The sequence below is a fragment of the Dasypus novemcinctus genome, chromosome X (assembly GCF_030445035.2).
Source record: "Dasypus novemcinctus isolate mDasNov1 chromosome X, mDasNov1.1.hap2, whole genome shotgun sequence".
NCBI classification, from domain to species: Eukaryota; Metazoa; Chordata; class Mammalia; order Cingulata; family Dasypodidae; genus Dasypus; species Dasypus novemcinctus.
The window spans coordinates 120,721,365-120,965,157 of NC_080704.1; the positions used below are offsets into that span (position 1 = coordinate 120,721,365).

The 243,793-nt window shown below is 37.7% G+C and overlaps 1 protein-coding gene and 1 pseudogene across 1 annotated transcript; both read left to right on the forward strand.

Moving 5' to 3' along the window:
- The first annotated feature begins 131,822 nt into the window (after positions 1 to 131,822).
- ALG13 (ALG13 UDP-N-acetylglucosaminyltransferase subunit) lies at positions 131,823 to 219,819 on the forward strand. Its single transcript, XM_058291575.2, is given in 29 exon segments — positions 131,823 to 131,965; positions 132,979 to 133,141; positions 135,132 to 135,270; positions 151,523 to 151,548; positions 151,551 to 151,741; positions 151,744 to 151,890; positions 152,532 to 152,615; positions 154,553 to 154,603; positions 155,381 to 155,427; positions 156,745 to 156,817; positions 160,915 to 160,996; positions 161,201 to 161,363; positions 163,052 to 163,127; positions 164,504 to 164,612; positions 167,235 to 167,299; positions 167,989 to 168,089; positions 169,068 to 169,195; positions 169,977 to 170,223; positions 170,678 to 170,791; positions 170,982 to 171,137; positions 171,528 to 171,649; positions 174,347 to 174,379; positions 174,504 to 174,559; positions 177,433 to 177,504; positions 178,798 to 178,963; positions 187,272 to 187,442; positions 211,303 to 211,343; positions 213,316 to 213,493; positions 218,907 to 219,819. Coding segments are annotated over 29 exon segments (3,348 nt in total). The 5' UTR covers positions 131,823 to 131,884; the 3' UTR covers positions 219,173 to 219,819.
- On the forward strand, positions 142,450 to 142,517 carry LOC111766971 (U4 spliceosomal RNA; annotated as a pseudogene).
- Positions 219,820 to 243,793: the final 23,974 nt, after the last annotated feature.

The window sequence follows — 243,793 nt, forward strand, 5'->3', positions numbered from 1 at the left end:
AGAAAATGGCAGTAGAATACCACAATAACTTGAATGGAAAATGCCCAGGATGACTTTGAGAGCAGATTGGAGGTGGCAGAAGAAATAATCAGTGAGGTTGAAGACAGGACATTTGAAATGAGTCATGCTGAGGAGCAGAAAGAAAACAGAAATGTTAAAAGCAAAAGAGAGCTATGGGATGCCATCAAACACACCAATATAAATATTATGGGATTCTCAGAAGGAGAAGAAAACCTGAAAGGGCAGAATGAATAATCAAAGAAATAATGAACCAAAACTTCCAAAGCTTAGCAAAAAACATATGCACATCTAAGAAGCCCAGAGAACTCCAAAGAGGATAAACTTGAAGAAAAATACACCCCATTATATATTGATTTGCATTGATTATACTATCAAATGCAAAGGAAAAGGAGAGAGCTCTGAAAGCTGCAAGAGGAAAGTATGTATTACGTACAAGGGACTCCCAATTAGATTGAGTGCTGCTACCTTACTGCAAACCATGGAGGCAAGAAGGTCATGGGTTGAAAAACTCAAAGTAATGAAGAAAACAACTGCCATCCAAGAATTTTATATCCAGTGAGACTTTTGTTCAAAAATGAGGGAGAGATTAAGACATTCTCAGATGAACAAAGGCTGAGGGAGTCCAATACCACTAGAACTGCCCTACAAGCAATGCTAAAAGGAGTTCTTCAGAATGAAAGGAAAGGTCACTAGACAGTGGTTCAAAGTAGCATAAAGAAATAAAGGCCAACAGTAAAGGTAACCATTTTGTTAATTATAAATGCCAAAATTTTTGTAGTGTATTGTTTCATATCTAACTCCACTTTTTATTACATACAGGAGCTAAAATGTAAGTGCATATAAAATAGTGATAAATCTATGTTTTGGATATACAATATAAAAGGATATGAGTGGTAACAAGTACAAAAAATTCATTGAGAATAGAAGGATATAGAAAAAATATATGTGCACACTATTAAAGTAAAATTGGTATCAAAACAAATATGATTGCTATATACATAGGGTGTTAAATTTTAACCCCATGGTAACCACAGAAAGAAATCTATGTAAAATATATCCAGATAGAAATAAGAAGGCACTCAACATGGTAAAACAAAAAATTAAATAAATATAAATATAAGCATTAAAGGAAAAGAGGGACAAAAAGGTTATAAGACTTACAAAGAATGAATAGCAAAATAGCAGAAGAAAGTCCTGTACGATTAGTAACTTTAAACATAAATGGATTGGTGGTTGAGACTCTATGTACCCCCAGAAAATAATGTTCTTGAAACTAATCCATTCCTGAGGGTGTGAACTTATTGCAAGTGGGAACTTTTGATTAGATCACTTCAGTCAAGGACGTTTGATTAGATTACTTCAGTAGGGCATGACTCAGGGTAGGTCTTAATCTTCTTGCTGGAATCCATTATAACTGGGATAAATGGAGAGAGGGGGCCACAGAGACAGAGAGAAAAGACCCAGGAGCTCAGAGAGAAAGTCCCAGAAATTGAAAAAGAAAGTACAGGAAGCCAAGACCTGAAATCAATGGAACCCAGGAGTGAGAATGCATAGGAGCAGAGAGAAAGCTGGAAGGAAGCCAGGCGTTGAAACCAGTGAGACCTGGGGGAGAAGGGAGAGACAGCAGAAGCTGCCATTGTGCCCTGCCATGTGACAGAGAAGTCCAGGATCACCAGCAACCATGTCTTTAGTGAGAGAGAATCACCCAATGTCTTGACGTGGACATTTTTCTGTCTCAGAACTGTAAATTTATAGGATACTAAATCTCCATTGTAAAAGCCAACCTATCTCTGATATATTGCATGGCAGCCTTTAGTTAACTAAAAGTGTTAAACTCTCCAGACAAAAGGCAGAGATAGGCAGAATGGATAAAAAGCATGACCCGCTTCTGTTGTCTGAAAAACTCACCTTAAATTCAAACATACAAGTAGACTGAGGGTGGAAGGATGGAAAATATATACCATGCAAGTAGTAACCAAAAGAGAGATGGCATCGCTCTACTAATATTGGATAAAATAGACTTTAAGTTTAAAAAAAAAAAGTTGTTACAGATAAAGATGGTCTTTATAAATTGATAAGAGACAATTCAACAGGGAGATGTTGACAATTATAAATACGTATGCAATTAATGGCAGAGTCCCAAAATATATGAAGCAAATACTGACTAATTTGAAGATTTTAATATGCACTCTCAATAATGGATAGAAAATCTAGTCAGAAGATTATTAAGAAATACAAACCTTGAATGAAACTCTAAACCAACTATTCCTAACAGACATGCATAGAACAGTTCACTAAACAAAAACAGAACTTACTTCTTAATTGCACATGGATCACTCTCCAGGATAGACCATATGTTGGGTCACAAAACAAGTCTCAATAAATAAAAAATATTGAAATCATGCAATGTATATTCCATGATCACAATAGAATGAAGCTAGAAATCAGTAACAGTGGGAAATGTAAATTTACAAATACATGGAAATTAGCAAACACACTCCTAAACAATCAATAGGTTAGAGAAGCAATCAGAAGCAAAATTAGGAAATATCTTGACACAAATAAAAATGAAATTAAAACATACCAGATTTATTGGATGCCATGAAGGCAGTGCTGAGAGGAAAAATTTATACTTCCAAATGCTTACATTAAAAAAAGAAAGAATTCAAATCAGAGACCCTACCTTAAATCTGGAAGAATTATAAAAGAAGAGTCAATTAAGTTCAAAGTTAGCAAAAGAAAGGAAATAAAAATATTATAGCAGATATCAATGAAATAGAGAAGAAGAAACAATAGAGAAAATCAGCAACATCAAAAGTTGGTTCTTTGAAATGAACAATAAAATTGAATATCTTTAGCTAGACTGACAAAGAAAAAAGAGATGCTACAAATAACTAAAATCAGAAATGAAAAGGGAGACATTACTACTGACGCCGCTGAAGTAAAAAGGACTATAAGAGGTTACTATGAACAGTATGGGTCAGTCAGGATCATGTTCATCCCCCCAAAGCTGAGTGCAGTTATGCTCTGCCATTGCATCCTGGATATACCAAGAAGTATCCAGGACGCTTAGGCCATTTAACTATTGGACTCTAGCTTCCCCTACATCAATCTTACTTCCTTACCAAACTCTTGCTACTTGAAGCAAGATGGCTGGTGATGTCTGCAAGGGTTCAGCCATCCTCTTCCCTCTTAAGGCTCCATGGGTGCAGCTTTTTACCATCTCAACTGTAGGCGGGCATTGGGCTCATCTCTCTTCCTGGGGCTCATTTCTTTCTGGGCTTAGCTGCTCTGTTCTCTTCACAAGTTCACAGAACCTATGCCATGTCTATGGAGCTGTTTCTCTTCCTTTGTGTATATGCTTCTGTGCATCTCCTTGGTTGACTGTCCATTTATATAGCCCACAGAAAAGGCAGAGACTCAAACTGAGTTATGCTCCAATTAAAGCCCTAATCTTAACATGATTTGGTCAACAACATCTCAGTTGAATCTAATACAATCAAAGGGTATCACACACAGAGGAACAGACCAGTTTACAAACATAATTTCTCTTTCTGGAATTCATAAATAATTTCAAACTGCCACACATAGCTAAAAGAAACAAACAAAAAAGATAAATTAATAGAAGGACATCCTGTATTTATGAATTAGAAGACTAAATGTTGTTAAGATATTAATTCTACCCAAAGTGATTTATAGATTCAACACAATTCTAATAAAAATTCCAAGAACTTTCTTTACAGAACTGGAAAAAGCCCTTTATCAAATTTATTTGGAAATGTAAGGAACCCATAGAGCCAAAGTCATTTTGAAAATTCATGCACAAAATTTCAGTTTCCCATTTATCACCCTCTTCTCTCTATGGGTTTTTTATTGTTTTTGCAACTTTCCTGCAAGTTTGAGTGTATTTCAAAATTAAAATCTAAAAACAAAGAGTTCCTGGGTACACTTACCAAAATTGAATGTGGCAGGCAGGAAATGAGAGAGGATCCTGAAGCCTATCTAGAAAGGTTAAATCCTCTGTAATTATTCTGAACCGTCTGAATCAGGACAGAGCAGGGATTCAGATGACAAATTGAACCAGAAGCTAAAGAAGGACTAATGCCAGGCACCAAAGAAATGATAGAAGCCAAAGTTAGTAGAAGGCTTTTTTTTCCCTGAGGGTTTAATTCCTCCTCCAAAAAGGTGCAGCTCTTAAAGGAGCAGACTCCAACAAAATAGTATTTAACTGAAAATGAATATCATGGTGGAATGGATTACCTGCACATTTTTTTTAAAGCTTTGTGACTTCATTACATAGCAATAGGTTTACTACTACCACTATTAGGGGATATCATGTGCCTAGCAAACCTAAGAAAGCTTACACGTTATCTCATCTAGTTTTTGTAACAGTCTTGTGATGTAGGCACTGTAAGTAATCCCATTTGCAAATAAGGAAACTAAGATTCAGAGACACTATGTCATTTGTCAAAGGTCACCCAGCTAATAAGCAGCAAAGATGGACTTCAGGACCAAAAGTGTCAGATTCCAGAGACGATAGGTTCATAAGTCCATGTTATACTGCTTACCTAACATTTCCTATGCTATTCTCAGACACATAAGCCGTATGCTTTTCCTCATTAATTTTTCTTTCTGTATAGATGAAGGTGCCACTTCATCTGTTTAGCAGTGAAAGGGAAATAAATTGAGAACACAGAATGAAAAATATTCTTTCCGGAAAAGAATAAGTTGAACTGGGGGAACAGCAGAAGTCCCCTCCATCCTACAGAATTCATCTGGAAATTCTGAGCAAATACCAACTGCAATTAAATGCATGTCATGAAGAAGTTGTGCTATACTATACCAAAATTACATTATTTTCTTTTCTTTATTTTATTAGAGAAATTGTAGATTATAGAAAATCATGCATAAAATTCCAGGTTCCCATATACCATCCAATTATCAACACCTTGATTTGATGTGGTACATTTGTTAAAACTGATGAATGCATATTTTTATAGTTGTACTATTAACTATAATTCATGTTTAACTAAAAGTTGACTATGTTGTGAAGTTCCGTGGCTTTTTTTGTTTAAAAATTTTTACTCTAGTAACATATACACTAACTAAAATTTCCCCTTTTCACCACATTCAAACATATAATCCCATACTTTTAACTACATTCATGTTTTGCTACCATCACCATTATCCATTTCCAAATATTTCCATTATCCAAAATAGAAACTCTGTACATGTTAAGCCTTAACTCTCTATTCCATAACCCCATTCTCTCCCCTGTTAAACTATATTCTAGATTCTGGCTCAATGAGTTTGTTTATTCTAATTATTTCAGCTCAGTGAGATAATACAATATTTTTCCTTTTCAATCTGACTTATTTCACTCAATATGGTGTCTTTGAGGTTCATCCATGTTGTTGGATGAACTCCAGTCCTTATTAGGGCTGAATAATATGCCATTGCATGTATATACCACAATTTGTTTGTCCTTTCATTGGTTGATTGATACATGGGTTGCTTCCATCTTTTGACAATTATGAATAATACCACGTTGTTTGGTATTTGTTTTAGCAGCTGGGAAATTACAGCAGTCTTTAATATTCATTTCCTCCCTTTCTCAGTTCAGCCAATACCACATTTTAGATTCTGTTACTTACAGAACCATTCTTCTGGTACTAATTGCTATATAGGGAAGGGTTCTTAGAAATAGACAAAAGAATTCCTTTAAACATAAAAGAACTTAATAAAAGTTATTACATAGTCCTCAGAATCATTGACAGAGATTAAGGAACAAACTCCACTAAATTTCTAGGAGTACCTCCCTAAATCTCACTACAGAATTGTCTTAATAAGAGAGCTGCTGCTGATGCAGGCCCCAGAATCATGCTGCTTCTGCTATGATTAAGAGATGGCTAACTATTAGTTTGAAATGCCCTTGACAGTAAATCCAGTCTCCCTTCCTGTGGCCACCACTACACATTGCTCACTTCCTTTTTCCAGATTTCACTACAGGCAGAACCCTAAGTCCAAGGGCAAGAAATAAAGGTTTTAGGAAGTATGTTGGGGTAGATGCTGAGTGAACAATCTCCAGTATCTTTCAATCCCTCCTATCTCAAAGGAGGGAGTATTTATACCATTCCAAACTGAATCCCCCTACAGTTCCACCCACCTTGCAGCTTGCTTGTTGTCTGCTGTGTCCACTCGCAGCATGTTCTTCTGTGCTTTTTGCTTGTCTCCCTTTTTTCTTGAGTCACCTTGCTGAGTCAGCTCTCCATGGCACTTGTGGGCCGAGTGGCACTCTGCAGCATGTGGGCAAGCCTGCTTTCATAAGGAGGCCCTGGGACATGAACCCAGGACCTCCCATATGGAAGACGGGAACCCAATTGATTGAGCCACAGCCACTTCCACCCCTTCAATTTTGGTACCATGACTTCTTGAATCTTTCAGGACCAGGCTCCATTAACCATTTCTCAATTTATTTTCAGTCTCTTCTCCTGTAGTATCAGATTTCTCTCAGTCTAAAATCTTTCCTCAATACCTTCTTATCAATATTCTTTCTCTTTCCTTTCATAAACATCAAATTTATGGAAAGACTTATCTATATTAACTCTCTGGCCCATAGTAATCTGGATTGTTCTATGTAGCCAACATTTTCCTGGAAATACGAATGAAGAGAAAGCCTTTATTTTATCTCAATTAGTCATTATGCAGACAAAAGTAGGAATTAGCTTGATTTATCAGAGAAGTTGTAACAGCATAAACTTGGAATTTATATTTATCTAAGAACAAAATAAGATCCCATAAACTTATGCTTAAAGAATACAAATTGTAATTGGGGAAAAAAGCAAGGAATCATTTCCTTGTGCCTTGGCCAATGTTTTCTGGTCTTTAATAACAAAATTTTCAGTTAACATATTTATACAAATATGTAATCTTATCAACTATCTTCTAACCTCAAATTTTCTGGATTTTAAATATGGATATAATGGTTAATTTTATGTGCCAACTTGGTTAGGCTATGGTACTCAGCTATTGGTCAAATACCAATCTAGATGTTTCTGTGAAGGTATTTTTTGATGTAATTAACATCTACAATCAGTTGACCCTCGATAATATGGATGGGCCTCATCCAATCTGTTGAAGGCTTTAAAAGCAAAAACTGAGGCTTCCTGGAGAAGAAATTCTGCCTCAAGACTGCAGCATAAAATGAAATCATTAGACATTAGTGAAATGCAAATTAAATCCACACTGAGATACCATTTCATATCTACTAGAATGGCTACTATTAAAAAAAAACAGGCGGCGGACTTGGCCCAGTGGTTAGGGCATCCGTCTACCACATGGGAAGTCCACGGTTCAAGCCCCGGGCCTCCTTGACCCATGTGGAGCTGGCCCATGAACAGTGCCGATTCACACAAGGAGTGTCCCCACATAGGGGTGTCCCCGCGTAGGGGTGTCCCCGCATAGGGGACCCCAACGTGCAAGGAGTGCACCCCGAAAGGAGAGCCGCCCAGCACCAAAGAAAGTGCAGCCTGCCTAAGAATGGTGATGCCCACACGGAGAAATGACACAAGATGACGCAGCAAAAAGAAACAGATTCCCGTGCCGCTGACAACAACAGAAGTGGACAAAGAAGACACAGCAAATAGATACAGAGAACAGACAAACCAGAGTGGGGGGGAGGGAGAAAAATAAATAAATAAATAAATCTTTTTAAAAAAACACAGAAAAATACGGGTGTTAGAGAGGATGTGGAGATGGAGAAACACTCATTCATTGCTTGTTAGTGCAGCCACCACAGAAGAGAATTCAGCAGTTCCTCAGGAAGCAAGTATAGAATTACTATATGATCTGGCAATCCTGCTACTAGGTATATATCCCAAAGAATTGAAAGCAGGGACTAAAACAGATATTTGCACACCGATGTTCATAGCAGCATTATTCACAATTGCCAAAAGATGGAAGCAACCCAAGTGTCCATCAATTGATGAATAGATATATATATAGTGTTGGTTTCAATCTTTTATGTGGCCCCCCAAAATTATGTTCTTAAATTTATTTTGAAACTTTGATTAGATTAGGTCAGTTAAGGATGATTTGATTAGATTGCTCCAGTAGGGCAAAGCCCACATTAGAGTTAATTATTTTACTAGAGCCCTTTATAAACAGAGGGATAAAAGCCTTAAGACAGACACAGAAAATAGCTGCAGATATAGAAAATAAACGAGAAGCTGAAAATCCCAGGGACCAGATGCTGGAATCAACAGAACACAGAGGCTGAGAGGAAGCCATGTTAGCCAGAAGCTTAAAGAGTTGAGGCCCAGAGAAGAGGGAAGAGACATGCAGCTATCACCATGTTCCTGATTGCCCACAGATGAGCTCAGAGAGAATGCACCTTTAGATGATGACACCACGTGCCTGATATCCCGCAGCTGCAACTGGGTGAGACAGCATCCCTTCCCTTAATAATACCTTCATTTAGACAATTTCACAGCCTCAAAACTATAATCTTTTAGCTTCATAAATCCATACTGTAAAAGCCAACCCATTTCTGGAATATTGCTTTGGCAGACTTCAACACACTAAAACAGATATTGGTACCAGAAAAGAGGGGTACATGCTGCTGTGAAAATACCAAAATTGGTGGATTGATTTTATGAATGGGTAAGGGGAAAATTCTGGCAGAATTGTGAGATGCTTGATACAATAGGCCTAGACTATTTGGAGGAGACTGTTGATAGGAATATGGACACTAAAGATATTTCTGACTAGGCCTTAAACAGAAATGATGAATGCGCCATTGCAAATTGAAAGGAAGGTGATCCTTTCCTTAAGGTGTCAGAGAATTTGGCAAAATTGATTCCTGATATTGGATGGAAGGCAGAATTTGAAAGTGACAAGCTTAGATATTTAGCTAGGGAGATTTCCAAACTAAATGAGGAAAGCATGACCTGGTCTTTCCTTGTAGTTTATATTACAATGCAAGAGGAAAGGAAAAATCTTGAGAAAGGAACTCCTTGGCACAAAGAAACCAGAAATTGATGGTTTGGGAAATTCCAGGCTTCCAGAAAATGAGTCCCCAGAGAATAGTGTCCCAAGTGAAGTTCGAACTGAACTTGGAAACAGTCAGTCATTTCGGTTTAAGTCAGGATTAGTAATGAAGCTATCCAGAAAATCCTATTGCCTAATGTATGGGACCCTGTGAAGTGTATGTGAAACCAAAAAGTTTTTTTGCAAGATCTGTGTGAATGGAACAATTGTGAGCCTGGACTAAAAGGAACTGAAAAGGAAGAGATTGAAGGAAAAATTACTTCAAAGGCAGAACAATTGAGGCTGAAGTCTGGATTTAATATATCTTCTAGGCCTAGAGAGCACCCCCACCCATGCATGTGTAAAAGGTAGGTTTGCCTACAATGTAAACTATAATCCATGCTTAGTGGCAATGCTCCAAATGTGTTCATCAATTGCAATGGCTATACCACACTAATGAAAGAAGTTGTTTACATGGGGAAAGGTGGGAGGTGTGGGGACTGAGGTATATAGGAATCCCTTTTATTTTTGTGTGTAACATTTTGTGTAATCTAAGTATCTTTTTTAAAATTAAAAAATATATTTTAAAAAAGGAAGGTTTGCCTCGGCTTGGAGAGGGCTGGTCTTTCACGCCATTGATCAGGAAGAGTGCAGCTGCCCCAGGATTCAGAGAGGGTGGGGCACATTTCCCAGAGATTGGAGAAAGTTTGTGTGCCACCCACTGTGCTAAGGGGGTTTAGCCTGTGCCCTGGAGATTGGGGAGAATGTGGCCATCAACTTGGTGTTCTCAGAGGGTGAGGTGTAGAGCTTGGCCACCACCCAGATGCTTGATAAGGGTGGAGTCAAGAACATGGCCACTGGGCAAGCCCTTGCAAAGTGTGGAACTCCAAGGAGAAGACATCATTTTATAGACGATGCTTAGACTTTGAAATCTAACAGAGTATGCCCTATGGGTTTTTGGAACTGTTTGGCACAAATTTTCTTTCCAATTTCCTCCTATGGCAATGGGAGCATTTATCCCGTGTTTTTGTACTTAGCATTGTTACTAAAATTATTTAAGGCTTTTGATATTGTAATGGAATGAATGTATTTTGCATATCGAAAGAACATGTTTTTTGGGGTCCAGAGGATAGAATGTGTTGCTTTGGGTCTTTATGTGGAAATGGGAAAATTGAACCTATTGTGAACCTTTGATTAGATCAGATCAATTAAGTATTAAGTGTCATTTGATTAGATTGCTCTAGTAGGATATAGCATAGGGTGGGTCTTAATCCTCTTGCTATAGTCCTTTATAAACAGAGGAACAAAAGCCACAGACACAGAAAAAAGCTGCAGAGATAGAGAATAACCTAGAAGCTGAAGGCCCTGGGTTCCAGAATCTGGAAGCAACAGAATACAGAGACTGAGAAGAAGCCATTTTAACCAGAAGCTGAAAGAGATAAGGCACAGAGGTGGGGTGAGAAATGAGCAGATATCACCATATGCCTGATTGCCTAGAGCTGCAGGGGTGAGATAGCATCTTTTGATGATGCCTTGAATTGGACAGTAACATGGCTTCAGAACTGTGACTTTTAACCTAATAAATCCCTATTGTAAAAGTCTGCCCATTTCTGGTATATTGCATTTGCAGCCTTTAGTAAACTGAAACACATGCAGTGGAATATAATTCTGCTATCAAAAGGAATGAAGCCAGGAAGCGGCTGTGGCTCAATCAGTTGTGCTCCCATCTACCATATGGGAGGCCCTGGGTACACCTCCCAGGGCCTCCTTGTGAAGGCAGGCTTGCCCACATGCTGCAGAGTGCCACCTGACCCACAAGCACCTTGGAGCACCACCCGACCCACAGACACCACAGAGCACAAAGCACAGTCCAGCCCACAAGCACCTCGGAGAGCTAACTCAGCAAGGTGACTCAACAAAAAAGAGAGACAAGCAAAAAAAAGAAAACACAGAAAAGAGCACAGCAAATGGACACAGAGAGCGGACAGCAAGCAAGCCACAAGAGGGGAGGGGAAATACAATAAATAAATACAGGCACAGAAGAATGCACAGCAAATGGACAGAGAGATCAGACAGCACACAAAAAGACACAAGGGGAGGATAAAAAAAAAAGGAATGAAGCCCTGATGTATGCGACAACATGGATGGACCTTGAGAACATTATGCTGAGTGAAATTAGCCAGACACAAGAGGACAAATATTGTATGATCTCACTGATATGATCTAATTATAATAAGAAAACTCATGGAGTCAGAATTTAGAATACAGGTTACCAGGTGACAGATTGGAGGTAGAGAATGGGGAGTGGTTGCTTAATTTGTACAGAATTTCTATTTAGTTTGTAAAGTTTTGGAAATCAATGGTAGTGATTTCAGCAGAAATCAACAGAAATGAGCAGGTGGTGCTCACTATTTTGAGTGTAATGAATAGCACAATATTAGATAGGTGAGTAGGGTTAAAGGGAAACTTTAGGACATATATGTTACTAGAATGAAAAATAAAAGATAAATCCTAGGACTGTATAACACAGTGAACCCTTTTGTAGATAATGGACTGTAATCTATAGTACAAGTATAAGAATGTTCTTTCATGAATTTTAACAAATGTATGACAATAATACAAGGTGTTAATAACAGCGTGGTATTTGGGAAAATGCACCTAATATAAACTACGTACGATAGTTAATAGTACTATTCTAATTTTTTTTCAGTAATTGTAACGAAGGTAACTACTGTTAAAAATTAATAAAATTACAGAAAAAGTGCTATCATGAATTTTAACAAAGATTGTGCACTAATGCAACTTGGTGGTGGGGTGGCCTATGTATATTATGCATGATTGGTCTATAAACTCACAACTTTTCTAATAAACATTTTTAAGTAGAAGAATATATTTTTGGTGGATAAAAAGTATAATTAGACCAAATTGGCTAGAGGAGAAAAAATTAAGTTGTCCAAATATGTGTGGATCTATTTGTAGACTATTCTCTTCTTTTTGTATCTATCTTGATGCTAATACAGCACTATTTGCTTACTATAGCTTTATAATAAAACTTGAAAACAGGTAGCTGCCAACCCACAAATAAGTGTTCTTTATCAGAGTGATCTTGGCTATTATAGGTTCTTCTTATTTCCTTATGTGTTTTAGAATCAGCTTATCAATTTTTTCAAAAAAGCACACTGGGAGTTTAATTATGACTGCACTGACTCTATAAATCATCTTGGAAAGAATTGATCTCTTAATGATATTTGGTGTTCCAATTGATGAACAAGGTATATCTCTCCATTTATTTTCACCTTAATTCATCTCAGAAATGTTTTCTAGTATTCAGTGTACACTTCTGCAAGCCTTTTGATGGATTTGTCCCTAAGCATTTACCTCTAAGGTTCCCTAATTATTTTTAATGTTGTAATGAATGGCACTGCTCATTTTTTACTGAATTTTAAATTTTAAATTTATTTTTATTTTTTAAAGATACTTAGACTACATAAATGTTACATAAAAAAATGTAGGGTATTCCCATATGCCCCACTCCCTACCACTCCCACACTTTCCCACATTAACAGCATTCTTCATTAGTGTGGTACATTTGTTACAATTGATGAATTCATATTGGAGCATTGCCACAAAGTGTGGATTATAGTTTTCATTATGGTTTAAATTCTTTCCCGCACAATTTTGTAAATTATGACAAGACATATAATGGCCTGTATCTGTCATTGCAACATCATTCAGGACAATTCCAATGTCCTGAAAATGCCCCTACATTACATCTATTTTTCCCCTCTCCTTCCCCTCAGCACCTCCAGTGGCCACTGCCTCCATATCAGTGATATAAATTATTCCGTTTTAGAATAACAATAAGCCTATAGTAGAAAAACAGCAAGTCTACTCTAGTCCATGGTTCATTCCCCAATCCCGAGGATTCTGGGATGGTGATGTCCACTTCTGCCTCTAAATGAGAAGGGGCTTAGAACCCATGGGGCCATTGGATGGGACTATCTTGCTTGCAGTTGTAGACTCTCTCTGTTCCTTGGGATGGTCATTGTCCATCATCATTTCCTTGTTAGTTGTCCTGGGTGAATCCAATGACCCGTAGAGTTGGTTTTGCAATTCTTTTGAGATTTAGGGCCCCTCCAGCACATGGAAAGCCGAAATAATTAAGTCTCTTGGACATAAACATATCAACTCTAGTATTAACTATAAGTTCAAATATAAGGGGCAGAAGAGTCATGTGCATTGCCTAATAGAGGAGGACAGGCCAGTATGTCAAACCCTCAATGTTGTTGCAAGTAACTATGAATCTTGCTCTTCAAGAAGTGAAGCTTGGTGGTTGCCGTTGGTCCTGAGTGGAGGGGGAGGGAGGAATAGAGTAGAGGAAGTTGGGATATTTTGGGGGCATTGGAATTTGTTCTACATGATCTTGCAATAATGGATACTGGCTATGTTAAATTTTGTCAAAATGTGTAAAAGTGTATGGTCCAAAATATAAACCATAATGTAAATCGTTGACCATGGTTAGTAGCAGTGTTTCAGTATTTGCACATCAATTGTAACAAAAATAACACCCACATTAAAAATGTTATTAATAGGGGACAAGGGGGAGGATGTTGGGTATACAGGAATCCCTTATATTCTGTATGTGACTTTTCTGTAACCTAAAGATTCTTTGAAATTAAATTTTAAAAAAACACTGGGGGAATAAATGGAAGAAAATGTCTCTGTACATACAAGACAACAGATCTTATAGTGATGAAAGACATAATGCCAAAATTTTTAAAATTTTTTATTATTTCACATTATTTTTAATTTTTTGTATTATTTGTCATTTTAAAAGCTATCATTATTATTTCATTTTCTTATTAATTTTATTTGGTTATTTTGTTAGCTTCATTTTTGAAGAAATTATGGATCACAGAAAGGTTACAGCTGTGGAGGATCATTGGTTCCGGGTTACAGTGATGGGGTTTACATGGGAGGAGATTCACCTGGGGCATACCTAAGACATATGAAAGAGTTCAAGTGTTCATAGGGCATTGTCACAGTGGGTGGAGATCCACACAATAATTGAAAGAATATCCAATACCCATCCTGGGGAGTTCTGCCACATTCTCTAATAGGACTGCAAGAATCCCCTGCGTACAAGGGCAATGACTAATGAAGAAGGATGAACCATTTGGCAATGCTTTTTAAATTTCAATTCTTGATTGATATTTGCTACTATACAAAAACATATGTAATTTTGTATATTGATTTTGTATCCTGCAAACTTCAAAATTCACATATTTGTTCTAGTAACTTTTGGGGAAATTATATATGACTTTCTACATAGACTTTAATGTTGTCTATGAATAAAAAGAATTTTAACTTTTAATTTCCAATATGTATGTTCTTTCATTATCTTTCCTGATTGCACTGGCCAGTAACTCTTGTATATATATTTTTAAATATATATTTTTATTAGAGAAATTGTGTCCTTACAAAACAGTCATATGCATGTGTGGAATTCCTGTACAACACCCCTCCAAAAACACCCTACATTGTTGTGGAATATTTGTTATAAATTAAGAGATAATATCATCAGACCATTACTACTAACTATGGTCCATAGTGTACATCTGGTATATTTTTTCCACTCCTCCCCAATATTAACACAGTACTTCTTTGACATTGATGCAAGAATATTACAGTATTGCTGTTAACTGTAGCCCATAGGTTACATTAATGCATTTTTTCTGATCCTTCTCCACGTTCTTACCACCTTGCAATAATGATGTACATTTGTTCCAGTTCCTAGAAGGACATTCTTGTATTTATACAAGTAACCAAAATTCTCATCCACCTCTGGGTTCACTGTATTATACAATCCCTAGATTATTCTCTTGCTTTCTTTCAATTAATATTTACATCTCTAGAATACCGTTTCCAGACAGAATGCCATTTGTAAACCAGCTGCATTAGTTCTGCTCACTATAATATGTTACCATCTATGCTCTCCATTTCCACATTTTTACAGTCAATTAATTAAAAATTATACATACATTAGGCATCAGTAGTTCTCACAACCTTCCTCTTATCTCCTAACAACCTATACTTTTGATTTTAACTCTATGTATTTATTGTTTGTATTTAGATAATATTAGTGACCATGCAATATTTGTTTTATTGTGTCTGCCTTATTGCACTGAGTATAATGTCCTCAAGGTTCATCCATGTTATCATATATGTCCCAATTTCATTTCTTCTTCCTGCAGCATAATATTCTACCATGTGTATATACCACATTTTGTTTATCCATTAATCAGTTGATGGACACTTAGGCTGTTTGCATCTTTTAGCAATAGAGAATAATGCTATTATGAACATTGATATGCAAATGACAGTTTGCATCACAGTTTTCAGTTCTATATATATTCCTAGTAGAGTCTACTAGGTAGAGTTATTGCTGGGTCATAAGGCTGCTCTATATTTACCTTCCTGAAGAACCACCAAACTGTCTTCCACAGAGGCTACACCATTCTACGTTCCCACCAGCAGTGCAGGAGTGTTCTTATTTTTTCACATCCTCTCCAGCACTTATTATTCTCAGTTTTTTTAAACAGCCTTTCTATGCAGTATGAAATGATATCTCATTGTTGTTTTGATTTGCATTTTCCTAATACTAGTGATATTGAACATTGTTTCAAGTGCTTTTTAGCCATTTGTATTTCCTCTTTGGGGGAATGTCTAATTTTTTTGTCCGTTTTTAAAATTGGATTGCTTGCTCTTTTATTGTTGAGTTATATGAGATCTTTATATAAATGGAAATTAGACCCTTATCAGATATGTGGTTTCCAAATATTTTCTCCCACTGTGTGGGCTACATTTACACCTTCTTGATGAAGTCCTTTGAATCACAAAACTGTTTAAGTCTGAGGAGTTCCCATTTATCCATAGTTTCTTTCATTGCTCATGTGTTCAGTGTAAGGGTTAAGAACCCACCACCTACCACCAGGTCTTGAAGATGTTTCCTAAAACTTTCTTGTAGGAGCTTTATGGTTCTCTATTTTGAATTCATTTTTGTGTAAGGTATCAGATGGTGATCCTCTTTCTTTCTTTGGCTATGGATATCGTTCTCCCAGCACCATTTGTTTAATAGACTCTTCTGTCCCAGGGGGGTAGGTTTGACAGCCTTGTGAAAAATCAGGTGATAGATGTGAGGGACTGTTTCTGAACCATCAATTGGCTTCCATTGGTCTATGTGACTATCTTTATGCCAGTACCATGCTGTTTTTACCACCGTAGCTGGGTAATATGATTTAAAGTCCTGAAGTGAGAGCTCCCCAACTTTGCATTTCCTTTCTAAGGTGTTTTTGGTTATTTGTGTCCCCTTGCCCTTCCAAATAAATTTGATAAGTGGGTTTTCCATTTTTAAAAATACTGGTGGAATTTTTATCATGATTGCATTGAGTCTGTGTTTCAATTTGCATGGAACTGACATCTTAATGGTATTTAGTCTTCCAATCCATGAGCATGGAATGCTCTTCCATTTATTTGGGTCTTTTTAAAATATTTCTTTTAATAGCTCATTGTAGTTGTCTGAATACTATTGCTTTGCATCCTTGGTTAAGTTATTCGTTAATATTTGATTGTTTTTTTGTTGTTGTTTTTGTTTCTTTATTCTTTCTTTTATTTTATAATTTCTTTTATTTTTTATTAATTTATTTACTTATTTTTTATTACATTCAGAAAATATGAGGTCCCCATATACCCCCCACTCCCCTCATCCCACTCCTCCCCCCATAGCAACAATATCCTCCATCATCATGAGACATTCTTTGCATTTGGTGAATGCATCTCTGAGCACCGCTGCACCTCATGGTCAATGGTCCACATCATAGCCCACACTCTCCCACGTTCTATCCAGTGGACCATGGGAGGACATACAATGTCCGGTAATTGTCCCTCCAGCACCACCCAGGACAACTGAAGTCCTGAAAATGCCTCTACATCTCAACTCTTCCTCCCATTCCCCACACCCAGCAGCCACCATGGCCACTTTCTCCACACCAGTGCAACAATTTCTTCGATTACTAATCACAATAGTTCATGAATAGAATATCAGTAAGTCCAGTCTCATCCATATTCTGTTCCTCCATCCTGTGGACCTTGGATTGGTTGTGTCCACTCCACATGTCTGTCAAGAGGGGGCTTAGATTCCACATGGATGCTGGATGCAGTCCTCCCACTTACAGTTGTAGGCACTCTTGGCTCCATGGTGTGGTGGTTGACCTTCTTCAACTCCATGTTGGCTGAGTGGGGTAAGTCCAATAAACTAGAGTGTAGGAGCTGAAGTCTGTTGAGGCTCAGGGTCTGGCTATCATATGGTCAGTCCACAGATTCAGATCCTCTGGGTATGTATTAAACCCCAGCACCAACTATAGTTCTGGTCAACGTAACAGGAGAGGCTTGTGAAAAAAGATCACATCTGAGTCCAGATCCATCACACAGAAACACAAACTCCAAAGAAGGGCCAACTGGCATGGCACTGAACTCCATCTGACTTGACCATAGAACATGTGGGTCTCTGTAACCCTCAGAAGAACCAATACCCAGGATTGTATGTACTTTATCTGTGTCTGGGACTCTGCTGGGGTGTGCATGAAGGCGACCCCTCTGATAACCTCCTGGCTCTTTTTTGGAGACTCATAGCCATATAAACTCATTTGTCCTTTCCATTTCCCCATTGATTCAGGTCAAAAAGCATTTTTAACTCCTGATATTATATGTAGACAGAGATATTCTGCTCGTCCAAGTTGATCTTTGTATTCAAGGTCATTTTCTAGCTACATCATCAGCTGGTACTTGGTAGTAATCCCTCAGCACCAGGAAGGCTCATCCCTGGGAGTCATGTCCCACACTGGGGGGAAGGCAACACATTTACATGCTGAGTTTGGCTTCGAGACTGGCCACATTTGAGCAACATTGAGGCTCTCAGGAGGTAACTGTTAGGCACTCTACAGCTCTAGGCCTTGTTCTTATTTCAGGTGCACAGGCTCACAAGCATATTCACTAGTATCAAGGGCTCATTGTTGGACCTTCCTTCTTTTTTGGTCTTTGCCATTGCACTTGGGGGAATGTTGCTGTTCCTTTAGGGGCTGTGATAGAGCTCCACTGACTAGGAACTCAGCACTCCCTCAGTTGTTGTTTCAATTGTATCCACTATGAAAATATCCAAACATTTTTATGTACCCTGGATATATGCCCTATAGAACTCCCTGCCAACCATGTGTCCCCTGTCAATAACATCCTACACCAGTATTCCTCCACAGCCATTGTTGAACCACTCTGTGATCCAAAACTTCCTTAAAAGTGAAGCCCAATACATTGCTAGGTTCCCTTATTAGTAAAATGGAATATAGTGATGAGTTTACAGGTGAGATATAGAATACATATTAACCTCCAGCTTATAGATTTCACACCTGTAGGTGTCAGCTTACATCCTTCCTCTACCCCCCAATTTCCTGTAAGCCTATCATCCAGTCTCTAGCTCTCTGAGGCAGCTTGGTTTACTTATTGCATATCATTGAAGTCATGTAGTATTTGTCCTTCAATGCGTGGGTTGCTTCACTCAATATAAGCTTCTCAAGATTCATCCATGTTATCACGAGTGTTTGTAGTGCATTTGTGCTTAAAGCTGAGTAGTATTCCATTGTACGTATATACCACATTGTATTTATCCATTCATCTGTTGATGGGTATATGGGTTGATTCCAACTTTTGGCGATAGTGAACAATCCTGCTATGAACATTGGTGTTCATATATTGGTTTGTGTCCTTGTTTTCAGTTCTACTGGGTATATACCCAGCAGTGGAATTTCTGGGTCATATGGCAAATCTATGGTTAGTTTTTTGAGAAACTGCCAAACTGTCCTCCAGAATGGTTGAATCCTTCTGCATTCCCACCAGCAGTGGATGAGTGTTCCCATTTCTTAACATCCTTTCCAGCATTTGTAGTCTTCTTTTTTTTTCATGGCTGCCAATCTTATTGGAGTAAGATGGTATCTCATTGTAGTTTTGATTTGCATTTCCCTGATAGCTAGAGATTTGGAGCATTTTTTCATGTGCTTTTTAGCCATTTCTATTTCTTCTTTAGAGAAGTGTCTGTTTAAATCTTTTTCCCATTTTTTAAATGAGTTGTTTATCTTTTTATTTTCAAGATATATGAGTTCTTTATATATGCAAGTTATAAGTCTCCTATCTGATATATGGTTACCAAATATTTTCTTCCATTGTGTAGGCTCTCTTTTCACTTTCTTGACAAACTCCTTTGAGGTGCAGAAGGCTTTAATTCTGAGGAGGTCCCATTTATCTATTTGTTCTTTTGCTGCTTGTGCTCTTGGTGTGAAGTTCATGAAGCCATTTCGATTACAAGGTCTTGTAGATTCTTCCCTACACTGCTTTCCAAAGTCTTTATGTTCTTGGCTCCTATATTTAGGTCTTTGATCCATCTTGAGTTGATTTTTGTGTAAGGTGTGGGAAGGAAATCCTCTTTCATTCTTTTACATATGGATATCCAGTTCTCCAGGCACCATTTGTTTAATAGGCCATTCTCTCCCAGTTGAGAGGGTTTGGTGGCTTTATTGAATATTATATGGCTATATATATGAGGATCTATATCAGAACTCTCAATTCGGTTCCATTGGTCTGTGTGTCTCTCCTTGTACCAATACCATGCTGTTTTCACTACTGTAGCTTTGTAGTATGTTTTGAAGTCAGGTAGTGTAATTCCTCCAATTTCATTTTTCTTTTTCAGTATGTCTTTGGCTATTCGAGGCCTCTTTCCTTTCCAAATAAATTTCATAGCTAGGTTTTCTAGTTCTTTAAAGAATGCTGTGTTGATTTTTATTGGGATTGCATTCAATGTGTAGATCAGTTTTGGTAGGATAGATATCTTAATAATATTTAGTCTTCCTATCCATGAACAGGGAATATTCTTCTATTTATTTAGATCTTCTTTGATTTCCTTGAACAGTCTTGTGTAGTTCTCTGTGTATAAGTTTTTTACATCTTTAGTTAAATCTATTCCTAGGTATTTGTTTTTTTGTTGACTATTGTAAATGGTATTTGTTTCTTGATTTCCTCCTGAGTTTGCTCATTACTGGTGTACAGAAATGCTACTGAATTTTGCAATTTGATCTTATAACCTGCAACTTTACTAAACTCATTTATGAGTTCTTGAAGCTTGTTGTAGTCCTCTCAGGTTTTTCTATGTATAGGATCATGTCATCTGCAAATAATGAAATTTTGACTTCTTACTTTCCAATGTCAATGCCTTTTATATCTGGTTCTTGCCTCCGTGCTCGAGCAAGTACTTCTAAGACAATGTTAAATAGAAGGGGAGAGATTGGGCATCCTTGTCTTGTTCCTGATCTTAGAGGGAAGGATTTTAGGATTTCACCATTGTAAACAAGGTTGGCTGTGGGTTTTTCATATATACTCTTTATCATGTTCAAAAAATTTCCTTGTATTCCAAACTTTTGCAGTGTTTTTATCAAGAAAGTGTGCTGTAGTTTGTCATATGCCTTTTCTGCAGTTAGTTCTTCAGTTTTTCCTCTTCCTTCTTTTTTGATGTATGAATTTATGGCTATAAATTTCCCTCTCAGTACTGCTTTTGCTGCATCCCATATGTTTTGGTATGTTTTTTTTTGTTTGTTTGTTTAAGATTTATTTTTATTTATTTAATTCCCCTCCCCTCCCCTGGTTGTCTGTTTTCTGTGTCTTTTTTTTTTAATATTTATTTATTATTATTATTTTAAATTACATTAAAAAAAATATATGAGGTCCCATTCGACCCCACCGTCCCCGCCCCCCACTCCCCCCACAGCAACACTCCCATCATCGTGATACATCCATTGCACCTGGTAAGTTCATCTCTGAGCATCACTGCACCCCATAGTCAATGGTCCACATCATAGCCCAGACTCTCTCACGTTCCATCCAGTGGGCCCTGGGGGGATCTACAGTGTCCCGTAATTGTCCGTGAAGCACTATCCAGGACAACTCCTGTTTTCTGTGTCTTTTTGCTGCGTCTTGTTTCTTTGTCTGCTTCTGTTGTTGTCAGTGGCACGGGAAGTGTGGGCAGCGCCATTCCTCGGCAGGCTGCTCCCTCCTTCGCGCTGGGCGGCTCTCCTTATGGGTGCAGTCCTTGCGCATGGGGCTCCCCTACGCGGGGGACACCACTGTGTAGCACGGCACTCCTTGCGCGCATCAGCACTGCGCACGGGCCAGCTCCACACGGGTCAAGGAGGCCCGGGGCTTGAACTGCGGACCTCCCATGTGGTAGACGGACACTCTAACCACTGGGCCAATGTCCGTTTCCCTGTTTTGGTATGTTGTGTTATCATTTTCATTAGTTTCAAGGTACTTATTAATTTCTTTTGAGATTTTCTCTTTGACCCACAGTTTTTCTAAGAGTGTGCCATTTAATTACCATATCTTGGTGTGAAATCTCGGCCTCTGGCCCTTGCAGATTTCCAGCTTCACTCCACCATGGTCAGAGATATTTTTGTATGACTTTGATCTTTCTGAATTCATTGAGCCTTTCTTTGTGGCCTAGCCTAGGGTCTATCTTGCAGAATGATACATGTGAACTTGAGAAAAATGTATATCCTGCTGTATTTGGGTGTAATGATCTGTATATGTCTATTAGGTCCAGCTCCTGTAGTATACTGTTCAAAGTTTTTGTTTCTTTATTGATTCTCTTTTGAGATGTTCTGTCCAAATTGATAGTGGTGTATTAAAGTCCCCCACTATAATTGTAGAGGCGTCTATTCTTTCATTAATTTTTCCAGTGTTTGCCTCATGTATTTGAATGCACCCTTGTTAGAAGCATAAATATTTATGATTGTTCATTCTTCTTGAAAGATTATCCCTTTCATTAATATGTAGTATCCATCTTTGTCTCTCACAATTGTTTTGCATTTAAAGAATATTTTGTCTGATATTAATGTAGCTACTCCTGCCTTCTTTTTGGTGCTTGCTTGCTTAAGTAAGATTGTTTTCCAGCCATTCACTTTCAAACTCCTTGAATCCCTGGGTCTAAGATGTGTTTCTTGTAGACAGCATATAGATGGGTCATATTTACTTATCCAATCTTCCAGTCTGAATCTTTTGACAGATGAGTTTAATCTGTCGACATTCAGTTTTATTACTTTCAAGGAATTATGTTAGCCATATTTTATTTGGACTTGTGTTTGACATATTTTGTATGTTTTTTTCCTTCTCTTTTTGTCTTTTTGTTGCTCTTACACTCTCCTCCAACTCTGCCTCTCCTGTTTTTTTCCTTCTTCCTGCAGAACTCCCTTTATTATTTCTTGAAGGTCAGGGTTCTTGTTGGTATACTCTTTTAATTTCTGTTTATCTGTGAATATTTTGAACTCTCCATCATTTTTGAATGCTAGGTTAGCTGGGTAGAGTATTCTTGGTTGGAAATTTTTTTCCTTTAGTACCTTGACTATACCATACCACTGCTTTCTTGCCTCCATGGTTTCAGATGAGAAATCAACACTTAATATTATGGAGCCTCCCTTGTATGTGATGGTTCTCTTTTCTCTTGCTGCTTTTGGAATTTTCTCTTTGTCTTGAGCATTGGATAATTTGACAGGTGTATGTCCTGGGGTAGGCCTGTTGGGATTTATGGTGTTTGGGGTGCATTGTGTTTCCAGGACATGTACATCCATCTCCCTTAGTAGATTTGGGAAGTTTTCAGCCATTATTTCCTCCAGCACTCCTTATGTCCCCTTTCCCTTTTCTTCTTCTTCTGGGATGTCTATGATATGTATGTTTGTGCAATTTTGCATTTTCATTCAGGTCCCTAAGTCCCAGCTGTTTTTTTTTTCCTATCTTTTTATCAATCAGTTCTACTATCTGTTTGATTTCAGATGTACTATCTTCCATGTTGCTAATTCTCTCCTCTGTCTCTATTGATCTGCTGCTATTTCCCTGAGTGTATTTTTGATTTCTTGGATTGTGGTGTTCATCACCATCACATTTGTTATCTTTTTGCATACGTCTGCAATTTCTTGTGTATTCTCTCCAAATGTTTTCTTCATATTGTTAATCTCTTCCTTTTCTTCATTAAGTTGGTCTCTAATATATGTTTTGAGATCTTTATTTACTTGTCCAATGTTCTGCTCCTCTTCCTGGTCTTTAGTTTGTTCACTGGATTCGGCCATGCTTTCCTGATTATTGGTTTGGTTTGTAGTTTTTTGTTGCTGTCTGGTCATCATTTTATCTTGATGGGTTTAATCAGTTCCTTATCTTCTTTCTCTAGTCTTGGGGATTAATTAGTTGTTTTTTGTGTATAAATGTTATGTCTTCTCTTTGTCACTTTGTTATTCTTACTCTATTTTCTTGTTGCTGCCTAAGTTCACTTTGAAGGAAAATATTAGGGCCAGGTAAAGCAAAATGAGTAGAATAGAAAGTGTATAAAGTAGTATGCTAATAAATATTAACAGAGCAACGATGTGAGATCTAGGAGAATGGATATTAGACTCATATAAGTTGTGTAGATTTATAGCAGTAAGTAGAGTACCTAAAATAAGACAGTCAACTGAATATGGGGAGGAATATAGTATGAATTAAAAGGCCAGAGTTTTCATGATAGAGGGAAAGAGAAAAGAAAGACAATAATATCAAGAGTGGATAAAAGACAGAAAACAGAACAAAGGTATTATAAATAAAAAGTCAGACAATTTGAGGTCCAAAGAAAAGGAGGTGGAATGTAAGAGAAAATGGTAGATGATGGAGGATAGAAAGATGTAGGGGAAAGGGGATAGTATGGGTGGCCAAAATCAATACACCAAGAAAAGAGGAAGTGGAGGATGAGGAAACACAGCAAATGTGAAGCACTTCCTGCAGCACCTATTATATAAAGAAAATAAAATTAAAAAGAAGAAAAAGAGAGAAAAGAAAAAAGAGACGAGAAAAAGGGAGGGCAAAGAAAAGGGGGGAACAAGGAAGAAAAATAAAGAGAAAAAAACTGAATAAATGAAAAAAGACCTTGGAGGATCAAACTGGAGAAAAGACCAGGAGACCATACAATAGTAGCAACCACGACAAAAAAAAAAAAAAAAAGAACCAATGTTTCAAGCTAGGAATCCTCTTTGCAGTTAAATAAAATGCTTAGGGATCTGACTTTCCCCCTTTCTCCCTTCCTCACTTCTCTCTCTCCCAGGGCAGCAGAAAAGCTGCCTGAGAGGTCCGGTAGGAGATTCAAGTGGGTCCTTGTTGAACCAACTCAACACAGAAGACTATGACTATTTATTTCCAGCATGAGAGCACTTACACCTCACCAGAAACTCCAAATATGCTATTGGAAGCTTGGATAGCACATCCTACAGTCCCTCCCCCTTAGGTGTGCTAGGGGAGGTCTAATTGATTTTCTGACTCCACCTTCTCCCAGACCAAGTTTCCTATCCCAGGACATTTGGGTAAATTGGGCTTCCTCAGCAGATTTACCTCTCCTTTCTTTCCATACTCTCCCCAAGTCAGCTAGTACACTTCTCCAAGCTCAAGGAGAAAAAAAAATGTGGAGGGCTAGGGTAATCAAGGACCTCAGACAGACTTCAGTGTGCAGTGGTTTTGGGAATTGGAAGTCCGTGATATTGCAGATTCAAGGTGTGCGAGTCTCTGAAGCATGGGCTACCAGTGTTTAGGGGATACAGACCTGGGAACCATGCATCCAGTTAACACGGGGCCTGGGAACCACAGCACAACAAAGTTTTCAGGGATCACCGCAGACAGGCTGCCAGCCCTAGGGGGAGGGGTCCAACCCATAACTTCTGACCTTCATGTCAGAAACCCAAAATTCCACCTCTCACAAGAATCTCTTCTGTCACTGTCTCACCAATTCAACATCCAGACACCTCCTGCCCTGTAAGCCCCTGAAACAGCCCACTCAGGGTTTGGGAACAGTGCAGCACAACAAAGATTTCAGGGATCGCTGCTGCCGGGCCACCAGCCCTAGGGGGAAGGGTCCCGTCCACAACTTCTGACCTCCGTGTAAGAGACCCAAAATTCTACCTCTTGCAAGAATCTCTTCTGTCACTGTCTCACCAAATCAATGTCCAGACACTTCCTGCCCTGCAAGCACCTGAAACACCACGGTCCAGCAGGACTCCCACCCTACTCAGCTGCTTCTTTGCAGGAGAGATTATGAGGTGCACTCACTCAGATGCCATCTTGCTCCGCTTCCAATCCTGTTCTTCTTTTACACCAAAAATCTCCTCAAAAGCTTTCTTCTTCCTCCTTCCCCCACCACAAATCCTGTTAAAACCTCCACTTTGATCCAACAGATCAGGCTCCTCCTGCACTTTCTCCATATATACCTCGGACATCACCTCCACCCCACACCTTCCTCATTCTCTGACTCCCCTTCCTCCCCCTCCTAATTGTCACCACCTTCCACCCCAACTTTCTCTCCTCCTCTTACAGGCTCCAGGGCTGGAGCTTGCCTCCCCTTCCCACACCTCCCTGCCTTCTGCACACAGAAAACTTTTCTTCTGGTTTGGACCTCTCACATCACACCCCTCTTCTGCTGCCATATGCCTCATCAATGCATCCTAAACTTACTCACTCCTCATCTCATTACCCTACACCTCCCCTTGAACCAGCTTCCTTCTCCCCACCCACCACCCACTCGAGCCCAACTCCCTGCCCTCAAGCCTCCTTCCCCAGCTCCTGCCCTCCCTCTCCAGGAAGTGGCCTAGGTAGAAAGCATTATGCACATTCATATCCCCTCTTCCCTCTCTGATCTCTCCAAATCAAACACCATCTCTGATCCTATTCCTCTGATTCCTCTAATTTTATCAATATCCAGCTGTCTCTAATGACCTTACTTAACCTACAATTATTCATCTCTTACAATTAAGCTTTACCTGACTCCTGAATCTATGTGTACTCCTAAAAAGCAATAATCTAAAACGTATGTGTTAAATACCTATCTAAACTGCTAAATTAAAGCTTAACTGCATTTATAGAGCTCAAATATTTCTAACCATTGTTGATTATTAGTAAAAGTGTTTCCAAAAACAAGCTTGCATATTACAAGCAATACTGATTCAAAAAAAACTTAAAGACAGTAAAATTAAAGATATAAAATAATGAAAAGCCTAAAATTAGCCATACAAAAGGAGTAAGAATTATGAATCAAACTAATCAGCTTTATGTTTCCATCAGTGTGTCATAATTCTTTTTGTGATTGTTTATTCAGTGCCAGTATATATTTTAATACCTCTTGATGGTTATATTAAATTGATAAAGGAAAATTCCTAAAAGAGCTCTATTCAAATGGCCAAAAATTAAATAAGTGCTTATATTAGTAAATAAGTATGACTGCTAATAGGGTCTTTAAAGCGATGAAAATTCTGAGTCTTGACTAATAATGAAATTACTACAAATCTCTTCATAAAAAGTAGTTCTTGCCTAAATTAAATGAGTAGTTTATTTTTCTTCACAGAATGAAATGAAGGATGTGAAACTTAAATGGATATTGAAAGAAGTAAAAAGTTGTAGGAGTGCTGACTGAAATTTGGCAAGTTTGTTCAAGAAAATATGTGTTGTTCTAGGATGGGATGGCTGGTTTTCATAGAATCAGAATGGAATTATGTAGGACAATACTTGAATGCATGTGGCAAGTTGTAGAATATATCATGGTAGTATTAAGTAAGGGAATGTGTTCTGTGAAGGTGGGATTTGTCTTGAAATGAAATAACTATATTCTTTGTGGTCATGAATAGTTACAAGAATTTTGTAGAAGCATTGCTTAAACTGAAATATTTTAAGTGGCTAATTACAGGAAGTCATTATTAAACAGGAAAACTTGTCAGAAGCCACATCAATCTGCATATTAATGTGGTGATTGGGAGAAGATAATTTTGAGACAGTTCCCAAAATCATTTTAGTAACTTATGTATGTAGGGTTTATAGAATGAGTTTTTATTATTAAGAAAAAAGAGAGTAATTTTGCCCTAGAATAAAATGACTGGTTATTAAGAAAAGTTAAAATATAAAACAAAACCTGAATGAATACAGAAAGTGCAGAAGGTTCATGAAAGAGAAATTTTTGGAGTTAAAGTTGAGTAAAATTTTTTGGGTCTATCTATAAAATTTTAAAAGCTGTAATATCAAATAGTATACTGATGCAAAGTTAAAATTTTGTTCTTTCTCTGTTAAAATAACAAAATTCCCCAAACAGCTGTCTGTTTCAGCAAAAGTTTGCAAAAATTTTTTCTCCTGACTAATCAATATACAAAAGAAAATATATATTTTATAAAAATAGCTTCTTATACTTTAAACTTATCATTTCCTTGGCTGTTTAAGAAAAATAAATCTTACCACTTTTAAAGAACATAATGTTTCAAACCTGTCTTCTCAGAGTCAAATCCTGAAAAATGTCTTTCAACATGAGAAAAAGTGAAATAGTTGAGTTCATTTGATATATTATAAGTTGAATGGAAAATGTTAAAAAATGTTGTGAAATTAAAGATTCTTTAACCTTCCATTAATGAAAGTTGTGTCAGTAAAATTTTCATATGAATACTTAAAGAGTGCATAAAATTTCTGAAAATCTAAAAATGTTTCAGCATAATATTAGATAAAGTATAATGTTGTTAATCATGGATTTAATAATTTTTTAAATGGTATGTGTCACAGCAACAACCTCTCTGTGTAGAAATCAAGAGGTGGATGCTTTAGCTCATGTTCATCTGATTTGTCCCGCCACAGCTAAAGAAGCAGCTCCATGGCTGCAGAAAAAGAGTGGCCATTGAGGGCTGCCAGGGGTGGTACATAACAGTAGATTATCATGAATTAAAGTAACACCACTGCTGTCTGCAGCAGTCCTAAATATTGTAAGCATGTTGCAAAAAATAATATCCAGTTATGTCACTATCACTTTGTTTTAAAACTTGCTGAGGATTTCTTTAGTATCTCTTTTGGCAAGTCAAGGCAGCCTGCATTCACCTTCATCTGAGAAAGCCAACCGTGAATTTTGCAGTGCTTCTCCAAGGCTGTGTGCATAGCTCAATCATCTGTCCTGACCTAGTGGCAAAGATTCTGGCTGCGTGGGAAAAAAACACAAACCTGTGATGGTAACCCTATTGATGATATTTTGCTAACCAGTAATCCTTTTTTCAGAATTAAAAGAAACATCAGAGACAATCATATCTTATCTTAAAAGCCTTGGATAGGCAAACAATTAGGACAAGCTATAAAGTTCTGTCTATCAAATTCTTAAATGTTTAGCTGAGTGAAACAAAAAACTGTACCCTCTGCTGTAATTGATAAAGTACAATGTTTTCTCATATTAATAGAGTTTATAATATTGTTGGGATACTGAAAACCCTTCATCCCTCATTTAGCTAAGGTATTAAAATCATTATGTATTAATCAGAAAAGATTGTGCATGGAAATGAGAACCCCCATCAGCAGGCTGTCTTTGAAACAATAAAACAGGCTCAAAGGTTAAGGGGGGTGGTGAATCTTAACTTACCCTGTAAATGGGATGTAGCCAGTATCAATATTGGCTTTGGGTGGGGTTTGTGGCAAAAGCAACATTCTAAACTATTACCACTTGTGTTTTAGTCTCAATTGGGAGAAGAAACTAAAGTATAAGACAGGAACAATGAACTGTTGTGTGCTGCCCTCTGTGGGGAAGAGAAACCCATGGAAGAGCATCTGAGATACCTGCCAGCAGTGACAAGTAACAAACAGTCTATCATATCCCTGTCCCCTCCTCTAACATCTCTCTTGAACTGTTGAGGCAGATGCCCTTGTGAAAATCCAGAGCCATATCACTGAAACCCAAAAATTAGCAGACTGGCTCCACTGAAAAGGCAAATATCACAAACATCAGACCTTGTGGTGCCTAGTCCAGCAGTTCCAACTGCCTGTCACTCGTCAGCTGCTCATGAGCATCATCCATGAGTGTCCATTGTGCTCACTCCATTGACTGCGATGATTACCTCACTGGATGAAACATATTGGCTGAGTACAGACTCCAGTAGCACAATGGCAAGTGGATTACCTCCCACTCTCAGAAGAGGTAAGGTATGCTTTCAGTGCTGTGGACACTGTAGCAGAACCCTTGTAACTGGATCCTTACAACAATGGACTAAATTTAAATTACAAGTTAAAGTGCCAGCCATCCCAATCCCAAAAGGGGAAGTAATAATAATTTGTTGTTGCCTATGCTTCAAACTATACAAACTGGGAAAAATGAGGTCTTTTTGATCACTGTACTCATCCATGCAGCTCTGCTGGTTGGGAATCTTAAATCCATGAAAAATGAAAAAATCACTCAAAAACACTGCTATGAACCACCGTTAAAAATCTAAAGTCTCCTATTCCCACTAAAACTCTATGTGTGTAAGCTCACCAAATCATGTAATTTCACTATCAACCATTAATATTCAATGTTGAATATATACTCTTTTGATGTTGTTGTTTGTTTATTATTTTTAATATATAATCTTATTATTCCTTCTCCTCAGTCCCCTGGAAGTGATAACCTCACAGCCCACCCTAAATTTCATGGTTAATTCCTATTCTTACCACAATTATAACTCTCATTCTCCTCATGTCAGCATATCCATACATCTTCTGTGCAATAACTCAGTTTATCCAGACAGCCATCTGGTATGTCACCAATGATCATGTACATGGTCTTCTCCTGCTACAAAAAAATACAGTGCCAGCCACCAAGCCAGAAGCCACAATATCTTAACGCTGAAAGGGGAATAATAACTGAATCCCACAACTTCCCACTCTCTTTCTCCACCCAACCATATCAAAAAGAGTTGGGATGTCGCCCCTATTTAGCAAAATCACCCCCCATGATTCCCATCGGTGCCAGCAGGTCTCCCCTGCCCCAATAATAGATGGCCCCAAGCCCCCACCCCTGTCCCTACTCCAACAGGATGTACTATGCACCCATGCAATCATAAAAATAACCTTCCTTGACTCCCATCAGTGCCAGCAGGTCTCCCCTGCCCTGATAACAGAGGACCCCAAACCTCCACTTCCGTCTCTAATCGAACAGAATGTACTAAGCACCTGTGAAACCATACATGAAATTTGTTGTTTTATATTAACCAAACTGGGCAGGTAGAAAAAAAAAATCTTAAAGTCTTGAAAGGAAAACATGGAAATCATTCAAAGGCCCAAGACAACAGTTATGGAAATCAATCATGGTTATCCTCATTTCTCTCATTTTTCCTCACCCCTAAAACCAATCCTTTTACCCATTATAACACCACTACTGATAGTATTGCTGCTGCTTCTTTTGGTCCTTGTCTCTTACATCTTCTTGTCCAATTCATATGCCAAATCATACAATCAATGACTCAGGAATATGTGAACAGCATTTTTTTTGCTCCATGAATGCCAATACCAACATCTTCAGGACCAGAAATCAGAACCCACTGGACAGAACAGAAGAGAACCCGTCTCAGCCCTCTGACAACAGGAAGTAGCCATACTGAGTTGACATCCTGAATCCCCTCTCCCTTCCATTCTGCCCAGGATTCACATTACTTAGGCCCTTTATTATATATATATAATCCAAGAGTTAGGAATGGTAGAGTTTTCCCCTTAAAAGGTTTGCAATAATTAACAGATCATAAAGTTGTGACTCTATTCTGATCCATTGGGCAAGCTGCCTATGGGGGGCTAGGAGGCAGCTGATCCCATCCCAAGAATAAACAAAGTGGACATGATAAGGTAAAGGACCTTTATTCCAGGCACCACCAACCCCTCCCACATTCCAAGACCCCCTAGTCCACTTCCCCCTGGCCATTTGACCCCAGGCTGTACTGTTTCCCAGCCTATAGATGTACAATATAAAGTCGTGCCCACCACCCTCTAGGGGTGGACTGAAGTCTCTCTTCAGACCCCCTCCTTTGGGAGAGCTTCCCAATAAACTTTCAGCGTACAATCATGCCTGTCTCTGTGTCCCAGTGAGGGCTGTTTTTCTTTAAGACTCACAATTTCCATGGGCTAGGAGTCCCAGAATAGATTATTTGGATCTTCTGATCAGGGTTTCATCAAGTTAAATAATTGTATAGGCCAGGACTGAAGTGTCATTTGAGACTCTACCAGGATCATATGGTTGTTGGCATAATTCATTTCCTTGCAACTGTAGAACTCATGGTTTCTGTGTCTTCACATCCTATAGAAGCACGTATGTTGCTTCTTTGTCTCCCTTAAGGGCAACCTGATTGGGTCAGAGCCACCAAAGATAATCTCCCTTTTTATTATCTCATAACTGATTAGGGCTGTTAAGTACATCTGAAAAATCCTATTTGCCATCACATTAACAGGACCCATCCACACTCAAGGAGGGTATTATATAGGGTGTGTACATCAGGCAGTGGGAAACTTGGGAACCATCTTAGAATTCCTCCTTCCATGTTGGGGAGATTGGAGGAATATTAGGGGACTCTATAAAGGATTATAAGAAGCTCTCCTGGTGTTCCAAAGCCACTCTAATTATCCTTCAATCCACTCACATGAAGAACATGGTCATATTATGCAAATTAACCACTCACAAAATTAACAACAAAACTATGAACTATAATAGAAATATATAAGAGCTATGTTTGAAGAAAGGAAACCCTAAGGCATCTTATTGAAATTAACTGTTTCTTGTATATACAGTTTGTATTATCAGGAAAAACTGCAAAAGATTACAATGGGCAAAAATGTATTAGTGGGTGTTCTATCAGCTTACCCATCAGGGTTATCCCTAACTTTCATTGTCTTTGAATTATTTTTGCAACACTATAAATTGTAGATAGCTATGCACAATGTAAATGATTTTTCCACATGCGAATAAATTCTGTCCAGTGGGGATAGTATTGATTTCCCTCTCCCTCAATAGATAAAGCCAGTATTGTATCTAATTGTAAATTCATTTCATAAGCTATATATGCTTCTGCCCTTTGAATTCTTCTTTGAACCAATAATATCTTTCTTGCTTTCATTAGTAAATGAGTTAAATAAAATCTTAGACACATGCCCATTTTATATTTGTATGAGAGTCATGTTTTATCTTTTAAAATCTCCTTTAACATTATCTAACTTTTAAATTACAAAGAATTAAAATATACTAGTGGGTTCAGTTTGGGCAGTGTTAATATTTGGTCACAGCAGAGAATTTCTCCATGATATGAGCCATTCCATTTACAAAGCTGTGTAGTAACAAGAAGTTCAACCCATTTAAAGATTCTTCCTGCTCCTATTTTAAATTTTCAAATCTTTTTTACTTGCAGTGAAGCCACATTTGTGCAGTAATGACTGCATTGAAGCCTCTAAAGCAAGCTTTCAAGAAATCAAGAGTATTTGGTCCTCTAACTAAGATTCTGTACCTTTATATCCTAACATCAGGGTAATGGGAAGAAAATGTTAATTTTCCTTCAGAATTTGTTATTTAAAATGTACTTCTGTAATTAGCCTCTAAAAGAAGTCTTTTCTGATTCCATAATTCCATTAACAGGCTGGTCTGAGGAATCTGGCTATTTAAATACAAGCACATTATGTTTTTTCAGGCTCAAAGCTATATTGACAAAATAAATGCATCAAATATAGTCTTCTGAAAAGTAGACCTATTATGCTAAGCTGATGTATCCTCACAGAGGAAAAGGGAAAAGCACTTGGAACTAATAGAATTGGCTGAACACTGGAATTTTTAAAAGGCCCTGGGCCATTTCCTGGCTGACCTCACCCACAGTATAATATAGCAGTGAATTGGAATGCCATCTGAGCAATACAGACTCACACATCCTTGACACATACTAGTCATGATCATAATGCTTTACATAGTATTTATTATGATTTATTCAGCTTGAAATATGCCAGACAAGCACACACAAATGATATTTAATGTTGGATTTTTTTAATTGATGGTGTACTAGAAGGTATTACAACAATAGCGTTGACTACTGTATGAACACTAGCATGAGTCAACAGAATCAGATAAAGCAGCCTCAACAAAATTTAAACTGAGAGGAATGCTGTATTGTTAAACTCCACCTTATTAGTATCAAAAAAACAATAGGCTCACCCAATTACCTCATATACTAGGTAGTTGTTATACGGAGCTTTTTGTTTAGTCTTCTTCACTTGTACCTTAAAACCTGAAACTGGGAACTTAATTATGTCTTAGACTTTATCAATTTTCAAAGAAGTCTAACAGTGCTTTGAAAACACTTATCCTGTCATCAGCAGAAATCCTTGGGTTGTGTATATGTTTAGTTTATCATTGCTAGGGCAAAGTGCCTGTGGAAGTTTTGTGGTGTGTTTACAAAATTGGTTAGGTAACTGTGAATAGAGAGGCTAAGTGTATTGTCGACCAAGAAATAATAACATGAGCTGCAAGACAACAAAAGTGTTTATTCTGGGTCTTAGAATCACAATTTGGGAAGTACTGATTTAAGTAGCAACCTGAACTGTGTCTTGTCTGGGACTTCAAATCAAGGATATTTAAAGAAAAAGATTACATAGGTCTTAAACGCCCTTCAAGATAGACAGTTTGCTGATTTCATTATCTTGTGGTTGGTTCATGACATTCAGATGTACTCAGAGTTCTAAGAAACATGGTTGGTTTTAGTTTTTGCGCATTTTGGCTGTTTGTGATATGTGGCTGAGACATGCATAAGAGTAGCTTCCTGAATGGATCTCTGACTCCATTTTAAATCTTTTAGCCATAGTGATCCTATTTTGCTTTATTTCTTTTTACATTTCCCCCTTTTCATCCAGATCTTTCTCCAAAAGCATCATTGATCAACATTTGGTAGTAATCCATTGGTGCCAGGGAGGCATATTCTTGGGAGTCATTATCTTATGTAGGGCATAAGGTAGTGAGTTTATTTGCAGAATGGATAAACAAAATGTGGTATATACACACTATGTAGTATTTCTCAGCTGTAAGAAGGAACGAAGTATTGGCACATGCGAAAATATGGATGAACCTGAAAGACCCTATGTTGAGGGAAGTAAGACAGTCACTAAAGGACAAATACTGCATGATTTCACTGATATGAATTAAGGATATTGAGCAGACTCACAGAGATAGAGTCTGGAATATAGGTTACCAGGAGATAGAAAGGGAATAGAGTGGTAAACTGATGCTCAATCTGGCCAGAATCTATGATAAGGTGGAGGGTGGCAGTTTGGCAGTGAATGGGGGAGATGGGAGTGCAGTGGTGTGAGTGAGGTTGATGGTTCTGGAGTGTGATGTGTGAGAGGGGTTGGGGGATAGGTTGGGCCATCCATGGGCCTGGGTGGGGGAAGGGCTGGTGGAAAGAACAGGTGAACTCTTTGGAGGTTGAGGACTGTGGTTGAGAATACAATTGTGGGAGTGTTCTTTTGGTATCTATGGCAGGGGGCAGGCATCGGTGCACATGGTTGGTGATGAAGGGATATGTGGGGAAGGGTGCTCCTGGGGAATGCCTCTGTGGAATACGAATGTGTTCAAGTGGTCATAGTGTGTTACCTCAGTGGGTGGAGACCCACACAATAACCAACAAAATATTAAACTCCCATCCTAGGGAGACCCATTATGTTCTGAAACAGAGTGGCATGGATCTCTAGAGTACATAGGCAAGGCCAAATAATAGGAAAAAGACCAAAATGCCAAGCCTAAGATATTAATGCTAGTACTTATGAACCTTATTTTTGTAAAATTGAAACTTAGTCTAATAATAACTATTGCTTAAGAGTTACCTCCTGAAGGCTCCTTTTCATTCAATGCCTGTCTCTAAGTCAAACTCATCAAATAAACTCACTACCTTCCCTTTTTATTTGTGATTGGTATGTTTAGGTCTTCTGTCTCTTCTAAGGTAAGCATAGGTTGTTCTTGTTCCTACAAATTTGTTCATCTTGTCTGTATAGTCTAGTTTTGGGCACATGAGGCAGGCTAGTTTAGGGAAAGGGAATATGAGTCTAAGACCTGGCAGAAAAACATGGCCATGAAACATGTGACCCTGGAAACCCCCTGAGGGAAAGACCACCACCAAGGAGGCTGCTGGAAGGCCCCATGAAAACCCCATTTGGAACAAGATCTCATTCGGGGTCAAGGAAAAGCCCTGATGTCCTAGGAAGCCTCATCATTGGGCCCCCTGGGGAACTGAAGGGTAGGGTAATCAATCAAAACATCAAACAGCTGGGGTCCCTCACCTGAACATTAGCAAGGAATGGAATGATTAATAGCTTAAAAGGCAACAATACAAGCCAAATCTCTCTCTTTCTGCCTGGTGCAGCCTGCACCTCCACCTGGGGATTTGTAATCTGTTATTTTCTTCCATTTCTCTTCTCTTTTTCCATTTTCTCAATAAACTACTTGCCTAAATAAATTGGTACATTCTTAAATTCTTTTATGTTACATAGCCAAGAACCTAGAGGAATCCACCTTCATATAGGGGTTCATTGTATCCTTTTATGATCTCACTTATTTCTGTGCAGTCAGTGGTAATGTCCCCCTTTTCATTTCTGATTTTATTTATTTGCATCTTCTCTCTTTTTTTCCTTGTCAGTCTAGCTAAGGGATGGTTGATTTTGCTGATCTTCTCAGAGAATCAACTTTTGTTTTTGTTGTTTCTCTCTATTGTCTTTTTGTTCTCAATTTCATTTATTTCTGCTCTGACCTTATTTCTTTCATTCAAGGTTCGTTTGGGTTTAGTTTGTTGTTATTTTTCTAGACCCTTCAGGTGTACATTTAGGTCTTCAATTTTGCTCTTCTTTTTTAATGCGAGCATTGATGGTTGTAAATTTCCCCCCAGCATGGCCTTTGCTGTATCTCATAGGTATTTTTTTCCTCTGAGATGGCTCTCTCATCTTTCTGGTCATTGACTGCTTGCTGTGTCTGCTTGTTGTGTCTGCTCATAGTCTCTGCTCATTGTGTCTGCCTGTTGGGTCTGCTGGTCTGCTCATTGTGTCCACTCATTGTCTGCTCATCTTCTTTAGGAGTTACTGGAAACCAAACCCTGGACCTTCCATGTGGGAGGTGGGTGCCCAACTACTTGAGGCATTATCCACTCACTAGTTGAAGTCTGCTCATTGTGTATGCTCATTCATCAGCTCTTTGCCTCAGCTCATTGGGTCAGCTAATTGCATCAGCTCATTTTATCCACTCATCTTCTTTAGGAGGCACTGGGAACTGATCCCGGGACCTCCCATGTGGAAGGGGTCAACCAACTGCTTGAGTCCCTTATGCTCTCCAGCCCATAGATTTTGATATTTTCATTTTCATTCATCTCCTGATATTTATTGATTTCTCTTCCAAATTCTTCTTTCAACCACTGATTATTAAAGAGTGTGTTGTTTGATCTCCATATATTTATGAATTTTCCCTTTTTCTGACCATTACTGATTTCCAATTTCATTCCATCATAATCAGAGAAAGTGTTTACATAATTTCAATGTTTTTTTAAAAGATTTATTTATTTATTTAATTCCCCCCTCCCCCGATTGTCTGTTCTCTGTGTCTATTTGCTGCGTCTTGTTTCTTTGTCCACTTCTGTTGTCCTCAGCAGCCCGGGAAGTGTGGGCGGCGCCATTCCTGGGCAGGCTGCACTTTCTTTCACGCTGGGCGGCTCTCCTTATGGGGTGCACTCCTTGTGCGTGGGGCTCCCCTACATGGGGGACACCCCTGAGTGGCACGGCACTCCTTGCGCGCATCAGCACTGCGCATGGGCCAGCTCCACATGGGTCAAGGAGGCCCGGGGTTTGAACTGCGGACCTCCCATGTAGTAGACGGACGCCCTAACCACTGGGCCAAGTCCGTTTCCCTCAATGTTTTTTAATCTATTGAGCTGGCTTCTTACCCAACATATCATCTATCCTCGAGATGCATCCATGAGAACTTGAAAAGAATGTATATCCTGCTGTTTTGAGATGTAATACTCTATAATTGTCTGTTAGTTCTAGTTCATTTATCATATTATTCAAGATCTGTTTCCTTATTCATCCTCTGTCTAAATGTTTTATCCAATGCTGAGAGTGGTCTATTGAAGTCTCCAACTATTACTGTAGAGACTTTTATTTCTTCCTTCAGATTTTCCAGTGTGTGCCTCATGTATCTTGGGGCACCCAGATTAGATGCATAAATATTTATTACAATTTTTTCTTCATGGTGAGTTGCCCCTTTTATTAATATATAATGACCCTCTTTATCTCATATAACAGTTTTGCATTCAAAATCTATTTTTCTCTGGACTGACAATGTGATAGCCAGGTCCTGAGCCTCAACAGACTCCAGCACCTACAATCTGATTTATTGGACTTACCACACTCAGCTAAGATGGAGTTGAAGAAGGACAACCACCACACCATGGAGCCTAGAGTGATTACAACTGAAAGTGGGAGGATTGCATCCAGCATCCATGTGGAATCTGAGCCTCCTCTTGACATAGAGGTGCAATGGACACAACCAATCCAATGTCCACATAGAAGAGGTGGCATTGGATTGGGAAAAGTGAACATGGTGGCTGATGGGTATGGGGAGAGGCAGGAAGAGATGAGAGGTGGGGGCGTCTTTGGGACATGGAGATGCCCTGGATGGTGCTTCAGGGGCAATCACCGGACATTGTAAATCCTCACAGGGCCCACTGGATGAAATGGAGGAGAGTGTGGGCCATGATGTGGACCGTTGACCATGAGGTGCAGAGGTGCCCAGAGATGTACTTACCAAACGCAATGGATGTGTCATGATGATGGGAACGAGTGTTGCTGGGGGTGGGGGGGAGAGGTGGGGTGCGGGGGTGGGGTTGAATGGGACCTCATATATATATTTTTAATGTAATATTATTACAAAATCAATAAAAAATAAATAATAAACAAACAAACAAACAAACAAAAAAAACAAAATCTATTTTGTCCAATATTAGTATCACTACACCAAATCTTTTTTGGGGTACTATTTGTGTGGAATATCTTTTTCCAACCTTTCACTTTCAACCTGGTTGTATGTAATGTCTGAAGTGAGTCTCTTGTAGATAACATATAGATTCCTCATTTTTTTTATCCATTTTGTTAGTCTATGTCTTTTGATTGGGGAATTCAATCCATTGACATTCAATTTTATTACTGTAAAGGCATTACTTTCTTCATCCATTTTATTCTTTGACTTTCCATTGTCATATCATCCTATTGTCTGTCTTCTTACCCTTCAAGTTACCCTTAGCAATAACCTTAATTTCTAGTCTTCTCCAAGTTGCTCACACTTGTTTATTCCTTTCATGCTGTAGCATTCCCTTTATTATCTCTTGTAAATCTGGTATTTTGGCATATACTCTCTCAGTTTTTGTTTGTCTGTGAAGACTTCAAACTCACTATCATTTGTGAAGGACAGGTTTGCCAGATACAGAATTTTTGGCTGGCAGTTTTTCTTTCAGTACCTTAAATATATCATAATGCTTTCTTGCTTCCATGGTTTCTGATGTGAGACTGGCACTTCGTTTTATTGAGGTTACCTTTTATGTGATGCATTGCTTTTCTCTTGTTGCTTTCAGAATTCACTCTTTATCTCTGGTATTTGTCATTCCAAATAATAGGTGTCTCAGAGTAGATCTATTTGGATTTATTCTGTTTATGTCTATGGCAATGGTCAAGAATCTTTTTTCTGTAAAGGGTCAGCTTTGTAGGCCATATCCCTGTTGCAACTACTTAATTCTGCCATTATAAAACAAAAGTAGCCATATATCATAAATGAACATATGATCATGGCCAATTTTTGTCCATGGGCTATAATTTGCCAACCCTTGATCTAGGGGACTCAGGATAATAACTCATTCAACTCATTGTTTACTATTTATTTAATGTTCCAGATTTAGTGAGGTTGCATGTGAAGATATTTGTCTAGTAGAGGTGCAAGTAATTTCTGTCTAGTAGACAGATAACATGGAAGGTTTGTAACCCTTTGGTAATTACCCAGCAATATTATCTTCCTAACAATACCATGTGTTTTAAAATGGTACTTGAACCAGTCATGATATCTTACTGATTCCCGCATTAATTAGTGTATTAAATAAAATATTTGACATGTGTTCATTTTATATTGCTCAAGAGTCAGGATTTTACTGTTTGAAAATTTTACTTTAGCAGTTTTGGAGGTTCCACAGACATGCCCAGATTGACTCACCTGAGGTGGACAAGTAAACTGTATTACTGGAGAAATGCACCTCATCATCTGTTTAAACCCAAGCACATTTTTCTTGGTTGTCAAAGTGAATGCCAAGCAGCAATAGAACTTTAAACATTGCTGATTCTCTTTTTCTAAGTTTTTTTTTTTCTCATTCACTACTGCATTTTACTCTTTTTTTTTTCTTCTTGTTTTCACACAACAAAAAGTTATTCCCTCTTAGTGGCAGCAATGATTGGGAATTTGTTTTTACTGTCTATTTGGTGATTACTATTCAATGGATGTTGGAGATCTACTCTCTGTCATTGAGAAGCAGAGAATCTGGTTTGTTTAGGCATTTGTCTATTTGTGAACCCAAATCAAGAATTTTGTGCCGTTGTGAAGGAGAATTGCTCTTTCATATCCAGACCTATGAAATTCTGATTTTATGTGTTTACTCTTTTTAAAAAAAATGTTTTCTTTATTAGAGAAGTTTTGGGTTTACAGAACAATCATATATAAAATTCAAGACTCACATATACCACCCTATTATTAACACCTTGTATTAGTATGGAACATTTGTGACTATTGATAGCACATTTTTATAATCACACTATTAACTATAAGCCATGGATTAACTTAAGGTTCACTATTTATGTAGTGTAGTTGGCTCATGAATTTTGATTTCTTTATGTACTCGCATGCTTAATATCTATCTGTTGCATTTATCCTAGAGGAATAATTTAACTGGATTTAACATTTTCATTCTAACTTTGTAGACAATGCTGCATATGTGTTTACTCTTAACCTGTGGTAGAAGTTGTAGACCCAAAGCTATAAATTCTCCATGTATCAGTGTTCCTATGTGTTTGTAATTCAGAAAGGTATTTCTTTTTCATTATCATAATGTGCATATGAAATACTTCCCTACCTATGAAATGCATCTAAGTTTGTGAGGGCTACTATGACAAATATGACAGACTTGTTGACTTAAACAACAGGAATTTATTGTTTCACATTTTTGGACATTAGAAGTTCAAAATCCAGGTATCTGCGGGCCATACTTTCCCTGAAATCTATGGTGTTCTAGTGGTGGCTTACTGGCAATCAATCAGTCAAAACCTCAGCTACCATGGTTTTCCTCTTGAAGCTATTTTTCCTTCAATCTCTCCCCTCTCTCTCCCTTTTAGTCCTGGCTGACAGTGGTTTTGTTCATACAGAAGTCGCAAAAAGCTTGTTGGTTTTGCATGCAGTTCACAGGAGTCCAAGCCATCAGACAATAAGACTTTCCACAAGTCCTTGCTGGATAACTGCATTTCCAATCCTGTCTTGCCCTAGAATATTTCTATCTACCCCCAAAATACTTTTGAAGTCAATCCTGACTCCTTCTCTCAAGCCCAGGCAACCATTGATTTGCTTTTTGACTACAAGTTTCTTTTCTGGACATTTTATGTAACTGGAATTATATGTTATGTGCCCTTTTTTTGTCTCATTTCTTTCACTTAGCATAATGTTTTTGAAGTTCACCCATGTTGCAACATGAATCATTATTTTATTCTTTGTATTGTTCAATAGTATTCCATTTTATTTTCTACACATTTTGTGTATTCATTTACAAATTGATGGGCATTTAGACTACTTCCAGTTCTGAACTATTATGAATAATGCTACTATGAATATTTGCATATAAGTCTTTGTGTGACATGTTTTCAATTCTCTTTTGTAGACTCTTAAGAGTGGAATTGCTGGATCATATAGTAAGTTTATGTTCAATCTTTTAAGAAACTGTCTAATTGTTTTTCAATTAAGGTATACTATTTTACCTTCCCACCGGCAGTGTATGAGCAATGCTTTTTCCACATCCTCTGTTCCACAAAACTGTTATTGTCTGTATTTTTTTATTATAGCCATCCTAGTGAGTAGTATCTCATTTTGGCCCTGCTCTGCATTTCCCTGATGACTAATAATGTTAAGCACTTTCTTTTTTGCTTTTTGGCCACTTATATTTGTATTCAATTCTTTTGCCCATTTTTATTTGTCTTTTTATTATTAAGTTGTAAGAGTTCCCTATCTATTCTAGATACAAGTCCCTTATCAGATATATGATTGTGAATAATTTCTCCCATTCTATTAGCTGTCTTTCATTTTCAAAATGTTATCCTCTGAAGCACAAAAGTTTAAAATTTTGATGAAACCTAATTTATATATTTTTTCTTTTGTCACTCATGCTTTTCATTTCATGTTCTAAGGTGGTGTTACTTAATCAAAATTACAAAGATTTTTCTCCTATATTTTCTTTTAGAAGTTTTAAAGTTTTAGTTTTTACATATAGGTCAATGAACTATTTTGAGTTCTTTGTGTGTGTTTGGCATGAGGTAAGGGCCTACATTCATTTTTTGCTATAATATGGATAGACAAATGACCCAGAACCACTTGTTGCAAAGACTATCTTTTCCCTATTGAATTGCCTTGGAACCTTGTTCAAAATTTGATTGACCACAAATGTTTGGGTTTATTTCTAGACTTTCAGTTTTGTTTCATTGATCTAAATATATTGTCCTTATGCAAACATCAAACTATCTTGATCACTGTAGCTTTATAGTAAGTTCCAAAACAGGATAGTGTAAGGCCTCCAACTTTATTATTTTTCAAATTTATTTTGTCTAATATGTTTTCTATGTCTATTAAGATGAACATATATTTTTGTCCTTTATTCTATTAACATGGCATATTAAATTTATTTATTATGAAATAGTAATCCAACCTTGTATTTCTGGAAAAAAAATCCCACTTAGTCACATTTTATATTCGTTTTGATATGTTGCCAAATTTGTTTGCTAATACTTTGTAAAGAATTTTTGTACCTATGTTCATGAGGGATATCAGTCTATAGTTTTCTTTTTTTGTGATGTTTTTATCTGTCTTCAGTATAAGAAATATACTGGCCTCATAGGAGAAGTTGGGAAGTGGTCATTCCTCCTCTGTTTTCTGAAAAAAATTTGTAGAGGATTAGTGTGATATTTTTCCTTTAAATCAGGGGTTCTTAACCAGGGGTCCATGAAAATGTTTCAGGGTGATCATGAGCTTGAATTGAAAACAATCAACTCAATTAGATATTCAACATGATATGCGTGTTGCCTTCTCAAATACTATACCACAGTTCAATGTTCTTATTCAAGATAAACAGTAACAGTCTGAACATTGACATGTCTTGAAAAAATAAAATTTAACTTTAACTTTCCTATATTTTTATGTATTAGATTATTATTTAATGTGTTAAGAAAGAAACACATATGTATAGTATTATATCATAGATTATTTTAGTAACTGCATCTCAATATATGTAACTGATTGCAATTTTATTTTATGCATTAAAAACATTATCCTTGTGGGGATGTGTTAGTGCAGGTGTGATGTATTTATTATATAATACACAGTACAGTGTGGACTTAGTATGATTTTTATTTTGATGTAGCACACTCTGAGTCCAGTGAATAACTATCTGCAAAAAGGTTGGTAAGGATGGTGAAGATGGTTTTATGATGCTGTGGGAAAACATGAATTTCTAAACATTTGCTGAAAATGACCGTTTGAACAGATGTTGAACCATATTAGGCTATCAGGTATTGAAATTATGGGAAAGTTGTAAAACCTAATTTTGAATAATACTAAAATTTAATTTAAAGACATGCCAATGTTGAGTGCCATAAAACTATCTGTCACTACATTCTGAAATGACGTCCATGGTTTTCACCTGACTGGCAAAAGGGTCTGTGGAATAAAAAAGGCTAAAAACCCCTGCTTTAAAAATTTTATGGAAGCGGACTTGGCCCAGTGGATAGGGCATCCGTCTACCACATGGGGGGTCCACAGTTCAAACTCCGGGCCTCCTTGACCTGTGTGGAGCTGGCCCACACACAGTGCTAATGTGCGCAATGAGTGCCGGGCCACGCAGGGGTGCCCCCCGCATAGGGGAGCTCCACGCGCAAGGAGTGCGCCTCATAAGGAGAGCCACCCAGCGTGAAAGAAAGTGCAGCCTGCCCAGGAATGGCACCACACACACGGAGAGCTGACACAGCAAGATGATGCAACAAAAAGAAACACAGATTCCCATGCCGCTGACAACAACAGAAGCAGACGAAAAGAAGAACATGCAGCAAATGGACACAGAGAACAGACAACTGGGGTGGGGGATGGGGGAAGGGGAGAGAAATAAATAAAATAAATAAATACAATTTTGATAGAGGATAGAAGGTGTAGCCCAAAGGTCGAGCACCTGCTTCACATGTACACGGTCCCAGTTTCAATTCCCAGTACCTCTGAAAAAAAATTAAAGATTTGTATAAAAAAATTTTGGTAGAATTTACCGTGGAAGCTATGTGGGCTTGGGCTTTTTTCTTTGTGGGAATTTTTTAATTGCTAAATCAGTGTCTTTATTATTTACATCTTATATTTTTTATAAATACTGGACATTTTAGATAATGTAATATCTCTGGATTCTGATTTTGCCTTCTGAAGCTTATATTTTTGTTTGTTTGATTGCTTGATTATTAACTTGCTTGGACAATTTATGAAGCATGTCTCCACTACAATGTGTGAATGCTGATATCTCTGCTCAGAATTTCCCCCCTTGCTTTTATATTTTAAAGTCTAAGTTCCTAGAGTTTACTCCTGCGTCTGCATAGTCTAGTGTTTAGCCAAAGATTGCTCCAAAGTTGTGCTCACACCCTCCCAACAGTATACTTCCATTATCTGCTGATGGATCTGTATGTGGGGGAGGTTGGGTGGGGTGGGGGGGTGGACATGGGAATCAAACATTCAAACCAGACTGCTTTCAATTCTCTTCCACAGGAGCCTCACAGGTCAGGGATGTGTGGGTAGTTTGGGCCCATTTTTGTCTCTGTTTTTCTTCTGTACAGCTTCCAGTCAACCCAGGACTTGGATTGCTATGACATCTTGCTTCCTGGAATTCCTAGCTAGTGTGCTGGTCCATTGTCTGCCAGAAATAGTCCTGCACCCTTAGGCTAGTAGCTCTCCCTATTCACTTGGTACTGAGTTTGCCACTTTAACCAACTATGCTCCAAATCAAGTGAGTTCCTTTCAGTCACAGCAGCAAAGCTGCTGGTTTCTACAGTCTGTCCTGTGCTGGTTGAACTACTATTGTCTACAGGGCTAGGGGCTGAGTGTAGTGCAGTTGGGGCAACCGTAGGTAAGAATGCCATAGAATTGTTCTCTTATTACCCAAAGTTTAGAAGTTCTCAGTTTGTTTTGAAGTTCCCAGTCTGGAGATTGGATCAATCTCCAGAGTGCTGAGATGGTTGTTTTTTGACAATTTTAAACAGATTTTTAACTGTTATGCACATACATATAAATTCCTCAAGCTCAGGAATTTTTTACACAAATACAGGGGGGTTTCTTCCATCATGGTCAAAGAAACTTTTACAACTCAGGGGGATTTTGGTACTTGACCACCGTCAGTGCAAGAACCAATAGTAATACTGACCAGAAGATTTTTCTATTTTACAGTAAGGCCTTTGGCCCAAACAAATGAAGAAGAGAAATGATATTTAATAGAAAGTGGACATCAGTTTTGATGAATGCTCTGCTGATGTGACTTAAACTTGGAACCATGGGTACAAATCTAGGTGGCAGAACAAAAGAAGATAAGGCAACATATCTGAGGGATGGAAAAGAGCAATTTGGAAAGAAAGGGATAAAGGAGAATGTGAATGGAGTGTAAAAACCTTTCTAAAGACCTTTTTATGCCTAGATCAATTTTTCAATTAGGAACCAAGTAGATGAGCTGCCAAAATGCAAATTTGCAAAATATTTGTCACGTAAAAAGGAATGTTGTAGAAGTTGAGAGGGGTACTGATGTGGGCTATGGGTGGGAGGCTCTTTGTCTCTTCAGAGATAACCTAAACTATCTGTGACCTGTGGGTGTGGGGTGATAAAAGGCTGCAGTCCTACCCTTGGTGACCATGGCAAGGACTCCAGTCCCAGGAAACAGTTTAACAATGCAAGGTCTATAAACTTTAAGTATTCAGGGGAAATACAAACAAAATATGCTAAAAGCTTATCTAGAATGCCTGAGGTCCATGCTAAAAGCTTACCTAAGATGTGGAAGATATATATGCTAATTCAAGCCTATTGAGAACTGAAACAAAAGGACCATTTGGCCTTTCCTCTCTGTATAAAAGGGTCTCAAAAATCTTGTTCCGGGCTCGGAATTGAAACAGAAAGCTCCCAAGTCTGGCCGGCCGTCAATAAACGATTTTTCCTTCTCAAAATCATTCCTGAGTCCTGGCCTTTCTATACGCACATAATTGAACCTCTCTCAAATTCTACAACAGTTCAATTATTTGTTTATAGAAAGGCCAGGACTCAAGAATGATTTTTGAGAAGGAAAAAATGATGTATTGATGGCTGGCTGGACTCGGGAGCTTTCTGTTTCAAACCCAAGCCCCAAACAAGATTTTTGAGTTGCTTTTATACAGAGAGGAAGGGCTAAATTGTTCCTTTGTTTCAGTGCTCAATAGGCTTGAATTAGCATACATCTTCCACATCCTAGGTAAGCTTTTATCATGGACTTCATACATTCTAGATAAGCTTTTAGCACATTTGGTCTGCATTTTTATAGAGTTTGCATTGCTAAATTGTTTCTTCGGGACTTGAGTAGTTGTCATAGATACCAAGGACAGGGCTGCAGTTCTCACTGTCCCAAACTCACTGCACAGAAAAATACTGCTTAGATTATCATCCTGATGAATGAAGATATACTCTGAACAATGGGCAGACACAAATAGAGTTAGACAGAGAAACACAACTCATTGATGTTACTTACAATTTGCATTATTTTATATACCATTCAGTTCAGTTTGGGTTCCAGAAATATATATTACTTATATAACTGCATATTTAATCCCAACAATTTGAGGAAATAGGCAGACATGAATAGTTTGACACAGAAACATAACTTAGTTACTTAAAACTTTCATTTTTACAAAATAAGTGTGAATGCAAAACATTTCAAAGACTATTGAAAGTTTTTCTTGATTTGCACTATGACCATGCAGTGTTGCACAAGAATTTTGTTTCTTAACTAATGGCTTGTAACCAAAATTTTCCCAATGCTTTAACACAATTTTCTCTTGTTACAGAACCTTATATTTTACCTTGTTTAGCAGAACTTTAGGTGAGCAACAAGACTAATTCTATGGATATTTGCTGAAGCTATTTAAATGTCAGGGGGACTGGTTTCTCTCATGAATTGCCACTCTTAGGAATACTGACAGTCAAGACAGGAGACGTCCTTTATTTTTCCAGTCTTTGGAGATAATAAAACTCCAGTGGTTGTTCAACCCCGAGGGTTAAGAATTCCACCAGGCAGCAGTTTAGTTTACACTTGGAATCATGAGAGAAAGCAGTGTTACTAATACCAGTCAGACAGGAGACAGGGATGTCCCCACATCTGCCTTTCCCTGAACTATAGGATCAGAAGCTGTTATGAAATAACCATAAGCAAAGGCAAGGGGTGAGGCTAGGCTTGAAGTAACCATAAACGAAGGTAAAGTTAGTTTAGAATTTACACTTACAATAATAGGTTCAGGCTAAATTTACCCAGTTATAATTTCAGCTACTGTCCTTCTGCTGTTTTATAATATAAATGCATCTGTAAATGATCTTAACTCTTAGTTACAGTTTTCATGAAGTTTTAACCTTAAGGTGAATTGGATACCTTTATTAATTAAACTACAAGAATTTTATTAGTAAAAATCCTGTAAAGTTCTGCCTTTTCCTAGTAACGGAACAAATTTTCACCTGCGAGTTATGCATTTAATTTACCAAGAAGAGAGTACTGGTGTTTAAATATTCATTTTAAACTTCCTTTTTACCGTGAATTCTTAGGCGCCAACAGCAGATAAAAGCCAAAAAGATTTTTTCCTCTGTAGTTTTACAACTCTGATGTCCCCAGCCAGACCATCAAAAAGGCTATCAAGTGATTAGATGTCTATTGTTTCAAGTGATAGCCTCCTTTCTTCAGACAAGTTTATAGTTCTAAAACATTTCAAAACATTTCTACACAGTCTCACAAAGAGAGAGATTCATAAAAGTAGAAGAACCTGGGCAGAATGCAAATTTATTTTGGCCTTTGATGCCCTAGGGAGGGAATTTTCTTTCATTTATTTTGATCCTGCTTTTCATCCCCTTCATCTCCCCCTTTCCAGGCAGTCTGTATGCACAGTGATCAAATAGGAATGCTGCTTATGAGTAGAAGGCATGGACTCACTGGAAAGGGGCAAACTGCTCCCCCATTTCCAGCTTTCTGCCAAAATGGGCAGAAAGAACCTACTTAAATTTGATGCCTGTCCTGGGGACCCCCTGTCCTGGCAGGGCTATGTTTCAAGTCACTGGCTCCACCAGCCACCCTGACTGGGCCAGTTCCAACAAACCTGGGTTCATGGGGTAGACATGGACACAGACAATCCCTGAATTCCTGCCACTGAGGCTGACCCAGGAAGGCAAAACAGCAGAGCATGCACACACACACTCACACCATGGTTTTGTTTTACAAACTACAATCAACTCACTTCACCAATGGCAAGGGAGGGTTCCAGCTCAACCAAATTCCACCACTTTACATAGCCACAAATCTCCAACACAAGGATTGAGTTTTGGCAGACCAAAGCAAGAAATTTACTAACCTGACCTACAAGTTTATGTATATCTTTTTCAGCACAGCTGCCCCTGCAGCCATTACAAACTTTAGAAAGAGAGAACACTTAACATTAACATCTCGTATAAAGGGAATTCATTTGCAATTCAGCACCACAACAAAAGATTCCAGCTAGACCTTTTTCACTGTTTAACTTTACACCCAGACCAAGCTTCACTAGAAAAGCTGATTCATTTTCCTGTAACCAAGTTTTTCAAAATCCAGACCAATTTCCAGAATGTTAGTACTCAAACCTATAAACATCCTTTATTATAATCAAGCCTCCACTCTTTCAGCGGAGACAAGACCAGTTACCAGATTCTAACATGCAGTTAGACAAACCCAAAACACCAGGCATTTCCCTTTTTTTTTCTCCATTTTCCAGACCTAAAGAGAATGGCTTCCCCCCAAATTTCTGTAGGTACTAGGGTCCTCTCTCAGGAGGTGATCAGGCTCCCTCCCCAGCAATTAAAGCTAAGGTTTTTCCAGACAATGTTCCCCCCGGGAGTCTTACCTTCCTCCACATCCAGAGTTCTTTTTTGTTCCCAGAATCTTTTTCTTCAGACCTTCTGTTGCCCTCAATTTTAATTGGGAAGATTCCAGTGGAGCCCACATCTTTTCTGGATTAAATTTAATGCAGGGGTGCCCAGATTTGAGGTTCACTGGAGTCCTCCTGTCTTCCTCAGGGATCTGGAAGGGGCAGCAAAATGCTACCATCTCTGGCCTTCATTTGCACTCCTGGATGAGTCCCCCAAAATATTGTGGAAGTCAAGAGAGGTTCAATTATTTGTGTATAGAAAGGCCAGGACTCAGGAATTTTGAGAAGGAAAAAATGATTTATTGATGGTCAGCTGGCCTTGGGAGCTTTCTGTTTCAAACCCGAGCCCCAAACAAGATTTTTTAGTTCCTTTTAGACAGAGAGGAAGGGCCAAATGGTTACTTTGTTTCTATGCTCAATAGATTTGATTAGCATATATCTTCCACATCCTAGGTAAGCTTTCAGCATGGACTTCATACATTCTAGGTAAGCTGTTAGCACGTTTGGTCTGCATTTTTATAGAGTTTGCATTGCTAAATTGTTTCTCCGGGACTGGAGTTGTTGTCATAGTTATCAAGAGCAGGGCTGCAGTTCTCACTGTCCCAAACACACTGTACAGAAAATATACTGCTCAGGTTATCTATGAATATATGAACAGCTCCCCCCACACCCATAGCCTAAATCAGAACAATGTGTAGGTATGACTATATCCTTTTTTAAAAAGCTCAGTAGACTTAAATTTACTAAAAATTATTGTATTTTCCACTTGAAATGGATGGATTATAGCATGTTTAAAATATGCCTCTATAAAAAATACCATATTGTGCAAGTTATCATGGAGTTTGGAAAACATACAGATGCATTAATGTCAATTATATTAATAAAAATAGGCACTCTGTGAGCTTTAACATATTCAAATGGATGTTTTACATAACTGTACTTTACTGTAGGTGAAGCATACCAGTTTAGAAATGGATTTATTAATGAAATGTCATATGCAATTAGAACTCTAACTATCCAGGAATGGAAATTTCAACAAATTCACTTTTTAAAATACATATGTATTTTTATTATAGAAGTTGTGAACTTATAAAACAGTCATGCACATGTGTAGACTTCCCATACAATACCTCTTAACAAACACAACACACCGTGGTGGAACATTTGTTACAGATTATGAGATAATATCATTAGGCTATTACCATTTAACTATGGTCCATAGTGTACATTTGGTATATTTTTTCCATAGCCCTTATTACTAATGCAGTACATCTTTGGCATTCATGTGAAAATATTATAAATCTTGCTGTTAACTATAGTCCGTAGGTTATATTGATATGAACTATGGGTGGGAGCTGTGCATCTCTTCATAAATAAACTGGGCTGTGTGTGTCAGACAATAAAAAACTGCAGCTTTACCTTTCATAAACATGCCAGCCACTCCAGTCCTGAGAAGCCAATTAAACAATGTAAGCTCTATAGACTTTGAATATTCAGGGAGGATGCAAACTAAATATGTTAATTCAAGCCTACCTGGAATGTGGGAAATATGTGTTAACTTAAGCTTATTGAGGACAAAAACAAAGCACCATTTGGCTCTTCCTCTGTATAAAAAGAACTTGAAACTTTTATTTCTGTGTCAAACTATTCATGTCTGCCTATTTTCTCAAATTGTTAAAGTTAAATATGCAGTTATATAAGTAATAAATATTCTTAACATCCAAATTAAACTAAGCAGTATGGAAAAAATCATATAGAAATCTGAATATAAAGACTACTGGAAAAGCTATAAAAATCCTTATTAAATTATAATTGGAGCAAATTAAGTAATTGCTTTATATTCCAAAGCCTAGAAATCAGTATGCTTTTCAAATTATTCAGTTTTAAAATGATCAATGGCGAAAAAGTTTTAAGCCGCTGTAAAGAAAAGGAAAACAACATTCTTTGTTTAAACAATAACAATTTCAACTTATTTAGCTTGAGTGTTATCTCTTTGGTTTATAATACACCAGGTTAATAAGTTAACATATGTATTAAATATTTAAAATAATAAAAGCTGTAAGTTCATGTTTAATAAAATTAAGTTAAATATAGGGCTGCTCTCTCTTGAAATGCATAAAGTAAATTCCATTGGTTACTAATTGTAATCTAAGGTACATTTGCCAGTCTGTAGTTCTGGTTAATTATAAAGAGTTTGTAAAAGCATCTTCCAAGCTGATGCATTTAAATGGTTCTAGTTCTAAAGAGCCATTATTAACTAGAAACCTGGATTAATATTGATAGCAAGAAATAACTTCATAGCAATGAAACCTGTCTGAAAGTCACCTCAATGTACATAATCAAGGAGTGATAAAAGTTACCTTGATTCCATTGGGAATCTTCTGTTTACATTTTAACAATGAAAAATAGTTTTACCTCTACTGTTAAAGTAAAATACTTGTTAATTAACATCTTCATGGTGAAAGTGTAAAAATAAAAAAGCAAAGTACTAAAAAGATAAGTTCATTTGATATGCAACACATTGCATTAAAAATGTTTAAAAGATATAAAAATCAAGAAATGAACTTCAGCATTGTCAAACTGTCTTTTGTATTCAAAAGAGGCCTTGAATGCATTGCAGGCTGCCTCTCCATGTGAGTTATTGGCTAGTTTGGTCACTGAGCTTTAAAATCATAAAAATATCTACTACTTCTGTCATCGTGCTCTTGAAGTGGATGGAAACTACTTTGCAATTTCAAGCTCCTGCAGCAGCTAACAATGGCTAAATACAGCCAAATACAATGAATATCATCTTCAGACTGGCACTGTTTCATAGTGCCAGAAAGCTCTATGCACCAGGTCAGTAAAATCTACTCCCTAGTTTCTCTCTAAGGTCAATGGTTCTGCAGCTTCTGTGAAGAACATATGAAATGGAGCAATAAATACCAGAATCCTGTAAGTAGAACTTAAACACAATTGGCATTATGGCCTGCTCCCGTGGAGAGATTGCATGTAAAATATTGCAAACTTGAAACTTAAAACTATTAATTGCAGCTCAAAACCCTTATGCATTAAGTAATACATTAATTAACATTAAGTGCTGTACCTATATCCTGTTCTGAATATATGCCTGTAATTATAGTGTTATGTTTTCTATTTCAAATCATCTGCAAAAGTACATTAAACATGTTAAAAATCCTGGTAAACTTCATTTTCTGAGTAGTTAATAAACATATCTATAAAATAAAAAAAATAGCCATCTTGGCTGAAAACAGTGGGGCCAACAGCCCTTTTAATCTAAAGGCCACCAAACTGACTTGGGGGCAACCTCTCATAATTTTCACCACATACCAGATAAAGGATGTGCTTAAGGTCAGGGGCCACCAGTGGCTTACAGGTAACCAGTTAATTAATACCAGGCTCTAGTACTAAAACCCCCAAAGTACAAAAAAAGGTGTGTCAAACTCTTAACCCAGCCATCCTAGTACCACCAGTAAAGGGCCCAAAGTCAGATGCTGAAAGACAAACAGTATTGTTACTTCAAAATTTAGCAATTAAGCATTGTCCAGGGCATCAAAAACAAAGCCTGGTAAAGACCAGTCAAAAAAATTACCAGGAATTATTCAATTAAAACCGAAATATAAAAATCTTTACTCTGTAGTTCTGATCACTCCCACAGGTAAAAGCTAAAAGAATTTCCTACTTGGTGCACTAAACCTGAATGAAACCAACCGCCCAAGAAAGTACCAGTTCACCAGAAGCACCTGACAAAGCACATGAGTGCCAATCATTGAACAGTCTGAAATGTGTCTTCAAAAACTAAGCTAAGTACCTAATATCATTACCTATTACAATTTCTCTCTGGGGGTTAACCAAGAATATAAAATAACTTAAAATATATACATATATATCTATATTGTTCTCCACCAGCTAAAAAAGAAAAGGTGATGTCTTTAAAAGTATCTAACCTTTTCTACCTCTGTGATCCAGTCTCCTCTTAAAAACAAACCAACAAACAAAAACAGGTATTCCAAAATTCTAATTAAATTTGTTTCTTTCAGAATAAGCATCTTATTAACCAGCTTCACACAGAATACCAGACCCATCTTCCTCCAATCAAAATAAAATAACAGAATTTTTACACCTTGTCAGGTAGGGACTACAGCCTCATGGCCAGTAGGAAGTAGCTACAGAAAAAGAGTCATCTCCCTTCAGCACCCCTTTAAGATTAAAGGTGTAAACTCTCTAAAAAGAATAAAAATTAATAAATGGATCTGAAGCCTGGCACAAAATCCATGTAAGCACTGGTAACCCCCAGGATTATGCTGTCCAGAACAAGGACTTCTTCTGGGAACAAGAAGAGGCCCTGGATGTTGCCCAGGGGCTTTGTCTTTAGGTCCTCACTGGGAAATTGATAAATGGGGTAATCAATCAAAACAACAAATAGCCGCCTACCTTGTAACTCCAACAAAAGTAATGCCAAAATTTAGCAATTTAAGCTGGTATAAAAGGGGGAATGATAGGGGCGATGGGTGGAGGCTGTGTGTCTCTTCATAAATAACCTGGGCTGTGTGTGTCAAACAATAAAAAATTGCAGACCTTCCCTTCATAACCATGCCAACCACTCCAGTCCTGGAAAGCCAATTAAGTGATGTAGGCTCTATAAACTTTGAATATTCAGGAAGGATGCAAACTAAGTATGGTAATTCAAGCCTACCTAGAATGTAGGAAATATGTGTTAACTCAGCTTATTGAGCACTCAAACAAAGCACCATTTGGCTCTTCCTTTGTATAAAAAGTACCCAAAAACCTTATTTGGGGCTCAGGTTTTTTAATGGAAAAGCTCCCAAGCCCAGCCGGTCATGAATAAATTTTTTTTTTCCTTCCCAAAATTATTACTGATTCCTGGCCTTCCGTATGCAATTATTGAATCTCTCAACTTCCACAACAATATTAATTGTATTTTCCAATGCTTCACATTCCCACCACACTGCAATAGTGACGTACATATGTTCTAGTTCACAGAAGGACATTCTTGCATCTGTAATATTAATCAAAATTCTCATTCACCTCTGGGTTCACTGTGTTATTCAGTTCCTAGATTATTCTCTCACTTCCTTTCAATTGACATTTACATCTCTAGGCTACCCTTTTCAGCCACAATCCCATTTACAAACCAGCTGTTCTACTCACTATAATGTGTTACAATCAAACTATCCATTTCCACACATTTATGGTCAAGTTAATTAGAACTTCTACATATTAAGCATCAGTACAACTTCTCAGCCCTCCTCTTATCTCCTAATAGACTATAGTATAGGTTTTAACTCCATACATTTATCCTTCATATTTAGTTCATATTAGTGAGATCATACAATATTTGTCCTTTTGTGTCTGGTTTATGTGGCTTAGCATAATGCCTTCAAGATTCATCCATGTTATCATATGTGTCCTAATTTCATTTCTTCTTACCGCAGCATAGTATTCTATCACATGTATATGCCACATTTTGTTTATCCATATTTGGTTGATGGACACTTGGCTTGTTTCCATCTCTTGGCAACTGTGAATAATGCCACTATGAACATCGGTGTGCAAATGTCTGTCTGTGTCACAGTTTACAGTTCTTCTGGATATATTCCTACTAGAAGAACTGCTGGATCATATTTCAGTCCCTTATTTAGATTCCTGAGGAACTGCCAATTGTCTTCCACAAAGGCTGCTTCATTTTACAATCCCACCAACAGTAAAGGAGTGTTCCTATTTCTCCACATCCTCTCCAGCACTTACTGTTTTCTGTTTTTTAAATAATGACCATACTATGCAGTGTGAGATTATATTTCATTGTTGTTTTGATATGCATTTTCCTAATATCTAGTGATATTGAACATTTTTCATGGGCTTTTTGGCCATTTGTATTTCCTCTTTGGAGAAATATCTATTTTAGACTTTTGCCCATTTTAAAAAATGGATTGCTTGCTCTTTTATTGTTGAGTTGTATGATCTCTTTATACAGAATGGAAATCAAGATATGTGGTTTCCAAATATTTTCTCCCATTGAGTGGACTGCCTTTACACCCTTCTTGATGAAGACCTTTGATTCGCAAAAGTATTTAAGTTTGAGGAGGTCCCATTTATCATGTTTTCTTTTGTTTTATCATGTTTCTTTTGTTGTTTGGTGCTTTTGGTGTAAGGTTTAAGAATCCACCACTTACCACGAGGTCTGAAAGATGTTTTTCTACATTTTCTTCCAGATCAACAAATTCATTTTTTTCAACTTCACATACATGCATATTTTCATAAATTTGAAGCTCATATAACCAACCCATTGACAACTTTCACCTTGACCACAGATTTGCTTGGGAAAACAAAAAGTTATTTGCTAAGTATATGCAATAGCTTCCACCTAATTAGTACCTTAGGGCAGGTTGTTTAGAAACAGAAAACAATAAGGGACACGTTAAACATACTGTACTCCCTGCATACTACTAGCTTTAGAAATAAGGAAAACAGTTCACATTTTAAGCAATAAGCCAGCTAGCTAACTACCAGACTGCTATTAAGTACAAGAAAACCAACTAGAACAACTTGTGATCCATGAAGAAATAATACTGTCTGCAGCATCATATACTATAGAAATAAATGTGATTCCCTTTACCTTCAAATTAGAAATATTTTTAAATGGCAACATGCAAACAGATACTACCATTTTTCTCAATATTACTAAAAAAAGAATGCCACAAAAATATTTCATACTTGATGCTGTATATGTCCCAATTCTGTACAACTCTGCCTTTCAACAGTCACTTCAAAGTGACTACCTAGCATCCCATTACTGGTATCATTATAGCTATCAGCCACTATTCAGGGACCATATGGCTCAAGGGATCTGTAATAGGTTACAGAGGATTATATATCATATTTCACATGCAGATGAGGTTGCCATCTGGTGGATTTTCTCCAACTAAAAGCTAATAAATAACTTTTATATGGTGTATTAGTCAGGGTTCTCCAGGGAAACAGAACTTACAGGAAATTTTATTACAGAAATTGACTCATATCACTGTGGGGATGGCCAAGCCCAAATTCTGTAGGGCAGGCTACAAGCTGGGAACTCCAATGAAGATTTTTGATGAATTCCCAGAAGTTGGCTGGCTAAGTAGACATGGAAATTCTTCCTTCTCACTGCTGAAATCATCAGCTCTCCCTTTAAGGCCTTCAATTGAATAGATGAGATGGCTCTTATTTTTGAAGGCAATCTCCTTAGTGGACTGTAGATGTAATCAGTCATAAATGTAACCAACTTACAGTTGATTTAAATACACGAAATACCCTTATAATAACAATCAGTCTAGAGCTTACTTAATCAAACAACTTGACACCATAACTTAGCTAACTTGGCACATGAAATTTACCATCACATTGGGATAAGGAAAGCAATCCTCTTCCAGGTGGGTAAATGCTGCCATTTTTAGAAAACATTTAGTTTCTATTAACATTTATTAAATGTCCATTTTATTATTTGCCCTGAATTGATGTTTGTCTTTATAACTGAAGTAAGAAAAAAATACCAGGAAAAAAGTATAATAAAGCTTCAGATTTAAAAGATAAAACATGAGAATATTTTTTTATTTAGCAAGTTTTCACTGAACAAAACTTTGTTACATTAATAGTAAATCAATCTAGAAATAATACCTAAAACATAGCATGGGTTCTGTTTTAAAACATTAAAGTGACTTTTAGTGTTACATGGGTCTTTACTGATAACCTTATCATGGGATTCAGGGTCAGATACCTACATGCAAGAAATGTAAATGGTTCAATTCCAAATCTATTCTAATAGAGAATGATTCTCAATTCAGATATTACCACTCAGTTTTAATAATTTTTTTCTCTTCTCTCCTTCCTTTCTCTAATGCAACTCTATAAAATAATCTCCCATATATTGAATTATGACATCTGTCTCTTAAAAGACATTTAAATGGATCAAATCAGTGTGCTGTGAAACCAGTCACTTGTTCCATTTTTACACATAGACCAGCTAACTGAACTCTGTTGAATGGTCATTTGCTAGTCATCTCACAATTATATATTGTCTGTTGATCATAAAGCAGAGCAGGCAAGAAAGAACATGGGCTTTGGAGTTAGATCTGATTAAAATCCTATTTCTGTCATTTTGAGTTATTTCTCCCTTATAAAATAGTTCTTGTCCCCGTCTCCTTCCCGCCCAGTATTGGCAGCCGGCGCTGCCCCTCCTTCTCCCCTTCTCTGTCTTCCACCTAGCCGTTATCTAGACAGCCCACACTTTCCCCTTCCCCTCCCTTGTTCCTAACTTCTTAGCCAGCTTACTGTCCAGTAACCGCCTACTGTCCAGTAACCGCCTACTGTCCAGTAACCGCCTACGCAAGCAACAGCACCCGCCAGCACCAATCAAGTCCCTTTATGTATCCCTAGACCCTATAAAACCATGTCCCCTTCAACAATAAAGTAGACTTGTGCCTAGACCTTGTCTCCGTGGTGTTCTTGCTTGCACCGCGCATCCCCCGTGCCTGAGCGGAGAGAGCGAGGGCCCAACGGCTTCATGCCGAACCCCCTCCTCTCCTTCGACCGCGAGGCAGCCCCCGTCCGGAGAGCCCACCCGGCCAACCGCGCCGACCCTCCCGGAGGCCCGCCGCTGCCCGCAAGTTCTCATTACTGAGCTGTAAGAAAAAAAAAGTGTGGGGAATAATACTATAGGGATGGCACTGGATTGCTGTTGAGATGAAAGCACCTACCAGTTAGGAGGTTTTAATATATCTCAATTAAATATGAAAGACTTCTAAAAAAAAAAAAAGACTTCTATTAGAAAAGTATGAAATTTGTTACCTTTATGAAGTCATCATGTCTGAGCTTTTAAACAAAAAACTAGAATCCTCTCAACCTTCTACTGCCAAAGTTTCAATCAGCATTTTGTATGCATGAAATAACCTACAAGAAAGCTGTTTAAAAAGAAATATATAAGCAAGCAAATACATACATGTATACAAATATAAATAGTAATTTAATATAAATATAGCAGCTATTGCTGAGGATGTGACATCACAACCGCAAATGTAATGTTACAGGAATGGTATTTGTGACTTGGGATAAAATTTCCTTGACGGCAAGATTATGCAAATAGCTCTGTATTTCAAACAAATTAGAAGTGAGGAAAATGAGTTGTGGAAAACAGGTGACAAAAATTAGACTCTGTTGATGGTGAGGATATTGATGTTGAAATGTATATGAAGAATTAAAACAAAATTATTTCATGAAATATGAGGGGGAAAGCAATATAGCTCAATTAAAATATTTAGATAATGTAGCTTTAAATACTTAGCTTACTAAATTGAAATTTTAAATGTTATAGCTTTTTTATTCCAATAATATATATCCCTAAAAGTTTATATAATCCATTTGAAAATAAAAACTTTTGATGTCTCCTTACATTCGAAGAAATATAATACATACTGGTGACTGAAATCTGTGTTTGTAGCCAAACACTTTCTCTTAAACTCCAGACAGTCAAGTCTAAATGACTCCTAAATATCTTTGCTGGTATGTTTCAAAAGAGACAGCAGAGCTGAAAATTTAAGAGGGCAGACTAAAGGTTAAATGGACTGGGCTCAACTCCTGATTCCATGTTTGCCAGCTATGTAACTTTGGTCAAGTTACTTATTTTCTCTAAGTGTCAGTTTTTCTCTTCTGTAAAATGGGGATAACAATAGGGTTATTGTGAAAAGTAAATGACTTGGATAAATAAGATCTAGTAAACATTTTTAAAAGTTATACATTCTATTAAAAGAAATACATATACATGTCTCTTTGATAGCAGTAAATTTCTCCCCAGTGCGGCCTAACTGGCAGCCCTTTTCTAGACGTGCTGTACCTGAACTGGTTTGTTTTTGTTTTTGTTTTTTTTTTTAGAATTTTTTTGTCTTTATTTATTTTTTTAATATTACATTAAAAAAATATGAGGTCCGTATATACCCCCCACCCCCCTCACCCCACTCCTCCCCGCATAGCAACAATCTCCTTCGTCATCATGAGACATTCATTGCATTTGGTGAATACATCTCTGAGCACCACTGCACTTCATGGTCAATGGCCCACATCATAGCCCACACTCTTCCACGCTGAACCGGATTTAATGATGTCTTTTCACTATTGTAGAACTGCTTTTAGTGATGTCTTTTAACTACTGTAGAAGATTAACATGCATGAGTAGGGTATAAAGAAATACATGAATCTGGAATGATAGCTGTATAATTCATTCTCTTTATATTGCAATTTGTCAAAATGGAAAAATCAAAATACATTGTCATTCATGTCACATTTGTCACATAAAATCATATACAGTACATATTTTGCATACCTATCTTTTTTTTTACTGCATATTGTATGATTCCATTTTTTTAAATTTGCTATTTTTTCTTCTTTATTTTCTTTTAAATGTTCCATTAAAATAATATGAGGTCCCCATATACTCCCCACCCCACCCATGCCACCCCTCCAACATCAACAAACTCTTCCATCACTGTGGCACATCCATTGCACCCGGCAAATACATTATGGAGAACCGCTGCAGTACATGGACAGTGGCCCACATTGTAGTCCACATTCTCCCCCAATGCACCCAGTGGGCCACGACAGGACACACAACATCCAGCATCCATCCCTGCAGCACCACCTAGGACAACTCCAAATACTGAAAATGCCTCCACACCATATCTCTTCTTCCCTCTCCCGACCGTCAGCAGCCACCGTGGCCACCCTCTCCACATCACTACTACAATTTCTTCCCTTACTAATCACAATAGTTCTCCAGTAGAAACAAGTAAGTCCACTCTAATCCATACTCTATTCCTCCATCTTGTGGACCTGGGATGGCTATACCCAGTCCCCCTCTACATCAAGAGGGGGTTTAGATTCCACATGGATGATTGCATACCTATCTTTAATACTAGATTATGAGTTTTCTGATTAAACAAACAGCATCATAGACATTTTTATACCCCCTCTCCCACAAAGCCTATGATAATGCCATGTACAGAGGAGGTGCTCAGTAAACATAAATTCAGTAAGAGGGAAAGAAATCTAGTTTGTTCTTGTAAAATAAAAAGAATAAATGCAAAAATTTCAATCTAAAATAACATGGAGGATCAAATATATATATATACACATTACTAGTTTTCAGATAATTAATATGGTGAAAGGTTATTAAATTTTTTCTATATATATTATTTCCTTTAATTGTAGAGCAATTATATACGTGTTCCGAACTTAGGCATTCTTGCTAAATTGTATGCCACAGGCTGACATTATCTAGGAGTTTTGTAAGGGTTTGGTTGCTTGGAAATATCAGTCATAGTGCTTTAAAACAGAGTTTTTAAAGTACAGTAATGCCTTAGCTGGTTTCTTTTTCCTCTCTTTCCTTTAATCCTTACAAAGTATTTGATTGTATATTTCGCAAAAGCAGTGAATTATTTGTGATTTGAAAATTTATCATAAATGCTTAATCAAAACGCCCGCTTGTTCCAAATCATTAACCTCCAAACTTAATTACCTGAGATGAGCTATTTAATATTAAAATATTGCCAGGACAGCAAAAAAGCAGGGATAACGTTCAAAATATTTCTGTGAATATAAGTAAGACTAAAGCAGTACCTGAGAAGGGGAGTGATGTGGGAGGGGGGAAATGGGAACATTATGATTCCTTGGTGGTATTCTTTTCCCTCTCCACCTCCTTACTAATTTGTCCTTTTTCACTTTTTAAATTCATTTGTCAAATAATCATTATGCATTTACTATGAATTAGTGAGCAGTGTTAGCAAAGTCACCAGAACATGGGGAATACTTAAAAACATTTGGGTGCAAGAGCACTTTTTTGTCTTTACTTTGAACCATTTTCCCAAATTTACACAAAGGCTGGAGTGTGTGATCAAGGTTGGGATAGAGAAGATTTTTTTAAAAGACTCTTTTTAAAATTACTAAGGTCTGTCTGAATAATTTCTTTATTAAAGGGTGTCCTCCCAAAAAATAAAAATAAATAAATTTAAAATTAAAAAAATTTTTAAATAAAAAAAAATAAAGCTTGTCCTGAATTTACATACTGTATGAATCTTCATCAAACTCCCTGCACTTTCCTTCCAGTCAGGAGCTGTCCCAACTGATCACTAAATGGCATGCTTTTTAAGGTTCCTAAATGAGTGAAATTAATGTCTAAGGAAATTTTTCATAAAACTGTATTTTTATCCAAAAAATACTAGACAAGCCCATATATCTTATGCTTAAGTAGCAACATAAATTATCTATAATTTTTAAGTATTTGAAAGCTTTTATCATCCAGTTTTCCAAAGCAATAGGCTTCTTGCTTTTTATCAGGGCAGTGAAGTCATATACAAGGCTAACTTATTATGGAATTATTTCATGTTTCTTTGGAACAAATTTTTTTCACTTTTTTGTTGCAAAGTGGGTTTCTTAATTTCTACACTGAATGTTATCTGTTAGCTTTTGGCTGTATTATTTCTCAATATAGAAAACGCTATAAGTCTTCCAGTTAAACAAGGCAGATTAAACACATGCATTTATCTCTGTTGCTTCATGATGCTCCACTAAAATGACAGTAAAAGATTTTTAATAAAAGGGTATAAATGGACAAAGAGAACAGGAGAGGAGACAACAGTAGACAAGTGAAGTCAACAAAATTTTGGATGTTGGAATGCAATAGATGTATTCTAACCAACTGCATAATGCCAAAACCTAAGGTTGGTGGTGATATGGGTTCAGTTCTTAGAGGTACTGGGTGCAGGGAGGGCTAAAAGAAAGAGGACAGGCTGAAAGTCCATATAAGAAAATATTAGATCCCTAGAGCCCCTTAGCCATTTCAAAAGATGATTCAATTTTATTTTCTGGAGTAATTGTTTCATCTCTCCAGAAAAGAAGGTGGGGTCTTGGAAACAACGTGCCCAGCTGAGGATTGGGTTGATGAACTATAATGAAAATGGGGATTGAGTTTCTATATATTAAACAGTGAGGACCCCCCATCACTTTTCTGCTGTTTAAATTTCTAAGATATTGGCAGCTGAGAAGATGGGAGGAATATTGAGAAATGAAGCAGCTCCATAGTAAAGTCCTACATGCATTGGTTTTAGGGGGTTCCCCAAATGAAGAGACAAAGTTTCAGCCCAGTTATTCTCCAGTGAAGTGCAATCATCCACAAGCCCCAATAATATAGACAGAACTTCCAGTCAACTTTTTAGTGCCTCATTCGTAGATATTTATGGTCAGCCAAATCACTACACACTTGAAGAAAGCTTCTAAAATGAAAGACAGAGACCAAAATAACAAAATAAAAGTTAAAGGAAAAAGAAACAAAAGAAGGAGAAAAAGAAAACTTCAAAATAAATATAATTAATAATATCTTCAAATATATGAGAAGATACTACATCCAAGGTACAAAATAGTATGTCCTAAAAAAAGGAACTTTCAAGAACAAGAAAGAACTCTTAGAAATTCAAAATATTATAGCAGAAATTTTAAAAATCACTAGAAGAATAAAAATATAAAGTTGAATTTTCCCATATTTATCTATGGATTCTTAAGACCTTATAATAGGGGGACATTCAATATTTGTACTATTAACCACATCCGATTACATCATCTGACACCAAAATCACTATGTTATACAGTCCCTAGATTATCCTCTTCCATTCTGTTGACATTAATAATACTATTGTAATATTATTACATTGTAATAGTACAAATACAAGAATGTTACTCTATTAAAGGGTGTTAAGAATATGGAGATACAAGGGGAAAATATGTAACATATAGACTACAGTTAACAGTAATATTGTAACATTTTTACAGAAATGGTAAAGAAGGTACTATAACAATGCTAATGATCAGTAAAGGGTGGACGTAAGGAAGAATGGGATTTTTCCTTTTGGAGTAATGAAAATATTGGGAAATGGACTGAGCTTTCCAATTATGAGCACAATTCTGTGATGAAACTGAGAGCCACTCTGTGTACACTTTGGATGAACTGTACAAGGCAGAAGACCATATAACACAGCAAACCCCATGGTGAATGATGGACTGTGGTTGACAGTAAAATATGAGAATGTTCTCTCATGAACCATAACAAATATAAAATACTAATATACTGTGCTCATAATAGGATGGTTTGTGGGGACAAAACACCAAATATAAGCTGTGGCCTATAGGTAGAAGTAATAATATGATGATGTATTTTCATCATTAGTAACAAATGAGTCATAACAGTATAAGGTGTCAGTGGTGGGGTGGTGTATGGGAATCCTGTATGTATGATTGTGTTGTTAACTCACAACTTCTCAAATAAAAACTAAGCTAAAAAAGTGTATAGGGGGAAGCAGACTTGACCCAGCGGATAGGGCATCCACCTACCACATGGGAGGTCCACAGTTCAAACCCCAGGCCTCCTTGACCCATGTGGAGCTGGCCCACACACAGTGCTGATGTGTACAAGGAGTGCTCTGCCATGCAGGGGTGTCCCCTGCGTAGGGAAACCCCATGCGCAGGGAGTGCGCCCCATAAGGCGAGCCGCCCAGCGCAAAAGAAAGTTCAGTCTGCCCAGGAATGGTGACGCATACATGGAGAGCTGACGCAGCAAGATGATACAACAAAAAGAAACACAAATTCCCATGCCGCTGACAACAACAGAAGCAGACAAAAAGAACATGCAACGGATGGACACGGAGAACAGACAACTGGGGCGGGGGGTGGGGGAAGGGGAGAGAAATACATTTTTTTTTAAATCTTAAAAAAAAAGAATATGGGTTGAAGACATGAATAGACAGACATTTTTCCAAAGATGAAATACAACTGGCTAAAAAAAAATCTATGTGAAAAGATGCTCAACTTCACCAGCCATTGGGGAAATGCAAATCAAAACCACATATGTAAGCTAAGGACTATAGTTAGCAACAATAATTTGATGATGTTCTTTCATCATTTGTAACAAGTGTTCCACAACAATGCAAGGTGTTGGTGGTGTGGTGATGTATGGGAATCCTGTATGCTATGTATGATTGTTTTGTAAGAGCATAACTTGTCTAATTTTTAAAAAAATTTAAGAAGTAAAGCAGAGGAGTTCTACTAGAGAGTAGAACAAAAGGAAAAAGAAATGAAAAGTAGTAGAGAGATGAGAAAATTCAAGTATCCAGTCCTGGAGGGCCAAATTACACCAAATGAAGTTCCTGAAAGAAAGCATAGAAAATGCAGAAGAGAAGAAATTATTAAATAATAAAAGGAAAATTCTTAGCACTGCAGCTCATGAATATCCAGGTTGAAAGGGTCTACCAAATATCCAGAACAATGAAAGAGAAAATGATTCCCAGTAACATACATCACAGTGAAATTTCAGAAGATGGAATAAAGAGAAGATCTTATAAGCTTCCGGAAGAATAACAACAGATCATATACAAAGGATTATAAATAAGATTGGCAAAAAACTTCTCACTCATATCCATAGAATATAGAAAATAATTTTGAGGGATAATATTTCCAACTGTGGTAGTCTGAATAATGGCTCCCAAAGAACGCATGTCCTAACCCCCAGAACCTGCGAGTGTGTTACCTTGTATGGTAAAAGGGAATTTGCAGATGTGATTAAGTTAAGGATCCTGACATGAGAGATGATCCTGGATTACCTGGGTAAACTAAGCTCAGGATGACTGAAGGAAGAAAGAGGATATGTGAAGGCTGAACCAGAGTGATGTACTCTGAAGATGGAGGAAGGCACCATGTGCTAATGATGCAAGTAGTACCTAGTAATTGGAAAAGGCAAGTTAAAGGATTCTCCCACAAAACCTTCAGAAAGAACAGTTTTGCTGAAACCTTAACTTTAGACCAATGAAACTGATTTCAGACTTCCAACCTAAAGAGAATAAATTTATGTAGTTTTAAGCCACTAAGTCTGTGACAATTTGTTACAGCAGCTATAGGAAACCAATATACCAATTTAGAATTCTATACCAGTTGAACTATCAATCAGATGGAAGAATACAGCAAGGCATTTTCAGACATGCAAGATGTCAAAAAAATTGCCATCTTTCCTCCGTAATCTAGTGGAGAGTATTTCTCCAACAAAGTAAGCAAGTTAAGGAAAAAATGAGGGGGGGTATAACTAACAGTTCGTTTATAAATGAGATTGTGGCTGATAGAGGTAGTCTAGGGATGTAACTGTCAGTTGAGGAAAAGCTAGAGAATAATCTAGGGGCTGAATAACGTAGTGAACCCAGTGGTGGATGTGATATGTGGGCGTCTGTCTACCACATGGGAGGTCCACAGTTCAAATCCCGGGCCTCCTTGACCGGTGAGGAGCTGGCCCATGCACAGTGCTGATGCGTGCAAGGAGTGCCCTGCCACGCAGGGGTGTCCCCCGCATAGGGGAATCCCAGGCACAAGGAGTGCGCTCTGGAAGGAGAGCCACCCAGCATGAAAGAAAGTGCAGCCTGCCCAGGAATGGTGCCTCACACACGGAGAGCTGACACAACAAGATGACGCAACAAAAAGACACACAGATTCCCGTGCCGCTGACAACAGAAGCAGACAAAGAAGAACACACAGCAGATGGACACGGAACACACAACTTGGGCGGGGGGCGGGGGGGGGGGGGTAGGGGAGAGAAATAAATAAATAAATCTTTTTTAAAAATAGTACAAATAAAAGAATGTTCTTCTATGAACTAGAAGAAATGTATGTCACTACTACAATGTGGTAAGACTATGGTAATGCATCAGAAAAATACTATAAATGTAATTTATGGACTACAATTAACAGCAATATTGTAATATTCTTGCATCAATGACAAAGAAGGTACTATATCAATGCTAATGGTCAATAATAGGAGGATATAGGATTATTCATTTTGGACTGAAGAAAATATTTAAAAATTTACTGAGGCAATGACTGCACAACTCTGTGAGCAAAGTGAGAGCCACTGAAAGTATATTTTGGATGGATTGTACAAGGCATGGGACTGTATAATAAAGTGAACCATGCAGTGGAAGATGGACTGTGGTTAACAGTACAAATATGAGCGTGTTCTCTCATGAACCATAACAAATGTACAATTCTAATACATGGTGTGAATAATAGGGATGTGTATGAAAAAAATACACCAAATATAAACTTTGGACCATAGTTAGTTGTAATAATCTGATGATGTTCTTTCATAATCTGTAACAAATGTTCCAGAACAAGGCAAGGTGTTGGTGGAGGGGTGATATGTGGGAATTCTACACATTATGTATGATTGTTTTGTATTCTCACAATTTCTCTAATAAAAAATGGATATCAAAAGTTGTAAAAAAAAGAATATATATTTATATATACAATGAATTAACATGCCTAAGAAATGAAACTATTCATCCAAACAACATTCCCACTTTTTGGGATTATTATTAATAGCCAAAAAGTGAAAACAAACCAGATGTCCAACAACTTATAAATGGGTAAACTAATTGTATACACCCATACCACAGAATACTTCTCAGTAATAAAAAGGAACAAAATATTGATACATGCAACAACCTGGGTAAATCTCCAGGAATTTAGATTGAATGAAAAATGCCAACCCCAAAAGGTCACATACTTTATAATTCCATTTTTATATCATCTTGAAATGACAGAATTAAAGAGGGAGAAAACAGATTAGTGGACAGTTCTGATGTATCAGTATCTTGACTGTAGTGGTGGATATATGAATCTACTTATGTCCTAAATTTGATAGTGCTAAATTCATACACATTCATGAGTATAAATAGAACCAGGGTATTCTGAACAAGATTGATGGATTTTCTCAATGTCAATATCACTGTAATGGATAGTTTTGCAAAATGTTTTCATGGGGCGAAACTAGGCAATGTGTATAGGCATTTCTCTATATTAGTTCTTGCAATTGCATGTGAATCTAATTATCTCAAAATAAAAATTTAATTAATAATTTTTTAAAAATGAGGGTGGCCTAAGGTCCAGGAAATGGGATCCAACATAAAAGAGAAAGAAAGGGAATTTATAGGATAAAGCAAGGGAAATCCTAGGAGGACAGTTATTTAGAAGGACTCAACCAGTTCAGATTGGAGCAGAAAGACAAAGAACCCAATTAGAGACAATTATAATTTGAAAAAAAGCTAAGTTATAGATAACCTGACGTATTTTAACATAGAAAGGAGATATATAGATATCTTGGGGATTTCTGTCTGAGGAGGAGTTAGCAATAGATTTAACAGGAAAAAAACTAAAGAAAATAAAAAATTTTAAATGTGACAAAATACATTTTTTTATAGGAAAGGAAGTGTAATATTATAAACTGTGAACAATGTTTATACAGGCACAATAATATAATCACTGAATATTGATTTTATCAAAAATTGTTATACAAATATTTTGGGAGGAGTATGGTTTATGTGTGCATCATCAGAGAGCTAAATTGTCACCTTGCAATGGAAAGTCAATATATATCTAAACAGCCAAAAATTTTAAAAATTGCAATATAGGCATGTTATATAGAAACATGGTAGTAAAAAACACTTGGAACAGCTAACATTGCTGAAAGTCATTGCCTTGTGGGAGTGATAACCAGAAATTGAGAGGGATGAGATAGGGGATTTAAGAAAATTAAAATCTTAGTTTAAAATGAGTTATTTCCATGACCAATGCAATTTTGTGCTTAGTTTAATTCTTCCCAGGTGTGTTGTATGTATGTTCTAACCTCAAAATCACAATTTTTAAAACAAGTAAAAATCATCTTCTATACATTGGCACATTTACCACTTACACAATTCTTGAGAAATATGAATAAAAATCCTCACCATGATCCTTATGACATTTTGCACTCCCAAATCTCATTGCGTGCCACCCTCTCCTTTGCTTACTATGCACTACATACACTGTCTTTTTTCATTTCTTTGTTCAAGCAGTGAAGTACCTTTCCTGTTGATCTGCCCACAATCTATTCACCTTGCTTGGCAGGCTATTCCCTTAGCTGTCTCCTGGTTGATTCCTCATCTTGTAAGTCTCAGTTTAAATGTCACTTCTGCAGAGAAGCTTTTCCTGGTCATGCAATTTAAAGTAGGTCCCCTCCCAAACTCCACTCCTTCTCTTATTCTCTATTGCATTGCACTATTCTTAATTGCATTTCATTACAATTTGTAAATATATATTTGCATACTTTATTGTGTGTTCCCACTAGAATGCAAGCTCCATGAGGGCCTAGTGCATTTGTGTGTAGCAGAGGAACTTGTATATATTAAGTTCTTAATGAATATTTTTAATGAATTTGTTTTTACAGTGATATATACATCTTTCTGACATTTATAAACAATGGTATGTTATATTCTGTAGTTTTTGCCATATATTAGCACAGTTTAGAGGATTAAAGAAAAACCCAAAATGCATTTCAAAACTTTTTGAAAACCTGGGTTCTTAAAAAACTTGTAAGTCATAACGCATCTTGTCTCATCTAAGTACTAACCTTCTATTATACAACAGTTTCAGAACAACATCTGGAAGTATGTTTTATCAGAATAGTTTCCTTTAATCAAATGTTTTATCATTTGTAGTTTAGCTGATTATGATAATCTTACATAACAGGAGGTTAAAAACATCACTGATCCACACAGAGGGCATATAATCATATAAGCAGGTTCATGTAAATGTATTTTCCTTCTTCCCAAAATAGCTGGTAATGAGATGCATAACTTAGCCTTGTACTCACTGTAAAGGAATCAAATGTTTGATTGAGGTGACTTGTTACATCTGTAATTGGAATTTACTTAACAAAAGCATTTTATGGTTTCTGATTTTTATCTTTGTGGCCTGGGAAGGAATGTGAGGTAAAAATCACTAAGGTTCATTTTAATTATTTCAGTAATATGGTAGCTTTAATATGACTTATAGAGTAATTTTTTTATAAGCAGCAATTTCATGTATATATACGATTTGTAAAAATCATAAAATTTACAACAGCTAAAATCAGATCAAAGACATAATGTGTTTACCACAGTGCCTGGCACATTAGGAGTGGTCAATAAAAATTAATTTCTTTCCCTGCCTCTGATGATCCAAGTAGTGGGACAGCCAATTGTTATTCACTGTAGTCCATTAAAACCCCAATTCTGTACTTGGACAGTTGATTTTCTTTTTTTTTTCCAGTATGTGTTTTATTTTTTTTATTTTATTTTATTTTTATTGACTTTGTAATAATATTACATTAAAAATATATATGTGAGGTCCCATTCAACCCCACCCCCCCACCCCACCTCTCCCCCCCGCCAGCAACAGTCATTCCCATCATCATGACACATCCATTGGATTTGGTAAGTACATCTTTGGGCACCTCTGCACCTCATAGTCAATGGTCCACATCATGGCCCATACTCTCCCCCATTCCATCCAGTGGGCACTGTGAGGATTTACAATGTCCGGTAATTGCCTCTGAAGCACCATCCAGGGCAGCTCCATGTCCCAAAGACGCCTCCACCTCTCATCTCTTCCTGCCTTTCCCCATACCCATCAGCCACCATGTCCACTTTTCCCAATCCAATGCCACCTCTTCTATGTGGACATTGGATTGGTTGTGTCCATTGCACCTCTATGTCAAGAGGAGGCTCAGATTCCACATGGATGCTGGATGCAATCCTCCCACTTTCAGTTGTAATCACTCTAGGCTCCATGGTGTGGTGGTTGTCCTTCTTCAACTCCATCTTAGCTGAGTGTGGTAAGTCCAATAAATCAGATTGTAGGTGCTGGAGTCTGTTGAGGCTCAGGACCTGGCTATCACATTGTCAGTCCAGAGATTCAAATCCCCTAAATATATCTTAAACCCCAACATTAACTGCACCTCCAGCACATTAGCATGAAAGTCTTATGAAGGAAGATCCCATCTGAGTCCAGATTCATCACACATAAACACCATTTCCAAAGAGGGGCCATCTGACCTGGTAGTTAACCCCATCGGCCATGACCATAACTCCCATGGGTCTCTTTAGCCCTCAAAGGAACCAATATCTGGGGGTTGTATCTGCTTTATCTGTCTCTCTGACTCTGCTCAGTTGTGCATGAGGGCATTCCTTCTGCCAGCCTCCAGACTCTTTTTTAGAAACTCGTAGCCATATAAACTCATTTCTCCTTTCCATTTCCCCCTTACTTTAGGTCAAACAGCATTTTAAAGTCATGTTATTTTATGTAGACAGGGATATTCTGCTGATCCGCATTGAACCTTCCGTATAAGGTCATTTTCCAGTTGCATCATCAGTTGGTAGTTGATAGTGGTCCCTCGGTGCCAGGGAGGCTCATCCCCGGGTGTCATGTCCTACGCTGGGGGGAAGGCATTGCATTTACATGCTGAGTTTGGCTTCGAGACTGGCCACATTTGAGTAACATGAAGGCTGACAGGAGGAAATCCCCAGGCACAATGTTGCTCTAGGCCTTGTTCTTATTTTAGGCTTATCAGCTCACAAGCATAGTCATTAGCATCAGGGGCTCACTGTTGAACCCTCACTCCCTCCCGGTCCCCGCCGCTGTACCTGGGAGACTGTTGCTGCTTCCCTAGGGACCACGACAGAGCACCACTGGCCAGGAACCCAGTACACCCCCTGCTGTGGTTTTTAATTGTTACCACTATGAGTATATCCAAACATTACCATGCACCCTGGACATATGTTCTGTACAGCTCCCTGTCAGCCATATATCACCTGTCATTGGTATCCCATACCAGTATCCCTCCATTGCCATTGTTGAAACACTCTGTGATCCAGAACTCCCCAAAATTTGAAGCCCAATATAATGTCATGGTCCCTTACTAGGGAATGGCATATAGCGATGGGTTTAAAGGTTAGATAAAGAACTTGGATAAAGTTAGATAAAGAACTTAGATAAAGAATGTTGACTTGAAAAAATTCTACATCCTATCTTTTTCTTTTTTTTTTTTTCCCCCTAATTATTCAGCTTCTCTTCACAGGAGTCCTAGACCACAGCAATGAATATATATAATATACAGCACTCCCATACATCCACCACAAAACCTTTTTCCTTCCACAGCAATACTCTTACACCCTATTCACATCATATTTACTTAACGTGATGTACAGAGTCTGAGACATTAGCTTTCTAACAAGGTGACATCTGTGCTTACATTATGGTGCATACTTTAGGATACACAGTTCTTTACATTCTTAGTTATCCTATGTTTTACATTATGGTTTTTAACCTAAATCTAGGACTTTGATCTGGTTTATTTCAGTTCATTGGTTTTGCTCCTTTATATTTTCTTTCATTTTTTCTGAATCTTTTTTATTCTTGATTTTATCAGCCCTCTTGGATAAATGAAACCTTTCATTTTATAACCTGAGATCATGAAAAAACTAGACAATATTCTGAACATTTTAAACATCACTGAAATAAAAATATTAACTAATAAATTAAACCATTTTCTTTATGGTAATCCAAAAATTGATCCTATTGTAGTATTACTGCATTATATTATATAGAATTTTATCTATCTTATATAGTATATAGTATTATATTTTGTGGTATTATTTTGACCTAATGTAATCAAGAAATAATTATTATGGTGCCCTTGAAAGTAAGACAATTGCCATTAATAATATTTTTGGGGGGTTCAATGAAAAGTATGGTAAACTTTTGTCAACTTTTCAAGCACATAAAGGATCCACAAAGCAGAGATGAAAAACTAATGTTTTATAAAGTGTACCTTCTTTGCTTCGATGTAAGATATTTACTATAATTTTAAAAATAGATATACAGAAAGTTGTGAGAAATGCTAGAAAATTAAATAAATAAAACTAAACATAAGTTAGGTACCACAAGGATTCTAAAAATATGCTGTGTTTAAACAATCAAGAAAAAATATTTCTGGTTCATTATCCTTTAAGAATTATATTGATGTTATTGCTTTATATTATAATGCAGATGATATTGTTGTAGTCTCATTGATAAGGATGGACCAGCATACTGAATGGAGCACTGGAAAGGCATCAGAAGGGCTGGGTTCAATCCTTAGTTCTTTGTTGAAAAAACTAACTGCAGTTTACAGTAAAATCTTCAGGTATGCTTTAGAGTACCACAAAAGAATTAAGAAATTTAATGACTCTGGTTAATTTATTGTTGTACTCACTGCTATCATAATAGAGAGGAAGAAAATTCTGTTTTAGAGTTCACCATATAACTACTTTATAAGAGTTTTGATCAGATGGTAAAATAATATTATGGATAGGGAAGTCCTTTCCATAAAGCATATAATTTCTGAAATATTTATATTAATATTTTACCAAAAAGAAATCTAACTTAACTAGACTGAATGGCTCTTCTGATATGAAAACTCTTTCCCTCTTCCCATGTAACTTTTATAATATTAACTCATTAAACAAACCCAATTATTTCCTATGCCTTTTTCTGTAAGATGAAAGAACAAATTTTTATGATTTCCCAGAGGACCCTTTGAGAAAGTGCAGCTTTTATTAGGTATAAAAGATTTAGCTTTAGGTAAAAAAGGTATGCTGAATTTTTATTTTACTTATTCTAAATTTAGGAACCAATTTTGGGAAGGCAAAATTAAGAGTTGTCAGAGGAGACTTGTGCACTTTATTATGATAGGATTACGTGTACCTGAGAAATTATATTTCTTACCTATTGAATCAAAGTAAAAAATAAAGCATTTAAAAATAAACATAAGAGGATTCCAGAAAGATGACATCAGAATAATCAATCAGGGCTCAATTCTCTCACAAAAACAAGAGAAATGCCAAAAGCTGCCCAACAGACCTGCTTTGGGGCCAGCAGACCAGAACAGTGTTGTGCAAATCCTAGGAGTGTGAGAAGCAGAGAGACAAAGAATATGAAACAAAAAACGTGTGTTATTAAGCCCCCATGGCAGTCAGGAAGAGCTCTTATCCCCCACTGTCAAGACATTAAGGCAAGATAAAACCCCTGGCTCACTGCAGACAACTGAAAGGAAAAGAGATGTCTTCCTCCCTGTCAGCTGTTTTAAGGGAAGAGGAATGGAGAGTCAGAGAGTTTCACTTCAGTGAAATCAGCCAGCAGAGGCTGCTTTGAAACTTGCTCTGGCCATACCAGAAACAAGGGAAAGCAGAGGTTGAGAGAAACACCTTCCCAGAAAGATTTGCTGATGATCCCCATTGGATAGCAGGCCAGGAATTGCAAGGAGAAAAACTCCTTTTCAGTCTCTCTTTAGTTCCAACCCCTGGAAGAAAACCTGCATGCCAATAGTGAGTCCCTGGGCCAATTTGGATAATTTAAGCTGGGCAATTTTAAAGAATCAGAATAAATAGAACCAAAAATCAGTGAAGAGCTCTGGGGGAAAAAAAACACTAGGCAAGAGAGAAAAACTGACAATCAGAGTAAATTCACCAACATATACAGATGCCTAGACATCGATAAAAACTTGCAAGCCATGCTAGGAAACAGGAAGAGATGACTAGGCCAAAGGAACAAACCAAATATCCTTATGAGATATAGGTTTTAAGAATACTTATCAATGATACTCACACAAATCTCCTAAATCAAATAAAGAATATTATGAAGAAGCTGGGTGAACATAATGAACAATTTGAAAGCCTGCAAAAGAAAGTAAGAGAGCTTATGGAAATGAGAAACACAGTGGAAGAGATTAAAAATATATTAGAGACACATAACAGCAGATTTAAATGCTAGAAACAGAATTAGTGATTTTGAGGAAAGAACATCTGAACTGGAAAAGACAGGAGAACAGAAAGAGAAAAGAATGGAAAAAATGGAACAGCGTCTCTGAAAATTGAATGTCAATGTAGAATGTACAAACATATGCATGATTGGCATCCCAGAAAGAGAAGAGAATGGAAAGGGGACAGAAAGAATATTTGAGGAAATAAGGACTGAAAACTTTCCAATCCCCTGGGGTCCATGAGCTGGAGGAGTGGAGTATAGATTAGAGTGGACTTACTGATGTTCTGCTATGGAACTATTGTGAATAGTAATGGAAGAAATTGTGTCATTGATATGGGGGGAGGGGGAATTGGCCATGGTAGCTGCTGAAGGTAGGGAAGAGGGAAGAAGAGATATAGTGTGAGGGCATTTTCAGGACTTGGAGTTGTCCTGGGTGGTACTGCAGGGACAGATGCTGGACGTTGTATGTCCTGCCATGGCCCACTGGGTAGACTGGGGGAGAGTGTAAACTACAACGTAAACCACTATCCATGTGGTGCTGTGATGCTCCAAAAGATATTCACCAAATGCAATGAATGTGCCATGATGATGAAAGAGGTTGTTGATGTGGGACAAGTGGGGTGAGGGGGTTGGGGGGTGTAAGGGGACCTCATATTTTTTTAATGTAACCTTAAAAAAAATAAAGAAGGAAAAAAATTTAAAAAAATACATTAGAGACACATAACAGCAGGATTGAATTGCTCTAATACAGAATTAGTGATTTTGAGGACAGAACATCTGAACTGGAAAAGACAGGAGAACAGAAAGAGAAACAGGTGGAAAAAATGGAACAGGGTCTCTGAAAATTGAATGTCAATGTAGAATGTACAAACATATGCATGATTGGCATCCCAGAAAGAGAAGAGAATGGAAAGGGACAGAAAGAATATTTGAGGAAATAAGAACTGAAAACTTTCCAAACCTTATGAAATACGTACATATCAATATACAAGAAGGCCAACACATCCCAAACAGAATAAATCCAAATAGACCTGCCCCAAGACACCTATTATTCAGAAAAGCAAATATCAGAAATAAAGAGATGATTCTGAAAACAGCAAGAGAATAGCAAAGCATCACATACAAGGGACACTCAGTAAAGTGCCGATCTTTCATCAGAAGCCATGGGAGCAAGAAGAATGTGGTATGATGAATTTAATGTACAGAAAGAAAAAAAACTGCCAGCCAAAAATTCTATATCAGACAAAACTGCCCTTCAAAAATTAGGGTGAATTTAAAGACTACACAGACAAACAAAAATTGAGAGAGTATGTGACCAAACAACCAGAATTACAAGAGTCACAAAAGGGAGGGCTGTGGCATGAAAGGATAAAACATGGCACGAGACTTGGAGAAGAGAATAGAATTGAAGATTACTAGGAAGGGTATATTAAAGGCTAAAAAGACAGATAATAGTAAGACATGAAAATGGATAGCAATGGATAAAATGGATGAAGTAAATAAAGCCTTCACAGCAATACCATTGAATGTTAATGACTTCAACTCCCCAATCAAAAGACATAGACTTATGTTATGGATAAAAAAAATATGAACTATCTATATGCTATCTACAAGAGACGCACCTAGACATAAGGGCTTAACCAGGTTGCAGGTGAAAGGTTGGGAAAAAAATTTCCATGAAAAAGAGCTGGAATAGCAGTACTAATATCTGAGGAAATAGATTTTAAACGCAAAGCTGTTACAAGGGATGAAGAAGGCCATTATATATTAAGAAAAGAGGCAATTAACAAAGAAGAAATAAATATACTAAATATTTATGCACCTAAACAGGATGCCTCAAGATACATAAGGCAGGGAAGCGGACTTGGCCCAGTGGTTAGGGCGTCTGTCTACCACATGGGAGGTCCGCGGTTCAAATCCTGGGCCTCCTTGACCCGTGTGGAGCTGGCCCATGTACAGTTCTGATGCACGCAAGGAGTGCCACACCATGCAGGGGTGTCCCCCACAGAGGTGAGCCCACGCGCAAGGAGTGCACCCCATAAGGAGAGCCACCCAGCACGAAAGAAAGTGCAGCCTGCCCAGGAATGGCACCTCACACGGAGAGCTGACACAGCAAGATGACACAACACAAAGAAACACAGATTCCCGTGCTGCTGACAACAACAGAAGCAGACAAAGAAGAACACACATCAAATAGACACAAAGAACAGATAACTGGGGGGGGGGGGGAGAGAAATAAATAAAAATAAATGAAAAAAAAAGATACATAAGTCACACACTGGGAAAACTAAAGTTAGAAATAGATGTCTCCACAATAATAGTTGGAGACTTGAGCACACCAATTTCAGTATTTCATAGAACATCTGGACAGAGCATAAAGAAATAGAGAGCTTGAATATTATGATAAATGAACTAGACCTAACAGACATTTATAGAGCATTGTACCCCAAAAGAGAAAGATATGTATTTTTTTCAAGTGCACATGGATCCTTCTCCAGGACAGATCATATGTTGGGTCACAAGACAAGTCTCAATAAATTTAAAAAGATTGAAATTATAAAAAAAGATTGAAATTATACAAAATACTTTCTCTGATCAAAATGGAATGAAAATGGAAATCAATAATGGACAGAAAAAGGGAAAATTCCTAAATATATGGAGATTAAACAACACATGCTTAAATAATCAATGGGTCAAATAGGAAACTGCAAGAGAATTCAGAAAATATCTTGAGAAGAATGAAAATGAGAACACAAGATATCAAAAACTATGGGACAGGGGAAGTGGATGTGACTCAAGTGATTCAGCTCCCACCTACCACATAGGAGGTCCCAGGTTTGCTTCCTGGTGCCTCATACAGAAGATGAGCAAGACAGGGAGCTAATGCATCAGGCTGGCACAGCAAGCCGACACAACAAGATGATGCAACAAGAGACACAAAGAGGAAAACATATTGAGATACCCAACAAAGCAGAGAGTGGAGGTTGTTCAAATGATCAGGCACCTCCCTCCCACATGGGAAGTCCTGGGTTCAGTTCCTGGTGCCTCCTAAAAGGAAGATGAGCACACAATGAATAGACAGACCAAATGCAAACAACAAGGAGGTGAGGAGAAATAAATAAATAACAAATTTTTTAAAAAAAACAAAAACTATGGGACACTGCAAAGACAGTGCTGAGAGGGAAATTTATAGCCATCAATGCTCACATTAAAAATGAAGAGTTAATATCGAAGATGTAACTGCACACCTGGAAGAACTAGAAAAAGAACAAAAAACTAATCCTAAACCAAGCCAAAGGAAAGGCATTGTAAGGATCAGAGCAGAAATAAATGAAATCGAGAACAAACAAACAACAACAACAACAACAAAAAAGTAGAGAGAATCAATGAAACCAAAAGTGGGTTCTTTGAGAAAATCGACAAATAGACAAACCGGTAGCTAGACTAACAAAGAAAAAAAGAGAGAAGGTCAACATAAATAAAATCCAAAATGAGAGGGGGACATTACCATTTACAATGCAGACGTAAGAGAGATCATAAAAGGATGCTGTCAACAACTGTACACCAAGAAACTAGGCAATATAGATGAAATGGACAAAGTCATAGGAGCACACAAACAACCTACCCTGACCCCAGAAGAAACAGAAGACCTCAACAAAACAATTACCAATGAACAGATTGAAAGAGTGATCAAAAGCCTCTCAAAGGTGAAAAGCCCAAGACCAGATGGCTTCATAGTTGAATTTTACCAATCATTGAAAAACAATCAAATATGATTCTTAATCAAGTTCTTCCAAAAAATTGAAAAGAGAAGAACACTACCAAATTCATTCTATGAAGCCAACATCACCCTAATACCCAAACCAGATAAAGACACAACAAAAAAAGAAAATTACAGACCAGTATCTCTATTGAATATAGATGCGAAAATTCTCAAAAAAAAAAAAAATTACTTGCAAACCAAATCCAAAAGCACATTAAAAGAATTATATACCACTATCAGTTGGATTTTATCCCAGGTATGCAAGGGTGATTCAACATAAGAAAATCATTTAGTGTAATAAACCACATTAATAAATTGAAGAAGAAAAATCACATGATCCTCTCGATTAATGCAGAAATGGCATCCTTCATTGATAAAAACATTCCAAAATATTGGAATAGAAGGAAGCTTTCTCAATATATAAAGTGCATATATGAAAAACCAACAGCTAGCATTGTACTCAATGATAAAAGACTGAAAACTTTCCCTCTGAGATCAGGAACAAGTAAGGGTGCCTACTGTCACCACTGTTTTTAAATATTGTTATAGAAGTTCAAGCTATAGCTATTAGGCTAGACAAAGGAATAAAAGGCACCCAAATACGAAAGGAAGAAGTAAAATTTTCACTATTCACTGATGATATGATCCTATTTTTAGAAATTCCTGATATCCCAAACAAAGCTACTAGAACTAAGAGAGGGGACGCGGACTTGGCCCAGTGGTTAGGGCATCCATCTTCCACATGGGAGTTCCATGGTTCAAACACTGGGCCTCCTTGACCCATGTGGAGCTGGCCCACGTGCAGTGCCAATGCGTGCAAGGAGTGCTGTGCCACACAGGGGTGTCCCCGAGCAGGGGAGCCCCATGCGCAAGGAGTGCACCCCGTAAGGAGGGCTGCCCAGCGCAAAAGAAAGTTCAGCCTGCTCAGGAATGGCGCCGCACACATGGAGAGCTAACATGACAAGATGATGCAGCTAAAAAGAAACACAGATTCCCATGCCACTGACAACAGAAGCGGACAAAGAACACGCAGCAAATAGACACAGAGAACAGACAACTGGGGCAGGGGGTGGGGAAGGGGAGAGAAATAAATAAATCTTTTTTTTTTAAAAAAAAAAAAGAACTTAGAGAGGAGTTCGCCGAAGTGGCAGGATGCAAGATTAGTATGCAAAATGAAAAGCTTTTCTATGCAGTAGTGATGAGCAATCTGAGGAGGAAATCAGAAAAAAAAATCAATTTATAATAGCGACTAAAAGAATCAAATATTTCCAAAGAAATGTAACCAAGGACATAAAGGACCTGTAGTCAGAAAACTAGAAATCCTTGCTAAAAGAAACCAAAGAACACTTAAATAAATGGAAGAACATTCCATGTTCATAGACTAGAAGGCTAAATATTGTTAAGATTTCAATTCTACCCCAACTGATTTACAGATTCAATGCAATCCCAATAAAAATCCCAACAGCATTTTTTGCAGAAATGGAAAATCCAACTATCAAATTTATTTGGAATGGTAAGTGGCCCCAAATAGCCAAAAATATTTTTAAAATGAAAATGAAGTTGGAGGACTCTCACTTCTGTACTTTAAAGCATGTTACTTAGCTACAGTGGTAAAAACAATATCATATTGGCATAAAGACAGATCAACTGACCAATGGAACTGAATCAAGAACTCAGAAATAGACTCTCACATCTACAGTCAAGTAATTTTTGACAAGGCTTTCAAACTCTCCCAGATGGACCAGAAAAATCTATTCAGCAAATGTTGCTGGAACAACTGGATATTCATATACAAAAGAAAGAAAGAGGACCCCCATCTCACACCTTATACAAAAAGTAACTCAATTGATCAAGGACCTAAATATAAAACTTACAACCATGAAACTCCTAGAAAAACACATGGAAAAACATCTTCAAGATTTGTGTTAGGTGGTAGTTTCTTAAACCTTATATCCAAAGCATGAGCAACAAAAGAAAAAAAATGATAAATGGGACCTCCTCAAAATTAAACATTTTGCTCCTCAAAGGACTTTGTCAAAATGGTGAAAAGGCAGTTGACTCTATGGCAAAAAAAATATTTGGAAATCACATATCCAATAAAGGTTTAATATCCATGATATTAAAGAGATAGTATACTCTCCAGTTCATTGGACTCACCCAGGACAACTAACAAGGAGGTGAGGATGGACAACTAACATACCAAGGAACCAAGAGAGTCTACAACTGCAAGCAACTGAGTCCCATTCATCAGTGATATGGGATTGAGTTCCCCTCTCAATTAGAGGGGGAGTGGGCATCACCATCCCAGAATCCTCAGGATTGGGAAATAAAATATGGACTAGAGTGGACTTCCTGGTATTCTATTGATTTAATGTGATTCTAGCAATGGAAGAAATTATATTATTGATGTTGAGACGGTGGGCACTGGAGGTGCTGAAGGCAGGGAAAGAGAAAAAGGGGTATAATATGGGGGCATTTTTGGGACTTGGAATTGTCCTGAATGACATTGAAATGATAAATACAGGCCATTATATATATCCTGCCATAACCTACAGAATGGAGTGGGAGAGAGTGTAAACTGCAATGTAGACTATAATTTATTGTTAGTGGCAATGCTCCAAATGTGTTCATCAATTGCAATGAATGTACCTCACAAATAAAAGAAGTTGTTAATGTGGAGAGGGTGGGAGGTGTGAGGAGTGGGGCATATGGGAATTCCTTATATTTTTTTGTGTAATATTTTGTGTAACCTAAATATCTTTTAAAAATAAATATATGTAGGTGGCAGACTTGGTCCAGTGGTTAGGGCATCCTTCTACCACATGGGAGGTCTGCGGTCCAAACCCCGGGCCTCCTTGACCCATGTGGAGCTGGCCCATGCACAGTGCTGATGAGTGCGAGGAGTGCCGTGCCACGCAGGGATGTCCCCCGCATAGGAGAGCCCCACGCACAAGGAGTGTGCCCCGTAAGGAGAGCCACCCAGCGTGAAAGAAAGTGCAGCCTACCCAGGAATGGTGCTGCACACATGGAGAGGTGGCACAGCAAGATGACACAACAAAAAGAAACACAGATTCCAGTGCCACTGACAACAACAGAAGCAGAAAAAGATGGCATAGCAAGTAGACACAGAGAACAGACCACTGGGGGGGGAGGGGAGAGAAATAAGTAAATAAATCTTTAAAAAATAAAATATATATATTTATATATATATATATATATTTTTTTTTAAAGAGATAGTATAACTGAACAATAAAAAGAAAAACTACCTGATTTAAAAACGGGCAAAACTTGAACAGACATTTGTCCAAAGAAATACAAATGGTTAAAAAGAACATGAAAAGAGGTTCAATATCACTAGCTATTAAGGACATGCAAGTGAAAACACAGTTAGATATCATTTCACACATACTAGAATGGCCACTGCTTAAAAAAAAAGAAAAAAACAGTTAACTACAGGTGTTGGAGAGGGTGTGCAGAAATAGGACAGGTATTCACTGCTTCTGGAATTTATAATGATACAGCCACTGTGGACAACTGTTTAGCAGTTCCTATGGAAGTTGAAAATATACGTGTCACGTGACCCAGCAATACCACTACTCAATATATACCCAGAAGAACTAAGAGTAGGGACACAGACATCTGCACTCTGATATTCATGGTGGTATTATTCATAATTGCCAAAAGATGGAAACAACCCAGGTATCCATCAACCATGAATGGACAACCAAATTGTGGTATACACGCACAATGGAATATTATGCAGGTGTAAGTAGAAATGAAGTTGTGAAGCATATGACAACATGGATGAACCTAGAGGACATTATCGTGAGTGAAACAAGCCAGACACAAAAAGAGAAATAAACACTGTATGATTGCGCTATTATGAACTAAATATATTATGTAGACTCATGGAGTTAATTAGAATATAGGTCACCAGAAAATAGAATGAGGGTAGAGATTGGAAAGCTGAGGGTTAATATGTGCAAAATTGGTAAAAAATGTGTTAGTATATCTTTGGAAATTAATAGAAATAGTGAAAGCACACCATAGTGTTTTGTAAGCATCAGAACAATGATATGGTTATGACAGTGGTTGAAAATGAAAATCTAAGTACATGTATATTAATAGAAGGAAAGCTAAAAAATTTAACATGGGATTGTATAACTTGGTGAAACATCATGTGAAATATGAATATGGGTAGTATTGCATGTAGAACGCTGTTTTTACAAAATAATAATAGAAATAGAGAGATGGAAACAGACTAGTAGTTATACAGTAGGGGAAGCATAGATATATTAAGAGGTGAGAAGTTTTTTGTTCTTTATTATTATTACTATTATTAGAATAATGAAAATGCCCTAATAAATGATTTAAATGATGAATGCACACCTATGTGATTATACCAAGTACCATTGATTGTATACTTTGGATATATTTATGCTTTATTAATATGTATCAATACATATATAAATATTTTAAGATTTATTTTTTATATATTTCTCTCCCCTCCCCCCCATTTGTCTGCTCTCTGTGTCCATTTGCTGTGTGTTCTTCTGTGGCTGTTTCTATCCTTATCAGCAGCACCGGGAATCTGTGTTTCTTTTTGTTGTGTCATCTTGCTGTGTCAGCTCTCCATGTGTGCAGCACCATTCCTGGGCAGACTGAACCTTCTTTCACGCTGGGCGGCTCTCCTTATGGGGCGCACTCCTTGTGCGTGGGGTTCCCCTACGCAGGTCACCCCTGCATGGCACGGCACTCCTTGCATGCACCAGCACTGCACATGGGCCAGGTCCATATGGTCAAGGAAGCCCGGGGTTTGAACCGTGGACCTCCCATGTGGTAGGCGGAAACCCCATCCACTGTGCCAAGTCTGCTTCCCCAATACATACATATTAATGTATGTAATGATAGTGAAATTTAAAAACATAGATGGTAAAACTATTGTAAGAAATGTTTATTATTTCAAAACAGAAGAGCCTTTGTTTGAGGTTTTTCTTCCCTTACCAGGAATTGAACATGTCTAATACACTTTTGTACCTGATCCAGAATAGAAAAGATAACATTATAATTATTAGGCATATATCTAGTACAGGATCAAAGTACAGCACTTAATATTAATTAATGTATTGCTTAATGTGTAAGGATTCTGAGTTGCAATTATTAGTTTTAAGTTTCAGGTTTGTAATACTTTACATGTTATCTCTCCGTGGGAGCAGGCCATAATTCCAATTGTGTTTAAGTGTTACTTACAGTATCCTGGTATCATGGCTCCACTTAGCATGTTCTTCACACAGTGAGCAAGCTGCAGCATCATTGATCCTAGAGAGAGTTTCCAGTATTCTACCAGCCTGGTGCATACTGCTGTCTGGCACTATGGAACACTGCCAGTTTGGAGGTGATATTCATTGTACCCTTGGCTGTACCAAGTCATCATTGGCTGCTGCAGGAGCTTGAAACTGCAACATGGTTTCCATCAACTTCAGGAGCAGAACCAGAGGTTGATATAGCAAATATTTCTATTTGAGGGGTCAGTGACCAGCCTAGCCAATAACTTACATGGAGAGGCAACCTGTAATGTATTCAAGACCTGGTTTGAATGCACAAGAGAGTTAGACAATGTTAAAGTTTATCTCTTGCTTTTATATATATTTTAAACATTTTTAATGCAACACATTATGTATCAAATAACTGTTTATTTTTTACACTTTTACTATGAAGGTACTAGCAGGCATTTTAGTTTAGTAGTAGAAGGGGAAGAAAAAACTAATTTTCATTGTTAAAATAAAAACAGAAGATTCCCAATAGAATCAAGGTAACTTTTCATTACCGTTTACTTAAATATGCATTTTGTGGTAACTTTCAAGCAGGTTTTATTACCACAAAGTTATTCTTTGCCATCAATACACTCAGTCCATGGTTTTAGTTAACAATGGCTTCTAGAACTAGAACCGTTTAAACATTTTAGTTTGGAAGATGCTTTCACAAACTCTTTATAATTGACTATAACATAGACTAGTTACTTTACATTTAAATAAACTTATTAAATTATAATTACCAACCAAAGAAGTTTACTTTATTTATTTAAGAGACTATATCTATAATTTTCTTCTTTAGCTTAATTTCATTAACATGAACTTACAATTTTTATTACTCTAAAGATTTTGTACATATAATGTTAATTTATTTAATGGGTATTTTATAAACTAAATAACTAAACAAGCTACATAAAATTGAAACCATTATAGTTTATACAAGGAATGTTCTCCTTTTTTCTTTAAAGGAAGCTAAAACTTCTTTACTTTAAGTTCTGAAACTGAATAACTTTAAAAGCATACTGACTACCAGGTTTCAAAACACATTACAATTACATAATTTGTTTAATCATAATCCAGGAAAGATCTCTCCACAGTTTTTATGAACTTTTCTTTACTTACTGAAATTTGGCAACAAAACCACTAACCACCCTTTTTAAGGCTGTTAAAAGATTTAAGTTGGAAAATTACAGAGCAAACTGATTCTTAATTACCCAGCCTGGTAGATAGAACCTGCCACATCTAGTCCCGCCCTCAAAGCTCTTGCAAAGAGAAAAACTTCTCCCAATAGTTCCTATAATATTATATGGCTACGAGTTTCTAAAAAAGAGTCTGGAGGCTGGCAGAAGGATTGCCCTCATGCACAACTGAGCAGAGTCAGAGAGACAGATAAAGCAGATACAACCCCCAGATATTGGTTCCTTTGAGGGCTAAAGAGACCCATGGGAGTTATGGTCATGGCCGATGGGGTTAACTACCAGGACAGATGGCCCCTCTTTGGAAATGGTGTTTATGTGTGATGAATCTGGACTCAGATGGGATCTCCCTTCATAAGACTTTCATGCTAATGTGCTGGAGGTGCAGTTAATGTTGGGGTTTAAGATATATTTAGGGGATTTGAATCTCTGGACTGACAATGTGATAGCCAGGTCCTGAGCCTCAACAGACTCCAGCACCTACAATCTGATCTATTGGATTTACCACACTCAGCTAAGATGGAGTTGAAGAAGGACAACCACCACACCATGGAGCCTAGAGTGATTACAACTGAAAATGGGAGGATTGCATCCAGCATCCATGTGGAATCTGAGCCTCCTCTTGACATAGAGATGCAATGGACACAACCAATCCAATGTCCACATAGAAGAGGTGGCATTGGATTGGGAAAAGTGGACATGGTGGACGATGGGTATGGGAAAAGGCAGGAAGAGATGAGAGGTGGAGGCATCTTTGGGACATGGAGCTGCCCTGGATGGTGCTTCAGAGGTAATCACCGGACATTGTAAATCCTCACAGGGCCCACTGGATGGAATGGAGGAGAGTATGGGCCGTGATGTGGACCATTGTCTATGAGGTGCAGAGGTGCCCAAAGATGTACTTACCAAATGCAATGGATGTGTCATGATGATGGGAACGAGTGTTGTTGGGGGGGGGAGAGGGGGGGTGGGGGGTGGGGTTGAATGGGACCTCACATATATATTTTTAATGTAATATTATTACAAAGTCAATAAAAAATAAATAAATAAATAAAAAATAGTTCCTATAATAAAATTTCTATATGACTTTTTCATCCTTCTTAGTCAAATTTAGGCTCCAGGAATATTTATTCACATATATAACTGCACATTTAATTTTTAACAGTTTGAATAGAGCTCTATTAAGAATTTTCATTTGTTAATTTGATATTATCCTGATGTATAAAAGATATACACTGAGCAAATAGGTAGATACAAATAGCGAGACACAGAAATACAACTCATTGATGTTACTTATAATTTGCATTATTTTATATACTGTTTAGCTTAATTTGGGTTCCAGAAATATGTATTATTATATAACTGCATATTTAACCCAAACAATTTGAGGAAATAGGCAGACATGAATAGTTTGACACAGAAACATAACTTAGTTACTTATGTAAAAAACAAAGTTTAGTTTAGTTTTCACATAAAGGAAGAAAATATTGATTAATGTAACCTGGCAGCCTACTGCCTCAGTCTCCCACTCCCAGGTTAAGCAGGAACAAAGGACACCAGCTTAAGACAGTCCTATAGGCAGTTAAAAAGATGCCCAAGAAAGAGCTAAGTCAATACCAATTCAGCACTAAATTCCATTCTTTATTTGGCAAAGGGGAGCAGATAAAAACTAATGGTTGGAATGTGATGGGGGAAGCAGTTAATCACAAACTTTTGCACAGGAAAGTTAGATATTCTTGGATAGGCTGTAACTTCTGAAGTATCCGATCTATGGAGAAACAGAGGAAGGGCTTGCATGCTAGGCTTATGGGTATAACTTGTGTCATTTTTCTTTGTTCAGGGCACCAGCCACGTTTTCTGGTTGTGCACCCCTTCTTGCAAGATTGAGAATAAATTATTTTCTTCTCCACAATCAGGTGAGCCTTCTTTTCTTCCAGAAGAAGATTTCTTTCTAACAGCTTTGGGGGCTCATCTGGGATTCTGAGGCTTCAGGGAGTGGACCCCTGGGGTAGATGATGGGGAGGCACACCCCACTGATTGGTCTTGGACTCCACCGGTGGGGGCCTCACCTTTGACAGCCAAGAGGCCTAAGAACAGATGCTTAGATCTGCTGATTTTGGAAGAGAAAAAAGGAAGGGAAAATCTGCCTCTTGTTGACCAGGTGACTCCATGCATGGACCTAGGTAAGAACAAAAGCTGTTAAGTATTACCTTGGTGGTCAAGAATTCTGATGAGTCTGAGGTTCACTGTGTGTGCATGAGATGCATGACATATGGTGTGAGGTGAGTGCAGAGTCCCAATTCACATTTCCCTTCTCCTGTGAGGGAAAGGGCTGCATACAGATAAAGCAAAAGATTCAAATGAAAGAGACCCAGACAAGATTCAGAATGGGAAATAGAGGCAGTCAGTTGACTGGGAAAAAAGGGGAAGTGGTTATCTGTAGGATCCCCCAGAGACATTCCTCCAGATAGTCCACTAGAGAGGATGTTAAGGCATTGTACCAATAATGATCAGACCAAGGGAAAGACAAGAAGAAAATGATTAAATACTGCTGCTGTATCTGGACGAAGGAAAGTATTTTACTGCCTGACTTATTCTGTCCAGAATATGAGGCAGATGAGGATTGGCTTTGTGCTGACCTTGTACTGTATGTTAATGGAAAAACACCCTTTCCAAAGAAGAGTCTGACTATGCCATGTACTGGTTAAAGGGAAAAGGGACCACTTTCTATCCTATGAAAGCAGAAAATCCAGGCCCCAAGAATAACCTTGCAGAAACTAAGGCTGCAGAAACTAAAGCTACAGAAACAAAAGATGTAAAAACTAAACCCTGGGACCCCCTATCTAATCTCCCTCCTCCTTATGTTCCCCCTCCCCTCCCAGGAGAAGGGCCATTAAACTTGGAGGGCCCAACAGAACCCATTGTAAACCCTGGGCAACTGGAGAATCAAGAGGGGCCAACAGCCTCACCAGTTACAACCCACCATAAGCCGAGGAAAAAATTGGAACAGTGTAAGAAATATAAACAAAATTTTCCATTCCCCAGAGCATCTGAGGAGAAGAGAGTGAAAAAAACAAAACTCCATTGAGCCATTGTATCCACTGAGAGAAGTACCAATGGGGCCAGGGGAGATTGGCTATGTAAATGTCCCACTGACAAGTACTGAAGTAAGGAACTTCAAAAAGGAGATGAAATCTCTAATGGAAGACCCAGTAGGAATGGCTGAACAAGTAGATCAATTCCTAGGTCCTATTTGATACTCCTGGCCTGAACTTATCTCCATACCGAATATCCTCTTTATAGAAGAAAGAGGAATGGTGTGGAGGGTAGCTATGAAGGAGTGGGAAAGGCAGCATCCTCCCGGACAGGGGGTAATGGCAGCAGAACAGAAGTTCCCAAACACAGACCCTAATTGGGATAATAATGACCCGGGGGACAGAGCACAAATGAAAAATCTTAGAGACCTCATTATACAGGGGATCAAATTGGCTGTACCCAAATCTCAAAACTTGAATAAGGCCTTTGATGTAGCCCAGTAGAAGGATGAAACTCCCTCTGCTTACCTGCAATGATTGAGGGGCAAAGTGAGGAAATATTCAGGGATGGACCCTGATGATCCTGTGGCTCAGGGAATGTTCAAAGTCAGCTATGTGAAAGGGTCTTGGCCTGACATTCAGAAGAAGATTTTCAGAAAATAGAATGGTGGATGGATAAGCCATTGGAAGAGTTATTGAGAGAGTCCCAGAAAGGGTTTGCAAAGAAAGAGGAGGAAAAGCAAAAACAGAAAACAAAGTTTATGATTAGCACAGTCGATGAAATGGTTAAGAACTGATTGGAGATCAGTTAGGGAGGGAATAGGCAGAGGTGAAATAAAGATACAAAATGGGCTTATTTAGATGAGGGGACAAAGAGAATGCAAGTCTCTGCTAGTGCTATCACTGTGGGAGGCCTGGTCATTTCAAAAGAGAATGCCCAGTTTAAAGTAAGTCAGGTAATTCCCCTCATGAATTCTGAGGATTAAGGGGGTCTGAAGCTCCTCATTTATAAAGTCCACTGGGAGCCTTTAGTAAATCTAAGGGTGGGCCCATATCAGGAAGAAATTATATTTCTAGTGGACACTGGCACAGCCTGATCCTCTGTGACTTATCTCCCCAGAGGAACCAAATTCTCTAGAAGTTCCCTTACAGTCTTAGGGGTAAAAGGAGAAGGATTTGAAGTCCCCCTTCTTTCTCCCACTAATATTTGTTGGGCAGGCAATTGAATTGTAAGCCCTTTGTTGTACATCCCAGAAGCTGGGAGTAATTTGTTGGGAAGGGACTTAATAGTATTCATGGGTTTGGATTTGGAAGTAAGGGATGGGTACATAGAATTAGTCTTAGCCATGCTCACTGAAGAAGATGAAAAAGATATCAGAGAGAAGTGTAGGTAAGAGAAGGGAATAAATGGGCTTTGTAAAATCCCCCTATTAAAATCAAATTGAAGAAAGAAGGGGAAACAATATCCCATTCTCTTGAGGGGAGGCAAAGACTTCAACCCATCATCGAAGGCCTTCTTTGGGATGGACTCTTGGAGCCCTGCATGTCCCCTTTCAATTCTCCTATCTTGCCCATTCAGAAATCAAACAGTAATTGGAGGTTGGTACAGGATCTAAGGGCATTAATCAAATCATTCAGGTTCGACACCCAGTAGTCCCCAATCCATACATTCTCCTTAGTAACATCTCCTGCCATCATAAATGATTTAGTGTAATATATCTAAAGGATGACTTTTGGGCCTGTCCCCTTGATCCAGAGAGTAGAGACTTGTTTGCTTTTGTCTGGGAAGATTCCTCTACAGGAAGAAAACAGCTATATAGGTGGACAGTTTTACCCCAAGGCTTCACAGAATCCCCCAAACTCTTTGGGAGGAACTGGAAAAGTATTGGAGAAATCTGCAATTCCACCTAAAATTTCCCTTTTACAATAAGTAGATGATATGCTGTTATCAGGTTAAGAAAGGCAGATAGTGGTCCAAACTACAAAGAGCTTATTGAATTTCCTGGGGGATCAAGGGCTAAGAGTGTCAAAAAGTAAGCTACAATTTGTAGAAAAGGAAGTCAAATACCTGGGTCATCTCATTAGTGAGGGAAGGAAGAAGATAAATCCAGAAAGAATTCAGGCCATTACTGAATTACCTCTTCCCCGGACAAAAAGAGAACTAAGAAGATTTTTCGGATTAGTGGAATATTGTACATTATGGATAGATTCTTATGCATCCCAAACCAAAGGGTTATACCAAAAACTGTTGGAGAAAAAGTCTGACAAATTAGAATGGAAGGACGAGGAAGAAAAGGCCTTAGAGGGGCTCAAACAGGCATTGGTGCAAGCCCCTGTTCTAGCCCTCCCCTCCCTCGAAAAACAGGCTTGGGACTCCTAACCCAGATCTGGGGAGGCCAAAGGAAGCCCGTGGTCTTCCTTTCCAGAATCCTGAATCCTGTCTCCAGGGGATGGCCAAGGTGTGTTGATGCCATGGCAGCAACTGCTCTCTTAGTAGAAGAAAGCAGGAAACTGACCTTTGGAGAGGCCTTAGTTGTTAGCACCCCTCATCAGGTCAGGACTATTTTGTCACAAAAATGCAGGAAGATGGTTAATATGTACTCCAGAATTCTGAAATATGAGGTGGTTCTAATGGAAAAAGATGATTTAATACTGACAATTGATCATAGTCTGAACCTAGCTTCTTTCCTTTGGAAAGGTCCCAACCAGGTAGAAACTCCTGAACATGATTGTTTAGATTTAATTCAATATCAAACCTGAGTTCTGCCTGACCTAGGGAATCTTCCCTTACATTCGGAGGAAAAATTGTTTATAGATGCATCTTCTAGGGTCCTGGAAGGAAAAAGGCATAATGGCTATGCTGTTTTTGATGAGCTAACTTGTGAAGTGAAAGAAGCTGGCCGACTGCCCAATGATTGGTCAGCTCAAACTTGTGAGCTGTATGCATTAAATCAAGTCCTTAAATTGTTAGAGGAAAAAGATGGTACAGTCTACACAAATTATAAATATGCCTTTGACATGGTCCGCGTCTTTGGAAAACTTTGGGAAGAAAGGGGATTGATGAATAGCAGAAGGAAGGAATTAATCCATGTAGAACTGGTAAAAGAAGCGTTAGCCAGTCTGCTCTTACCAAGGGAAATATCTGTGGTACATATAAATGGGCAGCAGAAGTGTCACACTTTTGAAGCAAAAGGCGACGGATTAGCTGATGAAAAGGCCAAAGAGTCTTCCCTCTGTTCCCTTCTGGAAATAATGGTCCTGATACCTTCCATCCCCAAAGAAATTGGAATCCCTGTATTCTCGGAAAAGGAAGTAAAAGAACTAGAACAACTGGGGGCTAATGTGGGCTATGGGTGGGAGGCTCTTTGTCTCTTCAGAGATAACCTAAACTATCTGTGACTTGTGGGTGTGGGATGATAAAAGGCTGCAGTCCCATGGCAAGGACTCCAGTCCCAGGAAACAGTTTAACAATGCAAGGTCTATAAACTTTAAGTATTCAGGGGAAATGCAAACAAAATATGCTAAAAGCTTACCTGGAATACCTGAGGTCCATGCTAAAAGCTTACCTAAGATGTGGAAGATATATATGCTAATTCAAGCCTATTGAGAACTGAAACAAAAGGACCATTTGGCCTTTCCTCTCTGTATAAAAGGGACTCAAAATTCTTGTTCCAGGCTCGGGATTGAAACAGAAAGCTCCCGAGTCTGGCTGGCCATCAATAACCCATTTTTCCTTCTCAAAATCATTCCTGAGTCCTGGCCTCTCTATACGCAAATAAGTGAACCTCTCTCAAATTCTACAACATTTTTGGTGACCACGAAGGGACAGCAAACGAAGGCCAAAGACAGTAGCATTTTGCGGCCCCTTCCAAATCCCCGAGGAAGTTGGGAGGACTCGGGTGAACCCCAAATCTGGGCACCCCTGGATTAAATTTAATCCAGAAAAAATGTGGGCTCCACCAGAGTCTTCCTGACAAAAATCGAGGGCAATGGAAGGTCTGAAGAGAAAAGATTCTGGGAACAAAAAAGAACTTTGAACATGGAAGAAGGTAAGACTCCCCAGGTGAGCACAGTCTGGAAAGCCCTAGCTTTAATTGCTAGGAAGGGGAGGCTGATCACCTCCTGAGAGAACCCTAGTAGCCCCAGAAAACTGGGGGAAAGCCATTCTCTCTAGGCCTGGAAAAAGGAGAAAAACTGGGGAAAAGCCCTCGTGTTTTAGGTTTGTCTAACTGCATGTTAAAAGCTGGTACTGGTCTCACATCCACTGAAGGAGTGGAGTCTTGATTTTAATAGGAAGGGCTGTTTATAGGTTCGAGTCCTAGTGTCCTGGAAATTGGCATGGATTTAAAAAAAAAAAAACCAACTTGGTTACAGGAAAATGGATCGGCTTTTCTAGTGGAGCTTGGTCTGGGTGTAAAGTTAAAGAGTGGAAAAAGTCTAGCTGAAATCTTTTGTTATGGTGCTAAATCGTGAATGAATTCGCTTTATACCAAATGTTAAGTGTTCTGAGGTTTGTGATGGCTGTGGGGGCAGCCATGCTGAAAATATATATAGAACTTGTGGTTCAGATTAGTGACTTTTGTGCTTCTGTGTCAGCTCAATGCTAGTGTTGGAATTGTGTGGTTATGTAAAGTAGAATTCTGTTGGGGTGGAACCCTCCCTTGCCATTGGCAAGGGGGTGAAATGATTATGGGGCAAAACTGAGGAGTCTGGATGTTTGCGGAGTCTAGATGTTTGTGCATGCTCTGCTCTCTTGTCTCTGGTCTGCCCCTTTGCCGGGGCTTGGAGGCCATTTGTGTCCGCACCACACACCCAAGTTTGTTGGGGCTGTCCCAGTCTGGGTGGCTGGGTCCCTGGGAGAGTTGCCAAATTTGAATAGGTTCTGTCTGCCCATTTTGACTGAAAGCTGGAAATGGGGGAGCGGCTTGCCCCTTTCCAGTGAGTCCACACCTTCTATTCATTAGCTGCATTCCTGTTTGATTGTTGTGCACCCGACTGCCTGGAAGAGGGTGAAGTGAAGGGGGTGAAAAGCAGAATCAGAATAAATGCAGTTAATTTCCCTCCCTAGGGTGTCAAAGCCAAAATACATTTGCATTCTGCCCAGGTTCTTAGAAGGTAGTGTAGTAACTTTAAGTAAGAGAATGTGTTCTGTGAAAGTAAAATTTGTCTTAAAGGTATAAATAATTATAAAAGTTTAACAAAGCATTGTTTAAATTAAGGTATCTAAATGGCTAATTGCAGAAAGTCATTATTAAACAAAAACTGAATTGATAATAATAATAAAAAGTAATTTTATAACAAGAAAATTTGTCAGCAGCCAGCCTTCCCTGCCAACTTGACTCCAAAAAACTTGTTTCTGGTATTACATGCTACTAAGTATTTAAAGTGAAGAGAAGTTCATTATTTTAACAAGCTTGTTTAGTATTAATGGCAATTATATGTTGCAAGAAGGTTGCCTGGTAACTTAGTATGTGGGATATATGGAATGTGTTTTTATTGTTAAGGAAACAGAAGATGATTTTGTCCTAAGATAAAATGACTGATTATTGGAAAGAGTAGAGTGTGGGACAAAACCTGAATGAACACTGAAAGTGTAGAAGGTTTGTGGAAGGAAAATTTTATGATTAAAATTGAGTAAGATCAGTATACGAAGAAAATCTGTTTTATCAAAATAGCTTCTTGTGCTTTAACCTCATCATTTCCTCAGTGTTTGAAGAAAGGGTCTTATCTCTTTTAAAAGAACATTATGTTCTAGAAATCAAATCCTGAAAAGTAGCTTTTTATTTCAAACTAACTGCAAGAGATTTATTCTTTTACCTTAAAAGGAAAATTAAAGTAACGGTTAAGTTCATTTAGTATGTTATAAGTCGAATAAAGTGTTTAAATGTGTTATAAAATTAACAGGTTTTAAATAATTAATAAACTGTAACTAAGTTAAAATCATTTATAAATGCATTTATATTATAAAACAGTGGAAAGATAATAACTGAAATTATAGCTGAGTGAATTTAGCCTGAAACTATTATTTAAGTGTAAACTAACCTTTCCTTTGTTTATGGTTACTTCAAGCCTAACCTCACCTGTTGCCTTTGCCTATGTTTTTTCATAATAGCTTCTGCCCCTACAGGCCAGAGAAGAGTTGGGACATCACTGTCTCCTGTCCTGATATTAGTAACCCTTTCTCTCATGAATTCAAGTGTAAACTAAATAAATTGCTGCCTGATGGAATAAGGTTAAATGACCACTGGAGTTTTATTATCTTCAAAATCAAAAAGGGGGGTGGAGGGGGAGAAGTCTCCTGCCTTGATGGTCAGTGTTCCTAAGAGTGGCAATTCATGAGAGAAACCAGTCTGTCTCCCTGAGGCTTCAAATAGCCTCAGTAAAGATATATAAGTTTAATCTTGTTGCTTATCCAAAATTCTGCTAAATTCGAGGAAAAATATAAAGTTCTGAAACAAAAAAATAGTGCTAAAGCATTGAGAACATTTTGGTTACAGTCCATTAATTAAGAAAGAAAATTATTGTGTAAAACTGCATGGTCATAGTGTAAAACTGCACAGTCATAGTGCAAATTAAGAAAAGTTTCAGGAGTCTTTGAAATGTTTTGCAGTCACACTTATTTTGTAAAAATTAGAAGTTTAAAGTAACTAAAGTTATGTTTTTATGTCAAACTATTCCTGTCTGCCTATTTGCTCAAATTGTTGAGGTTAAATATGCAGTTATATAAGTAATACATATTTTTGGACCCCAAATTAAGCTAAACAGTATATAAAATAATGCAAATTATAAGTAATATCAATGAGTTGTGTTTCCGTGTCTCACTCTTTGTGTCTGCCCATTTGCTCAGTGTATGTCTTCATACAGCAGGATATTAATATCAAATTAACAAATGAAAATTCTTAAAAGAGCTCTATTCAAATTTTTAAAAAATTAAATATGCAGTTATATATGTACATAAATATTCTTAAAGCCCAAATTAAACTAAGCAGGATGAAAAAGTCATATAGAAATCTGATTATAGAAACAATTGGGAAAGGGCCTCCTCTTTGCAAGAGCTTTAAAGGCAAGACTAGGTGTGGCAGATTAAATTTATCTACTAGGCTAGGGAATTAAGAATCAGTCTACCTGGTAATTTCCCAGTTTAAACCTTTTGTCAGCCATAAAATGTTAAAAAAAAACAAAGATCAGGTTAGTTTTCACTTTAAAAAAAAGTTGATTGGTGTAACCTGGTGGCCTGCTGCCTCAGTCTCCCACTCCCGGGTTGGATAGCAGTGGAGAAGACCAGCTTAGGCCAGTCCTATGGGCAGTTAAAGGATGCCCAAGAAGGAGCTAGGTCGGTGCCATTTCAGCACTAAATTCTATTCCTTATTTAACAAAGGGGAGCAGGTAAAAACTAAAATGGTTAAAATGTGATAGAGGAAGCAGTTAAATCGTAAACTTTTGCATGGGAAAGTTAGATCTTAGATAAGCTGTAACTTCTGAAGTATCCAATCTATAAAGAAACAGAGGAAGAGCTTGCTGTGCTAGGCTTAAGTGTATAAATTGTGTTATTTTTCTTTGTTCGGGGCGCCAGCCATATCTGGCTCTACACCCCTTCTTGCAAGATTGAGAATAAATTCTTTTCTTCTCCACAATCTGGTGAGCCTTATTTTCTTCCAGAAGATTTCTTTCCAACAAAGGTAATTAGTGGCTCTATTAACAAATTTCAGTAAGTAAAGAAAAGTCCATGAAAAGCATGGAGAGATCTTTCCTGGATTATGATTAAACAAATTAAGTAATTGTGTAATGTGTTTTAAAACCTGGTAGTCAGAATGCTTTTAAATTATTCATTTTCATAACTTAAACAAAGAGAAGTTTTTAGCTTCCTGTAAGGAAAAAAGAGAACATTCCTTGCATAAACTATAATGGTTTCAATTTTATTTAACTTGAGTGTAATCTCCCACAGTTAATTTATTAACTAAATTAACATGTATGAAATCTTTACAGTAATGAAAAATATAAATTCACATTAGTGAAATTAGGCTGAAGGAAAAGATTGTAGATATGCTCTCTTAAATAAATGGAGTAAATTTCTTTGGTTGGTAATTCTAATTTAATAAGTTTATTTAAACATGAGGTGGCTAGTCAATGTGGTTATAGTCAATTATAAAGAGTTTGTAAAACATCTTCCAAACTGAAAACGTTTAAATAGTTCTAGTTCTAGAAGTCATTGTTAACTAAAAACTTAGATTGGTATTGATAGCAAAAATAACTTCGTGATAATAAAACCTGTCTGAAGGCCACCGCAAGGTACATATTTAAGTAAATGGTAATAAAAAGTTGTCTTGATTCTATTGGAAATCTTCTGTTTTCATTTTAACAATGAAAAATACTTTTTTTCCTCTATTACTAAAGTACCTACTGTTATCTTCATGGTAAAATTGTGCAAGTAAATAGTCATTTGACATATGATGTGTTGCATTAAATTGTTTAAAATATATATATAAAAACAAGGAATAAACTTTAACATTATCAAACTCTTGTGCATTCAAACCAGGCCTTGTATACATTGCATTTTGCCTCTCCATGTGAGTTATTGGCTAGGCTGGTCACTGACACCTCAATTAAAATATTTGCTATATCAGCTTCTGGTTCTGCTCCTGCCAGAGGAACAGTAAATTTAATCTTTGCTTATTCTGGAGAACTACTTTAGCGAGGGAGTTTTAGATGGTTTGATATTTAAGGTTTTTAATGTTTTGGGTAACTAAGGAGGACAGGGCATTTAAATTATTGTTTTCTTTTACTAGGGCTGCTGATCTTATCGTGGCAGAACTCCCTACTTTTAGACTTAACTAGCAATGGAACAAGAAAGGGGGCTCTCTTTTATATCCGGTGACCTGGTTCTGGTATTTCCAGCAGGTCAAAGAGCTCCCTGTCTCTAGGATCTGAATAGTAGTAAACCTGGGGGATTATATTTATTAGGACACAGAGATCTTTGGAGTCAGGGAGAATACAAGGGGTTAGACCTGAGACGCAGGTGAACCAAGTTCCCAGAGGGGCAATCAACACCCAGGATTTGTCTAAATTTGTCCGGTTTATAGTTACATGGTGTTTACAGGAGTCAGCAGAAGTTCAGAAGTTTTTATTCTGGACAGCAGAATCCTGGGGCGGGAATCTTCTTGCAGTTATCCTGGGGCTACCGGCGCTTACGTGGATTTTCAGTTAGGCTCCAGATCTATTTATTAATTTTGCTTTACCTTTAAAGAGTTTACACCTTTAATCTTAAAGGGGTGCTGAAGGGTGATGACCTCTTTTCTGTAACTGCTTCCTGCTGGCCATGGGCTGTGGTTACTGTTTAACAAAGTGTAAAACTCTTATTTCAACTGGAGGAAGTTGGATCTGGCATTCTGTAAGAAGCTGGATGAAGTTTTTATATGGTCAATAAGATGTTCATTCTGAAAGAAACAAACTTAATTAAAATTTTGGAATACTCATTTTTAAAAGAGGACATTGGATTACAGAGGTAGACAAGGTTAGGTGCTTATAAAGATGGCACCCCTATTTAAAAGCTGGTGGGAACAATATATATATATATATTTTTTTCTCTAAGGTATTTATAGAGAGAAATTTCAATAGATACTTAGCTTTGTTTTGAAGACACATTTCAGGTTGTTTAATAATTGGCACTCATGTGGTCTGTTAGATGCTCTTGGTGAACTGACACCTTTTGGACAGCTGGTTTCATTCAGGATTAGTGCACGAAGATGGAAATTTTCTTAGTTTTTTTGGCTGTGGGAGTGGATCAGAACTTACAGAATAAAGTTTTTACATTTTGGTTTTAATGGTACAATTTCTGGTAAATTTGACTGTTTAATAGATGACCCATTATTAGCAAGCAAGCCTCATTTTTTGCTACACAGTAGAGTACAGTAGAATAGTAAGTTGGCTGAGCCTGGCTAAGACCATGGACTTATTTTATAGACATGTTTATTAATTATTTAGAAAATAAAGTTGCCAGGAATTTAACATGTTTAATACACTTTTGTACCAGATCCAGAATAGAAAAGATAACGTTATAATTATTAGGCATATATCTAGTACAAGATAAAAGTATAGCACTTTAATATTAATTAATGCATTACTTAATGCATAAGGATGTTGAGTTGCAATTAATAGTTTTAAGTTTCAGCTTTGTAATACTTTACATGTTATCTCTCCATGGAAGCAGGCCATAATGCCAATTGTGTTTAAGTTTTACTTACAGTATCCTGGTATCATGGCTCCAGTTAGCATGTTCTTCATGCAGTGAGCAAGTTGCAACATCATTGATTCTAGAGAGAATTTCCAGTATTCTACCAGCCTGGTGCATAGTGCTCTCTGGCACTATGGAACAGTGCCAGTCTGGAGGCGATATCCATTGTACACTTGGCTGTACCGAGTCATCATTGGCTGCTGCAGGAGCTTGAAACTGCAACATAGTTTCCATCAACTTTAGGAGCAGAACCAGAGGCTGATATAGCAAATATTTCTATAATTGAGGGGTCAGTGACCAGCCTAGCCAATAATTCACATGGAGAGGCAACCTGGAATGTATTCAAGTTCTGGTTTAAATGTACAAAAGAGTTTGACAATGTTAAAGTTTATTCCTTGTTTTTATATATATTTTAAACTATTTAATACAACACATCATATACCAAGTGACTGTTTATTTATACAATTCTACCATGAAGATACTAGTAGGTATTTTACCTTAGTAATACAGGGAAAAAACTATTTTTCATTGTTAAAATGAAAACAGAAGATTCTCAATAGAATCAAGATAATTTTTTATTACCATTTATTTAAATATGCACCTTGTGGTGGCCTTCAGACAGGTTTTATTATCACGAAGTTATTCTTTGCAACCAATATTAATCTAAGTTTTTAGTTAACAATGACTTCTAGAATTAGAATTATTTAAACATTTTCAGCTCAGAAGATGCTCCACAAACTCTTTATAATTGACTATAACTACACTGACCAGTTACCTTATGTTTCAATAAACTTATTAAATTGCAATTACTAACCAAAGAAATTCACCTTATTTATTTAAGAGAACACATTCACAATCTTTCTTCTTTAGCTTAATTTTATTAACATAAATTTATAATTTTTATTACTCAGAAGACCCTGTATATACAATGCCAATTTATTTAATGGGCACCTCATAAATCGAGGGAGATTACACCCAAACTAAACGAAATCGAAACTACTATAGTTTATGCAAGGAATATTCTTTTTTATTTTTTTAGAACATGGACTACCAGGTTTCAAAACACATTACACAATTACTTAATTTGTTTAATCATAATCCTGGAAAGATCTTTCCATAGTTTTTATGGACTTTTTTTCACTTACTGAAATTTGTTAACAGAACTACTAACTATTCTTATTTTATGGCTGTCAAAAGGTTTAAACTGGGAAATTACAGGGCAAACTGATTTTTAATTCCCCAGCCTTGTAGATAGGTTTAATCTGCCACACCTAGTCCTGCCCTCAAAGCTCTTGCAAAGAGGAGGGCCTTTTCCAATAGTTCTTACAATCAGATTTCTATATGACCTTTTCATCCTGCTTAGTCTAATTTGGGCTCCAGGAATATTATTCACATATATAACTGCATATTTAATTTTTAACAATTTGAATAGAGCTCTTTTAAGAATTCTCACTTGTTAATTTGATACTATTATCCTGATGTATGAAGACATACACTGAGCAAACAGGCAGACACAAATAGAGTTAGACATAGAAACACAATTCATTGATGTTACTTCTAATTTGCATTATTTTATATACTGTTTAGCTTAATTTGGTTTCCAGAAATATGCATTTCTTATATAACTGCCTATTTAACCTCAACAATTTGAGCAAATAGGTGGACATGAATAGTTTGACACAAAAACATAAATTTAGTTACTTAAAACTTCCATTTTTTTATGAAATAAGTGTGCCTGCAAAACATTTTAAAGACTCCTGAAACTTTTCTTAATTTACACTGACTGCAGTTATGTACAAGAATTTTGTTTTTTACTAATGGCTTGCAACCAAAATGTTTTTAATGCTTTAGCACCATTTTCTTTTGTTTTAGAACTTTATATTTTTCCTTGAATTTAGCAGAATTTTGGATAAGCAACAAGATTATTTTTATGTATATTTATTGAGGCTATTTGAAGCCTCAGGGAGATATACTGGTTTCTCTCATGAATTGCCACTTTTAGGAACACTGACAGTTAAAGCAGGAGACTTCTTTTATTTCCCCCAGTCCTTGGAGATAATAAAACTCCAGTGGTTGTTTAATCTTAAGGGCTAAGAATTCAACTAGGTGGCAATTTAGTTTACACTTGGATTCATGAGAGAAAGCAGGGTTACTAATACCAGGACAGGAGACAGGGATGACCCAGCTCTTCTCTGGACTGTAGGGGCAGAAGCTATCATGAAATAACCATAGGCAAAGACAAGGGGTGAGGTCAGGCTTGAAGTAACCATAAATGAAGGAAAGGTTAGTTTAGAATTTATATTTATACTTACAATAATAGTTTCAGGCTAAATTTATTTAGTTATAATTTTAGTTATTATTTTTCTGCTGTTTTATAATATAAATGCATTTATAAATGATTTTAACTCTTACAGTTTTTTAATTTTTTAAAAACTGTTAATTTTATAACACTTTTAAACACTTTTCATTTGACTTATAACATATTAAATGAACTTAACTATTACTTTAATTTTTCTCTTAAGGTAAAAGAACAAATCTCTTGCAGTTAGTTTGAAATAAAAATCTGCTTTTCAGGATTTGATTTCTAGAACATTATGTTCTTTTAAAAGAGATAAGACCCTTTCTTCTTCAAACACTGAGGAAATGATGAGGTTAAAGCACAAGAAGCTATTTTGATAAAACAGACTTTCTTTGTATATTGATTATTCAGGAAACTTTTACTAAAAGAGACTAATGACTTGTGAGACTTTGAGAAAGAACAAAATTTTTAACTTTGCATCAGTATACTACTTGATACTAAACCTTTTAAAACTTTATAGACAGACTCATCAAATTTTACTCAATTTTAATCATAAAAATTTCTCTTCCACAAACCTTCCACACTTTCAGCACTCATTCAGGTTCTGTCCCACACTCTACTGGTTCTCAATAATCAATCATTTTATCTTAGGACAAAATCTTCTCCTGTTTCCCTAACAATAAAAACACATTCTATACATCCCACATACGTAAGTTACCAGGCAAACCTCTTACAATGTATAATTCTCATTAACATTAAACTTTTCTTCACTCTAAACTTAGTAGCATGCAATACCAAAAACAGTTTCCCAGGAGCAAGTTGGAAGGGGAGGCTGACCGCTGACAAGTTTTCCTGTTATAAAATTACTTTTTATTATTATTATTATTAATTCAGGTTTTGTTTAATAATGACTTTTGGAATTAGCCATTTAAACACTTTAATTTAAACAATGCTTCGTTAAACTTCTTATAATTATTTATAACCATATAGACTATAATTATACTACTTTAAGACAAATTTTACTTTCACAGAACACATTTTTTTACTTAAAATTACCACAATATCTTTTACAATTCACCACATGCATTTAAATTTCATGAGTTTATGAAAATTAGCCATCCTATTTTAGGGCAAAACACACCTTTTTGAAAAACTTATTAAATTTCAGTTAGCATTCCCACAAACTTTTAACTTTCTTTAATATTCATTTAAGTTTTACATCTTTCATTTTATTCTGTGAGGAAAAATAAACTATTCATTTCAATTTAGGCAAGAACTATTTTTTTATGAAAGGACAGTAATTTTTTTAAGACTTACAATTTTTTGTCATTGTGGAAATCCCATTAACATTCAAACTTATGCATTAATATAAGCACTTATTTAATATTTGGCCATTTGAATAGACCTCGTCCAAAAAATCCTTACTTATTTATATATATCACCATCCGTAGGCATCAAAATACACACTGACATTAAACAAAAAAACACAAAAAATTACAACACATTAGCAGAAACATACAGTTTACAATTGACTCATAATCTTTTGCAAATTACACAGAACAGAAATACAAAAAGACAAACAATTAAGACAGACGAAGAGACAAACCAGACAACCTGAACCAGGGTCAAGAGCGACATCTCGCTCTGACCTGTGGGTGGGTCTATTTGCTGCGTCCAGCAGATCCACTTCCCCACAGACTCTGCAGAGGTTTTCCAGAAAACAGACTCACCTAGGGACATCCTGTTTGCTGATCCTGGGCCCAGGAACTGCTGACGCTCTCCAGATAGAATTTAGATGGAGACAAGTTCCAGGGCCAGGTGGCGTCCAGGGTGGAAGAACGTCTCTCTGAGGCCTTCCCCTAGACTGCTGGTCCATGCCCGGAACATACCCATCTCCCTGAGTCTGAGGAGATCAGCCCCACTGGAGTGGGGGATGTTGTCAGTCAATCTGGTTGGGGCCTCCAAATGTTATAGACCAGCGATAATGACCAGACTCAGACTTTGAATAAAGTTCCAATTGAGAGCTTTATTAGCCATGTGGCGACTGCCTCTACCTGTGCAGAGGAGAGAGCAGCCTGGAGTCTAAGGGAAGAGGTGTTTATATAGCCTTTTAGGAGGGGGGGGTTACTAGTAAGTGAGCAAGCAAGCAGGCACAGAAGTGGAACACTGTGGTTAGCTGAAAATAGCGTATCTATTTTTTTCTTTTTAAAAGCCCTTTCTTGTGAGCAGTCCCATGTTATTTATTGGTTCTTTTCTTGTGAGCAGCCCAAAGTTATTTATTGGCACTTTTCTTGAGAAAGCCCTAAGTTATTTATTGGCACTTTTCTTGGGAGCATCCTTAAGTTATTAATTGGCACTTTTCTTGGGAGCAGCCCTAAGTTATTTATTTATCTAAAGGCACTTGCAATTCCTATTTCCTAATGTAGTTCTATTCCAATGTGGCCTTACCCATACAAATTCCCTTCCTTTGAGTCAAAGGATCTCTTTCTTCAAAATTATATACTGGCCTTGTCTTCTATTTTGTGATCCCTCAGACATTGGGGTTTGCTGGCTCAGACTCTGCCTCTTGAATTTGCAGTCCACCAACACCAACCTAGCAGCTGGGTCCTAATCAAGTCGTGGAAAGAGCCCAAGCTCCAACTGACCTGGGAATGACCTTATCAAGTCTTGCTGACAACTGAAACAGCAGTCCAAATGGCAGAAAAAGGTTGGACTCATTACACTCAAGTAAAGGGACCAGTACCTGAACCGGATGATAAGTACCCAACAACTTCATCTGAGTCTTGGAAAATAATTTCAGCCCCAGATCCCTTAAAGATCACACTGAAAAAACAATAACTGGGGGGAGGGGGGAGGGTTGAGCTGTGTATTGTACTAGTCAACAATGGCCCTAGCCCTATCAGAATACCAAAGGGGAAATGCAGACCATAAGTTACAGGTGAAAATAATCTTACTAGCCATGATGTTCCAAACCTGAGAAGCAACTATCCCCATCAAATTAGTTATAAATGTGACTGAAGGTCTGGAGTCCCCGACGGTGCAGTTTGATGCCTGCCAAGTAATAGACTGTGGGAATTTAGAGCACCAGCGAAGGCTGAGTGGGGAAAATAAACACCTATGCCCAGAGCCAGTGGGGAATGGTTACAGTCGAGCCCCTCCTTGCCACTCCTGGGATGATGTATGGTGGACTACCCAGTGTAAGGGATAGATCGTGAATATGGGATGGGTCTCACCAAGTTCAAGGCCATTAAAGGGTAAGATAACCTTTTATAAAGGTAATACCCCACCAGACTGCAAAAGTCTTCAGTGCAATCCAGTAGTAATAACTATTAAGAAAGCAGACAAATTAGAAACTGGGAGCAGCGACAGGGACCAAGTGGTCAATAGAGTTTATGGAATGGGAGCAGATGTTAAAGGTAAAGATCCTCTGGGTAGGTTCTGTATCTGAGTCCTTCCTCCCCCCGCAGCTATGACATCGACAACACACTCTCCAGCTAACCCTTCAGAAATACCACAGGAAAACCCACCAAAGGCCAGTTCCCCAATTCAAAATGATCCCAAAGCAGTTAGGATACTTAAGGCAGAAGATTTAAAGCAAATCATTGTGCTCATACTTACCACCAGCTCATCACAGATTCCACCCCTACAGACGTTAAATCACATCCTTCCTCCACCCCCTGATTTCCTGTAAGCCTCTGTAGCTCTCTGAGGCAGTTTGCTTGGATGTGTCACGATGATGGGAGAGAGTGTTGCTGTGGGGGGAGTGGGGGGTGGGGGCGGTGGGGTTGAATGGGACCTCATATTTTTTGAATGTAATTTTAAAAAATAAATAAATAACTAAAAAAATAAAAAATAAAAAATAAAGCAAATCATAGAAATAGAGACAGGAATTGGGGACATAAATGCCTGGATAGAATGGATAAAATATATAGTTGAGTCTAAACAAAAGCAACTGTTATGCTTGTGCAACAGGCTGCCCCACAGCTCATATTGTACCCTTTCCACTCGGTATGGAAAAGCATGAAAAGGAGTTTAAGTGCATGATACTCCTTTTTCAAAATGCTACTCCTGGTGAAAATTGTAGTATGTTGTCCTCTCTTCCCACTGGTCAAAAATGGAAACATCAGTGCCATACTTGCCTCCTGTCTGGGCCCAGGGAATCACTCTGCTTGTCTCTCTAGGCAGGGGAAATAATTCCAGGACCTTGGAACTATGGCCTCATAGTTGAATGTAAGCAGTGACTATACTGTATTGAATGTAAGCAGTGATTATACTGACAATTTCTCCAGTTTGGTCAGATTTCAAGCAGACCTGTGGTGGTACTGTGGGAAGGGTGTTCTCCAACCAATACTGCCTGAGAGGTGGGGTGGAACCTGTGCTCTGGTCCAATTGGCTATCCCATTCACCGTGGCATTTGAAAAAGAAGTGAGAATATCATCTCAGAGAGGGAGAGAGAGAAAAGAAGTTTACATGGTTCTTTTGATGAGTGTGTCCATTTGGACAATATAGGAGTTCCCCGAGGAGTCCCAGATGAATTTAAGGCTAGAAATTAGGTAGTAGCTGGGTTTGAGTCATTCTTGTTCTGGTGGGTCACCATTAATAAAAATGTAGACTGGATTAATTATATCTATTATAACCAACAGAGATTTATTAATTACACCAGGAATGCAGTTAAAGGAATTGCAGAACATTTAAATGCTACTAGCAGAATGGCATGGGAAAATAGAATGGCCTTAGATATGATGCTAGGTGAGAAAGGGGGAGTCTGTGTTATGATTGGAGGTAGTTGCTGTACATTCATCCCCAATAACACTGCCCTGATGGAACTATCACTAAAGCTTTACAAGGCCTAATAGCCCTATCTGAGGAATTAGCAGAGAATTCTGGCATTAGTAATTCACACACAGGATGGCTTGAAAATTGGTTTGGAAAATGGAAAGGGGTTGCACTGTCCATCTTAACTTCCCTCATTATCTCAGCTGGGGTGCTTACCACAGTTGGATGCTGTATCATTCCATGTGCCCAAGGGCTAGTTCAAAGACGCATTGAAACTGCCCTAACCAAACAAATGCCCATATAGTGTAGGCAAAACAATCTGTACCGCCTTAAAGAAGGAGATTCTTATGATGAAGAGTGTGAGATAGCACTTAGAAAATTTAAAGAATGGAAATGTGAAAACTAAAAAGAATTTAAAAGAAAGAGGGGCAATTGTAAGAAATGAAGATTAGTTTATTTTTCACATGAAGGAAGAAAATATTGATTAATGTAACCTGGCAGCCTACTGCCTCAGTCTCCCACCCCCGGGTTAAGCAGGAACAAAGGAAACCAGCTTAAGACAGTCCTATAGGCAGTTAAAAAGATGCCCAAGACCCCTGTCCGGGGGGTCACTGTCGTGGAACCTGGGGGGGCAGCGGCAGTCCCCCAGGTGCAACGGCAAGAACCAGGAAGGAAGGAGGGCCCAACAGTGGGCTCCTGATACTAATGGCTATGCTTTTGAGCCTATACACCTGCAATAAGAATAAGGCCTAGAGTAGCACTGTGCCTGGGAGTTTCCTCCTGACAGCCTTCATGTTACTCAAATGTGGCCACTCTCACAGCCAAACTCAGCATGTAGATGCAGTCAGTGCATTCCCCCCAGCGTGGGACATGACACCCAGGGATGAGCTTCCCTGGCACCGAGGGATCACTACCACATACCAGCTGAAGATGCAACTAGAAAAGGACCTTGAATTAAAGGTTCAACACGGATCAGCAGAATATCCCTGTCTACATATAATAACATGACTTCAAAATGCTGTTTGACCTAATGTAAGGGGGAAATGGAAAGGAGAAATGAGAATATAAGGCTATGAGTCTCTAAAAAAGAGTCTGTAGGTTGTCAGAAGGAATCCCCTTATGCACAACTGAGCAGAGTCTGAGAGACAGATAAAGTAGATACAACCCCAGGTATTGGTTCTTTTGAGGAATAAAGAGACCCACGGATTCTATGGTCATGGCAGATGGGGTTCACTGCCATGGCAGATGGCCTTTCTTTGGAGCTGGTGTTTCTGCGTGATGGAATTGGACTCAGAGGGGATCTCTTTTCACAAGACTTGCATGCTACTTTATTGGAATTGTAGTTGGTGCTGGGGTTTTAGATATATTTAGGGGATTTGAATCTCTGGACTGATAATATGACACCCAGGCCCAGAGCCTCAACAGACTTCAGCTCCTACACTTTGATTTATTGGACTTACCCCACTCAGCTAACATGGAGTTGAAGAAGGTCAACCACCACACCATGGAGCCTAGAGTGTCTACAACTGAAAGCAGGAGGAGTGCATCCAGTATCCATGTGGAATCTAAACCCCCACTTGACATAGATGTGCAATGGACACAAGCAATCCAATGTCCACAGAGAAAATGTGGAATGGGTGTGGGAAGGGTAGCCATGGTGGCTGCTGGGTTTGGGGAATGGGAGGAAGAGATGAGATGTGGAGGCGTTTTCGGGACGAGGAGATGTCCTGGGTGGTGCTTCACGGACAATTACGGGACATTGTAGATCCCTTCAGGGCCCACTGGATGGAACGTGGGAGAGTGTGGGCTATGATGTGGACCATTGACTATGGGGTGCAGTGATGCTCAGAGATGTACTTACCAGGTGCAATGGATGTGTCACGATGATGGGAGAGAGTGTTGCTGTGGGGGGAGTGGGAGGGTGGGGGTGGTGGGGTTGAATGGGACCTCATATTTTTTTAATGTAATTATTAACAATAAATAAATAATTTAAAAAAAAAAAGATGCCCAAGAAAGAGCTAAGTCAATACCAATTAGCACTAAATTCCATTCCTTATTTGGCAAAGGGTAGCAGGTAAAAACTAATGGTTGGAATGTGATGGGGGAAGCAGTTAATCACAAACTTTTGCACAGGAAAGTTAGATATTCTTGGATAGGCTGTAACTTCTGAAGTATCCGATCTATGGAGAAACAGAGAAAGGGCTTGCATGCTAGGCTTAGGGGTATAACTTGTGTCATTTTTCTTTGTACGGGGCACCAGCCACATTTTCTGGTTGCGCGCCCCTTCTTGCAAGATTGAGAAAAAATTCTTTTCTTCTCCACAATTGGGTGAGCCTTGTTTTCTTCCAGAAGAAGATTTCTTTCTAACACTTAAAACTTTAATTTTTACAAATTAAGTGTGATGGCAAAACATTTCAAAGACTCCTGAAAGTTTTTCTTAATTTGCACTATGACCATGCAGTTTTACACAAGAATTTTGGTTTTTAACTAATGGCTTGTATCTAAAATGTTCCCAATGCTTCAGCACTTTATTCTTTTGTTTCAGAACTTTATATTTTACCTTGAATTTAGCAGAACTTTGGATGAGCAACAAGACTAATTCTATGTATATCCACCGAGGCTATTGAATCCTCAGGGAGACTGGTTTCTCTCATGAATTGCCACTCTTAGGAACCCTGACAGTCAAGGAAGGAGACTGCTTATATTTTCCCAGTCCTTGCCTTGGAGATAATAAAACTCCAGTGGTTGTTCAATCCTGAGGGTTAAGAATTCCAACAGGCAGCAATTTAGTTTACACTTGGAATCATGAGAAAAAGCAGGGTTACTAATACCAGTTGGATAGGAGACAGGGATGTCCCCATGCCCACCTTTCTCTGGACTATAGGAGCAGAAGCTGTTATGAAATAACCATAAGCAAAGGCAAGGAGTGAGGCTAGGCTTGAAGTAACCATAAACAAAGGTAAGGTTAGTTTAGAATTTACACTTACAATAACAGGTTCAGGCTAAATTTACCCAGTTAAAATTTCAGTTACTATCCTTCTGCTGTTTTATAATATAAATGCATCTATCAATGATCTTACCTCTTAGTTACAGTTTTCATTAACTTTTACCTTAAGGTGAATTTGATACCTTTATTAATTAAGCTACAAGAAATTTATTAGTAACAATCCTGTGAAATTCTGCCTTTTCCTAGTAATGGAACAAATTCTTATCTGGGAGTTATGCATTTAATTCACCAGCAAGAGAGTATTGGCAATTAAATAATCATTTTTAAATTATTTTTTTTACCATGAATTCTTAGGCGCCAGCAACTGACAAAAGCCAAACACAGATTTTTTTCTCTGCAGTTCTACAACCTTGATGTTCCCAGCCAGACCATTAAAAAGGCTATCAAGTGATTAGAGGTCTATTGTTTTAAGTGATAGCTTCCTTTCTTCAGACAAGTTACAGTTCTAAAACATTTCAAAGCATTTCTACAGAGTCTCACAGAGAGAGAGATTCGTAAAAGCAGAAGGAACTGGACAAAATTGAAATTTATTTTGGCCTTTAACACCGTAGGGTGGGAATTTTCCTGCATTTATTTTGATCCTGCTTTTCATCCCCTTCACCTCCCCCTTTCCAGACAGTCTGGGTGCACAGCGATCAAATAGAAATGCTGCTTATGAATAAAAGGCATGGACTCACTGGAAAGTGGCAAGCTGCTCTCCCCTTTCCAGCTTTCTGCCAAAGTGGGCAGACAGAACCTACTCAAATTCGTCATCCCTCCTGGGGACCCAGGCACCCTGACTGAGGCAGCCCCAACAAACCCTGGTGTGTGGCATGGACACAAACGACCTCCAAGCCCCGGCAATGGGCGGACCAGAGATGAGATAGCAGAGCATGCACAAAGATTCAGACTCCAAACATCCAGACTCCACAGTTTTGCCCCATAATTGATTCACCCCCTTGTGAATGGCAAGGGAGAGTTGCAGCTCAACCAAACTCCACCACTTTACATAACCACACAACTCCAACACCAGCATTGAGCTGACACAGACAGAAGCAGAAAGGTCATTAATCTGACCCACAAGTTCTCTCTATATATTCTTCAGCATGGCTGCCCCCACAGCCATTACAAACTTTACAAAGTTTAACATTAACATCTGATATGAAGTGTATTCATTCGCAATTCAGCACCACAACAAAAGATTCCATCTAGATCTTTTCATTGTTTAACTTTACATCCAGACCAAGCTCCACCAAAAAGGCTGATCCAGTCTCCTTTTAACCAAGTTTTCAAAATCCAGACCAATTTCCAGGATGTTAGGACTTGAACCTATAAACATCCCTTCCTATTATAATCAAGCCTCCACTCCTTCAGTGGAGATAAGATCAGTTACCAGATTTTAACATGCAGTTAGACAAACCCAGAACACCAGGCTTTTTCCCTTTTTTCCCAGACCTAGAGAGAACGGTTTCCCCCAAATTTCTGGAGGTACTGGGGTTCTTGGGAGGTGATCAGCCTCCCACCCTAGCAATTAAACCTAGGGTTTTCCTGACAAATGTTCTCCCGGGGAGTCTTACCTTCCTCCGTGTCTGGAGTTCTTTTTAGTTCCCAGAATTTTCTCTTCATAACTTCCATTTCTCTCAATTTTCATCGGGAAGATTCTGGTGGAGCCCACATCTCTTCTGGATTAAATTTAATCTGGGGCACCCAGATTTGGGGTTCACCTGAGTCCCCCCAGCTTCCTTGGAGATTTGGAAGGGGCAGCAAAATGCTACCATCTCTGGCCTTTGTTTGCAATCCTGGGAGAGCCCCCCAAAATGTTGTAGAATTTGAGAGAGGTTCAATTATTTGCATTTAGAAAGGCCAGGACTCAGGAATAATTTTTGGGAAGGAAAAATGATTTATTTATGACTGGCCAGGCTCAGAGCTTCTCATTTCAAAATCTGAGCCCCGAATAAGAATTTTGAGTTCCTTTTATACAGAGAGGAAGGGCCGAAATTTTCTTTTGTTTCAATGCTCAATAGGCTTGAATTAGCATATATCTTCCACATCCTAGGTAAGCTTTTAGCATGGACTTTATACGTTCTAGATAAGCTTTCAGCACATTTGGTTTGCATTTACCCTGAATATTTAAAGTTTATAGAGTTTGCACCGATAAACTGTTTCCCAGGACTGGAGTTGTTGCCATAGTCACCAAGGGCAGGACTGCAACCTCTTACTGTCCTACACCCACAAGTCAGGACACAGATAGTTTAGGTAATCTATGAAGAGACAACAGCCTCCCACCCATAGCCCTACATCAACACCATTACCATTAATAATAGTAGTGGTAATGATAAAGATCAGAGATTAGTCATATTCATTGGTTTTCTTATATCCGCAAATAAAAACCTGTGGCAGATTAATTGGTGCACTTTTCTACATGCATATTATACTTCAATAAAACAGAATTTTATCTAATTTTTTTAAAAAGTGATCTAACCAAGAGTCCTTTAATTGAATCTAACCAAATGTCCCCACATACAAGAGGCATCCATGCACAAGAATGGGATAGCTTAAGAACATAATTTTCTGAGGTCTACAAAAGAATCAAACCAAAACACTTGTTGAAGCAAAAAGTTTGCAGAATAATGATTTCAATTTATTTGAGCACAAATTCACATATTTTATAATAATAAACATTTTTCATAGAAATGCTAACTTAAGTGATTAGTAAACCTGTATGAATTTAGGAAAAATACACCTAAGTAAAAGAAAATGTATGCTTTCATTATATTTAACACTGATAAATAAAAGACATAATTGTCAAAGATTTCCCTTAATTATGCAAGCATGGATTCTTAAAACATTTCTAGATTAGTTTCTGAAAGAAGATATCAAAGTCTAGCATATTTAAAGTATTAGAAGTTGAATATTCTTATTTTCTGGAAACTTTAGGAACACTCAACTTGTGTATGTGCTTATTCTCTCTATGAGGCATTGAACTTTCTGAATTACAGTGACATAGGTACACCGAGTTTATAACTTCAGATCTACAATTTAAGCCACAAATCAAGTGTGAATACAGAAACACAAATAATCAGCAATGAAGGTACCAAAGGCCTATTCCTCTTCCTACTAGTATGAAATTCTTAATAGATTTGGGGACTGTAAGAAACAAAGATTAGTTTAGTTTTCACATAAAGGAAGAAAATATTGATTAATGTAAACTGGCAGCCTACTGCCTCAGTCTCCCACTCCCGGGTTAAACAGCAACAAAGGAAAGCAGCTTAAGCCAGTCCTGTAGGCAGTAAAAAAGATGCCCAAGAGCTAAGTCAATACCAATTAGCACTAAATTCCATTCCTTATTTGACAAAGGGGAACAGGTAAAAACTAAAATGGCTGGAATGTGATGGGGGAAGGGGTTAATCACAAACTTTTGTGTGGGAAAGTTAGATCTTCTCGGATAGGCTGTAACTTCTGAAGTATCCAATTTATGGAGAAACAGAGGAAGGGCTTGCATGCTAGGCTTAGGGGTATAAATTGTGTCATTTTTCTTTGTTTGGCCCATGAGCTACGTTTTCTGGTTGTGTGCCTCTTCTTGCAAGATTGAGAAAAAATTCTTTTCTTCTCCACAATTGGGTGAGCCTTATTTTCTTCCAGAAGATTTCTTTCTAACAGCTTTGGGGGCGCACCCGGGATTCTGAGGCTTCAGAGAGCGGCCCCTGGGGTGGACGACTGGGAGGGGTGCCCTGCTGTTTAAGTGGTCTTGGACTCCACCAGAAGGGGCCTTGCCTCTGGCAGCCAGGAGGCCTGAGAACAGACACTTAGATCTGCTGATTGTTGTCAAGAAAAAGGGAAGGGAAAATCTGCCTCTTGTTGACCAGGTGACTCCATGTATGGAACAAGGTAAGAATAAAGGCTATTAAGTATTATCTTGGTGGAGGGGAATTCTGATGAGTCTGAGGTTCACTGTGTGTGCATGAGATGCATGACATACAGTGTGAAGTGAGTGTGGAGTCCCAATTCGCATTTCTCTTCTCCTGTGAGGGAAAGGGCCGCATACGAATAAAGCAAAAGATTCAAAAGAAAGAGACCCAAACAAGATTCAGAATGGGAAATAGAAGCAGTCAGTCGACTGGGAAAAAGGGAAGGGGGTATCTGTAGGATCCCCCGGAAACATTCCTCCAGATAATCCACTAGGGAGGATGTTAAGGCATTGGACGGATATTGATTGGACCAGGGGAAAGACAAGCAGATGATTAAATACTGCTGTTGTATCTGGACCAATGAAAGTAATTTACTGCCTAACGTATTCTGGCCAAAATATGGGGCAGATGAGGATTGGCTTTGCGCTGACCTTGTACTGTATGTTAATGGAAAAACACCCTTTTCCAAAGAAGAGTCTGACTATGCCATGTGCTGGTTAAAGGGAAAGGGGGCAACTTTCTATCCTATGAAAGCTGAAAATCCAGACCCCAAGACTAAGTTTGCAGAAACTAAGGCTGCAGAAACAAAAGTTTTAGAAACTAAACCCTGGGACCCCTGTCTAATCTCCCTCCTCCTTAAGTTCCCCCTCCCCTCCCAGGAGAAGGGCCATTAAACTTGGAGGGCCCAATAGAACCCATTGTAAACCCTGGGGAACCAGAGAATCAAGAGGGTCCAACCTCCCCACCAGTTACAACCCACCAACATGAGGAAAGAATTGGAACAGTGTAAGAAAGATATACAAAATTTTCCATTTCCCAGAGCATCTGAGGAGAAGAGGGTGAAAGAACAAAACTCCATCGAGCCTTTGTATCCACTGAGAGAAGTACCAATGGGGCCAGGGGAGATTGGCTATGTAAATGCCCCACTGACAAGTACTGAAGTAAGGAAGTTCAAAAAGGAGATTAAATCTCTAATGGAAGATCCAGTGGGGCTGGCTGAACAAGTAGAACAATTCCTAGGTCCTAGTTGATATGCCTGGCCTGAACTTAAGTCCATATTGTATATCCTCTTTACAGGAGAAGGAAGAGGAATGGTGCAGAGGGTAGCTATGAAGGAGTGGGAAAGGCAGCATCCTCCCGGACAGGGGGCAATGGCTGCAGAACAGAAGTTGCCAAACACAGACTCTAATTTGGATAATAATGACCTGGGGGACAGTGCACAAATGAAAGATCTTAGAGACCTCATTATACAGATACAGGGGATCAAATTGGCTGTACCCAAATCTCAAAACTTGAGTAAGGCCTTTGATGTAGCCCAGTAGAAGGATGAAACTCCCTCTGCTTACCTGCAATGATTGAGGGGCAAAGTGAGGAAATATTCAGGGATGGACCCTGATGATCCTGTGGCTCAGGGAATGCTCAAAGTCAGCTATGTGAAAGGGTCTTGGCCTGACATTCAGAAGAAGATTCAGAAAATAGAAGGATGGATGGATAAGCCATTGGAAGAGTTATTGAGAGAGTCCCAGAAAGGGTTTGTAAGGAGAGAGGAGGAAAAGCAGAAACAGAAAGCAAAGGTTATAATTAGCACAGTCGATCAAATGATTAGGAAAAGACTGGAGATGAGTCAGGGAGGGAACAGGCAGAGGCTAGACAAAGATGCAAAATGGGCTTATTTAGATAAGGGGACAAGGAGAATGCAAGGCTCTGGAGGGTGCTATCACTGGGACATCTGGTCATTTCAAAAGGGAATGCCCGAGTTTAAAGAAAGAGATTCAGGTAATTCCCCTCATTAATTTTGAGGATTAAGGGGGTCTGAGGCTCCTCACTTCTAAAGCCCACTGGGAGCCTTTAGTAAATCTAAGGGTAGGCCCATATCAGGAAGAAATTACATTTCTAGTGGACACTGGTGCAGCCCGATCCTCTGTGACTCGTCTCCCCAGAAGAACCAAATTCTCTGGAAGTTCCCTTACAGTCTCAGGGGTGAAAGGAGAAGGTTTTGAGGGCCCCATTCTTTCTCCCACTAATATTTGTTGGGCAGACAATTGAATTGTAAACCCTTTGTTGTACATCCCAGAAGCCGGGAGTAACTTGTTGGGAAGGGAGTTAATAATATTCATGGGTTTGGATTTGGAAGTAAGGGATGGGCAGATAGAAGTAGTCTTAGCCATGCTCACTGAAGAAAATGAAAAAGAAATCAGAGAGGAAGTGTGGGTAAGAGAAGGGAATAGAGGGGGTTTGCAGGTATGCCCTATTAAAATCAAATTGAAAAAAGAAGGGGTTTATTTGTCAAAGACAATATCCCATTCCCCTTAAGGAGAGGCAGGGACTTCAACCCATCATGGAAGGCCTCCTTTTGGATGGACTCTTGGAGCCCTGCATGTCTCCCTTCAATTCTCCTATCTTTCCTGTTCAGAAATCAGATGATAGTTGGAGGTTGGTACAGGATCCAAGGGCCATTAATCAAATCATTCAGGTTCGACATCCAGTAGTCCCAAATCCATAAACTCTCCTTAGTAAGATCCCCAGCCATCATAAATGGTTTAGTGTAATAGATCTAAGAGATGCCTTTTGGGCCTGTCCCCTTAACCCAGAGAGTAGAGACTTGTTTGCATTTGAATGGGAGAATCCCTCTACAGGAAGAAAACAGCAGTATAGGTGGACAGTTTTACCCCAAGGCTTCACAGAATCCCCCAACCTCTTTGGGCAGGAACTGGAAAAAGTATTGGAGAAATTTGCAGTCCCACCTGAAATTTCCCTTTTACAATATGCAGATGATATGCTATTATTAGGTGAAGAAAGGCAGATAGTGGTCCTGTTGTAGAGAAGTCGGGTGTACGCGATATCGAAGGCCGGGACACAAGAACTCTGAGAAGGAAGTTGATTTATTTGGCCCGCTGGACTGGGCGGACTCCTGTCCTAAAAAAAAAACTGAGCCCCAAATAGAATTTTTCGGTCCCTGTTATACAGAGGAAATAAGAGTAGGGAGACAATCAGTGCTTGTATGTAAAAAGACCTTTTGTTAGTTTCTTCAAGTGTTTTATCTGAATATCAGATAGGTTATTTCCTCCAGGTAAGTTTGATTTAACACATATTCCCCATATTCCAAGCCAGCTTGAATTTAGCATATCTTCCAGATTTTGTCTGGATGCAGCCTTGAATACATATTCAGTCTTACATCCTTACTGAACATTCAAAGACTGTAGGGCCTATATTACTTATTTGGATTTCTAGAGACTAGGTACACTTAGAAACAATTTTGAATTTATGCACAGGCTATGTTATATTCCCCCCTTTGAGACCAAGCTTAAGCTATTAAGCTTCTGCATCACTATTGTCAGAGTCCCTCTGGACTGACTGGTATGTATATAGAGCCTTGAGATGGACAACTGTTTGCCTTTTTACTATACCATTTATTAAGGTGCACATTCTGTTTATGATGAAAGGGAGGAGGCAAGGAAGGATGGTGCATGCTCCTATGAGGAAGGCAATTATTCCCAGTAGAAGCTTGAAATTGTTTACTATTGACTGCCAGCTTCCAAAGGGATTATTTAAATTCCAACCATTCCAGGTTTGCACTGGGACATGAGCAATTTTTACTATTTTGCTTGTAATTTCATCAATAATCTTTCCAACCTGTCTAATTCAAGGCAGCAGTTAGAGAGATTGAATTTTCCACAAACTCCCCCTTCAGCTGCCAAGAGATAGTCTAGGGCAAGATGGTTTTGATGAATAGTATTTCTGAATTTAGTTTGCTGTTGGGCTAATAAGTTTAGTGCATGGGCAGTTTCATTAGTTATTATCTCTACCACAGCTTGTAGGCGGATGATTCGGTTTAGCATATAGATAGGGGTTCGATAATCCCACATGCCATCCTCTGCCCAAGTTGCTGGCCCATAGTATTGGATTATATGCTTAGGGGGCCATTCTCCACCTCCCCAGGTAATGACAGCCTTTTTTTCGCTTACGTTTTGATATACTGGCTGGCTTAGCTCTTTCCCTTCTGTTAAGGGAATGAGGAAGGAGGGTTTTATTGTACCGAGCATACAAGTACCACACCAGTTTCGCAGAAGTTCTCGGAATGCAATCTTCCCACAAATCCAGTACAAACCATTTGGGGCAGTAAAGGGGCCCTTTGCAGTGGAGTTCCACACTGTGATTAATTTGGGGAAAGTACGATTTATGAGAAAGAGGTCAGATTCATTCCATGTTCCCCAAGGCTCTGTTGTATTTGTGGCATAATTTTGGAATTTCCCCCCTGTACATGTTAGGTTTCCAACAGATATAGAAGAGCTTAGGCAGGCCCTTGAAGCACAATATTTTCCTATGACAGAAGTTTGCAAGGGCCACATACTATCTCTGGGGAGAGCCGGGAGGCTAGTTGCATTATATGGTTGGCTGTAATTGTATTCCCTGTTTTCCCAGGGCCATTGGTCTCCCATATTAGTACCTCCACATGTGTAGCACAAGGAGACTTTTAAGGCTGCCCCTACCACTTCAGCCAGGCTTATAAAGAGGTTTCTTGCTGCTTGTGGGATGGAAAAGGGCTTTTCCATTTCTTCATAGAAGGAATGGAACACAGAATGGGCTTTATTTGTGAGTGGGTATTCCGATGCCCAACCCAGATGTAGGCTCCTGGGTCTATTCCTTTGCCATCAATGCGGAGGCCCATTTGGACTCCCTGAATCTGCCAGGATTCAGGGTTAAGGATGGTGAGGTTTAAGGGATTACATTGACCACGTGGACAGTTAGCCGGGGCCATACCCTTGGTGAGGATAGCTGTTTGTTTAGCTGTGTCTATGTTCCAGGTGGCCCAGGTGACACAGGACCAGTAGGGGCAGTAGTATGCACCTATGTATTTGCACCAAAGCCCCCCCCCCCCCCTTGGGCTGCACTTTCCATTTCTGGAGCGCACATGTACTTATTGTTATGAGTATATGTTTGCTCCCAGTTGAGCCCTCCACAATCTGTGTTCCATGGTATCCCAGAGTCTATAACTTGACATGTGTCAAATAGGAGGGACACTCATTGATTCTGGCTAGTGACTGGGGTAGAGGAAAGTAGCTCCCCATTTTGATCAAGCACTCTTATCTCCCATTTACGGGAGACTGTTGGGGGTCTAGGGTCATAGCAGGTTATTTGGCCAGATGCGTTACAGACTATAGAAGATTCCCTGAAAGTGACAGGTGGTTATCTGGCCCTTACAGGTGTAATGACTATGATATATTAATGTGATGTTGACATGGGCCCCTCTACACACCTTTTGAATACATGGCTCACACTCTGTGGTGTCGACCTGGGACCAGGGGAGGGTTAGTGCTAGAAGTAGGAAAAATAGCCGAAGGGGCATTGTAATGGATTAAACTGGATTCCTATTCTTCGGCTGTGCATAGACCAATCAGCTTCCAGGGTGTGATTGGAGCAGAGCTTGGTGTTCCGTCCTCAATCTTCAGCCATGCGTGGACCAGTCAGCTTCCAGGTGTGACTGGAGCAGGGCTTGGTGTTCTGTTTTTTCACAAGATGAGTTTGGTTGAGCTGTGGGTATCTGGAATACAGGTCGGGGACATTGGGGCAGCTTGCTTGACTCGGCTATGGCGTATCCACGGGATGATTTCAGCTGCTTTAACTGCAGTGGGGGTGGATAAAATGACAAGATAGGGTCCTCACCATTGAGGAGTTAGTGGAGCTGACGTCCAGTCCTTGACCCAAACTGCATCTCCTGGCTTGTACGGGTGTACAGAGCTGCTTAAGCTAATGGGGGACATTTCTTGGACCCAGTGATGCAGGTTATGTAGGGTTTTTCCTAAGCTGATTATCTGCTGAGCTATTGATAAGTTTCCTCTTTATCTTAGATCCCCTTCTATATTTCTGATTAAGGGAGGGGGCCTCCCAAAGAGGATTTCATAAGGGGTTAGGCTTAGTTTTCAGCTTGTGCTGGCTCGAACTTATAGGAGAGCACTTGGAAGTACTTGCACCAATGTTAGCCCAGTTTCTTGGCAAATCTTAGCAATGTAAGTCTTTCCTGAGCTATGAGGATGGTAAGCGGTGTGCAGTTTCCATTGGATGCGCAGTGCCTTTGCAATCTTTTGAGTGATTTCAGAGATGAAGGCAGGTCCATTGTCAAAGTCAATCGAGAGTGGTAGCCCATAGCGAGGAATGATTTCCCTGAGAACTTTAGCTACTTCTTCAGCTTTCTCTGTTCGAGTGGCAAAGGCTTCCACCCAGCCAGAAAACGTCCAAACAAGGACTAGGAGATATTTATAGCTTCCAGATCGTGGCATTTCAGTGAAATCAACTACTAGATCTTCAAGAGGTATATTGCCAATTCTCTGAACTCCTGGGGTTCCTGTGGGCCCCTGGTGAGGGTTATTCTTTGCACATGTCACACACCATTGGCATACAGCATGGGTGATAGTGACTAGTCTTGGGATGTAGAAGAGTCTTTCCAACACTTCCTTAAGATGGGTTTTTCCCAAGTGTGTGTTCTCATGGTAGTCTTGAACTACAGTTGCTGCTAATATTTGTGGCACAACTATTCTGTGATCAGGCAATGTCCACCATCCATTTTCTCCTTGTGTCCCGCCCTCAGAGAGTATCCACTCTCTCTTGGTTTGAGTATATTGCAGCTCTCGGTGACTCAGAGGCTGCGGGACGAGAGCAGGCATTGTATACTGGAGGTTCTGATAATTAAGAGGTTGAGAAATGAGAGTGGTGGCCAGGTTTTCAGATAGGGATTCTTCCCGTGCCACTCTTTTTGCTTCAGCATCTGCCTTCCAATTTCCCTGAGTAATGGGGCTGTGGCTTGTCTGGTGTCCCTTACAGTAGCATTACAGCCACTTTGACAGGCTCCCAAACTGCTTCTAGTAGCTCCAGAATCTGTGTGCCATATTTAATGCTCTTCCCTTGCAAGTTAATGAGTCCCTTTTGTTTGTATAAGGCTCCATGCGCATGCAGGGTAAGAAAGGCGTATTTGGAGTCTGTGTAGATGTTAACTTTAGCTCCAGCTGCAAGTTGCAGGGCTCGGGTGAGGGCAATGAGTTCGGCTTTCTGTGCTGATGTGTTATCTGGGAGGCACTGAGCTTCTACTGTGGTCTCGGATGTTACTACAGCATATCCCGCTCGCCTATTGCTGCCCTGCATAAAGCTACTCCCATCTGTGAAGAACTCCATGTCAGGATTTGCCAGTGGCTGGTCTTGGAGGTCTGGCTGGCTGGAATATACTTCTTGCAATGTTTCCAGGCAGTTATGGGCTGGAACCCCTGGCTCCACTGGTAGCAGGGTGGTGGGATTTAGGGTTTTTACAAGTTCCAGCTGGACGGATTGATTTTCACATAATAGGGTTTGATATTTAACCACGCAGCTGTTAGCAAGCCAATGTGTTCCTTTGACTTCTAAGATTGTGATTACTGCATGCGGAACTTGGACAATTATAGGTTGCCTAAGAGTTAATTTTATAGCTTCTACTGTAAGCATGGCTGCAGCTGCTATGGCTTGCAAACATGAGGGCCATCCCTGGGCTACAGTGTCCAGTTGTTTGAATAGATACACTACAGGTCTTTGCCAGGAACCGAGGTATTGAGTGAGTACTCCTACTGCAATGCTTTGGCGGTTGTGAACATAGAGGTAGAACGGCTTAGTGAGATCTGGAAGTCCGAGGCTCGGTGCTTCCATTACAGCTTGTTTGAGAGCAGTGAAAGCATTTTTCTGTGGGCTTTCCCAGAGCAGGGGATCATGATCTGCCCCCTTTGTGGCTTCATATAAAGGGCACATGAGGACCCCAAAATTGGGGATCCAATTGCAGCAGAATCCAGCTGCCCCGAGGAACTCTTGCAGCTTCCGGTGGGTATTGGGCTCAGGGAGACTACAGATTGCTTTCTTTCTTTCAAGTCCCAATTCACGGTGTCCCTGAGTTATTTTATAATCTAGATATTTGACCTGAGGTAGGCAGATTTGGGCTTTTTTTCTTAGACACTTGATAGTCTTTTTTCTGTAGCTGCTTTAAAAGAGCATGGGTTCTGCCAGTGCAGTCTTGGTAGGTGGGACTTCCGAGAATGAGGTCATCTACATATTGGAGGAGAAAACAGTTATGGCTTCCTGCTTTAAAGGATTTGAGATGACTGGCCAAAGCTTGTCCAAAAATAGTGGGTGAATTTTTAAATCCCTGAGGCAATTGCGTCCATGTTAGCTGCTGCTTTTCACCTGAGTTTGGATCTTCCCACGTAAAGGCAAAAATTGGCTGGCTCTGGGGTGCTACCCAAATGCAGAAGAAGGCATCCTTAAGATCTTGGCATGAAAAGTAGATTGCTGATGAGGGTATTAAGCTGAGAAGAGTATATGGATTAGAAACCGCAGAATGAAGGGTTATTACTGCCGAATTAACTGCTCTTAAGTCCTGGACTGGGCGGTAATCTACATCAGCCCTTTTAACTGGGAAGAGTGGGGTGTTCCACAGAGAATGGCATGGCCTCAATATGCCCTCATTCAGTAATCTCTGAATATGTAGCTGGACCTTTTCTTGCACTTTGTGTGGAACTGGATATTGCTTTATGCTTACTGGACTGGCCGTAGGCTTTATTTAAATAATAATCGGAGGAATGTCATGTGCCATCCCCTTTGGGTTACCCTCTGCCCAAACTTCAGGAACATCTTCAATGGGGAGCTGTGTGGCCATGGATTGGCCAGTCTCACTGAGGCAAAACAGTCTCCATTCCTCCTGCAGAGGAAGGGTTAGCACTATTTTCGGAGAGTCTTGTGGCCCCAGTGTCAGTGTGGATTGCCCTGTGGCATCAAAGGTAATTTGAGCCTGCAGTTTAGACAGCAGGTCTCGACCCAGGAGGGAGACTGGGCACTCTGGAAGATAAAGGAATTCGTGAGTGACCTCCTTTCCCCCAATGTTGCAGGTCCTGGCTTGAAGGAAGGGCCATTGGGCACTTTTGCCAGTTGCTCCTACGATAGTGGCTTGTCTTTTTGATAGAGGCCCAACTGGCTTGGTCATTACAGAAGGTTGAGCCCCAGTGTCAACCATCATATGTATGGTGCAGCCCCCAATTTGGACTCCGATCATAGGCTCCATGGGGCCGAGAGAATAGGAACCTGGTCTGTCCTAATAATCTCTATCAGTGTCCTCCATTCCTGCCAGCCCAATGATCTGATCTGCAGGGTTTTATTTTGAACCTTTACAGACCCAGCATTTGCATTGTGATGCCCCACTAGCTTTTCTGGATAATGTTTTGGCTACAGAGGCCGGGTCAAGTGGCCAGCTGGGACACTCTTGCATCCAATGCCCATCCTCTTTGCAGTATGCACACTGATTTCACCCTAGATGTGGGCCTTTCCCTCTCCTTGGGGCTGGGACTTGCCAGGTTACTCTCCTTGACACAGGAATGGATTTTTCTACAATTGCCACTGCTAGAAGATCTGCCTTTTTTCTCATTTTCCGATTTTCTTCCCTTCTTATTTCTACATCATGGTTGACATAGACCTTAGTAGCTACTTCCATGAGCTGAGAGATATTCATTCCAGCAAACCCATCCAATTTCTGCAGCTTTCTTTGGATGTCAGTCTGTGATTGGGAAAAGAAAGCTGCATTGACCATTGTTTGGCTCTCAGGAGCGTCTGGGTTAAAGGGTGTGTATACACGAAACGTTTCACACAGTCTCTCATAGAATTGAGCAGGACTCCATCCAGAGCCTGTAGAATTTGACTGGTCTTTGCCATATTCACTGCCTTGTGGCTCCCCACCTTGAATCCTTCAACTAAGGCCCTATGGAACGTTTCTAGTCGGTTGAGCCTGGTGGTGCTATTTGGATCCCACAGGGGGTCCTCCTCTGGGAACTGCAAGCGGGCATATTGATCACTGTCCAAAGTTCCCTCAGGTGGGTGCTCTCTAAGCCAGATTAGAGCTCCCTGCATGACATGCATTCTCTCTTCAAAGTTCAATAAAGTCATTATAAGTTGTTTACAGTCAGCCCAGGTGGGTTTGTGGGTCTGTACGATGGACTGGAAAAGGTCTGTCATGGCTTGAGGCTTCTCCGAGAATGGTGGGGTGTGGCTTTTCCAGTTAAAGAGATCCGTTGTTGTAAAGGGCTGATAGATGAATGTCCGGTTTCCCCCCTGAACCTGGCCATCTGCATCATAAAATATTGGGGTCCGGGCTTCACGGAGAGGTAGCTGGAAGGCAGCCTTTCTCTCTGCTCCCTCTGCTCCCAGGGTTCCCTGTGGTTTGAGTTGCTGCCTCTCAGCATCTCCTTCCTGACTGACCAGCAGTGCTGCAGCGGCATTGCTAGGGGCAACCGGTTGTAAAAGCAGCTGGTCTGCCTTTTCCATTGTGGAAGTTGCCAAAGACCACTGTGGAGATGGTAAAAGCTGCTGCGGGGATGGCGTAGGGCTCTCTGGTGCAGATGGTGATAAAGGCAACTGTGGGGATGGTATAGGTGCCCTCTCTGATGATGAAAAAAACGGCAGCAGGGATGGCGTGGGTGTCACACTTCCCTGCACAGATGACAATAACGGGGCACTGCTTAGGGAGACTAGCTCATTTTCATTCCTTAGTACTGCCGGGCCGGGAGTCATCACATAAGGTGGTGGAAATTCATGTTCGTATGGCCCTTCTAAGATGGGCAGATTGGCACTGGACTTGGGGTGCACTTTCTCTGGGCCCTTTGCAGGGTGATTGTTTGGTTTGGTCCCTAGGATGGCACTCCTTGGTTTCTGTATTAGTCACACACTTCCCTAACCAAGGTGGGTTTGGCTAACAGCGTTCTCCCAAGCATCGATGTAGGGGAATTGGTCTGGATGTCCTGGATTTCCAGTTACTGCATCGTGGACTTTATGGATGATCTGGGGATCTAAAGTGCCCTCCTGGGGCCAGCCCACGCCAAAAGTTGGCCATTCTAATTCACAAAGCATCCTAAGCTTTCCTGGCTGAAACCTTATGCCGTACACATCTTCACGGAATGCACGGGGGAAGTTTTTCAGTATACAACCTAATGGGGTTCTACTGTGTGTGTTTCCCATTTCCACCCTGTGCCAATGGTGCACAACAGTCAGTCAAGCCTTACACTTCGTCCGTCTCTGGCTGTGTCCCTCGCGGGAGCTTTCAGCGCCTATTAACCTTAGCGGATCGGTATAAGCCCCCGATTTGGAAGAGGGTCCCTTTGCAGGGACCCCCCAGACCACCCTTGATCATATGAGGTTGCCACAGAACCGCAGATCAGGACTCTGCACTCGCCCCGCAGAAGTGATTTTCTGCATCTCACTCAGTCACCACAAGCACATGCACAAAACCACCCCCCTTTCCTTTCCTCTGACCTGGAGAGGAGACAGCTTCCTCCTGTATTCTCAGGAGTACTAGGGCCTCCCCTTTTAGAGAGTTGATCAGGCTCCCTCCTAATTTTAGAATCAGGCTTTTCCTGCACTATGCCCCCGGGGTCTTACCAGTCTGATGAACGGAGCACCTTGTTTCATTCTCAGGGTCTCTCAAACCCTCCGGTGCCTCCGGTTCATCCAGGAGGGCTCCAGCAAAGACCACAACCTCTTTCTGGACTCAGTGTCCAGGAGCGCCCAGGGCTGGGTTTTGCCCGGGCACTCCTGGTCTCCTTGGAGATACCTGGGAGGGGCAAACAACTGATGCTGCCTCTGACCTTCTCAGCACAATCCCGGACGAGCCCCCAGAAATGGTGTAGAGAAGTCAGGGGTATGCGGTATCGAAGACCAGGACACGAGAACTTTGAGAGACTCATCGGACTCTTGTCCTAATAAAAACAGAGCCCCAAATAGAATTTTTTGTTCCCTTTTATACAGAGGAAATAAGAGTAGGGAGACAAATGGTGCTTGTATGTAAAAAGACCTTTTATTAGTTTCTTCAAGTGTTTTATCTGAATATCAGATAGGTTATTTCCTCCAGGTAAGTTTGATTTAACACATATTCCCCACATTCCAAGCCAGCTTGAATTTAGCATATCTTCCACATTTCATCTGGATGCAGCCTTGAATAAACATTCAGTCTTACATCCTTACTGAACATTCGAAGACTGTAGGGCATATATTACTTATTTGGATTTCTAGAGACTAGGTACACATGGAAACAATTTTGAATTTATCCACAGGCTATATTAGTCCAAACTACAAAGAGCTTATTGAATTTCCTGGGGAATCAAGGGCTAAGAGTGTCAAAAGTAAGCTACAATTTGTAGAAAAGGAAGTCAAATACCTGGGTCATCTCATTAGTGAGGGAAGGAGGAAAATAAATCCAGAAAGAATTCAGGCCATTACTGAATTACCTCTTCCCCAGACAAAAAGAGAACTAAGAAGATTTTTGGGATTAGTGGGATATTGTAGATTATGGATAGATTCTTATGCAGCCCAAACCAAAGGGTTATATCAAAAACTGTTGGAGGAGGAGCCTGACAAGTTAGAATGGAAGGAGGGGGAAGTAAAGGCCTTAGAAGGGCTCAAGCAGGCATTGGTGCAAGCCCCTGTTCTAGCCCTTCCCTCCCTCAAGAAACCTTTTCATCTGTTTGTGACAATAGATAAGGGGACAGCCTTGGGAGTCCTAACCCAGATCTGAGGAGGCCAAAGGAAATCTCTAGCCTCCCTTTCCAGAATCCTGGATCCTGTCTCCAGCAGATGGCCAAGGTGTGTTGAGGCCATGGCAACAAGTGCTCTCTTAGTAGAAGAAAGCAGGAAACTGACCTTTGGAGGGGCCTTAGTTGTTAGCACCCCTCATCAGGTCAGGACTATTTTGTCTCAAAAAGCAGGAAGATGGTTAACAGATTCCCGAATTCTGAAATATGAGGCAATTCTAATGGAAAAAGATGATTTAATACTCACAATTGATCATAGTCTGAACCGAGCTTCTTTCCTTTGGAAAGGTCCCAACCAAGTAGAAACTCCTGAACATGATTGTTTAGACTTAATTGAATACCAAACCAGAGTCTGGCCTGACCTAGGGATCTTCCCTTACATTTGGGGGAAAAATTGTTTATAGATGGGTCTTCTAGGGTCCTGGAAGGAAAAAGGCATAATGGCTATGCTGTTGTTGATGGACTAACTTGTGAGGTGAAAGAAGCTGGCCGACTGCCCAATGATTGGTCAGCTCAAACTTGTGAGCTGTATGCATTAATCAAGCCTTAAATTGTTAAAGGAAAAAGATGGTACAGTCTACACAGATTCTAAATATGCCTTTGGCATGGTCCACATCTTTGGAAAAATTTGGGAAGAAAGGGGATTGATCAACAGCAGAGGGAAGGAATTAGTCCATGTGGAACTGGTAAAACAATTGTTAGCCAGTCTGCTCTTACCAAGGGAAATATCTGTGGTACATATAAATGGGCATCAGAATTGTCACACTTTCGAAGCAAATGGCAACCCATTAGCTGATGAAAAGGCCAAAGAGTCTTCCCTCTGTTCCCCTCTGGAACTAATGGTACTGATACCCTCCATCCCCCAAAACATCGGAATCCCTGTGTTCTCTGAAAAGGAAGTAAAAGAACTAAAACAACTGGGGGCAACCTTAGATAGCCAAGGGAAGTGGCTTCTCCCAGACGGCTGGCAGATGTTGAATAAGCAAATAATGAAGGAAGTACTAGCGGTTTTGCACCAAGGGAGTCACTGGGGAGTACAGGTAATGTGTGACTTGGTCCTCAAGCATTTTGGGTGTATGGGCCTTTATACTATAGCCAAACAAATAAGTGAATGGTGCATAATCTGTCAGAAAGTTAATAAGAAAATTTTAAGAAAGCAAGTGCCAGGGGGGAGGGAACATGGCCTCAGACCATTCCAGAGCATTCAGGTTGATTATACTGAAATAACCCCTGTAGGTCGATAAAAGGTTGTTCTGGTTATTGTGAATCACCTGACAGGGTGGGTAGAAGCATACCCTCTTGCTTCAGCTACAGCATCAGGGACTTCAAAAATTATCCTTGAACAAATCAGTCCCCGATATGGGTTAGTTGAAAACATAGATTCATACAATAGTAGTCATTTTACATCCAGAGTGTTGCAAAACATTATGTAGGGCCTAGGTATCACATGGAACTTCCATACACCCTAGCACCCACCATCCTCAGGGAAAGTGGAAAGAATGAACCAAACCTTTAAAAAACATCTCTCTAAGCTGGTCTTAGAAACCAAATTACCATGGGTTAAATGTTTACCTATAGCTCTGTTAAGAATCTGAACTGCCCCTAGGAGGGAACTGAGAATTTCTCCTTATGAAATGCTTTTTGGCCTGCCCTTCCCTGGGAAGTCTGGAGAAACCCCCTCCTTTGAGTCGAAGGATCTCTTTCTTCAAAATTATATACTGGCCTTGTCTTCTACTTAGTCATCTCCCGGACATTGGGGTTTACTGGCTCAGACTCCACCTCTTGAATTTGCAGTCCACCAACACCAACCTGGCAGCTGGGTCCTAATCAAGTCATGGAAAGAGCCCAAACTCCAACCAACCTGGGAAGGACCTTATCAAGTCTTGCTGACAACTGAAACAGCAGTCCGAACAGCAGAAAAAGGCTGGACTCATTACACTCGAGTAAAGGGACCAGTACCTGAACTGGACAATAAGTACTCAGCAACTTCATCTGAGTCTTGGAAAATAATTTCAGCCCCAGATCCCTTAAAGAGTACACTGAAAAAAACAATAACTGGGGGGTGGGGTGGGGGGGGAGGGGGTTGAACTGTATATTGTCCTTGTCAACAATGGCCCTAGTCCTATCAGAATACCAAAGGAGAAATGCAGACCATAAGTTACAGGTGAAAATAATCTTACTAGCCATGATGTTTCAAACCCGAGAAGCAACTATCCCCATCAAATTAGTTATAAATGTGACTGAAGGTCTGGAGTCCCCGACGGTGCAGTTTGATGCCTGCCAAGTAATAGACTGTGGGAATTTAGAGCACCAGCGAAGGCTGAGTGGGGAAAATAAACACCTATGCCCAGAGCCAGTGGGGAATGGTTACAGTCGAGCCCCTCCTTGCCACTCCTGGGATGATGTATGGTGGACTACCCAGTGTAAGGGATGGACCGTGAATATGGGATGGGTCTCACCAAGGTCAAGGCCATTAAAGGGTAAGATAACCTTTTATAAAGGTAATACCCCACCAGACTGCAAAAGTCTTCAGTGCAATCCAGTAGTAATAACTATTAAGAAAGCAGACAAATTAGAAACTGGGAGCAGCGGCAGGGACCAAGTGGTCGATAGAGTTTATGGAATGGGAGCAAATGTTAAAGGTAAAGATCCTCTGGGTAGGTTCCGTATCTGAGTCCTTCCTCCCCCCGCAGCTATGACATCAACAACACACTCTCCAGCTAACCCTTCAGAAATACTACAGGAAAACCCACCAAAGGCCAGTTCCCCAATTCAAAATGATCCCAAAACAGTTAGGATACTTAAGGCAGAAGATTTAAAGCAAACCATAGAAATAGAGACAGGATATGGGGACATAAATTCCTGAGTAGAATGGATCAAATATACAGTCCAGAGTCTAAACAAAAGCAACTGTTATGCTTGTGCAACAGGCCGCCCCACAGCTCATATTGTACCCTTTCCACTCGGTATGGAAAAGCATGAAAAGGAGTTTAAGTGCATGATACTCCTCTTTCAAAATGCTACTCCTGGTGAAAATTGTAGTATGTTGTCCTCTCTCTTCCCACCAGTCAAAAACGGAAACATCAATGCCATACTTGCCTCCTGTCTGGGCCCAGGGAATCACGCTGCTTGTTTCTCTAGACAGGGGAAAGGATTCCAGGACCTTGGAACTATGGCCTCATGCACACAAGTGTGGAATGTAAGCCGTGATCGTACTGACAATTTCTCCAGTTTGGTCAGACCTGAGCACACCTGTGATGGTACTGTAGAAAGGGTGTTCTCCGACCAATACTGCCTGAGAGGTTGAGTGGAACCTGTGCTCTGGCCCAATTGGCTATCCCATTCACTGTGGAATTTGAAAAAGAAGCGAGGATATCATCCCAGGGAGGGAGAGAGAAAAGAAGTTTACTTGGTTCTTTTGATGAGAGTATCTATTTAGACAATATAGGAGTTCCCCGAGGAGTCCCAGATTTAAGGCTAGAAATCAGGTAGTAGCTGGGTTTGAGTCATTCTTGTTCTGGTGGGTCACCATTAATAAAAATGTAGACTGGATTAATTATATCTATTATAACCAACAGAGATTTATTAATTACACCAGGAATGCAGTTAAAGGAATTGCAGAACATTTAAATGCTACTAGCAGAATGGCATGGGAAAATAGAATGGCCTTAGATATGATGCTAGGTGAGAAAGGGGGAGTCTGTGTTGTGATTGGAGGTAGTTGCTGTACATTCATCCCCAATAACACTGCCCCTGATGGAACTATCACTAAAGCTTTACAAGGCCTAACAGCCCTATCTGAGGAATTAGCAGAGAATTCTGGCATTAGTAATTCACTCGCAGGATGGCTTGAAAATTGGTTTGGAAAATGGAAAGGGGTTGCACTGTCCATCTTAACTTCCCTCATTATCTCAGCTGAGGTACTTACCACAGTTGGATGCTGTATCATTCCATGTGCCCAAGGGCTAGTTCAAAGACTCATTGAAACTGCCCTAACCAAACATGCCCATATAGTGTAGGCAAAACAATCTGTACCCCCTTAAAGAAGGAGATTCTTATAATAAAGTGTGTGAGATAGCACTTAGAAAATTTAAAGAACGGAAATGTGAAAACTAAAAAGAATTCAAAAGAAAGAGGGGCAGTTGTAAGAAACAAAGATTTGTTTTCACATAAAGGAAGAAAATATTGATTAATGTAACCTGGCAGCCTACTGCTTCAGTCTCCTGCTCCCGGGTTAAACAGCAACAAAGGAAAGCAGCTTAAGCCAGTCCTATAGGCAATAAAAAAGATGCCCAAGAAAGAGCTAAGTCAATACCAAATCAGCACAAAATTCCATTCCTTATTTGACAAAGGGGAACAGGTAGAAACTAAAATGGTTGGAATGTGATGGGGGAAGCAGTTAATCACAAACTTTTGCGTGGGAAAGTTAGATCTTCTTGGATAGGCTGTAACTTCTGAAGTATCCAGTCTATGGAGAAACAGAGGAAGGGCTTGCGTGCTAGGCTTAGGGGTATAAATTGTGCCTTTTTTTTTTTGTTTGGTGCGCCAGCCATGTTTTCTGGTTGTGCGCCCCTTTTTGCAAGATTGAAAATAAATTCTTTCCTTCTCCACAATTGGGTGAGCCTTATTTTCTTCCGGAAGATTTCTTTCTAACAGGTACAAAATAGACAAAATTGTCCACTAGAATAGGTTTTTATAATGCATTAATGTTAATCCACATAATCAATTTATGCAGAGATCTAGGAGTCATACCATAAAGCCAAATTCTCAATCATTGCTGCTACCAAAGGGCAATAACTTATTGGTCACATATAAATCAGAAACAAAATAACAATGATGAAAAAAGTAGAATGGAAAAAAACTAAAGAAATGGAGAATCAACAAAGTTAAAAGTTCATTTCTCACTTGGTACTCACCTCAAGGAGCCAAGAAAAGATTTGCCCAGGATTAAGCAATCCAAGAGTTGTACTTCTCCAGAAAGTTTCTTCCTAATTGTATGATCTTGAACACATAGCTTAACTTCTGCCAATCTGTTACCCCATAGGGATGGTGCGTGATTAAATATAATGAATGTGGAAATATTTAGTAAAACTGTAAAGTGTTACACAAATGTTATAATTATCAGAATCAATATGGTTAGTATAGAATACAGCATCAATATTACATGAGGATTTACATTATTTATTAAAAATAACTAATTTTTCCTGCTTTCTTATGAAATAGCAGAATATTTGCTCTTAGAATTATAGTGTGTGGAGTTAAAAAAAAAGGCAAATTGGAAGACATTTTAAACCGAATTTATTATTTTCATTATAAATGAAGAAATTGAGGTTCAGAGAGTTTTGATTGCTTTGAGTTTATATAGGCCAATAGTGACAGTGGTGTGATGTCGAAGGACATGTTAGTCTATAATTATACTTCTAGTCTAATATATGAAGTAGAAGTTGTTTTGGAAACTATTTTTATGATATTTTAATAGTTAATATATTTATTTACCCACATTTAAGAACCTTTCTGCAGCATATCGTGCTTCGTGGTGTAATTCAGAACAACTGAGGCATTGCGGTCTCTGATTCACATGTAGAAACCATAAGTCCTGGAGTTTCTAGGACAGGTAAAATATTGAATAATTTTTTCTTTGTATTTCAACAAATATTTTAATTTTTCTCCAATTATTGGGCAAAAATATGATTGTGCTCATGCTTTATTATTCAATCATAATCCTTCTACATTTATAATTATCATTTTTAAAAATTTATTTTAGCGAGTTTTTTGTCTTTTCTTTAAAGATACATAAATTACACAAAATGTTACATTAAAAAATATAAGAGGTTCCCATATACCCCACACCCCACCCCACTCCTCCCACATTGTAAGAAATGGAGATTAGTTCAGTTTTCACATAAAGGAAAAAAATATTAATTAAAATAACCTGGCAGCCTACTGCCTCAATCTCCCCCTCCTGGGTTAAGCAGGACAAAGGAAACCAGCTTAAGCCAGTCCTATAGCCAATAAAAAGGATGCACAAGAATTAGCTAAGTCAATACCAATTCAGCACTAAATTCCATTCCTTATTTGGCAAAAGGAGCAGGTAAAAGCTAAATGGTTGGAATGTGATGGGGGAAGCAGTAAATCAAAAACTGGAAAACTTGTGTGGGCTAGTTACATTTCTTGAATAGGCCGAAACCTCTGAAGTATATAATCTATGGAGAAACAGAGGAAGGGCTTGTGTCCTAGGATTAGGGGTACAAATTGTGTCATTTTTCCTTGTCCAGGGTGCCAGCCACATTTTCTGGTTGTGCTCCCCTTCTTGCAAGATTGAAAATAAATTCTTTTCTTCTCCACAATCGGGTAAGCCTTATTTTCTTCCAGAAGATTTCTTTCTTACAACATCAACAACTTCTTTTATCAGTGTGGCACATTCACTGCATTTGGTGAATACATTTTGGAGCACTGCTATACCACATGGATTATAGTTTACACACTCCCCCAGTCCATTCGGCAGGTTATGGCAGGATATATATTGTCCTGCACCTGTTCTTGCAATATCATTCAGGACAACTTAAATGCTAGTTTCACTGTATCATTAATTTGTGAAATTTGGTATCAAGAAAAGTATAGCAGCTGTTGGAGAAATAAGAAAAACAAAACTTTCCAACCCAGAAAACCTCTCCACAAAGGTAGAAGAGAAAGAAAAACAATTTTTTAAATTGAACAAGCATTAAACCAGAATGTGATGCTTCACAGGCAATCCATTAAAGAGATTGCAAGCAAAGAAATCTCACTCTTTTCTATGGCCAAGCAAATACAAACCATTACACACATTCTTTTTTTTTTTTTTTTTTTTTTTTTTTAATTTTTTTATTTTTTATTGACTTTGTAATAATATTACATTAAAAATATATATGTGAGGTCCCATTCAACCCCACCCCCCCACCCCCCCTCTCCCCCCCCCAACAACACTCGTTCCCATCATCATGACACATCCATTGGATTTGGTAAGTACATCTTTGGGCACCTCTGCACCTCATATACATTGGTTCACATCATGGCCCACATTCTTAAGAAAAACTGCTAACTAGTCTTCAAGCAAGAGGGCTTGACAGCACCATTTGTCACCAATGTTCATCTTAAATTCAACTGGTAATTGGGGTGGTCTTTGTGTTTACTAATTGCCTTTATCCAAAGGAATAATGATTTTTCAAATCTCTAAGACCACTAGATAATTACAATTTGGGGCCAAACACCTAAGCTAAACTCCCCTGAAAATGGGGAGAAAAAGGTGCTATCTTTCTTGATATTTACATTTCAAAGAGATGATTCTCAGGTCCTTCAGAAAGAAATTCCTACTATATAAAAGTTGGCAAAGGCTTATTCAGCTTTTATTAAAAGATATAGACATCTTTAAGGGGGCAGAGCAAATGCTCACAATGGCAAGCTTTCTTAAAAATGTCCTAAGAAAAGGCAGGTGACTCTTTGCCTTTCTGCAGGAACGATTTTTTCCTTCTTTTTCTGTTTTTACCTTTACACATCACTCCTCAAAATGACAATTATCCAAGCTACACAGAATTTAAAGGAACCGTCCTGTAGAAGTACTCTTAAGTGGTTTTTTGAGTCTATGTCTAGGCCTATTTCACCTCCAATCCTCTTCCTCTTTACAAGAATTTCTTCTCACCGCTGCCAACCTGTATATAGCAAGGCAGAGCAAAGCATAAATAAGAGCTTAAGTGAATCTTTAAGTGGAAATACAGAGAAAATGAGGAGATAGAGTGGACAATTATTTTAAAACAATGGTGTGTGATGGATGGTGGTGAGATAAAGAGGATATTTGAGAAATCACTACACTAAGAATAATTAAGTACAATTTATCTGTAGTATATTATCATGCTGATGTGTAAATTTACATTTTAAATGGAGAAGTGTTAAAGAATTGTAGATCTAGGAGTCAGAATTTTTTCATGAAGTCGTCATGCCTTACAGCCTCTATTTTACACACATTGCTTTCTAATAGAGATAATTGTTACTTCCCAGAGCTACTACAGGAAGCTGGCTTGTAAAGAACCACAGCTGCAAGATCAGCACAAACTAATGTGTGATTTAACAAAACAAAACAAGAAAAACCCGAACTTCTTTATCATATCCCCTCAACAGACCCGAAGTAAAACCGTCTTTCAAATACTATCTTGGCAAAACACGGTTAGGGAATAAAGAATCCCAAACTTCTCTTATCATTAAAAGATTTGTGGTGCCCAAGCAATGATGCAAACACAAAGCTTAGGCTGGGTGCGAGGGTTGTTGTTTTTAAACCGCATTATCTGAAAAAAGGCTTTAAACTTGGCAATTCCCCACCCCTTTATTGTGAGGGTTCCACGAATTCGTCCACGCAAAGGTCTAGAAACAGTGATTGACACATAACAAGGGCTCAGTAAGCCCAGGAAGGACGCCACGGTCTTTGTTCCCGCCCACCAGAGATGCAGGGAAGCTCCCACCGCCCTCTTGCGTCCAACGCAGGCTTCCGCTTTCTGCACAGAACGCTGTTGCCGCAGCCCACGTGGCCTCCGGTAACGTCATATCCGGCCCTTGCGACCCGGGCTTGTAGAACCCGCGCGATGAAGTGCCTGTTTGTTACTGTAGGGACCACCAGCTTTGACGACCTCATTGCGTGTGTATTGGCGCACGATAGTCTCCAAGTGAGTGGGAAAGGTGGGCGGGCGGCAGCTTCGCGGGCCACTTAGTTCGCTGCTTTCTGCCTCAGGCCTTACCGCTAACTAGCTTTGGTCACTCTTCCCTGATCGCAGCGCGAGGAAAGAAATCCCTGAAGCTCTATCTCAGGTGCCGCCGCCCCTTTTCCGGCTCCTCCCCGCGCCTGGCTGGCCCTCCTCTGGCTCCCCCGCTCCTTAGAGGCCTCCGCCTTCCTCTTCCCGCTTCCCCGCCCAGCTTCTTCGAGCCCTTCCCTGGCTGCTCCTCCCCGTCCTTTCTCCGGCTCCTCCTTTTCCCTAACTTTTCCCCTCAGTTCTCCACCTCCGCCTCCTCGTCGTCTGGCTTCGCCCCTCCTTCCGTCGACTCCTCCTCTCCAGTCTAGGCTCCCGCCCGCCTCACTGGCCTGAGCCCGCCTCCCGGGCTTCTGGCCGGCCTCCGCGGCCACACCTGGGGAAACCCTCTAGGCGGAGCGGTGCGCGTCTGGCGCTCGGCTCCCAGAGGCTGCGGTCCCGGCGCCTCAGTCTCGCCGCCCCCACCCTTTGCCCCCACCGGCTTCGCTGCACTCCCAGGGGAGCCCGCGCTTTTTACCGCCTCGGGCGTTTTGAGGCTCCGGTGTGCCGCCTGAGCGCTTCCTCCCCACAGGGCGCCGCCTTCGTGCAGCCAGATTCGTGAGGCAGAGCCAATTTTCCTTCGTGTTCCCTGTGGTTTCGATGCGTTTTTCAAAGTCAAGTCTTTGAGTGGAATCATATTTCTTGTGGGACAAATTTATCATGGCTTGGTCAACCAGATCGCTGTGATATTCATTAGGGCTAGTGAAGTAGGTGGTTGGATCCCAGTACGGGTCAAAGGATTGCTTTTGAAAACTAAAACTGGCCACAGTTAGACTATTTGGCAGCTTGTGCTCCGGTCTAAACACTGACTGTAGGGTCTGTTCCTGTTCTTTTTTCTTTTTCAGTAGCCTGTTAAAAGGTCCACTCCCCCCCCCCCCCCCTTTTTTTTCCAGATAATCAAGAGCCTTGGTTACACCCGACTTGTCCTACAAATTGGTAGAGGAACGGTGGTACCTGAACCATTCAGTACTAAGTCATTTACTCTGGATGTTTACAGGTACAAGAATTCGTTGAACGAAGACTTTCAGAAAGCAGATCTTGTTATTAGTCACGCAGGTAAAGTGTCTTAGAATCTCAGGGTTCATTTTTTGATAATAACTGTAACTTTAACATTTTTGAGGTAAAATCACTAGAATAACTCTCTGTAGTCCTTTTGAATATATTATTTGAATTTTAAAAATATAACAATTGAGAACTTTTCTTGATGAGAATGTATTGATGGGTGAGAGACCGATGGGAAATTAATCACCGTAACCCGACTTTACAGTAAGCAACCTTAAACACAGAGGAGCAGCATAATTTACCCAATGTCACATCATTGTCAGACTTGAAATTAGTAGTTGAATTTAGACCTGCTGGGCTGCTATGGAAGGAATGATCAGTCTGCTACTTCATTGAATTGATCATGGAGAAATTAGCTTTGAAAGAATTTTTACATTTCTATTAAATATGAGTTTGGAATGAATGCAGTCGAAAATATTCTTTAATAGTTACAAATTCTGTAACTCATTGCCTGCTCTTCAGAAAAAAATTCTTGATCTAGTTAAATCAGACTTCCAGTATCTTAAGAGCTTTTGGAGAGCATTGCAATTTTGACTGCTGGATAAAGGAAGAGGGGGAACTTTCTTGGCTCTTAAAAAATCTAAATTGTTTGAGGAGAGAAGAGTCATTGGAAACAGACATTGCCAACAGATTGGTGATTGGAAATATATAGGATAATAGCTACAGAACTTTTGGCACTGTTCTAGGTGATTTATGTTAACTCATTTAGTCCTCCCAAACAGTCCTATTAACTAAACACTCCGGTATCTCCATTTTAGAGATGGGGAAACTGAGACACAGAGAGTGTTAAGCAACCTGTCCAGCCTGTAAGTTAAAACAGACTCGTGCTGGAGTCTGTTCTTACCTTCACCCTAGTTTACCAAAATTATTTCTCCATTCATTCATCAATCTCCTTTGTCCCACTTAAAATATCTAAATTATTTTAGATTTCAAAGTTGAATTGTTCCTAATATTGTATATATACATATTCATGGAGCGCTGTCCTTTATTGTATGGGGGATAGTACCTCACAGACAGGTGCATAAGAAGTAGCCAAAGTTTTTTCTTTATTGGTGCCTGTAACTACTGAAGGCTTCCTTTTTCTGTGTGGTTTTGAATGGAAATGAAGTATACCTTCACATTCAGTATGATGACTCTTATTTGGGTTCAAGGCCATGTCCAGGACATTACTACTAGAGGACAAGTGGCAAAGCACTGAATCTTGGATCATGAAATTGTTGATAAAGTAATGTATTGTTCAAGTCAGTTTTGTAACACTTAGAGTAACTGATTACTTTTGTCATTATGAATGTGTAATTAAAAGGCCTCGTTTGTAGTTCTGCCAACTAAGTTTTTCAACTTTTGATTGCTATTTTATAAGGAATGGTGGAACATCTTAACTTTTTAAAAAATACGATATTAATTTTTTTTAAAAAATTTAGTTTTAAAGAAGCTTTCGAGTACATAAAGGATACATTGAAAATATAGGGGGATTCCCATATACTCACCTCCTTCTCCCACATTTTTACCCATTAACAACATCTTTGTTTAGTGTAGTACATTTGTGCTCTAGAGACATCTAGACACTATAGGCAGGGCAAACAATCTCAGGAATTCAGCACCCTGTCAGTGGACCTTACCTTGGAATACATGTTCCCCAATGTAACAGAGTTAGACTCATTTATAATTTCCCTACACATGGCTCTTCTGCCCCTTTTATTTGTAACTATAATTAGCACTATACCTGTTAAATATATGCACCAGAGACTTAAATCTTCTGGCTGTTCATATACTGGTTGAGCCATGAATCTCAGCAGAGTTGCAGCCAACTTCCACTCTCCAGTTCATCTGACTTGCCCAGGACAGCTAATAAAATGATGATGGACAATGCCTATCCCAAAAAAACAGTATCGACGACTGCAAGCAAGACAGTTCCATCCATCTGCCCAATGGGATTTAAGCCCCCTCTCAAACAGTATTAACAAATTTTTATTTGTTTTTGTAGGTGCAGGAAGTTGTTTGGAGATTTTGGAAAAAGGAAAGCCACTTGTTGTGGTTATAAATGAAAAGTTGATGAACAATCATCAGCTGGAATTGGCAAAGCAGTTACACAAGGAGGGACATCTTTTCTACTGCACCTGCAGGTATACTATAGACTGATTATTTGACTGACCTCTTAATTCCTCCCTAACTGTTCTTCTTACCCACTTATCCAACCTGCTTCTTACCTTCTCCCACCTATCAAATAATCTTTTATTTTCTCACCTATAAAACTCATTTGTTTATTTCCCATTTGATTGTGAACTGTGTTTGTATTCCTTTGTGTATCTCTGGCTATTTCTTTGCATGTGAATACCAGAGAGAGAGAGTGTATGCTCACCTGGGTGCAAAAGTCTCTGAGAATATAAATTTTGAGTTAATTATTTAGTGTTTCATTATTCAAGGAAGGCATTTACTTACTTTAAATGAAGGCTTTGCCTTCAGTCAATCTCTAAATTAAATGTACTCATTTATTCAACTACATCTAATGTGTGTTAGGCACTACTTTAGGTGCCAAGTATACAGTGGGACATAAGAGATCGTCTCTCCTCTCATGGTGCTTACATTCTAGTGATGAGAATTAGACAGTAAACATGTACACAGATAAGCGATCAAGATAATTTCATGTGCTATAAAGAAAATAAGAAAGGGTGATGTGATAGATAGAGTGAAGACTAATTAGATAGGATGGTCAGGGAAGTTATGACTGGGCATATATTTGAGCTGAGACCTGAGTGATAAGGAAGCTCTTTAGAGGCAGAAGGAACAGTAATTACAAAGGCCCTAAGTTACAGATGAGCTTGGAGTTTGGTGTGTTTGAGAAACGGGGGGAACATTTGTGTGATGAAAGCATAGTAAGCAAGGGAGAGTGTAGTACAAGATGAGGATCGGTGGGAAATAGATCGTGTAAGAGTTCTGATTTTATTCTGTGTTCAGTGAGAAGTCACTGGAGCATTTTAAGCAGAGGAATTACCTTTTGGTAAGGAATATTATTTTCTAGAGATTATGTTAGAATTCAACAAGAACTGTTCAACATCAAAATAGAAGGATGAAGAAAATTGCTGATTTATTTTCTGTTAGCTCTCCTTAAGACACTAGAAGCTTGCCAAAGGGCCAGGTCAGTAATTCCCAATTCTTTAACTTTAAAACTTAATCCTAATTTAATGTTTTAAAAAATATATATTTTTATGTTATAGTAAATTAAAATGGTTTTTTAAATAAAAAACCCTGGAAGAAACTGGCTAGAATGTAATAAGCTTTAATTTTTTTCTTTTAGGCATTTGGTAAATACTTGTTCATTCATAAAATAAGTATTTGTTGAGCATCTACTATGGGCCAGGCACTGTTCTAGGCCATTGGTATTATCAGCGAACAAAATGTACAAAGATCTCTCCCAGTTCTCATTGAGGGGAGACAGAGTCATTGATTGTTTCAGGAGCAATTGTTGGTCTTTATCCCTGTAGTGATGGAAGAGGGGGGATGTCTAGGTGGCTTTCTAATGTAGAAGCCAGTCTTGATGGATTTTAAGTCGGGAGGAGCTAGATAATTAACATTTTGTAGGTTTCAGATAAAGGCAGATCTGTTCTTGGGTAGTTGAGATTGTTTGAAGTTAAAATCAATTTTTATGAGGAGTAAGTTCTCATCTTTCTAACTGGTTTATGCAGATCAATTTTCCCAGAAACTTGATGGATATTTTCATTATAAATGTTAGCTTGGATTTTATGTCAGTACGTTGAAAGAAAAGCATTGAATTCATAAATACATAAACTTTTTACTTGGGATGAAAAGGAAGGTGTACAAATTTCTTTTTTTTTTCCATTTTTTAGTTTTAGAAATCTCATTCTTACATTAATTTCAAGAAAGTCACACATAGGAAAGCAGTAATAATAGTTGGTTGTGTTTTCATTTTATGCTGGGTGGTTGTATGTCTGTTCTAATTTAAGTGGCTGGTTCAATTAAATTTCTGAGGTCATAATTTTATGTTGTGAAAGGTTTAGAACCTTTCCAACCTGTATGGCAATTATGTATTGCTTCTTTATGTATGGATTTATGATAGTAAGTTACTGCCAAAATAGTTAACTTCAAAATCTTCATGCATGGCCTAGTAGTTTCCCCAGCTAATTTTTCTTGTCTGGAGACTATTATTTTTGGTTCATTTATTCCTTTTTCACAAATTAATTTTGTTTTAATTTATATCTGCCTATACCTGAGTAGTATTAAAAAGCCATATGAACATATCTTTTATGAAGTAACATTCTTGAAATATTTCAGTTGCTAACAAGAGATAAAGTATCCATTGAATCAATATTGACATCTATTTTGCTTTAATAATCTTTTCTTAGTATGCATACCTACATTATTAAAATACATAAAAAATTCACTTGTACAGCTTGAAAAGCAATGCTGTCTTCTTGGAAGTTGAGTCAGTCATCAAGTGGGCAGCAGATGAATTATGGAATTTTCTCCCATGTTACCTAATATTTTTCTTCTTTTGTTTTAGCACGCTTCCTGGGCTGTTACAGTCAATGGACTTATCAACACTGAAATGTTTTCCTCCTGGCCAGCCAGAAAAATTTTCTGCATTTTTGGATAAAGTTGTTGGATTACAAAAATAAACGCTAAACTCTCAACACTTTAAAAACACCCCCCAAATCCAACTTGTGGAATGTGATTAAATTAAATATATAATATATATTTACAGAATGATATAAGTTAATAAACATCCTATATTTGCAGAAGGCATAGAAAATTTTATGGTGTGGGCATTTGCATTTGGGTACAAATCCTAACTGCAGTTTAGTAAACCTAGATTTTCCCTAATCATCATATTTTAGTAAAATAAATATATAGTGGGCATTCACAGGTTTTATCCTAGAATGCCAAATAGATTTGGAATCATGAAAAAGTCAATGAAATTTGAAAACTTTTAAAGATAAAATGCTTGACAAGAACTATAAATGTAATTCGTTTGATGCTTCTCAATATAAAATCAAAGTGTAACAGACTTTAAAAATACTTTGAATGAGTTTCAACATCTTTATCTTCAACCTTAAAATTTAGAACCGAATTCTTAAATAAAGGCAGGGGGGACAACCAAAAATGTTAGATTGTACTCTGTGAAATAAAGTGGTCAGTAATGGCCTAGAAAAATTAACTATGAAGTCAGTTGATGTATTGTACCTGGACAAAGTACTTTTATCCTGAAGAATAGAGTGGAATGGCTGCATTTACCTTTTCCCCTGAAATACAAATAGAAAGTGGCAAAATAATCTTGCCCAATGTCAAAGCTTTACTGGTTTGAGGAGAATAAATCAAAAAAGACTTCTACCAGTAGGACTTGGTGTTATTTTTTAAGGAACTCTTCTCACAGTGGTATTGGAACATTTATTGAGGCAACATAAAGAACTTTAGAATTCATGTACTTTTTAAATTTTATAAACTAGTAATAGTAAATGATTTGATAAATATATGGTTTTAAAATTTATAAGGTAACTTAAGATAGATACATTATGAAATTCTTTTTAACTAAGTGGTCTCAAGTCCTTTAAACTGGATTGTCTCTGAATGTCCATAGTTCTTTGGTGGAAAGTTTGGATACAATTTTTCCATAAAAATAGAACATCCATTTTAAAGATTTACCATTATCCCAAAATGTTTAATGTTCCATACATTTTAGTTGGGATGCATTATATAATGTTTTCGTAGATTTATTTTCCTGATTGTGTTTTACTTAGGCTAATATTTAAATAAATTCTTACTAATGGTAGAAGGTGGTGGCTGAGAAGTGCTCTGGGTAGCAGGAGGAAGCCAACTTGGATTAAAATTTTGCTGAGAATAATCTAAAATGTGAGTAATTAAATTTATGTAGTTGAGAATTCACAGCAACATAACCATAATTGTTTGTTATACTAATGTTTTAGGAAAGGCTCTGTACAAATTCATTGAGTTTTCTAAGCCCTCTTTTAAAAGTTTTTTCTCATTGAAGGAAAATTGTGGCTTAAAATTTATGTTGGTCACTCAGTCTTTAGTTCTTTTATGTAATGAAGAAATAACCATAGAGAATCAGATAATGAAAGGGTCTAATCAAACATAAGACACATTAAAAGCCATATGGGCTCCCAAATACTGTGCCTTATACTTTCCCACAAGAATGCATTACCTAGATTCCATCATTTCATTCAGGAAAGGCTTAAGTCATTGGTGTCAGCTGTGTGTAGTAGCATCTCTGATTACACCTTTATGAAATATCAGTTGTAGGGGGTTAAATCAAAGGAACCTTAGAATCGTTTTGACTTGAAAGTGATCCTCAAGATTATCCAGTCCAATTCCATTGGATTTTCAGATGAAGAAAGGCCAGATGTTTTAACTTTCTCAGTATCACAGCTTTTGGCAGAGCTGCCACTAGAAGCAACTCTTGAATCCCAATCCTGTCTTTTTTCTACCATACTGTAATATATGTAGTAAGTTTTTTGTTTCTTTATAATTGTTGGCCTTGTATTTATTTTAGTTCTTTAATTCCATCCAAAAAAGGTTTTGTGTATCTCCAGAAGTTGTTTAGTTAGTTAAGGAGGAATTTCACACTTCATTTACTGAGTTTTACTTTGGTGTATGGCATACTATTCTTTGCCTAGGATGTAGAGTCATACTTAGAAACTTGTGATTCCTCAGTTGTTTGGAATCTGGCAAAATGCTGTGGGTAGGATTGATACTTAAGATTGAATGCATGAAGACTTTAAAACAAATATTGTCAAGTTAGAGAGCTGGAAGAGAATTTAAAGACAGGCTCAGACCACTCATTTTACAGATGAGGAAACAGGCTAAGATAACTTATGTTCACATCTTACTTAGTCCTTGTGAAAAAATGCTAATCAAAATTATCTTTGAAATACTTGCTCAGTAAAGTTAAATATGTTTAGTTTCATTACACAACTGAGAACAGGGCTTCAGGTTTTTGAAATCATTGAGTAAGTGGAATGCAATTTATCTAACAGTTTTCTCCTAGAAGTATTTAATTTTCTAAGGATAAGGAGGCAAAAGAGAGTTTAGTATTTTGGGAAGTTGATGCCATGGGTATGTTTAAGGGTGAATAGATAATAGAAATTTTATGGAATTGGAGTAGGTGAAAAGTAATGTGAGATTATAAGATGTCCTTTGGGAGGTAAGGGTTTTAAAGGACTGTGTGCTTATACTTTGAGAGGAAAGAGCTAAAGGATTTGATGCAGGGCTCTGAACCATTTAAAAGTAGTCATTATCTAAAAGTATTATCAAGTGTCTGGTTTTGTAGACACATTAGAACATTGCTTTTTGTGCTTTTAAAGGCAAATCATATATATACATGTAAAAGTTATATATAAAAATACACTTTTTTGGTTAATAGTTTAAGGAAGGAGTTTTCCAAGATTAAAAGTAAGTCCTGGATGTCTAGCAGTAATGTAGATATTTTTTCTTGGCTCTTTATTAAAGTGAAAACATTTAAGTCATCCCTCTGATCATAATTCAAAATTTTCAGAGATAACAAAAAATACTGCATATAGTCTGAATAATGAAATATCTGGACAGATGATTTCATATAGCTTTTTGGGGAAGATTCGAATGGGTGGTCTGATCAAGATAGCATATGGTGATAAGTTTTCTGCCATACAATTAGTACTATATTTTCATGGGGAGGGCAAGGAATGAAAAATAACAATAATTGTAAATACAGTCGCTGAGTGCTTAGTCTGTATCAGGTACTATTCAAAGCACTTTACATGTATGAACCCATTTAATCTTTAAAACAACCCTATGAAATACTTAACTGTTACCATCCTAGTTTGGGAATGATGAAACAATTCAGGATATAATCTGAAAAAGGAGTTTTATTCTTCTTAAAACTTAAGGGTCCAAGAGAGATCCTAGGAATTATAGTTAGAATATGGAGTTTCAGGATATTTTAAACATTTATGGGAACAATAGGATAGAATATTTGAGATCAGGACTATCCTACGAAATTCAGATGGTATGATAGCCCTGGGTATATAACCTATTTCGTCTTTTACATTGCTATTTAAAAGCATGCTTTGCAGCAGATGTAGCTCAGTGGTTGAGTGCCTGCTTCCCTTGTATGAAGTCCTGGGTTCAATCCCCAGTACTTCCTAAAAAAAAAAAGTTAAAAGCATGCTGATTGTACTCAGAATTCATGTAGAGAAACTCCCTGTTTCCAAGTTATTTACTGGCTCTTTTATTTTCTCAAATATTTCAGTTCTAGGGTTCTGTTTTTGGTCCTCTTTATATATTTTTTAGTATTTTCATCACAGTACTAGAAGTTCATTAGAACTTCTATGACTAATGATCCCCCTTTCTATATCTCACAACTCTAATTTTAGCTCCTGACTGGTATAGCCAATTTCTTCTTAGTCATGCCTGTGTGTTTTTTGGTAAAGCACCTCAAATTAAATTTGTCCCAAATGAAAAATATTTCTCCTCATCTTTCTGAGGTCCTTATCTCTATTAATGGTATAACCATCTAGTCAGTCCTTCAAGCTTTAACTCTTTTACTACCCCTTATATCTAATTGGTCAGATATTTTATTTCCTAAATATAAATTCATTCACTCTTTTTTACATAAATATATATATAGTGAGAATCTACTTTTTATCAGCAAGATTCAAGACATATTTCTTGCTCTGGAGGAGATCTTACAGTCTAGTTGGAGAGGAACTATGTTTTAAATCATGCTTGTGTCCTCTGTCTGAAACACATTGGACTTTTCCATAAATGATGAGTGAACTTTTGTGGTGTATATATTCTTTTCTGATCTTGATGAAGATTACATATTGGTTCTAGGATACATTTACTCCATACTGACTTTGACTTGACTCCAAAGTCTCTAGTACGTCTCTTGTTCAGAAGAGAAATCACATTGTATGGAGACGACTGTAGGTTCAAATATTTACAAGAATAATGTCTAAAACATAACAGTGCTGATCCTATGCAGTATCCTAATGGTACTTAAGAATCTGCGAAATATCATTGCCTATTGGGGATTTGTAGTAAAATTCTATATGATGCTAAAAATAAATATAAAAAGCAGCTATAGTGTTTTTCCATAATTAGGATAGCCACCAAAGGTGACTTTATTAAATGGTTCATCCTACACATGAATACTTTAGCATAATCCTATTTATTTTGTATCATTTAATTCTTAAAAATTTTGTAGGTGGTTAGACAAAAGGTAGACAAATTTAGCTAACTTCAAACAGGAATGTAGGACACATGCTTCTTTGAATTTGATAGGGGTTCTTAGCTTTGCACAGTGGCAGTATCGTAGCCAATGAGATGTATCCGAGGTGTGATTATTGCTAATTGATATGGATTCTTGGAAAATCTTGAGGACTTTAATACTACTATGCACCATCTATTTTGGTGTTTCACTTTAGATCTTTATTGCCTTTTTAAATGAAATTTTACCATGTCCCAGCCAAAAAAATTTTTTTTGATACTGTGATTTTGTTTAGATGGCAGCAGTCTTGTTCTCTAAGGCAGAGGTTCTTAAGCATTCTTGTGTCATGGATCCTTTAAACCAGGGGCTCTTAACCTTTTTTGTTCCATGGACCCTTTTCTGGTCAGGTGAAAACCATGGACCCCTTTATCAAACCCACACTATAGTGTATATTATTTAATAAATATATCACCTGCATCAACACGTCCCTACAAGAATTTTTTAAAATTTAAATTTGAGCTTATTGACTCCTTGTTAATAACCCCTGCTTTAAACTGTCTAAAACAACTTCTTTCCCTACTTAAACATAAACACAATTTTGCAGCAAATTTCAGGGAGTTTAACAGGTACTTTGAGGCTCCAGGTTAAGAATCCTTAAACTGAGGCCAACTTAGGAACTTTATTCCTTGGCCAGTTTTCATTAATATTCTGGTGATAAATCTTAGACTCTTATAATTAAAGCCTATTGATTAGGTACATTTAAGTTCAGTATTCACAGTTTTTATAATATACAAATTATAAACTTCTCATCAAGTTTAAAGCATACCAAACCACAGCTTTTGAATTAACCTTAATTACAAGTGAAAAAAAATCCTTTTAGTTCTTTTTTTTTTTTTTTGAGGTACCCAGGGCTGGGGATTGAACCTGAGTCCTTATATGTGGGAAGCTGGCCCTCAACTAGCTTTCCTGAGTTGGCTTTTTTTTTTTTAGGGTAATTTATCTATATACACTATATGTATGCCCTGGAGAACTCCCTCCAAGTTTTCTCCTCCCCCCTCCCCCACTGTTTTTCACTTTCTGGGTCTGTTCGTCTTCCTCGTTTCTTTAGGTGGCACTGGGAGCCAAACCTGGGACCTCTGATGTGGGAGGGAGGTGTCTAATCGCTTGAGCTACCCCCACCCCCTGCTTTGTTGTGTCTCATTCTGTTTTTCTCCCCATGTCCCTTGTTGTGTCATCTTGTTGCGTCAGCTCGCCGCGCATGCCTCACATCAGCTCACGGTCATCTTTAGGAGGTACCGGGAACCTCTGCTCCCTGCTTTGTTGTGTCTCCCATGATGTTCTTTTTTCCTCTTGTCTCTGGTTGTGTCAGCATGCTATGTCTGCCTCTTGTGCCAGCTTACTTTCTTTAGAAGGCATAGGATCTGAACCAATGACTTCCATGTGGTAGGTGGGAGCCGAGTAACCTGAGCCACATCCGCTTCCCCGAGTTGGTTTTATCATATGTTTTGCTTGTTGTTTTTTTTTGTTTTCTTAGGAGGCACCAGAAACCAATTGTGGGAGGCAGGTGCTCAACTGTTTGAGCTACATCTGCTCCCCACCCCCATTTAGTTCTTTTATCAATCAGCAACAGTGCTATGAGACATTATGTGTTACAGACATTGAGTTAATAGTCCAAGAACATTAAGGTTAGTTTCAAAAGGTGTTGTTTGCTATGTTTTAAGCATGTTTGAAAATAAAAAATGTCATGATACTAATATTTTTTCTTAGAGATTTTGTTTCAATAAGTAGGAATAAGGTTAGAGATATTTACCTAAAGTTCACAATATGTAGTCCTGCATAATACAGAAAGCAGAATCTTCTTTGAATTTCATGTTTAAATTCATATTCAGTCTCTAGCTGGAGTTTTAGTTAAAGTTAGAGAATTAAAGTTTATTTAGAGGTTTGAATGATGTTCTGATCTTTATTCTTCCTCTCCCCAATCTCCTGTCTCTATGACCAGACACTTTTAAGTATCTTAAGTAAAATAAAACAAACCAAAAAACTAACAAAACACTGCCCTCAATATTCCTGTGCGGGTATGATATACTTTTTTTTGAAAGTGCTATTTCCTTATATATAATACAATGTATAGTATTATAATGCCTCAGGAAGAAGTGGGGAGAGAAGGAAATGAAAGAAATGGTTAATGGTAATATTTTTTCTGTTTTGCATTTCTGAACAAGGATCACCGCTCTGGGAAATTAGTATTTTTTTCCCCTTTAATTATTCCCAAAACTTGAAGAGGCAATTGAACAGGTCTGTATGGCCAAGTTTGGGTTTAGAATTGTTGTGTTTCCTTTCATTATAAATCCTGCTTTGCTAATTTTGTTTGAATGTCCACCAGGAAAAGAAGTGGTGGGTTCTAGTTCTAAGGGTCTGTTAAGAAACATTAAAAAAAAAAGTTCAATATTATACTTAATTATACTGTTATATTATACTATTAAATAATGAAATATTTGAAAAAGATTCTATAGTGTTGATGAATTGTTTCTCCCAATTGGTCCCATGTTTTTTGGTAATAAAAATAATTGGAATAAGTTATCTAGTAATAAGTGCTTTAATACTAATTCACTTTTTAACAGGCTCGGTCACAAGTATATACATGCACTTGTTATTTTTAAAAATCTTGGGCTGTTTATTTCATTTAGTAAGACCAGATTTCTGATTTATTTTATATATGCCAATCAGCCCCACTTTTTTCCAGGATAATAGGTAAGTCCCCCTAAAGCTATTTTTACAGATAAGGTTGATTACAAATTTGACTGTGTAAAGAAAGGGCAAATCTTTTATTCACCATTAAATCACAGGGAATCACAGATCCTTAAACCTGGAAGAGAGCTTAGAAATCATGTAGCCCATCTCCTTTGTTTTACAGATGAGAATACAGACCCAGACAGATTAAAGTGGTATAACCAAGTTCATGTAGTATTCTTTTCATGATACTGTATTTCCTTTTAAAAACTAGTAACTCAAAAGCAGTATTTTCTATACATTTATCACTATTCCTGTGTGTAAAAGATAATGTATGCTTTGAAAAATAACTTCAGGCATATACTTGATTTAATTGGTTGAAACATGGAGTATTATCTTAGAATTAAAACTGCTATTGTTCACATGTTATTCTACAAAGAGTTTCCCCACTTGATAAATGAAATAAATAATTCTGTCAATTAAAACCACAAGTCACATTTTCAACCTAAATTTCAATATAGAAAGTAATTATAAAATTGGAGCACATCAATTTCATGGCAGGTCAAATAATATGTTAATTATTTTATTTTAATTTTCTTTGTTTTATCTTAACCTCTACCCCAAGGTGCCATGTCTAAAATGTCTTTGATGTAATCATTTTTCTAACCATTATTTCATATGTCGGAGAGAAACCTAATCATGGGTAGGGAAACCTCTGTCGGGGCTATATTTCAACTTTGGCTTGATTTCCAGTAGAATTTAGGTGGATTTGTTCTGGTTCTTACCTGTTTTGTGTGTTTTTTTAACCAAAGAATACTTTCTTATTGGCTTGATTTTGATCACAGAGAAATTGCTAGAGCAGCATTTCTCAAACTTTAATAGATGACCTGTGGGGAAAAGAAAAGGTTTGGAAAAGGTTAAGTCAAAGTTAAGCACAAAGCACATTTAGAACCTTTAATATTGCTAATGGTCATTGTGAATGTCAGAGAGAATTATAGCATAGTGTTATTTAAAAGTTTGGCCTTTGAATCCTCTTTTCAGGAACACTTATTAATTGTGGAAAACATTATTCTAGAGCAGTAGTTCTCAAGGTATAGTCCCTGGATCAGCAGTATCCACATCACCTGGGACTGTGTTAGAAATGCATATTCTTAGGACCCACCCAGACTTGTTAAATCAGAATTTCTGGGCATGGAGTTCAATAATCTGCTTTTAAAAGCCCTTTACTTGAGAACCAATGTTCTAGAGGTTTACAGGATTAGAGTATAATAGTTTTCATTAGAAGAATGATTAGTCAGCCAATTGGGATTTCAAGTGCAAAAATATTTCAAAGGACGGTATCAAATACCTTGAAATGGCTTTCTGTTATCTACAGGATGAGGAGTAATATTCTCCCAAAGGTCTCTCTTTTTTTTTTAATCCTATTGTACTAATTTGGGGAGCATAAACTTTTCTTTACCTCCTCTGAGCCTTCGTTCATACCTTATCTGCTTTGGTATGCCATTCCTCCTCTTTATAGTCGTTCTCAAGATTCAGCAGTCTATAATGCTAGTCCCAGTACTATTACTGATTGCATGTGGGAAACTTGGGCAAGTCTTATAATTGTTCTAAATCCATTTTTTCATCTGTAAAATAAGACATCATTTCCAATTGTAAAGTTCTACTTGTATCATTTATTTTCCTAGATTATTTCACTATTCTATTTCTTGTTCACTCTTGAGTAAAAATTTTAATTTTAATTTTTCATTAAGGAAATACATGTAAATAATTTAAAATATTAACCATTTCTAACAAGAAACAGCAGTCCTTTGTTCTACTCCTCCCATCTCTGATCCTGCCTTCCTATGGGTTGTCTATATTACATTATTTTATGTTTTTTAAATATGTTCAACCTGGATTTTTTTTCTTTATTAAAAAATTTAGCTAGTATCTATAGACTTCCTACTTCAGAAGAGGAGGCTCTTTCTTCCTCCTTTATCTTCCTCTTCACTCTCTTTCCCATTTCCCTTCTTGTCCTCCTTATTTTGTTTGTTCAGTTTTTCTGAGATCAGATTGTAGTGTTGACATAATGATTATATAAGTAACAGTATTGTTCACATCTGAGACATGTAGAAGTATTCAATGATTGATTTCTTTTTCTCTAAATGTATTTTCTCTTATTTTTTCATTTCCTCAGTTTTCTGTAGAAACATCCCCAGATTCTCCAACTGAAGTGTACATCTCCCCGCCATGTGTTCAGACACATCAGATTATCTATAACTTTATTTTTTGAGAAGTCTGTGCTTAGGTTCTCTGCCCTTTAATCTGAAACTGGTTTTCTGTTCCTGCTGAATGTTTGCCCTCCAGGGATTTTACTTTTTGTGTTGAATGTCCTGTTTCCTGGATGGTATGCCTCCCCATTTTTGTTTTGTTTTGTTTAGCTTCTTTATTTTGATGTTCATATATCCTCCAGTAATTTACTGAGAAAGGGTGGTAAATATTCTTAGATCTTGCATGTCTGAAAACGCCTTGTTGTACTCTCCATTTATTTGATAGGTTGGTAGAATTCTACGTTGGAAATAATTTTCCCTCAAATCTTGAACTCCACTTTTTACTAGCTACTAGTGCTTCTGTTAAGTCTATTGCTAATCATATTTGTGATCCTTTGTATATGATCTGTTTGTCCTCTCTGAAAGTTTTTAGGATCTTTAGCCTCTAACTTCAGAAATTTCGTTTTATATGCATTGCTGATCCCTTTTGCTTCCATTGTTCTGGCTACTTCATGGACCTTTTTACTCTCAATCTGGATACTCATATCCTGTAGTGCTAGAATTTTCCTTATATGATCACCATCATCATCATCATCTCTTCCCCTCAATCTTCTTTATCTCATTTGGACCTCCCAATGGTTAGATGTCTTTCTTAGATTCCTCTGATTTTCTTCTTTTTCCTCTCCAGTCTTGTGTCTACTCCATTCTGTGAGCTCCTCAGTTCTAAATTCTGTTCCTCCTTCCAACTTTCTGTTTTATTTATTTTAAATTTGCATACAGTAAAATTAGTGTTTTTCTTGTATAATTCTGTAAATTCTGACAAATGCATAGTTATGTGACCACTACCACAATCAAGATACAGAACAAGTCCACCTGCATACATTACTTCCTTCAGGCTCTTTGTAGTCCACTCTTACCTGAAACCCTGACTCTTGGCAACAACTAATTTGTTTTCCTTTCTTACAGTTTGCTTCTTCCAGAATGTCATACAAATGCATTCTTCTTTCACTTAGCATGATGTATTTGAGATTCATCCACATTCTTGTTTTATTAATAGTTTCTTATTTTTTATTACTTAGTATAGTGCTCTCTTGTATGGATGTACCACAGTTTGTCCATTCACCAGTTGAAAGGTGTTTTGGTGGCTATGATTATAAAACTGCTATAAACCTTCATATATGGGTTTTTATATGAAAATAAGCTTTCATTTCTATTGGGTAGATATTAGAAGTGGAATCGCTGCGTCATGGGTATCTCTGTTTAACTTTAAAAGACTGCTAAACTATTTCCAGGGTGTCTGTATCATTTTACATTCCCACCAGCAATATATGAGAGTTCCAGTTTCTCTGCATCCTTATCATCATTTGGTATCCCCAGTTTAAAAGTTGTTTTGTTTATTTTTGTCATTATGAGATGTTTATGGTAGTATCTCATTTTTTATCATAATTTCAATTTACATTTCCTTAATGCTTAATGAGGTTGAGCTTTTTTTCATGTGCTTATTTTTCATTCATATATCTTTGGTGATAAGAGTGTTCAAATCTTTTACCTTTTTCTGACAACTTTATTGAAGTATAATTTACATACCACAAAATTCACCAGTTTTAAAATAATAGTGCTGAAGGTGAAAAGATAACCCATGGAATGGGAGAAAAACATTGTAAATCATGTATCTGATAAAAGACTTGTATTTAGAACATTATGAACAATTAAAACTCAGTAATATAAAGATAGTTAATTAAAGAATGGACAAAGATCAGAACTGACATTTCTCCAAAGAAGCTATGCAAATGGCTGATAAGCACATGAAAAGAAGCTCAACATCAGTAGCCATGACGGAAATGCAAATCAAAACATAGTGAGATAGAGGGAGAACCTAATTTTCAATTATGCTGGCTTTTTATAAAGCTTGAGCTATGTAAAACTTAAATAAGAGGTTTGCTACCGAGATCAATTGCTTTATTCAATAGGTCAATAATAAATTCCTTTAAATACTGATGTATGCTATTTGTGAAAACAATGTAAATTCTACTTAAGTGTGAAACAAGGCAAGCCTCAGACCAGAAATAAATTATTCAATTTGAAGAACAACAACAAAAAACAGAGAAAGTACTTCACACACAGTAGGATGGCTAAATTAAAGAGATGGACAATAAAAAGTGTCAGTGAAGATGTGGAGAAATGGAAAACCTCCTACATTGCTGGTAGGAATGTAAAATGTAGTAGGTCCTGTGGGAAACAGTAGCAGTTACTCAAATGGTTAAACTTGGCGTTAATATACGATCCAGCAACTCCATTCCTAGGTGTATACCCAAGAGAACTGAAAACATGTCCACGCAAAAACTTATACAGTCTTGAAGATTTTCTCCTGTTCCCTTCTAAAAGTTTTATAGTTGTCCATTTTACACTTAGGTCTTATGATCTATTTTGAGTTCATTGTAGAGGTTATGAGGCATAGTTTGAGGATAATTTTTTTTTGCAAATGGATATCCAATTGTTTGATCATCATTTGATGAAAATGCTTTGTCTACATTGAATTGCTTTTGTATCTATGTCAAAAATTGACCATATTTGCATGAATCTGTTTCTACATCTTTCCTTTCCTTATATTTTATCTATTTTGTTTTGTCTTCCTGTCTCTACTTTTCCTTTTTTCCCCAGCTCTTTATCTATGATTCTCTCTCCCCCCCCCCATTTTCTCTTCTTCCATTCCTTTCCTGAAATGAAGTATATGGTTTAGTATTAATGTTTTGTCTAGATTTTTACCTTAAAAATAGATTTGAAGAATTTGTATTTTTCTCTACAAGTACAAAATGCCAAAAATGAATTAACTTTTAAATTACAACCCTTAATTAATTTTTCTTGGTGAATTAGTGGCCTTAAAACTAAGAAAGATGTTGATCTTCCTCTCAAACTAAGTTTAAGAACTTTTGTGAAAGGAATCACTTTCCCAGTGTTATGGTTTCTTTAAAAAGGAAATTAAGGAAGTTAAGTAGTTTGAAATTGGTATCCTAAGGGAAGGCAGGCTTTTATTGCTTTCTCTTTTTTTATTTCATTCCTAAGTTTTAAAATTGATTATTGATTCATTTCCTGTAGGTAGTTTTCATACTTACTACTGGATCTACAGATAGGAGGATAGTAATTTTGAAAGCAGCTTAATTTTGCAGCTTCTTTAAATCCCGCTTTTGAACTAGATTGAAATTATTTTTTTCAACACTTAAGTATAAATAAGGAATTGGATTTTCGCATTTAAATAATAGTGGGGAAACAACTGAAGTAATATAGGTGACCAGTCCTGTCTGAGGGGATTTTACAAAGCACCAGTCTCATTTTACTTTGGTTTTCTTAAATTCCAGAGCAGTTTTTCTGGAAAAGTAACAAGACACTGAAGCATTCTCTCATCTCCAGTCCCTTTCTTACCATACCATAAGCATTTTAAATATAGCCTGTTAGGAAGTTTGTCAGATATTCCTTTCCTGTTGATTCAGTTTAAATTTTCGTTGTTTCATTTTTATGGAACATTCATTTTGCACTTTTTTGTTAATACTGTACAATAGTTTGGAGATATTCAAGGATCCTATCAGGATATTTTACCTAACTAATAGACTTAGTTTCTGTGAGCTTAGCAGAGGGTTATTATTATCTAAGAGTACTAAATGTAATTACTTAAATTCCACACCTGAAATGTTCAAATAATCACTTCGGTACTTTAGTTTGCTTGAACTGTGACATCTGGCCCTAGAGATAAAGGGAGGTTTCTTCCCCCTTTGTTTTTTTTTAGATACTCTTAATGTAAAAGCTTTCTAGTTAATTATGGTCATATGTTTTTTTTTTCCCTTCATCTTCCTGAAACTGACAGGAGCAGGGAATTTGGGTAGAGACTGGAGTTGAAAATTTGGGCAGCAATTTTAAAGCATTGTACTGTGAGCCAGGCTGCATGACATACACCTGAACCTTATTGCGGTCCTTTTGTAGCCTCGGGTTGCAGTTGCCCTAAATTAAGCTGCAAACTGTCTCCAGATCTCAGCTGCTTCCGCATACTTCTCTCAACCTTGGCCTGATTGGGTTAATCCCTTCTCCAAGGAGGTAGCTCTGTAAGCACCGTCTCCCTTCCATGTCTCCTCAAGTTGAGTCCCCTGTTCATAGGAGCATCGGCTCTTTTTCTTCTTTTCACAGGGTCCCGGCTTGTCCCAGACAAGCCAGCCCTTGACTTCTGTTCCTGAGAGGTGCCATGATGCTGCAGCACTGAGTCTAGCTGCCTTCTCATGCCTATACTTGTGTTTTTTTGCTGGATACCTGCATAAGCAAGCCCTTCACACCACTACCCATTCCTACCTACATCCTGCTTTTTTCCCTTGTTGCCACGCTTTTGTTCCTTTATCACAGCCCTCCCTCCGTGCACAATGCAGAAAGGATGGAAAAAGTACTGCGGCCAGAAGTCTCTGAACGAGGCGTCCATGGATGAATATTTAGGCAGCTTAGGGCTGTTTCGAAAGCTGACTGCCAAGGATGCCTCTTGCCTCTTTCGGGCTATTTCGGAGCAGGTAAAAGGAATATCAATATACCAATCCTATGCTGAGCTTTCAGAGTTTGAGGCTTGGCATGATCCTGTAGCCTGAAAACCTGAAACCCATGAAAAGTTTCCCCAACTGTTAAAAGACAAAAACAAAAAAGATTCCATTTTCTCTTTCCTAATGAAAAAAGCATCCAGGCTTATCAGGTCCTGGAAGGGAGGCTTATCTGCTCCCTATTATTTTAGCTTGCACGCCTTTGCTAAATAGTCCAAATATACTGTTGTGCTGCTTCTCTCTTCTGTTTTCTAAATGCCTGTTTGAAATGTAGGAGCAATAAGATAATGGGGTTAAAGAACTTTCAAATGTAACTTAATCCTATAGGTAAACAGTCTCTACTTCTAAGTTGTATGCCTAAGGACAAACTTATAGGCTGTGCCATAAAGAATAATAGAAAAGTGAGAGTAGCAAGGGAGGGGGAGGCCAAATCAGATTTATCCCTCCCCAATCCTAATAATGATGATAAACAGATTATAGTAAGTTAAAGATTTAGTTCCCCAATTTCCTACTTATGTTCTGAATAAGACACTTAAGTGCCCATTTCACAGTTTTAGTTTAGATGCTTCTATTTCAACTGTTGATAATGAGCTGATCTATCCCTTTTTTTTTTTTAGTTGTTTTGCAGCCAGGTCCATCATTTGGAAATCAGGAAGGCTTGTGTCTCATATATGAGGGAAAATCAACAAACGTTTGAGTCTGTAAGTAGAGTACATACCCAGGGGAGAGTTGCCTGTAGAATATGTAGTAACTGGGGAAATGGGTTTTGTGCACTTACATAATCTAAATTTTATCATGCAGTTGCCTCTTCTCTCAATAGCCAGTGTTTAATTCCCAGGTGGTTTCCCCCTAGATAGTGTACTATGGGCTACCTCCCAGAATTAAATTTTGTACTGTAATTAAAAATTAAGAAAAAGGTTAATCTGTTTCCTTCCCACTGCTTGCTTCCTTCCCCATTAAAAAAGATACTTAAAAAGTTACTTCTTGACTGCCATTTTGTATTATCCATACCTCTGTTATTCTGAAAAATTTGAACAAATATTTAATAGTTCATGACATTGAAATGGTCTCTATTCTTTTGCCTAATCTGTGTAAAATAACTTTTAACCTGTCAATTTGAGGAAACTTGTAAAACATAAGGAAACAAATTAGTCCCAAATATCTAGTCTTTTCATGTGACAGGTTGTGATCATTGGAGCTTTGCCACTAATGATTGACTTGAAATAAAACAACTTCCAGAGGACACCTTTGAAATGTTCAAGTATTTGAATTCTTATTAATGAAACTTGAGGTTTTCATCAAGCTCTGATTTGAAGTGTTCCCTTTCATGTGGCTTTTTTCTTTACACTCCTAGATCTTACAGTACTATTTATTTTCTTCTAACTGTGTGTTATGGGTATTTGCCTTCTTTTCAAGGTTTATTCAATTTTCTCAACAGGTTTCAGAGGATTTTAAAACTATGTGAAGGCTTTTTGACCTAAAAGCTCATTAGCTTGATGTTCATTTTAGGCTTCACACCTGAGGAAAGGATTAATAGTGAAATTACTTAAAATGCAAGAGCATGGTGTAAAGTGGTGCATCTCAAGTATTTTTGTGCGTACTGATCATCTTGGGATAATGTTAAACTACAAATTCTGATGCAGTAGGCTTATGATGGGGCTTGAGATTTCTGCATTTTTAACAAACTCCCAAGTGATATCGTTGGCTTGTGGACTACATTTTGAGTAGCAAGGACGTATGTAAAACTTTGCTATTGATACAGATGAGAACATGATTGAAACACAAAATAATTATGCTTGATGTAAGAAGGCAGACTAAGAAAAGAGGTACATACAGCATGATTCCTTTATATAAACTAGAAAATGCACACTTAAACTATAGTGACCAAAAGCAGATTAGTGATTGCCTGGGTAACATGGGGAGTTACAGAGGAACATAAGGAAACTTTTGGGGGTGATAAATATGTTCACTTTCGATTGTGGTTATGGTTTCTTTATTGTATGTCAGCTATACCTCAAAGCTATTTATAAAAAGTGTTTAGGAAATTGATTTTTAATTCTAGTGATACATATGTATGGAACTAAATATTTTGTGTTCTCTGGATTTAGTTTTATTTATTTTGAGGTATATTTTATATGCAGTTTTATTCACCATTTTTTACAGTTCTTAGTTTTGGCAATTGTATATAGTCATGTGACTGCCACCATATTTGAGATATAGAACATTTCCATCACCCCCCCCCCAAATTCCCTTGTACCCTGAACTTTTTTGAAACTAATGAAATTTTCTTTAAAATTCCTCAGTTTAAATCCATAAACTGTCATCTTTTAAATCCTTATAATTATTTGGCTTACTTAATTGGTTACTTAAATTGGCATTTCAAAAGAAACTCAAAGGCTTACCATCTGATGATATGCACTGGTATAAACATAAGCCAGGACCAATTCTTAAGATAGTCCAACTTTTCTGCTCTTTTGCCTTTTATATATGTGCAAAACTTCTTGAGGTGCTATGCGAAATAGTGATTTAATACCATAATGGTTTAGTTGAACACAAAATTGGAGGATGATATTGAAAAGTATAATCAGATTTCAGTAATGATATGTATTTGGTTAAGCCATTTGTTTTATTTTTGAAGTATGTGGAGGGATCTTTTGAGAAATACCTGGAACGGTTGGGAGATCCCAAGGTAAGATCAAATATGGGGGTTTAATCTTTCAAGAGTATTTGGAATATTTGCCTAAATATTCATTCAATTGTGTCAGTTTAGCCAGACCCAATGTGTTTTCTTAAGTAGCCAGCTGTGTTGAATTAATATTCTTGCAGAAGTATAGAGGCTGGCAGTTGACCTATTTTTTGTGTGTATGTTGAATATTGAGAATTGTGCGTTATCAGTCTTATTCCAAGACTTGTGAAAGACCTGAGGGCATTATAAACATTTCTGCTTGGGAACAGGACAAGCCTAATCTCTTTCACTGTAATGGGGGATGGGTGGTGGTGAATGAATGTTACCCCAAGAAGTCATTTTTAAAATACTGTTTTATTAATCTTCCTGATGTATAGTTATCCTTCCTTTATGTGGGAATAAACGCATACTGTATTTAGAAATATCTTTATGTGATAAAGTTAATTTCATTGTTCTGGTCTTAAAATACATTTAACTAAATACTCTGCTTCCTTTGTATTTTTAGATTAGTTCCATTTTTGTGCCTTTTAAGTATCTCATATTAACTTTCCTTATTATTTAATGACCAAGAAGGACTTTAGTTCTGCTTTTTACAGAGTAGGTTTATGTTAATCAGTAACAGTATTCCAAGCTCCACAGCAAGATATGTGTTCTACAAATTTTTCATCTAGTACAGTGCTAAGCACTTAAAAAAAAAATTGCTGAACTGACAAAAACTCCTGCCTTGTAGCTACAAAATGTTTTTTTTTAATAAAAACTTTATGTACTATTTATGTTTAGGAAAGTGCAGGCCAGCTGGAAATAAGAGCTCTTTCTCTAATTTATAAGTAAGTTGTGTTCCCTTTTAAGTGTGTATGTGTGTGTGTATTTGTGTATGCTTCTATTATAGTCTCTTTACAGTTGGGGAAATTTGAAATTTAATTTATTGATATGTTGAATGAAGAGGTCTAAGAAAAGTCAGGTTAGTGTAGTTTTGGGTGGAGAACCTTATTTTAGAGTTACCTTTCTTACATCTAGCATTTGTGTCTGAATGGAAGAATAAAGAACTTTAAAAACTGCTAATATTATAGGAAATTAGAATGCTTATCTTTAGGAGAATTTTTGTCTCTTTAACTTTATGCCTCTATGGCATACATTCTCGGTGAGGGCAGTGTTGTACCCAAAGGGATGAAAATTGGTTCTTAGGGGAGCAAAATGTCTTAGATATTACAATGGTTTGTGGCTCTTTGGGCCACAGTACATAAACAGATATACAATGTATCTGTGATACTAATATTTCATGGGGGATGAGTAGAAAAGTCCAGAAAGGCTACTTGGGGGTACATAGTTGGGGGGAAAGGTGAGAAACACTGCCCTGTTGCTTTTAAGTTCTGTTTCAGTTTTTAAAACCACAAAAGTGGCATTTTTTGAAAACTGTTGGGTTTTGAAAATGGTATGATTTTGGTTAGAGAATCTCTTATTCATTTGACTTCCTCAAGTTGGTGTTTTATAGTCTGCCCATATCTGAGCAAATCCAGGGAGAAGTAGTATAGAAAAAGCATTTTGCAGGTGGTTAATCAGTTGTTACTTTTAAATTGGGGGTCAACTTTTAAATCGGCCTGCTTCCTGTTTTTGTATAGCCCTTAAGCTAAAAATGATTTTTGTATTTTAAGTGGTTAAAAAATTAAAAGAAGAATATTCATGATATGAAAATTAACATTTAAATTTCACTGTCCATAAATTTTTATTGGAACACAGTTATACCTATTTGCTTATGCATTGTCTATGGCTTCTTTCATTCTAGTTGAATAGTTACAAAAGACCATATGGCCTGAAAAACCTGAAATATTTATTATCTGGTCTTCTATAGAAATAATTTACCAACCTCTGCTTAAAATAAAGGAAAGCTGCCCCCTCCCTATACCCCTATGACTGGTAATCTGTTTTACCCTCTTCCCCTCAAATTATACCTCAAAAAAATAAAACCCATACAATTTTAGTGATGGTTAGTTGTCTTCCTAGAATTAATATTATTTAACCTCTTAAATATTTTGATTATTTTATATGAAAAATGTAGGCAGTTTAAAAGCACAGGTACTGTTCATCTTTCTCTTGCATATAATGAATTGTCTCCTCTTCCTCACCTTTGTTTTTTACCCAACTAGTCGAGATTTCATTCTTTATCGCTATCCTGGAAAACCTCCAACTTATGTCACTGATAATGGCTATGAAGACAAGGTAAGATAAATGAATGTTTACTAAAATAAATGATGCTGCTGGCTTTTCAGGATATTAAGAATTACTCTTTTTTTAAAAAATCTAATTAATGAAAATATAAATACAGTCTAAATGCGAAGATTCTCTGCCACCAGCCCATTCTTCTCCAGTCATTCATCCTCAGTGTTATCTAGCTATCTAAACAGATCTGATCTTGTCATTTCTGTAATAAACAAAAGCACTTTAAACCTTAATTGGTTCCTTATTGACTAGGAGATAAAGTTTAAACAGTGCAGCTAGGCATTGAGTGCCTTAAAGGTTCCCAATCCTTTCCAGCTTCATTGTCTTTCAGACGTAGTATATCATGCTTCTATATAGTCCAACTTTCATGTTTTCTGTTCCTCTGTATCTCAAATGTCAATTTCTCTGAAGCTTTCCTGACTCCCCCGGAGTTATTTCCTCCCTTTGTGCTCCATAGAAGTTCCCAGGTAATTATAGTGTTTATCATATTATATTTGTGTTACATGTCTTTTTCTCCCATTAGTCTGAAAGCTCTTGAAGGCAGGGACAGTGGTCTACCATTGCCTAGTAAAGTGATTGGAAAATAATAGGAGACTGTTTTGTTGGTTGAGAACACTCAGCAGAACAAATTGTTTCTTCAGTTTACAGCTTTGCTTCCAAAAAGTATTTTTAAAAAGCTCTTTATCCTGAGTATTTGATTAGTGAGTGCATACTACACAATATTTGAATTTTATAATTGTTATTCATACCATGGAGCAAAATTCATTTTTGAGTTCTTTAATTTTAACATTTTACTGAAAATAAGACAAGATTAGACACTTGGAGAATTGATTTCATCATGTATGAAGGGCATACTATTCAGAGGAAACACTACATGTTAAGGCATGGGAGCAAGAGAAGTTGATTGGGGGACAGTGATGCTGAAAAGAAGTTAGAATTACATAGGGATATAGTATGCCATGCCAAAGACTTTGGCTTTTCATTGTACATAATAATCAATTGAAACTTTTCTCCAACAGTTTGCTAGGAAGATTTTCAAACAGAGAGAAAAGTTCAAAGAATTTTATGGTGAACATCCTAGATTCTACTGTTAACATTTTAGCATACTATTTTTTAAGTATACATGTTTTTATCAGATATATACCTTCTAGCCACCCATTCATCAAGCCATCTTTTTGATGTGCATCATAGTAAATTTCAAACATCCATACGCTTTCCTCTAAATACTCATTCAAAGTTTTTAGGCAAAGATATGACATAATCAGAATTGTTTGAGGAAAAGGAGTGTTAGTTTTTATGTTTTAGCAGCTATTCACAGCATTGCATGAGCTAAGACCTGACATTTAGATCTTTATCTAGGAATCTTTAACCCTGTAGTTCAGTTTTTCCATAACATCTTATTGTGAAAATTCTCATAAATGAAAAGTTGACTCATATAGTGAATACTCATATACCCAACACCTAGTTTCTACAATTATACAGCTGTATTTTAAAAAGTCTTGTACATCTTACAGAGATTTTTTTTAAGATTTATTTATCTCCCCTCCCCCCCACCCCAGTTGTCTGTTCTCTGTGTCTATTTGCTGCGTCGTCTTTGTCCGCTTCTGTTGTCAGCGGCACAGGAATCTGTTTCTTTTTGTTGCATCATCTTGTGTCAGCTCTCCATGTGTGCAGCACCATTCCTGGGCAGGCTGCACTTTCTTTTGTGCTGGGTGCCTCTCCTACCGGGGCGCACTCCTTGCGCATGGGGCTCCCTACGTGGGGGACACCCCTGTGTGGCAGAGCACTCCTTGCGCGCATCAGCACTGCACATGGGCCAGCTCCACACGGGTCAAGGAGGTCTGGGGTTTGAACCGTGGACCTACCATGTGGTAGATGGACACCCTAACCACTGGGCCAAGTCTGCCGCCTTACGGAGATATTATTGAACTAATTAAGGGGAAAACATCACCTATTGGGATCTAGAAGAATAAAAAAATGTAAGACCTTTTGAAAGTATGTAATCATAATATCAAAGATAAATCTCATCCATACATGCATACAGAGCTAATACTCAGCAGTGGATATGTGCATGCTTAGGAGAATGATGTGTATATATGTGTGTCTGAACTTGAAGTATGTAAAGAGCATATTTGCTCATACTAAAATTTAAGTATGGTAAAGTCAGGTAGCATCAAGCTACTTTTGTTGTGTGATACTTTGCTTTGCCTGAAACACAGTTGCTGTATCTTGGTTCAAGCTCCTAAGTTTTAAACTTGAATTGTTAGGGCATTCAAAAATGGCTCCATTAAAAGCAGTGAACACCATTAATGGACCTTATATGAAATAGATTTTAGAGAAAACTTTCAAAGAAATAAATGTTTAGTGTTCACTTTTTTACCTTTCCCCTTCTTCTGTGTTGACTCTGAAATCTACTTCAATTTCTTAAATGTATTCAGTGTCAAAGCAAATGCTACTGGAAACTACCCGTCTTCATGCTCCACCCATTTGCTCTATCTAGAAAGAATAATACGGCCATACAACCCTGAATGCGTCAATCTTGGAAACTAAGCAGGATCGAGCCTGTTTAGTACTTAGATGGGAGACCGTCTGGGAATACTGGGTGCTGTAGGCTTTGGGAGCCAATATTGCTCACTGGTCAAGCACTGGCTTCCCACACAGGAAGGTCCTGAGTTTTTTCACTAGTTTACTGCTTTTACATACCACCTACTTTCCCCGCCCCAGCAAACACACCACCTGAAAGTATGTATAAGAGAATTATTTTTTATTGGGATACCAGCAGGAACATAAAAATCATCATGCCTAGTTTTATCTCTTCTAAAAGGACAATACTTCTTGTCACATGAATAGAGAAATTGTTCAGTTTCTCGGTTTTCATACCTGCTTATTTATTCATCCATTCTTCCTAGCTGGGGTCCTTCAAGTACTCCTTAACAACTGCCTCCAGTTATTACCTTTTCTTTCTTCTCGTAGCCCAAAGTACAAAGGATTTCTCTTTTCAAAATCTGTGTACTGTTATTTTGGGTTAATAAACTCCTCTTAAATGGAAAGAACCCTTGCGGCAGGTGAAGAGTATTCATAACTTAAACCTTACTGTGAATTATTTTAGTTTGGCACTTGGTCTTAATTCTTTGAAATGGATTATACTGATGGAGTTGGGAAAAAAAGAAAAAGCTAGGAAAGAATGATAGGCTTGGAATCAGAGAATTTAATTATTGGGAGAAGTTATTCCAGCTAGTGAAGGAAGATAAAAAGAAGAGCGCTTATGATAGTTTTCTGCCAAGGAAGCCTGGTGGCAGTATTCTCCCATAAATCACAGGGAATCAACTTTGGTACCTCAGGTTGCTGATACCAGTGATGGCTTCAAACTGGAACTGCCTTAATTACTAGTGATTATATCCCTTAAGCAGGACAGAGGTTTTTCAACAAAACTTCTGTAGCGTTTTGGAGTAGTCATGTAAACAAATCTCATAATGTGGAGCCAAGGAGTGTTTTTTTTCCTGAAAATTTGGTTAGTGAGAAAGATCTCTGAATTGTTTTGAAGAAACTGGGGATTGAAGGAATCAGCTAAGAAGCTTAAGTTCATCTTTTAAGCCATCTCAATGTCTTAATTCATTGAGGAAGTCTATTTAGCAGCAGTATTGCTCCTATATATTATATTTGATATATTGCTTTTCAGTATAATGGATAACCTTTTGAATAAATTGAATAAAGCACCCCCCCTTCCCCCATAGTCCAGTTTGGGATATTTGGATATTTTACCTAATTACTCTAGTCATTCTTAAAAGTCAAGCTAGGTCTTTTGACTTCTGCTGTTAGGCTTTCTTTTATATTTACTCAATTTGTGAAAGTTCTCATCTTTGCAAATTTGTAAACCAGGATTTGTTTGGCATATTAACAAATCCATTTAATTTTAGCATTTAAAAGTCCTTGTTAAGAAAACTTCTTTATGAGATACAGCTTGTTTAGATGTAAAAAAAAATAATCACCTAGTTTATCAGTTTCTCATTAACATCTTACTTTCAAGTATATCACATTTGTAAGATGTATGTCATTCACCTAATTGTTCTGTGTGTGTGTGTGTTTCTTTTCTTCAGATTCTACTCTGCTATTCAAGTAATGGTCATTATGATTCAGTGTACTCAAAACAGTTTCAGTCAAGTGCAGCTGTTTGTCAGGGTATGTGAAGGCTTTATAAATGTTGGGTTGTGGTTTCAAATGGTTCTTTGCCAGTATTTAATCAAGTGACCCTCCATAAATATCTGTTTTAAAACCCTAGTTGGTACCTGCTGAACTTGTATACTGGGTTTTGGCTATTTTCACAGTGGTGTAAAAGAAAATCTTATTTTGACAAAGGAGTTTTATCCATTTTTTTTCCTTTAGCTGTTCTGTATGAAATTCTCTATAAAGATGTGTTTGTTGTGGGTGAAGAAGAGTTGAAAACTGCAGTTGAATTATTTCGAAGTGGTTCCAAGAAGAACAGAAACAATGCTCTGACTGGAAGTGAGGATACCCATAATGACTACAAGAGTTCAACTCAGGATAGGTAATAAAGGAAAAGGGGATGTCAGCTACATGATAATCGTATTTCATATTTCTGCATGCCATCATTTGAAAGTAGAAGGGGCCTGCAAGCTTATATCTTAGATTATGCACTCATTGTATGTGTCTATCTGTATATCTATATAGATATTTTTTAGTTGGGGAAGAGAACTTTTACCAAAAAGACTTTTTCTTTTTGGTGAGAGGCTCTGGCTTTGGAGGGTTCTGTTCAAATCAGAATCAGTTTCATATTGCTAGAAGAGACCTTAGAACCATCTAATCTAGTGATTCTCAAGTTTTAGTTATTTATGAATTATCGGGGTACTTACTAGAAAGGCAGATTCCTGGGTCTACCTTCACAAAATTTGAGGTCAGCGTGGGGCCAGGAATCTGCTTTTTAAACAAATACACTAAATATTCTGATGTTGGCAGACTATTAGATCATAATTTGAGGGGGAAAAACTGATTATAAACCAGCACCATCATTTTGTAGATAGCAGGTTCAGAGTGGTCACTTGACACAAACGTCCAGCTGGTAGAAAAGACCTCAGGCTAAGGGGAATTTTAGGAGCCTTTGATTGTCTGCCTTTGGTATGCAAAAGGAGTGTAGATTGTGAGCCTCCAAGGAAGCAGCTATTACTAAACTTATCTACTCAAAAGCTTTGTGTTTGGGATGGGTACTTCTTATTTCTTCCAGATTCCTAGTTCTTTCTGGAAATTCAGAAAGTCCTGGTGCCATTCAAGTATTACTTTGTCTTTTTGTCTTACAGGTCTGTTTCTTGAATATTTAATGCTTGCAACTTTTTTTTTTTTTTTTTTTGGTAAAAGAGGGTTTTTTGAAGCTTATTTGGGGATGCAGGGGATGGTAGCCATATGTCAGGGTAAAAATAGTTTCATTCTTCTTTGCTTGTCTTAAAGGCTTCAGATTTATGGAAACTGTGGTAGCAGGGTGAATTATTTATTGCTTCATAACAACATTATCACAAACTTCGCAGCTTAAAATAACACAATTATATCACAGTTTCTAATGGTTATGAATCCAGGCATCCCTTAGCTTAGTTGTCTGGTTAGCGTCTCACAAGGCTACAATGAGAGTGTGGGCCAGGACTGTGTTCTTATTTGGAGGTTTAACTGGGAAGAATCCCACCTCCTCTACTCAGCTCTAGGACTGAGAGCTTGTTTGTTTTGTTTTGTTTTTGCTGGCTGTTGACCAGGACCTTAGTTCCTAGAAACAGTATGGGATTCCTTACTACCTGGAGTTTGTGAAAGTGGTTGTTTCCTTGCTTCTTTGTCAGCAAGGGAGAGAGAGACCAGCAAGAGGGGTGCTATATTCTTATGTAATATAATCATATACATCCTGTTACCACCTTTGCCACATTCTGTTGGTTTGAAGCAAACTCAAGGGGAGAACCTCTCAGGAGGACATGAACAACAGGTGGCAGGAATGATAAGGGTCATCTTAAGAGTCTCCCCACAGGAGGTATGAAATATAGGAGGTAATCTGCTAAGTATGTCATAATACATACCTATCATAAAAAGAAAGCACAAATGTAAATTTTGGGATGAAAAAGCATTTGCTTCATTTTTAAAACTGAGGTATATTAACACTAGGTTTTGGTATAGTCTTCAGACAAGAATTTTCTTAACTACTGCATTTATCTAAAGCTCTTTGTTCTAAATCTTTTTGATTAGGGTTGAAGAGTGGGGTGCCTGCTGTAATGTTGAAAATATGCCAGAGGGGTACAGTCAAGGAGCAGAAGAAGCAAAGGTTTGATATTTTTTAGAGCACAAAACTTCAATACTTTTGGCTTGCAGTATCTTAGCTTATACTAGTTAAGATTGAATGATCCATTCTAGTCATAAAGGGGGAAGTTGGTCATGTTTTTCTTTGTGAAAGTCTTCCCTATTTGGAAATATAAAATGTGTGCTCAATTTTCTTTGAGTTTTCTTTTAAATGTAATTGTAGATATTTTGAAGCAAACTCTGAACACTTAAGAAATTTCAGAAGCTCTTGTTTTTGAGTTAATGTTACAAATCCAATAGATATTTAGTTTGCAGTCAGTCTTTTGATGCTGACTTAATTTAATACTGCTTTTTTTTTTAAAGATTTATTTATTTATTTCTCTCCCCTCCCCCCTCCCACCCCAGTTGTCTGTTCTCTGTGTCTGTTTGCTGCGTCTTCTTTGTCCGCTTCTGTTGTTGTCAGTGGCACGGGAATCTGTGTTTCTTTTTTGTTGCATCATCTTGTGTTGGCTCTCCATGTGTGTGGCACTATTCCTGGGCAGGCTGCACTTTCTTTTGCGCTGGGTGGCTCTCCTTATGGGGCGCACTCCTTGGGCTTGGGGCTCCCCTACGCGGGGGACACCCCTGCATGGCACGGCACTCCGTGCGCGCATCATAATACTGCTTTTTCATTAAAGAGTCTAATACTTATCCTTATTGTATTCAAAGAAACTGTGTAATAAGCCTGTTCTACTAATATTGTAGGAAAGGAGAAATTTGGCTCTCTGTTTAGACCTAAAATCAAATAGGCTAATACACAGACCTTCAATTCGAAGCTAGCTAAATAGGACAAATACTGTTATAACAATGTCCATGTAGTAAAACATCCCAAGTGCTGACAATTTTGGAACAGTATTAAATATGGCGAAATTCTAGTGAAGCAGAAGAAATATGGTAGTTCCTTTGGAAATCATAACAATTTGATCAAAATACAGTGAACATTTCAGAGTTTTTCAAGGTGATTTTAAGACACAGGATCACTTACACCTTCTCATGCGTGCTAATATGACATGTGTTGATGAATAACCCTGGCTGAATTTTTAAGTCCTGGTTTGCTTTTTATTGGTTTTTAGAAAATGTGTCCTCAGTTGTTGGCGGTTTTAAAGATAGTATTTCTCCTCTGTCTCTAAGACCTTTAGGATTATTTGCAATTTGCTTCTATAGTCTCCCTATTTTAAAAATACATAGTAAAATTTATTGAGCCATTCATTTCTTGAATATAAAAGGAAAATGTGGTCTTATGTACATTGTTTTTAAAGAGGGAGGGGAAAAACCTTAATTCCTCCTTCTTTCTAGAAGGAAGACTTAGGCTAAGGATAGTGAGTTTATAGCATGTTTTGTTTTTTGTTTTTTTTTTTTTAGTCTCCAGAAAATCCATCAAAGATGCTCTTCCCTTATAAGGTGCTCAAAGCCCTGGATCCAGAAATCTATCGTAATGTAGAATTTGATGTTTGGTTGGACAGCAGAAAAGGTAATGAAATATCAACATACTTTTGAATACTGACACAGCCAGGAGAATAATTTTGCAAATTGTTTCTTACAAGAGACATTTTCAACGTGCTGTTATAAGGAAGAGCCTGATGCTTTTCATCTTACTCCCTGCATAATTTAAGTCTGAAGTAGGAAACAAATAGTTTTAGAAGTGGAGAGGAATCTTTTAGAGTAGATGTTTATCTGTGACTTCAACTTTGTAAAGACTGTGCAGAGATAGCCTTTAGATAACCTTAAGAGTACTAGAAACTTTTAGCGACTGGAAATAAGCTCATTTTATCTTAAATTTTTAAGTGTTGAGACTGTCTTCATTGATAAATGTATAGATCAGGTGTCAGCAAACTATGTTTTATATGGCCTGTGAGCTAAAAAATAGTCTTTACATTCTTAAATGACTGTTAAATTTTTTAAAAAGGTATTACAACACATGAAAATCATATGAAATTCAAATTTCAATATCCATAAATAAAGTTTTATTGGAACGTAGCCACACTCATTCATTTACATGTTGTCTATGGCTACCTCTGTGCTACAACGGCAGAGTTGAGAAGTTGTGACAGAGTCCGTATGGCTCACAAAGCCTAAAACATTTACCATCTGACCCTTTACTGAAAAAATTTGACCCATAAGATAGGCATTTGTTTCTCTTTCCTTATAACTAAATTCATCAAACCTGGCTTTAAAGTATCACCTTCAAGGTAGCCTTAATGTTTCACATTCAACTCCTTGATTCTCAGTGAACCTGTGTATAGTTAGCAATTTAGAATTTTATTAGGTGGGTGTGAAAGGGTTTGCGGTTTTGGACCATGAATTCTAAATCATTATAACTCGGCTCAAACACATCTTTATTAATCAAAATAGGAACTATTACAATCAACACATTTTTGCCAGTGAAAAATAAGTCTGTGTATGCCTGTAGCATAAAAATCTGTGCTTTGGGATTTGATGAACTCCTGGAAAGCATTTTCTGCATCCTGCTGGTTGTGGAATTGTTTTCCCTGCAAAAAGTTGTCGAGATGCTTGAAGAAGTGGTAGCTGGTTGGTGAGAGGTCATGTGAATATGGTGAGTGAAGCAAAACTTCGTAGCCCAGTTCGTTTGACATTTTTTTTTCCATGTACTCTTTTTCATTATTATTTTAAGTTACATAAATCACACAAAATGTTACGTTAAAAAATATAAGAGGTTCCCATATACCTCACATCCCCCACTCTTCACACATCAACACCTTCTTTCATTAGTGTGGTACATTCACTGCATTTGATGAGTACATTTTGGAGCATTGCTACACAGTAAGGATTATAGTTTATGTTGTAATTTTGAAGAGTTGGTTGTGTGACGTGTGGTTGGGTGTTGTCGTGGAGAAGAATTGGGCCCTTTCTGTTCACCAGTGCTGGCTGTAGGCATTGCAGTTTTTGGTGCATCTCATCAGTTCGCTGAGCATACTTCTCAGATGAAATGGTTTCACCAGGATTCAGAACTGTAGTTGGCAACAGACTACCAAACATTGACCGTAATCTTTTTTTGATGCAAGTTTGGCTTTGGGAAGTGCTTTGGAGCTGCTTCTTGGTCTAGCCACTAAGCTGGTCATTGCTTGTTATCATATAAAATCGACTTTTTGTCGTACGTCACAATCCGATTGAGAAATGGTTTGTTGTTGCGTAGAATAAGAGAAGATGACACTTCAAAATGACGGTTTTTTTGATTTTCGGTCAGCTCATGAGGCACCCACTTACTGAGATTTTTCACCTCTCCAATTTGCTTCAAATGCCGAATGACCATAGAATGGTTGAGGTTGAGTTCTTCGGCAACTTCTCTTGTAGTTTAAGAGGATCAGCTTCAGTGACTGCTGTCAATTGGTCCTTGTCAACTTCTGATGGTTGGCCAATACACTCCTCATCTTCAAGGCTCTTGTCTCCTTTGCAAAACTTCTTTAACCACCAGTGCACTGTACATTTGTTAGCAGTTCCTGGATCAAATGCATTGTTGATGTTGTGAGTAGTCTCTGCTGCTTTCCAGCCCATTTTGAACTCAAATAAGAAAATCACTTGAATTTGTTTTGTCTAACCTCATTTCCATAGTCTAAAATAAATATAAAATAAGCAGCAAGTAATAAGTCATTGGCAAAAAAACATACAGTGAGAAATGCACATTAAAATGATGTATAACAACCACATTTATTTAAGAATGTGTGCCAATATCAAATGGCAAATTTCAACAATGGAAAACTGCATTTACTTTTGCACCAACCTAAAAACTTATTAAAAGTAATAGCTTACACTGAAGAAGCTGCATAGCATTACTTTCAGCCTGTACATTATTAGTATTTGACCACTTTTAAGATTATAACTTCACAATTCCCACCTATTTGTGTTTTGAAGCACAGAACTATTCTGGTAGGTCTCCTTATGTTGACCACACAAGTAATTCATCAAATACAACGGCCCTTTGGGACTTTTTTTCCCTTCAGATTTTAGCTTATAGTGATAGCATTGTCAAAGGCACTGTGGTAAAAGTGAACTAAGAAATTTAAATTGATGTAAAATAGGAAATGAACTGGTTCAGTTGAGCTTGAATCTTTTTTTATGTATATTTTTAAACTAGAACTTCAGAAATCTGATTACATGGAGTATGCTGGGAGACAGTACTATTTGGGAGACAAGTGTCAGGTTAGTTCCTTCTTTGAAGAATCAGTAATTTGTTTTTCCAATATTGTGGTTTTAGTTATTAATATGAGTGCAGCAATACTTACTTACAAATGCTAGAAAAATGTTTTTTAAAATTGTGTAAATTTCATTGTGATAACATATATATATATATATATATGTAATGCTGAATTTCCCATTTAAAAAAATTTTAGGTGTACAACTCAGTTTCACAGTGCTGTACTGTCATGGTCACCATCCGTTATCAAAATTTTTTCATCACCCCAAACAGAAAACACCTGTTAAGCAATAACTTCCCATTTCCTCTTCCCTCCTGGCTACTGGTAACCTGCAATCTACTTTGTCGTCTCTATGACTTTATTCTAGATATTAGAATAAGTGGAATCATACAGTATTTGTCCTTTATGAAAACACTATGAAACATTATAAAAACATGTTTTCTAGGCTAATCCACATTGTAGCATGTATCAGAACTTGATTTTGTGTTAAATTTTCATTACAAAGTTTTGTGACTAGATTTAAGGCTGTTTCAGTATGTGATGCCTCCATTAAACCATGTTGGTAGTATTGATGTCAACTACTTTAAAAAGTAGAATTGAACTTCATTTGGGAAAAGTGATATTTTTGTTTGACAGAAGCCAGTTTTGCCAATAGATTTGACATTAGATGTATTATTGTCTTTTCCCTTTCAGGTTCGCTTGGAATCAGGTGGAAAGTATTATAATGCTCATATTCAGGAAGTAGGAAATGAGAACAATTCTTTAACAGTCTTCATTGAAGAATTGGCAGAAAAGTAAGAATATAATATTTTGTTGAATTACTAAAACATTTGGCTCCTGATGTCTTTTTGTAATATTGAGAATTTCTAGGATTCTAGTAAGAGAATCTGAGCTATATCTGGTATTGGTCTAAGATGACTTTTCTCTAATTGTTAAGGCATATGCTAATGTGTCAAATCGCAGTTCAGGTATCAATTATTTATAAAAGTTTTAAAATCCTAGGCACTAATCAACTTATTAGAAATAGTAATTTTGAGTCTTAGGGGATAAACTAGTCCAATTGTTCTCAAAGTTTACTGTGCACCAGAATTACCTGAAGGGCTTGTTAAAACTCAGATTGATGAGCTCTAGTCCCAAAATTTCTGATTCAGTGAGTCTGGGGTGAGGTCCAAGAATTTGCATTTCTAACAAGTTTCCAGGTGATAATGTTGCTCATCCACCTTGAGAATCATTAAACTAGGCTATGCTGCTCTAACAGTAAATCATAGTAGCTTGAAAAAACAAAAAACAAAGTCCATTTCTCGCTCATGAAGCATGTCCACAGTGTATCAGCAAAGGGGGCCCAGGCTTTCAGAGGTTCTATCTTGACACATGCTTCCATTATCATAGGGAAGAAATGATACCATGGAAAACCATGTGCTGGTAATTAAAGCATCTGCTCACATTTTATCATATAAAGTGGTCATTGAGGAGGTGATATCTGTGAGTTGGGGAAATATAATCTCCTTCCAGGAGGGGCAGCAAATATTTGTGAACTAACACCTTCTATCACAGTCTTTCCTCAGGAATATGATAGGTGCTGCAAACAGCTGTGAAATTATACACACTAACCTTTGATTTTCTAACCTAAAAAGAATACCTAAGTGGAGTTTAGCTAGTGTTAATAGATTTACATAGAATATGCTTGATAATGAAGCAGGAGCAAGGGGGGTATATTTATCAAATGAGAATTAATTGTTGTAATGTCTTCATGGTGATACTTTTACTTTAAGGCATGTTGTTCCACTGGCTAACTTAAAACCAGTTACACAAGTGACACCTGTTCCTGCCTGGAATGTTTTGCCCAGTCGGAAAGGAAGAAGTTACCAGAAAATGCCTGGGGGCTATGTTCCAGAAATGGGTTTGTATGCTGAGGATTTGTATTCTTTTATTTTTCCCTTCTTGTAGCTCCTTTTACTTATCTACATTGTGCTTTTTGGTTTTACAGGTAAAATATAAGTCTTGTTCTAGGTTTCTCAACCTTGGCACTATTGATAGTTTGGGCTAGACTTTTTTGTGGGACCTCTACTGTGCATTTTAGGATGATTAGCAGCATCCATGGCCTCTATTCACTAGATGCCAGTAGTACCTGCCCTTAGTTGTGACAACTAGAATGTCTCCAGACTTTGCCATATTCCCCCTGGGGGTGGGAATGGGGCAAAAGTAACCCTAGTTGAGAATCACTGTTTTAGGGTCTTTGTGTAAATTTATGCTGCAGTGGGTTTTAGACTCTAAAGCTTGAGAGGGAAATATTTCTTAAAGAACTAGGAAAACACATCAGAGAAGCAATCAGAGATGTTAACAGTGTAATTTCTTAGAGAATAGTAACATCGGTGATTGGATGATACTTGATGTTTTGATGAACAGAGCTCCCTATAAAGATAGTACTGAAATATCCATTGATAACAGAAAGTACCCACTGGGTTTGCTTTTCCAAATGGAAGATCTAGTACATCCTTTAAAAAAAAAATTCCCTTCTTGTATTTGGTTGGGTCTTTTTTGTTTATTTTTATTTTCTTTGTTGGTTAGTTTGGTCTTAAGAAAAACTGAGAGTTTTAGGCAGTTGTAGGGGTGAGAGGACACTGGATCTTTTGCCAAGTTTCTTTGCTACTTATTTGCTACTTCCTTTGTTTGCCTGAAAGCTATGTCTGAGGTGGACATGAAGCAACGAAAGAAGATTTTCAAGAAAGTTAGAGGGAAAGAGGTTTATATGACTATGGCCTACAACAGGGGAGACCCCCTCCTCCCACCCAGGCTTCAGCACAATATGCATTATGGACATGGCTCTCCAATTCACTTCTCACAGACAGCTGGGAGTATTATGTCTAATGAACATTTTCATCCTCAACATTCATCTCACAGACAAGGTCGGGGATATGGGATGCCCAGGTAAGGCTTAACTGACTTTCAAGATTAATTCACATCTCTTTTTAGACCTTGGAAATAATCCCTGGAAAAAATTACAGTAGCATTGAGAAGCATTTTAATAGTTTAGATTTCTTTTATAATCTCTGCGTGAAGAGAACAGAGATGATAGAACTGATATATACGTAATTTCTCATTAAATATATTGGTAGATTTGTATTATAGTCTAGGGAAATGTGGAGCAGTTGTAAAGATGCTAGAAGATACAGTGCTGTCAAATATAAGTGTCCTCCATGTGGCACATGGCATTTTATCCATTAATAATGGATAGGTTTACTGCCAGTGTTGGGAAGAGCAAAGCACTTTGTATTCATTAGTTACATGAATGTTTTTAGAATGTTGTATTCTGTTTAACTACAGAGACTGACTTCTCAGGCACTAGTGAGTAAAGAATTCTATTTTCCTTTCTTCTTCTTAGGGATTCAAGTCACTGTATAAATAGGCACAACATGGCAGGCCCTAATGTTAGTTTCTACCCTGGCCCAGGTAAAAGGTGCTGCCAGAGCTATGATAACTTCTCCTATAGATCTCGGTAAGTGAATTCAAAGTGTTAAAACAAAGAAAATGGGGAAAATCTGGTTTCATTGCTAAGCATTAACTATATGGACTGACTAAAAAAAGTATTAACTTAGAAACTTTGAGATGTTTGAACTTTTTCATAATTAGAAATAAGTTGCTACTATTGTTTACTATTTTTCCCTTTTTCATTTTCCATGCTAAAGTTCTTTTAGACGAAGTCACCGCCAGATGCATTGTATGAATAAGGAGTGCCAGTATGGCTTTGCCCCAGAGAATGGACAGATGCCCAGGGGCTTGGAAGAAACTATTACTTTCTATGAAGTTGAAGAAGGAAATGAGACTGCTTATCCAACTTTACCGGGAAGTAGTCAAAGCATTACTCAAAAAGCTATTCACTTTTTCCATAAGTAAAGCAATGCAGATAAATTTTAGCTTTTTGTACAACCAAAATAAGCCCTATCTGGAAAACATGAGTTTTCATTTTAGAGCTTTTAAAAACAGGAGGAGAGAACTTTAAGTTGTTTTTAGAAGGGAATGGATGTAATCAAGGACAATTTTTAATTAAGTAAAATTAACAAATAATCTGCCTATATAGTAAAATACGTTTTAAAAATATTTTTACAGGTTTCTCTTCCAACAGACATTCACGTTCTTAATCACTAGTTTATTCATTTCAAAACATCCCTCTAGCTTTGTTTCCTGTGGCTGTATAGGGAGAATTGCATATGTATGTTTTTCTCTTTGGTACAGAATCACAGAGGTTCTTCTACAATGGTTCCTGCTTCCTCAGGGTACTGTGTGGCAAGGCAGGGCCATGGCTCAGGCAAACAGATTTTGAATTCAGAGGAGGGTGATGGCCAGAGTGACAATGGTGAGTCAGTTACAGATAAATATTTTTTAAAAAGGTGATTCTTGTGACATTTGTATATATCCGGGTTGCGATGTAGACCAAAAGTTTGGGTTTGGGGTCTCAATCTGTTCTGGTAGCTTGTTTTGAATTATCAGATCTTGTCTCAGAGCTTTAAGATATCCTGGTATTTCTCAGAAGGACCAGACTTCTATTTTGGTAGGCTACTACATTGTTAATAACCTATTTTAAGCTCTCTGCATAGGTCTTTAGTGACAAACATTTTTTTATCACATGAAAGTGAGTTTTGATTGGTGAGATTTCAGTATGGAAAGCATCTATTTTTTTTTGTAAGGCACAGTTAATAGTCACACCATTTTTGACTATTTTAGATTTTTCTTGTGGACACTTACTAGTTTACAATACTGCTGTGAAATAACTTTGCGCAAAGAAGTCCACTTGATTCTCAAACATTACTGTTTAATCCTATGTGCCAATATACTGGGTAATTATATTTGTAATTTAGTATAATGCTTATATTGTTCTGTGGAATGAGGTATCCATATTTTATATATGATGAGGTTCAAAGGATAAATGTCATGGCCAAGGTCAGTATCCTTGGTAAGTGGCAGAGATTGAAGTTTTTTATTTTTTTTTTAATTTTTTTTAAAGATTTATTTTTATTTATTTAATTCCCCTCCCCTCCCCCAGTTGTCTGTCTTCTGTGTCTTTTTGCTGCGTCTTGTTTCTTTGTCCGCTTCTGTTGTCGTCAGTGGCACGGGAAGTGTGGGCGGCACCATTCCTCGGCAGGCTGCTCCCTCCTTCGCGCTGGGCGGCTCTCCTTATGGGTGCACTCCTTGCGCGTGGGGCTCCCCTACGCGGGGGACACCGCTGTGTGGCAGGGCACTCCTTGCGTGCATCAGCACTGCACATGGGCCAGCTCCACACGGGTCAAGGAGGCCCGGGGCTTGAACCACGGGCCTCCCATGTGGTAGACGGACGCCCTAACCACTGGGCCAAAGTCCGTTTCCCGAAGTTTTTTATAATAGCTTTGACATATGCACCCATTTAAAGTATACAAATACATTTTTTTTCGTGTATTCATAGTTATGCAACTATCATGACAATAAATTTTAGAACATTTTCATCACCCAAAAAAAACAACAACAACCCTGTTTCTGTTTCTACTCACTCCTCATTTCCCCTAGCCCTAAGCAACCATCAATATGCATTCTATCTCTGTGGCAGGGGTTCTTAACCTTTTTTGGTCCACAGACCCCTTTCCCAGTCAGGTGAAATGAATTCTAATACAATTTATTTATTGCATACATTCATAAATGAAGGAAATACTAGATTTCAGTTAGAGGTCAGAGAAAATAAAGATAATAAGTTGATTTTTTTTTTCCAAGTCAAGTTCATGGACCCTCTGAAATCTTTCCAAGGACCCCTGCTCTATGGATTTGCCTACTGTGGATATTTTATTTAAACGGAACTATACAATATGTGATCCTTTGTGACTGGCAGAGATCAAATTTGAACCTGTGTTTTCCTCTGAAATCTATGCCTTTAGCAGTTGTTATATTGCCTCCCACCATAGGGTGTGTTAATTTTTGCCATTTTATTATAAAATAATATATGAAACCATTATGAAGGAGTTGGACAGCTTAAGGAGATGAGACTTTCTGAATGCCTTTTGTGATCTTTTAGATTTGCAGGTCAAGTTCCTTATTTCCTTGTTATATTCTTTCTGCTGTTCATGTGGAAGAAAATATTTTTAGGAACTTAGTGAGGACGATAAAATCTAGCATAAAATGATCTGTGAAGAATGTACATGTATGTGCATGCATGTGCTTAAAGATACTTGCTCTGTTTTATTCAGCATGACTCTTTTGTCGTTTCTCTTTAGCACTGTGGGTAGCTTCATATGTGCTGCTCACCTGTAGGGACATATTTAAAGTAACCAACTCTTTGTTCTCACCTTAAATCCTGCTATCTGGAGTGATTATATGCACATGTGGTTAAGTGGTATGTTTATGAATCCAGTTTTGACATGTGGGTTTTTTTATGGTGGAAAACTGTCCAATTGAAGATTGAAAGATTGACTTTCTCGGTATTTCAGTGGTACAGCAGTCTTAAAGCAGAGTACTTCAGTCCACTGAGCCATCTGCAGAGAACATTGATTTTAAATATATTACTTACTTGAAACAGACTGGAAAACAGATGCAGCATGACATATTAGTTGCCATTTAAGGGTTTAGTGTGTGTGGCACAGTGCTAAGTGCTTTTCACATTTATTAACTCATTCACTCCCCATCAAAACACCTAGGTACTGTTATCCCCATTTTACAGTGAAGAAATTAAGGCACAAAGATTAAGTAACTTGCCTAAAGTTGGGTAATCAGGATTCAGACCCAGAGAGTCCTAGTTACAGAAACAGTGTGCTTAATCAGTACTCCTTCACTGGGGAAATTGGACAAAAATGCTTAACTTTTAAGAACTAGGGGAATTTTCAATGAAGAAATTTGTTTTGTTTACAACCAACCTCTGTCTTCAATATCTGTTGGCCTCTATGAATGGTCAAATAATTTGTTTAAAAGATGTTTATGTTTTGGTTTTGAACATATATCTATAATAGAGAAAAAGTAAGTGCTGGCTATTTGACTGTGATGAGTTGGAAAGACCTGTAAAAACAAATTTGTCCTGTTTTGTCTTTTTTCCTAGGAGGATATCATGAAGAATATATTTATCCTCCAGGTCAGTGAGATCTGTGTGTGTGTGTGTGTGTATGTGTGTATGTGTGTATCTGACATTATCATTTACGGAATTTCAAACTATAAAATAATGCTTATTTCTACTTTGCTTTGGCTATGTCCTATAGAGCCAGAATATGAAACTTCAGGTGTTTATAGCACAGCTGAATCTACAGCAAACATGGTAGGTATTTGATAATAATAGGAAGCTTTTATGGCTCCTACTATGTACTAGAGTACTCACTATTCTTAAGAATTTTATATATATAAATGTATTTAAATTTTTAAAAAACCCTGTGAGGCAATTAGTATCACCCCCGTTTTGTAGATGAAGAAATTGATACAGAATTAAGTAATTCATCCGTGATCACACCCCTTTTTCTGAAATTAATCTATTTAGAGATATTCCTGATATGTGTGGTTACAAGAGGAAATTATAATATTGACAATGATGATTTTTTTAGAGAATTTTATGCTTTTTCCTCCCCCAATCGGAATAGGCTCAGTACAGGAAAAATCCATAAATCTCAGTCACTTAATGTAATAAGTTTACTTCTAACTTATGCTACATGTCCAATGGAGATCTGCAGGGGGGCTCTGCTACATGACTCAGACTGATGGAAGTGCCATCCATGACTGCCAAGGCAGGAAATAAATGATGAGTGGTGTACTGCCTCTTAAAGCTTCTACCTGGAGAAGAAGCCTGTCACTTTTCCTTGGTCAGAGTAGGTCCCCCAAAGAGTCTAACTTCTGTATGCATGGAAGACAGAAAGTTGGAACTATTTTAATAGCACTACTGACTACGATATCCAACTCACTATCCCTACCACAGCCAAAATACTTTTCCCCCAAGGGAGGCAACACAAAAGTCCCATTTGATGAAATCAAAATCAGAGCTTAGGATTTCTAAGTAATGTGTAGTGTGCCTTGTATTGAGTCCAGGTGTGGCTCCTCTTGATCTGGAAGCCTAAAACCAAAAGTTCAAAGTTATTTACTTCCCACATACCCAATTTATAGTGGTAGAAAAGAGACTGAAAAAATTTCAGTAAAATTCTTATTCAGAAAGGGGGAAATTAGGAGAACACAGTTACTGGCCTATAGCATTTCTGAAGCCATGATGGGACAGGCATTGTGAGCATCCCCAAACTAGGCACGGGAACTATCTTTGATTAGGCTTTAATCCTGTTCCCTGGAGGGGCTCCTCGTCCATTGTTTTCCAAGGCTCTTGGCTACTCCAAGGCCCATTTCTTCCTTGGCAATATCTGAGGTAGGTATTGGAGGATAATCCTTCCTTGGCAGTTAAGTGGCTTTCTCAGTCTGCTGCTACTCATGGAAGATGGCACACTCAAGGCTCATTTTATCTGTTGGATGTTTTTAGTTTCTGTCTTATGGTTTCTTTGGCTGTATGACTGACTTATTATGTGTCGTCTTTGATTCCTGTTAGTTCCGTGTTTCAATAGCCATACTGACAATTCTTTTGTTGTAGATATACTTAGATTTACTCTAGTTCTTTGCTTTCTTAACCCTGTGTCTCTCTTTAGTTAATTGTAAGTACCTTGAGCTTGTCATAGGGGAGCCATGCTTTTGGACGCTTTTCCCTGAGACCTTTTGTCCAAGGAAAGGATTTATTTGGTGTTATATCCTTAGTTGGACTCTTGCTTTGAGACATCTTAATGAATTGAGAGATTTTAACAGTGATTTGATTCTTGTTGCAAGGTTAAGTTTTAACTGGTCTTTGTAGTTCAAAGCATTTATTAGTTTTATCTTTCACAGTTTGGGATTGAAGCAGTTACCTCTTCAGTGAGGTATTTATGGACTCAGTTACTTTCATTCCTGCCTGAAAAGTACTAATTCTTTTCTACATGTGTCTGTTTTTTAAAAGACCTTGTTAAACTCTGCTAACACTAATCAACATCCAGTACTAACATTTTGTTTTCCTAACCTCTTCTCCTAAGAGCTAAAAGTTTATAATCTCCTTTCCAAGTTAGGGTTTTTGTTAGAGCAGCACCCTACTTCAAGTTACCAATTTGTTTTAGTCAAGCTAGGTTATGCTTTCCCTTTAATCTCACTTATCAAATATACCTTTTTATACTGAACTTCATCATAACTCTCCCAGTAGTTTTCAATCTCTTTATGATATGTTCCACAGTCACCAAACCCGTAGCAAGTTTCTAAGTACTTTTTTTCCACAGGACTCTGAGGGGAAGGCCAATGAGAACTTAAATAATGTTGTCTAGTCACAGAGTCTTCTAAGAAATTATTCCTACTTATTTCCATGCCCTACTCAACTAAGTCCTTTTCTAGAATTGTTTAGCATTCACATTGGGCCTTCTGAACCAGGGCAATTGTTTGCTTTTAGGCAGGTGCTTTTTGCTGTACCTGAATGCACACTTTGGAAAGGTGCAATCTTAAGTTCTTGTTGAGGGGGCTTATCTTTGTCACAGTTTGGTGTCTCTCTCCATTTCCTGTAACTATTTTCCCTGTTTTCTTAGTTTTCTTACCAATATTACCAGTTTTTGCTAGCATGATAAGCTATCATGCATGAGTCCGAGCCTTCCAAAATAGTTTTTAATTTTATAAAGACAAGTTCTTGAGTCAGAGGGAAATAGTCTTTGTATTCCACTATATCCCACTATATCCTGCTTAGGATGCAGCAAGAGAAATAGGCACCTACCCTTGTCCCCAAACTAGTGTTAGATGGAATTTTTTTTTTAAGCAAAATTCTTGTTGGCCCTAATGATTTTGAAGTTAAGGTGAGAAAAGCCACTGAGAAAGTTTTTAAATCATAACCCTCAGTTATATTTTAGTATCTACATTGGGATTAGAGTTGGATGTGATCAGGTCCTCTGTAGTTAGGTAATAGAGCAGTCACCTGAATTGGACATGAGAAGGATAACTTTTGGAGAATTATCTTAGTGGTCTCTTCCAAATTTGATTACTTTCAGGACAGGTCACCTTCATTTAATTTTAGGAGAGGTTGAACCAGAGCAGACCTTTTTATGTGTGTTTTGGTTCTTGATTTCCCATTACTTATCTTACTTTCTCTATTCATTAAAGACTCTTCAGGATAGAAGACAATGTATTATATCTCCTCAAGACACAGTTACCTCATACAACTACCCCCAGAAGGTAATTTTCTAGTGCTATCAAGCAGTCAGTTGTTAATGTCTGAACGAGGAAAATTAATTTTATTTGCCCATCATCATACTTTAAAATAGTTGCTTTTGCTCCTTAAGTATTATTGTACCTTGTGATACCCGGCGTGGTGATTAGTAAATTATTAAACAAATTGATTGCTTACTATATTCCAGACACTGTTCTATGTGCTGGTTTTAGACTGCTCATAGTCAGTCTCCTCTGAACCTCATATAATGAGTGAGTTAATATAAAGTACCTGTAAGGTCTTTCTCGTTTACTTGAAACTTAAATTTAAAGGTCTCCTGTAGAACAAGGAGTTGGAATAAAAAAAGTAGCTGAACTCATAGGAGTGAATAAGATCATCCTGAAAAAAGGAAGAGATTGACAAGAGCATATAGACCAGAGCCCGTGGATCACCAAATTTTAGAAAATGGGGAGAGAAGGAACAACCAAGGAGAAGGAGAAAAAGGAAAGCATAATATTATAGAAGCCCCAGGAAGAGAATGTTTTAAGGAGCAAGGGTCACTTGCTGCCAAGAGGTCAAGTAACATATGGACCTTCAGGGATTTTCTTTAATTTGTTGCCACAGAGGCCATTGGTGACTGAATGCAGTTTCAGTGGAACCAGAAGGGTAGCAGCCACATTCATGGGAGGTGGTAAGGAAATGGAGACTGGCAGTGAGGATAGTATATTAAAGAGGAAGAGTCTGTTACCATTTATTGAATATCTTTCTATGCAGAGCCCTGTGTTGAGTGCTGTGGGGCAAGTAGCCTCTTTTAAGGAGCTCAGCCTAATTAGAAAAACAAATTGTGGTCTCATTATGTCAAAAAAAATTCGTAGTAACTTTTCTGTTTAAAATACAGGTTTATGTGGGGAAATGTGTATGCATATAAAATGAATGTAGTACAAATCTCTGGAAGATTATGCAGGAAACTCAGGTTACCTATTTGAGGAGTAGGGTATCTAGGCAGATGAAGGATGGGTTGGAGGGAGACTTCACAATTTTATATTCTGTATTTTATAATTTTATATTTGATTTTACATTTGATTTTGAACCATATTAATGTATTATCTATTCAGAAAAGTAAATTAAAAATTAAAGCTCTCAAAGTAATTTAGGATCTTCAAAAGAAATAACTTTATCCTTCATATAAGGTTTACATAAAGGTTGATTTCTCAATGTTTTAGTTATCAAAACAATACTGTTTCTTGAAATTTAGAATGAGATAGGAATATTGTTTGAGAAATAAAACTTAGAGTTATAAACTTTCTTCACACTTACAGGTGATGGTAAATTCTGCAGCAATTGCAGCTTCCTGTACCAATAATGTTCCAGCTCCAGCCTTATCTAATGCTGCATCAGCTAATCAAGTTAATAGTACCACTTCAGTTTCCTCACAGAATGCTATACAGCCTCTATTTGTATCTCCACCTACACAATGCAGGCCAGGTAGGTTACTAGTGGTTGCTTACTTTGGAAGCATCTTTTTCTATCCATGAAAATGCACATATACAACTATTCTAGTGATTAGAAAGGATCACTTTAATTTCCAGAATTAAATTTTTTACCTACTTAATAAAGTATGCTTTATTATTGAGGAAGCCATCATATTTGATAGCCATCATATTTGAAAATTATTCAAATATGATTATTCAATTATTACAAATTATGATTATTCAATTATTACAAATTGGGCTTTGATAAGAGATCTTGAGGTTTTCATTCTGCTATTCACTTCAGATTTAGAGGACGTGTACTAGTTTTTCAAACACTGAGTTCTTTCAATATATAGGAATTAAGACATATGTGTTTCACACTTCATAGAATAAAGTCCTGAAAAGTTGGCTGTAAAGTACATTTCTATGTAATGAATAATTTTCCCGTGAGTTCTTAATATAGGCTGTAGAATTGAAGAGATCTAGGTTAGAGTCCTGGTTTTACAACTTACAAGCACTGTAATTTTGGACAAGTTATTGAATATTTATCATTTTATGAAGTGGTTGTGGGATTTTAATATTCTCAACAGAATTTTGGGAAGGTGGTTGTGGTAACAGCATAGCTTTTTATTTTGAGTCTCCAAATAAAAATGGAACTAAATAGCAAAACCAAAAGTCCTTGGACAATATTTAGAACAAAACTAGGTAACAGGAAATCCCTAAGAATCCAGATTTAAGCAGCTAGGGTCCATCCACCAAACAGTTACAAGACCTACATGTTATGTGGAAACAAGAAGAAGAAAGCATTGAGAGTGTTGTCTGAAGAATCCCAAAAGAGCAAATAAGAATTCACTGGGAAGCAAGGTGAAAAGATTTGGGAACTACTCTAAAATGGGGAAGAAATTTGACCTTTCCAATACTTGAATGAGTGTTAGGGGGCATATGGTAAAAAGAACTGAAGCTCTTGGAGCAGTTTAGAACAGAAGAACTCTCAAAATTGACCTCTCAGGACTCTTTTAGGATAGAATTCCTCATTGGGGAGAAATTGCTGGGATAAAAGTTGATCAAGATAGAGAAAAGAGGAGGTCCAAACTAAAGTTGGGAAGAACAGAGCCAAGGAATCCCAGAAATCTAGCAGTCCTGTTTTTTAAAATTACACAAAAACAATAGAAGAGATCTTTATGAAATTAGAAAAACTTTTCTGTAATCCACCTCATTTTAAGATTCATGAAAACTAATGTCACATAAAATGTACAAAAGAAAAGTATTAAAGTCTTAGCATACAAAGATGTTTAAGAAAAGAGAAGCAGAGTAATATACTTATAGTGAAAGCATGCCAGAAATGCATCCACTAAACATAAAAACTGTAACAAACTACTTCAAAATGAGCTAAAAGACATTAATACAAAATATTAAGGAAAAGGATAATAACATAAGTCAAATTTAGAAAAACCCAGGTGAGATGCCAGAATTCAGGAATGAATTAGGAAAGAGTCGTTTCAGTAAAGACTGAACTATTAGGAACATGAGAGAATATATACAACAAATAATGCTGTAAGAGAAATAGATGTAAGAAAGGAGGGAATCTAAAGATTGTTTTTTAAAATTAAGGTAAAGATTCAAAAATGACGTATTAGGTTGCATAATGTGTTTTTCCCATCTTTTTACTTTCAACCTCTTCTGTTTAGGTGTGGCTCTTTAAACAGCATACATGTGGTTCTTGAGGTTTTTTTTAATATAGTCTGACAATAATGTGTTTTAATTTCCTTTTGATTGCATTTACATTTAATGTAATTATTGATATGCTTGGGTTTAGGCCTACCTTTTTGGTATTTGCTTTTTATCTGTCCCACCTATTCCATGTTCTTTCTCTTTCTCTTTGATCATTTTTTTAAAATTTCATTTTCTCCCTCTGTTATATTGGGAGTTATACATTATTTTATTATTATTTAATAATAACATCCCTAGAAACTAAAACATGCATAGACAACTTACTGAAGTATAATTTAAATGAATACATTTAACTCTTCCCAGACAATGTAAGAACCTTAGAACTGCTTTAACCCTCTTGTAATATGTATATTTTATATTTTAGCCCAGAAGATATCATTATTACAGTTTTATACATTTAGATTTTTTACTGGCATATTTACCCTTTTCAGGACTTAATTCTGACCTGTATTTCGACTTTCCGTGTGGAATAATTTTCCTTCTGTCTGAAAATACTTTAGTGTTCACTTTCATATGGATCAGTTACAAAATTTCTTCCAGTGTTTATCCAAAAGTATTAATTTCAATCCCATTTTTAAGGATTTTTTTTACAGATTTTAGAATTCTATTTTTGCTTTTCTCCCCAGTATTTTGAATATATTATTCCAGTGTCTTCAGGCTTTCTCTCTCTCTGTTTTTGTTCTTTTTTTCTGTAGAGAAGTCACTTCTCAATATTATCGCTACTGCTTTAAGGGTATTACCACCCCCTGCCCCGGCTGGCTATATATCACACTTTCTTTGTCATTGTGCCTTGTGAGGTATACTTAGTATTTATCCAACTTAACTTCATAGATTAATTTTTAAGAAAATTATTATCCATTATCTTTGAAAGTATAGTTTGAATTACTAGCAGTACTTTCTTCTCTCCTTTTGGGAATTCATTTACATATATGTTAGCTCTTTATACTATATCCCCTATGTCTTTTGTATTGGTTTCTGTGTGTGAGTGTGTGTATGTGTATGTGTTTGGTCTTTTTATCTTTCTCTGCTTCATTTCTGAATATTTTTCGTTCCTATCTTCCAGTTCATGAAGTCTCTCTTTAGTGTATCTAGCTCCACATTAAACGTATCCACTCAGTTTCTAATTTCAGTTACACACTTTTTTTTCAGTACTGGAATTTCCATTATTTCTTTTAATAGTTATCAACCAGAGGGGTGCTGATGCAAAATACCAGAGATTGGTTGGTTTTTATAAAGGGTATTTATTTGGGGTAGGAGCTTACAGATAATAGGCCATAAAGCATAAGTTACTTCCCTCACTAAAGTATATTTTCAGTGTTGGAGCACAATAGCTGCCAACGTCTGTGAGGGTTCAGGCTTCCTGGGTTCCTTTGGGCTCAGCTCCTGTTTTCTCCACAAGGTCAGCTGTAGACTATGAGGCTCTCTCCACAACATCAGCTGTAGACTATCAGGTGAATGGCTCTGTCTCTCTCCCTGAGGCTCCAACTTCAGCATCAAACTCCAACATTAAAAGCCCTAACTCTGTCCTTTGTCATGCCTTTTATCTGTGAGTCCCCACCCTTTGGTGGGTGGGGACTCAATGCCCTACAGGCACAAGAGGTTTACATAATTACTTAATCAAGTAAACCTATGAATCAATATAATCTAATATGCCCAGAGGAAAAAATCAGTTTACAAACATAATCCAATATTTCTTTTTGGAATTTATCAATAATATCAAACTACTACAACTGATATTTTAAAATTCTCCATCTCATATTTTATTACTTTGAATAAGTTAATATTTACTTTTAAAACCATATATATTCTGTATTTTTATATAATGTTTCTATAAACCTACAACTTTACTAATTAAAAAATTTTAAATAAAAATAAAGCAAATGTGACATAATGGGCAAAATAGCTCAAATGTTGGTAATAGAAATCCCTTAAGAACAAAAGCAAAGGAAGAAAACAGAACAAATACTAAAATCTGTAATTAAAAAAAAAACTTTGTTAAAATAAAAAAATGATTTAAAACTACATACGGACAAGCATTCTGCAAACCTGAGAATATTGACCCAAAATAGCCAATATCAGGATGTTCTATAAAAAGTCCTGGACTTTAAAGAAAAAGAAAACCTTTGTGTGTCTAGATAAAAGAGCCCGTGGAGTATAAGAGAAATAAAAAGATACTTTGACAGCATTGCTTTATGTTAAAAGAAAAGAATAATGTTTAAGATACTCAAGGAAAGAATGTGTGAACAAAGGATTTTATATCCAGCCAAACTGATTTTTAAAATATAAAGGGCAATGTGTAAGAATTCAGAGATTATTATTCCATTAGCTCTGCCTGAGGAATCTACTAGAGCTATGCTGTTTAGTGAGGTAATCACTAGCCACATGTGGTGAATTAATTACAGTTAAATAAATTGAAAATTCCAATCTTTGATGGCACTAGTCACAAGCCAAGTGCTCAGCCACATGTGACTAATGACAACTATATTGGATAGCCCAAGTATAGAATATTTCTGTCATCACAGAAGGTTGTATTGGACAGCAGAGTAATAAAGAATGAGTTTTGCGTTTTAGGCTACCCAAAATGATTAGAGACATCAGAATAAGACCCAGTGGTAAGTATTAAATACAGTTACCTGTGGAATTAAGACAAAGTGAGGTCTGAGAGGGAGAGAATGTCCTGTTTGGACAATGTAGATATAATACAGCTATTTAAAAATTGGGAGAGTTGGGAGACCACGTGCAAAGTATTTTATAATGTTCTCAATAATCATACCAGGTTCTTTTATCTAGATAATTCATTCTTGTACTCAGACTATTTAATATGAAATAAAAGCAAAATGAGTAGGGAGTGGTTGTAGCTCAGTGATTGAGCACCTGGTTTCCATGTACATGTCCCAGGTTCAATCCCTTGTACCTCCTTTAAAAAAAAAGTAATTTTGAGATATTCTAATTTTGTCATGCTATGTGTCCTTATGAACCAGGTTTCTCATTATAAAGTATAAAGGTGATATAGATGTAATAAAGAGGCTGAGTAAAAGCTTTTACAGTTTTGAACTTGAATTGGACTTCTCAGTATGAACTTTTGAGGTATTCTTATCTTGAAATATGTGTATGTATTTCATAGCTCTGGCCACTGAAAAAGCCTGAAAACAGTGACCCACTCAGTCATGACTCAGTGGGTCATTCAACAGAAAAGTTGGACAGAAATGAAAGGGATGGAAGGAGGGACCTATAGATTAAAAGAGATTCAAGACATAAAATTTTTTTAAAGACAAGACTAAAATCTGTACTGTGTAATGATGCACATTTGGGTGACAGAATTGTAAAAATAAAATCACAATGAAGTGATTACTATGAAAATCAGGATAATGGTTAATTATGGTTAGGAGGGAGAGAATTGTTACTGGGATGGGGCACAGAAGTTTTCTGGGGTGGCTGGCAAGGCTTTACTTTAACATGGGTTGTGTCCACCCTATAATAATTCATTAAGTCATGTATTTGCTCCCTGGATCTGTTTCACTTATAAAAAATTATGTGCTTAGCACAGTGCCTGGAACAAAAATATGCAATATATGTTCATTAGTAACAATAGAAACTTTTCATTGGAAATGTTGGAATAGACTGTAATTCTGCTACTTTGTGCCAGTTGTAGGGGAAAGAGTTGGCTGGCTGCTTTCAACAGAGATCTAAGCTTAAAAAGTCAATTGATAGGGAGTGGGTGTAGCTCAGGTAGTTGAGTGCCTGCTTCCCACATATGAGGTACTGGGTTCAATCCCTGGTACATCCTAAAAACAAACAAAAATGAAAAAACCAATTTGGGGGAGCTGGTGTAGCTCAGTGGTTGAGCACCACCTTCCCGCATAATGAAGACCCAGGTTCAACCCCCAGCCCTGGTACCTCAAAAAAAGACAAAAAATCAACTGACAGGTGAATCAAGAATTGTAATGCCTCATTTATGTGGAATCATTGAAAACTTTCCCTTTTGATGCCAAATTTGTGTTCTATATAAATATTTCTATTAAATGAATACTGCCTTCATTTATTTTACCTTTTGTTCTTCGATTCACTTATAAACCTCAACTATAGCATTATTTTATTAGTCCTGTGATAGTTTTTTTAGTTGGTCACTCTTTTTCTGTCAGTCCCCTAGCTGAAATAAACTGATTTCCTACTTTGTTGTTCATATGTCCCTCTGGGAGACCTCGCCCATCCTCCTGTAAGTTACTTCTAATAAATCTGCCAGGTAACTGGATGGGATGATTGCCTTTAATATGATGTTCCTCATAGTCACTAAATACTGTTACCTTTACACTCAGTTTTGGTAATTATTCCCAAGGTTTTTGCCAGGCCAGAACTTAGTGCCTCACTCACCTAGGGTGCAGAATTTAAGACAGCACCCAGAAAACTACAGTAATGAAGATAAATAATATTTAATGTACTGTTTTTTAAAATATCACAGTCAGTACAGAAAAGTCCATGATGAATAAAATATCAAAAAATTAATGATAGGATCTATGGGCCAGTGTTAGGGTGAGTGGACTGAGACACTAATGTCTTGTAAGTGCGGGGTTGGATTCTGTTTTTATTGAAAATTTTGATATTTTGTTCTTCATGGGTTTTTTTGCAATAATTTTCATGCCCCCTTAAATTTTGCTCCCATGTGTGCCTCACCTCACCTCAGTTTAGGCTCTGCTCTGTGATCTTTAGAGAAGCAGGGTCTTTCTACATATATTTGTGTTCTTTTCTGAAATGTCCTGAAGCAAACCATGGCATTTTTAATTCATTATTTTGGTTTCCATTAACATTTTAGAAAATTCCACTTCCATTGTTCTGGAGCCATCCCTTGAACTATACTTGTTAAACCTATCAGAACCCTAGTGAAGTCTGAGAGTGAATATACTCATAAATCTTTAGAGCAACTGGTATTATAAAAGGTTTTCCTTAGGAAGCTTATTATTGTAATATGCGTTTGCAAGGAAATTTGAGTTCAGAGAAAGTAATGTTTAGATTTCTGCTGCCTTTGATTCTCTGAGATCCACGAGACTTTATTTAGCTAACTTTATGTTTAATAGTTGGTTTTGACCAGGTGATCATAACCACATTCTGTTATTCTTTAGCTAATTGGCTTTACGCCGTTTGGTTGTTTAAAATGATGTGATTTGAAAGTTAGTTTAAAAGGAATTAAGAGTGGAGTTTTGTTGGAAAAGCCAGTAGTTATAGAAAACAAATCCATAAGGCCTTTTAGAGCATTTGGAAATGTACTAAAAAGTACATTTCTTTTCCAAAACTATAAAAGTAAGGGCTTCTAAATGTATGAAGAAACTCCTAAGTTTGTTCAGCATGTTTTAAAAAATTATTTAATTGAGATATAGTAAATTCATTTTTGATACCCAGTTCTATGAGTTTTGATAAATGTGTAGAGTTGTGTACCACTGCTACAATCAAGAAACAAAACAGTTTCCTAACCCCCAAAGAACTACTTACCAGGTTTTAAATCACTGTAAGACCCAGTTTTCCTATTACTGTTAACCTACAACTCTATGAAGGGCTGAGGTTATTGTTAGTATTTATGTCAGTGAAAGAAAAACAGTGTGAATAATTTCTAATACTTGACTCTTAAGTTCTTCTTGCTTAGTTGCCAGAATAACAAATTCAGCTTGTGTGGAATATTCCTGTATTAAACTTAGTGTTCTAAATTCTGAATTTAAACCTTTTTTGAATTATCAGACTAAATTTGTATATTTCTCTGGGTTAAAATGATAATGTAGGTAACATGATGAAATTTAGACTTGAATTCATTTAACTTGAAGGGTTATTTCATTCATTTTTTGGTCAAAAATTTAACAAATTCAGCTGGTATACTATGTATTTATGAAAGCATTTGTTTTTTTTTCTAGATTGGAGTATATTGTTTCCTTTATTGTTATTGTGGAGTTTATTACTATTTCACTATAATTGTATTTGAATTTATTTCAAATATAGTGAAACTCCTAAATGGTGTCTTTAAACTATTAACATATATAGAAAGTTAAAAGGATATTTCATCTAGCCTGTTTTTGTTTTAAATTCTTTGCTTTCTAAAAAATGGAACTGTCATGATTCAGAGTTCTTTATATTCCTCAGATGCTACCTGTATAAACCATCATGGATTGCTTAAATCTGTGATCTATTCAGTTTAGTCTATCTCTTGGTAGCTTCTGCTTCTTTCGATTTGATTGAAAGTAACAGATTGATGAAAACATCTTTAACTTTGCAACGAATATTAAGCTAAGTAAAATTTTTGCCTTAGATACATTTTATTTATGTACCTGCTAGCTAATGTTTAGTCTGTTAGTCAAAGTTCTGTTGTTTCCTTTTTTCCCCTCTTAATTTCAGGTAGTTTTCTTAATAAAAAATGACCTCTAATGAACTAGCATGTCTAAAAGAATGAATAATTTACCTTCTAGATTTTTGTTTTTAAATCAAACCATAAAGATTAGATATATTTGACCATATTTGTGAGACAAGAGAAGTAGGAGATAAGCTACTGTTTACAAGGTGTTACAGTTGTACATTGCTGCTTTATGTTTTATGTTTTGTTTCTCTACTAGTGATTGCTTCACCATCCTTTCCATACCACTCTGTTCCTATTCCTGCTGCTACTGCCTCTCTACCACCACCACCTCCACCTCCTCCTCCACTTGAGGTAGGAGAAGCTTCAAACTTACCACCACCACCTCCACCTTATTCCTGTGATCCTAGTGGAAGTGATCTTCCTCAAGGTAAGTAGGTTTTGAGACTTGAGTAAAGGTTATTTAGGTTTGAGTTTTGCTTTCGTAATTGTAGATAGAGAATATTCCTTTTTGGTTGACCTATGGGAATGTGGTGGAGACCAAATGGAAATTGACTTTAGGGCATAATTCTAGCCAGTTGGCTAGGAAAATGATCATGATGCTACTGAAAGCTGCGAGTATCTTGTACATAATCAACAAATGTGTGGTTGAGTTGACTTGTGCTACTTTTAAAGTAGCTATATGTCAACCCTAATGGTAACTTTGCTTTTCTCAAGTATTTCTCTGGAAAAGCAGGAGTCAGTATCAAAATCTTTATTTCTTTCCTTACGTTCTTTCCACAGGTATATGAAATTTTTGCAATCTCTGATATTTAGAAATTCTAACTGAATTTTGAAAAATTTGGAGAGGATTTTTTTGGGAGGTTGGTGATCTGGCCTTCCTTGGACTTTAGCTACATGTTACTGTTTCCTTAAACTGCTAAGGAACAGCTTCCCGTCAGAAGTTCTTTTACCCCTTAGTTTGGCAGTATTTTTCAAAGGAGAATCGTAATTGAAAAATTGTTTCAGCTTATTCTTTCTTTCTTAAAACATTCTCTTGTTGTTTTTTTTCTTAGCTATTGCTTTGACTATTCTATTTAGTGTTTTCCCAAATCCCCTAAAGTAGTCACCAAAATTTTTTCAACCCCATTCTATTATTTTTCTCTACCTTACAACGTCATTAACCCCTTTTAAAGATGATTTCATAACTTATTTTTAGCCCTGGCCTGAGAAGCTTCAGTTACTTGTCTCTAGCTACTTGCTAGACATTTTCACTTGACTTTCTTTCACTTCCAACTCAGTGTGTCCGTAATGAAATTCCTCATCTTTATCTCCTTTGTTTCTTTTTCCCCAAGCCTCCACAAAACATTGGTTCTTCTCCTTGGTTCCCTGATCCCTTTATCTCCTAGCCCTTCCATACCCCTCCCCAAGATCTGCTTGGTCATCACGTAATGCTGATTTTGCTTTTAAAATTTTTTAAAAATAGCTGTATGTTTACATCTTATATAAATGGAATCATAAAATATATAGGACTTTGTGTCTGGTTTCTTTCATTTAGCATAATTTTTTGTCTAATATTAACATCTTGTAGTTTATATTTGTTCCATTTCAAAGAAAGATGGTGTTACATATGCAGTTTTACCTGTATTCATATTCACATGCAGTTTTACTATTGCTATACAGTCCCCCATGTTAGATTTTTTTTTTACCTTTCCTTTTAGTAATATACATGACCTTAGCCTTTCTCTTTACACCACATTCATATCCACATAATACTACTGCTAGTTACAAACATTTCGCCATTTCTATTCTTTTCGAAAGATTAACACATATCTTTTTCACCAATTCTGCACAAGTTAGCCCTCAGCTTTCAATTCTCTACCCTGCTTCTATTTTTAGTTGACCCATATTCAAGTACTTCACTCCATGAGATTACACAATTTAGTTCATAGTAGTATAATCATATAGTATTTGTCCTTTTGTGTCTGGCTTCCTTCACTCAACATAATGTTCTCCAACATAATATTATCATATACTTTACGACATCTTTTTTTCTTAGAGCTGCATAATGTTCCATTGTGTGAGTATACCACAGTTTATCAGTTGATGGGCACCTGGGTTGTTTCCAACTTTTGGCAATTGTGAATAATGCAGCTATGAACATTGGTGTGCAGATGTCTATTTGTGTCATTGCTCTCAGTTCTTCTGGGTATATAACCAGTAGTGGTATTGCAGAGTCATGTGGCACATCTATGTTCAACTTCTATAGGAACTGCCAGACAGTTCTCCACAGTGGCTGTAAAATTCTACATTCGCTCCAAGTATATAAGCTTTCCTTCTCTCTACATCCTCTCCAACACTTATAGTTCTTTTTATTTATTTTTCCCATTTTTAAAAATATACTTTTTATTCTTTAAGAGAAACTTAGATTACATAAATGTTATACAAAAATATAGGGGATTCCCATGTGCCTCACTCCTTAGCCCTCCCACATTTTCCCACATCAGCAACAAATTCTGTTTTTTGAATAGTGGCCATTCTAATAGGTGTGACAGGATCTTATTGTAGCTTTGATTTGCATTTCCCTCATCACTAGTGAAGTTGAACATTTTTTCATGTCTTTTTTTTTTTTGCTATTTATATTTCTTCTTTGGGCAAATGTCTTCAAATCTGCCCTTTTTTTTTATAGGCACTGTGATTTTTTTTCTTTAATCTCTAAGCTTTTTTCTAAACAAATCAATTTTATTGATACATATTAATAAAGCATAATTCTATCCAAAGTATAGGTTGGTATACAGTGGTATTAGGTTGTAATCATGTAGTGCATTCATCACTTCAGTCATTCTTAGAGCACTTTTATTATTCCAATAATAATAATAAACAATAAAACATCACAACTCAATCTCTCTTTGCTTCCTTTTGTACATAGCTGCTATTCTTTTTCCTTTTCTCTAGTATATTTGTATTTATATTTTGTAAAAACAGTCTTATATATACAATATCACCCATATTCATGTTTTACATGAGGTTTTACTATCTTATACAGTCATAGGTTACAGTTTTTAGCTTTCCTTCTAGTAATATACATGACCTTAGACTTTCCCTTTCAACCACTGTCATACCTACCTGTCTGCTAGTTAAAACATCATGATATGCTTTCACCATTTCTATTCATTTCCAAAGATTTACGAACAATCATTTTAACAATTCACAGATTAACCCTCAGCTTTCCATTTGCTACCCTCTTTCTATTTTCTGGTGACCTGTATTGTAATTATTAACTCCATGAGTTTACACAGAACATTTGGTTTATAATAGTGAAATCATAAGTATTAGATCTTCTGTTTCTGGCTTGCTCTACACAGCATAATATCCTCCAGGTTCATCCATGTTGTAATATAATTCACAACTTCATTTCTTCTTACTGATGCATAATATTCCATCTATCATGTATATACACCATAGTTTGTTTATGCTTTCATTGGTTGATGGACACCCGGGTTGTTTCCAACTTTTGGCAATTGTGAATAATGCGGCAGGGAATATCACTGTGCAGATGTCTGTTCATGTCTCTGCTCTCAGTTTTTTGGATGTATGATCAGTAATGGTATTGCTGGGTCCCATGGCAAGTCTATATTCAACTTCTTTAGGAACTCCCAAACAGTCCTCCGTAGTAGCTGTACCATTCTACATTCCCACCAGCAGTGAATAAGCGTTCCTATTTTTCCACATCCTCTCCAGCATTTACAGTGTTCTGTCTTATTGATAGTGGCCAGTCTAATAGGTGTGAAATGATATCTGTTGTAGTTTTGATTTGCATTTCCCTAATTGCTAGTGATATTGAACATTTTTTCATGTGTTTCTTCGCAGTTCGTATTCTTTTTTTTTTTAAAGATTTTTTATTTATTTAATTCCCCTCCCCTCCCCCGGTTGTCTGTTTTCTGTGTCTTTTTGCTGCGTCTTGTTTCTTTGTCCGCTTCTGTTGTCGTCAGCGGCACAGGAAGTGTGGGCGGCGCCATTCCTCGGCAGGCTGCTCCCTCCTTTGCGCTGGGCGGCTCTCCTTATGGGTGCACTCCTTGCGCGTGGGGCTCCCCTACGCGGGGGACACCCCTGCGGGGCGCGGCACTCCTTGAGCGCATCAGCACTGCGCATGGGCCAGTTCCACACGGGTCAAGGAGGTCCGGGGCTTGAACCGCGGACCTCCCATGTGGTAGACGGACGCCCTAACCACTGGGCCAAAGTCCGTTTCCCCGTATTTATTCTTTGGAAAATTGTCTTTTCAAGTTTTTTACCTATTTTTTAATTGGGTACTTTGTCTTTTTATTGCTGAGTTGTATGATCTCTTTGTATGTTGTGTATACTAAATCCTTAATGGATATGTGATTGCCAAATATCTTTTCCCATTGAATTGGCTGCCTTTTTCACACTTTTGACAAAATTCTTTGAGGTGCAAAAGAAGACTTTGAGGCAGTCCCATTTATACATATATGTATTTTCTTTTGTTGCTTGTGCTTTGGGTATAAGGTCCAAGAAACCATTACCTACCACAAGGTCTTTAAGATGTTTCCTTACATTTTCTTCTAGTAGTTTTATGGTCCTGGCTTTTATATTTAGGTCTTTGATCCGTTTTGAGTTGATTCTTTTATAGAGAGTGAGATAGGAGCCCTGTTTGATTCTTTTGGTTATGGATATCCACTTCTCCCAGCCCCATTTGTTGAAGAGATTATTTTGCCCTGTTGGTAAGTTTGTCAAAAACTATTTGGCCATAGAGGTGAGGGTTTGTTTTTGGACTCTCACTTCTATTACATTGATCAGTGTGTCTGCCTTTATATCAGTACCATCCTGTTTTGACCACTGTAGCTTTTTAATAAGTTTCAAGGTCAGCCAGTAAAATTCCTCCCATGTTGCTCTTCTTTGTTAGAATGCTTTTGGCTATGCGAGTACACTTTCCCTTCCAAGCGAATTTGTTAATTGTTTCTGTAAAGTAGGCTGTTGGAATTTTGATTGGTATTGCATTGAATCTATAAATCAATTTGGGTAGGATTGACATCTTCACAATATTTAGTCTTCCAGTTTATGAACACAGAATGTCTTTTCATTTGTTTAGGTCTTCATTGATATCTTTTAGCACTCTTTTGTAGTTTTCTGCATATAGGTCCTATACTTCTTCGGTTAAATTGATTCTTAGGTATTTGAGTCTTTTTGTTGCTATTGTAAATGAATTTTCTCCCTGATTTCGTACTCAGATTGTTCAGTACTAGTGTAGACAAATATTACTGGTTTTTGCATATTGATCTTGTATCCTGCCACGTTGCTGAACTCATTTATTGCTCAATTAGCTTTGTCATACACATTTCAGAATTTTCTAAATTTAGGATCATGTCATCTGTAAATAGTGGGTTTTACTTTCTCTTTTCCTATTTGGATGCCTTTTTTTTTTTCTTGTCTAATTTCTCTAGCTTAGAACTTCTAGCACGATGTTGAATAACAATGGTGACAGTGGATGTCCTTGTATTCTTCCTGATCTTAGAGGGAAAGCCTACAACCTTTCCCCATTCAGTATGCCATTGCTGTGGGTTTTTCATATGTCTTATCATTTTGAGGAATTTTCCCTGTATTCCTGTCTTTTGAAGCTTTTTTTTAATTAAGAAAGGATGCTGGATTTTGTCAAATGCCTTTTCTGCATTGAGCAAGATGACAATTTTTTTTCTTCAGTTTTTTAATGTGGTGTATTACATTAATTGATTTTCTTATGTTGAACCATCCTTACATACCAGGAATAAATTCCAATTGGTTGTGATGTATAAGTCTTTTTATATGCTGTTGGATTCATTTTCAGGTATTTTGTTTAGAATTTTTGCCTCTCTGTTCATTGTAGAAATGGGTCTAATTTTCTTGTAGTGTCTTTATCTGACTTTAGTATGAGGGTGATGTTGGCTTCATAAAATGTGTTGGGTAATATTCCCTCCTCTTCAATTTTTTGGAAGAGTTTAAACAGAATTAGTGTTAATTTTTCTCGAAATGTTTGGTAGAATTTACTGGTGAAGCCATCTGCTTCTGGAATTTCCTTTGCTGGGACATTTTTGATGATGGAATCAATCTCTTTAAATGTGATTGGTTTGCTCTTGTATTTCTTGTAGCATCTGTGTAGGTTGCTTGTGCATTTCTATGCTTTGTATAATTTCTGTCTTTTTATATTTATTGTGAATTGCATTGTGACCTAATGTGGTCTATCCTGGAGAAAGATCCATGAGCACTTGAAGAATGTATAACCCACTGAGTTTGGGTACACCGTTCTGTATATGTTTGTTAGGTCTAACTTGTTTATCATATTGTTCAAGGTTTCTGTTTCTTTGTTGATCTTCTGTCTAGATGTTATATATAGTGATGTGAGTGGTACGTTGAAGTCTACAACTATTATTGTAGAGATGTCTATTTCTCCATTCAGAGTTTGCCTCATGTATTTTGGGGCATCCTGGTTAGGTGCATATATATGTATGACTGTTATTTCTTCCTTGTGGATTGTTTTTTTTAAATAAATATATAATGACTCTTTGTATCTCTTATACGTTTTTTTTTTCCAGTTAGAGTCTTTTTTGTCCAATATTAGTATAGCTCTCCCTACTCTTTTTTGGTTACAATTTGTGTGGAGTATCTTTTTCTAACCTTTCACTTTAGCCAGTTTGTATCCCTGGGTCTGACGTGAGTTTCTTGTAAGCAGCATATGGATGTCTCATGGTTTTTTCTTCCTTTTCCCCACCTTTGTCTTTTTATTGGGGAGTTTAATCCATTCACATCCAATGATATTACTGTAAATTCATTATTTACTTCCACCATTTTATTCTTTGGTTTGCATATGTCATATCATATTTTTATCTGTCTTTTTACTCTTTTGGTTATCCTTTCTACTCTTCTTTTTTCCATACCCTCCTTTAAGCCTCTCTCTTCTGTCTTTTTCTTTCGAACTCTAGTGCTTCCTTTAATATTTTCTGCAAATGTGGATTCTTTTTTTTTTAAGATTTATTTACTTCTCTCCCCACCACCCCCTCCCTAGTTGTCTGTTCTCTGTGTCTATTCGCTGTGTGTTCTTCTTTGTCCGCTTCTGTTGTTGTCAGCAGCACGGGAGTCTGTGTCTCTTTTTGTTGCGTCATCAAGATGTGTGTGTGGCGCCATTCTCGGGCAGGCTGCATTTTCTTTCGCGCTGGGCAGCTCTCCTAACGGGGTGCACTCCTTGCACATGGGGCTCCCCTACGCAGGGACACCCCTGTGTGGCAGGGCACTCCTTGCGCACATCAGCACTGTGTGTGGGCCAGCTCCACACGGGTCAAGGAGGCCCGGGGTTTGAACCGCGGACCTCCCATGTGGTAGACAGATAGATGCCCTAACCACTGGGCCAAGTCCGCTTCCTGTGGATTCTTTTTTGCAAGCTTTTTTAGTTTCTCTTTGTGAATATTTTATACTCCCCTTCATGTTTGAAGAACGTTTTTGCTAGATAAAGAATTCTCAGCTGGCAGTTTTTTCTCTTTCAATATCCTAGTTGTATCATACCACTATCTTCTCACTTCCATGGTTTCTGATGAGAAATCCACATTAAGTCTTACTTGCCCCCCCCCTTGTATGTAATGGTTTGCTTCTCCTTTGCTGCTCTCAGAATTTTCTCTTTATCTTTGACGTTTTGCATTCTGAGTTGTTTGTGTCTTGGAGTAGGTCTATTTGGATTTATTCTGATTGGTACACTGCACTTCTTGGACATATAAGTTCATATCTTTTGTGAGAGTTGTGAAATTTTTAGCTATTACTTCCTCAAATACTCTTTCTGTCCCTTTTCTCTTCTCCTTCTGGAACCCCCGTAACATATGTTTTTGTCTTTCATGTTGTCATTCAGTTTCCCAAGCACCTGCTCAATTTTTTCCATTCTTTTATCTGTTTTTTTCTATTTCAGCTCTTCTGTCTTTTGTATCACTTATTAATTCTTTCATTTCGAGTCTGCTCTTGTATGCCTCTAATGTGTTTTTTTTTGGAATTTATAAAAATTTATTGAAGTATATCACACATACATAAACATACATAAACAATAAATATATAGTAATAGTTGTGAACTTAAAATATATAACATCATACAGGGATATTATACCTCACCCTACCAACAATACTTTGCATTGTTGTGAAGCATTTTTAAGTGATTAAAGAGCATACTCAAAATATTACTACTAACCAAAGTATCTTACATTTGGTGTATTTTTCCTCAACCTACCCTATTATTATTTTTTTATTTTTATATAATTTATATATGAACATACATAAACAATAAGTATATAGTAAAAGTTGTGAACTTACCAAGTAAACCTGTATAACGTCATACAGGGGTCGCATACATCAACCCACTACCAACACCTTGTATTGTAAGACATTTTATTACAAATGATAAAAGTATATCCTCAAAATCTTACTACTGACTATAGCCCTTATCTTACATTTGGTGTATTTTCCCCCAACTCACCCTGTTATTATTTTTAAAATATATTTTTAATGACAGAAATTTTAAAGTTACAAAACAGTCACGCACATGTGCAGGATTCCTATATAATACCCCTTTATCAACATACCACACCATGGTGGAACATTTGTTACAGATTATGAGATAATATCATCAGACTATTACCACGTCCATAAGCGTATATTTGGCACACTATTTCAATACTCTGCCATTATCAACACAGTAAATCTTTGGCATAGATGTATGAATATTATTACTTTAACCACACTCCATAGGTCTCTCCAGTTGTATATTTCTCATGCTTCTCCACATTCCCACCACCCTGCAATAGCGATGTACATCTCCTCTAGCTTACAAAGGACACTCTTACATCTGTACCATCAAGCACAATTCTCATCCACCTCTGGGTTCATCGTGTTATTCAGTCCCTGGATTATTCTCTAGCTTTCTTTCAGTTGGCATTTACATCCCTAGACAAGTTTTCAGCCACATTCTGATTTATAAACTAGCTGTTACTGACCATGATGTGTTATCGTCAATTCTATACATTTCCATACTTCTACAATAAAATTAAATGAAACCTCTGCATGCATTAAACATCAGTAGTCCATCTCAAATCCTCCTCTTATTTCCTTTAAAAATCCACCACCTACCACCAGGTTTTGAAGATATTTTTCTACATTTTCTTCTAGAAGCTTTATGGTTCTTTTATATTTAGTTTTTTAAAATCCATTTTGAGTTAATTTTTCCATAAAGTATGACATAGGGGTCCTCTTTCCTTCTTTTGGCTACGGATATCCAGTTCTCCCTGTACCAGTTGCTTAATGGACTGTTCTGCCTGAGCTGGATGGGTTTGACAGGCTTGTCAGTTATCACTTGACCATAGATGTGAGGGTTTGCTTTTTAACCATCAGTTCAGTTTCATTGATCTGTGTGTCTGTCTTTATGCCAGTACCATGCTGTTTTTACCGCTGTAGCTAGGTAATATGATTTAAAGGCTGGAAGTGAGAGTCCTACAACTTCACTTTTCCTTTTTAAGATATTTCTGGCTACTTAGGACTCCTTTCTATTCCAAATTTTTATAATCATGTATTCCATTTATTTAAAGAATGCTGGTGGAATTTTTATTGGGATTGCATTGAATATGTATATCACTTTAGGTAGAATTGATATCTTAATGATATTTAGTCTTCCAGTCCATGAGCATGGAATGTTCTTCCAATTATTCAGTATTTTTTAAAAATTTCTTTTACAATGAGTTGTAGTTTTCTGGATACATGTGCTTTACAGTGTTGGTTAAATTTATTCCTACGTATTTGTTTCTTTTAGTTGCTCTTGTAAATGGGAATTTTTTCCCCAGACTTCCTCCTCAGATTACACATAACTAGGGTCTTTTAAAGTCTATTTCATCTAATATAAGCATAGGTACCCTGTTTTTTTGTTTTTGTTTTTGTTTGGTTATTGAATGTGTAGAATATCTTTTTCCATCCTTTTACTTTCTTTTTTTTTCTTTCTTTTCTTTTAATGTTACGTTAAAAAAATATGAGGTCCCCATAATCCCCCTACCCCCCTACTCCATCCCTCCCACATCAACAAACTCTTCCATCATCATGGCACATTCACTGCACCTGGTGAATACATTTTGGAGCACTGCTGCACCACATGGACAGTGGTGGTCTACACTGTAGTCTACACTCTCCCCCAGTCCACCCAGGGGGCCATGGCAGTACACACAATGTCCAGCATCTGTCCCTGCAGGACAACTCCAAGTCCTGAAAATACCCCCCACACCATATCTCTTCTTCTTTCTCCCTACCATCAGCAGCTACCATGTCCACTTTCTCCACATTAATATTACAATTTCTTCCCTTACTAATCACAATAGTTCCCCAGCAGAACACCAGTAAGTCCATTCTAATCCATACTCTATTCTTCCATCCTGTGGACCCTGGGATGGTTATGTCCAGTTCTCCTGTACATCAAGAAGGAGCTTAGATTCCACAAGGATGATGGATGCAATTCTCCTGCTTGCAGTTGTAGGCATTCTTGGTTCCCTGGTGTGGTGGTTCATCATCTTCACCTCCCTGTTAGCTGGCCAGGGTAAGTCCAATAAACCAGAGGGTAGGAGTTGCAAGTCTGCTGAGGCTCAGGGTCTGGCTGTCACATGGGCAGTCCAGAGATTCAGGTCTCCTGAGTACCCACCAACCCAGACTCCAACCACAGGTCCAGTAAAAGCAGCAGAAGATGCATTTGTAGAAAGGACATGTCTGAGTCCAACTCCATCATACTTAGGAACACAAATTCCAAAGTAGGGCCAACTGACATGGCACTGAACTCCAGAGCCATCTGCCATGACCATAGAACCTGTGGGTCTCCGTAGCCCTCAGGAGAACAAGTACCTGGGTTTCTATCTACTTTGGCTGTCTCTGATACCCTGCTGAGGCGTGTATAAGCATTACCCCTCTGATGACCACCCAACTCTTTTGGAGACTCATAGCCATATAAACTCATTTGTCCTTTCCATTTCCTCCTTTTATCTGAAGTCAAAAAACAGTTTTTAACACCTGGTATTACATGTAGGCTGAGATATTCTGCTTGTCTGAGTTGACCCTTTATTTAAGGTCTTTTTATAGTTATATCATCAGCTGGTGTTTGGTAGTAATCCCTTGGCGCCAGGGAGGCTCATACCCGGGAGTCATGTCCCATTTTGGGGGGAAGGTAATGCATGTACGTGCTGAGTTTGGCTTAGAGAGTAAGGCTTTCACTTTCAGTCTGTTGGTATCCTTGGGTCTAAGGTGAGTCTCTCTTGCAGACAGCATATAGGTGGCTCATATTATCTTATCCATTCTGCCAGTCTGTGTGTTTTGATGGCCGAGTTTAATCCATTAACATTCAATGTTATTACTATAAAGTCAGTACTTATTTCACCCATATTTTGATCTTTGGGTTTTATCTGTCATATTTTAAACACTCTTTTGAGACTTTTAGTTACTTTTACTGATATAACCATTCAGACTGTAGCACATCCTTCAGTATTTCCTGCAAAGCTTGTCTCTTGGTTACAAACTCTGTTTCTTTTATCTGTGAATATTCTAAACTCACCCTCATTTTTGTAAGACAGTCTTGCTGGATATAAGGTTCTTGGCTAGAAATTTTTCTCTTGTACTATCTTAAATATATCATAACACTGTCTTCTTGCCTCTGTGGTTTCCGATGAGAGATCGGCACTTAAACTTACTGGGTATCCTTTGTAGGGTATGCATTGCTTTTCTCTTGCTGCTTTCAGAATTCTCTTTGTTTCTGGCATTTGACATTCTCATTACTATGTGTCTTTGATCAATTCAGATGGGAGTATGTTGTGTTTCTTGGACATGAATATCTATGTCCTTCAGTAGAGTTGGGAAATTTTATACCAGTATTTCTTCAAATAGTCCTTCTGCCCCCTCTTCCTTCTCTTCTTCTGGGACACCCATGGCATATATGTTTGCATGTCTCTTGCTGTCGTTTAGTTCCCTGAGTTCTTGTTCAATTTTATCCATTCTTTCCTCCATCTGTTCTTTCATATGTTTGCTTTCAGAGGCCATTTCTTCAAGCTTACCAATCCTTTCTTCTGCCTCCTCAAATCTGCTAGTTTTTGATTCCAGTGTATTTTTAATTTTCATTTATTCCACCTGTCAGTCTCATAGGATCTGCTCTTTTTCTGTGTATGCTTTCAAATTCTTTGTGCTCATCGATTGTTGTCTAAATATTCTTAATCTCTTTAGCCATCTCATTGAATTTATTAAGGAGATTTGTTTGAACATCTATATTTAGTTGTCTAAAGCTCCTTTATGTCATCTGGAGGCTTATTTTGTTCCTTTAACCTGGGCCATATCTTTCCTATTTTCTTGGTGTGGATTATAATTTTCTTTCGGTGTTTTGGCATCTGGCTTAGTAGATATATTTATGCTGGGTGAAGTTTCTCTCTTTAGCTTAGGACTTTCTTGCCCTTTCTCTCTTGCTGGTTGTATAGTAGGAGCCAAGGATATAGTTGGTGCTATAAACTGTGGACACTCAAGGTACCTGCATTGCCCAAGGGACAGATGAAGCTTCTTCCAACTTTCTCCTTTGCCCCAGGGGTAGGGAGAAAGCCACAGCCATGTATAATAATCCAAGTTGTGCAGGCCTAGACTGTTGTAGTTGCCCAGAGAGAATGATGAAACTTCATGCCCCTTCCTCCCTTGCCTGAGGCTGGGATGGAGCTCCAGGTGCAGGCAGCAGTCTATGCCATGTGGGTCCAAAATGACTGCAGTTACCCAGGTAGATTTCTGACTTTTCAGTCTGTGCCAGCCAAATGTATCTTCAGTTACCCGGAGAGGCTGGTGCAGGGCCTGCTAGCTTCCTGTCTGCTAGAGGTGGAGCTAAAGCTTAGACTAGGGCTGCAGTTCAGTCTGGGTGAAAGAAGCCCATCCCTACTGCTCACTGTGATTTTCAGTCAGTCCAGCCTCCCCTCATGCTGGGGGCAGAGTCAAAATGGGGGCTACCAGCCCCCCTCCAACCTGGACAGGCCCAAACCCCAGTTGTTCCTAGGGTTATACTCCAGCTACCTGAACCCACCAATCAGCTGAAGTCAGAGGCCAGCCATTTCTCCCTTTCCCATTTTTGGGAAACAGAGCTTCCAACTTCAGCCACAGAGCAGCTCCCATGGCAGCTTGTGCCACCACAGCCTCTGTGGTGTGGCATGTATTTTCCTGGAGAGGTGGGTGCAGGTCCCCCCAGGTTCCTCCCTGCCAGAGGCAGGTCTGGGGCTTAGGCTAGAGCCGCAGTCCAACCCTAGAAGATTTTTTTCCAGACTGTTTATGCCTGTCCTCTAGCTGTTTTTCTGGGAGAGAAGTGAGACCCATGTCTTTCTATTCTGCCATCTTCCCAGATGTCTTCTTATATTTTATTATGAAAATGTTCAAGTACATTCAAACATACATCAAAGTTGAATTTTGCAATGAATATTCATGAACCTACCTCCTAGTTTCAACCTTTAATGTTTATACTTGCTTTATCACATATCAGCCTATCTATCTTTCCATCCATCTCTCTTTACACCAATTAATCCATCTTATTTTTTGTTTTTCAAAGTAAATTGTAGACATCAGTATAATTCCCCATAAAAAATTCAGCCTGCATATCATATTTGGTTACATATTATATATTCAGTATTTAATTTTTCATTTTATATAACATTTACATACAAGGAAATTCACAAATCTTAAGTGTACCTTTGCTGAGTTTTTGACAAATATATGCATTCACCTTTGTTAACCAATTCCTTACCAACTTAAAGAAAATCACCAATATCCCACAAATTTCCCTCATGCCACTTCCTAGTCTTTCTCCACCTCACCGGACTTCAATCCAGAGAAAACTACAGGTCCAATTTTTTTTCTGCTACATACTAATTTATTTTAGAACTTCATATAAATGTAGTACAGTTTGTACACTTTATGGAAGTCTTTTTAAAGTCAGCATAATGTTTTTGAGATTCATATTGCATCTATAGGTAGTTCATTTGCTTTTCTTGTTGACATTTAATTGTATGACTATTCTACTGTTTGTCCATCTTCTACTAGGAGCAGTTATGAATAAAAATGCATGAAATTTTTAAAAGACGTCTTTTTGAACACATGTTTTCATTTCCCTTGGGTCGAATGAAATAAAATGAAAATGAAATTCCCTAGGAGTGGAATTCCCGGGTCATAGATGGGTGCATGTTTACTTTTATAAGAAACTTTGCCAGATAGTAGTGTGAGAAGATGGTGGAGTAGGGAGTTCCAGGGCTCAGTCCTTCCACCAAGGCAACTATTAAACAGGGAGGCACTGTCTGAAATAACTGTTCTGGAACTGCAGAAGCCAGAAGAACACAGTATGGCATCTGGGGAAGAGTGGGAGGAAGAGCCTGATTAACTATGGTAGAGAATAGAGTTGCTCTTTCAACATGTCTGTTACTAGTTCCCATTCCCAACTTTGACAGCATGCTGCCACGGGATCCAGTCCCTAGCTGGCTCACTGAGAACAGAAAAGGACATAGGAATCCTCTTCCCGAAAAAAAAGGGGTGGGCACAACCAATCACTGTTCACGGTTTTGATTAGTGAATTCAGATTGCTGGGTCCCAGCTCTGAGCTATTGTTTTAATCCCATCTGGACAGGGGCAGAGGCAGCAGGGATTTTAAGAAGTATTTACTCTAGGCTGTGGGGGACAGAGTTAGCAGGCTAGTTGCATTTGCTAGGCAGGTCAGCAAAGCTTAACTTGGTGAGCCATCAAGGAGGCTTCTGGGGCCTATTTTGATCCCCTATTCAGGACATGTGAAGCCAGGCTTTGTCCTCTTCAGAGGTTTGTGGCTGTGTTTTGGCTGTGAAAAACTCATTTGGGAAAGCCCTGTCTGGGGTGACCCACCTTTGAGAATTTTCCCTCCAGGCAAAATCAGCTAAAGACAATGAAAGGAGGGAAAAGCTCATTTGGGAAAGCCCTGTCTGGGGTGACCCACCTTTCAGAATTTCCCTCCAGGCAAAACCAGCTAAAAACAATTAAAGGAGTGTAAAGGAGAGAGATAAGATGAAAATAAAGAGAACAGATCAAGATTCCTGGAGAAGGAACACAAGAAGATCTTTCATGAAGGTGAAACTTTTCCATAAAAGATATAATCTTAAAAATTGTACTGCATATCCAGGGTAGGAGTCAGAAGCAGAAGAGCTAAAATATCTGGTGAGTTAAACATGTGCTATTCAAAAGGTCTAGAATAAGGTGGACTAAGCATCAAAGAAGAGCTTTAACATAAAGCCAATCAGATAGCTCTGGAGTTTGGTGTCTTGCCAGTGGGCCCAACTTTGGAGTTTGTGCTCCTGAGTGTGACAGAGTTGGACTCAGATGTGACTTCTCTACACATGCCTCTTCTCTTTATTGAACCGATAGTTGGCACTGGTGTTGGTGGGTATATGTCCAAGAGACTTGAATCTCTGGGCCGTCCATATGCCAGCTCAGCCCTGAGCCTCAGTGGAGTTGCAATACCTACTCATTCATTGGGCTCACCCAGGACAACTAACAAGGAGGTGAGGATAGAAAACCACCACACCAAGGAACTGAGAGAGTCTATAACTGCAGGCAAGAGAGTCCCATCCATCAGCCATATGGGATTGAAGCCCACTCAATTAGAAGTGGCATCACCATCCCAGAATCCTCAGGACTAGGGAATAAAATGTGGACTAGAGTGGACTTACTGGTATTCTACATAGACTTACTGTGATTCTAGCAATGGAAGAAATTATACCATTGATGTGGAGACTGGGCACTGGAGTTGCTGAAGGCAGGGAGAGGGAAAAAGAGGTGTAATATGGGGACATTTTCAGGAATTGAATTGTCCTGATGACATTGCAAAATCAGATACAGGACATTATATATCATACCATAACCTACAGAATGGAGTGGTAGAGAGTGTAAGCTACAATGGAAACTATAATCCATGTTGTATGGAAATACTCCAAAATGTAGTCATCAATTGCAATGAATGTACCACACTAATGAAAGAAGTTGTTAATGTGGGAAAAGTGGCAGATGTGGGGAGTGGGGCATATGGGAATCCCTTATAGTGTTTTATGTAACATTTTATGTAATCTAAGTATCTTTTAAAATTAAAATATATTTAAATAAAAACAAAGTCAATCAACAGTAAATCTCTTGGCAAAAGAAAGAAACTGATCTTAGAGTAAACTCATTGAGATAATCAAATTCCTAGACATCAGCAAAAAATTGCAAACTATACTAAGAAAGAGGAAGATATTGCCCAGCCGGGAACAAATTTGAACTTTAGAGGAGACACAGAATTTGAAACAGCTAATCAAAGTAGGTCAAACAAATCTCCAAAATGAATTCAAGGAGATAAAGGAAAATATGGCTAAAAGGGGATAAAGGATATTAAAACAATGTGTAAGCAGGAAGAAGAATTTGAAAATATAAGTAGAAAAATTATGGGGATGTGAAAGAATAGAAGACATAAAAACACTACATATAGCAGCAGATTTGAACTGGCAGAACAAAGAATTGGTGAACTAGGAAACAGGACAATCAAAATCTTACAGAAAAAATAAGAAAAATTGAAACAGTTGCTCAGGGATTTGAGTGTCAGCACAAACCACACAAACATATGAGTCATGAGTGTCCTGGAAAGAGAAGAGAAGAAAAAGGGGGCAACAAGAATATTTTGAGGAAATAATGGCAGAAAATCTCCCAAATCTGATGAATGTTATATGTGTCCAAGAAGTGCAATGTATTCCAAGCAGAATAAATCCTAATAGACCTACTCAGAGACACATACTAATCACAATGTCAGGCATCAAAGATAGAAAATTTTGAAAGCAGCAAGAGAAAAATAATTATGTTACATACACAGAATCCACAATAAGACTAAGTGCTGATTTCTCATTAGAAACCATGCAGGTTAAGCAGTGGTAAGTTATTTTTGAGGTACTGCAAGAAAAATACTGCCAGCCAAGAATTCTTGATTCAGAAAAAAGGTCCTTCAAAAATAAGGGAGAGTTTAAGATATTCATCTATAAACACAGAGTTTGCTAACAAGAATCCTACCCTACAAGAAATATGAAACAGTTCTGCAGGTTGGAAGGAAAAGACAGGAGAGAGTGGCTTAGAGAAGTGTGAAGAAATAAAGAGTATCAGAAGGGAAAATAAAAGGGTAAAAACAAAAAGATGTGACATAAAAATCAAAGGATAAAATGGCTGAGTACTGTCTTTACAGTAATAACATTGAATGTAAATTGATTAAACTCTCCAGTCAAAAGATGTAGGTTGGCAGAATGGATTCAAAAGCATGATCTAACTATATGCTGTTTTCAAGAGATTTACCTTAAACTTAAAGACACAAATAGGTTTAAAGTGAAGGGTTTGAAAAAGATATTCCATGCGAAGAGTAGTGAAAAAGATCTGGGGTAGCTATGCAAATATCGGTCAAAACAGACTTTAAGTCAAAAGCTGTTATGAGAGTCAAAGACACTCTGAAAGTAAAATCCACCAAGAAGAAATAACAATCATAAATATTTATGCACGTAACTATGGTTCCCCAAAATACATGAAGTAAATACTGGCAAAACTGATGGGAGAAATAGATACCTCTACAAAAATAGTTGACTTCAATATGCCATTCTCATGAATAGATAGAACATCTACAAGGAAGATAAATAAGGAGACAGAGAACTTGAAAAACATGAATGGACTAGACCTAACAGGCATATACAAAAAATTGCACTTAAAATCAGTAGTATATTTGTTCTTATGTACACATGGATCATTCTGGATGGGCCATGTGTTGGGTCACAAAACAAGTCTCAATAAATTTTAAAAGATTGAAATTATACAAAGCATTTTCTCTCGTCATAATGGAATGAAGCTGGACATCAGTAACAACTGGAAAATTCACAAATGTATGGAAGTTAACCAACACACCCTTAATGGGTCAAAGAAGAAATGCAAGGGAAATCAGGAAATATCTTGAGATTATTGAAAACAAGAATACAACATATAAAAAACTTATGGGATGCAGGGATGGCATTACTGAGAGGGAAATTTGTAGCCTTAAATGCTTACGCTAAAGAAAAAAGCTAAAATCAATGACTTGTCTGCATACCTGGAGGAACTAGAAAAAGAACAGTAAACTAATTCCAAAGCAAGCAGAAGGAAGGAAGAAAACAAGATTAAAGGAGAAAAAAAAATACTACAACAAAAATTTCTTGTTATAGTGAGTATAACTAGCACTGCTGATTTATAAATGTGATTAAAAGTGGTTGTCTATGGATGTGTCATGATGATGGGAACGAGCGTTGTTGGGGGGGGGGAGGGGGGGGGTGGGGGGGGGTTGAATGGGACCTCACATATATATTTTTAATGTAATATTATTACAAAGTCAATAAAAAATAAAAAAATTAAAAAAAAAAAAGTGGTTGTCTAAGGATGCAAATGTCATTTGAAAGGAAGCTAGAGGGTAATCTAGGGACTGTATAACATTGATTTTGGTGGTGGATGATTATGGTTAATAGTATAAATGTAAGAATGTTCTATTACAAAGTGTTAAAGATGTGATGCATGGGAAAAGTACAACTAATGTAACTTATGGACAATAGTTAACAGTAATGCAATATTTTTGCAGCAGTGGCAAAGAAGATAGTATATCAATTCTAAGAGTCAAAAGTAGGGGGTATAAGGGGGTATGTGATTTTTCCTATTTGTAGTAGTAAAAAACGTTCTGAAATTGAAGTGATGACAGCACAACTCTGTGATGAAAATGAGGACCACTGAGTGTACACTTTGAATTTGTACAAGGCATGGGGCTGTATAACACAGTCACTATGGTGGATGATGCATTGTGGTTAACAGAACAAATATGAGAATGTTCTCACATGAAGTATAACAAAATATAATGCTAATAAGGATGTTAATAATAGGGTGGGTTTGGAGAAAAGTGTACCAAATATATGTTATGGGCTATAGTTAGTAATATTTTGATGATGTTCTTTCATAATCTGTAACAGGTATTCCATAAAAATGCAAGATATTGGTGATGGGGTGATGTATGGAAGTCCTGTATGCTATGCATATTTGCTTTGTAAATTCACAACTTTTACTATAAACTTACTATGTTCATGCTTGCCTAATATAGTTCAATAACTTTTTTGAAATGAAAAACAGTTGGCTCTTCGAGAAGATCAATAAGATTGAGAAACCCTTAGCCAAACCGACAGAAAAGGAGAGAAGATGCAAATAAATCAGAAATGAGAGGGGGGATATTACTACTGACCCCACAGAAATAGAAAGGATCATGAATCATGAGTGGATACTGTGAGCAATTTAATGCCAACAAATGAGACAACCTTGATGAAATGGACAAATTCCCAGAAATACATGAAAAATATACACTGATTTTAGAAGAAATAGAAGACCTGAAGAGATTACAAGTAAAGAGATTGAATTAGCCATTCAGTCATTGAAATAAATCTCCTGGGAGTAGATGTGGCTCAAGACGTTGAGCACCTGCCTCCCACATAGGAGGTCCCAGGTTTGGTTCCTGGTGTCTCCTAAAGAAAAAAACAGACAATGAGCAAAAAAATGAAAAATAAACCTAATAAAAGCCCTGGACCAGATGGCTAAATGGGAATTCTACTAGTCATTCCAAGAACTAATACCAATCCTGTTCAAACTCTTCTAAAAATTTGAAGAGGATGGAACACTACAAACTCATTCTATGAGTCCAGTATCACCCTAACACCAAAGCCATATAAAGATACTACAAGAAAAGAAAATCCACAAACCAATTTCTCTTATGAATATAGATGTAGAAATCCTCAAGAAAATACTTGTAAATCAAGGAAGAAATAAAACTTTCCAATATCCAATAAGGGTTAATATCCAGAATATACGAAGAAATCCTACAATTTAATAAATAGATAAACATCTAAATTGATAAATTGCAAAAGTCTTGAATAGACATTTATTCAAAGAGGAAGTAAATATGGCTAAAAAGCACATGAAAAGATTCTCAACATCACTACCTGTTATGGAAATGCAAATCAAAGCCATAACGAGATGTCATTTCATGCCCACTAGAATGGCCACTATTAAAAGGACAAACTACAAGTGTTGGAGAGGCTGTGGAGAAATAGGAACACTACCTCTGGTGGGAATCTAAAAAGGTGCAGCCACTGAAGAGGACAGTTTGCAGTTCCTGTGGAAGCTAAGTATAGAATTACTATATGACCCAGCAATCCCACTACTAGGTATATACCCAGAAGAACTGAAAGCAGGGATTTGAACAGATATTTGCATACTGATATTCATTGTGGCTTTATTTACAATTGCCAAAAGATGGAAGCAACCCAAATCTCCATCAACTAATGAATGGATGAACAAGATGTGGCATATAAATGTAACAGCTGTAAAAAGGAATGAAGTCCTGCTGTATGCTATAACAGATGAACCTTGAGGATATTATATTGAATGAAATAAGGCAGACACAAAAGGACAAATATTTTATGACCTCACTTATGAACTACTTATAGTAAACAAACTCTTAAAGTTGGACTCTAGAATATAGGTTATCAGGCATTAGATTGAGGGTAGAGAATGGGGAGTTGATGCTTAACTTATGCAGCATTTCTATTCAGGCTGATGATAAAGGTTTGGAAATGGATGGTAGTGATGGTAGCACATTTTGAGTAATCAACAGCACTGAGCTGTATAGGATGATTATGGTTAGAAAGGGAAACTTTAGGATGTGTATATTATGAGAATAAAAGTTAAAAGATTAAATGTAGGACTTTACAACCCATTGAACCCAATTGTAGACGATGGACTATAGGTACTAGTACAAGTATAAGAATGTTCTTCCATGAATTGTAGGAAATAAATGATACTAATACAAGGTGTTAATAATAATGTGTTATATGGTAAAAAATATACTTAATGTAAACAATGGACGATGGAACTATGTTAATAATCTTTAATCAGTTGTAATAAAGGTAGCCGTTATTGGAAGAATGCAATATAAAAAAATGCTATCATCAATTATAGCAAATGTTCCACACCAATGCAAGGTGTTGTTGGTGGGTTGGTATAGGGGAATCATGTATGCTATGCATAATCATTCTGTAAACTCACAACTTCTCTAATAAAGTGTTTGACCTGTTAATAAAAAAAAAAAAACCTGCCAGACTTTTTCCAGTTATAATATTTTACACCCCCATCAGGACTGTATAGGAGTTCCATTTGCTTCTCATCTGCATTTAGTGTTGTTACTTTAATTTTAGCCATTCTAATGACTGACCTGTGAGCCCTTTTTCATGTGCTTATTGACCATTGTTATATCTTTTGGAAGTGTCTGTACATATCTTTTGACTATTCTTATTAGGTTATTTGTCCTCTTGTTATGTGGGAGTTCTTTATTTATTCTAGATACTAGTCTTCCATTGGGTATGTTTTGCAAATATTTTCTCCAGTCTTGACTTTTTCTTTGTGATGTCTTTTCATGAGCAGAAGGATTTAATTTTGATGAAATCTAATTTATCAATTTTTATATGGCTATTTAACATTAGAAACCTTTGCCTACCCCAAAGTAATAAAGATACTCTTCTATGTTTTCCTCTAAAAGCTTTGTTTTTTGGCTTTTATGTTTAGTTCTGTGATCCATCTCAAATTAATTTTTTTGTGTATAGTGTTAGGTAGGGGTTAATATTTTTTATTTCATATGGATATCCAGTTATTCCAGCACCATTTGTGGAAAAAATTTTTCTTTACCGTTGGATCACTTTGTTGTCTTGATCACAAATCAAATGGCTCTTTTAAGTGTGGGCCTATTTTTGGTCTCTCTATCATGTCACATTCATCTGATTTTCAATTATGCCAGTACTACAATATACTTATCATTATGAGTTTTTAAGTTATGTAGTGTACATTATTCAGCTTTATTCTTTTGTTAAGGTTACTTTGAATATTCTCCATCATTTGCATTTGCAGTTCTTTGTCAATTTTTACCAAAAAAAAAAAAAAGCCAGGAATTTGATTGCGTTGAATCTATAGATCAATTTGGGGAGAATTGCCATCTTAACGATATTAACAATATTAACTCCTTGACTCCATGCACATAGTACCATAATATATCTCTCCATTTCTTCATTTATTTAGACCACCTTTGGTGTCTCTCACCTTTATTTTTTTGGTGTAGTGGTCTACATCTTTTGCTAAATGTTTACTTAGAAGTATTGGTGGTTCTTATGATGTAGTAAATAAAATTTTTACAACTTTATTTTCTAATTGTGTCCTCCTAGTATATAAAAGTACAATTTATTTTTAAATATTAACCATCATTCACTGTGGTTTGTAAAAACATACCCACTGCTTCCTTCCTAGGTCATGTTGTTACCATCTCATCCCTGAACAGTTAGAGTGGCTTCCCAGTTGGTCTTAATGATTCTGATGTCTTTACCACTTTTTGTTACTTCCTAGCTCAGAACCTAGCATGACCTTTAAGATTTTTGACAATCTAGTCTCTGCTCCATTCTAGCCTTATTTCCTCTACTCTTACATGAACTCTAGGCACCTGATTTTCTACTCTTAAGCCTTTGCAGACGTAGTGATGCTACTCAAATTCCCTTCCCATTTGCTTTCTCATGTTACTTCCTGTTCATATCCTTTCTTCAAATCCCATCATAATCATGATGCCACCCCTGCCTGTATCACTTCAATGTGGTGTGTTTCCTTTGAGTTCTTACTGAGCTTATTTATGCTACATTTTTTAACACCTTAATTGAGATATAATTCACATAGTATACAATTCTTCCACTTAAAGTATTCAATTAATTGGTTTATAGTATATTCCTAGATATGTTCAACCATCACCACTATCTAATCCCGGAACATTTTCACCCCAAAAAGAAGTCTAATACCCATTAACTGCCCCTCCCCATTCTCCCTACCCCCCTACCCCTGACAAGAACCACTAATCTATTTTCTGTCTCTATAGATTAGCCTATCCTGGGATATTTCATATAAATGGAATCATAACACTCTGTGGTCCTTTGTCACTGGCTTCTTTCACTTAGCATAATGTCTTCAAGGTTCATCTATTTTGTAGCATGTATCAATACTTTGTTCTTTTTTATGCCTGAATATTCCATTGTATGGATATACCACATTTTAGTTTATATTCAATTTAGATATACCATATTTTATTATGTATTCATTAGTTGATGGAATTTGGATTATTTCTACTTTTTTGACTTTTATTAATACTGCTGTAGACATTCATGTTCAAGTTTTTGTGTGGACCTATGTTTTCATTTTTTTGGTATATCCTTATAAGTGGAATTCCATGCCACTTATGAATGTACTTCCTGCTCTTTTCATATTCTTTAGCTTGAGCATCAGACTTTACACTGTACTCCCACATCATAGCCAAAATACCAGTTGATTTATTTTAACAGTGATAGTAGATATATTTGTATGTATAGTGAATCTCCAACTTAAGGAGATGTTTACTGAGAGTTCATTTGTTAGTTTAGTGATACTCAGGTTTTGTTATCTTATAAATAAGAATATACATGGTTCCCAAGTGGATCAATAAAAATACATTTAGAGATACAATTGTATTGCTGGGAACATTCCCTCTTTTCCCTACATCTGTTTTTTGTTTCATTTATGAAATAATTAAGTTCCATAATGTTTGAAGAAATTTTATCACCCCAAGTACAACAAATTTTGAGTTATTTACCTTCCTCATCACCTTTTCTGTTTGGAGTTTTAGTGATATGATACTTAGGTTAAATGAAAGAAAGTGAATTGTTTTTTTTGCTGTGCTGGTTGTCTCAGCAGACAGCACTGATCTCAGCATTAGTAGAGCATTAGTTTGTATTGTGTACTAGTTCTCTTACCTGAAGGCAAGTGTGATTGCTCATGTAATAGATTTGTGTTAAAGTAAAAATTTTAGCCTTGGGACAAGCATGAAAATGCCTTTCCTGGACTTGGATCAAATATTATCAGACTGGCAGTTGTGTAGCATCTGGCTAATATTAACAATCATAATATGTTTTTGTCTATTAAACAGTGGATCAGAAAATGATCTTATTTATAATGGTAGGCAAATAAATGGTCCTTTACTGTAAGGTAGAATTGTGGTTTGTGTCGATGTAGGAAGGACTGCGTTGATATCTACCTAAAAGCTCAAAGCTTTTAAGTGATAGTTCTCATTGTTTATGTCAACTAGTTGCTATATTTTATTTTAATTTCAGATACAAAAGTTTTGCAGTATTATTTCAATCTGGGATTGCAGGTAAGAATCATGTTAAAGTTGCTTCAGTAAGCTCTATATTAAAATATAAGCAGATAGTCAGATTCTTGAACTTTAATAAAACATGAGAAAAACTTATTTGACAATCCTAGTTTTGAGTTCGACACTGTGAGGTTCCTAAAAATTTATTTCTCTCTTATATATCACTAAATATGTTATGGGTTAGTTTTCTACTTTAGCTTTCCAGAATTTCAGTTTCTCTTACTATAAAATGGTGGTAAAATAGACGAGAGTGGGGACTGGGCTCTGAGCAGCAGTTTGACATCATATAGACAGTCCTTCCCTGTTTTTCTGTCTCAAAATGAAAAACTGATTATCCTGCCTACTTAAAATATTTTATGACTGAGCATTTCATATGAAAAATAATCAGACCAATTTAGAGACATTTAAAGAACTGTATTGTTTTTAAAACACTGAACATGTTCATGAATATTTGCCAAATACTGTTTTCTGCCATTCATCTGAATCGTAGAGGGAGTACTGATAAATGTCTTTATCACTGAAAGGTGTCTCTGATTTGAGGTGAAACTCTTCTACTTTATTTTTTTCAAGGGTCCTTTTCCCCCTGAAATACTCCTAACTTCTTATATAAGAAATGGCATATTTACTGAAAAGGAATGATGCATCTTATGATTTGGCAGATGATAGTAAACTAGATAGTTTTCTGAATAATGTGTGCATTAGATTGTATTCCCAGACATTAGTTTTCCTAAAGCCTGACAATATCGATGCCGGAATACTGTGTTCCCAACTGGCACACATCTATAAATTAAAGAGTAGCATAGTGTAGTGGTAGGTTTTTGTTCCTTGAAACAGTTTTTTCCTAAATACAGTTTTAAGAATTGAAAAAATAAACTACTTCCTCCTTCAGTTATGTTAGTTTATTATAGTCACATATGGAAACTTTGCAGTCTGTTCACCAGACTGAGGCATTTAAAATAGTCTGCATTTTACATCATGATAATACTTGCAAATGCATGAGATATTTTAATCTCTATTCATATATGACAAATTTTAGTGTTCATTGTAGAACACTTGGAAAATACTAAAGTATAAAGAAAACCAAGATCTCTTATATAACTATTGTATGCTTTGATATATTTCCTTAGTTTTTTAACTTTTTTTTTTTTTACAAAATATGAGCAGTGCTCTATAATTTTGTACCTTTAACGGAATATGGAGATTTTTTTCTTTAAATATTTGGCAGCACGCTTTTATTACCTAATAGCATTCCATCATGGATATGTCATAATTCTTTCAACCAGTTCTCTATTGAGCACTTGGGTTGTTTGGTGGTGTTTTTTTTTTGTCTTTTTCAAATAATGCTGCAAAAGACATCTTTGTATATGGATCTTTTGTACATCTCTAATTTTCTTAGGATGCCTTCCTAAGAGAATTCTTAGGTCTGAATATGAGATACAGATTCTGCAGAATATCTGAAAGATGTAATAAAGAATAGACTTTCTAAATATCAACTCTTGGTTCAAAAAGTTATTGCTGCCACACCTGAAAATCACAGCTCAATTTATGTTAGTAAGGAAGTATATATAGCACTTTAAGAATAGGAAGCAGGGAGAGGGAAAAAGGTGTGATATGGGGGCATATTTGGGACTTGGAGTTGTCCTGAATGACATTGCAGGGACAGATGCAGGACATTATATATCCTTCCATGATACACTGAATGGACTGGGAGAGAGTGTGAACTATAACATAAACTAATCCATGCTGTGTAGCAGTGCTCCAAAATGTATTCATCAAATGCAGTGAATGTACCACACTAATGAAGTTGTTGATGTGGGAAGAATGGGGGGTTTGGGGAGTGGGGTATATAGGAACCTCTTATATTTTCTAATGTAACATTGTGTGTGATCTATGTATCTTTAAAAAAAAGATGAAAAAAAGAATAGGGAACAGTAAAGCTTTTTGTTTTGTGTTTTTCTTTTTCGTGCCCAAGTGCTATCACCACAACTACTGGCACTCTATGGTCTATGTGCCACAGATGCAGCAGCAGCTTCATGTAGAGAATTATGCAATCTATACTGAACCACCTCCTCTGGTAGATCACACCATTCCTCAGTTGTACAGTGAGATTGGGAGAGCAGATGGCACACAGGCAGAAACATCAGCAAATGGTATGTAATGAAATTGCCTGCAAGAAAGACGATTGAATTTTATTTTGTGTGATTTAATAATAGCCTTCATATGTTTCATTAGGTCCTTAGACCAGTGGTTCTCAAAACATAGTATGTGGACCCCTGGGGGTCCACGATATTTTCAAGGGGTCCACGATGATGCTATATACTGAAATTTTATTTGCCCCTTACTGTGTTGAAGATTTTTTGTACTGATGCTGCAATAATTGATAGTGAATAAAATTGCTAGTCCTTAAGTACAAATCTAGTCATGGCACCAAACTGCGTAGTAATCAGTGTCTTCCTCACTGCTACAAACTTGGGAAACAAAAATACCAATTGTACTCTTATTGTTTAACCAAAATTTTAAAAATTTCATTAAATCTTTATCCTTGAATAATCATCTTTAATATTCTGTGTGACAAAATGGATAGTGTGTATAAAGCACTTCTGCATACTGAATGAATGAAGCAAGGTGATAAATGAAGGAAAATAACTTGTGAGTTTGAGGTGAACTAGCTGATTTTTTCTGTGAAACACAATTTTCACTTGAATAAATGATAGAAAAGCTATCGTTATTCACACTTTGGTATCTGGCAGACATTTTGTCAACTGAACAAGGTGACTGTCACTTTGAGGAAAACAACTGGAAGTATTTGTTGACAAAGATAAAATTAAAGCACTCAAATAAATAGAACTTTGGAAAACTAAACATTTGCCACTGTGAAATTGACAACTTCCTAAAATGTAAAACCCTTTCAAGAAGATGAGGTGGGGATATTAATGAATGTGAATATTTTTTACATTGAAATTTGTCAACATTTGGAAGATCTCCATTACTTAGTGAAACTGTTTTCCCAATTGCCAAAGCATGTTATCTATAAATGATTTTCTAAAAGTTCTATCTAATGCTAAGTAGAACGGTAGATTTTAATGTAATGGATTATGAAAAGTCCACATTGCTAATGATCTTAAAGTACCACTTACCTAGTTTTGGTGTAGTTCAAAGAATATATCTATAGTTTTCTGAAAAGCTATTTATTAAAACACTTCTCTGTTTTCCAACCACTTATCTGTGTGAAACCAAATTTTCTTCATGTACTTCAACCAAAACAACATGATAGATTAAATGCAGAAGCAGATGTGAAAATCCAGCTGTTTTCTATTAAGCCACACATTAGTGATTTATGCAAGTATAAAACTGCCACTTTTCTCATAATGTTTTTGTTTTGGAATGTAAATTATTCATAAAAATTCTATTAAACAGGTAATGAGCTTATTTTTAATATATATATTTTAGGGATGTTGTGAGCTTAAGAAACAGGCATAATTTGCAGAATTCCCCTCCAGCAACACCTCACATTGTTGTGGAACATTTGTTACAGATTATGAAAGAATGTTATCTGAGCAGTACCACTAACTATGGTCGATAGCATACATTTGGTATCTTTTCCCATACCCATTCTATTATTAACACCATGTATTAGTATTATACATCTGTTACAGTTCATGAGACTGCACACTCATATTTGAACTGTTAACCACAGTCCGTCTTCAACCACATTGTTCACTGTATTATACGTTCCCATGCCTTGTACAGTCCATCCAAACTGTACATGCAGTGGCTCTCACATTCAACAGAGTTGTGCAATCATTGCCTCAGTAAATTTTTTAATAGTTCCTTTAGTCCAAAAAAAGCCCCATATCCCTCTATTATTGATCCTTAGCATTAATACTGTACTGTCTTTGACATTGATGCAAGAATATAATAGCATTGCTGTTAACTATAGTCCATAGGTTATATTACTTGTATTTTTCCCATGCTTCTACATATTCGTACCACCTTGTAATAGTGGTGTATATTTGTTCTAGGTCATAGAAGAACCTTCTTGTATTTGTATTATTACCCACAGTCCTCATCCACTTCTGAGTTCACTATGTCCTTCAGTCCCTACATTATTCTCTAGCTTTGTTTAAATTGATATTTACATACCTAGACTACCCCTTTCATCCACAATCCCATTTATAAACTAGCTGTGTTAGTTATACTCACTATAATGTGTTACCATCAACTGTATCCATTTCCATCCATTTACAGTCAAGCTAATTGAAAATTCTACATACATTAAACATCAGTACCCCTTCTCAGCTCTCATCCTATCTCCTGGTAACTTATACTGTAGGTTTTATCTCTTATGTTTGTTCTTCATATTTAGTTCATATAAGACTGTACAATATTTGTCCTTTTGTGTCTGGCTTACTTCACTTAGCATAATGTCCTCAAGGTTCATCCATGTTACCATATGTGTTCCATTTTCATTTCTTCTTATTGCAGCATAGTGTTCTATTTTATATATATACCACATTTTGTTTATCCCTTCATTGGGTGATGGACACCTGGTTTGTTTCCATCTTCTGTCAACTGTGAATAACGCCACTGTGAACATCAGTGTGCAAATGTCTGTTCGCTGTTTTCAGTTCTTCTAGATAGAGTCCTAGTAGGGGGATTGCCTGATAATATGGCAGTTCAATATTTAGCTTCCTGAGGACCCCCCATATTGTCTTACACAGAGGCTGCACCATACTGCATTCGCCAAAAACAGTGAAGGAGTGTTCCTATTTTTCCACATCCTCTCCAGCACTTGTTTTCTGTTTTCTAACAATGCCCATTCTCTGAGATATGAGATAATCTCATTGTCATTTTGATTTGCATTTCCCTAATAACTAGTGATATTAAACATTTTTTCATGTACTTTTTTGCCATTAATATTTCTTTAGAGAGATGTCCATTTAAGTCTTTTGTCCATTTTTAAATTGGATTGCTTACTGTTTTATTGTCTAGTTTTATGATTTCTTTATGTAGCATGGAAATCAAACCCTTATCAGATATGCTGTTTCAAATATTTTCTTCAATTGAGTGGGATGCCTTTTCATCTTGATGAAGTCCTTTGAAACACAAAAGTGTAAGTTTGAGGAGGTTCCATTTATCTGTGTTTCCTTTCATTGCTGATGCTTGTGGTATAAGGTTAAGAAACTACCATTTACCACCAGGTCTTGAAGATGTTTCCCTACATTTTCTTCTGTTTTATGGTTCTAGCTTTTCTATTTAGGTCTTTGATCCATTTTGAGTTAATTTTGGTATAAGGTGTAAGATATGTGTCCTCTTTCTTTCTTATGGATATGGATATTCAGTTCTACCAGCACCATTCCTTGAATAGATTATTCTGGCCCTGCTGGGTGGGCATGCAGCCTTGTCAAAAATCACTTGATCATAGATGTGAAGGTCTGTTTCTGAACTATCAGTTCGGTTCCATTGGTCTATCTTTATGCCAAAACCATGCTGTTTTTACCACTGTTGCTAGGTAATATGATTTAAAGTCTGAAAGTGAGAGTCCTCCAACTTTGCTTTCCCTTTTACGTGGTTTCTGGCTATTCGGGGCCACTTACCCTTCCAAATAAACTTGATAATTATGTTTTCCATTTGTTTAAAAATTGCTTATGAAATTTTTATGAGAATTGCATTGAATCTGTATATCAGTTTGGGTACAATTGACATCTTAATGCTATTTAGTCTTCCAATCAGTGAACGTGGAATATTTTCCCATTTATTTATGATTTTTTCCATTTCAGCTACATTGTCTAATTTGTTGATTTACAGTTTGTTCATTGTATCCTCTTATGATTTATTTTATTTCTGTTGGGTGAGTAGTAATGTCCCCATTTTTATTTCTGATTTTATTTATTTGCGTCTTCACTCTTTTTGTCTTTGTCATTCTATTTTTTTGTAAATTTGGTTAACATTCTTGAAGAACCAGCTTTTGTTTTTGTCAATTCTATTTTTTTGTTCTCAATTTCATTTATTTCTACTCATATCTTTGTTATTTCATTCCTTCTGCTTGCCTTGGGGCTAGTTTGCTGTTCTTTTTCTTTTTTCCAGCTGTGTAGTTAGGTCATTGATTTTAGCTCTTTCTGTTTTATTTTAATCATTGAGGGGTATAAATTTCCCTCAGCACTGCTTTCACTGCATCCCATACGTTCTGATATGTTGTGTTCTTGTTTTCTTTTGTCTCGAGATATTTATTGATTTCTCTTGCAATTTCATCTTTGAGAAGGAATCTTTTTTCTGAGCAATATGTCTCAACAGTGGGCTTCAAATATTCATTAAACCATGATGCAAATAGATGTGCTGTCATCCAGGCTTTGTTGTTCCATTTATAGAGCATAGGCAGAGTAAGTTTAGCATACTTCTTAAGCGCCCTAGGATTTTCAGAATGGTAAGTGACCATTGGCTTCAACTTAAGGTCACCAGCTGTGTTAGCCCTTAACAAGAGAGTCAGTTTGTCCTTTGAAGTTTTGACTTCTCTCTAGCTATTGAAGTCCTAGATGGCATCTTCTTCCAGTAGAAGGCTGTTACATCTACACTGAAAATATATTGTTTATTGTAGCCACCTTTATCAATTGTTTTAGCTCAATCTTCTGAATAACTTGCTGCAACTTCTACATCAGTACTTGCTGTTTCACTTGTACTTTTATGTTAAGGAAATGGCTTCTTTCCTGACACCTCATGAACCAACCTCTGCTAGTTTCAAACATTTTTTCCTGCAGGTTCCTTATCTCTCAGCCTTCATAAAATTGAAGAGACTTAGGACCTTACTCTGGATTAGGGGGATTTTATGGCTGATTTGATCTTCTATACAGACTACTAAAACTTTCTCCGTTATGAGCAGTAAGACTATTTTGCTTTCTTAGCATTCACTTGTTCACTGGAGTAGCACTTTTATAATTTCCTTTAAGAACTTTCCCTTGGCATTTACAACTTGGCTGTTTGGCACAAAGGCCTTGCTTTCAGCCTGTCTTTGCTTTCAACATGTCTTCCTCACTAAGCTTAATCATTTCTAGATTTTGATTTAAAGTGAGAGACCTTTGACTCTTCCTCTTCCTTTCACTTGAACACTTAGAGAACATTATAGGTTTATTAGTTGGCCTGATTTCCATATTGCCGTAGGCAGTCCTGAGGAGAGGGAAAGAGATGGGAGAACAGAACACATACAACATTTATCGATTAAATTCACTGTCTTTTATAGGCATCATTCATGGAACCCCAAAGCAATTACCATAATAACATCAAAGATCACTGATCACAGATCACCATAAGAGATAAAATAACAAAGAAAAAGTTAGAAATATTGCAAGAATTACCAAACTATGACACAGAGGCATGAAATAAGCACATGCTGTTGGAAATATCGTGCTAATAGACTTGTTCTGTGCAGCATTGCCACAAACCTTCAATGTGTAAAAATAATCTGCAAAGTGTGGATACTACAAAAGATATTGCATGGGGTTCTGTTTTAGTGAACTTCTGTATAAAACGTGTACTATTATATAGTGTATACTATATTCTTCATTTCAGGTACTTTTCCAAATGCTGATGCTGCATCTGTCCCTCATGGAGCAGTCTATTATCCGGTAATGTCAGATCCCTATGGTCAGCCACCTTTGCCAGGTTTTGATTCCTGTCTTCCTGTTGTGCCAGATTATTCCTATGTTGCCCCCTGGCATCCAGTTGGTGCAACATATGGTGGTGGTTCTCATATTCATGGTGCTATGAATCCTGGGCCAATTGGCTATATTGCTTCACCTCCCTCATCTTCTCATTATGTACCTCAGAATATGTAAGACTCAGCAGTATGAAGTATTCTTACACTGCCATTTTTCTTGCTGTTTTGATTTTTAAAGTGTTTTATGTTAGTGCTTAAGTAATTTAGGTAGTTATAGTGGTTACTATTGTTTCTGTCTTATTTTATCTTTTGATTTAAATTAATACTTTAAAATAAAAGACTACTTTTGGTTGTGAATAAGGAAAATGGGATGGATGTACAACTAGCTCCATATTGAGCATACCTCATTGTATTCAGTTGTTTTCTCCGTCAGCCAGCTTGTCAACTTTGTATCAGTTATGGTACCCTTTCTAAAATGAATAAATCATACAAACTATTTCCTTGGCTCAGAAATCACACTACATATCAAACAATGCAAAATTGGAATAATTTCATTTTTTTCTAGAAAATTAAACAACAAAACCAAGAACCTTTGGTTAACATTAAGTGAGAGAAATCTTCGATTTCTTAAGATTTATCAGAACTGAGTTTTGTTCTATGATATTAATCAGTTTTGAAGGCACATGGTGCTGGTGCTCTGCTTTAGATTTATCCCATATGCCATTGTTAAATTTTGGATTTATGTAACTTTTACTGCACAGTATTGAATTGGTGTCTTTTGCACAGTTAGCAGTAAATAAAGATGAAAATTTAAAATTGCTAAAATGCATGGGATTTTCTTCTTTTTTCTTTTCATTAGCCACAAAGAGTACTAGGTATTTGGTTGCTTCACTGTGTTTTATTCCCTGACACTTTGGTTGTAAAAGAATGTGAATTTATAAGCATGAACTGGTGGGCCCCTGAAGTGTTAATCTTAGATCATTGCAATGCATCCTGCTTTAGCTATTTCTTTTCCCTTGAGTACCTTTCTTTTTAAGTTACTTTTTTAAAAAAAATCTGTAGCCTCCTTTGGGAACTTTAATTTAGATGTACTTTCTCATTGTTAAAATCATTGTTACAGTTGCTGAAACTTGTGTTTCTTAGATTTAATTTGTATCTCTCTCAAAGCTTGACTTTTCTCTGATTTTCTGTGAGACGTTTTATCAGGCTTTCTCCTTTCTCCCTTTGATCTACTTTTTTTTAAAAAAGATTTATTTATTTTATTTAATTCCCCCCGCCCCCAGGTGTCTGTTCTCTGTGTCTATTTGCTGCGTCTTGTTTCTTTGTCCGCTTCTGTTGTCGTCAGCGGCACGGGAAGTGTGGGCGGCACCATTCCTGGGCAGGCTGCACTTTCTTTCGCGCTGGGCGGTTCTCCTTACGGGGCGCACTCCTTGCGCGTGGGGCTCCCCTACGCGGGGGACACCCCTGCGTGACACGGCACTCTTTGCGCGCATCAGCACTGCGCATGGGCCAGCTCCACACGGGTCAAGGAGGCCCGGGGTTTGAACCGCGGACCTCCCATGTGGTAGATGGACGCCCTAACCACTGGGCCAAGTCCGTTTCCCCCTTTGATCTACTTGAAGACCACAAGACCTGTTTTATTCAGTTCTCCTCAGTGGAATAATTTATTATAAATTCTGTGTTGTATCTCACTTGACAAACAGCTATTTAAAAAGTGTTCTTTGGCCTCTGTTTAACAGATTAACTGGAATTATGGTCCCATACAGAGAATGAACATCTTATTAACCATATGAAAACTTCATCCAGCTTGTACAGAATGCCAGATCCATCTTCCTCCAGTCAAAATAAAATAGCAAAGTTTTTGTATCTTGTTACATAAGGACTACAACCCATGGCCAGCAGGAAGTAGTTACAGAAAAGAGATCATCTCCCTTCAGCACCCCTTTAAGATTAAAGGTGTAAACTCTATAAGGGTAAAATGAAATGAATAGATGAATCTTGAAAAAAAAGTATTCTTTGGTTATCACAAACTATATTATTTATGTCACCTTCTTTAAAGATTGTTTAAACTTGTGAATCAGTCTGTCCTTTCCCACCTTTGACTACATCCCATGCTGCAAAGACAACTATTTGAGACACCAGGACTGTAGTTGCTTGAATAGTTGAAAGTAATAGAGTAGTATCTGTTATAAAAAATATATATCCTGAACTCTTACTGGTAGGTTTCCTACCTTTGGGTTATAGTAATACCCCACCCTTGGGCAGCACAGATTGGTCTCTCCTCTCCATTAAAAAGTGGGGTATGCAGTGTGGCTGTAGCTGACCCTGACCCCAGCATTTGCCCTCCTGGGGAAACCAGCTGTGATGGGACTCTTCCCTGTTTTTTGGACACTTTGTGCTGTAAGAATTCCAAATTGAGCCTACTTAAGATAGCACTGTAACTGTGACTGAGGGATGACTTTGGAATCTGCCAAGATAAGGAAGTGAAGAGTTTTAGAGAAGCTTGCCAGGGCCACATGTTAAAAAAGCAAAGCTGAAATTTCTTTTTTTTTTTTTTAAGATTTATTTTATTATTTCTGTCCCCTTCCCACCCATTGTCTGCTCTCTGTGTCCATTTGCTGTGTGTTCTGCTGTGTCCACTTGCATTCTTGTCATGCAGCACTGGGAAACTGTTGCTTTTTTGTTGTTGTTGCGTCATCTTCCTGCATGAGCTCTCTGTGCGTACAGTGCCACTCCTGGGCGGGCTGCACTTGTTTTTCACGGAGTGGCTCTCCTTGCGGGGCACACTTTGTGTCTGGGGCACCCCTATGCTGGGGACACCCCTGTGTGGCACGGCACTCCTTGTGCGTGGCAGCACTGCACGTGGGCCAGCTCACCACATGGGTCAGGAGGCCCTGGTTATTGAACCCTGGACTCTCCATATACTCTATCACTTGAGCCAGAACCACTTCCCACAAAACTGGAATTTGAACCCAGGTGATGGGACTCCAATCTATATCTAAAGACCCAATTAAAGATGGCAGCAGAGTAAGGAGCTCCAAGAGTCAGCTCATCCTACAGGTCAGTTAGTAATCACCCAGAGCTATCTAAAGCACCTGTTTGGGGGGCCCATGAGACAAGAAGAGCCTCCTGCAATGTCCTTGAAAGAATAGAAGGAGGAAATTGTCCATCTGCAAAGAGTCATGAGTAGAGAATGCCATGCTGGGGAGGCCGGTGCCCATCCACTGGTGGTTCAAACCACCTCATGAGCTATTCCGTGGCTGAAGTTGGAAGTCCCATTTCCCCAAAACTGGGAAGAAAGATGAGAACTGACTTCAGCTACTGATTAGTAAATTTGATTAAAGTATTATCCTAAAAACAGCCAAAGTTTGAACCTGTCAGAGTCAGAGCCCAGTAACCATCATTTTAACTCCATCCATGGCTTGAGGTGAAATGGCTGATTGAAAATCACAGTGACAATAAAGATTTGCTTGTTTACACCTAGATTGGATTCCAACCCTAGCCTAGGCTCCAGCCCCACCTCCCTTAGGGTGGAAGCTGGTGGGACCTGCACTAGCATGTCTGGGCAACTGCAGGTACTTTCATCCAGCACAAACTGGGTAGTTGGACACCTGGGGCTCTATCCTCATCCCCCAGTAAGATAGGAGGGGAACTGTGTTTCTTTGGCCTCTCTGGGCAACTGCAGGTGCTTTTGACCAACAGAGACTGGTTTGTTGAGCATCTTGATTCCACCCTCCCCCCCCCCCCCAATTCCCCACACATAGGAGGGGACCTGGTGTGTCTTCAGCTTCTCTGGGCAAATGAAGCTTTCAGTCTGCTCAGACTGGGTGCTTGGACAACTGTAGCTCCATCCCTGCCCCCCAGTAGGATAGGAGGGCAGTTGTGTTTGTGTTTTCTCAGGTTCTTTGGGAGACTGCAGGTGCTTTTGGCCTGCATGGGCTCTACCCCAGCACCCCGTGTAGGCTAAGAGGGGACTGGAGTGTCCGTAGCCTCTCTGGGCAATTTTAGGTGCTTTTGGTCTGCACAAACTGTACTGTGGGCACCTGAGGCTCCTACCCCAACCTCGAAAGTACAAGACAGGGGTGGTGGTTCCTTAGCCTCTCTGGGCAATTGCAGAAGCTTTAAGCCCACACAGACGGGTTTGTTGAGTGCCTATGAATCTATACCCACCCCATCATAAGATCAGAGGGGACTGGTGTTTCTTCAGCCTCTCTGGGTAACTGCATGTGCTTTCAGCCCACACAGACTACATATTCAGATGCCTGTAGCTCCATTTCTGTGCCCCAGTAGGATAGGAGTGGAGCTGTGTTTCCTTATCCTCTCTGTGCAACTGCAGGTGCTTTCAGCCACATGGACTAGTTTGTTGGGAACCTGTAGATCCATACTCAACACTTAAAGGACAGAAAGGACAGTACTCTCTCAGCTTTTCAGTGCAAATGTAGGCACTTTTGGTGCACAGATTAGATTTTTGGGGACTCCAGAGAGTCCATGCCCAACCCTGGCAGTAGAGGAAGGGAACTGGAGCTACGATAGTCTACTTGGTCAACTGTGGTCAGTTTTGACCCATACAGCATAGTTTACTAGCTATACCTGCAGCTCCGTCCCTGCCCAGGCAGGGGAAATGGGGCATGAAGTTTCCTCAGTCTCTCTGGGCCAGTAGAGATGGTCTTGGCCTGCATGGCTTGGATTTCAACACACATCTATGGCTCTGTCCCTACTCCTGGCAAAGGAGAAAGGTGTAAGAAGCTTCATTGGTTCTTGGGGGCAATGCGGGCAGCTTCAGTCTCGACAGCTTACAATACCAACTACATCCTCAGCTCCTACTACACAACCAGCAATGGAGAAAGGGCAAGAAAGCCCTAAACTAAAAGAAACTGCACCCAGAATAAATAAATCTAGTAAGCCAGATGCCAAGGCACCAACAAGAAATTACAATCCATACCAATAAACAGGAAGATATGGAAAATTCAGGAATGAGGTAAGCTTCCAGATGACAAAGGAATTGAAATAACTAATCATAGATGTTCAAACAATCTACCTATAAATTCAATGAGATGGTTAAAGAGATAAAGGATACAAAGAAGACACTGGGTGAGCACAAAGAAAAATTGGAAAGCATACATAGGAAAACAGGAGATCTTATGGGAATGAAAGGCACATAAATGAAACAAAAAATACACTGGAGGCATATAAAAGTGGATTTGAGGAAACAGAAGAAAGGATCAGTGAGCTTGAAGACATAGCCTCCAGAAGTGAACAGGAACAGATAAAAGAATGGAAATAATTGAACAGGGTCTCAGGGAACTGAATGAAGGCAAGAGGCATGCAAACATGTCATCAGTGTCCCAGAAGGAGAAGAGAAGATTAAAGGGGCAGAAGCAATATTTGAAGAAATAATGGTAGAAAAATTCGCAACTGTGTTGAAGGACGTAGATATCCATGTCCAAGAAACACAAAGTATTCCCATTGGAATAAATCTGAATAGACCTACTCTGAGCCACACACTAATAAACGTCAAATGCCAAAGACAATTCTGAGACAGCAGCAAGAGAAAAGTGATGTGTCACAAACAATGGACACCCAATAAGATAAAATGCTGATTTCTCATCAGGAACTATGGAGGCAAGAAGGCAGTGGTATGATATATTTAAGATACTGCAAGAGAAAAAATGCCAGCCAATAATTTTATATCCAGCAAGATTGTCTTTCAAAAATGAGGGTGAGTTTAGAATATTCAGAGATAAACAGAAACTGAGAGAGTTTGTAAGCAAGAGACTGGCTTTGCAGGAAATATTAAAGGGAGTATTACGCCAGGAAAGAAAAGACAGGAGAGAGGCTTGGAAGAGAGTCTAAGAATGAAGATTATATCAGTAGAAGTAACTACTAGTGTAAAAATAGTGGTGAAAACAAAATATGAGAGAGAAAACCCAAAGGTCAAAATGGGGGAAGAAGCCTTTACAGTAATAGCAATGCATGTTAATGGAGTGAACTCCACAATCAAAAGACACACAGTGGGTAAGAAAATATGAGCCATCTATATGTTGTCTACAAAAGACTCACCTTAGACCCTAAGATACCAATAGATTGAAAGTGAAAGTCTGGGAAAAGATATTCCACACATTCAGTAAGTATTTTTAAAAAAAGCTGGAGTAGCTATATTTATATCAGGTGACATAGACTTTAAACACAAAACTTTAGAGACAAGGAAGGACATTATATATTGAGAAATCGGGCAATGCAGTTGGAAGAAGTAACAATCAATCATAAATGTATATTTTCCTAACCAGGATGCCCCAAATTACATGAGGCAAACAGTGGCAAAGCTGAAGGCAAAAATAGACGTATCTACGATAATAGTTGGAGACTTGAATATACCTGTCTCGGCACTAGAGAAATAATCTAGATGAGCATCAATAAACAGCTTGAATAATAATATAAATGGACTAAACCTAGTAGAGGTTCCAGATAGAGCAATCAGGCAAGAAAAAGAAAGAAAAGGCAGAACTTCTAGTACAGTATTCAGTAACAGTGGTGACAGTGGGCATCCTTGTCTTATTCCTGATCTCAGCAGGAAAGCTTTGAGTCTTTCACCATTAACTATTAGCTAGCGGTAGGTTTTTCATATATGCTCTTGGACATACTGAGAAAGCTTCCTTCTATCTTTTGAAGTATTTTTTGTAAAGAAAGGGTGTTGTATTCTGTCAAATGCCTTTTCTACATCAATTGAGAGGATCGTGTGATTTTTCTTCTTCAACTTATCAATGTGGTTTATTGCACTAATTGATTTTCTTGTGTTGAACTACCCTTGCATACCTGGGATAAAAGCCACTTGGTCTTGGTGTGTAATTCTTTTAATGTGCTTCTGGATTCTGTTTACAAGTAGTTTGTTGATGATTTATGCATCTTTATTCATTAGATTGGTCTGTAAATTTTTTTAGTAACTTTATCTGGTTTTGGTATTAGGGTGATGTTGGCTTCATAGAATGAGATTGGTAGGCTAGATAAAGAAAGGCACCAAAACAGGAAAGGAAGAAGTAAAACTTTCACTATTCACTGATGATATGAGCCTATATCTAGAATCTCCTGAAAAACCCAAAAACTACTAGAACTAATAGATGAGTTCAGCAAAGTGGTGGGACCCAAGATTAATACGCAAAAATCAATAACACTCCCAGTTGAATGGGCTTGGTGGCCTTGTCAAATATCATTTGACTGTATATGCGAGGATTTCTATCAGAACTCTCAGTTCTGTTCCATTGGTCATTATGTCTATCCTTGGATGAATACCATGCAATTTTGAGGACTACTGCTTTGCAGTGTGTTATAAAGTCAGGCAATGTGATTCCTCCAAATTCATTTTTCTTTTTCAATATGTTTTTGGCTATTTGGGCCCTCTTACCCTTCCAAATAAATTTCATAGTTATCTTTTCCAATTCAGTAAATAGTGCTGTGGTGTTTTTTTTTGGGATTTCATGAGATCTATAGATCAGTTTGGATAGGATAGTCATCTTTTTTTTTTTTTTTTTTTTTTAGTCATCTTAATTATCTTTAGTTTTTCTGTCCATGAACAGGGATGATTCTTCCATTTATTTAGGTCTTCTTTGATTTTCTTTAACAGCTTTGTGTTGTTTTCTGTGTACAAGTCATTTACATCTTTAGTTAACTTTACTCCTAGGCATTTGATACTTTTAACTGCTGTTGCAAACAGGATTTTTTCTTGATTTCCTCCTCAGGTTGCTCATTATTGGTGTACAGAAATGCTACTAATTTTTACACACTAATCTTATAACCTGCCACTTTACTGAACTCACTTATATGCTCTAGAAGCTCTAATGTAGATTTCTTAGGGCTTTCAAGGTATAAGATCATATCTTCCGCAAATAGTGAAATTGTTACTACTTCCTTTCCAGTTTGGATGCCTTTTATATCTTTTTATTGCCTAAGCGCTTGAGCAAGTACTTTTAACACAATATTAAATAAGAGTGGTGACAGTGGACATCATTGTTTTGTTCCAGATCTTAGATAGAAAACTTTTTGTATTCCACCATGAACTATGATGTTAGCTGTGGGTTTTCATGTATACTCTTTATGAGGAAGTTTCCATCTATTCCTATCTTTTGGAGTGTTTTTATCAGGAAAGGGTGCTGTATTTTGTTGAATACTCTTTCTGCATCTATGGAGATGATCATGTGATTTTTTTCTTTCAGTCTGTTTATGTTGTGTATTACATTAATTTTCTTACGTTGAACCATCCTTGCATACAAGGGATGAAACCCTCTTGTCATGGTGTGTAATTCATCTGATGTGTTGTTGAATACAATTAGAAGTATTTTGTTGAGGAGTTTAGGACCTGTGTTCTTTAGAGAGATTTGTCTATAGTTTTCCTTTCTCATGGTGTCTTTGGCTTTGGTAGGGTTCTGTTGCCATCATAAAGTGAGTGAAGCAATGCGCCATCCACTTCTATATTTGGAAGAGTTTAAGCAGGATTGGTGTTAGTTGATTTCAGAATGTTTGATTGAATTCATCTGTGAAGTCATCTGGTCCTAGCATTTCTTATTTGGGAGGTTTTTATGACTAATTATATCTCATTACTTGTGATTGATCTGTTGAGTTCATAAATATCTTCTTTAGTCAATGCAGGCTCTTTATGTGTTTCTAGGAATTTGTCCATTTCTTCTATATTATCCATCTTGTTGGCATACAATTTTTCCAAGTATCCTCTTATGATACTATTTCTGTGGAGTCAGTGGTGATATCCCCTTCCATGTTTATTATTTTATGTATTTGCATCGAGTTTCTTATTTCTTTGTTAGTGTAGCTAAGTGCTTGTTATTTTTATTAATCTTCTCGAAGAACCAGCTTTTGGTTTTATTAACTTTTCTAGTCCTTTCTTATTTTCTATTTCATTTAGCTCTGCTCTAATCTGTGTTATTTCCTTCTTTCTACTTCCTTTCATGTTAATTTGTTCTTTTTCTAATTCCTCCAGGTTTTAAGTTAGGTGTTTGATTTTAGCTCTTTCTCCTTTTTTAATATAGGCATTTATGGCTATGAATTTCCCTTTCAGTACAGATTTTGCTACATCCCCTAGATTATTTTTTCATTTCTCTCCCCTTCCCCTCCCCCCACCCCAGTTGTCTGTTCTCTGTGTCTATTTGCTGCATCTTCTTTGTCCGCTTCTGTTGTCAGTGGCACGGGAATCTATGTTTCTTTTTGTTGCGTCATCTTGTTGTGTCAGTTCTCCATGTGTGCGGCACCATTCCTGGGCAGGCTGCACTTCCTTTCGTGCTGGGCTGCTCTCCTTACGGGGTGCACTCCTTGCACATGGGGCTCCCCTACGTGGGGGACACCCCTGCATGGCATGGCACTCCTTGCGCACATCAGCACTGTATATGGGCCAGCTCCACACGGGTCAAGGAGGCCTGGGGTTTGAACTGTGGACCTCCCATGTGGTAGATGGATGCCCTAACCACTGGGCCAAGTCCGTTACCATCCCCTAGATTTTGATAGGCTGTGCTGTCATTTCCATTTGTTTCAAGTTAGTTAATGATTTCTTTTGCAATTTCCTCCTTGACCCACTGTTTCTCTAAGACTGTGTTGTTTAACTTACATATTTTTGTGTCCAATCTTGTTCTCTGACCCTTACTGATCCCCAGATTCATCCATTGTGGTCAGAGAAATTACTTTATATAATTTCAATCTTTCTGAATTTATTGAGAGTTTTTCTGTGACCTAGCATGTGGTCTAGCCTCAAGAACGATCCATGTGCACTTGAGAAGAATGTATATCCTGCTGTGTTTTGGTGTAGTATTCTGTATATATCTGTTAGGTCCAGATCCTCTAATGTATTATTCAAAGATAGGTGGAATGAAAGAACAACAATAGAAAACAGAGATAGAAAGATGAAGGAGAGAAAAGAAATAGTGTAGTTAGATAAAATTGGTAAACAAAACATAACGCAGGGAAGCAAAGGAAGGGGAATCAAAAGAAACAAGACAGCAACTCATTTTTAAAAAATGAGAAGGAAAGGAAAAAATAGAACAAAACCCAAAAATAAACATGGAAAAACAGCCTTCCCTCTTAGACCCCTAAGGATATTCTCAGGCTGTTGGTATTCATCAATTAATCACCCTGAATCTGCCCTTTGCAGGTTTTGAACTGGGTTTTAGTGAGTAAAATAAGGGAAATAAAAAGAGGAACCTATTTTCTAAAAATAAGAGATCCAAGAAAAGCTAATACAAAGAGTATATCTATATGTTCCTTGTCATAACGTTTCAGCTGAATGCCTGATAACCCAGTGGATCACTTTTCTAAAAAGAGCCAGAAACCAAACCAGGTACCTCATATATGCAAAGCAGTAATTCTTCCACTGAGCTAACCTGTCTTCTTAGAAAGGCTATCCACCTCCTTTCCCTTTGGTAGGTTAGATTCCTTTCAGTTTGCTAGAGTTCTGATTAGGTGCCTCTTTGTCCCTGCCTCCTCTCTGATCTTTCTCTCTTTTTGCCTGGGCAGCTGGGCAGGACAGCCTACTGAGGAGATTCCCTTCCCCTCTCCCTCTTGAGTTGGGGTCCCTTCTGATACTCAAGGGGGTCTCAGCTGGCCAAATCCACCACAAAGAAATCACTCTCTATCCCCCCCCCCTCCATCCCTCTTCCTTCTTGAGAATCTACCCTCACACTCTGGAGCTGGGAACCAGCAGCTCCACCCTACGCTATTTGACCTGAGGGCAGGGTATATGTGTTGCTTCTAGCCACAGGGGAGAGCAACTCAGGATTTTCCTTTGGTTTCTTTATCTTTCCAGTACCCTCCTAGATGATTCAGAACAGCTTCCCATTCTGTATATAAATCCAAAGTAGCTGGCAGGGGGAAAGATGTCTTCTCTCCTGTCAGTTAGATGTAATTCCCCAGGAGTTTTAACCTCATTTAATGTCTCAGTGGTGGGGGAGGGAAGACCTTCCTGGTGGCTGAGAGGTTTAAAAACTCACTATTAGGAAGTGAACTTGGCCCAGTGGTTAGGGCGTCTGTCTACCACATGGAAGGTCTGCGGTTCAAACCCTGGGCCTCCTTGACCCTTGTGGAGCTGGCCCATGCACAGTGCTGATGTGTGCAAGGAATGCCGTGCCATGCAGGGGTGGCCCCCGCGTAGGGGAGCACGACGCGCAAGTAGTGCACCCCATAAGGAGAGCCACCCAGTGCGAAAGTGCAGCCTGTCTAAGAATGGTGCCGCCCACATGGAGAGCTGACACAACAAGATGACACAACAAAAAGTAACACTGATTCCCGTGCCACTGACAACAACAGAAGCGGACAAAGAAGCAGCAGCAAATAGACACAGAACAGACAACCGGGGTGAGGGGGTAGGGGAGAGAAATAAGTAAAATAAAAACAACTCACTATTAGCTGTTTTGGCTTCTTCGTCTGTCTCTCACTCTCCTGGGAGTTGTGAAACAGTGTCCTGGTCTGCTGTACCCCAAAGCAGGTCTCCAAGGCAGCCTTTGGCTCTTTCTCCATTGTTTTAGTGAGTGCTGAGATCTATCTGCCTAACCCAATGGCCATGTCCCACAATTCTACAAATGAGATTTCAGAGTGAATAGGTGGTCATTCCAGAGGTTACGCTTATGCACATGTCAGGAGTATCTCACTGACTGTCACAGTAAACAGTGCCTAAAGCAGGAGGGTTCCTGAGGGCTCTAGAAACATCTAGACACTATAGGCAGGGCAGAAAATCCCAGGAAATAAGCACTCTTTCAGTGGGCCTTACCTTGGAATATATGATAAACTATTCCCCCAATGTATCGGAGTTACACACATTTATAATTTTCCTTAAAATGACTTTTTTGCCCCTTTTATTTGAACCTATAATTAGCACTCTACCCCTTAAATATGTGTCCCAGAAACTTAAATCTTATAGCTGTTCACATGCTGGTTGAGCCCTGAACCTTAGCAGAGTTGCAGCCAACACCTCCTCTCCAGTTCACGGGAGTTGCCCAGGACAATTAACAAAAGGATGATGATGAACAGTGCCCATCCCCAAAAACAGAGTCTCTACAACTGCAAGCAAGACAGGTCCATCTGTCTGCCCCATGGGATTTAAGCCCCCTCTCAATTGGAAACAGAGTCGGCATCACAATCCCCAAATCCTCAGGATAAAGGAATGGGCAAGCATAAGGGTGGAATGCAAATATGGACCAAAGTAGACCCATTATTATTCTAATAATGGAAGAAATTGTAACATTGATATAAAGGCACTGGTCATCAGAGATTCTGAGGGGAGGGAGAGGGAAGAATAAGTGTCAATGGGGTATTTTGGGGATATTGGAATTGTTCTGCATGATATTGCAATGACAGATACAGGCATTTTAAATTTTGTCAAAACCTATTAAGTTGTGCAGTGCAAAGTGTAAACCATAATGTAAACTATAGACCATGATTAGTAGCAATGCTTCAAAATGTGTTCATGAATTGTAAAAAATGTACCACACTAATGAAAGATGTTAATGGAGAAAAATGTGTGATGGGATGGGTATATGGTAATCCCCTATATTTTCCCTGTAACATTTAGGTAATCTAAAGCTTCTTTTTACAAAAGGCAATTTATATTCAATTGTTTCCCTTGCTTTAGCACTTGAACTTTTTAAAATTTTTTATCATTTCCTTTAGATCTTCATAATTAGCTTTAACTGCCTGTGGCAGTTTGAGATTACTTATGAACCCCCAAAAAGTTAGTGAACTGGTCTGTTCCTCTGGGAGTGAGACCCTTTCATTGTATTAGATTCAGCTGAGATACTTTTGATTAAATTATGTTAAGATTAGAACTTTGATCCGACCACCTCCATAGGTTGTAACTCACGTTACATCCCTGCCCCCTTGGTGGGTTGATATAAATGGGCACTCACTCAGAGAAGAAGATACAGGAAGAGAGAGTGCGCCATAGACACAGAAGAGAAGAGAACTTTGATCTGCTCCAGGGAAAGAAGAGCCATTCACCTGATAGTTTGCAGGTGCTATAGGAAACTCTGAGAGACAATCCCTATGCCAGTCTAAACTGAGATCAAAAGAAGCTGGGAAGCTGGGCCCTCAGAGCCTTAAGAGGAAGAAGAAAAGAGAGACCAGACAGAGATCAACTGCTATCTTGTGTCAACACACGGTGTATTAGTCAGTCAAAGGCGTCCTGATGCAAAATATCAGAAATCTGCTGGCTTTTATTTTTTTTATTTATTTATATATATATATTTTTATTTTTTATTGACTTTGTAATAATATTACATTAAAAATATATATATATGAGGTCCCACTGAACCCTACCACCCCCACCCCACCTCTCCCCCCCCCCCCAGCAACACTCCTTCCCATCATCATGACACATCCATTGCATTTGGCAAGTACATCTTTGGGCACCTCTGCACCTCATGGTCAATGGTCCACATCATGGCCCATACTCTCCCCCATTCCATCCAGTGGGCCCTGTGAGGATTTACAATGTCCGGTGATTGCCCCTGAAACACCATCCAGGGCAGCTCCATGTCCCAAAGACGCCTCCACCTCTCATCTCTTCCTGCCTTTCCCCATACCCATCAGCCATCATGTCCACTTTTCTCAATCCAATGCCACCTTTTCTATGTGGACATTGGATTGGTTGTGTCCATTGCACCTCTATGTCAAGAGGAGGCTCAGATTCCACATGGATGCTGGATGCAATCCTCCCACTTTCAGTTGTAATCACTCTAGGCTCCATGGTGTGGTGGTTGTCCTTCTTCAACTCCATCTTAGCTGAGTGTGGTGAGCCCAATAAGTCAGATTGTAGGTGCTGGAGTCTGTTGAGGCTCAGGACCTGGCTATCACATTGTCAGTCCAGAGATTCAAATCCCCTAAATATATCTTAAACCCCGACACTAACTGCACCTCCAGCACATTAGCATGAAAGTCTTATGAAGAGAGATCCCATCTGAGTCCAGATTCATCACACATAAACACCAGTTCCAAAGAGAGGCCATCTGACCTGGTAGTTAACCCCATCGGCCATGACCATAACTCCCATGGGTCTCTTTAGCCCTCGAAGGAACCGATATCTGGGGGTTGTATCTGCTTTATCTGTCTCTCAGACTCTGCTCAGTTGTGCCTAAGGGCAATCCTTCTGACAGCCTCCAGACTCTTTTTTAGAGACTCGTAGCCATATAAACTCATTTCTCCTTTCCATTTCCCCCTTCCATTAGGTCAAACAGCATTTTAAAGTCATGTTATTTTATGTAGACAGGGATATTCCGCTGATCCGCGTTGAACCTTCCGTATGAGGTCATTTTCCAGTTGCATCATCAGTTGGTAGTTGATAGTGGTCCCTCGGTGCCAGGGAGGCTCATCCCTGGGCGTCATGTCCCACGGTGGGGGGAAGGCATTGCATTTACATGCTGAGTTTGGGTTCGAGACTGGCCACATTTGAGTAACATGAAGGCTGACAGGAGGAAATTCCCAGGCACAATGCTGCTCTAGGCCTTGTTCTTATTTTAGGCTTATCAGCTCACAAGCATAGTCATTATCTGCTGGCTTTTATAAAGGATGTTTATTTGTGGTAGGAGCTACAGATACCCGGCCATAAAGCATAAGTTACTTCCCTCACGAAAGTCTAATTTTACATGTTGGAGCAAGATGGCTGTGTTTCTAGGGATCCTGGGTTTCTCTCTTCCCAGGGCTTGGTTCTCTCCAGATTCAGGGTTCCTCTCTTCCTGGGGCTTGCTTCTCTTTCCTCTGTGTGCCTACTTCCCAGGGCTCCAGCTTAAGACTTCAGCATCAAACTCCAACATCAAAACTCCAATATCAAAGTCCCTCCAACTCTGTCTTTTGCCATGTCTTTTACCTTTGAGTCCCCACCCACCAAGGGGTGGGGATTCAACACCCTACTGATGTGGCCCAATCGAAGCCCTAATCATTACTTAATCATGCCCAGGTACAGACCAGATCACAAACATAATCCGATATCTGTTTTTGGAATTCATGACTATATCAAGCTGCTACACCTGGCAATTGACTTTGGTAAAAAACTAGCCTTGAGTTGGACTCTTTAGGACCTTGTAATTGTAAACTATTTCCCCAAATAAATACCTTTTATAAGGCCAACAGATTTCTGTTACTTTGTATCTGCACCCCTTTGGCTGACTAATCTACTGCCCAAGAAGAACCCTCACCCCTTTTGGTTGTTTTAAAGCAGAGCATAGATTTGGCTTTTGTTACCGTAGCTCCTTTCCTCCACTAACTGCTAATTTTTCCAGCATTTTATGAAAAATTTTAAACATAAGTGTTGAAAGAATTGTGTAATCAACATCCATATATCCACCACATAGATTCTGCAATGACCATTTTACCATCCTTGTTTTTATCACATACCCATCAATTAATCCTTATTTTTTATGCATTTCAAAGAAAATTGCAGACTTCAGTACACTTCAATCCTAAATACATGCAGCATGCATATTGCTAACTAGAGTTCAGTGTTTGTTAAAGATCCTTTTTATGTTTTTGAGGCAAAGTTTGCATGCAATGACATTGAAATGTACAATTCTTAAGTATCTGTTGCAATCAGTTTTGACAAATGGATAGACATGTGAAACTCAAGAGCTTGTCAAGATAACATCACCCCCAGCAAATTCCCTCATGCTCCTTCTCTTTCAGTCTCTGTTTCCTCCCCCGTCACCCAGGCAACCACTGTTAGTTCTGATTTTCCTCCCATCAGTGATTACTTTTGCCCATTTTCAAACTCTATATAAATGTGCTCTTCTTTCAGCAGAGTGTATTTGTGATTCATTCGTATTGTGTGTGTCAACAGTTCCTTTTCATTGTTGAGTAAAAGTTCCTTGTATGGACATACTGTAGTTTGTTTATCCATTTCCCTGTTGATGGCCACCTGGACTCCTTCCAGAGTTTAGATAATGTGAATAAAGCTATGAACATTTTTGTAAAAGTTTTTTTGATAATTTGTTTTCATTCCTCTTGGAATGGAATTATTGGGCCATACGTTAGGTGTATGTTCAGTTTTTTAAGAAACTGCTGAACAGTTTTTCAAAGTGTACCATTCTATACTTCCACCAGCACTGTATGAGAGTTTCAGTTGTTTTCCCTCATCAACAAATACTTGGTGGTGTCAATCTTTTGATTTTAGACATTCAGGTGGGTTTATAATGAGTAGTATCTCATTATGGTTTTAATTAGCATTTCTTTGATTATGTTGAGCTTTTTTTTATGTGCTTATTTGCCAGTTCTATATATTCCTTTGTGAAGCATGTTCAAATGGTTTGTGTTTTTGTTATTACATTATAGGAGTTCTTTATATACCTGGGACACAAGTCTTTTTCAGATACGTCATTGCTTTTTAGTTGCCTTTTTTATCTAACCTATGTTTAAATGATATATAACAATTTATGCTTAAAATAATTCGACCAGGACTTGCAGGTCAGTTATTTGGCTGAAAATTAAGCCATTCTAGTATGCTAAACAGTATTCTAGTGGCTTATAAGTTAGTGTTAATTAGTAAAATAAAGGCCAATAAAACTTTAGGAATATGAATTGGAGAAAAAGCTAATAATGGCCAAAGAAGTCTATTACTACAAAAAAAATCTTAAAGAACTGTCACCTGATACCTGAGGAAGTATTATTCAAATATACTTAGGTTATGTTAATTCAGTAATGATCAGTTAACCTCAATTTATGTGTCTTCTTACCCACAGATTCAAACTGTTCTGTAAATGTATCATACTTTAGGCATGAAATAAAGAATAGTAGATTTCCAGGATTAAGTTTCCCCGTGCTGTAAGCTGTTGATTTATAGCTCTATTTGTCCTTTCATTTCATAATCTCAGTGTTCTTTATGAATGCTTATGTTTTTCAGTACTTAATAGTCACGGCTTTGCTTAATGAGAAATACAAAAGTTAGAATATTAATGTTTATTCTTAATCATCCTTTTTTCAAAATATATTGGACCAAGGTGAAGGTCTCCCTTAAGTGTTTCTGCTGGTCAAATTATAGTGTAAAGTCCATTTTTGTTCATAAATGTTTATTAGTAATAGGTGCTATAAATGTTTATATTAGAAAATGGAAACACAAAACACCTTAAAGTTGAGTAGATGTATATTTCTTGAGGAAAAGTAAATGCTTTATTTTTGTTTTTACTGAAGCTGCAAGTACACAAAATTATTTTATTTTACAAGGATTTTTTTAAACACAGTTAAGGATGGCACTGACTGCACTGATTGCAGAAAGTATTTAAATAAGAGTAATAGTTACTCAAAGAGGTATTAGGTGTTTAAAAAGTAGTCTGTAAAGCCAAAATGCCATTTACACAATTTGGAATTTCCCCTTTTCATGATTGATATCTAGGAGATAAAATTTCAACCCTAAAGTTGATGCAAACGTTTTCTGTATGGTGATGTGTAGTTGGGGCCACCAGTTAGGCTAAGAAAGTGAATTATTAATTAAATATAGCCTGTATTTTCTAATGTTCTTTATCATTTCTGCTAGCAAATGCTAGCATATAGCTCCAAACTATATTCATCATTATGAATAGGAAGAAACTCCATCCTCAATTTCAACTCCATTTTGATAAATCTCAAAGAAATAGAATCCTATGCCAAGTTTATATATTGCTCTCTTCTTGAATAATATCAGTTGTGTGTATTTCTATGTTATAAGAAACAACTTGAGAAGAATGTGTTTATTTTTACTTGTTTGAACTGAAATATCCTAGAGAAGGTCTGTGTATTCGTAGTTGAAATAAGCAAACATGGGCTTACTTTTCCTATCTTAAAAGACTAATTTGAACAGTTAAAAATTTTAAAGTTAATGATTTATCAAATTGGATTCCCTTTAACATTTAGTAAACCACAGACTAATGTCTTAACTCTTTGGGGTTTAGAGGTTTCTTCATGAGCTCACACAGCATTCATTTTAGTGCCATTGGTTCCAGTGATCCTGTTAGACACTTAAGAATTCTAGCTGAGTCTCCTGCTAAAGTATGCTAAGTACACTTATCACTTTGCTTGTTGGGCTACAGGTTACATTGTTTTGTTTATTTAAACTGTGCACTTAATATATGTTGTAAAGGGAAGTTCTAAAGGTATGGCCACAAAGTGACAGGGCTGTACTTTTAAAAATAAGACCCAGTCATATATAGGAAATACCTAGTCTGAACATGTGATTTTTAAATGTACTGAAAATTCAGCTAGCTGCTGCCATTCCACCAGTAGAGGCTCTTCCCACTGCTTCTGCTACCCGAGTTCCTTCTGAATCCAATACCCTTCCCTACATTTCTTTGTGGAGTCTGGAGATTTTTTTAAAATTGCCCTTCCCCCCTTTTCAGTTACCCCAGCCCAGTTGTCAAAGCCTCTGCATTATAGTGCCATTTCTTATGAGTCAAATAAGGTTTGGGGAGCCAATTATTTGATTTTTATTTACAACATAAGGCATTAGAACTCAGAATGTGTTTTACTATTTAAACACAAATGTTTCAAATATTCAGTCAGTTTAGTTCTATGATGTGGGGGCATTTTCAGGACTTGGAGTTGTCCTGAGTAGTACTGCAGGGACAGTAGCTGGCCAATGTATGTCCTGCCATGGCCCACTGTGTACTGGGGGAGAGTGTAAACTACAATGTAAACCATTATCCATGTGGTGCAGCAGTGCGCCAAAATGTATTCTCCAAATGCAATGAATGTCCCATGATGATGAAAGAGGTTATTGATGTGGGAGGAGTGGAGTGAGGGGGGTGGGGGGTATATGGGGACCTCCTATATTTTTTGAATGTAACATTTAAAAAAATAAAGCGAGAAAACAATAAAAAAAATTTTAAAATGAGTGAGTAAATTATACCTAAATATGTTCCTTAAAGTACCTCCTCGGAAGGCCCATACCTTTAGTCCAGTTAGTAGGTTGCAAGCTTGTTTGAACCCAGATTCCAGAATACAGAGGGGTGATGGAAATACCTTGTATCTTGATTTGGTGGTGATTCCAGGGGTATATGCAACTGTCAAAACTCACTAAATGGTACACTTTATCAGGAGTTATTAACAAGGGGTCTGTGAGCTTTAATTGAAATTCAAAAAAACATTCTTGTGGAGATGTGTTGGTGAGGGTGTGATACATTTGTTAAATAATGCACAGTTTATTGCGGACTTAGTAAGGGGTCCGTGGTTTTCACCTGACTGGCAAAGAGGTCCATGGACCAAAAAAAAAATTAAGAACCCCTGCTTTAAATGGATGCAGTTAATTGTACGTAAGTTATTCCTCATTAAAGTTAAGAAAAAACCCTAGATTCCAAAGAACAGTTCCAGAGTCATTTTACAAAGCACAAAAGAAACCCATTTCATACTTGTACCTTACCTATCCAAGTAATCCAAGTATTTACTGTACAAAAGCATTTGAAAATTGTTTATTTTTGACAAGAAAGACTAATACTTAGGTTGGCCACCCAATGTTTTACAAAATTTGGTTCTAAAATTACTGCTATTTCTAAAAGTTTAGTCATTTTAGGATCATGATTTTCTACCATTGACAATATTCAGAGACTGTATTGTGGATTCTAAAAACCCTCCCAAAAGCAGAAATCCAAAATGGTTTGAGTAGTGGCAGCGTCATTAGAATATGGATGCATCTTCTTAAGGTGACTGCTGTGAAGGCCACATGTATTAGAATGCATAAATTCTGGCATTTATGAAAGTATCAGTCTCATTATTTTATAATCACACCTTATATATTCCATATTTATTAGACTAAAATATGATACCATATATATATATATATATCGCTTTTTCACACTATCTTACTTTTAGCTTTTATTTCTCTTTCATTTTGAGTTTTCACAAATTTTTTTTACTTAGATGAAATTTGTAGAAATCAAGTCTTCCAGTAAATGGTCAAAATGTGCATATTTGTGAAAGTTAATCAGTGACATTGCACAATTTAAAATGTAATCTTACACTTGGACTGTTGTGTTGAATTTATTAATCAATACAGTTATTCCAAGATGAAAACCAGACTACCATCTAAATTCAACCCAAATATCACCAGCCTTTGCAAAATGATTTTCAGGTTTTTCAGAGCTAGTTTTCATAGTCTGTTGCACTTCTGGAATTTGTTGAAGAAGAAAATGGTGAAGTCCATGTTTTAATCTGGAAATTACATTTTAAAAATATAGTTTCTTTCTCAGTTTGGTCAACCAAAAAATGGCAGTTTAAAACTTTGTTTTAAAGTGTTTATCCACACTTATCTTTCCTGTGAAAGCTTTTCCTTTTGTTTCTTTACTGCACTACCACCACCTACACCCCCAAACAAGTCCCATTCCCCTGAAAAAACCCAGAGCCTCCCTTCTGATATATATTCTAAAAAACATTTTTAATGCTTATATAAGAATGGAGAACTGTCGAGGGTTTCTATTTAGGAAGACAATGGCAATGAGTATTTTGAGTACATACTGAACGCTTTAAGAAAATACGTAAAATGGCTAAGCTCAGTTTAAACTGTTCTTTAAAATGTTTGGCCACCTTAGGCTAAAATAAAAGACACATTGCTTATTCAAGTGCCATATATGCCTTGGTATGTGTAAATGTGGATACAGTTCCTGGGATGTTAGATTATCCTTTAACCTGCTCACCAATAGTCAAGGGGCAAAATGTGCTGCAAACTGGTGAAAATGACCTTCAAACTGGAGACCAGTGCTATCTACTTCATTTAGTCTTTTTTGGATCTATCAAGCCTTTAGAGTTGTAAAGAAGGCTTGGGGGTGGGTGGAAGGGGAGATAGGCCAGATATATATTACAATCTTGGATATATGAAGATTGATTAAAAGGGTCCAAGTCGTGGACTCTTTCTGTTAATAAAGAAATTGTTTACCATTCATTTTTAAAATTTACTTTTAATACAGAAGTTGTGAACTTACAAAGCAATCATGCATATGTGTGGAATTTCCATACAATACCCCTTCAACAACACACCATACCATGGTGGAACAGTTGTTACAGATTATTAGATAATATCATCAGAATATTACCACTAACTATGGTCTATAGCATACATTTGGCATATTTTTTCCAGACCTCCCTATTATTAACACTGTACATCTTTGGTATTGATGCAAGAATATTATAGTATTGCTGTTAGCTATAGTCCATATATTTCATTAATTGTATTTTCCCATACTTCTTCATATTCCCATCCCTGTGCAATAGTGATGTACATCCATCCAAGTTCACACAAGAACATTCTTGTATTTGTACCATCAGCCACAATTCTCATCCACCTCTGGGTTCATTGTGTTACTCAGTCCCTAGATTATTCTCTAGCTTTCTTTCAATTGACATTTATATGTCTAGGCTACCCTTTTCAGCCACAGTTCCATTTATAAACCAGCTGCATTAGTTTTACTCACTGTAATGTGTTACAATCAAACTATCTCCACCCATTTACAGTCAAGTTAATTAAAACTTCTACATATTAAGCATCAGTATGACTTCTGAGCCCTTCTCTTATCTCTTGATAACCTATACTCTGGTTTTTAACTCCATGCATTTATTCTTTGTATTTAGTTCATATTAGAGAGACCATGCAAAATTTGTCTTTTTGTGTCCAGTTTATATGGCTTAGCATAATGCCGTCAAGATTCATTCATGTTATCATATGCGTCCCTATTTCATTTCTTATTGCAGCATAGTATTCTCTCATATGTATATGCCACATTTTGTTTATCCATTCTTGGTCAATGGACACTTGGCTTGTTTCCATCTTTTGGCAATTACAGATAGCACCGCTATGAACACTGGTGTGCAAATGTGGGTTTGCAACACAATTTTCTATTCTTCTGGATATATTTCTAGTAGAAGTACTGCCGGATTATAGGTCAGTTCTATTATTAGCTAGCTCAGGAACTGCCAAACTTTCTTCCACAGAGGCTGCGCCATTTTTTAAAATAATGACCATACTCTGCGGTGTAAGATATCTCATTGTTGTTTTGATTTGCATTTCCCTAATATCTAGTGATACTGAACATTTTTTCATGGGATTTATCTCCATTTATAACTCTTCTTTGGAGAAATGTCTCTGTAAGTCTTTTGCCCATTTTAAAAATTGGATTGCTTGCTCTTTTATTGTTGAGTTCTATGATCTCTTCATATAGAATGGAAATCAAACCCTTATCAGATATGTAGTTTCCAAATATTTTCTCCCATTGAATGGGCTGCCTTTTCACTTTCTTGATGAAGACCTTTGAATTGAAAAGTGTTTAAGTTTGAGTTGATCCCATTTATCCATGTTTTCTTTTGTTGCTCATGATTTTGGTGTAAGATTTAAATCTACCAATTACCACCAGGTCTTGAAGATGTTTTCCTAACATTTTCTTCTGGAACCTTATGGTTCTGTCTTTTATATTTAATTCTTTGATCCATTTTGAGTTAATTTTTATATAAGCTGTGAGATAGGGGTCCTCTTTCTTTCACTTGGCTATGGATATCCAGCTCTCCCAGCATCATTTGTTGAATAGAATATTTTGCCCCAGCTGGGTGGGTTTGACAGCCTTGTCAAAAACCACTTGACCATAGATGTGAGGGTCTGTTTCTGAACCATCAGTTTAGTTCCATTGGTCTATGTGTCTATCTTTATGCCAAAACCATACTGTTTTTACCATTGGTGATATGATTTAAAGTCTGGAAGCGAGAGTCCTCCAAATTTGCTTTTCCTTTTTAAGTTGTTTCTGGCTATTTGGGGCTGCTTACTCTTCTGAATAAATTTGATAATTGTGTTTTCATTTGTTTAAAAAATGCTGGTGGAATTTTTTGGGGATTGCATTGAATCTGTATATCAATTTGTGTAGAATTGACATCTTAATATTTAGCCTTCCACCATAAGGATGGAATGTTCTTCCAATTATTTAGGCTTTTACTTTTAGTATTGAATTGTAGTTTACTGAATATCAGTGCTTTACATCCTTGGTTAGGTTTATTCTTAAATATTTGATTCTTTTATTTGCTATTGTAAATGGATTTTTTTCCCGACTTCCTCTTCAAATTTCACATTACTAGTGTATGGAAACAGCACTGATTTTTGTAGATTTATTTTTATTTTATTTATTTTTTTTTATTTTATTGACTTTGTAATAATATTACATTAAAAATATATATGTGAGGTCCCATTCAACCCCACCCCCCCCTTTCCCCCCCCCCCCCAGCAACACTCCTTCCCATCATCATGACACATCCATTGCATTTGGCAAGTACATCTTTGGGCACCTCTGCACCTCATGGTCAATGGTCCACATCATGGCCCATACTCTCCCCCATTCCATCCAGTGGGCCCTGTGAGGATTTACAATGTCCGGTGATTGCCCCTGAAACACCATCCAGGGCAGCTCCATGTCCCAAAGACGCCTCCACCTCTCATCTCTTCCTGCCTTTCCCCATACCCATCAGCCATCATGTCCACTTTTCTCAATCCAATGCCACCTTTTCTATGTGGACATTGGATTGGTTGTGTCCATTGCACCTCTATGTCAAGAGGAGGCTCAGATTCCACATGGATGCTGGATGCAATCCTCCCACTTTCAGTTGTAATCACTCTAGGCTCCATGGTGTGGTGGTTGTCCTTCTTCAACTCCATCTTAGCTGAGTGTGGTGAGCCCAATAAGTCAGATTGTAGGTGCTGGAGTCTGTTGAGGCTCAGGACCTGGCTATCACATTGTCAGTCCAGAGATTCAAATCCCCTAAATATATCTTAAACCCCGACACTAACTGCACCTCCAGCACATTAGCATGAAAGTCTTATGAAGAGAGATCCCATCTGAGTCCAGATTCATCACACATAAACACCAGTTCCAAAGAGAGGCCATCTGACCTGGTAGTTAACCCCATCGGCCATGACCATAACTCCCATGGGTCTCTTTAGCCCTCGAAGGAACCGATATCTGGGGGTTGTATCTGCTTTATCTGTCTCTCAGACTCTGCTCAGTTGTGCCTAAGGGCAATCCTTCTGACAGCCTCCAGACTCTTTTTTAGAGACTCGTAGCCATATAAACTCATTTCTCCTTTCCATTTCCCCCTTCCATTAGGTCAAACAGCATTTTAAAGTCATGTTATTTTATGTAGACAGGGATATTCCACTGATCCGCGTTGAACCTTCCGTATGAGGTCATTTTCCAGTTGCATCATCAGTTGGTAGTTGATAGTGGTCCCTCGGTGCCAGGGAGGCTCATCGCCGGGTGTCATGTCCCACGGTGGGGGGAAGGCATTGCATTTACATGCTGAGTTTGGCTTCGAGACTGGCCACATTTGAGTAACATGAAGGCTGACAGGAGGAAATTCCCAGGCACAATGTTGCTCTAGGCCTTGTTCTTATTTTAGGCTTATCAGCTCACAAGCATAGTCATTAGCATCAGGGGCCCACTGTTGAACCCTCACTCCCTCCTGGTCCCCGCCGCTGCACCTGGGAGACTGTCGCTGCCCCCCTAGGGACCACGACACAGCACCACTGGCCAGGAACCCAGTACCCCCCCTGCTGTGGTTTTTAATTGTTACCACTATGAGTATATCCAAACATTACCATGCACCCTGGACATATGTTCTGTACAGCTCCCTGTCAGCCATATATCACCTGTCAATGGCATCCCATACCAGTATCCCTCCATTGCCATTGTTGAAACACTCTGTGTTCCAGAACTCCCCGAAATTTGAAGCCCAATATAATGTCAGGGTCCCTTACTAGGGAATGGCATATAGCGATGGGTTTAAAGGTTAGATAAAGAACACGTGTTTACTTGGAAAAAATTCTACATCCTAT